The following is a 288,358-nucleotide window of genomic DNA, read 5'->3' as shown; positions in this document are numbered from 1 at the left end:
CATTTCAGATGAGGATATCTTCTAGTTCATGCAGGTCAAACTTTACTTCTACAGTTGCAGCGTCAGTTTCAGCAGCTTCCTTCAAACTAGGGCAGTTGATATCTTGCAAATTGTCCGTTGGATTGACTTGATTCCACCACCAAAAGTTGTGGCTTTCAGAGGAGGTTTATATGAACCTACAGCATAGTTCGTATGAGGAGATCTTCTAGTCCATGCAGGTCAAACTTTACTTCTGCAGTTGCAGCTTCAGTTTCAGCAACTTCCTTCAAACTAGGGCAGTCGATATCTTGCAAACCGTCTGTCGGATTAACTTTATTCCACCACCAAAAGTTGCAGCTTTCAGAGGAGATCTAGATGGACCTACAACGTAGTTCTAAGGAGGAGATCTGACGGTCAATGCTGGTCAAACTCTGTATCTGCAATTGCAGCTTCAGGTTCAACAGCTTCTGGCTTCACATGTGTGAGAGAGAGACCCTTTTCTGTGCAATAGAGAAGAGACTCTTTTCTGCGCAGTAGAGAGAGAGAGAGATATGATGAGATGAGTGAGTCCAAATGAGGAAAATTCCTCCTATATTTATACACAACGTTGGTGTTTGAATAGATGCGACTATTGGGCTTCTGAGCCTACATGAGTTGTAGGTCGGCTTGATAATAATTCCATAATCAAAATAAATTCATATCTCCATGAATACTTATCGGAATCGGATGATATTTATATCAATCCTACACCTCTCGACGAGAGGAATCTAATAAAAATATTATCAGCCATGAATAAGATGATCCACATGAAGTTTTGCCCTTGTTGCCAATTTTAACAGGTTGTCCATTCCATGTATGTGTTTAACACATAGTTATTTGAGACATACTGTACTTATGTTTAATCCCACCAATCTAGATGATGTGTTCAGGCAACTCATTTAGAATAAAGAGGAAAGAATGCTCCTCAATAGTCAAGAAAGAAACCTTTTAAATCTAGAGACAAAGGAAAGGGGAAGTTTAAAGGCAAAGGAAAGAAGAATTCTACTATAGGGAGAGAAACTTTCTTGTAAACATTTTTAAAAAGATGGCCATGATGAAGACCACTATTGGAAATTACATCTAGAATTGAGACCAAAGAAGTTCAATAACAAGGGGAAATAAAAGATTGTTGCTACAAGTCAACAAGATCTAGGATCTGATTTAGGTGATGAAACCAAAATCACAGCCATGGGAATGAAAGGTATAGCTTCTAATGCAAGTACTAGTTCTTCTAGTAATATTATTGAATTTCAAAATGATAAAGAAAGAAGTGAGATTTTCCATATCAGGGTCATTACAAAACATAAAAATGTTGATACATTATTTGATAATGGATCTCAAGTCAATTTTATCTCTCAAGCAATTGTCAAGAAACTTAATTTCGAAACTACACGTCATGAAAAACCTTACCCTTTGGGCTGGGTACGTGATGATGCCAAATTACAAGTCACAAGAGAATGTAAACTCAAATTTTCCATCACGACTAATTTTTTAGATGAGGTAGAGCTTGATGTTGTACCACTTGATATTTGCGGGATTGTTTTAAGAAGTCCATACTTATATGACTGTCCATCTTCTATCATCATGAGAACATATATCATATTTTTAAATATGGATTTGAGTATATTGTTAAAGCACATCGTAAGAACATGAACTTATCTCTTATTAGTGTTGATCAAATGAAAAGGCTTGTGAATGCTAGTAATAATTTTGTGTTGTTGATGATTAAACCTAAAAATACTACTAAATCTTAAGCTTTCAAAGGATGTTATTCAAAAATTAAGCATGAATTGGTTGAATTTGTTCACTTATGACAAGATGTTTCAGGAACCTGAAGGGTTACCTCCAAAAAGAGGAATCCAACATGAGATTCAATTGTAGTAGGATGCACCACTTCCGAATATTGGCATGTATAAAATGTTAGTTTTAGAGAATGTAGAAATTAAGAAAAAAATTCAAGAGCTGCTTAACAAAGGGGTCATTAGACCTAACACATATCCTTGTGGGTCTCCTATTGTTTTGGTTCCGAACAAAGATGATACATGACGTATGTGTGTGGATTTCCGAGCTTTGAACAATATCATGGTAAAGAATCGCTATCCTCTTCCTCACATTGATGATTTGCTAGATCAGTTAAAGGAAGTTGTTTATTTTACTAAGTTAGATTTGAGAAGCGGTTATCATCAGATAAGGATTGTTGAAGATGATATTTGGAAAACTGCTTTCAAGACAAAACAAGGTTTGTTTGAATGGTTAGTTATGTCGTTTGGGCTTTGCAATGCACTTGCCACATTCATGAAAGTTATGAACGATGTATCATGACCATTCCTTGATTATTTTTTCATAGTCTGCTTAGATGATATTCATATTTTTAGTAAGACTCGTGAAGATCATGTCAAGCACGTAAATCAAGTTCTGGACGTGTTAAAATGGAAAATTTGTATTTTAAGATGTCGAAATGTGAATTTGGGAAAACCTCTTTGGTTTATTTGGGTCATATTGTAGGAGGGGGTGAATTGAATATTTATCTCTCCAAAGTTTATGTTATCGTGAATTGGCCTAAACCCAACAATGTAACAAAAGTTAGGAGCTTTTTGGGAGCAACCCAATATTGGCAAAAAAAAATCGCTAACTTCTCATTCATTGCAACACCATTACATGCTTTGAGAAGTGTGAAGCAGGTCTTTCAGTGGGGAGGCAAGCAACAGAAATCCTTCGACACTTTGAAAGAGAAAATCAGTACAACACCAATTCTAGCACTTCCAGATCTTAAGCAACCATTTGAAATTCAAACTGATACAATGGAATATGTTATGGGAGAATTTTTTATGCAGCATGGTAACCCAATATGTTATCATTCTGAAACCTTTTCCAATGCAGTGATTAACTATCCAACTTATGATAAAGAGTTGTATTCTTTGGTACAAAGTGTGAAGAAATGGAAGCACTATTTGATGGGTAAAGAAATGATTATTCATACTGACCATCAATATTTGCAATATTTACAATCACAAACCAAGCTACAACAAGCTCGACATTTTATATGGATGGGATTCCTACAACAATTTCATTTGGTAACCAGGTATAAGAAAGGTATATACAACAAAGTTGCAGATATGTTATCAATGCCTAGTGTTAATGCATCTATTATTATTAAGCATAACTCAATCATGCATGAAAATTCTATTGAACAGTACGCTCAAAATGAAGATTTTAAAGATGTTTATGCAACTTTTAGTCAAGGAAATCATGTTGAAGAGTTGGATTATCATGTTCATAATGAGTTTTTGTATCATCTTGGAAAGTTATGTGTTCCACAGGGTGAAAGAGTCAATGTCATAAGGGAATCCCACACTTCTCTTATTGTTGGCCACTTTGGTGTAAGAAAAACAATTGCTCAATTATAGAGGCATTGTTATTGGCCTCACCTAAATGAAATTGCATCAAGATATGTAAAAGGATGTTCTATGTGTGCTACTAACAAGCCAGGTAATAGGAAATTGGGTTTGTACACTCCACTTCCTATCCCTTCTTGTCCTTGGGAAAGTATTTCTATGGATTTTGTTGGGGGACTATCAATGTCTAGGAAAGGTCATGATTATTTATATGTTGTAGTGAATCATTTCAACAAAATGTGTGTGTTGATGCCATGTAAGAAATAGGTTATAGTTAAAGAAACCACAAATATGTTCTTCCAAAATGTATGGGTTCATTTTGGGTTACCTACTTTGATTATTTCTTATCGAGATTCTTGATTTATTGGGAAATTTTGTTCAATTTTATGGAAACCCATGGAAACAAGGTTGAAGAAGAGCACATCATTTCGTCCATAAACCAACAGCCAAATAGAAGTAGTGAATAGAACAATAGTGCATCTTCTTCGATTATATTGTGTTAAGAATCTTAAGCTTTGGGATGAGAATTTGTATTACATCCAGCATGCCTACAATAATGTCAGGCATTCATCTTCATGTCAAGCATTCATCTACACAAAAATCTTCATGTCAAGCATTCATCTACACAAGTATCTTCATTTGAATATTGTTTGGGTTATTTTCCAAATTCTCCTTTGGATTTCATCTTTGGTAAAGATATTGCAGTAGATGGACATAGTGATGTGGACAAAGCCAAGCATTTCGTTGAACAAATTCAGCTAGTGCATCAAAGAGTGCAAGAAAATCTGGAAACAAACCAAGCCAAGTATAAAGCAAGACATGATAAGCATCGAGTTGATCATGATTTCCAAGTGGGAGATCAAGTTTGCTTTTACATCAGTAAGGAAAGGATACAAGGTGAAGGTAAAAATCTCAAGCCAATCAGATACTTTCCTTTCAAAATTTTGGAGAAGATTGGTAACAATGCTTTTCGATTAGATTTTCCACCTTAAATGAAAATGTATTTTGTTGTGAATGTGGAAAACTTGATATTTTATGAGCCTCCTATGATTATTGATCAAGAAGAGAATGTTCAGATTCCATATATAGAATTTTTTCTCCTGAATATTAAACTGAGTTGCAGGAAGACCCAATTCTTGACAAGAGGATGAGAACTTCACGCACAAGCAATATGGAGTATCTTTGAGTGGGGCTCAAAGGTACCAATCCAAGAAAAGCAAGGTGGATAGAGATCACAAAAGTGAGGGAGTTGTACTCTCACTTACTTCCTGAGCAAAAGAAAACTTTTTGTGGTCAAAAACTTCCAGTGGGGAGGAATTATCCAGGGGGATAAAAAATATGCTCAAAAATGAAAGTTCTCAAAATCTCCCAAAACGGGTGCCAAATCTTATATCTCATTATTCTGATTCCAAAAACGCTTGAATCACCTCAATCTAACATTGTATGAGGATTTTATCGTGTTCTGAAGTTTTTGAAAAATAATCGAGAAGTCAACTTGCAGGGTTGACTATGCAGTGTACGAATTTCATGTGGCAGTCCATATGGTGACATCATCAACTGAATGGGTTGTAAGGATGGAAAGTGGACCATTGGCATGAAGGCAGGTGGTGCACAATGAATGGGTGCATGCTTGATGTGGTGGACCAATCATAGGTCACCATGTGGGCCAACCAGAGGGCCACAAGTGGCCCTATGAGAGGTTGCCAAGTGCCCGTGGTTTTGGTGCCAAATTCTTTTTAACGGACCAACAAGTCTCTGGAGAAATTGAACTATCTACCTACAACATACCAATAGACCACCTAACCATTAGGCCACTGGTGATTCTTATTATATATCAGTGGTGGTTTTATATTTCATGTGGTATGGCTTGTTTGTTGGGGGGATGGGAGGGTCGGTCAGGTGCACCACAGCTTGTTTGTTGCAATGTAACCACCGGTGGGGGAAAAGGAGAAGGGCGCAGAGGTAAGCATTGACCCACGGTTTGTTTGGTGTAATACAAACACAAGTAGAGGTGAAGGGGGCGGGGTGCGTGGCACCCTACCCACACCCCAAGCCCAGGTTTTATCAATAACACATGACCAGAAGCGAGGCCATGGACACACATGGCCTATGGCTTTCACTCCTCGGTCATATTTTTGCCACATGACCACCAGCATGGGAGTTTGGGAGGGCTTCGACCACATTTTTTTTAATTGTTATGCATTAATTCAAAACACTAATTCCGTCGGAGAATGTGGATCGAAACTGAGACCTATGGGTTCCAAGAAGAGCGCTCTTACCAATATGCCACAAAACAACTTGTTGTCATTTTTGTAGAGCGAACCAATTTTGAAGAGCATTTTTCTGGAAGTTTGAAGAAGAAGGCCTATCTTGGCCATTTTTCAGCCTTTTTGAGCCCAAGAAGAGACTACGTAGGGGTTCTGGGCATTCTTGATGAAATAGCAGTGTTATTTTTGTAAATTGATACTTGTATGTTGATGTATTTGAACATTTGAGCATATAATAAAAAAGGCCAACATTGGAAGATGGACTCGGAGACATAGCCCAAGAGGGGTGAACTTCATCATCAATTTGTTGTGTTTTTATGCTACTTGTTGTCCATTTTAATTATTAAAATTTTACAAAATTTACTTTTGTTTGTGTGCTTTTGCAATCATGATCCATTGCCTAAAAGACATAAACTAGCTTGCAAATCATTTCATGAAACCTTCATTTTTAATTTTGGATCAACAACTTATAATGTTTTAGCTTTTAAAAGTAAATATTTATTTTTCAATATTATTAAAAAAATATTTTTCAAACATTTGATTGGACCTTAACTTGAAGGTTTTAATGCAACCTTTGCACAATATATTGCCATGTGGATAGTTGTCTCACATATTTTATACCATAATTTATGGATATGGTTGCAATGTTCATGCATGATTTTTAGATATTTTTGTAATGATTATTTATTCTTAAGCTTTGTAGGAAACTCATCCAAAAAATAAAATCCTTTAAAACAACTCATACTTAGTTAAATAACATATTTACTATCACTTCCTTTCCACAACAATTTAAGTAATTCTTTCCATAAAAATGGACAAGAATCAACTGTAAATAAATATACTTATCATGAGTTACTTCCACCACCATTATTTATGTTTTCCTCTGCACTTATATAAGAGTAAAACTATAAATATGTAGACTTACTAGTGGTTACTTCCCACCAAAATTTATGCAAGTCCTTATGTCTAACAAGCATTTATTACTTGGATTATGAAAAAAAGGATTGAATAGACTTTGGGATCTACATGAGTGAGGGAACTACTGGAGCGACAGCGGCGATTTTTGAGCTAGGGTTACAAACTTACAGAGTTGGTTCTCCATGGAGGGATGCAAAGGAGGGAGCTCCACTCCCTCCTATAAGCAAGCTGTGGCCAGCAGAGGTAAAAAACCAGTAGAAGATGATAGAGGTCCTTCTGATGTAAGGCAAAGAAACAAGGAAGAGGGGCAGGAGGGCTCTAAAACCAAGGAGAAAAACAACACCAAAGACAACGAGGAAACATGCAAGGAACAAGAAACAAAAGGCAAAGCACAAAAGGGACCATGCAAGCCCAAAACTACAATCATGCCCAGAGTGGTGCTGAATGATCCTGCTCTGCAGGCGCATAGGGACCACATGCAGACATATGCAATCATTTGTAAATTCATGGGCTTATGGCCCACTGAAAAAGCTTTACAAACATGGATTAAATACCACTGGAAACCAAAAGGAAGCATAGAACTACATCTGGGGTCAAAAGGATTCTTTACTGTAGTCTTTGCAAATATTGAAGACAAGGACAGAGTGTTTGAAGGAGGGCCCTACTTTTATGCAGCTGCAGGTCTGTATATGTGACCATGGGTGATGAATTTTGTCCCAAAATCTGAAACTTTCACCTCGGTTCTGGTTTGGGTAAGACTCTACTCTCTGCCTTTGGATTATTGGCAACTGGAATCCTTATCTGCCATAGGAAATAAGCTAGGGCATTTTTTCAAAGCCTCTGAGGCCACCAGAAAAGGAAAATACACATCCTTTGCAAGGATATGTGTGGAGATGGATCTTTCTGGAGCTCTGCCAGATGAGGTAATATTGGAAGTGTTTGATGAAGAATGGGTGCAAACAGTGGATTATGAACACATCCCTTTCAGATGTCGTAAATTCCATGAGCATGGGCACCTATTCAGAGATTGCCCTCTCAGTAAAACAGAAAACAAGAGTAAAACTAACACCATGAAAGACACTGAAAGCTTTCATAAGGTGGTCCAAAAAGGAAAAGGGAGCAAAAGGGGACCGAAGCTACTTCATACAGACAAGCAACAGGTCAGTCAAAACAGGTTTCAAGCCCTAGAAGAGGAAGAAGTGATAATGAAAGCAGATCAGGTCAAGGGAGGCAGTCCAGTGGAGGAAGAGAATGAAGAAAATGTTGAGCAAACACAAAACAGAAATAAACAGAAAGAAGACATGATGAGTGACACAGAACTGGAGATGGACCAGGAAATGACCCAGAGTGAGATGGAAATGGAGGATCACGAACTACAGGAAATTCTTGAGAAAGAGAATCTAGATCTAGAAGGATTCTTGAAACAAGGAACCAGAGAGGGAGTGGATTCGTTACCTCCAGAGGAGTTCCACAGAGTTCAACAGTTGTTCATTTGGAAAACTCAAAACAGAGGGTCAAAAAAGCAAGGGAAAAATGAAAGACAGGGTAACGAAGGTGTGAAAGCTATGAAAACCACACCAGGATTAGCACCCAGAATCCCAGGAAAGAAAAGGGGCCGGAAAAAGAAGAACAAACTGTTGATGGAATGTGGAAAGCTAATGATAGACTCAGGTAAGATGAAAGACCTATCCAGTTACTCCTTTACAAATCTTTAATAATGAAGTTCACTTCTTGGAATATAAGAGGTCTAGGTAGTAAAAGAAAACAAATATTACTTAGTAATAGAATGAAACAAGCAGCCTCGGATGTGATCTTCATTCAGGAAACTAAATGTTCCATTCAAAAAATAAAAGAGATTCACAGCAAATGGCTCAATAGATTTGAGTTTCTGGAAGTCAAAGCAGAGAATACAGCAGGAGGAATTCTCACGCTTTGGAACCCCCAAAAAATTGACATTATAGATGCTGAAGCATCTAGAGATTATCTTTCAGTGGTCATTCAACCAGTGGGAGATAAGGAAATTTACCTAGTCACGAATGTGTATGGCCCCCAAAGAATGGATGGTAAACTCAAGCTTCTAGATTCCCTACAGAAGCTTAGGGAATGACATGCAAAAATCCCTTGGATCTTAGGGGGTGATTTCAACATGATCAAATCACTGTCCGTGAAAAAAGGAGGCACCAGAATTCTAAACAAATACACTTGTGCTTTTCAAACCTTCATAGATAATATGAAGCTTGTGGATATTGTTATGATTAATGGTACTTTTACTTGAAATGATAAAAGAGGAGGAGAGTCTCAGGTGACCTCCAAATTAGATAGATTCATAATCTCAAAAGATCTTATGATCAAGGACAAGGACATAGTTGCAAGAGTTCTCCCCTTTGGAGGCTCAGATCACTGGCTGGTGTAACTAGATATTCAGGGCATTGGCAAACCCAGGAATAAACCTTTTAGATTTGAAAACATCTAGCTCTCCCACCCAAATTTCAACAACAACATAGCCATCTGGTGGGTAGAAGATTTGAATATTCAGGGCACAAGAATGTTCCTTCTTCAAAAAAGACTCAAACATATCAAACTTCAGCTCAAGGAGTGGAATAAGAAGGAATATGGCAATATTTTTGAAGCAAAAAAAACAGTTGAAGGAAAAATGCAAGAACTCAACCAAACCCTTATTATGGAGGGTTTTGATAAAGAGAGAAATGATCAGGTAGCTAAATATCATCAAGATTGGGAGAACTTATGTAAACAAGAGGAGATTTTTTGGAGGCAAAAATCCAAAGTGCAATGGCTAAAAGAAGGAGAACGTAACACTAGATTTTTCCACAGATCCACTATGGTGAACAGAGCTCACAACAGGATTTCTTCAATCAAGGACGAGGGAGGTAACCTGCTCAACTCTCATGAAGAAATAGAAGCAGTGTTGGTTCAGCACTTTCGTGGTATTGCACAGGAAACCTGTTCAGATAGAGAACAATCCATCAGGGTTATTTCTAGACATATACCTAAGCTGGTTTCCAGAGAGGACAATTTCAACCTCAATAGACTAGTGTCAGAAGAGGAGGTTAGTGAGGTCCTAAAAGAAATGCAAAATGGTAAGGCACCAGGTCCAGATGGATTCAATGTAGACTTCTTTAAAGCTTGCTGGAATATAGTAAAACAAGACATTCTGAATGTAGTGGAAGACTCCAGAAGGGATAAAACCATTTTGAAGGCTCTTAATACCACCTTTATCTCCCTGATCCCTAAACAGGATTTGGCTCAAACTCCTGATAGGTTTAGACCCATTGCCTTATGCAATGTTGTCTACAAGATTATTTCCAAAGTGGTGGCCAATAGACTCAAACCTCTTCTTCCTACCCTGGTGTCGGCTGAACAATCTGGCTATGTGGAAGGTAGACAAATCCTTGACAACATCATTCAAGCTCATGAGGTGGTGCATTCATTGACAATCAATAAGAAAGCTGGAATGATCATGCAACTGGACATAGCCAAAGCTTATGATAAGCTGAATTGGACATATATCAGAAAAGTTCTCACTGCTTTTGGGTTTGATCATAACTGGATCAGATGGGTTATGGCCCTAGTTACTTCTCCCAGTTTTTCAATCCTTGTTAATGGCTCTCCCTCGGAGACTTTTACTCCTTCAAGAGGCCTAAGACAGGGAGATCCACTCTCTCCCTTTCTCTTTATACTCATGATGGAAGGGCTGGGTCGAGTGATCAGGCATGCTAAAGTAGTTGGTAAAGTCAAAGGTCTCCAACTTTCTGAAGATGGTCGGGCCTTAACTCATCAACAATTTGTTGATGATACCATGCTGCAGGGTATCCCCACAGTCAAAGAAGCTCTAGCCTACAAGCAAATCCTGAGAGACTTTGCCATGGCTTCAGGTATGGAAGTAAATCTCTCAAAATCTAAGATTTTTTTCTTTAATACTCACATTGCTATTCAGAGAAATATATCCAGAATTTTGGGCTTTCAAAGGGAGCTCCTCCCCTCAAAATATTTGGGAGTTCCTCTTACAGCCAAACCATTACACAAGAGCATCTGGGAGCCAGTGATTAACAAATTGCAAGATAAAATCAGGAAATGGACTATTAGATCTCTAAATTTGGCTGGTAGGTTAGTGCTAACCAAGGTTGTCCTACAATCAATCCCAATCTTTATGCTATCTGCTCTCCCAGCACCACAAGGTGCCCTACATCAACTCAGAACCATTCAAAGAGACTTCCTTTAGGGTAAGGGGGAAGATCATAAGAAATGGGCCTTGGTAGCTTGGGAAAAAATCTGCAAACCTAAGAACTTTGGTGGGCTGGGATTGGATGATCCTGAGATTCTAAGCAAGGTTTTAGGAGCTAAATTATGGTGGTGATGGGTTAAAGAACCAGAAGCTCAGTGGGCAACAATTTGGAAAGAAAAATATGCCAGCACTTGGCAAAACAATGATCTAATAAGAATGTCAGGACACAGAAAGGGCTCGCACATTTGGAATAAGGCCTGGGATAACCGGGGCTTAGTCCAAGGAAACAGCTTCTGGGAAATCAGAGAAGGAAACCTAGGCCTTTTCTGGGAGGATAGATGGCAACAAGAACCTATTTTGTTAAAAGAAGACTTAAGGGATCTCAAGGAAGAAACAGATAGCAAAGGGTTTTCTAAAGTAAAAGACTTTTGGGATCAAACCAATAGTAATGGAAAATGGAGAACCTGGAGGAATTTTGATTTTAGGGATAACAACCCCCTAAAGGCTAAAGCAGAAACTCTAAAAGAAATGTTGGATCAGAGGAAGATTCTGAAATCAGAGGGCCAAGATCAGCTAAGATGGGGCAACAACAATGAGGGTGCCTTTAATCTCAAGGAAGCAAAACTCATTCTCCTTGACCTTAACTCTCAAACTCCAGATAAGATTTGGAAAAACCTATGGAGACATCAAGGCTGGATGAAAATTAAACTATTCATGTGGCTGGTCCAACATAGGAAAATTCTGACCTGGGATAATATTAGGAAGAGGGGCATTCTGGGGCCCTCCAGATGTCAGCTCTGTGAAGCTCAAGAGGAAACTATGGAGCACCTTCTCAACAATTTCATTTTCTCCTCCAGTCTGTGGGATTCTTTTGCCTCCATTTTCCATCAGACGGATAGGGACAAAAGGAACATCTTCAACACCCTAAACAACTGGAGAAGAAACTTTTCAGATAATGAAGTTCTTGGCACAGCATGGACCATCTTTCCAAGCTTCATTATTTGGAATGTCTGGAAAGAAAGGAATAATAGAATCTTCAAGAATGAAAAGAGGACATCCCAATGCATTTTTGAGCTGATCTTAAAATAGCTCAAGGAAACGGTCGGCACCATTGTGCGAAATCTCCCTAAGAACCCTCCCTCTGCAGCTGATCTGAGAATTCTCTATGAGTTGGGCTTGCAAGGTCTTACTCCTCAGGGTCTGGATAGAAATGTTATCTCCCTGAAGTCTGAGAAAGATTTCTGGCATCCTCCCCCTAAGGGCTTTTTGAAATTCAACATTGATGGGGCTTCAAAAGGCAACCCGGGCACCGCTGGTTATGGAGGTGTGTTAAGGGATGAGAATGGAAGTGTCCTTTTCATCTTCCACTGTCATTTGGGAAAGGCCACTAATAACATGGCGGAATTGATGGCTATGGAGCAATGTTTAGATTTCCTGGATCAGGAAAACCGACAAAACGTGATAGTTGAAGCTGACTCTGAGCTTATCATCAAATCGGTCAAGAAAATCAGCTGGGGAACAAGGCCAGAAAAAGTCTCAAAGAACTGGAGGCTGATCCAGGGCTTTCAATGGATTCAGCAGCACCTCCAGAGCCTTCGTACAGTTAGCTTTAAGCATGTTCGAAGATCGGCGAATAAATTGGCAGATCTTCTAGCCAATCAAGGTGTGATCAACACAGAGAACAGGGTAGCGTTAAAATGGCATGAGCTGCCTCAGAGTAGGTTAAAAACGATTTGGCATGAACAGGTAGAAGATGACAGGTTGGTGTTTCAAAGCAGAGCTATGGTCTCGGAATCAAGTTGATTCAACCAACACAAGTGGTAGCCAGTCGGCTGGCTCTGGTTCTTCTCCGACTGGCATTTTGGCGGGTGTTTCCTCTTTCCTCAGTTCGGGAAGAAATGGCGCTTCGAAAGGCACTCTTGATGGTTGCATTACCAGTAGATTTCTGTCCGAAATTGGCATACCAGTCTGGGGGTGGTATTCTAGCGATCGCAAGCCTCGCAGGTGGAAAACGGTATTTTCGTTTTGGCAGTGATTCCATACAGAGGGTTACACGTGGCGGTGGGGCCGGTTTGAATACCGCCCTCATCGCACGCTAATGTTCGGTGATATTGGTGGGTGCAATATGATCCTTGGTCGTCTGATCAAATGAAGTGGATCGACGGCTGGGATTGATCGAGCAAGTTGGTGGTCGTGTTGGTTAAGTGTCATGCTTCTTTTCATCACGATGTAGTCCTCTGCCGTCGGATTGGGTCCGATGGCTCAATGATGAAGATTAATGAGACAGGTTGGTTGGTTGGTGGGAAGCGCGTTTGCCCTTTTATTTTTGGTGGGTTGATAAGGTGGGCGGGTTGCTTATGGGCACGGTTCGCTCCACTTTTCCGTGGGTTGGTGGGGCCTTTTGTTCTAAACTTCTGTTTAGTCCACTGCCTTGGTTCCGTAGTTGGCTTCTTCTTGTTTAACTTTTACATGTTTAAAGGCTAGTTTTTTGGGGCAGAGGCTTCAGCCTTGGGCGCAATCATGGTTTGTTTGGTGGGTCTCTCCCTTGATCCACAACTCAATGTGTATTGATGTAAATTTTGTAAATTATTAATGAAAAAGAAGGTCCTACTCTTGCTTCAGCAAAAAAAAAAAAAGCATTTATTACTTTGTCCACTTCACATTTCAATTTATTCATTCTTGCTAAAGCAAGACCATAAGATTTGATTCCCCTATCACATAGTCTAACTAATAGACAAAATGATCCTTTTCCCAGAACTTTTTAGACTATGCCTTAAGCAATGCTTTTTCCTATTGACCACTATTAATTTAGCATTGACCAACGTAGGTTATAATTTTTTATGCAATTTTTCCCATAACATAATTTCTAACTTGAGTGGCAGGGGACTAAGCTTCCCTACAACACTTGTTTTATTTTATGATTAAGGCGTATTTTGAGAATTACTTATATTGTTGTACATAATATGTTATGACAACATAAATCTTTGCTAGCCTAAGTATTATGAAATTGATCACTTACAGATGTAACTCCAAGTTAGCATGTAGATTTAGATATACTAAAACATATAGGTGTAACTCCATCACATAATTTCAGCTACAAATCTATCTACAACTTAGCATATCAATTATGCCAACGCAAAGGATAACCCTCTAACTCTACCAAAAAATAATCTCTCAGACATGGTTACAAGAATATCACCATGTTCTCAATGGTTAGGCATCGACATGGACAAGCACTTAATATCATTTGAACTACCTACAGACTAATCCAATTGTTAGTTCAATGTATATCCCAGTTGAACAAGCATATGATGCTTTCAAAGCTTTTAGAAGCTAGAAATAGCTTGTGAACTCAACATGAAGTAGGATCAACCAAATAGTAGGGAGGGCTTCAACAACTTGGTCGATCAAAGACAAAACCATGGAATGGCTCTTAGAAACACTTATTTCTAGCTCCAATTATATTTGTAATTGTTTTAAATATAGATATGTCCATTTTGAACTATAGTTGAGTTTTGAGGGGCCCTTTCACTTCATTATGGAGTTGGAATATATATCTATATATATATATATATATATATATATATATATATATATATATATATATATATATAGATGGCACTCCTCTCAAACAAGGATAGTTAGTATCAACATATAAGTAACAAAACCCTTTCATAATAGTAATACAATAAGAATTTTGTTTATTTTCCTGTTTCGATGTTCTATTTTATGCGGGGCTTGTGGAGATAACTTGTTATAGTGATTTGATTAAGTGCTTGCACAATTTGATCCTTGAGGGAGCCCATTTGAGCTAACACATATGTAAAAGAACACTTTTATGATAGTAATACAATAAGCAACATTTTTATGTGCCTATATTAATGTTCTAGATTTACGCATGGTTTGTTGCAATAAATCTTTTCTACATCATTTGATAACCACTTGCATAAGTTGAGCCTTGAGGGGGGCCACTTGAGGTAAGGTGATGTGCTTTTGGTTTCTATACATACTTTTGAGTTATTTTATGTTGATGTAAGTTAATTATTTTCTTATCATTAATTGCTTTCAGTTCAGTGTGCTAGTTTATGTTTCAAGCTTTTCATAATTTGTGCTATGGAATTAGGGTGCTACATAATCATCTTGTTCTCAATTTTTCTTAGTAAACAGAGCTGAGAGGTGTGATTCATGGGCATAGCTCCCAAGGGCTCCACCATGTGAGGTGACAACAACCAAGAAAGGGATTTAGAACATTGTTGACTCTTTTTTCTTTATGTCTAATGTGTGTTTGAAATTTCTTCCATTTCCTTTTTATGCTCAGTGGACTAGATTGCATGATAGTGAGTGTTACTAGAGAAAATTCCTCTTTTTTTATATACTGCATCTAGAGCCTTACATGATCATATGTGATTTTGGGTTGATAATTAAATGACTATATTGTAAGTGGACCCAACAATAGGAAAACACATGTACACTCCGTCAAACTTTTTCACCGCCTCTTGTTTGGACTAGATGAGAGCTTTATTCCTTGGATCTAAGGAATGGAGTTCTAGTTAGGGGACGAAGTCTAGTCATTCCATTAGTTTATCCTATACAGGATGAGATCCATTATTTGAGTTCAATTTGCTAATCAATATTTTGAATGATTCAATCTTAGAAGGGAACATCTCCTTCATATCCATATAGGTAGATGAACTTCCCATCATATCTCTTTGCAACTTTAAGACAGTTTATGTTGGAACAAAGAACCAAAAACTACACATTGAGTGGTATATGTTTGAGAGAAGAATAAAAACATGGCCTTTTCAAGGTGGGTTGTGTCTGCATTGGATAGGAATAGGGAATCTAGTGTAAAACCTAACCTTCACTACTTTCTTCATCGCATGAAGTTATGGTTTAACTCATGGAAATTTTAAATTAAAATGGTGGGTTTGGTCATAATAGGTAGCATCTAATATTAAGGATGACAATGGGGTGGGCTTTGACCCATTTACGTGTACCTAGGAAATGTAATGCAAACCCCACATTCTTTACCACTTTCTTTGGGTTCCCTTTTGACAGCCTCAAGGCAAATACAACCCTATGCAAATTGAACCTTGGTTACTAGTGATAAAGTATGCAATCCTCGCTAGTGTGTCTAATCCAACCCCTTTGCGCAAAGATGGATATTTTCCAGGAACAAATATATATATTAGATGTGATTCCAGTTTTAGTTAGTCAACATTAAGAATTAGAAGAAAGTACAATTTTTCAAAAAATAAAAATTGAAATATATATATATATATATATATATATATAACACTAAAGTATTTGTGGGAAGTAAATATCACTTGTTAATTGTTTTAGAAATTCACAAGGACAGGCATATAATTAAAAGAAATTTTGACATATTAAATTATAGTAATAATTTTTTTAAATAGTATTGATATAAAGTAACAAAATTCCCTCCAATTTTATCTTTTTATTTCACAACAAAATTTTAAAAGCATGTATTAGTTTTGAGGGCTTATGCAAAATATAAAATTTCGTCTACATATTTCAATAAAAAAATGTAACACACCTTCATGGTTTCATACTAGTATTCAATTTTCATGTTGAAAGTTATCATTGACATGAGGGAGTTTGTATTGAGAGTCTTACATCAAAAATAATTTATTTAAATGTCGAATCATCATGGTTTTCAATACCATCTAATTGAACAAATTCATGGTAAAACACTTCTTTGGGTTAGGTCATATTTGTGACACCTTTAACTGGGATCTATGTGAAAGTCTACCCTTCTCAAGGTATGCTCCATATTGTATAATCAATTTTTTTTCCATTCACTTCTCACGAAAAAAAACTATTACAGATTTCTATAATGACTTCTCCATACATTTAACTAAAATAGAGTTAATAAGTAAAACTTAGGTTTAGTTTGATTAAGTAGTTGCAATTTCATGGAAATGTTGTTTTAGTCAACATAAATAAATGTATCTGTCAACAACAAGGATAGATTGTAAGTATCTCCATTCCAATGGTGTAACTTTGAAATAAGACTAAAACTAATTAGATACAAAAGTGTTAGTTGAGAATAAGAAACAAAGATATACAGAGGTGTGAGAAACACATGAGAACAACATGAGATACTTCATAGTATGTCAAACTAAACTATTTGCAGCATCTTATAGTTGGAACCATGATTGTTTTCCTTGTTTGTAATGATGATATTGGTCATCCATTTTGGCTTTCTAAAGTTGTTGAATTAATTCATGGAGAGAATAAATGTTAATCAATTATTATTTGTTGGTATCTCACCTTGTTAAGAAATTACTCGCTAAATATTAAACATACACTTTGGAGTTTCCCACAACACAGACATAATTATAGCCACAAAAAGACAATCTGACTTTTGGGAAGGAAATATAATTTCTACATATGGCTTGACATAATGGCAAGTGGCAATCCATCAATGGATTTTATAGATGACATCAAGGCTCTCTACAATTGTTATTCTAGGTGCTTATGAAATTTTGTGTAGAGAAATCTATCAACTTACAAAAATATGAGACAAGAAAAGGTAGGGGGTCACAAAAATTCAAAAAGCGGTATTAGTGTTGAACTAAGTATCATATTAAGGATTTTGAAAGAGGATATTTATCTTATATAGTAGGACATCTAACAAGCACAAACCTAAAGGAAAAAAAAAAAGATAAGGAGGAAAGACTATTTCCCTATAAACATGGTCAAGTAAGAATGTCACACATGTCATTATTGAGCCCTTTGATTTTTGAGATGTTAAATTATGATGCATAGTTATTGATGTAGAACTAGAACAACATTAATCAAGTTGATATATCTCATATTTATGTATTGATAAGTCACATCCAACTCTAGGATGAGTGTGCGCACTAGGGGCACTAACAACATTGACAATCAACCTTAATTGTGTTATTGTTGTTTAACTATTAGTTTGTTAGGAGTTAGGAATTTTGTATATATTGTTGCTCTATAATGAGAGTCTATAATATCAATTAACATAGCAATAAATTATGAGTCTTTTGGGAGACTTTACTTAAAGGAATGGATATAATGTTATTGTTAAATGATTATCAAGGGAGATATAGAAGACTATGCTTTTACATCCTAAGATGGTAGATATTCATGAACATGTCATGCTTGTGACTTGTGTCATACCAATTATGCCGATAAGTGTCCCCCCCTATTGGAATTGAGCACTTTAATCATTTTTCTAACTAATATTTTTTATCGGATGGTCTAAATTGAAAGATGCCAATATATTCTCGTTGTTGCCACTCCATCAATGAATGAAATTGAAAATCATAACTTCCTTGCATATCTAAATCATGTGTTTAAACCTTGTTTAAAATATTTTTTACCAAATTATGATTAAGATTTTAAGTATGGGGGATTTACGCAGTGCATTATATTAGATATCATTTTTGGGATTCAACTGCGTTAAGATTAAGATTTTATTGTGCCTCTTGTTTCTCATAAAGTATGAAGATTAGAGAAAAACGAAATAAAAAAATTTAAAAAGTACATTGAAATTTGGTTTCCTAAGCGTTACATTATGAAACATGAATTAAATTAAATAAAATTAAAAACGAAATTGCATTGGAACGTGGCTCCCTGTGCGTTACATTTCAAATTGTGAGATATAATGAAACACTTTGTTTACAAGTATCATGATTAATAATGGTTGTAGTAGTTGGTGATGTGGCAACTTCTACTGAAACACCTAATTCTCCACTCCTCGTATAAAAAAATCCAAACAATGTTATAACCAATTCTTGTGGCTTTATCTAAGTCTTGAATTGCTACTCTTTCACATATCAGTTTGGTTCAATTCCTTTAGGTTTGTCTCTATTGTCCTCCTCTCCACTTAATCTCATCAATTTTTTTTAGAGAATGATCAATTATTTATTTACATAATGATTTTAATATTGTTATCAGGTCTGTAAAAATGCACCTGAGAGGTGAGAGAGGATTTATTAAAGGATGGTGCGAATTTGTGATCAAAATTTATGATCTCCAAGGGTTTGAAAGTAGAGTTAGCGAAGCTTCTCAGTGCTTTAGGAGTTAAATTTCACATAAAACTAATTATGTAGTTCCAGCATGTGGAAGATAACATTCAATTGGGTAATGGATCTGCCTCAGGATCATAGTAGTGTTTGTGGGATCTTACAAGTTTACATTAATGGCTATCGATTGCAATTCTCTTTTCCCACCATCAATTTATTGTTTCTTAAAAAAAATAGCCTCAAGTCATGAGATACTCATGGTTTTGGACATTAAACAAATCAACCATTACAACTTAACATTCCTCCCAAGTTCCTTAGGTGTTACGACAATGAACCATCCCATTTAATCTCTCTTCCATGAAATAAAAACTTGTTTTTGGTACTTGGATTCAAAACCATTGGATTGTGCTTTCTTTCTGACTCACCTAGGAAAATATCATTAGGGTTTTAATGAAGGATGCCTAGAAAACATGGTTAAAATTTGTGCTCGATTATTTTTATTAGTAAAGTTTTAGTTCAAATGGAAGTTCCCTCCAAAATGTGGGAAAAGGTGTGCTCATTTTTTTTATTGGTAAAGTTTTAACTATGGCATCACATTAGAGTTTTATTAGACTTTCGTGGAAATGTGTGCTTCATTATTTTTATTAGTAAGATTTAAGCATCGTGTTTAAATAATAATAACATATGAGTTAATCTTTTAATAGAGATGGTTGTAATATTACTTTAACACATACTCCTATACAGATGGTCAGTGCACGATTCACAAGGGAAAAGAGAGAACATGGGTGATTTGTGAATTTGGAGGTTCCGATATTCATCATTGATAATACACTACAAACCCTAAATAAATCATAGTGTTTTCCCTTGTGTAAAACATATTGGCCCTTGCCTAATTATTGGTTCATAGCCATGATATCCTTGTGAATTTTATTTTATTCAGTTGTCTTATGCATAAGATTAAAACATATTGGCCTTTGCCTAATTATTGGTTCATAGCCATGATATCCTTGTGAATTTTATTTTATTCAGTTGTCTTATGCATAAGATTATTTCTAGTTTCATCAACAACTACTTATGTTTTTATTATATTATCTATTGTTCATGTTTTTAATAACAAAAAATTGCCACACCCTCTTGTTATTGTAAAAGAACGATTTCTAAAAACATGAGCATCCAAAATTTGGTGAAGAATAGCATGCAATATTTTTATGTACTCTCCCATAAAATATAAATGGAGATACTACAACAACATAAAGACTGGAATAATGTCATTGTGTACATCTCGGAGAAGTTTTAACCATGTGGGAGAAGACAAAATAATATTATAAATACCTGAATGACCATAGAATGGAAAAAAGAGTACAACCAAAGAACTTGGAGAATGCTAATTAAATATTTTAAAAATAATATAATGTATAAAAATTTATTATAATGTAATGTGTAATATAAACTTTAACATGTGGAATACTAATTAAACAATTTTAAAAGTAACATATAATATATAAAATTTATAATAATGTAATGTATATTACAAAATTTATTCTAATAAAGTGTAATTTATATTATAAAATTTATATTTTATTATAATGTAACGTGAATATATATATATAATTCGATCCATGGAATCATCGAAATAAATATATGATTGTTTTTGCGTCTTTTATGTCTGGTTATAATAGTGGCTCAAATTAATTTTAGTTGTTTTATTTATTCTTTACAACTTGCTAAGCCTTTTAAATCTGTGTTGAAAATGCAGCAAAAAAATTTCAGTTTGATTTGCCTTAGTCAAAGTAGAGAAAATCAAATTTCCATTTGAATCAGCAAACAATATGGATGAGCTAACTTGAGTGACATGGCTTGTGTCACCCAGTTAGCTTAGATAATTTGATTTGGAAGACTTTAGTTCAATCCAATATGAGTGATTGCTAATTTCTAGCAATATAAATCAATTAAATTGAGTTATTGTCAGTTAAACTAGTTCTAACTGTTAGAGGAACTAGTGGAAGTTCAAGTTGTGCAATGTGACTTCAATCACACTCAGTGATCAACCAGTTAATTGATCAATCAACCCAGAATAATTGTTTCATGTAGAGAATTCAAGTTACCCAGTTGAGGTGGAGGTTCCAAGGAAGTGTACTATCAGTTGTAGACTATTCTGAAGTGTATTGGTGGTGCATGCAGTCAGAGTATAAGCCTAAAGGAACTGCGTGATCCAATGGAGGAAAATTCCTAATTAATAGGATCTTAATTCCTCAAGGAACGACGCAAGGAAATAGGAGCTTGGAGGGCAGGAATATTGGCTAAGTATTGGCCAGAGTCAGTTAGTCAGGCATAGAGATAGACTATACACTTGTAGGGTGTGCTCAATCTTTAACAAGCATTGTATTTCATCTCTATTCTTTAAGTAATGAAATACAAATAGGAAGGGATTTTGAGCAATTGATTTCCCCTAGATAAATCTTTGTGTATGTGTTACACAGCAATTTGTCACCGTTTGTCACCGTCCCTGTTACCCCTCACCCGCATACTGGAGGACTCATTCCGGGACCTGTGAGAAGTGACATGACCTGAAACCACTTGCATCATATTCCTCTTAGTATGAGCTTCATTTGCCCTGAAGACATCTCCTGCAAAATCCTCATGAAAACAGCTCTTTTTACATTGGCGTGGGTTCACAGTTCACTGCCCACGCCAATGGGGGAAATACTCTATAAAGGGCGCGCCATTGGCGCTCTGTCCCAGAGTCGCACTCGCGCCAACCGAATTGAGTAAAGTTTTCAACGACCAAACTCCCGAAGGTTCTCTTCAACCCATTCACCAACTGAATCTATGTTGAGCTAGGATGGTTTGGCTTCGAATCTCCATAGAAGGGAAAGTGGTTTGCCACCTTTCATGGAAGTTTCCAAGTGATAAAGCCAATCCCATGAATAATGTGGTTGATCCTATCTCTTTCCCTCTCTATCTATAAAAGCTTGCCTCTATGCCTTGAGCAAGCTAGTTACAATAGTTGGAGTGATAGTTCCAGGAGTTTAAGAGTTTGAAGCTGCAAGAGCCTTCTTTGCACTCATAAGGCCAAATCTAAGTAAGGAGATTCTTGTCACCCAAAGAGAGAGAGGCTTGTTCCTCATCCCAACAAGCTTTGCAAGACTTGTGTAGCTGACTACCCAGCCAAAGGAGGATTTGACGTCAGAACAATGGTTGTATTCTTCTTTGTTATTCATTAATAATAGATGACTATCATTATGGTTCCACTCTCATTGTCTCATGTTTGATGTTGAGTTATATCTTTTCTGACCAATATATAATTGCATCTACTAGATTTTACGCTTGTTTTCGTGTTGTTCTTTGCGTGTGCAGGTATCCTATCACGGAGATCGTGCGGATCGTGACCGGCCAAGGCAAAGGAACGAAGGCGACATCTCTTCGACGAACACTAGCGTTGGAATCCAAGTAGGTTCTCACCATCCACTTTGTATTTGCAATTAGGAACTTGCGTGATAGCATTGTGTGATTGTTGCTAGACCCGGTCTGGGCTAGTAGGGATCGTCTCTGTCCGCAGAGAGGATTTACCTCCACAACAATTTGGCGACTCCGCTGGGGAGATCTTGTTGTTTGATTTGTAAACTTTAGACGGAGCCTGAAGCACGGCCAGGTAGCCTTCGAAACGCTATTGCTTTGCATTAGCGAAGTAGATCAATGCCACTTCAGTCAATCTCCGGTTTGGTTTACGAACTGAACAACTTGGAGTTTGTCTTGTCTCTTTGGTTTTTCTTGTTTTGATTGCTTAGATAGCTTTCTGGGTCAAATTTCTTGCTGTTTCTTGCTTCCTGGTTTGCCTAGATACTGTTCTCAAGCCCTGGGTCACCTGCTTTTGTTTTGATTTAAGTTAACTTGATTAGCGCGCTTTTTAGCCAAACAGTCGCGCTATTGGCGCAAGTTGCTCAAAGACAACCCGCGCCAATCCTATAAAGGCGCGAGTTGCAGCCTGACAGTCGCGCCAGGCCTGTCAACTTTTCAAGTTCGCTTGTCCTTAAGCCCTCTGAGCTTGGATTTGTGTCTAGCTATCTTTTTTTCAATTACTGGAGTGTGTTTGATCCTGATTTGACTGGTTTTTAGACCTTCATCATTCGGGTGTTTGCTTTTTTCTATCGGTTTCACATCTTAGCCCTAGGGCATCTAGTGGCTTTGTGCGTCGAGCCTCCCGGAGGTGTTTCGTGTTCTCTGATCATCCGGTCAACATTGTGGTTATTCCTTTGCATTCGCTCAGTAGTTGTCAAAGTTTTTTGTTATTCAAGTGATTTGTTTCTTTATCGCTTGGGTTTCACTTGGCTTCATTTGAGCTTGGATCACATAGCTCATAAGAGGTCTTTGTATTTTCTTTTTGGTTTGAAGGACTGTTTTGGTGTTTTTGGGATCCGTTTGTGTTTTCATTGAGTGAAATTGGTTTTTTTCTCGGTGTTACTGTCTCTCAAAATTCATTTTGTGCACTTTGCCATTGAAAAGGAAAACGAATAATCTTTGTTGCGTTACATTAGTTAATTGAAAGTAGAAGCTTTTCATTGATTTAGTGATTTAAAACAAAAGAAAAGTTTCGTTTATTTGTCATTAGCTGCATCAAAGTGATTCGTGCTTGTTTGTGGTCATTTTGTTTGAAAAGATCCTTAACTCTCTTGTAGTTAGCATTCATCGAACGAAATGATATTCTTTGGCATGTAGTTTGCATTCAGGAAATTGTGAGAGATTACATATGGTAGGACCTGAAACTGAAACTTAATCAAAGATCAACCATAAAATGAACTGAATGAACTTAAAAACGCATTGGAACATAACGCTCACTAAGTAGAGGTCTAGGCTAGAGACGTGCTCCGGCGTCGTTAAACCTAGTCACTGTTGTTTCACACTACGGTTGGGTGATTCCTCCTTTTGTGACTCGATAGTGGTCTAGCACGGACTTGAGCTCCCACGTACCGTCGCGTATATAGGGGAGACTCCACTAGGTTATCATCCTTGATCCATAGGAAGCCGTGTCTGCCGCCTTACAAGCCGTAACGCACCGAACACAACATTCGGGAAGATTGACTGCAGTACGGGAAGTCCTTGGTTTTCATATGATTGCCAAGGTGTATAAGCAGTTTTACGAATTGTCTGGTAAACCCTTTGCCTAGTTTCTCCAGAGTAGTCACTTTTGATCCTTTTCAGACTCCTTAAACGAAAAGGCTCACTTGAGCAGTTTGTCACTTCGGGCTCATAAAACATTCGAAGGCGACTAGAGTCACCTTTTTGTCCTTTTCTCGACTCTTAAAACATGAAAAGGTCAAGTTGTGTCTTTGCGTCTTAAAATTCATTTGGCCACGATAAACATTACCTGGTTAGATCTTGTGTGCGATAGTTTGAGTAGGGTCTTTTATCGTTAGACTCCCTTAGGTTTGTTTGAAGTTTGTCATCCTGGCTGAACCGTCAACTCCCGTTCCAAGTGATCAAGGCTCTCCATCTTCCGCTGCTCCTGAGGTACCGGTTGTGAGTGATACTCTTCCTGTTATCCCGAGTATCCAACCGATCAACTCTCGCGCCCCGGAAGACGAGGGTTACGAAGTTCATTGGAACCCCATCTGGGAGCCTGACGACGACGATATTCCTGTTACCCCACCTGGTGTTTCGTCTTCAATGTCTACCTCCCACATGGATGAGACATCTCCTAGCATGAGTGAAACACATGTGGTGTCGAATATCAACACTCCCATCCCAGCTACTTCTCCACTCCCCCTACGCTATCAATCGTTGAGGGACAGGGTAGCTGCCAGGACTTCTGCTTCGACCATGTGGGATCCTCATATTACTCCCACCACCGGACCTTTTGTTTCATAACCCCATACTACACCTGTTACTTCAGTTCCGACGAATCCAACTATTTGTGTAGCACATTCAACTCCGGTCGTTAGTGCCGTAACAACGTCTTCATCTTTGAACACTGGTGCTGGTCCCCCTCACGGTCAAGTGAGTAGTGGCCAGCCGGAACTCTGGCCTAAAGTTGTCCACCCTGCACAAAGTGCTCCATCCTCCTCTGGTCCCGTTCTGGGAGGAGGGCCGTATGATGCTTCTGGACAAGCTGTTCAGGATCCGAATGCGCAAGGTCCGTTATTTTACTATGATTCTACCGGTCAGTACCTTCAACTATCTCAACCCTTGCCTACTCAACCTATGGTTGAGGTTTCGGTACTGTTATCCATTACTTGGGACCCTAGCACTCACTCTTTCCATGGAGGCCAAGCAATGCCTGGACAGCTTCAAGGACCACCTAACCAAGGCCAGCCATCTTATCTGCAAACCCCCCAGGGGCAGCAATATTATGGCCAGTCTTACCCAGGACAATCTGGGGGCCTACAAGGACAACCCTATCAGGGACAACCTTTGGCCGCTGGCGGTCCATCCTTTACCTATTTGACTCAACCTTCAGGTTATCCGGGGCAACCCGGTACCCAGCAAGGTTACCCGTCTGGACAACCAGGACAACCTTATATTCAACAAGGCCAACCTGGTATTCAGCAGGGTTATCCCTCTGGACAAACCGGACAAACTTACATTCCACAAGGTCAACCGGCAGTCCAACAGGGGTATCCTTCTGGGCAAGGGGGGAAACCTTACATACAGCAAGGCCAACCCACTGCCCAGTCTAGTCATCCTTCTGGGCAAGGGGGGCAACCTTACTTACAGCAGGGCCAACCCACTGCCCAACTCAGTCATCCTTCTGGACAGGCTAGTCAACCTCAAGGTCAACCGGTCATCCAGTCCGCTCAACCGTCTGTCCCACAAGGACGACCCTTGGTTGTTCAAGGACAACCTGGTACCCAGCAGACATATCCCTCTGGGCAACCAGGCCCGTCCCAAACCCAACCAGGCCAACCTTCCGGCCAGATGGTCCAAGCCCAGCCTGTTCAAGGACATTCTTCTGGGATCCAGACTCAACTTGGTTATCAAATGCAAGGTGGGCCACGACCCCAACCTTCGTACCAAGCGCAGCCTTCTTATCAGGCCCAGTATGGAGCTCAGCAAATGTATGGCTACCAGCGACCCCAGGGGCAAACTCAATTTACCCCTTACCAAAATTATCAACAAATGCAGGTTACTCCTTATCAAAATTATCAGCAACAATACGTTGCACCTGCAGGTCAAGTTGCTAATCCATGGGGAGCTGGGGGGCAGACCCAGGGTCAACTGTCTGCATATGGACAGAACCCCTACGGGAAAAATCCCTATGGGCAAGGCCCCTTCGGGCCAGGCCCATCCGGACAAAGTCCATGGGGGCAACCACCACCTGGTTGGAACCCTGGTACTACCTCTCTTCCACAGCCACAAATGTCCTTTAACCCTCAGTTGCCTTTCTTAGCGACGTTGGAACTTCCGGATGTGTCCAAGTTGACGAATGACCCCATTCTTCATAAATGACCCCATTCTTCATAATCCATATTGGCCACCAGTTCCGACTAAAATACCCGGTGATTGCCCAAAATTTGATGGCAAAGCTGGTGAAGACCCTCAAGCCCATGTCATGACCTATCACCTTTGGTGCTCATCGAACTCATGGCTTGATGACTCCATCCGGCTTCGCCTCTTTCAAAGAACTCTCACCGGCTCAGCCGCTAAGTGGTATATTGAGCTCAATCGCGGAACATTTCAAGATTTCAACTCGCTGGCTATGGCATTCCTAACTCATTTTCAGTTACCCATTCGGTATGAGACAGGGACACATCTCCTTACGTCTCTCAAACAGGACACGGCTACGCATATATCCGATCATATACATGAATGGAGACGGCGTCGTCGCTTGATCAAATTTTGGATTCCTAATCAATTCCTGACCGATTGGTTCACGACTTCCTTTGTCCCTACGATCGTGCGAGACATCGCCATGGGAGCTTGTGTAACTGAAGAGCAAGCTATCGCGCGTCCTCAGTACCTTGACTTAGTATACTCTCAATCAGGTACTTTATATGATTATTTTCCAGACGCCCGGAGACCCGGACAATCCAAAGCTCCGCCAAAACCATCTGTTGACGGAGTTATTGGCTCTGTAAACTCGTCATCAAAGAAATCGCCCGCGAACCCTGGGAAGCAAAAACAGAATGCTTCTAATGGAAATACTTCTCAGGGCCAATCTAATTCTGGAAGTACCTCCGAGGTTAACGCCATTCAGTCCACTGTGGCGGATAAATCCTCGAAAGGGAAAAAGAAAGGGAAAGCTAAGAATAAGACCGAACAGCCCAAACAGGACTCCCCTAAAAATCCAACCGAGGAAGGAGCCAAACGAAAACCTAAGTATCCTTGTCTTATCTATGATGAGGATCACTACACCAAAGATTGCCCGAGGCGGTCCGAAGTTAGTCGGTTATTGAAAGGTGCTCCTGGGACTCCTGTTGTGCTTAAGGAACCTTTCCCTTCTCAGTAAACCCAAATGGTGGCAGACCCATCTCAACCCTCTTCCTCATTTGGCTCTCAAGTATTTATGGCTGGGACAATTCCCATCCATGTTACTACTCGAGCGAAAGAATATCCCTCTCCTGCCGGGAAAGAGCCGGAGATCCCCTCCAGCGCTCCTTCGTCCAGTTCTGGTCCTCTCCACATCGAAAGACCCAGCACTGAGACGATCCCTCGACCCCCTCCGAAAGGTGTACTCCGGAAGTCGTCTTACAACCCTAATGCTCGTGCTGCCTAGCACTATAGCATTGTTCAGGACTTAGCTCAGGCTCCGTCTGCTATGTCCGCTTTGGAAGTCCTCCAGAGTTGCCCCTCCGAGAGGAAGTCCTTGCTATCGGCTATCGGTGGCATAGACCTGGCTGATTCAGATTTGATTTCTTTCGATATCGAGGGCTTTACACCGAGACTGCCCCACCAAGTCGCTTTCCTTATACAGGTCATCATCAATGGCAAAACAATCCATCGAACAGTCATTGATGAAGGTGCCTCAACTTCCATCATATCTGTTGCTTGCTGGAAGGCTGTTGGTTCTCCTACGTTAAGTCAGTCTCCTACGACGTTAGAAGCCTTTGATGGAAGAGAGTCTCGTCCTTATGGTATCCTCCAACGCTTGCCCATCTCCCTGGAAGGAAAGACGGTAGAAGTGGAGGTAGAAGTCATTGACGCTAATCTCACCTATAATCTCCTCCTCGGACGTAGCTGGACATATGCCATGCAAGCCGTGGCCTCTTCCCTTTTCCGTGTCATTCGTTTCCCTCATCAGGGGAAGATTGTCACGGTGGACCAGCTCTCCTTCTTCGCCTCTTCTTCTGAAGGTAATGTGCCATTTGTGGAGCATACCTCTAAGTCATTCGAGAGTGTGGGAGCCGAACTTTTTAAAGATCCCGCTCTAATGGGTGTCTTTCCCCTTCCACCTCCGAATCTCGCCCCTATTAACATGATCTCTGTGCGTTCTGATCCGTGGGTCCTTCCTCCCGCTAATCAGGAAGAATCCTGGGGCGATATGATGCCGTTGAGTCCTGCCGAGCTCAACTACGTCGAAATCGTTGCTGCATCGGCTCCCCCTGCTGAACCTGCTCTTCCGGGCAGTGTTCCCGATTCATATGTTCATTTCCCTTGGCTAGGAGATGATGCTACTTCGGATCCATTAAAGGAAATATTTCCTTCTGATGAAGCCATCATAGAGACCATGTCTCTTGAAGAGCTCCCTTGGTCAGATCATCACCACCGCTCTTCGTTTCTCCCTCCCCATCAGGAAATGATCGCATGTCTCGAGCGGTTTGCTTCGTGTATCCCATCCTCGCCCCTTCAAACACCTATTCAGCTTTACCAAGTGTCTTCTGAGGGCAATATGGGAAACATCACGCAAACCCAACCCATCAACATCTCTGTGAAACCAGGGATTGTTGAGTACATTTACATAGGAGTCACTTGCACTCCAGAGGAAGTTCAACTTTACACCGCTCTATTTCGCGAATTTCATGATGTCTTCGCTTGGTCCTATGAAGAAATGCCCGGCATCGACCCCAGTATTGTGGTGCACGAAATACCTACGTATCCAGGTGCTAAGCTTGTCCGTCAGCGCCTACGCCCTGTGCACCCCCGAAAGGCCGCATCCATCAAAGCAGAAGTCGAAAAGCTTCTCAAGGCTGGTTTTATTTACCCCATTCCACTGACGGATTAGGTCTCCAATATAGTTCCTGTGAACAAAAAGCAGGGCACTATCCGAGTCTGTGTTGATTACCGTGATATCAATCACACTTGTCCTAAGGATAACTTCCCTACACCCTTCATCGATCAGCTTATTGATGAGTGTGCAGGAAGCGAAATTTACTCGTTCATGGACGGTTTTTCTGGATATAACCAGATCAACATCACGCCTGCTGATCAACATAAGACCGCTTTTATCTGTCCTTGGGGCACTTTTGCCTATAAGAAGCTCCCTTTCGGGTTAAAAAATGCCGGCGCTACCTTCCAACGCGCGATGTCCTATGCCTTCCATGATATTCGACATATTGTGCAACCGTATCTGGATGACCTTCCGGCTCATTCAGCCAAGCGTCAAGACCATCCCTCCCATCTTCGCGAGATTTTTCTTCGCTGTCGACACTATCGTATTAGGCTCAACCCTCATAAATTTATCTTCTGCGTGGAATCAGGCCGACTACTCGGGTTTATCGTCTCCCGAGAAGGCATCCGTCTGGATCCTCTCAAAGTCGAGGCCATCCTGAATCTTCCTCCCCCTGCTTCTTTGCAGCAGTTGCAGAGTTTGCAGGGCAAAGCGAATTTCCTTAGACGGTTCATCCCGAATTATGCCGAGGTGGCTAAGGGTTTTACACGGTTGTTGAAGCGAGACACACCCTTCCATTGGGATGCTATTGCTCAGGAGTCTTTCGAGCGACTCAAGGGTCTCCTTGTCTCTGCTCCATTATTGCAACCTCCGAACTACCACCGTGATTACACTCTATATCTGGCCGCTGTTGATACCACTATCGGCATGGTTCTAGTGCAAGATGACGATGATGGCAATGAACACGTTATTTATTACCTCAGCCGCAACCTCTTGGATATGGAAACTCGCTACGCTTACGTTGAGAAGTTGGCATTGGCCGCTGTGTGCGCCGTCCAACGTTTCCGGCACTATATCCTGTTGCGCTCTACGACCGTGATTTCGGACTGCAACCCGATGACGTACATATTGTCGCGTCAGTTATTAGGGGGCAAATACTCTAAATGGATCGTAATCCTCCAAGAGTTTGACTTGGAATTCACTGCTGCCAAGTCTAAGAAGTCTCTGGTCTTCGCTGAATTGCTCTGTTCTTTGCCATCCCCTTCTGCACCTTCTCTTTCTGAAGATCATATTCCGGACGAAACTCTTTTTCTAATCAGCACCCTCGATCCTTGGTACGGGGATATTATTGTGTATTTACAAACCTCCTCGTTCCGCCCCGCTCTATCCAAGGATGCTCGGCGGCGGATCCGCCATCAATCTCAACCCTATCGGATCATAGGAGACACCCTGTACCGCCTCGGCGTTGACTCCGTTCTCCGCCGATGTCTCACCCTCGAGGAAGCTGAGAAAGTCTTGAATGACTGCCACTCTGGCGCCTGTGGTGGTCATATGTCCGGATATGCTACAGCTCAAAAAATCCTTCGTGCTGGTTATTTCTGGCCCTCCATTTTTAAAGATTGCATTCTTGTTGTCCGCTCGTGTCATGCATGCCAGATATACCAGCGGAAGATGCGTGCGCCACCGGCCCCGCTGCACCCTGTTGTGACCGTAGGCCCTTTTGCAAAATGGGGCATTGATTATACAACCTGTAAGCCTCGCTCGGCCGGGGGGCATGGGTTTATTATCGTTGTCGTCGATTACTTCACAAAATGGGCTGAGGTGATGCCCACATTAAATGAAGACGGTCATACAGCGACGCAGTTTTTGTTCAATCATGTTATTACGCGGTTCGGAGTTCCACAAGCCATCGTCACGGATCACGGGAAGCATTTCCGTAATCACATGATGACCGAGTTGACAACCCAACTAGGCTTAAGGCACGATAGTTCAACCCCGTACTATCCTCAATCTAACGGTCAAGTTGAAGCTGTTAACAAGATTTTGGTAACAATGCTTCAACGCACTGTTGACATGCATAAGTCTAATTGGCATCTGATGTTGTTTCCTGCCTTGTGGGCCTACCGAACCTCTGTGAAGGATGCCACCGGGTTCACTCCATTTCAGCTAGTTTATGGACTGGAGGCTACCCTTCCCATAGAATGTGAAATTCCTTCGTTGAAAATAGCCGTAGAGTTGCTTCCCAACACCACTCCGGTGGAGGAACGGCTCCTTTATCTAGAACGGTTAGACGAGACCCATCGTTTAGCCTCTCTAGCTATTGAAGCTCAAAAGAAGAGAGTCAAAACTCATTTTGACCATACCATTCGTCCTCGTTCCTTTGTTGAGGGAGACCTTGTCTTGCTATACGACCAAGCCAATAATAAGCTAGGGGCAGGCAAACTCGAGCCCATGTGGCTAGGCCCTTACATTATAAAGAGAGTGTTGCAAAAAGGGGCCTACGAACTAATTGACTACGAAGGTAATCCTCTTGATAAGCCCCGTAATGGGCTGTACTTGAAAAAGTACTATGCATAATTCATGCGCTTCGATTTGGATATGCGTGTGTGTGTGTGTGAGTTTTCATGTTTTCGATTTGGTGTGAAAGCGTGATTGCCCCTTATTGTGTCTTTTTGCTTCTTGTGCAGATGTCGGGTGCACCTTACATTGGTTTCGCTGATGGTGCCTGCCGCAGTACTCGTAATTTGTCCTCTGCGGCGTGGGTGATCTACGATCCTCACGGTGAGTTGATAGACCTTCAAGGTGTCTGTTTAGGTTGTACTACAAACAATGTCGCTGAATATAGCGCTGTTATTGAATTATTAGCCGAAGCAATCAATCTCGGTATTCGTACATTGCTTGTTAACCTAGACTCCCAGCTTGTCGTCCACCAGCTCAATGGGCGATATTCCGTCAGAGACCGTCACATTTTAAGGTTGTACTTACGTGTTAAATTGTTAGAAAGAAATTTTGATTTTATCACGTATCAACATATTCCTCGATGATTAAACACATCATCTGATGCATTGGCTAACCATGTATTAGATAGACATTTGCGTCATTTATAATCAAAACATCATACAAGCAAGCACATAAAAGCACAATAATAAACTATAGGCATATGTATATATATATATGTGTGTCATAATGTTTGCACTGTGTGCGTTACAAAACCCAAAAAATAATATGTGTTCTGATACATCCTCGGACAACATGTCCCTCAAAAAATATGCATGAAAGAAACCTAGGAGTCTACTCATGGTGGTGCTCATGGTAGCACGTCACCGCGCGCACCAAGCGTCTCAACAGACGATGAATGCGGGACGGCACCCCCACCGTGTGCCTCTGATATGCAAACGGCACATCCGCCAATCTAGCATAGCCTAGAATCCCCTGGGTAAGTCCCTTGAGATTCTGCACTAGCTCTTCCCCCACGACACCTCCTGCCTGAGGGTCAGCCGCAGGTTGGCCCCTCCTCGCTATAGGAGACAAACCGGCTGGACGCTTTAGTCCCACATCTGCATATATATATCACTGTCATCAGAACATGCATTGACAAAAACATAAAAAATACATAAAAGCATCAAAAAGAGAAGATCATACCTAGCTCCTCCTCCTATTCCTCCCCCTCGGGCAGTGGGAGGTCCGGGTCCCCCATGAAGTTGGTTCCCGCATATGGCCAGTCTTCCACCACGATCAACTGGCGGCGAAGCCATATGAAAAACTCGGGCCGCGAAGACATCTGTTGGCCCCCTCCTCCTCTAGGCATCAATGCTGCCCAGCGAGCCATTCTAGGCTCTCGTGGTAATGGGTCCGCTACCACAGCTCCCTGGTACTGGAATAAAGTTAATCGTTCCAGGAAGAACGATACCACAATCGAACCATATCCAAATTGTTTCACCCCCCTGCGCTTACACTTTGTAAGCTGCCTCTTTATATTTGTAGTCACTATTGTGGCCCAGTCAAAAATGGTGGGGCTAAGACACTCTGTAGCCAGTAACAGATGGTTCTTGCTGGCCTCATGGGGCGCCTGTACCCCAGCTACACGTGTGATGGTGAACAGTATCACCTTAAGAACCAAATCATGGATGGTGGCGATATCCACCTTGGTGCTGTTCTTCCCAAATTGTGCCTCTGGGCACACACGAGCCTTTACTTCACCTATTTTCTCTGCGGAAGGCCTGCTTCCGGTCAGAATGGGGATTGCCCCTCTCCGTGACAACCCAGTAATGAAGTACACATCGGATACATCCAGCTCTAAGGTCTGATCCCGTAGTCGAAATACTTGGTCATCGATGTCCCAAGCATCCACTATGAACTGTAATAGCTCTGGTTGAGCTCGTAGATAGGAGGTGAGAAAGAATTTCTTGAGACCACAGTCTCTCAGCGCATTCATACATCCCTCATCTGCGATGGCTAAGGCATCTATGGCATCGTGCTCTCGTTCTTTCCATTCCACCGGCATTTTTGCGTGTTTCCTGCACCCACAAGGATGAATACATCATTAATAAAGCCTTGGTAAACATATACACCGGACAAATTTCAAAATCAATGGGAAAATCTAAGTAAAAACCTAGGTCGCGCGGTTGGCGCAACTGTTTCTAAAACAGTCGCGCCAATGGCGCGGCACCTTTGGGTAAATCACCCCATTGGCGCGGACCCGTGCCGGATACCCGCGCCAATGGGGCGCAACCCTAAATTTTGAAATCCCCCTTGTAGAGGCCCAAATCAGGAACAAAATGCATGAAAACAGGAATGAAAATGAAGCTTATGAGAGCGCCTCTTACCTGGAACTGGCGGAATCTCAAATGGTTGCCCGGATTGCTGGTAATCGCTGCTCGAAGTTTGCACTCCAAATGGACCACTACCACTATGCACAAGGTAAAAAGGTAAAAGTAATTTTGTTTTTACATTTTCACCACATTTATAGACTTTTTGACTTGTAATAAGGTTTAAAAAGTTGATTTTTGAATATTTTAATGTGCTTTTGGTCAAAAACAGGTTTTACGCTTGTTTCTGGTGCTATGACAGGTCCTTTTTGCAACTTCGATGGTGAAGTGAGTTGTGTTTTACGCTTTTTCGGACTCGGTAAATACACGAAAAAGTCATGATGGAGTTATCTTTCAGCTCTTTTCTAACTCATTAAAAGTGAAAAGATTGCCGAGTTCCCTCTTGACTCGTTAAATGGAAATAAGAGGCGGTCGTCTTTAAACCCTTTTCCCGACCGTGTAAAAACGAAAAGATCGTCGGACCCTTGTCGTTTCCGGTTCGTAAATGGTTACGAAGCGACGTGATGTTGATCGCTTTTCTACTTTTTCGGATCAATGTCACTATAATTGAAAAGTACTCCTCGATCATAATGGTCGGGCGGTTCTTTCGAGCATTGTTTTATACTTTTTCGGGCTCGAGAGACACAACTTTACGAAAAAGGACCCCCCTGGAGTTTTCTTTTTGCTGTCTTTTCAGACTCTCTAAATAGGAAAAGACGCCGAGTTTTTCCTTTGTCAGGCTCGTTAAAACTTAATGACATCGGATTCCGTCGTAATGACGCTCACAAGCACATGCTATCCCCATCAAGCTTGTTAAAAATAATTGGGGTACTCGCCAGAAATGGTGGGGAAAATGGATCCATAATTGTCATCGTGTCGGCAGTATGTCGCTCTTGAACATGGCACTTGTCTGCATTCGTGTCGGGGTGGGGACATCTCATCTTGTTTTACACTAGCCTCCATGGGTTTGGGTTATCCTATTTGGCCTCTCATCTGCTCATTGCCTTGTCATCATGACCCTTGCTCATTTGATGTCAAATACTGCCAAATCCACTGTCGTGCCACCGATATGTTCAAGAGAAGTTGACCTCTGCAGAACTACAACCTCCTCTGATACCTCGCATCATTTTGCATCACCACAACATCTTTCCTCTGTCTCGTGTCAATGATGTGGGAAACACTATGGCCCACCTTTGATCAAGATCACTTCCTGTCGACTTCAGCTCACTATCCAGGAAGTTGATCTAGAGACTCTCTTTGGTGCCTTGGAGCCTGCATGCCTCAATGGCAGGTTCTTCGTGTTCGACGAGAGGTTTTCATCATTGGCCTCCGATCGAATGATTCTACGGGTGTTCGACGCCAGCTCATTCATTCACACGCCGTAGATTGTACCTATATACCTTGAGGGCCATTTTCATTATTGATTGTACCTCTTGCGTCTGTTAACAGCTTTCATTATTGACTGGTAATCAGACGATGTTCATGCATGTTCGACTTCAACTCATACATTCGCATGCTTGAACTTGTACTCTGTTCGGGTCGAGATGGAGCGCAAGACCCTAGATTTTGTCTATTTGAATCCAGGCTGCGATTTGTGGCTTATTATGATCATTACATGGCTCATACGTCGGATGGCTGCGACCATGCCTGAGTCTATTTATTGATCCTCTCCGGATGGCTGCGTCCATACCTTGGATCTAGATTATTATGTACTCTGTTACGGATGGCTGCGCCCATACCACACATATATCATGTACTTGAGATATCAGTTGTACTTCTTTACGCAGGTTCTCCGGCGGCCGTGTTTTCAGTCACGCATGTTCTTGTAAAGCATTTCACCCCTCTCTCTCTCGGGCCTCATGCTTTAGGGGGCATCTGTTACACAACAATTTGTCACCGTTCGTCATCGTCCCTATTACCCCTCACCCGCATACTGGAGGACTCATTCCGGGACCTGTGAGAAGTGACATGACCTGAAACCACTTGCATCATATTCCTCTTAGTATGAGCTTCATTTTCCCTGAAGACATCTCCTGCAAAATCCTCATGAAAACAACTCTTTTTACATTGGCGCGGGTTCACAGTTCACTGCCCGCGCCATTGGCGCTCTGTCCCAGAGTCGCACTCGCACCAACCGAATTGAGTAAAGTTTTCAACGACCAAACTCTCGAAGGTTCTCTTCAACCCATTCAGCAACTGAATCTATTTTGAGCTAGGATGGTTTGGCTTCGAATCTCCATAGAAGGGAAAGTGGTTTGCCACCTTTCATGGAAGTTTCCAAGTGATAAAGCCAATCCCATGAATAATGTGGTTGATCCTATCTCTTTCCCTCTCTATCTATAAAAGCTTGCCTCTATGCCTTGAGCAAGCTAGTTACAATAGTTGGAGTGATAGTTCCAGGAGTTTAAGAGTTTTGAAGCTGCAAGAGCCTTCTTTGCACTCATAAGGCCAAATCTAAGTAAGGAGATTCTTGTCACCCAAAGAGAGAGAGGCTTGTTCCTCATCCCAACAAGCTTTGCAAGAATTTTGTAGCTGACTACCCAGCCAAAGGAGGATTTGACGTCAGAACAATGGTTGTATTCTTCTTTGTTATTCATTAATAATAGATGACTATCATTATGGTTCCACTCCCATTGTCTCATGTTTGATGTTGAGTTATATCTTTTATGACCGATATATAATTGCATCTACTAGATTTTACGCTTGTTTTCGTGTTGTTCTTTGCGTGTGTAGGTATCCTATCACGAAGATCGTGCGGATCGTGACCGGCCAAGGCAAAGGAACGAAGGCGACATCTCTTCGACGAACACTAGCGTTGGAATTCAAGTAGGTTCTCACCATCCACTTTGTATTTGCAATTAGGAACTTGCGTGATAGCATTGTGTGATTGTTGCTAGACCCGGTCTGGGCTAGTAGGGATCGTCTCTGTCCACAGAGAGGATTTACCTCCACAATAGTATGTGTGTTTAATATTGATGCATGTTTATTATTTTTTCTCACAGTCATGAATTGAATTCTGCAGATGAGTAGAGTAGATTAGAGTCTTGTGTTTTAATCAATTATATGAACAGTTTCATATCTACACATTAAATTTCTACATGGTATCAGAGCAAGATTCACAGTACAACATAAAATTTGAAATTGTTATTACAGGAGGATCCAATTTGCAAGATCAATCCTTCAAAGCTAGTGGGATGGATTTCTATGGTGTAAGGTTTGAGTATGCCCTTGAGAGCAACTCAAACTTTATTGCTTAGAAGGACCGCATGGAGGCAATACTGGAGGACAATGGGTTGAAGGAATTTTTCAAGAAAGATATTCCAAAACCAAGGTCAACTGACATCAAGGATCTAGCAGAATGGAGGAATTGTGTAGCCAAGGTGACAAGAATTATGTTGGAGGGAGTAAAGGACCACATTGTCTCCAATATCCATGGGAAAGAAACCCCATATGAAATGTGGAAAGCACTGACAGATTTGTTCCAGAAGAACAACAACCACATGAAACTGGCGCTCAAGGATAAGCTTCGATATATCAAGATGCAAAAGAATGACTCTATTCAGCAATCAGGTTCACAAAATGTCATGATGAACTTGGTGGAGTTGGTGTTACTATTGTATAGGATGATTTGGTAAGCCTAACCCTTCTAGGCCTTCCCAAGAGCTGGCATAACTACCAAGATTCAGTGAACAGGAGGGAGAAACTACCAAACTAGGAACACTTATGGTCTGATTTGGTACAAGAGGAGATCAGGCGGAACACTAGAGATGGGACTTAATCCAAGTGTGAGGATGAGGATAATTGTGCTTTGGATGGAAAGGAAAATAAGGGGAAAGGGAAGAAATCCCAATCTAAACCAGAGTCTAGTAAAGGGGAAAATAAGAAGCACTTGTCCAAAATCAAATGCTTCAATTGTCATGAATTCAGGCATTATGCCACGAAGTGTCCACATAAGAAGACAAGCAAGAATACTTCAGGAGGAGTGGCAGGTGAAGCCTTGGCTTCACAATTCGATCTTGACTTCACCCTTATCGCATGAATGGCGAGGACAGTGATGGGGAGCGTGTGGTACTTGGACAATGGTGCCTCGTTCCACATGACAAGCAACAAAGAATTTTTCAGTGACCTGGAGGAGAAAGACCTCTAGATGCACATCGAGATGGGAGATGATGGGAGGTATAGTGCAACTGGTATTGGTACAATTACTTTTCAGAGGGATTACAACTCCCCTCTCAAACTCAAGGATGTCATGTTTGTTCCAAGCCTAAAGAAAAATTGCATCTCAGTTGCTATGTTGGAAGACCATGGTTACGATGTGATCTTCAGCAAAGGGAAATCATTCCTAAGACACATATCCACAAGACAGTGAAGCGGATCGGGGTTCGTGTGAAGAACCTATACAAGCTAGATGTGGAAGATTGTGTTTCACTAAGCATGAATGCGTAGAAGGTGTAGATCCATGATGTCAGTGAACTATGGCATAGAAGACTTTTCCATTTTCATCATGACGCCCTAAATATTATGTAGTAGATAACGACAAGCCTCCCCGGAGGATCACTTGATCAACAAGATACATGAAAAGGGTGTACCTTAGGGAAGTACACAAAAGCCTCATTCCATGATTGAGATAGAAAATCACGTGCATTCCTTGAAAGAATCCATTCTGATGTCTATGTACCTTTCTCGATAGCCTCCACTGTCATGCACAAATACTATGTTATCTTTGTAGATGAATTCTCACGAAAGTGGTGGATCTTCTTCATGTGGAAGAAGGATGAGACATTCTCCAAGATTGTAGAATTCAAAGAACTGGTAGAGAATGAAACCGACAAGAAGATGAAGGCTCTCAGGATCGATAATGGAGGTGAGTATTTATCGAATGAGTTTAAAAAGAATTGTGCAAAGCAATGCATTGAATGGGAGTTGAAAGCACCCCACAACCCATAGAAGAATGGGGTGGATGAGAGGAAGAACCGTAGTATTGTGGAAGCAGCGAGAGAGATGTTACATGACCAAGGCATACCACTACATTTGTGGGAAGAGGCATGCAACACAATATTATACTTGCAAAATTGGAGTCCTCGTCGGATTATAGGAATGATTACACCGAAGGAGGATTTCTTGGGGAGAAATCCAGATGAGTCTCACTTCAAGGTATTTGGAGCATTTTTTTACTTCCATGACTCCAAAGACTCCAAAAAGAAGCTTGAGCCAAAAGTTGAGTTGGGAGTATTTGTGGGTTACAAAGAAACTCCTCACAACTACCGTGTGTACCTTCCATCCCTCAAGATGAAAGTTGTTAGAAGGGATGTGAATTTTGATGAGGAGAAGGCAATGAGATGTTCTCTTGAGAGGGAGCTTCAGTTGCAACCATATCAAGAGATTTTGGCTCCAAAGGAGGAACCTCAGGAAGTTATGGAGTAGCCACAAGTTGAGGAGCAGAGAGTGGAGATAAACACTTAAGGAGAAGCATCCAGAGAAGGAAGGAAACGAACCAGAAGAGCTGAGAGGTTATAGCATGATGCTAGAGAGACTGTGGGAGCACCCACTTCTTAGCGCAGATAGAGAAGGTCACCATATCGGTACACTGGCTACATGGATCTAATGACAGATTTGGTTGAGACCGAGCCATCCTATTTCAAGGAAGCAGTAGAGCAACCTATATGGGTTGATACAATGGTAGAAGAGTATGATTCCATTGTAAAGAACAATGTTTGGGAAGTGGTCCCAAGACTACCAGATAAATCAGTGGTGGGTTCAAGATGGCTTTACAAGGTAAAGCATGCAGTAAATAGAAGCATAGAGAAGTATAGGGTCAGATTTATGGCCAAGGGATTCTCTCAAGTTGAGGGAATTGACTATGAGGAAACCTTTGCACCAATTGCAAGGAATTCATCCATTAGATCTATATTTTCTTTGTCAGCGCAGATGGGGTGGAAGATCCACCAGATGTATGTGAAGACATCATTCCTCAATGTAGTTATTGAGGAGGAGGTGTAAATTGAGCAACTAGAAGGTTTTGAGACCTTTGACCGAGAGTCACGTGTGCAGACTCAAGCGAGCATTTTATGGCCTCAAGCAAGCACCCTGTGGTTGGTACACCAAGATCAAAAACTATCTCACTAGGTTGGGCTTCATCAAAAGTGAAGTAGATGAAAACCTTTATTATATTATGGTAGAAGGTAAATTATTGATTATTTTTGTATGTGTTGATGATTTGATTTAAACCAGTGATGAGAAGTTAATCATATCTTGTGATGAGGACCTTGCAAGAGAATTTGAAATGAAGGAAATGGGACTCATGCACTACTTCCTCAAATTGAAAGTAGGGCAAGGAGATGGGAAACTGTTTGTCTCTCAAGGAAAGTATTCTAATGAAATACTGAAGAAGTTTCACATGGAGAGTAGCAAACCCATGGAGACACCTCAAGACACCAATTGGAGGAAAGAGGAGGCTACTTCAGGTGAAGCAGTGGAGGCTATCGTCTATCGGCAGCTTGTGGGTTCACTCATGTACTTGGTGAACACTCGACCAGATATGTGGTATGCAGTCAACCAGCTTAGTCAAGCTATGGTTAGGCCAACCAAATTGTTTTGGAGGGTAGCGAAGCATGTTCTATGGTACCTCAGAGGCACCACCTAGTTTGGAATATGGTATAGACAGATAGAGGGAGTGAAGTTATGTGGCTTCACAGATGCAGATTCGGAGTGGATTCCATCAAACAAGAAGAGTACATCAGGAGGAATTTTCAATGTTGGATATGTAGCAACATCCTGGTACAACATGAAGCAAAGATTAGTGGCACTCATCTCAGCAGAAGCAGAATATATGGATGCAAGTCAAGCAACATGTGAGGCGATGTGGATGAGAAATATTCTTATGGGACTTTTTTGTCAGATGATGGTCCTATTGTGATATATTGTGCCAATCAAAGTTGCATTAAGCTCTCTGAAAAGCTAGTCTTTCGCGATTGATCCAAGCATATAGAAATCCGGTATCACCATCTATGAGATTATGTGTAGAGGCGGTTCATGTTGCTTGATTACATTCCAACAGAGGAACAAGATGTAGATATTTTGACAAAGGCTTTGTCAAAGGGTAAATTTGAGTTCCATAGAGGCAGGATTGGGGTATTTGATAATCCCTTCCTTGCTAAGAGGGAGTGTTGAAAATGCAGCAAGAAAAATCTCAGTTTGATTTGCCTTGGTCAAACTAGAAAAAATCGGATTTCCATTTAAGCAGACCACTTAAATGAGTTAACATGGGTAACATGGCTTGTGTCACCCAGTTAGCTTAGATAATTCAATTTGGAAGACTTGAGTTCAGTTCAGTATGAGTGATTGCTAATTTCTAGAAATCTAAATCAGTTAAATTGAGTTATTGTCAATTAAACTAGTTCTAACTGTTAGAGGAACTAGTGGAAGGTCAAGTTGTGCAGTGTGACTTTAGTCACACTCAATGATCAACAAGTTAAATGATCAATCAGCCCAGAATAATTATTGCATGTAGACAATTCGAGTTACCTAGTTAAGGTGGAGGTTCCAAGGCAGTGTACTATCAGTTGTATACTATTCTGAAGTGTACAGGTGGTGCATGCAGTCAGAGGATGAGCCTAAAGGAACTGCGCAATCCAATGGAGGAAAATTCCTAACTAATAGGGGCCTAATTCCTCAATGGGAAATGCAAGGAAATAGGGGCTTGGAGGGCAGGAAAATTGGTTATGTATTGGCCAGAGTTAGTTAGTCAGGCCGAGAGATAGATTATGCACTTGCAGGGTGTGCTCAGGCTTGATCAAGCATTGTTTTTCATCTCTATTCTTTGATTAATGCAATATAGATAGGAAGGGGTTTTGAGTTGTTGCTTTCCCCTAGATAAATCTTTGTGTATGTGTGTTTAATCTTGATGCGTGTTTATGATTTGTGCTCGCGATCTTGAATTGAATTCCGTGGATGATTAGAGTACATTTGAATCTTGTATTTTAGTAAATTACATGAGCAATTTCATATCTACACATTAAATTTCTACAATTTGTGTGACAAAATTTATTTTACAAATATAAATTTTTAATATATATATATATATATATATATATATAATTGTTAATGGAATTTGAAAATATATATAATATTATATTTGTTAATATAGTATTTTTGAATATTCATATAATATATATTAATATTTATATTTATACTAGTACTAATGTTAATAGTAATATTAGCATTGCTATTACTATATTAATAACAATGGTATATTTTGTATTATATTATTCTTTAAATTTATTTTCATTCACAATAATATTTTTTTAATTAATATTAATATAATACTAATATTAAAGTGTTAAGTACAAAAATTTTCATTTCATTATTTTACGCATCAAAATAGACATTCTATTTTCATGAACAAAAACAATAATTAAAATGCCACTTTACAAAACTAACATCTCATGAAACAAAAATAGGTATTATATTTTGATCAACACAAACCATGGTTAGAATTTCACTTGACAAAACTAACAACACAATGTAGTGTGTGAAAAATGGGCACCAAAATACTATGAAAGGAATATCATGATGTTCAATGAAGGTCAACCATAGTTAACCAAGGTCATCCAAGATCAACATGGTTAGAATGGTTAACCAAGGTCAACCATGGTCAATCATTGTCAACCATGATCAACCAAAGTCTACCATTTTCCACCATGGTCAACCATGGTCAACCAAGATCGACATAGTTAGAATAGTCAAACATGGTTAACCATATTTATCTTAGGTTTTATATACCTTGGGTTTATATTGTTGCCTTCGGTTGAATGTTATTCCCTAGGCTTTATAATCTATTGAGATTTTAGTATTATTGCCTTATGTTTATTATTCTCTTTTCTTTAAAGTATTAATCATGTTGAAACGTGGTCAATCATAGTCAACAAAAGTCAATCTTCATCAGCCATGGTCAATATTGGCCAACCATGGTCAACCACAGCCAGTCGTGTTGTGTGAAATCAATCATGGTCAACCATGTTCCAACTTCACATGGTGACAAAGATTATGTCAATATGAAAATTAACCTTGGTCAACCACGGTCAAACGTCGCATTGTGACAAATATTGTGTTCATATGGCAAACAATAGTGGGCAAACATGGTCGACCACCATCCTACGTCGCATTATGACAAGGATTGTCTCAATATGAAAATCAACCATGGTAAACCATGGTCAACAATGTTTATTTTAGGGTTTATACTACTTATCTCAGGGTTTATATACATTGGTTTTATAATATTTATCCCTTGGGTTTAATATTATTCCCGTTGAGTTTATAATCCCTTGGGTTTTTAGTATTAATCCTTTTGGTTTATTATTCCCCTAGGTTTATAATGTCAATCCCTTGGGTTTATTTATCTAAGGGTTCTTATTCCTAGGGTATATATTATTCATAGGGTTTATAAGATTAATCCTTGGGTCTAATGTAAATCCCCTTGGTTTATAATCATGGTCAACCATGGTCAAATGTCACATTGTGACAAAGATTTTCTCAATATAAAAATCAACCATGGTCCAACATCACATTGGGACAAAGATTGTCTCCATATGAAAATCAATCATGGTCAACCATGGTCAACGATGGTGCAATGTCGCACTGTGACAAGGATTGTCTCAATATGAAAATCAATCATGGTCGATCATGGTGCAACATCACATTTTGACAAAGATTGTCTCAATACGAAATAATATTCATATGATTTATAATATTAATCCTATGGTTTAGTATAAATCCCTTGGGTTTATAATCATGGTCAAACATGGTTAACCATATTCCAATGCCACATTGTGACAAATATTGTCTCAATATGAAAATCAAGAATTATCAATCATGGTCCAACATTGCATTGTGACAAAGATTGTTTCAATATGAAAATCAACCATGGTCCAACATCTCATTGTGACAAAGATTGTCTCAATATGAAAATCAACCACGGTCAACCATGTTTATTTTAGGGTTTATAATATTTATCTTAGGGTTTATATACCTTAGGCTTATAATATTTATCCCTTGGGTTTTTAGTATTAATCCTTTTAGTTTATTATTCCCTTGGGTTTATAATATCAATATGTTGGGTTTATTAATCTAAGGGTTCTTATTCATAGGGTTTAATATTATTTATAGGGTTTATAATATTAATTCTTGGGTCTAATATAAATCCCCTTGGTTTATAATCATGGTGAACCATGGTCCAACGTCACATTGTGACAAAGATTTTCTCAATATGAAAATCAACAATGGTCTAACGTTGTATTGTGGCAAATATTTTTTGCATATGAAAATCAATCATGGTCAACCAAGGTGCAATGTCGCATTGTCCCAAAGATTGTCTCAATATGAAAATCAACCATGGTCCACCATGATCAACCATGATAATTCTAGGGTTTACAATATTTATCTTAGAGTTAATATACCTTGGGTTTATAATATCAATTCCTTGGGTGTAATATTATTTCCTTGGGTTTATAATCCCTTGGGTTTTTAGTATTAATCCCTTGGGTTTATTATTCACATGGGTTTATGATATCAATCTCTTGGGCTTATTAATCTAAGGGTTCATATTCCTCGGGTTTAATATATATAGATAGATAGAGTGGTTCACAGACACCTTGGTCAACGGGTGGTGCTACGTCCACAGAAAAATCTGGGTTGACGCCCCTCAGCCTACTGCAAAACTTGACCCCAAGGGCTTCGGGGAGAATGGACCCTGTGACCTCCCAATGGCGAGGCACTGTTTTTTACCAACTGAGCTAACCCTTGGGGCTTCCTAGGGTGTAATATTATTCATAGGGTTTATAATATTAATCCTTTGGTTTAATAAAAATCTTTTGGGTTTAATTAATTAACAATAATTAATATAAATTTTATAATAATAAAAAATATTTTATATTTTTTAATAAATAATAATAATAATAAATTAATTATATTGTTAATTAATTTATTAATTAATTATGAATAGATTATTATTAAATTAAAAATATTATGGTTAATAATAATAATATTATTATTAGCCCGCAGAGGTTTGGTCTCGTGGCTAGCAGACGATCTGCTAAGTCGTTCGTGCCACTATGCAGGTCACGAGTTCAAGTCTCGTCTTAACCGAGGGCCATCCTTGCGGGCTGGGTGGTTCCTCTTAGAGGTTATAGTGGCAGCCGGTGGGATTTGACCCTGTGTAACGCGAGTACGATACCACCGCCGTTGCCGATTCCGCTAGTCACCAAAATATATATATATATATATATATATATATATATATATATATATTATTAATATTAACAATAATTATTTTAAAATTATTATTATTGGAACTTAACGTTTTTCTCTGCTATTTAATCTTACTCATAGATCAATTTTTTCATCTTGGTACTGAAGATAAACCTCATTAGTAGGTTTGAAACGTCGACCATCAATCATTGCTTATGTGATTTGTCTAAAAACTTACTAAAAAATAAATATGGATCACAAAGCCTTAAATCAAATATTTATTAACATTATAATTAATTATTAATATAAATTAATAATTATTATTAATTATAATAATAATAATATTTTCATCATCATCATCATCATCATCATCATCATCATCATCATCATCATCATCATCATCATCATCATCATCATCATGCACATTAATTTTATATTTAATATTAGATTTATAGTCGCTTCGGTTTATAATATTAAGAATTTTTTGAGTTTATAATTTAATCGCTTCGGTTTATAATATTAATAATTTTTTGAGTTTATAATTTAATCCTTTCGATTTAACATATTAATTCTTATTGATTATCAATATCTTGACATCAATATTTAAAACACAAGATTAATAAACCCTAATATTTAATATAGGAGAGTTTAAACCCTAAAATTTTTACTACTAAACCCTAGGATTTAAATTTTATAATATATTATTATTACATTACATATTATATTATATTATTAAATAAAATAGTATTATATAAAATGTTCTTATATATTATTATTATTTTATATATATATATAGATTTCCAAAGTAATAGTATAATATATAGTTTAAATATTACTAATATACTCCAAGTAAATATATAAAATATATTGACAATTATATTAATAAATATTTATTAATTATTGACGATGTCATAATGGTAGAGATAAATACATATTATTAATAATAATTAAATGTTAATATTGTGTTATAGGTAAATTATATTATAATTTTAAATATAGCTATTAATATATTAACAAAATTTTATATATTAGCTAATATTATACTAATATACAAATTAGTGTTAATATAATAAATATAATTACATAAATAAAAAATAATATCGTTATTATTATTTATATAGTTATTAATAATGAGAAATAATTAGTCTTAAAAAAAATACACATAATAATTATTAATGTGGTGGGTGGTGGATATATGTCTATCAACGCATATCAATTATATGGATAAATATGATTGTGTTAATAAAATAATATGAAAAAATAATAATACTTAATATTGATGTAAAAAAACAATAAACAATGTTTAAAAAATCGTGAAAAAGATAATGTTAAATTGGATATTCACGCTTCTCTACCAATACAAAAATTATGATGGAAAATATGTTTATTGCCATTTTGTTTACATTCATGTGAAGTTTTAGGTTGTTAATTTTATATTCAAACGATACATAGAGTATGAACTTTATAAAAGAAGATTAAAGTAATGAGTGGATGGTCCAACACTTTGATTTTTTGAAATCCCAAACAAATTGAAGAGCAGGGCTTGAAAGTTAATGGTACACTTTGAAATGTCTCAATGGAAAACATTTATCGGGTGAAGGATATGCGAGTCGAGGAGATAATTATTCTTTTACGTGTGGTTAAGGAATTTTATGATGCGAATAGAGGAGATAATTATTATTTTTTGTGTGGTTAAGGAATTTTATGATGGATTGTTTTATTATTGTTTTGACTTTTTATTAAGTTTTGTTTGATTAAAAAAAAAACTATTTTTTGTGAGGTTAGATATTGTAAAATAATTAATTTATTTTTTTAATTATTTTAATTCTAATTTTCTCATGTTTTGATTAATTAACTGGCTTATCGTCTTATTATTTAATGATGTTTTTGCTGCCAATCACATTTCCAGGTACAAAGGACAATTAAAACTTGCGCATAGTTTTCAAGAGATAAATAAATGTGATTCTGCAGAAATATAATGGCAGTGGCAGAACTTCTCCGGAAACCCTTTTTAACACTCGATCGTGCACAAGCGTCGTGCGTCGGATTGTGCCCGTAGCCTTGATGACCGGTTGAATTGATGGCCATCTTATCACAAAGTTTGACTACGTGGAGGTGAAATTTGAGCTGTGTGTATATGTCACAAAATTGCAATAATCAACGTCGAGTTGTAATTATGAAATGCACTAAGAACTATGACGTGAACTATGAGTTGATCTCATCGAATTAGCCTTTCAAATAGAAGTTAACCAACGATCCATTTTTTTTAACAAGCACAATTGATTTTTATTTAATAAAGAAAGGTTGGCCCTGAGCCAAACAACCACTATTACATTGAGCTTTAACTATTTGATTTATGGCGTTTCAGAATCCTCAAAATCCGGCTTTATCCATTGGGCATTCGCTGAGGGCCAGCTTGTACAATTGATTTTTATAAGGCATAGGAACCTAAAAACAAGGAGACATCTAAGGATTCTATTCCGCTTTTCTCTGATAGGATAAGGCAGACCTGACATTGCCCAAAATCGATTCCTGCTACTCGTCAGACTGAATCCTTTGTTTATGAAAACATTGTTGAGCCTATTCATTATCTCACTGCTTGAGTGTTGAATGCTTAAGTGTTGGTTGCGTTAGCTGTGTCTAGCCCATTGTGAGGTTCTTTTTGAGATGTTGGAGCTGCACTATATCAAGACTGTGCATCATTTGTGTTCAACGTCATTAAACAACGTTTATCAACATGTAACAAGGTTGTGGATTAGCAGAGTTCTTCAGCGTTTAGATGTGGTTCGGTTGTATGATGCCTACGCCAAGTAATGGACATTCATGGAGACAGAGTCATTACATAAGGAGAACGAAACATTGGTTGCCCTGATCTTTCAGTGCAGGTCTTCTCTGTTAAGGAATTAGATTCCTTTCTGTTGCTTCATCATTCTTTAACAAAAAACCTTGGGCTAATAGACATCCCTTATTTGCCATTATGTCAGCTTCCTTGTTCAGAGTTCGGAGGATATGTTAGAATGAACAGGTAGTGAAGTTCTGAAGCAGTTTTCTTAGTCTTTCAAGGGTCTTGTTGAGCACTGAGCTATTGAGTTGATCTCCTGTGTTTAGGATTTTTATCAGGATTTCTGAATCCCCAAAGACTTGAAGGTTATCCCCTCTGTTCCCCTGAGCAAGCTGACATGCTTTGAGCAGTCCTAGAATCTCTGCCTGGTTATTAGTGCTTTGTCCTAGGCCCCAACTAAAGCTGTCCTTTTTGTGCCCGTCTGAGGAGTAGATTACTCCCCCTACCCCTGATATCCCTGGGTTTCCTTTGGAGGCTCCGTCGAAGAATATTGAAATTTTGCCCTGTTTTTTCCACCACTTTTCAAAGTCCAACTCAGAGATTTGAAGCCGCCACTCTGGATTGAGGCAAGGCCGAGAGGGATTCTTTTTATTGCTAGCCCGCCTCAGGGACCCACTTAGCCTGTTGATCTCGTTCAGGAGGAGAGCATTGTCTAGCTTATGAGGTCTATTTTCGTAAGTTTCCAACAGCAGAGCTTTGGCTTTGACAGTCACTACATTGGTAGATTGTAATTTGTTGTTGAAGATGGCTTCATTCCTAGCTAACCAAACTTCCCAGCAAATGTATTTTGGAATTGCATTCCATATTTTGGCCCATGTTGATTTGCTCTTCAAAGTGTGAGGGTAGCGCTCTTTCCAGGAGACGAAGAGACTTACTACTAAAAGCTGCGTTGGAATTTGGGCATTGAGCCCGAGCATTGCTTGCGACCATACTTCTTGAGTGAAGGGGCAGTCGATGAACAGATGTTCAATCATTTCCTGAGCCGTGCAGCAGAGAGGGCATCTGTGAGGATAGATAATTCCACGTTTCACTAAATTATCTCTAGTGAGGACCCTTTTGTGCATGAGAATCCAACAGAAGAAATTGATTTTTGGGAGACCAAAGGGGTCCCAAACATGCTGCCAAAGCGATGTAGAGTGGATCTGAGGTTGATGATCTTGGAGAGCTGCAAAGCCCTGCAATGTTGAGTAAGCTCCGGTCTTCCCCCAGCCCCACTTGTCCCTCGAATGGAGATGCACAGGAGCCAGACCTGAGAGCTTAGCTAGAAAGAGGTGAAGTTGAGGAAGCAGCTAGTCAAGGGGGCGATGGAGAGCCCAATTGCTCCAATTCCCTCCAGGATCCCAAGAGCATATATCAGCCAGCTTGTGAATGCCTTTCTGAATGAGCTAGTCATGCAAATCTGCAATTTCAGGGGCAAATTTTAGGGGTTGGAGGCCCATGATCTTGTCTTCCCACAACCCAATTCTTTTTCCATTTCTAGGGATTCTGTAGAGATGGTCTTTAAAGAACTCCTAGCCTTGGCTGCAAAGCTTCCATAGCGTGGTTCCTTTGTAGGAAGCTCCTTCATCCATATTATTTATTGAGAGCCTATGCAGATACTTTTTAATTAGAACTTGACTTACAGGATGTCTTTGGTTTGAGAAGATTTTCCAGAGAATCTTACCTCCCAAAGCCAGATTGGCCAACCCGGGGTCTCTTACCTGAAGTTCGCCTTCAGATATTGGCCTTTTCACTATGTCCCAGCTTACAAGGTGAAATTTTTTTTGGTTCCCCTTTCCTCCTTGCCATAGGAAATTTCGAATCAGCTTAGATAGTTGTTCGGTGATCATTTTTGGAGCTAAAAGAAACAAAGCCTGATAGATTGGAAGGGAGGAGAGAACAAATTTAACAAGAATGAGCTTCCCGACTATGGTAAGCCACTGCCCGACCCATGCATTCATTTATGCCTTGATTTTGCTGATAATTTCCGTCCAATGAGGGGCCTTGCTGGATCCCAATGTTAAATGCAAGCCTAGGTACTTGAATTTGTCCCAAGAGACATAGCCTGTGAAGCTCAGGGCTTGGGAAATCCTGAGAATAGTTTGCTGGTCTACCGCTCAGCCATACACAATGCTTTTCTTCTTGTTAACCATAGCTCCAAAAACTCTGCAGAAGCTTTGGATTACTTCATTGAAGGCCCTTGCAATTTTAATGGAGGCTCCTCCCATAAGGATAGAGTCATTGGCGAACAAGGCATGATTGATTGGTGTTGTTCCATTTATCACCCTGATGCATGGCAGTGTCCCATTGAGCTTCTCTGTTGTAACCTTTCGTCTTAGGGAGTCTGCCATCATAATGTACAGGAAGGGGGACAGTGGGTAGCCTTGCCTAATGCCCCTTGAAGTTTTGAAGTATTTTGCTGGCCTACCATTTACTAAAGGGGCTATCAAAGGTTCTTCTATACATGCTTTAATCAATTTTATAAAATCAGAACTGAAACTAAATGCAGTAAGAACTTGGAGGAGGAAAGAGTGCCTTACTCAGTCAAAGGTGTTTGCCATGTCCAACTTAATGAGCATACCTCGCTCTTGGCATTGGTGGCTGGAATGGATGATTTCATGCACCAGAATCATGTTGTCCAAGATATGCCTGCCTTTGACAAACCCACCTTGGTTGGGAGAGATGAGTTTTTCCAGTAGCGGCTTTATTCTATTTGCAAATAACTTGGTGAGAATTTTGTAGGACGCGCTACAAAGCAAGATTGGCCTGAAGCGATCGAACGCCACTAGGTTCGCTTCTTTTGGGATTAGCACTAGGAAAGTGGAGTTTGTGCTTCCTCCCACTTTGTATTTTTTGAGGAAGCCTTTGATCATTCTATACAATTCTGCCTTGATGATGTCACAACAGATTCTATAAAAGTGAATGGAGAACCCATCGGGTCCTGGAGCTTTTTCTGGTTCCATCTTCCATATGGCATTGCTGATTTCATCTTCGGTAAAGGGCTTCAGGAGTCTTGAGTTATCCTCCTCATTAACCATTCTTGGGACGTGATTGAGGAATTCTTGTGATTCCTCATCATCATCCGCACCTTCTTCTTTGTACAGCTATTGGAAATGAGAGGTTGTAGCCTCTTTTATCAAAGTTGTACCTTGGATAACAGTGCCATCTGGTGAGGTGATTTTAGCAATGTGGTTTCTAGAAATTCAGGTTTGATTTTTCTTGTGAAAGAGATCTGATTTATGAGCAAGTAATGTCTTGCAGCTCCATGCCCCTTTGCAAATCGAGCAGCTGCTTTATATTCTGTTTTCTATGACTAGTGGGGGAGTATGTGGGCTTTTTTATCCATTCTTTCAAGGTTGTTTTGGTGGCCTTTAGCTTTTGTTCCCACACATAGCTGGGCGATCCAAGAACATGGGTGGACCAGGCCTTCTTAACTGTATCCATGAACCCTTCCCTGTCTGCCCAGAGAGGGCTGAACCGGAAGGGGATTGGCCCCAAATTTTCCTCTTCTTCCAGCAGAAGAAGAATGGGTTTATGATCTGAAGTTAGCTTTGGCAGAATTTTTGTGGAAATGATCTTCTTTTCGGAGAGGAAGGTGCTCTGAAGTAAGAATCTATCCAACCAGGCTGAAATGTGCTCCGCCCCTGCTCTATTGTTTGTCCATGTGTAAAGCCCTATTTTTGGCTTAAAGTCCAATAAGTCCCATTATTGAATCAGGTCTTCCACGAAGGGAAGGAAGTGGTCCCTGCTGCTGATTCCTCCTCTTTTTTCCTTTGGGTCAAGGATAAGATTGAAGTCTCCTGCTAGAATTATATTCTTGAGGGAGTAAGATTCAAGGAAATCAGGTAAGGTTTGCCAACAGTATTTCTCTTCTGCATAGAGGATAGGTACATAAAGATTAAAGAGAGCAAAGGTAATCTTACTAGCAAGGTGTCGAAGTTCAGTGTAAATCCAATGTTGCATTTGAAAGGAGCTCTCCAGTTGAAACTTGTCTTCCTCCTAGAGAGTGGCAAGCCCACCGCATGTACCCCTTGCACTTACTGCTTTTTCAGCTTTGGTTTTCCATTTTACTTTGTTGAGGTCCAAAAGGGCTTCCCCTTCTATTCTAGTCTCTTGGAGCATGAGGATCTTGGGAAATTCTGATTTCAATATGTTCTTGACTACTTCAGCTTTTGAGGGATTCCCCAGTCCTCTACAATTCCAAGAGACTAATCGCATTATTTACTAGCATAGGGTTGGGGGGGGGGGGGGGGGGGGGTTAAGGGGCGCAGTACCTCCCTTGGGAGGCCTGGTTCTAGTATTTATGTTGATGGACATCTCAATCATGGGCTAGCTACCTTGCATTTTTTGTCTCTCTGCCTCTTCTTCTCCAGCCTCTCTATGAGATTTCCTCCCCAGTCTTTTCGAAGGCCTCTCGGTCGTCTCATCTTCCAAGGATCCAGAAACCTCTGGAGTCTTCTTCCTTGTCATATCTACATAGGTTGGGGAACAATAGACACCTCTTGGAGTTCTGGTTTAGAGAGGGCTTGTTTCCTCCTACCTTTTGTCTTCTTCCATGGTGGTGGCCTGTTGTTCAACCTCTTTATCTGCTGGATCTGGGAGTTTTTCTAGTGTATTGAGTATTTCAAAGGGATTGGTGGGTATGTATTCTGTTGGAGGGACTGAACTCCCCTCTAATTGCACAATGGGAGGAGCACCACTCCCTGTGAACACTCCTTTCCCTTTGTTTATGTTGTTATGCTTAGTTGTTGTTGATTTCAGGACCTAAGTCCATTGATCTCCTTTCGTGTTCTTGGCCCGCACCTCTGATTTCTTTTTACAATGCCTGGAGAAGTGCCCATAGCCATGGCAATGCCGACATTTAAATGGGAGTTTCTCATAATCTAGCACTTAGATGTGAGACCAGTCAGCCACTGTAAGTTTTTTAGCTTCAGGGAGGCCTTCCTCCAGGTCAACTTCTACACATATTCTCATGCAAGAGTACTAGTCCCTCCTCTCTACTTGATCGATGTATTTGCCAAGTTTATTGCCTATGGTTTCTAAGGATTTGGGGTTCTAGTAGTGTAGAGGTAAATGAGGCAAGTGCACCCAGACGGGGACAACCAAGGGCACATCCTAAGTCGGGTCAAAGTCTGGAGTCCATTGGTTCAGGTACAAACCCTGAGGCCCGATGAAATATGGGCCATTTCTAAATATGAGATTCCTGTCTTCTATCAATTCAAATATGAATACAAAGAAGCCTTTACCGACGAAGTGTCTTTTGATTCCTTCCTTGACAAGAGATCACCGGTTCCTTTGCACCCACGCATCTACAGCTTTAGGCGAGGGCCATAACCTAGTGAACTGCCCAATAAGCCCTCGTTCTGCTAGGTTCAAAGCCGCTTTGCAAGGTTCTTCAATCGGAAAAGCAACTGTGGGAATGGTTTCCATTCTTTTGACAAACTTCTGTTGGTTTTCGTTTGCTGGCCATTTATTGCATGCCGCTACTAGTTCCCGAAACGCAACTAGCTTAGGTGGGAGGGGAGGATCTAGCTCACGGCCCCCTCTTGGGGCCATGGCGATGGTGCTACATGCAGTCTCTCACTGAGTTGGCTCCTCTTGCATGCGCAATGCTCTCACATCGTTTTTCTTGTGTGACCTATCTTTAGGTCTTTAACCAATGACCCATTTAACCAAGTTCTAAAGCTTTTGTTTATTAACAGTTTTACAGATGGGGAGTGAGTGCAAAGTCTGTGTGGCAATATTGATGCACAATGTGTAGTTGTACTTCGCTTTATCCACTTGGTCAAACAAAACACGTGTGGTCATACATTCAAAGTCGTTGTTTGAAAACTTATTTGAAATACCAACATGGTTTTACTCCTACACAAAGGAATCACATAATTAATTATTTCAAACAATATAAACAAAATAATAACAATGTTAAAACAATCGTGAGCTTCGAATTTTTCATGAAGTATAGTTTCAGTGGCGTTCTGATATGCGAGGGCCGCACGTCGAATGTGTTTCCACAAAATGTGATTTTGAATTTTTCTTTATTACAACATATAGATGACATGTTTGCACGGTTTGTATTGAATCTCATGTTCTTCGCATTCGTTTGTAACATGTGGTGTGATATATAACATTTACATTGTTTTCATTTAATTATTTTTTGGCATATATATTTTTCCTTTTCATTTTCATGTTTTATATTTTTATTACAATATATACAACGTTTGTGGTTTTTTTCAAATGGAATGTAAACAAGATCACATAGCTAGTGTTCCTGCCAGTTAGTTTTGTTATTGAATTTTGAAATGTATGAACTAGTTATTTATGACATATATTTGGATAGTTATGCTCCAATTTTATTTTTATTTTTTTCTATGGTGTGACTTAATTATAAATGCATATTGATCATAGACTCTAACATTACGAGCTCTAACCTAAGTGTCTAGTCTGAAATTCTTGATCTCTATGTCTAAAACTAAGGTGGAGCCTTGCCCTCTTCTTAATAGAAGAACTCTATTACATGAAGGACATCACCCACTACATCTAACATAATCTTGTTGTTATCTACAATAATTTATAGTTTTGAGTGCAATTTTACTTTCCAACTCAACTAATGGTAATGAGGTTATTTAACTTTTTTATTTCAAGTTTATTTTGTGAAGATAAATAAAATTTATTGTAGTGGTCAATGATAGCAATGTTACTATTATTGTTTATTTTTTTCTAAATGTAGATAAGTTTATTATGTATTATTATATTTTTTTTCCTTGGTTAATGAAGAACATGAAATAATATGTGTTGAGTTCAATAATTTCCATCAAGTATTAGATAATATAAGTAGGAAAGAAAAAAAGAAAAAGAAAAATCCGCATTGTTTTTATGAATAATGAACAATACAAGAGAAAAAAATAAAATAAAATTGGAGCGTAACTATCCAAATATATGTCATAAATAACTAGTTCATACATTTCAAAACTTAATAATAAAACTAAGCGGCAGGAACACTAGCTATGCGACCTTGTTTATAGTTAAAAGTGGGTGCCTTTTGTGAATTAATCTATGTCAGACATAACGCTTAGTCATGTTTAAGTGAGGTGGATAGTGGACCCCGTAAATAAAACACAACAATTATAATATATAACAATTGATAATATTGGACATGAAATATGGATCCCATAAATACAATGCAACAACCATAGTAGATAACAATTGATAATATTAGACATGAAATGTTGAAGTAAGGGAGAAATGGGAACATACATAAACATTGCTCAAGCTTTTGAGGTTCAAGAACAAAGGTAACAACCTAATAGGATGAAAATTTTGTCTTTGTGTCAAGATCACATGTTCCTTGCTCTCTAATATAATAAATTCTCCTCCCTACACACAAAGTATTTCTTTTATAGAGGAATTTAAAGTCGATGATGAATATTGTTACCCACAATATCTACACCAAAGATATGTTCAATCACCCAAGTGCAAATCCTATGGGAACTTGAGCACACTACCCACTACCACCTTAGTGGTCATCCACCTTCCTTTAGGTGGGATCTCCTCCAACATGGTGGGGGTCAGGGGGGGAGTTCAGTTCCTTAGTAGGATTGTTAATCTATTAGTTAATTCCTTTGTGATAATTCCTTAATTTAGCAAAACAAAACCTAAAATTTAGAACAAGCATTAGTGGTGATTTCAACTACATGAGTGCCTTAACCAATAGGCATGGAGTCAAATTTCATATGAATTGAATGGAAATTGTCAACAATAATAAGGAACTTAGTAAATCTATAAATATTCAATATTTTACCAGTTATAATAGATGTTCTTTAGTTGAAACTTGGGGTAGTTTCCATAAGGATAACACATGTTCAAACCCTAGTGGGAATATTCCCATCATGTGTGGTGTTTGCATGATGTGGCATTTGTGGTTGGGTCCTCCCTATTAACATGGATCGTTATGTTGAATTAGTGTTCTTTTTCATATCATTATGAGTGTTGTTGATCACATTTAATGTAATAGCATGCCAACTAAATAATGCCAACCCACTCCTTGCTGAATAAATGCAATATGAGGTGGTGATAATCTTCATAGGTTTGTATATATATCTATATATATATATATATATATATATATATATAGATATAGATATATAACCCAAGGGGGTTACCTCAACTAGTGGTTGCATATATTGCTAGAAATTTGGTTAGTTTCATGTTGGCAAGTACAAAATTCAAATCTTCTCAGGTGAGACACACTATCCTATATTGATGGGTTTATTAGGGATGATGATCATGAATGTGAGGAAACATCTCTTGAGTCAAATTCTCACAAGATTTTATATATGTGTGTGTGCGTACGTTAACAACTCAAGGGACTTAAAATTGGAAAGAATGTAGCCCCATCCACTAGAATTTTTTTATCAAATAAAATGTTGTTGTTAGAACTAAGTTAGGTCAAGGTATCTTAATTTACACCACCACTACTAACAATGATATGGAGGAGTACATAAACCAACATAATCCACCCTTTTAATAAGGGTGGACTCAAACCCAACTCCTTGAAGGTTACAACAATAAATGACACAAGGCCTAAGAAGGCACTAACACAACATCTAGTAATAGTTGCATTCAAAAAACACCATGCATGGGAGGGGCATAACACAACATCTAGTAATAGTTGCATTCAAGAAACACCATGCATGGGAGGAGCATAACACAACATCTAGTAATAGTTGCATTTGATAAACCTCATGCATGGGAATAACATGTTTAATACAACAATAAACCAAAAATCCATGCATCAATAATTTAGCTGGCATCATGAGTGTTGGCTTGAGGGGGCTTGGACCCAGGTTTAGAGTTAGATGCGTTAAGCAACAAAACCCTACACTACCGGCGCTTTTGGCAACAACCTGCGTAGCGCAAGCTGCAGCCTCACCCAAGGCAGTATTGGGGGATGCTAGAACCAGGTTTCTGCATCCAAAGGACTATGTGATGTGTTTCTATCAAACTTAGGGCTTTATCTTTGAACTTCGCGAACCCTTAACCCTTAAAACCTAAAAGTTACAAAAAATAACAGTTAGCGGATTTGTGCCCTTTTCCGATTGTGCTAAAGATGCATAACATCATGTAAATAAAGATATATACTTCTTCGTGAATCTATTAAGTACTTTTCCTAATTAATTTCATTCAACAGATCAAAAATACAACAAATTCAAATAGAAGCAGTAATACATAGATACACATATAATTCTTCAAAACAAGCCTTTATTATGCTTTAGATCTCCAATTACATTCCTTTCCAACCCTGCGCACATAGCTGTAGGGGCCCGTGCACTCAGCTGCGGACTTACCAAGGTCTCCGCGCACACAGGAGCCTTCCCCTTCGCCCAAGTACAGAATAGACAAAACAAACCCAAAACCTGCCCTTCTACGTTCTTAGCTATTCTCCTTATGACTCTTCTATGACTCCTTTTTATATCCTTCTTTAGTGTCAATGTTGACTTCTACTCCTATTTGATTGCTTGCACATGATGCATTGGTTTTACTGTAGATATTGATTTCTAATCCTATTTTATCACTTGCACTAGATGCATTGATTTCAGTTTAGATGTCAATTTCTAATCATATTTAATACCTTACACTAGATGCATTGATTTCAGCGTAGATGTTGATTTCTACTCATATTTGATTGCTTTCATTAGATGCATTGGTTTCAGTGTAGATATTTATTTTTAATCCTATTTGATTGCTTGCACTAGACGCATTGATTTCAGTATAGATGTTGATTTCTAATCCTATTTGATTGTTTGCACTAGATGCATTGATTTTAGTGTAGATGTTAATTTCTGATTTGATACAACAAGATGTGTGATGTACATTAATTTCAAAGTAATTAGATTAATAGTGTGCATTGGTTTCAATGTAAGCACATCTCTACCTCCTCCATCTATATCTCTATCTCCCATTGTCTCTCCTTCTTTATCTCTCTATCTCAACCCCTAAACATACACTCACACTCTCCATATATATCTATCTCTCTCTCCCTCCCTTCCTTTCTCCTCCCTCTCTCTCTCTCTTCCGCTTCTCTCTCTCTCTAACATTTCTCTCTCCATATCTATATCTCTTCCTCCCTCCCTGCCTTTTCCTCTCTCTTCTTCCCTTCTCCCCGCCCCCAACACCCCACCCCCCCCACCCCCGCCCCACTCAATCTATATCTATATCTCCCCTTGTCTCTCCTTCTCACCCCCAAAACATACACACTCTCTCTCAATGTAAGCACATAAAAATTATTCAACCATAAATACAACACTTGAATTTTCATCCTAAATAAAATGTTTGCTTACCCCAAACATTTGCTTCTTGAAACTATAAACTATTTATAATTGGGTACATTCTTATTATTAAATGTGGAGAGATGGAGGGAGGTATAAATATAAGATTTTCAATGTGGTTGTTGATTTCTAATCATATTTGATCACATGCACTATATGCATTGATTTTAGTGTAGATGTCAATTTATAATTCTATTTAATACCTTACACTAAATGCATTGATTCCAGTGTCGATGTTGATTTCTACTCCTATTTGATTTCTTGCACATGATGCATTGGTTTTAGTGTAGATATTGATTTCTAATCCTATTTTATCGCTTGCACTAGATGCATTGATTTTAGTTTAGATGTCGATTTCTAATCATATTTAATACCTTACACTAGATGCATTGATTTCAGCGTAGATGTTGATTTCTACTCATATTTGATTGCTTGCATTAGATGCATTGGTTTCAGTGTAGATATTGATTTCTAATCCTATTTGATTGTTTGCACTAGACACATTGATTTCATTATAGATGTTGATTTCTAATCCTATTTGATTGTTTGCACTAGATGCATTGATTTCAGTGTAGATGTTAATTTCTAATTTGATGCAACACGATGTATGATGTACATTAATTTCAAAGTACTTAGATTAATAGTGTGTATTGATTTTAGTGTAAGCACATATCTACCTCCTACATCTATATCTCTATCTCCCATTGTCTCTCCTTATTTATCTCTCTATCTCAGCCCCTAAACATACACACACTCTCTCCATATCTATCTCTCTCTCTCTCTCGCTCCCTTCCTTTCCCCTCCCTCTCTCTCTCTTCCCCTTATCTTTCTCTCTAACATTTCTCTCTCCATATCTATATCTCTTCCTCCCTCCCTGTCTTTGCCTCTCTCTTCTTCCCTCTCCCCCCCCATCTATATCTCTATATCCCATTGTCTCTCCTTCTTTATCTCTTTATCTCAGCCCCTAAACATACACACACTCTCTCCATATCTATCTATCTCTCCCTCCCTCCCTTCCTTTCCCCTCCCTCTCTCTCTCTTCCCCTTCTCTCTCTCTCTAACATTTCTCTCTCCATATCTATATCTCTCCCTCCCTCCCTGTCTTTGCCTCTCTCTTCTTCCCTCTCCCCCCCATCTATATCTCTATCTCCCCTTGTCTCTCCTTCTCACCCCCAAAACATAAGAACTCTCCCTCAGTATAAGCACATAAAAATTATTCAACCATAAATACAATACTTGAATTTTCATCCTAAATAAAATGTTTGCTTACCCCAAATATTTTCTTCTTGAAACTATAAACTATTTATAGTTGGGTACATTCTTATTTTTCCCATTTTCCATCATTCAACATTGTTAATTACTTTGCATTCAAACGCAGTAATAGAAAATAACTACCATTGAAAATTATTTGGGGTTTAACACTCCAATGATTGAATTTCGAGAAAACTACTATTAATGTTGGAGAGGAACAAAGACAAGGTATGTTGTTTACTACAGTAGCTCGAGTTAACTATTTGAATGGTCTGTGATTCCAACTACTCTTTTTATATGATTGATATGAGAAAATGGAAAACCTAGTAGGTGTGACAATAGGAACAGTAGAAGAAAATAGTTTCAGATGAAGATTGTTTGTAATTTACTATATTCTTAGTATTCACATTTTCTATCTATCAAAATTGTTACATTGACACTTTGCACTCAAAATTTGTATTTCATCATTTTTCATCATTCAAGTTACTAACAGTCTCTCTCATCTCAACAAACTAAGGTAACTAAGAAAATTTTAAATTAAATTGACCAAATTAATCTTAGACATATTTAGCATATTTCAAATGATCAAAATAATTAGATGTTCATAAAATTTTGTATGACCACACACGACTGAAACCAACCTAGGTCCATCTTAACACCGGATCTATCAAGCGCCAAGAGGGATCAAATCTCTCGAGGTGCAAACCTTTCCTCAAGTTTTGCACCTTGAGCTTTTTGATCCCTCTCAGCGCTTGATAGATTCAGTGTTAAGATGGATCTAGGCTAGTTACTTATAAGACCTAATAAAGACAAAATTATATATATAGTCAAGAGTTGTAGTTTTGGAATATAATTTAATAGTGTTTATATTTGGTTAAGAATTTGATTTTTTTGGGTATAAGGAAATAGGTTAACGACATATTTGATACAAGTGAAAACTAACATGATTTTCCTTAATAATGATAATGGATCAGTTTACAATTATAAACAAGTGTTGCAGGGCAACTTGATTCTTACTACTCAAGTTAGAAATTATGTTTTAGGAAAATTTGCATTGGTCAATGCTAAATTAATAGTGGTCAATAGGTAAATCAAATCATATAGTCTTGTTTTGGCATGAACTAATAAAATGAGATGTGAAGTGGATAAATTAATTGTTTGGTCATAAATAAGCACTTGTATAAATTTTGGCTGGTAGTAACCACTACCAAGTCTACACATTTACATTTTTACTCCCATATAAATAACTAATGGTAAATATGTTATTTACTTGAGTAAAAAATCACTACACAAATATCTCAAAATCATCGTTTGCGCTGAGAGGCGCTCTACAACCCAGTATAGGGTAGATGTGTGTGTAGGCGTTAGATGTTGGATTTTAGATGTTAGAAGTTAGAAATAAATATTTTTTAAATTCATTTTTTTATATTGTAATTTTATTGTTATTGATAAAATTACGATAAATATTTTAGATAAAAGAAAATCATTATATATCACATTAAAATATAAAATAATAGTTATAAGTTAACATCCATTTTACCGTATAAATTAAAATAATGATTTCGTAACCATGTAACAATATAACGAGATAATATAATAAGATTCTTAACCATGAATATTAACCACCATTTTACCATGGATAGTATTAACTTCTAAATAGGCTTTCTTACAATACCATGGGCCAATACCATGGCTTATCAATACCACATACCCAAATATATATAATCATCCTAAGGGGCGACTGGAGCAGGAGGGGTACTTTTTTGCCCCGACGAACAAGTCAAAATCAAGGATGCATGGGGTTTAGGAGTAGCAACAAACAATAAAGAAAAATAGTTAGCGTTGTGGAAAGGATTGGATTTAGCTCTCTCTCTCTAGGGATAAATAAAATCAAAGTGGTGGGAGATTCCCTATTAGCTATAAGGATGTTTTCCTCCATTAATGCTAAAAAAAGGGATCCAAAATCTTCCCTTGTTTCAAGAATAGAACATCAATTGAAAAAATTTGAAAAACATGAATTACTCCATATCATGCGCCATCTCAATGTTGTCACCAATGAAATGGTGAATCATGGGGTGTCTTTGGGTGATGGGGAGTGTGAGACAGGTGGGAGGGAAATAAGCCACATCCCAATACCTTAAGAGAATGTCAGACAAAGAAATAAATGCTTCCCTCGAGCATGCTGAGGGCAGGATGATGCGTGATCCCGTGACAGGTAGTCAGGATAGATGGGTCAAGGAGTATAAGTTTTCAATGCATGGCACTCCTATGGATCCCAAGATCATCCCCCAAACCTGCAAGTATAAGGTAACATTTAAGTTCATGAAGAGTACAACGAACCCGTCATTTCAGGAATGAATTTGGACTACAGATTGCGCAAGCAGTTCAATGGTGAAATGATGGCCAGCATCTCGATCATCGGTGAATTGGCTGCAAGGGTGGTTCGGAAGGTCCATCGGACAACAAGCTTATTTAATTGTAGGTTTTAACCCTGTACATAAATTACTTGCAGACGAATTCTGAAACACAGAAAATAAACAATGCGAGATCATAACACATAAAACACATATACACAGAGATTTTCCCTTGGATCCCAAAACCGAGACTACCAGCTTGATTTTTCATTATGTTCCTTTCAATGTTACAATACATATTTATACATGCTGAAGCATCCAATGCCATGGACTGAAAACCATTGTGTCCAATACCATGGATCGAAAACCATTGCGTCCAATACCATGGACCGAAAACCATCGCATCTAAAAAACATGTGTGAAAATCATGCACAAAACCATAGGTGGGTCCGCCCAACCTAACATAGGGTCCAAAACCAAAATTTTCCGGGGCATTGCCCTAGACCCCATAAATTGGGGTTACGGGTGCCCTTCAAACCCCCTGTTAACTACGTGGAAAGAATATAACACAACCCAACATTAATGGGCTTGTGGATCGAGGATCTTCAAGCGATCATGGCACGAGAAGAGGTGAATGAGGAGAATGTTGGAATCATGGTGTGCATGGATCCAACTAGTTGATGTTGGCATTGGTTCATGATGGTAGTTAGCTCATGTTGGCATTGATGTCAACCCTTGTAGCCTAGCTTATGTGTAGATGAAATTCATTGTAGCATGGTTGCAACTCATTGTGTTGACATTGGGATGATTGTGTTGGAATTGATGTCAATAGTATGATGTCACTTATGTTGGTCAGATGTTGGCATTGGTATGGTTGATGGTTGTTGGCACACTAGTTGAGTTGTCAACTAGGTCTTCATGCTTAAGCTCATGGAGATGACATATTGCAGTGTGATGGCCTTATGTTTGATGATGGAGATGTGATACAGAGTATTTCATGTCTTTCAGAGGTGTTGCAACTTGTTGAGATGATTATTGGAGTTTGGAGGACTTGTTGGCACTCTTGCCAACCTTGTTTGTTGTCCTTCTAGGTCAATTTGATAGTGACACTTGGGAGACATGTTTGATCTAGTTTCAGATGTGTCAGAGGCTATGGAAGAGGTTTGGAGGCTTGTACAGAAGCTAGAGAAGGTGGCCCAATGGGTGGCAGAGGTTCAAAGCTAAGATTTCATTTTTTTTCCCTTATGCTTTGCCCCGGTCGCTCCCTTGTAGGTTCATGAGAGTGACTGAAAAGTCCTAGTTGCTGGGAGACATGCCTATGAGAGTGATTGAAGGTTCCAGTCGAGTTTAGCCTGTGTTATGCGTGTGACTAAGGAATTTCATGAGATTTTCTCTGCATTCCTCGCACTGATTGGAAGAAAATTAACATGGAAATTCCTAGAGGCCTCCAAAAATAGTTGAAAAGGTTGAAAATGTTTTGAAAAGGTCCTCCAATGATGTGAACATATTTAGTGCACAAGTAGTGGCATTAGTGGATTTCTTTGGTCCAATTTGTGCACCTTTGATCCTAGCCCCAAGCTCAATTTCACCCTACAGGTTTTATATTCTTTAATTTGGAGCTTAGTGGTTGTTGATGGTGTATATGTTGTGTATGAGAGTGTGTAAGAGAAGGTTGCTTAGTGGAGGAATGCTTCAAATTTGATTGTGAGCATAGATGCTTCAATGTGTGAGGGAAATTGTTGCATAGTAAGTAGATCTAAAGCATGTTTCAGAATAGATCAAATTTATAGTTGCTAGAACATAGATTGTGTTGAGAGCATTGTTAATGGATGAGAGTTTTGTTGCTGGTGATTTAGTATTCAGATTTGATGCATAGTAAGCCATTATTTTGCTAGTGTTAAGAGCACATTGTTGTGGTGTATATATTTGATTTAATGATGATATCTTGTTGCTGAGAGCATAATTGTAGAATTGAATTATTGTTGAGAAGAGCGTCTTGGATCCAATTTGAAAATAGATGAAAGGAGGTTTGCATAGTGTAGAGGAGTAGTGACTTCATCAGAGAGGAGCGGTGATATCGAAAATTCAGCGAAAGGAACAATTTCTCAATCCAGTGGTAGTTGGATAGTCCAATCAGAGTTGGGCAAGGACCGTTGATCATGGTGGCCTTTAGTGGATGGGAGTTCATAGATCTGTATGAGAACAAAGTCTTCCAAGTTGATCAGTAGAATCAAGTCTCTTGGTCAATTGGTTTTGGCATATTGTATATGAGGTCGAGTCTCCATGTTAATGGGAGTCAGCTAGCTATATAAAGCACAAATTTCTTGATATAATAGAAATTCATAGCATAGCAACAACAACAAGGGTGGTTTTTCTCATGGAATGGTTTCCACCAGAAATCTTGTGTCTTATGTATGATGATGTGATTGTGTGCACTGCTTATTATTTATATTGTTGCTTATAGTTTTCATTTTTGCTTATGTGATGCACATGTTTAATAATTTGCTGCTAATATTTATGTGATTCAATAAGTGAAGTTAATAAAAGGAAAAAATCATATATAGATGACACAACTGATTCACCCCCCACCCCCCCCCCTCTTAGTAGTGCTCAAAGGTTTCCAACAATTGGTATCAGAGTGGGGCTCTTGGTTGCAGCTTGATCGTTGGAGAGTAAATATGGGGTGTGTTGGCGAAAATTGATTTTTTTCTTTTTTTCTTTTTTTTCAGAATGGTTGTCCTCACTGCTGCAAATTACAAGGTATGGCACAAAAATGTAAAATCTCAATTATTATCTTGTGGATCTAACATTTGGAGAGTAGTATGTGAAGGTTGTGGTAAGGATCTGTAGGTTTTAACCCTGTACAAAAATTACCTGCATACGAATTCTAAAACACAGAAAATAAATGATGCAAGAGAATAACACATAAAACACATATACACAGAGATTTTACCATGGATCCCAAAACTAGGACTACCTGCTTGATTTTTCATTATGTTCCTTTCAATGTTACAATACATATTTATGCATGCTGAAGCATTCAATACCATGGACCGAAAACCATCGCATCCAAAACCATGGACCAAAAACCATCGCGTCCAAAAAACATGTGCAAAAATCATGCACAAAACCATAGGTGGGTCTGCCCAACCTAACATAGGGTCGAAAACCAAAATTTTCTGGGGTGTTGCCCCGGACCCCATAAAGTGGGGTTACGGGTACAGTGCAAACCCCATGTGACCCTCCCCATCTAACCCCTGGTTAACTACATGGGCTAGTCGTGGAAAGAATATAACACAACCCAACATTCTCCCACTTGTTGTTTTATTTCCACAGGGGGGCACAAGAGAGCTTAGTCATTTTTCCAGCCCTGAAACGCCCATTTTCTCTCTACACCAAGAGAACTTCTTAGAGCTCATAGATTTAGTCAATGCATCTGCAGTATTCTTCAAAGTGTCCACCTTTACCAGCAACACCTTTTTGTCTTCTATCATATCCCTCACAAAATGATACTGAACATCAATGTGCTTTGTCTTTGAATGATATGCAGGGTTCTTTTCCAAGAAAATTGCACTTTGGTTGTCACAGTCTATCCTTATAGCTTCCTGTACTAACCCCATACTTGAACACAATCTTTGCAACCAAATTGCTTCCTTGCTTGCATGAGTGGCTGCCATGTATTCTTCCTTTGTAGTTGATAGTGCCACTACAGATGGTTTCTTACTCATCCAACTGACTGCACCTCCAAATAGGTTAAACACATACCCACTTGTAGATCTTCTCTGATCTAGATCTCCAGCCCAATGTGCATCAACAAAGCCATGAATATCCAACACTCTGTCCAATCCTGGTTTTCCTTGGTAGCACAAACCATAATCACTAGTGCCACGCAAATACCTGAAAACCCGCTTCACTGTTGTCCAGTGCTCCTTCCCTGGTTTTGACATAAACCTGCTCAATACTCCCACTGCATGTGCAATTTCTGGTCTAGTATAGACCATTGCATACATCAGGCTACCGATTTCACTTGCACATGGAACACGGGACATGTCCTCTTCCTCTTCTTGTGTCTTGGGACACTATTCAACAGATAACCTCACACCTACAGGAATAGGAACCTTCACCGATTGACTATCCTACATATTAAACCTCTGCAGTATTGTCTCGACATACTTCCTCTGGTTTAACCAGAGCTTCCTCTTTGTACGATCTCTTTTAATTTCCATGCCTAAAATATAGTTTGCAGCACCAAGATCTTTCATGTCGAATTTGGAGGACAATTGGGTCTTCAAATCCTAGATAATTTCTTTGTCATTTCCAACCAGCAACATATCATCCACATACAAGACCAGATAAATAACACGGTCACCAATTAATTTAAAATACACACAGTGATCTGCTTTGCTTTTAGTGAAGCCAAGTCCCCGTATAAATGTATCAAATTTCTGATACCACATCCTTGGTGACTGTTTTGACCCATACAGAGACTTCTTTAACTTGCATACCAGTTCTTTCTTACCCTTCACCGCAAAGCCTTTAGGTTGCTTCATGTAGATTTCCTCTTACATATCCCCATGAAGAAATTTTGTCTTCACATCCATCTGTTCTACCTCAAAATCAAAAGCAGCAACAACATATAAAAGTAATCTAATAGAAGTTACCTTGGAAACAAGAGAAAAAATATCACCAGAATCAATTCCTGACACCTGGGAATAACCTTTTGCTACCAACGGAACTTTGTATTTCTCCACCTTTCCTTCTGCATTTTTCTTCTTCTTGAACACCCATTTGCTGCCAATGGGTTTCCTTCCAGCCGGCAACTCCACCAGATCCCAAGCCTCATTTTTGTGCAAAGATGCCATTTCATCAACCATGGCCTCTTTCCAAAGTTTTCCATCCTATGAATCCACTGCTTCCTTCACAGTTCTGGGATCATCATCAGTAACAGAGAAAGCAAAATTTGAACTGAAAGTAGATGGACTATACCTTTCTAGTTTCCTTCTTTCTCGAACTGATCTTCTCACAGCCGGAGTTTGTGGCTCTTCATCTTCTGATTCCTCCTCTGATGTAGAGTCTGATTCTTCCTCCTTTAGCTCAAACTCTATCTTCTCAGGTTCCTTTGGTTGGACTTCATGTTTAATAACATCTTTCACCTCTCTGAACACCACATCTCGGCTGTACACAACCTTCCTTGTTACTGGGATCCAAAGCTTATAACCCTTTAAACCATCCTTATACCCAATAAAGATGCATTTTTAAGATTTTCTATCCAACTTGGTTCGTTTCTCCTTTGGAACATGTACATATGCATCACATCCAAATACCCTCAGATGTGAAAGAGAGGGTTTCTTACCAGTCCATACCTCTTGAGGAGTCTTATCCTCCAACGCTAATGAAGGTGACATGTTGACCAAGTAACATGCAGTATCCATCTCCTCTGCCCAGAATTCCTATCCTAACCCGGCACCACTGAGCATGCTTCTTGCCCTTTCCATCAACGTCTTGTTCATTCTTTCTACAACTCCATTTTGCTGAGGTGTATATGGAGTAGTCTTCTGTTGTGATATACCACACTTCTTACATAATTCTTCAAATTCCTTGCTGCAAAACTCTCCACCATTATCTGTCCTCAACACCTTTATCTTCTTCTCTGTCTGATTTTCCACGAGAGCCTTAAATTCTTTAAATCTGTCAAAGACTTCAAATTTCTTCTTAAGTAAATATATCCATGTATTCCTTGAGAAGTCATCACTGTGCACAAGCTGTAATATTTGTTTCGCCCTCTTACTACCAGAGGGGAAACTCACCCGATTCTGCTTCCCATATACACAATTTTCACATAAATCAAAATCCAGAGAGCTATTACTCATACCTTCTACCATACCTCTACCAAGAAGTATTCGAAGGCCCTTCTCTCCAATATGTCCAAGCCTTTGATGCCACAGCATGGTCTTCTCTCCAGAGACCACTAGATCCTCTGCTCCACTTTCAGGAACCACAGAACTGTTGCACCGATCAATAACAGTGCTACCTTGCAGCTTGTACAGAGTTCCAATCCGAACTCCCCGCATCAATACTAATGCTCCCCGAACCATCTTGCAGGTATCCTTCTCGAACACTGTTTTTACACCTACATCATCCAACTTGCTTATAGAAATCAGATTTATGGCTAATGCAGGAATATGTAGAACACCCGAAAGTGTTCTAACCCTTCCACCTTCCAACTTCAACTTTACTTTTCTGCGACCAATGATTCTAGTCTTCCTATCATCTCCTAAGAAGACATCACCACCATCGTATTTCTCATACTCACAGAACCACTCTCTATGGGGAGTGAAGTGAAAGGATGCACCTAAGTCAATTAACCATGCCTCATGATCTACATGTGTACTTGAAGAAGCCAAGTACACATCCCCAACTTCATCTGAGGTGGTTTTCGCCTCTGTAGAAGGAGCATCATCAGATCCCTTTCCTTTATCAGGAGCTTTAGATTTACAGTCCCTTTTATAGTGCCCTTCCTTTCCACATTTCCAGCACACCACCTTTACAGGTTTTCCTAGAGATTTAGATCTCCCTATAGATTTAGATCTCCCACTCGATGACTTATTTTTGTTTCTATTTTGGGACCGTCCTCATACAGACAAGGCATCACCATTCTGGCTCTCCATATTTTTCCGTCTCATCTCCTCCGTCAGCAAGGTTGAGACTATTTCATCAAATTGCAAGGCAGTTGCATTGCTACCTATTGCAATAGCTAAACTATCCCATGAATCGGGTAGAGAACACAACAAACTAATGCACTTATCTTCATCTGAAATTTTAGTATCAACAGATGCTAACTGATTTACCACAGTATTAAATGCATTCAGATGCTTTGTCATCGAGTCTTCATCTTTCATCCTTAGGTTATACAACTTTTTTCGTAGGAACAGTTTATTCACCAGAGACTTAGATTGGTACAAAGTCCCTAACTTGTCCCACAAAGCCTTCGTCGTAGCTTCCCCTGTTACATTCAACAATACTGAATCTGAGACACACAATCGTATTGTGCTCTTTGCCTTCCAATCCAACTTCTTCCATTCTTCATCGGACACTCCCATTGGTTTAGTACCCAGATCTATCACGATCCATTGATCTTTATCCACCAATAGATCCTCCATCTTGAGTTTCCACAACTTAAAACTCTGACCATTAAATTTCTCGATCTCTATCTTTCCACTGCTCGCCATCTTCTTTCACCACCAAAATCGATCTCGCAGATCTCCCACAGTCCCGAGCAAAACCCCTCAGCAACAAAGGCATCCCCTTGAAGCCAAAACAGCTCTAATGCCAAATGTAGGTTTTAACTCTGTACAGAAATTACCTGCATACGAATTCTAAAACACAGAAAATAACCAATGTGAGAGAATAACACTTAAAACACATATACACAGAGATTTTCCCCTAGATCCCAAAACTGGGACTACCAGCTTGATTTTTCATTATGTTCCTTTCAATGTTACAATATATATTTATACATGCCGAAGCATCCAATACCATGGACTGAAAACCATCGCATCCAAAACCATGGACCAAAAACCATCGCATCCAAAAAACATGTGCGAAAATCATGCACAAAACCATAGGTGGGTCCGCCCAACCTAACATAGGGTCCAAAACCAAAATTTGCCGGGGCACTGCCCCGGACCCCATAAAGTGGGGTTACAGGTACACCTCAAACCCCATGTGACCCTCCCCCTCTAACCCCCGGCTAACTACATGGGCTAGTCGTGGAAAGAATATAACACAACCCAACAGGATCTAATTGCAAATAATTTTTTGCAACAGGATGCACAAACAAGACGCATCATCTACAAGAATATTCATGATGATGATATGAAGAGACTAGTGGTTTCAAATGTGCCAAAGAAATGTAGGACAAGCTAGACTCCATACTTGGATAAGGTACCAGTAGCAATAAGTAAAATGAGAAGAGAAACAAGAAGAAGAACAAAAAGAAGAGCATTCAAAAACAAGAACCTCAGCCACAAGAGTATCATTCTTCCAATGCACATTATTCAATGGATGATGAGAAATATTGAAAAATAATTAATTCAAAGGTATAATTGTTAATGATTTTCATTTGAGTTACAATTTTGAGGATTTTGTATTTTGATCATGCTAAATTGACTAGTGAAGATGAGAATGATATTAAGGGTCTTAGAGCTAAGATTTCAAGAATAATAGTTGCATGCAAGGATCAAGAAAAATTATTACAAATCTGTGATGATAAGGAGGCCAAGCTCTAGGAAGAGATTATGAGTTTAAAAGTTAAATTGGCAGAAGCAAAAAAATTTGAGGAGGGTATGAGGAAGTAATACCAAGTGAAGGTAGAAGAGACTGAGAAATTAGAGGTTGAACTAGTTTCCTTGAGAAAGTAGCGGTAGATGGAGAAGAGTATCATAGCCTTGGATCATTTTCTTGAGATCCAAATATCACCATTGAATAAATCTGGTCTTGGATTTCAAAAGGATGAATCTAGCTTTCATGTAGGCAAAAATAACAAGGAAGAACCCAAGAAACCCATAGCAAACAATACCAGCATCACGAGTGAAAACCAAGTAAACAAAAAGCATAACCAACAACTAATTAAGTAAGAAAAGAACTGGCAGCAAAAAAACAAGCTTAACCAACAGCAAAGAAGAAAATCTCGAGGAGGTCCTACACTTAGAAAAACATTTGATCCAAGAGATAATTGTGGTAGCTCTATTAGATTTCAAAGAAAGAAAAGTCCTTTTGTTCCTTTGATGCGTAAGGTACAATGCTACAATTGTCACAAATATGGACATGTTGCAGCAAACTGCAGGAGCATAATGTATATATCTAATCAGCAAAGTTTGCAGCATTATCAATAGCCAAGGAGATTGACCAATAAGTATAATTGTGATTTTTATGGTTATTGATACTCAAGTCACCTATTTGTCCATAAGGAAATAGATTACATGTCTAACCATTGGAGGAGAGACACCTTTCATGCAAGTTTTGGATATGGCATGAGTAGAGGAATATTTGATCCTCTTGATCATGTGGAGTGTTATACATGCCATATATTTGGCCATATGGCAAGAGATTGTTTGTTGATCTGTTGCTCAAGACAAAACTGTCAAAAACAACAAAAACAAAGAGGATCTAGCACAAAAATAGTGAAGAAAGAAAGGAAGCATGTGAAGGAGGAAAAGAAGCAGCCCAAGACCATCTGGAGGAAGGAGCAACAACTCTTCAACTAGTGAAGAGGATTCTCTCCTACAGTACATGATTATTCCTGCATATTCATAGAGAACTGCAGAATTCATGAGAGGTGCACAACCTCAGGCGGAGAATTTGGTCACTTGATGAGTACGAGATTATTGCAGCAACACTTGATGAGTTCATTTGAGCCTCATGCACATTTAGGTCCACATGATCAACTTTTTTATTGGAGGTATATTGAGCTCAGGGGGAGCTATGCATGGTATTGAGATTTATGAATTATTTTGTCTCTTTCACTTATTTTCACTCATGTGATTGTATCAGCTCTCTATGTCTTTTCATGTGTAGAAAAAGATGCATTTTTAGCCATATATATGCTTTTGGGTTCACTAACAAGTTGATTGAAAAGATGTGCAACCATGCATAGATTGTGATCATTATTTCAGGTTGTATTGAGATGACATGTGACATGGAAAAACCATGTGTATGATGTTATATGATGATTACTACAATCATGTATTTTCTATAGTTTCATCATTATGTATTGTTTGAGAGTCCAGTCAATAATTGTTGAGTCATCATGGTTATAGGCTTGTTTTGGAGGAGTATTAGGAGTCTATTTTGCAGCCACATGTATGGGCTAATGATGATGTAATAGTCATGACTGATTATGTATTTGAGTCATTGATCCATAGGAGATGATCATAGCAACTATGTAATTCATTGATATATTCATGTAAAATTCTCATGAAGCCATGTACTTATGTTGTACTATCATTGGGTCATTTAGTCATGAGTCATGAGGTCATGTTATGGTCATATATTGGTCATGTATGAGGTCTTTGTATCGCTGCTACAACCATGTATTTATAATTGTATATGTCATATGGTCATGGTTGTGTGGAGACTTGGTCCATATGATGCTTCTATTTTTCGAAGGAAGCATTGTTTGCAACGGAAGTGGTCACTACAACTTAGAGATGGCACCTTTTTAGGGGGAGCATCTATTTTCTCTTGTTACTCCAACCATACATTGTTGGCACTATGATATGCTTTGAGGTGTTCATGGTGTGCCTCATACTATGCTATGAAAGTTGGTTTCATGGCCCCATGTTATGTTCAGAGATATTTGGTGGTTGTTGTTATGTGGTTGTTGTGGAGATGTTGGATGATGCACATGTGCATGTTGTTGCATATACTTGATGTTTCTCATGATACTATTATGTCGTTGCTCATTGATGTTTCTTTAGGTTGCCTCATGTTGGCATATTGTTGCTGCTACTTGAGGTGTTTGATTGGTTGGTATGCTTCTCTGGATTTTGATTGGATATATATGATTCTTGTTGCTCATACGGAGGCATGGGTGATTTTTGTGCATTAATTTTAAGCCATGATAGTTGCTCCAGTATTTGTGCTTCAGTTTTGGTGCCTTATCATATGGAGTTGGCCCTTTACCAGTGATGTCAAAGGGGGGAGAGATAGAGGATGATGGTATGGAGTTTTTGTATGGTTTCCATCAATGCCAAAGGGGGAGATTGTTGGCATTATGGTGTGCATGGATTCAACTAGGTGATGTTGGAATTGGTTCATGTTGGCAGCCAGCTCATGTTGGCATTGATGTCAACCATTGTAGCCTAGCTTATGTGTAGATGCAATTCATTATAGCATGGCTGCAACTCGTTGTGCTGACATTGGGATGATTGTGTTGGCATTGATGTCAATAGTATGACATAACTTATGTTTTTCAGATGTTGGCATTGGTATGGTTGATGGTTGTTGGCACACTAGTTGAGTTGTCAACTAGGTCTTCATCTAGGTATTCATGCTTATTCCCATGGAGATGGCCTATTGCAGTGTCATGACCTTATGTTTGATGATGGATATGTGCTACAAAGTATTGCAAGCCTGTCATAGGTGTTACATCTTGTGGAGATGATTGTTGGAGAGTGGAGGACTTGTTGGCACTCTTGCCAACCTTGTTTGTTGGCCTTCTAGTTCAATTTGACGGTGACACTTGTGAGACATGTTTGATCCACTTGCAAATGTGTCAGAGGCCATGGATGAGGCTTGGAGGCTTGTACAAAAGCTGGAGAAGGTGAGCCAATAAGTGGCAGAGGTTCAGAGCTAAGAGTTCATTGTTTTCCCTTATGCTTTGCCCCAATAGCTCCCTTGCAGGCTCATGAGAGCGACTGAAAAGTCCCAGTCACTAGGGGATAGGCATGTGAGAGCGACTGAAGGTTCCAATCGAGTTCATCTTTTGTTATGCATCTGATTGAGGAATTTCACAAGATTTTCTCTGCATTCCTCGCGCTGATCGGAAGAAAATTAGCATGGAAATTCCTAGAGGTTTCTAGAATTAATTGAAAAGGTCCTCCAATGATGTGAATACGTTTAGTGCACAAGTAGTGGTCTTAGTGGTTTTATTTGGTCCAATTTGTGCACCTTTGATCCTAGTCCCAAGCTCAATTTCTCCCTACATGTTTTATATTCTTTACTTTGGAGATTAGTGATTGTTGATGGTGTATAGGTTGTGTATAAGAGTGTGTAAGAGAAGGATTCTTAGCGGAGGAATGCTTCAGATTTGATTATGAGAATATTTTCTTTAGCGTGTGAGGGAAATTGTTGCATAATGAGTAGAGTTGAAGCATGTTTCAGAATAGATCAAATTTATAGTTGTTGGAAGATAGTTTGTGTTGAGGGCATTGCTGATGGATCAGAGTTTTATTGCTAGTGATTTAGTATTTATATTTGATGCATAGTGAGCCACTATTTTGCTAGTGTTGAGAACACATTGTTTATGGTGCATATATTTGATTTGATGATGATATCTTGTTGCTGAGAGAATGATTACAAAGCTGAATTTGTATTGAGCAAAGCGTCTTGGATCTAGTTTGAAAATAGATGAAAGGAGGTTTGAATTGTATAAAGGAGTAGTGACTTCATGAGATAGGAGCAGTGATATTGAAGCTTCAATGAAAGGAACAATTTCTCAATCCAATGGTAGTTGGATAGTCCAATCAAAGTTGGGTGAGGATTGTTTATCGTGGTGGCCTTCAGCGGATGGTATTTCATAGATCTACACGAGAATAGTGTCTTCCGAGCTGATCAGAATGATCCAAACTTAAATAGGAACGCAACAGATTACAAATATAGTCATAAATAAAGATATGTCGTAGAAATAACACTTCATTTCATAATGTCAAATATTAAAATATGCTTACAAACAAAAAGGAAATAAAACTAGCTCGGGCAATGGTAGCTTATCTCCGAGGAGAGATGTGGCTTCTACATGCCTCTAAATTGTGTTACAATGAGGCTCGAAGGCCTATTTATTATTGAGAGACAATGGAAAATCCTAACCCTAGGAGATGAAGGGCCAAAACTATGGGCCCCATTTGGGTAAATTGGTGCATCAACTTCCCTGGGTCATAACTTTGGCATACAATCTTCATTTGACGTGCACAATACCTCATTAGAAAGATATATCCAAGGACTACAACTTTCAAATGAGTTAATCACCAAATTTTGTTTGGCTAGTTTTCCCAAAAAATGTCGTTTAAGGCCTTAAAACGACTTTGGAAGTTGAGGACCTGAAAAACTGCCAAAAATAGTAAATTGTGCTACAATTAAGGAAATTGAAAAAATGAAAGAGACAGTTCTGGGGGTCTAAATGGAATAGGAGGGTGGCCACCAATATCCACCTGAATTAGTCCTTCCCCCTTAGGAAAAAATGTTCCCCATTATGTTGAGTGCCTCCATGAGATGGGGAAACTTCTGCTGAACTTGGTCCCTAGTGAGCCACTTGCCTTGGTGCAGGAGTTGGCTAGATTTGACAACCTAATATATTGGGATCTTCTTATGGCGAGTGTTCTTGATCTATATTTCCATTATCTAATCAGTTGTGGCATGTTGCATCCAGTTTGGGTTTAACACTATTGATGTGAGTTGTTCTACAATCTCGAATGTGTCCAACAATGGTGGAAAGTATGGTCAAAGATGGTCTACATTGAACACTCGGTGCAGACCAAGGAAAGGTGGAATGTTGAGCTTGAAAGCATTGTCCCCCACACCTTGGTGATGGTGTATGGCCCATATGGTAGCGGGCGAAGCTTGTGGTGGGGTCTAGCAAGACACTCCTTCTGCAAATGTAGCCAAACTTTGTCGCCCACCTAGAACTTGTGCGAAACCTCATGTTGATCATAGCATTGTTTGTACTAAGAATTGGCTTTGTCTAATATATCATGGACCTATTGGAGGATGTGTTGAATGCGCTCAATGAAATTGTTAGCCCTATCGGCTTCGGACTAGACATGAGTTGAATCTACTTGAGTGGTTGTAAATGGTATGGCCACATCAATGGGACATAATGACAAAATCCCAGCCCTATCTGAAAGGGGTTGTGGCTTGTTGAGCTATGGAGAGCTCTATTGTAGCTGTTCTAGACATAGGAGAGGCTTTCGTCCCATGTGCATGGATGCTTCGAGTTGTACATGCACAAAATGTGTACAATCATCCTGTTGACGACCTATGTTTGGTGATCAGTTTTGGGGTGGAAATTCGTGGACTTAGTAAGCTTGGAATCCAACATCGACCAAAGACTTAACCAAAATGCACTTAGGAATCTGTTGTCCCTATCTGAGATAATGTATTGTGGGATCCCAAAGTGTACCCACACTAACTCAAAGAAGAGCTTAGCAGTGGCCTCTCCTATGATACTCTTCTTGCAGGTTGCCATAATGGCCATATTAAAGAATCTGTTGATGGCCACGAAAATGCAATCATTTTCGTGCTTAGTAGAAGGAAGGCCCAACATGTAATCCATGGAGATGGATTCCCAAGGTTGACTAGGAGTAGGAAGAGGAGTATATAGGACTTGCTTCTTGATGGCTGGTTTGGCAATGGCACAGACAGTGCAGGATCAAATGTACTTCCCAACATCCTAACAAAATTTTGGCCAATTAAAATACTTCTACAATACGACCATTGTTTTCTCTACTTCGAAATGTCTAGCAACCCGAATGTAGCATGCCTCCCAAATCATCTTGGCATGCTCACTTGAAGGAATACAGATGTATCCCATGTGGCATAACAATGCATTCTAGAGATGAAAATTTGGAACTTACTTACTTTCCAGGAGTGTCTGGTATGTGTTGACGAATTCTGGATCGCTCTTGTAAAGATGTAGCCACCCCGAAGTCCTGTGCCCACAGGAGTCAAGCATAATGATTAGTGCCATGTCTAGTGGTCGACTAAGGTAGGTTGCAACATTATTGGTGTTACCCTTCTTGTACTTAATGTTCAAATGGAATTGTTGCAGGTATGTGGATCATTTCTAATGGTGATCATTCTGCAACTTCCCTTCTGTCTTTATGAACTATAGGGGTGTTGGGACAGGGTCCCCTGCGGTCAATTTTGCGGCAAAATCCCAAGTTTTGGCGTAGAAAGCCCAAGTTTTGTTATGTAAAGTGTAAAGTCTCTACAAGTTATGGTCGCGGAGAGCGTAGATAGTAAGTGTCAAAAATGGATTTCCCTTCTTTTATGTATGTTGTGTCGGCTTGTATAGACCTACCCATGGTACGCGGACCATGGGAGTGTATAAAAAGGAGAGTCTTAGAGAGTCTAAGGCAATTCATAAATGATAGTTGATGTTGATGAATGTAATGGGTCATTAGAAGTGAAGAGCGAAGATTCTTAGAGTAGAAGAGAGGCTCTGCAGCTGTGTGTGCAGAGGCCTAGAGTAGAGTCCACAGCTAAGTGCGCGGACCCCTGTAGCTGAGTGCGCAGGGTAGTCTCACGTTTGTAAGCATAATTGAAGCATTAATAACGAGATTATTCTAGAAATATTTGTGTTTTGACCATTTATTTCTGCTATGAATGATTGCATTTATGTTATGATAAATGATGGGTTTATGATTTAACATTATATCGATGCATGATTCTGCATATTTTACATTGTTATAAGAACGCAAGTAATAATATCCATTTACGGTAAGAATATCTTAATGCATGGTGAAGTTAGCAGACATTTAAGTCGATCTGGGTAAATACAGAAGTAGGAGTGATTACAGAGGCGCATAAGTGATTGATTCACCTGGTTAGGGTCTGCGATAGACAGTCATAGATCTTTGCGAAGGTCTAGAGGTTGATAAGAGGAAGCTATATTGATAAGCCTCAAGGGCTTATCAATCTGCGTAAAGGCAGGTTTAGGGCATAAAACGACATTATAATCATCTTTGGGTGCGGAAACTTGGTTTCAACATCCCCCCATACTGTTTCGGGTGAGACTTCAGTTCACGCTCCGCGGGTTGATGCCGAAAGGGCTAGTAGTGTAGGGATTTGTTTGGAAAACTTAACTCTGAACCTGGGTCAGGACCCACTAAGCCAACAAATGGTTTCTTTGCCAGGACCAGGATCTGCATAAGGAGATGTGTGATGTCACATCATTGGAATCCAACAAAGAAGGAAATAGAAGGTTGGTTGGATAGAAATATCCATGAATTCGCAGCGCAAGAAAATAGAAATCCGCAATTGACAAAAGAATAGTGGTTGGATAGGTATTTGTACACAGAGATACATGAAATTTTCTCTTGTTCCTTCCCAGTCAAATTATATGAGTGGATCACTAAACTAGCGGAGGGACAGGGAAGCTGGAGGCTGGACGGTCCAATAGTGTGGACCCCGGAGTTAATGCGAAGATTGGAAGCCTCTGAAGATAAGATCGCGTGCGCTGTCAATCACTGGCTTGATTGCGTCTTAGGAGTGTTTGTGACAGAGTTCGCAGTCGATACCTCAATCAGCTACAATGAAGCAAAGCAACGCTTCTTCAAGGGACCACAAGGTAAGTATTTAAGATCTTTGAATACTTGGATTAAAATCCTCTTGTGTGAAAAGCGGGTTATGCAATTACCTTGATGTTTGGAGCTACGCGAAGTGGAAAGTGGTGGCCTGGGTGCAGGCAATATAGACAAACGCCCAAATCCTGATATAATTTCTTATAACACAGACTGGATTTCTCCTTCTTCTTATGTTAGGGTATCAGTCATCTATTTCTAGACTGACTGTTATAACAATTCCCCTTTTCTCCTTCATATAACCATTCTTCCCTTTCTAATCACCCCAACTGTTGTTATCGGTGCAATTTATTACATAGAGCCCCTTATCCTCTATCAGGACTATAATTCCCTAGGAATTATAGTAATACACTATCGTTGCTTTTAAACGAGGAAAATGCGTTTAAAAGGCAATATACATAGGCGGAGGCTTTCGTTCCAAAGGAATGGAAATACACTATCGGTGCCTTAATACCACTATAGTGTTAATTCTAAAGAATTACACTATCGGCACTTTAATTTCAAGAAATGCGTTTAATGCAATTAACACTATCGACGGTAACCATCGGCCCTTCCAACGCTCCTTCCCCCGATACGATAACACATGTATTATCGGAGATCGAAATCGGCGACTCCAATATTCTAAAGACCTACTCCTCCCGCTCTGATCTTGCGATGCGATAACAATCACGCACCCGACAACCTTTCCACTCTTCTCTATAATTTTTCGGGTCCAGGCTGTCAGAGTTTCGGACTTCAGCAGTTTAGCTCTGTCCCACTCCCACTCAACGATGCGATAAAGGTTTCAGACCCGACGAGGGTATAGTCCCTATACAATAAAATTTCAAGTCCGGAACTTTGCTCCAGCTAAGCAATTTTACGATTTCTCTATGTAAAACAGAGTTTTACCCGCAGACTCTGTATAGCAAATAAAGAAGCCAGACTCGCCAATATGAAGGAAACACAGGTTAAGGGCTTCAACCGCCACGCTAATTGGAAAATCAAGGCCAAATCATTGATATAAAACTCAGAAGAAAAGAATTGAACCAATACACGCATACAATTATCAGTTTAAAAGAGAACCATCAATTCAAATGCACAGAGAGTTTTTTTTTTAAAGATCACAATGTCCCCGGGCCAACCCACAGAGAAGTCTCTTTATTTCCTTTAAAACATAATAGATAAATCCCACTGGGTCCTTATCTCTTACAAAAGCATGCCAAGTACATAAACTGATTAAAGAAATTATCTATAAAGCTTACTACAGCTTATCCATGAGCGATTATTACAACATGGTCTTATTCTTAAATTCTGTCCTTATCCTAAACTAGAAAAGCATGGAAATTGATGGCTAAAGGACCCCACTCCTTTTCCTATAGATTTTTTTGGATTTTTGAAATAAGTTTGAAGATTTTTCCCTCCAAGTCACATGCTCCTGCATCAGACTCCTGAGGAAAAAATTCTTCATGGGCTCCTATCCATGAGCTCATCTACAGAACTGCCCAGTTTCTGTAGCATGTCTTCTGTAACCCAAGTAGCTTCAACGGTTGGTTGATCCTTCCATTTTACCAAATACTAGAAGTATTCTCATCCCCTTGTTTTCTTAAACACCTTCTTGTCCAAAATTCTTTCTGGATGCAATTCCTTTGATGTGGGTAATTGTTTTACCCATTCAATCTCTTGTGTCTCTTGATCTTGTGTTGTGTCATCTGCAGTTTCACCTTCATACTTGTACAGGTCTGCAACATTAAAAATTGGTGATATTCCAACATCAAAGGGTAACTCTATCTCATAGGCATTTGCAGAAAATTTCCTCAATACTTTGGACGGTCCAATTTTCTTGAATTTCAATTTGTTATACCCCCTCTTTGGAAACCTCTCCTTTATGAGGTGTGCTAAAACCAGATCTCCAACTTCAAAGTTCACCTCTCTTCTTCTCATGTCTGCTCTAGTCTTGTATTTTACGTTTCTATCCTGTAGCTGTTGTTTTACTTGTTCATGTATTGCTTGCATTTCTGAAGCAAAATCTTCTCCCTCTGCACTTCTCATTTCTTCTTTTCCCAAGTTTCTCAACTCAGATACTCCTCTTGGATGCATTCCATAAACAATATGGAATGGACTCTGTCCTATACTCCTGTTAGGTGAGTCATTATATGCATATTCAGCTTGTTCCAACACTTGATCCCATTGCTTTTGAAGTTCTATAGTAAGACTCCTTAAAAGGTTGCCCAAACTCCTGTTCACAACTTCAGTCTGTCCATCAATTTGTGGATGATAGGCAGAGCTGAAAATTAGTTTAGTTCCCAGCTTCTTCCATAATTTCCTCTAGAAATGTCCAACAAATTTGGAATACCTGTCTGAGACAATACTCTTAGGCAACCCATGCAATCTTACAACCTCCCTAAAAAACAAATTAGCAATGTGAGAGGCATCACTAGTTTTATAACATGGAATAAAGTGTGCCATTTTTGAAAATCTGTCCACTACAACAAAAATTGAATCATTACTTCTTTGAGTCTTTGGTAAGCCCAAAAAAAAATCCATACTTACCATATCCCAAGGCCTATTTGGAATTGGTAATGGAACATACAAACCTGTGTTTTGGCTTCTTCCCTTTGTATATTGACAGATTTTACAAGTTCTCACATACTTTTCCACATCAGATCTCATTTTTGGCCAGAAATAAAATCTGTTCAACTGTTCAAAAGTCTTCTCTATGCCAAAATGTCTTGCAAGTCCTCCACTATGTTTTTCTTTGATTAAATTCTCCCTCATTGAACAGTTTGGTATGCACAACTGATTTCTCTTAAACAACAGTCCATCTTGTAAGAAATAATCCAACCATTTACTCCTATCCATCAAAATAGGATTCTTACAAGTTTCAAATGCCTCTTTAAAATCTGAATCTGTCTCATATAATTCTTTAAGAAAATCAAATCCTAACACTTGAATTTGACTCTCTTGAAGTAATATATTTCTCCTACTTAAGGCATCTGCAACTTTATTTGATTGGCCATTTATATGTTTCAAAACAAAATGGAAACCTTGAAGATACTCTACCCATTTAGCATGTTTCTGGCTAAGCTTTGGTTGTTGCATAATATACTGTAGTGCATGGTTATCTGAGTAAAGGATAAATTCTTTTGACATTAGATAATGCCTCCATTTCTTTAATGATTGTACAACTGCGTAGAACTCCTTATCATAAGAAGAATATTTCTTTTTGGAATAATTTAGCTTTTCACTAAAATAAGCTATAGGTCTATCTTCCTGACTTAATACACCTCCAAGATTCTTCGCTGGCATCACACTTCACTTGGAAAGGTTTACTAAAATCAGGTAGAACTAAAATAGGCTTTTCAGTGATTTTCTTCTTTAACAGCTGAAAATTCTTTTCTGCTTCAGCGGTCCATTTAAATGGTTGTTTATCTTTCTTTATGGTCTCAATAATAGGTGCATTGATCTTACTAAAATTCTTGATGAATTTTCTATAAAAGCTAGCAAGACCATGAAAACTTCTTACCTCAAAAACACTCTTAGGTGAAGGCCACTCCATGATTGCCTTGATCTTCTCTGGATCCATCTTCAGCAGTTCAGCGGAAATAACAAAACCCAAGTACACTAGCTCCTCTTTCATGAATGAACACTTCTTCAAATTCAGCAATAATTTCTCTTGTTGTAGCCTTTGTAAGACATAATTCAGATGTCTCATGTGTTCCTCCTTAGACCTGCTATAGACTAATATATCGTCAAGATATACTATTACAAATTTACCAATAAACTCTTCAAGAACTTCATTCATGAGTCTCATAAACGTACTTGGTTCATTTGAGAACCCAAAAGGCATTACTCTCCACTCATAAAATCCCTCATTTGTCTTAAAGGCAGTTTTCCACTCACCCCCTTCTCTTATCCTCATCTGATGATACCTACCTGTAAGATCTAGTTTTGAAAAATACTTTGCTCCACTCAAGCAATCCATTAAATCTTCAATTCTAGGTAAAGGAAATCTGTACCTGATTGTGATTTTATTGATGGCTCTTGAATCTGTACACATTCTATAACCTCCATCTTTCTTTGGACTCAACACTGTTGGTATTGCACAAGGACTCAAGCTTTCTCTGATCAGCCCTTTGTCAAGCAATTCTTGCACTTGCTTCCTAACCTCTTCATTTTCTGTAGGAGTCATTCTGTAAGCTACTTTGTTAGGTAGACTTGCTCCAGGAATCAAATCTATATGATGGCTAATTCTTCTAATGGGTGGTAACTCATTAGGCAAATCATCAACAATAATATCACAATAGTTCTCCAACGTTTCTTGAATTTTAATGGGTAAATCAAAAACTGTAGTAAAAGTCATTATTACCTTGGGCTTGCAAATTACAGCAAAATTTACCTCATTCTCTTCAATCTGCTTCAAGTATTCCTTTCCTCCTAGTAACAGAGTTTTTGGATCAGTCTTCTTTCTTGATGCATCTTCTTCTTGCAGAGGCAACAACGTATGATTGACACCATCCTTTCCAAACTTGTAGGTGTTTCTTTTCCCATCATGCATGGCTCCTCTGTCATATTGCCAAGGTCTTCCAAGCAATATGTGACACACATCCATTGGCATCACATCACATACAATTTTATCTTTATACTTACCCAACTGAAACTCCACTTCACACTGTTCATTCACTAACAGTTGATGTCCCTTTTGTAACCATGACACCTTGTAAGGTGTTGGATGTTTCATTGTCTTCAGCTTCAATTTCTCCACCACTTCTGTAGAGACCAAATTATCAGTGCAACCACTATCAATGATCATCTGACAGCATTTCCCTTGAACTTTACACATTTTCCTGAATAAAGTCTTTCTTTGTGATGGTTCAACTATCTCCTTCGCTGGCTTGAGAAAAACTTTATTAACTACCAAAGGCTCTCCTCCCTCTGGTATATTTTCTTCTTCTGCCACTATTGTTACTGGTGCTTCTCCCTCAACTGGAGCAACAATTGCATTCCTCTGGATTGTTCCTGCATTCTCTGGGCACTCAAAAGCTCTGTGTCCCAGTTTGTTACATCTGTAACATCTTATTTCTCTTCCTCTTCCTCTGCCTCCTCTTCCTCTAGAAAAAACCCCTCTGCCTCTTGCATCACCTCTTGTGGATGCATGTTGGGTTGAGCTACTGCTAGCTCCATCTTTAGGTGTTGTAGATATTCCTCTACCACCTTGACTTCCCCTTCCTCGGTAAGTACCTCTCCCTCTGGCCGACTGCTTCCTCACGAGCTTTTCTTCAGCTTTCAGCGCCACTTGATAAGCTTCTTCTATTGTTTTAAAATACAGTACACTTATCTTATCTTGAATGTCCATCCTAAGACCATTCACATATCTGGCCACCTTCTCATCTTTATCCTGAGTTTCTATAGCTCTTATGCTTACCTTATAAAATTCCTCTGTGTATTCTTTCACTATCATAGATCTCTGTCTAAGATTTTACATCCGTCTGAACAAAGTTTGCTGATAATTACTTGGTAGAAACTTACCTCTTAGCTTTGCTACCATCCTGCTCCAATTCTTGATAGGTTGCTTTCCAAGTCTCTTTCTTTTAGCCTGCACACCATCCCACCAAAGTGTTGCATGGCCTTTTAACTTGGTGAAAACAAAATTTACTTTCTTCTCATCTTCTGTTTCTTCATAGTCGAAGAATTTCTCCATGCCATTAATCCAGTCTATCAATTCTTATGTATTCAATCCTCCTTCATATATTGAAACCTCGGTCTTTGGCCTAGCTGTGGATCTCAACATTGACTGGAAGAATCTCATCTCAGGAGTAACTCTTACAGCTTCCTCCTCTGCAGATTCAACCTCAAGCTCACTAACATCTCCATCATCTATATTTCTTCCTATTGTTAATGCATCCAATCTAGCTTGCATCTGTTGCACAGCTTCCATCACTTCAAAATTTGCAACAAGTCGTCCTCTTCCACCACGTCCTCATCCTCTTCCAACTCTGAAATCCATATTAACTTTCCTTCTCCTGCTTCTGAGATTCAATTCAGTGTCAACTGGTTGCTTTGATACCACTAATGGTGCCCTAGGTGTAGGCAATATAAATGTTATCACAAAACATAACCCTGATAGGCTGCTTATCAAGTAGACCTTGAGTAATTGTTTCAAACCAACTTTTGGCTAAGGCTTAGCCTCCTCAACCTAAGAGGGCTCTCTCACTAGGTTAAAGATTTTGATAATGGATTAGATGGCTAACTCTATGAAACAAATGAAGGAGTGTAAATGGTTGAAACACAATCAATAAACATCCATTGGGCTTGTGGAGTCAGAAAATGCTTAGTATGACAACAATATTAGCTGAACATGGAAGTTATGGCATCAAAAGTTCAATATATTAGTTAACACATAGAAACATGTAGGAAACACAATCTACAAATGCATGAAGGAAGTTAGAGCATTGCCAATGAATTCTAAGTATCATACATTCATACTACTACAAATAAGGAAATGAGGACAAACATAAAACAAGCCACCATTGAACTCTTTCTGAATCTTGAGAAGTAAAGCCAAAGTCTGTATTCATAAAAGCATAATCTTCTACAATGACACAATATGAGTGTTTTCTCTGAAAATTTCCAACCCCTGGTGCATTACATCTCTTGTCATATATAGAGTTTCCTTACAAGCTTAAATTCCTTCTTCCAGCAAGAGGGGAATTTGAATTTCTCTAGACCTGACACCTATTGAAATTTAAACAAACTATTAATTACAACTGACTGTAAACTAACAGTCTTAGAGACCTAATTTGACTAGGAGTGTAACTCCTTATCTATGCTGGCAACAACCTTAGTTATGAAAACAAACTCATTCTTTGACATCTGTCCCTCTTCATCTTTGGCTTGAGTGATGACTTAAACTTCATGCTGCCCTTTGATTGTTTGTCCTTTAATTGTCCCTGGATACTAGGAAAACTGCCCCTGTTTTTACTGCTTTAGTCTCCAAAGTGGTTCCTCGAATGCTGCTAACCATTTTATCCCTTTTAATAACATGTGATGCCTTGAATTAGACCAAAGGTCTTGCTCATATACTCATGCTAAGACAAAACCCCTTAGATGCTGGTTGAAGCATGACAACTGTCTGAGCTACGAAATGCCTGCTGTTTTTGTAGCACAGAGTTTGGAGTTATTAAATGCCTCTCATTCTTTGAATTTTCCTTTGCCTAGTATTCAAAACTTCTCAGGTGGCCCTCTTGTATATTTTGCAGCAACATTCTTTCATAATGGTTCCCCCTTTTCATTTCAAAATTGATTCAAAAAACAAAACTGGTAGCTTTAGCAATTTCATAGTGCGCTACGAAACTGCTGTGAATTATATGTCATCTTTAGCAGTTTCGTAGCGCTCTACGAAACTGCTGTGTGAGTCAAAAACACAGTTTTTGTCATTATTGGGATTTTTAATGGCTTCTCCATATGCAAATAGGCCAAACAAAACTAACATTGTCCATCCAAAAATAATCTTCAATCTTCAAAAAGTAAGTTTCGCATCAAAATTGTGTCAAAATTTCTTCACTTACTGTCAGGTTCATTTATGCTGAGACTGTTCTTCTGGTTCATTCAGTTGAATCTTCAAATCTTCAATCTGTATTTTCATCATTCAGATTTTAGTTCTTAATTTTTCATTGACCCTTCTAATATATCTTGCCTCTTTTATTGCAGGGATGGTCCAAGTGAAATATTGGTGATGACTGCACACTGCTTCATATCTTGGAACTTTTCCATCTTCCCAACTAGCTATCACTCTTTTGAATTTTGCTTTTTCAACTACATGTTTCCTTGCCCTTTCCTTGAGTTGGGCAATCTCAATATTGGCAGACACCAATTTCTTTTTGATCTCCTCAAAGCTATCTTCCTTATGAGTGATAACTATCTTGCCTCTGTCATCTTTGTGCACTAGTGATGATTGTACTGATGGAACCATCGGTTCTTCAAAGAATTCTGCAACCTCCCCTGTCTCACTTGCTTCTTGCTCTGCCTCTTGTATTCTTCTTAAATGTCTAGTCACAGGTCTTCTTGGCTTGAACACAAACTCTGATACCTGGTCATCAAATTGAAGCTTTTTAGAAGATTTAACTCTTTTTGTTTTGTTCTTACCTACTTCAAGTAAATCTGCTTGGACCAGAGGAGTCTCTTCTATATCGATAGCCTGGAGGAGATCGTTCAAACTTCCCTTTGAAGCTGGCTTTCATCAGCAATCACAGTCTTCCCCTTTTCCTTGGCTAATTGACTTCTTGTTACTCTTCTTTGGACAGTTTTATCAACAAACTTCTCTTGTACCACCTCATTGATTTGAACCTTCTTCCTCTGCGACTGTTGAGGGGTGTCTTGAACTACTAGTGATGTCATAGGCTCCTTCACCTACTTTCTAGCTTTCAATTTCACAAACCTAGTTGATCTTGTTTCCTCTTGATGACTTACTGCTGGTGAAGAAATCTCCTTAGCATTAGGACTAAGTCCTGTTTCTGTTTTAAAGCCTGTCATAAACAAGAAAGCAGACCATTCTCTTCCAATCTTCTGAAGCTCATGTAAAACAATCAACTTGATCAACCCATGATGGAATAAGGAGGTTTCACAAGCTTCTTTCTTCAATTGAACCTTATCAGACATTTTGCCTAAGCTACGAAACAGATAAAAAGGTAAATCAAGAGATATTTTTCCAGTGAAATGTAAGAGGAGCTTAAAATGGTAAGAGTACACCTTATGATATCTTCCCTCACAAGTAAAATATCTTTGGATGCATGTCAATAAGTTGGCATATGAATCTTTAACATAGCTTCTGGGCACTGATTTGGTTAAGTCCGAGCCTATGAATTCTAGCTTCAAAAATTCTTGGCAGGGTGCCATTTCGAATTTAAAGTTCTTGAACCATATTTCCTAGCCTCTTGGTATCTCGGTGACTGCAGATATGACCTCAGGAGAAATTGGAATTTCTAGCACTCCAACTCTTGAATTCAAACCAATGAAATTGAAAGCAAAATCTTTGGTTACTTGAACGTGACCACCTTGAAGTTTTTCGTAGAATCTCCAACAGCCCACCTATTTGAATGCATGTTTAACCTCTCTGCTTCTCATGAGCACATCTAAACCTTCAAACTCAACTCTAAGACACCGGCTTGATCTGTGATTTTTCCTTTCTTCAAACATGTCTATGAAATCCCTGCAAGGAAACTTGAAGATAAACCTGCACTGTATTAGTTTGAACACTGCCTCGCTTGAGCTTTCAAAAGTCCTGATGAGTGCCGTCCTTAAGCTTGCCAATTGTCTTCTTATGCATGAAAGGAACACGGGAAAAACCAAGACTAACTCACCTCACCTTACTTTTTTGAAATTTGAAAGAATGCGTACAAGACATCTAACGAATCTAATGATGAGAATGAATGGCTGCATGTGATAGGCATGGTTCAAGGACTGACACATGGTGATGAAATATTAACGGATTTTGATGGAAAAGACAGCTAGACAAGATCTGGCACGAATCCCCGATTTCGTAGCGCAGCCAGTGCAAATTCTGTATTTTGCGCTATGAAATCTCCTAGTTACAAATCCCTGTTTTCGTAGCGCACATAGTGTATTTTTATGAGTTTGCACTACGAAAATTCCTAGTTGATTTTGTAGTGCATGCCAACTTTAAAACAGTCTTAGCACATGACACCTATGACATAATGTGGGACTAATGATAGTTAAAACAAGATTGTTGACCTTATTTAACAATGGGAACAAGACTCTATCCTATGTTTTAGACTCCTTAAACAAAACAATAGAAATGACTTGACCAAGACTGACTTACAACTTTGAAACCATGCAAGTTGTCCAATTTTTTTTCTTTTTTCTTTTTAGTGATAACAATAGACAAATGCCCAAATCTTGATATAATTTCTTCTAACACAGACTAGATTTCTCCTTCTTCTTCTATTGGGGTATCAGTCATCTATTTCTAGACTGACTGTTATAACAATTCCCTTTTTCTCCTTCATATAACCATTCTTCCCTTTCTAATCACCCCAAAGCTTGTTATCGGCACAGTTTATTACACAGAGCCCCTCATCCTCTATAGGGACTATAATTCCCTAGGAATTATAGTAATACACTATCGTTGCTTTTAAACGAAGAAAATGCGTTTAAAAGGCAATATACACAGGCGGAGGCTTTCGTTCCAAAGGAACAAAAATACACTATCGGTGCCTTAATACCACTATAGTGTTAATTCTAAAGAATTACATTATCGGCGCTTTAATTTCAAGAAATGCATTTAACGCAATTAACACTATCGGTGGTAGCCATCGGCCCTTCCAACGCTCCTTCCCTCGATACGATAACACATGTATTATTAGAGATCGCGATCGACGACTCCAATATTCTAAAAGCCTGCTCCTCCCGCTCCGATCTTGCAATGCGATAACAATCGTGGACCCGACAACCTTTCCACTCTTCTCTATAGTGTTTCGGGTCCGGGATGTCGGAGTTTCGAACTTCAGCAGTTTAGCTTTGTCTAGCTCCCACTCAGCGATGCAATAAAGGTTTCGGACCCGACGAGGGTATAGTCCCTGTACAATAAAATTTCAAGTCCGAAACTCTACTCCAGCTAAGTAATTTCATGATTTCTCTGTGTAAAACAGAGTTTTACTTGCGAACTCTGTATAGCAAATAAACAAGCCAGACTCGCCAATATGAAGGAAACATAGATTAAGGGCTTCAACCGCTGCGTTAATCAGAAAATCAAGGCCAAATCATTGATATAAAACTCAGAAGAAAAGAATCGAACCAATACATGCATACAATTATCAGTTTAATAGAGAACCATCAATTCAAATGCACAAAGAGAGTTTTTTTTCAAGATCACAATGTTCCCGGGCCAACCCACAGAGAAGTCTCTTCATTTCCTTTAAAACATAATAGATAAAGCCCACTCGGTCCTTATCTCTTACAAAAGAATGCCAAGTACATAAAGCGATTAAAGCAATTATCTATAAAGCTTACTACAGCTTATCCATAAGCGATTATTACAACATGGTCTTATTCTTAAATTCTATCCTTATCTTAAACTAGAAAAGCATGGAAATTGATGGCTAAAGGACCCCATTCCTTTGCCTATAGATTTTTTTGGATTTTTGAAATAAGTTTAAAGATTTTTCCCTCCAAGTCACATGCTCCTGCATCAGAAATTTATTCAAGGATAGAAGGAGAACAGGTCATGAATATAGCCCGTTGATTGAGCCTCCTCTGAGTGATGACAAAGGAGCGGCACAGTCTTCACCATAGAGTATTGTCTAGTTAATAATGCAAGGGTTCCTGCGAATACCCCATCCACCCACACCACCTCCATCTTCACCACCACCACATACACCTTCGCCCACACCGCCACCACCTCTTCCACCGTTCAATATGGCGAATATTGTGAAGTTTCCCATTTTCAAAGGCTTGGGAAATGAGGACCCAAACCAGTTTTGGTTCGTTGCGAAGGCTGTGTGGCAGGCCCAAAACATTGCAGATGATCAGATGAAGAAAGCAATGTTAGTTACTGCTTTACAGGAACGCACGTTAACGTGGTACATTGAGTATTGCACTGATAACACGACAGCTGCGTTGGCAGACATTCAGACTTCACTAAATAAGGAATTCAGTAGGCCCAGGTCTGAAGCACAATCGATCGTGGGATTCAAGGAAATCATGATGAAACCTAGCAAGACACCCTGGGAGATGGATCAGAGATTGAAATGCAAGATCCGTGAAGCTAACATGAATCTTACAGATGGGCAGCACCGCGAATGGTTTGTGGCTTCGCTCTTACCTCATCTAAGGGTTGCTTTATCACAGCAAAAGATTGGGACCCAGACAGAAGCCCTGGAGATTGCGATGAGATTGCATCAGACGCTAATTCAAGATGTTGCTTTGGGAGTTCAGCAGATTCACGTAGAGTTGCATAACCTTTTCCTAGAATTCCAAACTCTGAAGAAGGATAGAGTGACTCTGCGAGAGGTGTGTGAAGAAGTTTGGTGTTTAAAATGTAAGAGTCAGGGGCATGATAAAGATCATTGCCCTGTCTTCGTGAATTATGTTGCAGGAGGAGGGCCGATGCCTCTGAGGCCGGAAGCTCAAGCAGGGCCAAGTACAGGGCCCGCGCTATGGTGTGATATCTGTCAGGTAGCTGGAAAACATGTGACAGATAATTGTCACTTGCTGCAAAAATTTGTATAGACACCGCAACAGCTCTTTTGCAACTTCTGCAAATCAATAGGTCATGATGAGTGCAATTACTGTAGTTATGAGTTAATGATGGAGAGAATGCCCGTGTATTAGATGCAGACAAAAACTCAGCCTCCGGATCAAGGTGTTGCGGGACTGTAAGGAGGATATCAGGGGCACGAACGAGGACGAGGTGGAGGAGGACCTGCAAGAGTTCGGGGGCAAGTTATTTGCTACAATTGTAGAGGACCAGGAGACTATGCACGAGAATTTATGAAACCAATGCGCCTATCATGTTGATATTGTACTCAGTTTGACCACGTGACAGAAGGTTGCCCTGTATTAATAGCTAGGATGTGCGAAAAGGGAATGCAACCTCAACAACCTACCCAGAACCTGCATATGATGAGGGCTGAACCCCGAGAAGAAGATCCTAGTCCGAATATTGTGTTGCGAAGTGGAATGCCGACTAGTGAAGATAAGGGAAAGAATCCTGAAGAAAGCGAATGGGTCTACAAAGCTCTAGAGAAGGAGGTTGGATTTGATTTAGAACGCACGAAAGAAACCTTCATGGAAGTGAAGAAAAGCTTCGCTGAGGCTTCTACCTTTGGAAGTTAGGATAAGAAGTCTAAAGAAATGGACCCATCAATGCTTACTACCTTTCTGGAGACCTGTATGAAGCTGCTACACGATAGAAAGGCCATGAAAGGATTACAGGAGTTGATCAATAAATGTGTTGGTAAAGAAAATACTCCTGAGGGACTGCATGTGGTCAGGAAAATTGGTAAGCATAAGGCAAGAACAGGGCATGAGATGAGGCTCACTGTGCAAATAGGAGAGTATGAAATGGACCAAGTTATTCTGGATCTTGGGTCAGATGCAAATGTTTTGCCTAAACAAACATGGGAGAGAATGGGGAGACCTATGCTGTAGTGGTCTCCTATTCAATTGAGGATGGAAAATCAACAAAAGATTATCCCCATGGGAAGATTGCAGGGAGTGACAGTAGATATTGAAGGCATGAGCACGTTAGCTGATTTCGAAGTAATAGAGATTGTCGATGATAGCAATCCTACCCTATGCTCCTCGAGATCGATTAGGCTATGACATGAATGGGGTGATCAACTTGAACCGGTTCGCGATTATGAAAGTGATGATGATTTGGACCATATTTATAAGATAACGGAGCAAGATCAATATTGGGTGAATCAGATAGATGATGGACGTATTGCATCGGACCATGAAAGCTCCTGCACATCAGATTTAGATGAGGAATTGGAACATTGGCAGAATCGATTACACGAAGTGTCTACGCTGCGTTGTAATATGATGATTAAATCGTTGTGTTCTGTATCATCGGAGGTAAGAAGATTGCCTTATTATGATGGTTTAACTGACATTGACAAATTTTTGGATGCATTTGAAAGGGAAGTGCCAGAGGAGCATCACATTCAAGCCTTGGACTTGGCGCTGCGTGCTACGCTTGTAAGATGGTGGGGTACACATAAAGACAATTTTGATGGATGGCGCGAATATATAAGAATGATGAGGGTGCGGTTTGGTCAGCCAAAGGTGCGATTGATAGAGAAATACGATGGGAGGAGTGATCTGTGCGATCACTTGGCAAAATGGACTACTGCTTATGGAGCAGAACTGCAACCAGAGTGGGTGCATATGTTCTGTCACACTTTGGACGTAATACCAATGAACTAGTACTTGGAGGTAGAGCTCCTCCATGGCATAGAAGAATGGGATATTTTGAGACAGGGATTCTTAATGACATTCATCTTTGAGGATGGATTCAAGTGCATTGATGAAGCATTGCAGGAGGTAAAGGTAGCGACCTTTAGAATCCCGCAGGATCCCTTGGATTTGATTCAACCAAATTGGACCACCTAGTTGCGCCATGCACTGGAGTGCTACAATGTGACTACTAAAGAAGAAGAGGAGGATCCAAGGAACATTAATATCCTAGAGGTAGAAGATAACCGTGTTGGGTGTGGAGCCTGATTATCTTCTATATTCAAAGGTATCGCCACATTGGACCCCAATTCGAAATGGGGGCGGTAACGCCGCCCGTAAAATATTCGCTGCAGGGGGGGTCCGGGGGTGGTGGCTGCGACCTTTGGGAGCCCCCCCCTGGAGGGGGGTTTCGGGGGCAGTGCTCCCGAAGCTAAAAACAACTGTAAAATTGCCTTGTAAAAGTATAGTAATTTCTAGTCAATCTGGGCCGTTCATTAGGCGGATGATCTGACGGTAGAACTTATGTTTAGTTTAGGGTTTTTTGCCCTAGAAGGCAACCCCTCTCTTTGTATGAGGGCATTGTATTTGAGGCTGTGTGATAGATGTGTATTCTATGAGCAGGAAATAGAGAGGTGAGACTGTGAGAGAAAATAGAGGATATTACAGTAGATCTGTTGTAGGTTGTGTCTCTTCATTTTGCTGGATAATAGAAAGGAAGGACTGGCTGTTCGGGGTGGACGTAGCCCAAACTGGGTGAACCACGTATATCTGTGTCTCTCTTGTTTTATGCGCTTTCTGTGTTTATATTTCTGCAATATTTTATGTGTTCCATTGCTCCATAATATATAATTTTCTAACAAACCAATAATTTTAGGGGCCGCAGATAGAGAATCCAGATATAAGCGCGTCGCTGAAAACTAGACAAGTGAACATTGGAACAGAGGCCGAGTCGAAATTTTTGAAGATACGGGACTACTAGGATGATGCTATGGTAGATAAGGTCGTTGAATTTCTCCGCGAGTATCAGGATTTGTTCCCTACAAAGTTTTCAGACCTGAAGGGGATAATAGGCGATTTAGGAGTGATGAAGATAACGTTGAAACCAGACATGAAGCCCGTGAAGCAAAGGCCATATCACCTTAATCCTAAGTACAAGGAAAAGGTTCGCTTGGAGTTGGATAAAATGTTGGCAGCGGTTATTATTGAACCAGTGGAGGAGTCTGATTGGGTAAGTCCTATGGAAACTAAATGACGCTTGTGTACATGATCCTTTTCCAACTCCGTTCACCGATGAGGTATTAGATAATGTTGGCAGACATGAAGCATATTCGTTTACTGATGGGTTCTCTGGATACCATCAGATAAAGATCGCACCGAAAGACAGGAGTAAGACTACCTTCGCGAATGAGTGGGGATGCTTTCAGTATACGGTAATGCCTTTTGGACTTAAGAATGCGCTGGAAATCTTTTTGCGCGTAGTCATTGCGGTGCTCAAAGATTTCATTCACGAGTTTTTGGAGGTATACTTTGATGATTGGATGGTGTTTGGACTAGTAAAATGCCATGTAGCTAGTTTGCGCTTGATTCTAGATACATGACGGAGGTATCAAATCACGTTAAACTTGAAGAAGTGTTTATTTTGCGTCCCTTTTGGAATCTTGTTGGGTCATGTAGTGTGAAAGTAAGGATTAATGGTAGACCCAGCTAAGATCGCGATTATAATCAATTTGGAGGCACCAAGGAGTGTTAAACAATTGCATGCAACACAGAGTCATACTGGTTACTATCGAAAGTTCATCAAGAGTTATGCTCAGATTACCACGCCGACGGAAAAACTGTTGAGGAAAGAAGCTACATTCTGTTGGAATGAGGAATGTCAGCAGAGCCTAGATATGTTAAAGGAGAAGATGGCATCGCGTCGATCCTAGTCTTCCCGGATTGGAAGAAATAATTTCATGTGCATGTGGATGCGTCATGTATTGTGCTTGGAGCAGTACTGACACAGGCCGTGAAGGAGAACTCGACCGCCAGATAGCATTTGCGAGCAAGAAGATGTCAAAGGTTGAAAAGAACTATTCAATGACGGAGCGCAAAGGGTTGACTATGGTGTACGTGCTCCAGAAGTTTAGGCATTACTTGCTAGGTTGACATTTTAAGATGTACACAAACCATTCTGCATTAAAGTACCTGGCCAACAAGCCTGTGTTGCGAGGGGGAATATGCAGATGGTTGTTGTTGTTTCAGGAGTATGATTTCAAAGCCATTGTGAAGCCAAGGAGATTGAATGTTACCAGATCATCTGTCGCACATTGAAACCGAAGAGGAGCCTACCAACTTAGAGGAAGGACTGCCTGATGTGCAGCTCTTTGCGGTGAGCATGGCAGACAATCATTTTGTAGACATCATCCACTTCCTGACTACAGGAACAGCTCTAGAGGGGTACACTAGCCAATAGAAGACGGAATTAGTGGTGTGCGCAGAAGACTTCTCTGTTATTGCAGGTCACTTGTATAAGATGGGATCAAACGAGATACTGCGATACTATGTGCCTAATTTTGAACGAAGAAGTATCCTAGCTGAAGCTCATGGAGGGGTTGTGGGAGGCCATTATGTAGGAAAAGCAACAACACAAAAGATTTTATGCGTTAGGTTGTGGTGGCCAACTTTGCATAAGGATTCCAAAGCATATTGTAGGGCGTGTGATGCATGTCAGAGGACAGGCAGGCCATCACGGAGGGATGAGCTTCCTTTGAATCTGCAAGTATCATTACAACTATTTGAGAAATGGGTGATCAATTTTGTAGGACCAATTCAGCCTCCAGGAAAGAAGATAGGTGCACGGTATATCATCACCACGACTGAGTATTTGACCAGATGGGCGGAGACGCAACCTGTAAAGGATTGTACAGGGGCAACACAGCGAAGTTCTTATTTGAATATGTGCTGACCAGGTTCAGTTTCCCAAAGATTTTGATGAGTGATCGCAGTACACACTTCCTTAATGAAACAATCAGCGCGCTGACGGAAGAATTCCAAGTGTATCATCAAAAAAGCACGCCATATCATCCTTAGGCTAATGGGACGGTGGAAGCGTTTAATAAGATATTGGAGAATGCATTGACAAAGGTTTGCAATGCGCAAAGGAATGATTGGGACGTGCACGTACCAGCGGTGCTATGGGCTTATATAACTACTTGTAAGAAGTTGATTGGACAAACACCTTTCAGGCTTGTCTACGGCATAGAAGTTGTGATGCCAATGGAATACATTGTACCTAGTCTATGCATAGCAACATTCATAGGAATGTCGAACCGTGGAGCCTTAGAAGAGAGGCTCGCATAGCTGACAGAGCTGGAGGAAGATAGATTCTTGGTTGGATTCCATCAACAAGTTCAGAAGGAGCACGAAAAGGCATGGCACGATCGGCACATCAAACTGCACACCTTCAAGGTAAACGATTTAGTTTTATTATATGAAAACAAGTTTGATAAATTTCTAGGAAAATTTTAAATGCATTGGCTGGGGCCATATGTGATCAAGGAGATTACCGATGGTGGAGCAGTTCAGCTTGTGAAATTGAATGGAGATCCATTTCCCAGAAAGGTAAATGGTAGCCAATTGAAGCCATACATCAGGGATCCAGCCAAATGACTATATGACGGTAGCATAGTCTTAGCGCTCCAGGCAGCTGCAAGGAGGCGCGGGACTATAAACTACACTGCCCGGGTTGTAGAGTTACGTGATGAGGGGTCTGCATGGAACGGGAGAGTGTCACGGTATCAGCAAAAGCGTGAAGCGAGTTGCGCTACAGAAGGAGAGACCGCGCAGTGTAGCCAGAAAGTAACCGTTACTATCACTGTTCATGATTTGACTACTAGAAGATGGTTAAATAGAGCAGGCGGCTGGCATTTAAGGCCGAAATCAAGTGTGAAATATTTGGAAATCTGCCGCCAATCTCGTGTTTATGAACAGATCTTGGGGAAAACAATCGAATTGGAATTCAAATTTTCCTATAAATTATAGATGGTCGTCCAGTGAGAAACACTTTGCATTCTGAGAATTTATGAGTTGTGATGTCTGTTGCGTGAGCTCTTTGCGAATTTGCTTGCAAGCCCCATGTCTAAGCAGTATTTCGAGTCCGATCAGAACCTCATTACCAATGTCATGTCTACACCAGATGAGACTGCTAGTACTAAGGGCATTATCGCCTCTGAGGGAGCTGCACCTGATGTCGTGAGCATGGAGGTTCCCGTAGTAGTGCCTAAGGCACCAAGGTCGCCTAGGCCAAAGCCTACACCACTGAGAGAGGTTCCCAAGCCGAAGAAAGATAAACAGAAGAAGACATTGTCAGTGCACGAGTCACCAAGGAAACATGCAGCTACACAGGCGCAGCGGAAAGAAAAGCCAACTGTGCAGGAGAAAGGAAAAGTGGTAGACCTGGAGGCCAACGAGGGCGCAGAAGACATAGATGTTGAGGGGGTAGACCCCATTTCAAAGTTGTTGAAGTACATCCCTCCGCGCCAAGGCAAGGTGAAGGTCCCAAAGGACCTAGATGAGGGACAGTTCCTCCTAAACACACCCCTGCTGCCAGAAAAAATCACTTTTGAAGGTTCGCGCTTGGTGCGCGTCCCACATCTAAAACTTGAAGATTGGGATTTGGGAGACGTTGAGCGGTTTCCCCACCTAGCTACCGATACCTTCATGAAGCAAGTATTCTACAAGGAGTCTGGTGTCACCGTGTTGGAGCCGATGGAATGGATTCACGGGGTAAACAAGGCAGGGTTGTTGAACCTCCTATGGGTGCCTCACTACCACCATGCCCCCATAAACTTGACAGTCATTAAGCAGTTGATGTGCCTTGTGCATGACAGGTTCTTGTGGTTGAGTGAGCCAATACCAATCACTGATATGTTGATCCATAAGATCACATTACTCCCTCACTCTGGACTGAATCCTGCAAAGGCATTTGGCAGAAAGATGGGCGAGTGCGACCTCGCCGAGAAGATGAAGGACAAGTTCAAACTTATCAAGAAAGTGTGCAGGTATTCCATCTCTAGTATTACTGACCCCACGGTGAAGGTGGCCACCCAAATTTTGGCTGGAAAAGTGATGAGAAAGTGTCGCGCGGATGAGGTGCTAGCACCAGTCATTTCGTTAGTGGCTCAGTGCGCAGACGACGTACAGTTTAACTGGGTGCGCTACCTGTGTAGTGAGTTCCTCACGAACTGTAGAGAGGCACAGGACCAAAGTAAAACTTTCCATTACTCATGGTTATTACTGTCAATTCTGCTGGTCGCATGGGAGTTGCCAAAGGATAGCCAGTTTCCTCCGATTCAGATAGATTTACCAGAAGAAGCGAAGTTTGCTTCGCTATGGGCCACAAAGGACGTTGCTCGGGTTCAAGAAAGTAAAGTTTTTTGGGTATTGATGGAGATGAGCACTCATATGGCCATCAACCAAAAGCCATGATTGTCACCAATCGTTTTTGAGTAGCTATCTAGTTATGCAGAGTTCAAGGCGAACTTCCACCATGTTTACATCCGGGCACTAAAGGATCCAGTTTGGAAGTGGCATGATCTTCCCTACTTGGCTACAGATGATTCCATTGTCGAAGTCCTTAAGTGATGGCTAGCAGATTGGCACACACCATTGGATTTGGCCATCGGGACTAGCAAGTCTACGAAGAAGCAGAAAAAGGAATCAGTCTGACTGAAGGTTCAGCAGTTGGCAAAAAAGAAGAGTAAGGAGACTGAGGAGAAGGCTCGCATAGAAGCAGAGTGCGACACAAAGGAAAAAGCAGAGCAGGAAGAGTACGGCTCTGACAGATGTCAAAATCCTCCTTCGCCCCAAACAAAGGATAACAAACAATCAAAATAGGGCGGCAGAGGTCTGGAGAGCACTCATTTTCGCGTAAAGCAACAGAGGGAACAGGAAAAGGAGGTAAAACGAAAGAAGACCAAAGCCTCCAAATCATCGCTAGATCTAATCACCTTGATGAAGGGTGACTTGGACAATATTGGTGACAAGGTAAGGGACACGATAGCATAACTGCTGCAACAATTTGAGCAACAGCAGAAGCAAGCATTGATTACCATACAGATGGTTCTGTGCGAGATGCAGATCCAAACAACTAGACTACAGGCAGGTGCAGGGCACATTAGTGTGGCCTCAACTAGTTTGGCGTTGGGGACCACTCAACCAGTAGTGTTGGTTCAATCCTTGGATCTCCGAGAAGTCGCACTGCCGGATGGAGCATTGAGCACGGAGGCGGAAGCTGACAAGGCTACTGTCAGCGCCTTAAGGAATGTTGGCCTGAACTTGGTCGCACTCCCTAGTGAATTCCTTCACACACTACAAGCAGGTGTGATTGCAGAGCTTCAGGCCCGAGAGCAGCATGCATTGAGCATGATCAACGAGCATAAAATAAACAACGAACAGATATTCATTGAGAAGACAACTGCGCTAGAAACATGGAAGAAGGTTCAAGAGAAGAATGAGAGAACGACAGTCGTGGTAGTCGAAGCATGCAAAACCGTTCCGGAACTGCATATCCCAGAAGAAGTGCTAATGGACACCAAGATTAGGAAATTGGCTATAGGTGTGCGCAATGCAAGGAAAGAGATGGCCAAGGTTTAGTTTGAATTGAACCTTAAAATCACAGAGCTTGAGTTGAAGTCACAACCTTCAACTCCCCCAAAGGCCCGAGCACAGCGTGAAGGCACTGTGAAGGATGCAGTTGCAATAGTAGATGTCGCAGTGGCAGATTGCACCGCACTCTTTGAGCAGTCTATGGAGGTCGTTACGACTCTGCAGGAGGATCCTAACCTGCAGAGGTTGAACACAGAGGCCTGGAAATTGCAGCAGCAATATGACGAAGCAAGAGTGACGTCATGTATCGTCGCTACATCACAATGATTGGCTAAGTTACATGAGGCAAAGCAGTTGCTCGAATAGGTGGAGGAAGTGCAATGCAAAGAGGTGGTCCTCAAGGCCAGATTGGGGCCTTGGTTGGATGAGGCATATGCTATCTATGCCACCATTGAAGAGAAGTTGGCAGGCCTACAGAGGACACAGCAAAAGGTCAAAGAAGACAGTGCAGCACCAGCGACTGAGCAACTAGTCGATAAAATCAAGTAGGCAACCATGCAGAGCGCGACCGAGGTAGCAATAGCGCAAGTCGAGCTAGGAGGTCTCTGTAGTAAGATCTCCACGCCAGCAGAGTGACTCGAGGGCAAGTCATGATATTTGTGTTGGGGGCTTGTTGGGACAGGGTCCCCTGCGGTCAATTTTGGGGCAAAAGCCCAAGTTTTGCTATGTACAGTGTAAAGTCTCCGCAAGTTATGGTCACAGAGCGCATAGATAGTAAGTTTCAAAAAGGGATTTTCCCTTCTTTTATGTAAGTTGTGTCTGCCTGTATAGACCTACCCATGGTCCACGGACCATGGGAGTGTATAAAAAGGAGAGTCTTAGAGAGTCTAAGGCAGTTCATAGATGATAGTTGATGTTGATGAATGTAATGGGTCATTAGAAGTGAAGAGCGAAGAGTCTTAGAGTATAAGAGAGGCTCTGCAGACGTGTGCGCAGAGGCTTAGAGTAGAGTCCATAATTGAGTGCGTAGGGTAGTCTTGAGTCTGTAAGCATAACTGAAGCATTAATAAAGAGCTTATTCTGGAAATATATGTGTTTTTTCCATTTACTTCTATTATGAATGATTGCGTTTATGTTATGATAAATGATGGGTTTATGATTTAATACTGTATTGATGTGCAATTCTACATATTTTACATTGTTATAAGAATGAAAGTAATAATATCCATTTACGCGAAGAATATCTTAATGCATGGTGAAGTTAACAGAAACTTAAGCCAATCTGGGTAAATATAGAAGTAGGAGTGATTACCGAGGCATGTAAGTGATTGATTCACCTGGTTAGGGTCCGCGAAAGACAGTCATAGATCTTCGCGAAGGTCTGGAGGCTAGTAAGAGGAATTTATATCGATAAGCCTCAAGGACTTATCGATCTACGTGAAGGAAGGTTTAGGGCATAAAATGACATCATAATCATCTATGGGTGCGGAAACTTGGTTCCAGCATCCCCCCATACTGCTTTGAGTGAAAATTTAGTCTGTGCTCTGTGGGTTGATGTCGAAAGGGCCAGTAGTGTAGGGATTTGTTTGGAAAACTTAACTCTAAAACTGGGTCAGGACCCCCTAATCCAATAAGGGGTCAGTGGTATGTGCGAATGATCGTTTCCTTCCCCATAATATAATGCTTCCATTGATGACAAGCTTGCAAAATTGAATACATTTCTTTGTCATAAGCAGGATACTTTCAGACTATGACTGAAAGTGTCTCACTATGGTAAGCCACTAGATGCCCCACTGATTAAGAACTACACAAATAGCATAGTCAGAGGCATCTGTCTCAATCTCAAATGGTTGTTGCAGCTCTGGTAATGTGACCACTGGTGCAGAGCAGAGGTGATTCTTCAACCCATAAAATGCCTTTTTTGGGTTTCAGACCAAAAGAACTTTGCTTTTAATCTGCTCTTTGTGACTTGACATAAAGGCCAAGTGATATGAGAGAACCCCAACACGAACCTATAGTAGAAATTGGCAAGACCTAGAAAGCTGCAGAGCTCTATTAGAGTGGTTGGGGTTGGCCAATCCCAAATGACTTGTATCTTGGCTCGATCCACATGCACACCCTGCTCATCAATGATATACCCTAGATATTGAACCTGGGTCATGCCAAAAGTGAATTTATCCAAATTGGCACATAGTTTATGTTGTCGCAAGGTTTGGAGGACTTGTCGAATATGGTGGAGGTTCTCTTCCCAAATCTTGCTGAAGATCAAGATGGCATCTAAATACACCACCATGAATGTATTGGTGAAGGGTCACAAGATATCATCCAGCAATCTCATGAAGGTTGCGGGGGCATTCGTTAACCCGAAAGGCATGACCAACCATTCGAAAAGGCCCTCCTTAGATTTGAAGGAAGTCTTCCACACATCAAAGGGTTCAATATGCACCTGGTAATAACCGGACTTCAAATCGATCCTGTTGAAATATTAGCCCCCCTTGAGCTGTTCCAGAATGTCATCAATCTATGGGATTGGGTACCTATTCCGTACAATGATCTTGTTCAGTGTTCGATAATCAATATAGAGTCTCCAGGTCACATCCTTCTTCTATACCAATACAATCGGCTCCCACAGGGTGATGAGCTTGGCCTAATGTTCCCTTTCTGTAACAACTCATGAATCTTGCTCTTGATCTCATCATTCTCTAGAATAGAGCGTCGATAGATTAGTCCATTGGGTAGTGGCACGCTCGAGGTCAGATCAATGGAGTGCTTGACCTGACAGTGCAGAGGCACCCCCGTAGGTGAGGAGAAAATGTCCCTATACTCCTCTACGACCTTGTCCATCTATTGTTGTTGTGCGGAGGAGCTATGTCTAGAAGTCATGGCCACAATATTCTTCTTGCTTTGAGGGAAAATCATAAGGAATTTTTTTTCCTAGTATATGAAATGATATTACTGCATTTCTTTGCAATGATCAAAGAGATGGTTATAGGCAGGCCTACCTCCGGTATCCTGTACAAATTATTACCCAAAGTAATAATCACAAAGCAAGGTGTAGACTTATATACAACATGTTTCTTCCACAAGTATGGTTGTCCTAATAATACATCACAAACTTCAAGAGGGGAAACATCACACGATACCTCATCCATGAAGGGCTTAATGCTATAGGGAAGGCAACACTATTGGCTGTGGTAGATATCTCATCATTGGTGAAGCCACCCGATGGTGTACGCCTATAGATGTGTTGTAGTTTGTAGGCCCAGTCGCTTCAAAAACTCTAGTGAAATGAGGTTCTTTTGGCTCCTGCTATCGATAATGAACTGCAATGGAGAACCCTTCACCCACATCTATGAGTGGAAGAGGCATTCCCCTTCCTCTGGATCTTCAAGCCATTCTTCTGGATCTTGGTGGTGGCCACGGTAGCACTAGGCTTTGCATCAATGATCTGCTTATCTTTTTCATTCCCCTTGTTGAGTTCTGACTTTGAGTTGGAACATGTGACTAATTCGGAAGCCTCAATCTCGGCCACTTCTGACTGCTTGGCCCGACACTCACTCGTGTTGTGAGTAGAGCTATTATGGAACTCACACCATTTTCCCGTGTCCTTATTTGTCTTCGTAGTATTGTTCTTTTCTTGTGGCTTCAGTGGGTTGTCCTGGGTCACCTCACCTTGGATTTTTCCTTTGTTAAGTGGTTTAGGGGCGCCTTTCCCTTGCTTCTAATTTGCAGATCCGAAGTCTCGCTTCTTCTGTTTAAACTTCTGCTCAATCTTGACAGCATATCGGTACACCATGCCAAGCGAGAAGATGTCCAGGAACTCCATCTCTTCCTGGATATACCTGTGTATAAAATCACAGTACTTGAATGCCAAATCTTGCTCAGAATCCTTGATACCCAACTTCGTGCGAAGGGTATGAAAAACATTGGTAAACTTCGGCACATCTTGGTACCTTCCCTACCCCAGTGTGGTCCACTTTATGTATTTATCCTCATAGCTCCCGATAGGGTAGTACTACTCCTTGCTTGCGTCCTCAAACGAATTCCAAGTGGCTGTGTCTGAAAATAGTGAGGGTGTACTTTCATCCTTCTTCTCACAGTAGGTTTCCCACCAGTCCTTGACGTGGGGGGCGGCTTTGAGAAGTGCAAAAGTAATATTTTCCTAGCTGGAAAAATCATGAATAGGAAAATATCCTTCCAGCAGATTTAACCATTTATCTACGATGTCTGCATCTATCTGACCTTCAAATATGGGGATGTCAAAGTTAACTTGTAGCTTAAAGGGTGTGGCGCTTCCAAAGTAAGTGCTGGAAGGAGATGTGCCACATTTGGGTAGCCGCTAAAGGATCTAGGCAAAGTTGTCCATCATTGATCTGAACTTATGTAGGAACACAACAAAATACAGAAGTACCCATACACACAAAGATGCAGCAAAAATAAAACTTCATTTCATTAATATCAAAGAACTAAAATATGCTTACATACAGAAATAAAAATAAACTAGCTCGGGTGATGGTAGCTTATCTTTGAGAAGAGATGTGGCGGATACATGCCTTTGAACTATGTTACAATGAGGCTCAAAGGCCTATTTATTGTTGAGAAACAATGGAAAACCCTAAACATCCAAATACCTAACCCTAGGAGATGAAGCGCCAAAACTGTTGGCCCTGTTTGGGTAAATTTGTACATCAACTTCCTAGGGTCGTAACTTTGGAATTCGATCATTGTTTGGCTATCATAATACCTTGTTTCGAAGAACTTGAAGAGAAGCCCAAAAACAAACTAGCAGGCTAGTTTGGAACTCTCTTAATGTTTGTATTTTCTCTAAAAATTTTGTTTAGGGCCTCAAAACGGCTCCGAAAGTTCACGACCCGAAAAACTGCAAAAAATAGTAAATTGTGCTACAATTAAAGAAAGTAAAAATCTAAAAGAGACAGTGTTGGGGGTCCAAGTGGAATAGGTGGGTGGCCACCAATATCCACCCGGATTAGTCCTCCTCCCTTAAGAATCAATGGTCCTCATTGCATTGAGTGCCTCCATGAGATGGGGAAACGTCTGTTGAACTTGGTCCCTGGTGAGCCACTTGCCTTGGTGTAGGAGTTGGCCAAATTTGAAAACGTGATATAGTTGGATCCTCTGCTGGTGAGTGTTCTTGATTTGTGTGTCCATGATTCGATCAGTTGTGACCTGTTCCATGCAGTTTGGGTTTAACTCTGTTGGTGTGAGTTGTTCTGCAATGTCTGATGTGTCCAGTAATGGTGGAAAGTATGGTCGAAGGTGTTCCACATTGAACACTGGGTGCAGGCAAAGGAATTGTGGCATGTTGAGCTAGAAAGCATTGTCCCATACAGCTTTAGTGATGGTGTAAGGCCCATATCGGAGCGGGCGAAGTTTGCAGTGGGACCTAGCGAGGCGCTCCTTTTGCAGATGTAACCAAACTTTATTGCCCACCTGGAACTTGTGTGGCACCCGATGTTGATCATGACACTGCTTGTACTTAGCATTGGCTCTGTCCAATATGTCAAGGACTTGTTGGCGGATGTGGTGAATGCACTCAATGAAGATGTTACCTATGTCAGCTTCAGAATGGACATGAGTTGAATTTGCCTGAGTGAGCTTGGTATCCAACATTGACCATAGACTTGGCCAAAATGTACTTAGGAACCTATTATCCTGATCCAAGACAATGGGTTGTGGGATCCCAAAATCTACCCACACTCGTTCAAAGAAGAGATTAGCATTGGGTTTTGTTGTGATACTCTTATTGTAGGCCGTTAGAATGGCCATCTTAGAAAATCTGTTGAAAACCACGAAAACGCAGTCATTGCCATGCTTAGTAGAAGGAAGGCCCGACATGTAATCCATGGAGATGGATTCCCAAGGTCGACTAGGAGTAGATAGAGGAGTATATAGGCCTTTCTTCTTGATGGTCGATTTGGCAATGCCATAGGCAGTGTAGGATCTGATGTACTTCCCAACATCCCGTCGAAGGTTCGGCCAATAAAAATACTTTTGTAGTACTGCCACTATTTTCTCTACCCCAAAATGTCTAATGGCCCAACTATAGTGTGCCTCCCAAATCATCTTAGCACACTCACTTGAAGGAACCCATATGTGTCTGAGGTGGCATAATAGTGCATCTTGGAGGTGAAAATTTGGAACTTTCTTACCTTTCAGGAGTGTTTGGTATGTGTTATCGAATTATGGATCGCTCTTGTAAAGATGCGGCCATCCTGTGGTCTCGTGCCCACAAGAGTCGAGCATAGTGGTCAGCGCCATGACCGGTGGTCAGCTAAGGCAATCTGGAACATTTTTAGTGCTTCCCTTCTTGTACTTAATGTTCAAATGGAACTGTTGCAGGTATGTGGACCATTTCTGATGGCGATCATTCTACAAATTCCCTTGTGTCTGTATGAACTACAGGGGTTAGTGGTTTGTTTGGATGATTGTTTCCTTCCCTAGAATACAATTCTTCCATTGTCATTAGGCCTGCACACTGGAATACATCTCTTTTTCATAGGTGGGATACTTTCAGACTGTGCCTGAAAGTGTCTCACTATGATATGCCACTAGATGCCCCTGCTGAGTAAGAACTGCACCAATAGAATAGTTGAAGGCATTTGTCTTCATCTCAAATGGTTGTTGAAGGTTTGGTAATGTGAGCATTGGTGTAGAGCAAAGGCGATGCTTCAACTTAGCAAACGCCTTCTGTTGGGATTAAGACAAAAACGAACTTTTCTTTCGCTCCGCCCTTGGTGACTTGACTTAAAGGCCAAGTGATATGATAGAACCCCAACACGAACGTGCGATAGAAATTGGCAAGAGCGAGAAAGCTGCGGAGCTCTGTTAGAGTGGTTCGGGTTGGCCATTCTTGAATGACTTGTATCTTGGCTGGGTCCAGATTCACACCCTGCTCATCAATGATGTACCTCGGATATTGAACCTGGGTCATGCCAAAAGTTCATTTCTCCAAATTGGCACACAGCTTGTGTTGTCGCAGGGTTTGAAGGACCTGTTGAATATGGTGGAGGTGCTCTTCCCAACTCTAGTTGAAGATCAACATGTCATCTAAATACACCATAATTAATGCATTGGTGAAGGGTCACAACATGTCGTCCATCAATCTCATGAAGGTTGTGGGGGTATTCGTCAACCCGAAAGGCACGACCAACTATTCGAAAAGGCCCTCCTTAGATTTGAAGGCAGTCTTCCATACATCAAAGGGTTCGATGGGCACCTAGTGATAACTAGACTTCAAGTCAATCTTGCTGATATATGTGGTCCCTTTGAGCTGATCCAGAAGGTCATCAATCTGAGGGATTGGGTACCTATTATGGACAGTGATCTTTTTCAACACCCGAGTCTCCAGGTCTCATCCTTCATTCGTACCAATACAATTGGGCTCCCATAGGGTGATGAGCTTGGCCTAATGTACCATTTCTGAAACAATTATTGAATCTTCCTCTTGATCTCATCATTCTCTAGAACATAGCAACGATAGATTGGTCCATTGGGTAGCGACACACCCGGGGTTAGATCGATGGAGTGCTTGACCTGACAGTGTAGAGGTACCCCTACATGTGAGCGGAAAATGTCCCTGTACTCCTCCATGACCTTTTCCCTCTGTTGTTGTTGTGCGAAGGAGCCCTGTCTAGAAGACATGGCCACAATCTTCTTCTTTCCTTGAGGGCGAATCATAAGTAAGACAAATTTCCTGGTCTGGAAAATTATCTTGCTACATTTCTTTGCAGTGATCAAAGAGATGGTTGTAGATGGAGCTACCTCTGGTATCCTGTACAACTTATCGCCCAAAGAAATAATCACGGAGTGAGGTCTGGACTCATATACAACATGTTGCTTCCACAAGTATGGTTGTCCTAATAATATGTCAAAAACTTCAATAAGAGCAACATCACATAGTACCTCATCGATGAAGGGATTTATCGAGCAACACTACTGACTGATGCAGAGATATCTTCCATGGTGAAGCTACCCTATGGTGTACGGTTAGGGATGTGTTGTATTCGGTAGGCCCAACCACTTCACAACCTCTCCTGAAATGAGGTTCTTTTGGCTACCGTTGTCAAAAATGAACTACAGCGGATAACCCTTCACCCACATTTGTGAGTAGAAGAGGCATTCCCCCTCCTTTGGATCTTCAAGTCCATTCTTTTGGATCTTAGTGGTAGCCATGGTGGCACTGGGCTCCACGTCAATGATCTTCTTCCCTTTGTCATTCCCCTTGTCAGGTTCCCACTCAAAGTTGGAACATGCGTCTGATTTGGAAGCCTTCACCTCGGCCACCAGTGGCTGCTTGGCCTGACACTCACTCGTGTTCTGAGTGGAGCTCTTATGAAACTCACACCATTTTCCCATGTCCTTCTTTGTCTCTGTGGCATTGTTCTTTGCTTATGTCTTTGGTGGGTTGTCCTAGGTTGCCCCGCCTTGGCTTTGTTCTTTGCTTTGTGGTTTGAGGATGCCTTTTCCTTGCTTCAAATTCGTAGATCCAAAGTCTCGCTTCTTCTGTTTAAAATTCTACTCAACATGACAGCATATTGGTACGACGTTTCGAGCAAGGAGATCTCTGAGAACTCCATCTCATCCTAGATGTAATTGTGTAGAGAGTCATGGTACTTGAATACCAAGTCCCATTCAAAATCCTTGATACCCAATTTCGTGTGAATGGTATGGAAAACATTTGTAAACTCTGCACATCTTGGTCCCTTCCCTACCATAGTGTGGTCCACTTTATGTATTTATCTTCATAGCTCCCTAAAGAGTAATATTGTTCCTTAATGGCGTCTCAGAAAGAATTCCAAGTGGGTGTGCTAAAAAGAGTGAGGATTCCCTCTCATCCTTTTGTTCACAGTAGGTTTCCCACCAGTCCTTGACGTGTGGGGTGGCTTTGAGAAGTGCAAAAGTAATTTTTTCCCATTTGGAAAAGTCATGAAATGAAAAATACCCTTCCAACAATTTAACTATTTATCTACGACATCTACATCTATCTGGCCGTCAAATATGGGAATATCAAAGTTAACTTGTACCTTAAAAGGAGTGGCACCTCCAGAGTGGCTGCTGGAAGAAAATGTGTTGCCTGTGGGTAGCCGTCGAAGGATATGGGCAAAGTTATCCATCATCGCGTTCCTCTGTCACTCGAGGGATTCCTCGAGTAGTATTTTGAAAGGATCTCCTGTCCCCTCGTCTTTCTTTTCTTCCGTCATGGGAGGTCGTCAGGTTTTGCAATGTTGGTCTTGCAAAGGTTCAACCAGATTGAGCCCTAACTCCTTATATCTTAGCCTCATTGGGGACATGCAAAGAAAAACAGAGAAAGAGAAGACCGCTCTGATACCACTGATCTGGACTTATGCAGGAATGCAAAAAAATACAGAAATACCCATATACACAGAGATGCAGCATAAATAAAACTCCATTTCATTAATATCAAAGAACTGAAATATGCTTACATACAGAAATAAAAATAAACTAGCTCAGGCAATGGTAGCTTATCTCTTAGAAGAGATGTGGTGGATACATGCCTCTAAATTGTGTTACAATGAGGCTCAAAGGCCTATTTATTGTTGAGAAACAATGGAAAACCATAAACATATAAATACCTAACCCTAGGAGATGAAGCGCCAAAATTGTGGGCCCCATTTGTGTAAATTGGTACATCAACTTCCCGGGTCGTAACTTTGGCATGCGATCTTCGTTTCACCATCATAATACCTTGTTTCGATTATCTCAAAGAGAAGGCCACAAAAAATTTTTTCGGTTTCTCCATTTTCCCCAAAAATGTCGTTTAGGGACTCAAAACAGCTCTGAAAGTTTAGGTTCCAAAAAACTGCCAAAAATAGTAAATTGTGCCACAATTAAGGAAACTGAAAACTGAAAGAGATAGTGTTGGGGGTCCAAGTGGAATAGGTGGGTGGCCACCAATATCCACCCGAATCATTCCTCCCCCCTTAGGAAGCAATGGTCCCCATTGCATTGAGTGCCTCCATGAGATGGGGAAACTTCTGCTGAACTTGGTCCCTAGTGAGTTGGTGTAGGAGTTGGCCAGCTTTAACAACCCGATATAGTTGGATCTTCTACTGGCAATTGTTCTTGATCTGTGTGTTCATGATCTGATCAGTTGTGGCCTATTCCATGTAGTATGGGTTTAACTCTATTGATGTGAGATGTTCTGCAATGTCTGATGTGTCCAGTAATGGTGGAAAGTATGGTCGAAGGCGATCCACATTGAACACTGGGTGTAGGCCAAGGAATGGTGGGATGTTGAGCTTGAAAGAATTGTCCCCTACAGCCTTAGTGATGGTGTAAGGCCCATATCAGAGCGAGCGAAGTTTGCGGCGGGCCTAGTGAGGCACTCCTTCTGAAGATGTAACCAAGCTTTGTCGTCCACCTAGAACTTGTGTGGTACCCAATTTTGATCATGACACTGATTGTACTTAGCATTGGCATTGTACAATATGTCATGGACCTATTGGCAGATGTGCTAAATATGCTTAATGAAGTTGTTAGCCCTGTCAACTTCAGACTGGACATGAGTCGAATCTGCCTGAGTAGCGGCAAACGGTATGGCCACATGAATGGGACATAGTGGCTAAAATACAAACCCCACCAGAAAGGGGTTGTGGCCAATTGAGCTATGGAGAGCTCTGTTGTAGCTGTGTTGGACATAGGGGAGGCTTTCATCCCATGTGTGTGGACGCTTCGAGTTGTACATAAGCAAAATGTGTATGATCATCCTATTGACGACCTCTACTTGGCCATCAATTTCGGGGTGGAAAGTCATGGACTTAGTGAGCTTGGTATCCAACATCAACCAAAGACTTGACCAAAATTTACTTAGGAACCTGCTATCCTGATCTAAGACAATGGATTGTGGGATCCCAAAATGTACCCACACCCGTTCAAAGAAAATCTTAGCAATGGCTTCTGTTGTGATACTCTTCTTGCAGGCCGCCAGAATGGTCATCTTAGAGAATTTGTTGACAACCACGAAAACACAGTCATTTCCATGCTTAGTAGAAGGAAGGTCTGACATGTAATCCATGGAGATGGATTCCCAAGGTCTATTATGAGTAGGCAGAGGAGTATATGGGCCTTTCTTCTTGATGGTTGGTTTGGCAATTGTGCAGGCACTGTAGGATCTGATTTACTTCCGAACATCCTATCGAAGGTTCGGCCAATAAAAATACTTCTGCAGTACTGCCATTGTTTTCTTTACCCTGAAATTTCCAGCGACTCGACTGTAGCGCCTCCCAAATCATCTTGGCATGCTCGCATGAAGGAACATAGATGTGTCCTAGGTGGCATAACACTGCACCCTGGAGGTGAAAATTTGGAACTTTCTTAGCTTCCAAGAGTGTCTGGTATGTGTTGTCAAATTATAGATCGCTCTTGTAAAGATGCAACCACCCCCTAGTCTTGTGCCCACAAGAGTCGAACACAGTGGTCAGCACCATGAACGATGGTCAACTGAGGCATTCTGCAACATTGTTGGTGCTTCCCTTCTTGTACTTAATGTTCAAATGGAATTGTTGCAGGTATGTGGACCATTTCTGATGGTGATCATTATACAACTTCCCTTGTGTTTGTATGAACTGCAAGGGTGGGTGGTCTGTGTGGATGACTGTTTCCTTCCCCATAATATAATGCTTCCATTGTCGGCAGGCCTGCACAATGGAATACATCTTTTTGTCATAGGTGGGATACTTTTGGACTGTGTCTGAAAGTGTCTCATTGTGATATGCCACTGGATGTCCCTGTCGAGTAAGAACCGCACCAATAGCATAGTCAGATTCATATGTCTCGATCTCAAATGGTTGTTGCGTGTCTGGTAATGCGAGAATTGGTGGAGAGTAGAGGTGATGCTTCAACTCGTCAAACGCCTTCTGTTGGGCTTCAGATAAAAATAACTTTTCTTTTGCTCCGCCCTTGGTGACTTGACTTAAAGGCCAAGTGATGAGAGAACCCCAACACAAACCTGCGATAGAAATTAGAAAAACCCAGAAAGACGCGCAGCTCTGTTAGAGTGATTAAGGTTGGCCAATCCCAAATGATTTGTATCTTGGTTGGGTCCACATGCACACCCTACTGATCAATTATGTACCCTAGTTATTGAACCTGGGTCATGCCAAAAGTGCATTTCTCCAAATTGGCACACAACTTGTGTTTTCACAGGGTTTAAAAGAGCTGTCGAATATGGTGGAGGTGCTCTTCCCAACTCTAGCTGAAGAACAATATGTAATATAAATACACCACCATGAATGCATTGGTGAAGGGTCACAAGATGTATTCCATCAATCTCCTGAAGGTTGTGGAGGCAGTCGTGAACCCGAAAGGCATGAGTAACCATTTGAAAAGGCCCTCCTTGGATTTGAAGGTAGTCTTCCACACAACAGAGGGTTCGATAGGCACCTGGTGATAATAAAAATTCAATTCAATCTTGTTGAAATATTTCCCCCCCTTGAGTTGACCCAGAAGGTCATCAATCCATGGGGTTGGGTACCTATTCCGGATAATGATCTTGTTCAAAGCCTGATAATCAATAGATAGTATCTAGGTCATATCCTTCTTTTATATCAATACAATCGGGCTCCCATAGGGTGATGAGCTTGTCCTAATGTACCCTTTCTGCAACAACTCTTGAACCTACCTCTTTATCTCATCGTTCTCCATAACAGAGTGTCGATAGATTGGTCAATTAGGTAGCGGCGCCCCCGGGGTCAGATCGATGGAGTGCTTGACATAACAATGCACAGATACCCTTGTAGGTGAGGAAAAAATGTCCCTGTACTCCTCATTGACCTTGTCCATCTACTGATGTTATACGGAAGAGACTTGTCTGGAAGCCGTAGCCACAACCTTCTTCTTTCCCTGAAGGAGAATCATAAGGAAGACAAATTTCCTCTGGTCTGGGAAATTATCTTGCTATATTTCTTTGTAGTGATCAAAGAGATGGTGGTAGATGGGGCTACCTCCGGTATCCTGTACAACTTATCACCCAAAGTAATAATCACATAGTGAGGTCTAGACTCACATACAACACGTCACTTCCACAAGTAAGGTTGTCCTAATAATACATCACAAAATTCGAGAGGAGAAACATCACACAGTGCCTCATCCGTGAAGGGCTTAATGTTGTATGGGAGGCATCACTACTGCCTGAAGCAGAGATCTCGTCCCTGCTGAAGCCACCCGATGGTTTACTGTTGTGGATGTGCTATAGTCAGTAAGCCCAGTTGCTTCAAAACCTATGCTGAAATGAGGTTCTTTTGGTTCCCGATGTCAACAATGAACTACATCGGAGAACCCTTCACCCACATTTGTGAGCGGAAGATGTGTTCCCCCTCTTCTAGATCTTTAGGCTCATTCATCTGGACTTTAGTGGTGGTCACGGTGGCACTCGGCTTCGTGTCAATGATTTGCTTCCCTAGGTCATTCCCCTTTTCAGGTTCCATCTCAGAGTTGGAACATACGTCTAATTCAGAAGCCTTCAGCTCCACCACCAGTGATTGCTTGGCCCAACACTCACTCGTGTTGTGAGTGGAGCTCTTATGGAACTCAGACCATTTTCCCGTGTCCTTCTTTGTCTTCGTGGTGTTGTTCTTTGTTGTAGCTTCGACAGGTTGTCCTGGGTCACCCTGCCTTGGCTTTTTCCTTTGCTTTGTGGTTTGGGGGCACCTTTTCCTTGCTTCAGATTCGCAAATCCAAAGTCTCACTTCTTCTGTTTAAACTTCTGCTCAATCTTGGCAGCGTATTGATACGTTGTGCCGAGCGAGGAGATGTCCAGGAACTCCATCTCATCCTGAGTGTACTTGTGTAGACAGTCATGGTACTTGATTACCAAATGCCGCTCAGAATCCTTAATACCCAACTTCGTGCGAAGGGTATGGAAAACATTTGTAAACTTCAACACATCTTGGTCCCTTCCCTACCATAGCGTGGTCCACTTTATGTATTTATCTTCATAGTTCTTGACAGGGTAATATTGTTCCTTGATGACGTCTCGGAAAAAATTCCAAGTGGGTGCGGCTGAAAACAGTGAGGATTCCCTCTTGTCCTTTTGTTCATAGTAGGTTTCCCACCAATCCTTGACGTGTGGGGTGGCTTTGAGAAGTGCAAAAGTAATTTTTTCCCGATTGGAAAGTTATGAACTAAAAAATACCCTTCCAACATATTTAACCATTTATCTATGGAGTTTGCATTTATCTTGCCCTCAAATATGGGAATATCAAAGTAAACTTGTACCTTAAAAGGAGTGGTACCTCCAGAGTGGCTGTTGGATGAAGATGTGTTGCCTTTGGGTAACCATCAAAGGATCTGGGCAAAGTTATCCATCATCATCTTCCTCTGTCACTCGAGGGCTTCCTCGAGTAGCATTTGTAAAGGATCTTTTGCCCCCTCATCTTTATTTTCTTCCACCATGGAAGGTCGTTGGGTTTTTCGAGGCTGGTCTTGCAAAGGTTCAACTAGATTGAGCCCTAAATCCTTATACCCTGACCTCATTGGGGACATGTAAAGAAAAAAAAGAGAAAGAGCAAATTTCTTTGATACCATTGATCTGGACTTATATAGGAACGCAACAAAATACAAAAATACACATATAAATAGAGATGTAGCATAAATAAAACTTCATTTCATTAATATCAAAGAAATGAAGTATGCTTACATACAAAAATAAAAATAAACTAGCTTGGGCGATGGTAGCTTATCTCTGAGAAGAAATGTGGTGGCTACATGCCTCTGAATTGTGTTACAATGAGGTTCAAAGGCCTAATTATTGTTGAGAAACAATGGAAAACCCTAAACATCCAAATACATAACCCTAGGAGATGAAGCACCAAAACTGTGGGACCTGTTTGGGTAAATTGGTACATCAACTTCTCAGGGTCGTAACTTTGGCATACAATCTTCGTTTGGCTATCATAATACCTTGTTTCGAATATCTCAAAGAAAAGGTTGAAAAGATTTTGACAAGTTGATTTGGAATAGTTTGAATCTCTCTGATTTCCCTAAAAATGTCGTTTAAGGTCTCAAAACGGCTTAGGAAGTTTAGGACGAGAAAAACTGCCAAAAATAGTAAACTGTGCTACAATTAAGGAAATTGAAAAACTGAAAGAGACAGTGTTGGGGGTCCAAGTGGAATAGGTGAGTGGCCACAAATATCCACCTGGATCATTCCTTACCCCTTAGGAAGCAATGGTCCACATTGCGTTGAGTGCCTCCATGAGATGGGAAAACTTCTGCTGAACTTGGTCCCCGGTGAGCCACTTGCCCTGGTGCAGGAGTTGGCCAGCTTTGACAACCTGATATAGTTGGATCCTCTGGTGGTGAGTGTTCTTGATTTGTGTGTCCATGATTCAATTAGTTGTGGTCTGTTCCATGCAGTCTGGGTTTAACTCTGTTGGTGTGAGTTGTTCTACAATGTATGATGTGTCCAGTAATGGTGGAAAGTATGGTCGAAGGCGTTCCACATTGAACACTAGGTGCAGACAAAGGAATGGTGGGATGTTGAGCTAGAAAGCATTGTCCCATACAACCTTAGTGATGGTGTAATTCCCATATTGGAGTGGGCGAAGTTTGTGGTGGGGCCCAACGAGGCGCTCCTTCTACAGATGTAACCAAACTTTGTCGCCCACCTGGAACTTGTGTGGCACCTGATTTTGATCATGACACTACTTGTACTTAGCATTGGCTCTGTCCAATATGTCATGGACCTACTAGCGGATGTGTTAAATGCACTCAATGAAGCTATTAGCCCTGTCAGCTTCAGACTGGACATGAGCCGAATCTACTTGAGTAGCTGCAAATGGTATGGCCACATCAATGGGACATAGTGGTTGGAATCCCAACCCCACCTGAAAGGGGTTGTGGCTAGTTGAGCTATGGAGAGCTCTGTTGTAGCTGTATTGGACATAGGGGAGGCTTTCATCCCATGTGTGTGGATGCTTCTAGTTGTACATACGCAAAATGTGTATGATCATCCTATTGAAAACCTCTATTTGGCCATCATTTTTAGGGTGCAAAGTCATGGACTTAGTGAGCTTTGTATCCAACATTGACCATAGACTTGACCAAAATGTACTTAGGAACTTGTTATCCCAATCTGGGACAATGAATTGTGGGATCCCAAAATGTACCTGCACTCGTTCAAAGAAGAGCTTAGCAGTGGCTTTTGCTGTGATACTCTTCTTGCAGGCCATCAGAATGACGATCTTAGAGAATCTGTCGATGACCATGAAAACACAGTCATTGCCATGCTTAGTAGAAGGAAGGCCTAACATGTAATCCATGGAGATGGATTCCCAAGTTCGACTAGGAGTATGCAGAGGAGTATATAGGCCTTGCTTCTTGATGGTCGGTTTGGAAATGGCACAGGCAGTGCAGGATCTAATGTACTTCCCAACATCTCGTTGAAGGTTTGGCCAATAAAAATACTTTTGCAATACTGCCATTGTTTTCTCTACCCTGAAATGTCCAGCGAACCGACTGTAGTGCGCCTCCAAAATCATCTTGGCACACTCGCTTGAAGGAACACATATGTGTCCCAGGTGGCATAACAGTGCATCCTAGAGGTGAAAATTTGGAACTTTCTTACCTTCCAGGAGTGTCTAGTATGTGCTGTTGAATTTTGGATCGCTCTTGTAAAGATGCGGCCACCCCGTAGCCTCATGCCCACAAGAGTCAAGCATAGTGGTCGTCTTTAGCAATATGCAACATTTTTGGTGCTTCCCTTCTTGTACTTAATGTTCAAATGGAACTTTTGTAGGTATGTGGACCATTTCTAATGGTGATTGTTCTGCAACTTCCCTTGTGTCTGTATGAACTGCAGGGGTTGGTGGTTTGTGTGGATGATTGTTTCCTTCCCCAGAATATAATGCTTCCATTGTTGGCAGTCCTGCACAATGAATACATCTCTTTTGCATAGGTGGGATACTTTTGTATTGTGTCTGGAAGTTTCTCACTGTGATATGCCATTGGATGCCCCTACTTAGTAAGAACGCACCAATAACATAGTCAAAGGCATCTGTCTCGATCTCAAATGGTTGTTGAAAGTCTGGTAATGTGAGCACTAGTGCATAGCAGAGGCAATGCTTCAAATCGGCAAACACCTTCTGTTTGGATTTAGACCAAAATAACTTTGCTTTTGCTTCGCCCTTGGTGACTTGAATTAAAGGCCAAGTGATATGAGAGAACCCCAACACAAACCTACAATAGAAATTTGCAAGACCTTGAATGTTGCGGAGCTCTGTTAGAGTGGTTGGGTTTGGCCAATCCCGAATGACTTGTATCTTGGTTGGGTCCCCATGCACACCCTGCTAATCAAAGATGTAACCCGGATATTGAACCTAGGTCATGTCAAAAGTGCATTTCTCCGAATTGGCACACAACTTGTGTTGTCACAAGTTTTGAAGGAGCTGTCGAATATGGTGGATTTTCTCTTCCCAACTCTGGCTGAAGATCAACATGTAATCTAAATACACCACCATGAATGCATTGGTGAAGGTTCGCAAGATGTCGTCCATCAATCTCATGAAGGTTGCGGGGGCATTCGTCAACCCAAAAGGCATGACCAACCATTCGAAAAGGCCCTCCTTGGATTTGAAGGCAGTCTTCCACACATTGGAGGGTTCGATAGGCACCTGGTGATAACCGAAATTCAAGTCAATCTTGCTAAAATATTTGGACCCCTTGGGTTGATCTAGAAGGTCATCAATCCATGGGATTAGGTACCTATTCCTAACAGTGATATTGTTCAACGCTCGATAGTCAATACAGAGTCTCCAAATCTTGTCCTTCTTTTATACCAATACAATTGGGCTCCCACAGGGTGTTGGGCTTGGCCTGATGTGCCCTAATCTGCCTCTTGATCTTATCATTCTCCATAACAGAGCATTGATAGATTGGTCCATTGGGTAGCGACACGCTCGGGGTCAGATCGATGGAATGCTTGACCTGACAGTGTAGAGGTACTCCTCTAGGTGAGGCAAAATTGTCCCTGTACTCCTCCATGACCTTGTCCATTTGTTGTTGTTGTGCAGATGAGCCTAGTCTGGAAGCCATGTCCACAACCTTCTTCTTTCCCTGAGGGTGAATCATAAGGAAGAAAAATTTCAACGTGTGGGAAATGATTTTGTTGCATTGCTTTGCAGTAATCAAAGAGACGGTGGTAGACGGGGCTACCTCTGGTATCCTGTACAACTTATCCCAAAGTAGTAATCATGGAGCAAGGTCTAGACTCATATACAACATGCCGCTTCCACAAGTATGGTTGTCCTAATAATACATCACAAACTTCAAGAGGAGTAACATCACACACTACCTCATCTGTGAAGGGCTTAATGTTATAGGGAAGGCGACACTGCTGGCTGACACGGAGATCTCGTCCCCGATGAAGCCATCGGATGGTGTACGACTACGGATGTGCTGTAGTCGGTAGGCCTAGCCGCTTCATGACCTCTATTGAAATGAGGTTCTTTTGGCTCCCGTTGTCGACAATGAACTGCAGTGGAGAACCCTTCACCCACATTTGTGAGTGGAAGAGGCATTCCCCCTCCTCTGGATCTTTAGGCTCATTCTTCTGGATCTTAGTGGTGGCCACCATGGCACTGGGTTTCACATCAATGATCCACTTCCCTTTGTCATTCCCCTTGTCAGGTTCTAGCTTAGAGTCGGAACATGCGTTTGATTCGAAAGCCTTCAGCTCGGCCATTCCTTCTTTGTCTTTGTGGTGTTGTTCTTTGCTTGCGGCATCAGTGGGTTTTCCTGAGTCACCCCACCTTGGATTTTTCCTTTTCTATGTGGTTTGGGGGTGCCTTTTCCTTGCTTCAGATTCTCAGATCCAAAGTATCACTTCTTCTATTTAAAATTCTTCTTAATATTGACAACGTATTGGTACGTCGTGCTGAGCGAGGAGATGTCCAGGAACTCCATCTTGTCCTGGATGTACTTGTGTAGACATCCACAGTACTTGAGTACCAAATTCTGCTCAGAATCCTTGATACCCAGCTTCGTGCGAAGTGTAGGTTTTAACCCCGTATAGAAATTACCTGCATATGAATTCTAAAACACAGAAAATAAAAAATGCGAGAGCATAACACATAAAACACATATACACAGAGATTTTCCCCTGGATCCTAAAACTGGGACTACCAGCTTGATTTTTCATTATGTTCCTTTCAATGTTACAATACATATTTATATATGCTGAAGCATCCAGTACCATGGACCGAAAACCATTGCGTCCAAAACCATGGACCGAAAACCATCGCATCCAAAACCATCGACCGAAAACCATTGTGTCCAAAACCATGTGCGAAAAAACATGCACAAAACCATAAGTAGGTCCACCCAACCTAATATAGGGTCCAAAAAACAAAATTTTCTGGGGCGCTGCCCCGGACCCCATAGAGGGAGGTTACCTGCACCCCTCAAACCCCCTATGACCCCAACACCCTCCCCCCCCCCCCCGCTACGTAATAGGCGCAATGAAGGGGGGGCTCCGCCCCCCTCTAATCCCCCGATTAACTACTTGGGCTAGTCGTGGAAAGAATATAACACAATCCAACATTCTCCCACTTGTTGTTTTCTTTCCACAGGGGGCCACAAGAGAGCTTAGTCATTTATCTAGCCCTGCAATGCCCATTGTTTCTCTACACCAAGAGAACTTTTGAGAGCTCATAGATTTTTTCAATGCATCTGCAGTATTCTTCAAAGTGTCCACCTTTACCAACAACACCTTTTTGTCTTCTATCATATCCCTCACAAAGTGATACTGAACATCAATGTGCTTTGTCTTTGAATGATATGCAAGGTTCTTTGCCAAGAAAATTGCACTTTGGTTGTCACAGTCTATCCTTATAGCTCCCTGTACTAACCCCATACTTGAACACAATATTTGCAACCAAACTACTTCCTTGCTTGCATGAGTGGCTTCCATGTATTCTGCCTCTGTAGTTGATAGTGCCACTACAAATTGTTTCTTACTCATCCAACTGACTGCACCTCCAAATAGGTCAAACACATACCCACTTGTAGATTTTCTCTGATCCAGATCTCCAGCCCAGTTTGCATCAACAAAGCCACGAATATCCAACACTCTGTCCAATCCTGGTCTTCCTTAGTAGCACAAACCATAATGACTAGTGCCACGCAAATACCTGAAAACTCGCTTAACTGTTGTCCAGTGCTCCTTCCCTGGTTTTGACATAAACCTGCTCAATACTCCCACTGCATGTGCAACGTCTAGTCTAGTACAGACCATTGCATACATCAGCCTACCAACTACGCTTGCATATGGAACACGGGACATGTCCTCTTCCTCTTCTTGTGTCTTGGGACACTGTTCAGCAGATAACTTCACACCTACAGGAATAGGAACCTTCATCGGTTTACTATCCTACATATTAAACCTCTGCAGTAATGTCTCGACATACTTCCTCTGGTTTAACCAGAGCTTCTTCTTTTCCCGATCTCTTTTAATTTCCATGCCCAAAATACAATTGCAGCATGATCTTTCATGTCAAATTTGGAGGACAATTGGGTCTTCAAATCTTGGTTAATTTCTTTGTCATTTCCAACCAGCAGCATATCATCCACATATAAGACCAAATAAATAACACGGTCACCAATTAATTTAAAATACACACAGTGATCTGCTTTGCTTCTGGTGAAGCCAAGTCCCCATATAAATGTATCAAATTTCTGATACCACATCCTTGGTGATTGTTTTAACCCATGCAAAGACTTCTTTAAATTGCATACCATTTATTTCTTACTCTTCACCACAAAACCTTCAAGTTGCTTCATGTAGATCTCCTCTTCCAGATCCTCATGAAGAAATGTTGTCTTCACATCCATCTGTTCTACCTCAAAATCAAAAGCAGCAGCAACAGATAAAAGTCATCTAATAGAAACTACCTTGGCAACAAGAGAAAAAATATCACCAAAATCAATTCCTGACACATGGGAATAACCTTTTTCTACCAACTGAGCTTTGTATTTCTCCACCTTTCCTTCTGCATTTGTCTTCTTCTTGAACACCCATTTGCTGCCAATGGGTTTCCTTCCAGCCGGCAACTCCACCAGATCCCAAGCCTCATTTTTGTGCAATGATGCCATTTCATCAACCATGGCCTCTTTCCAGAGTTTGCCATCCTCTGAATCTATTGCTTCCTTCACAGTTCTGGGATCATCGTTAGTAACAGATAAAGCAAAATTTGAATAGAAAGCAGATGGACTATACCTTTATGGCTGCCTTCTTTCTCGAACTGATCTTCTCACACCCGGAGTTTGTGGCTCTTCATCTTCTGATTCCTCCTCTGCTGTAGAGTTTGATTCTTCCTCCTTAAGCTCAAACTCTATCTTCTCAGGTTCCTTTGTTTGGACTTCATGTTTAATAACATATTTTACCTCTCTGAACACCACATCTCGACTGTACACAACCTTCCTTGTTACTGGGTTCCAAAGCTTATAACCCTTTAAACCATCCTTATACCCAATAAAGATGCACTTTTCATATTTACTATCCAACTTGGTTCGTTTCTCCTTTGGAACATGTACATATGCATCACATCCAAATACCCTCAAATGTGAAAGAGAGGGTTTCTTACCAATCCATACCTCTTGTGGAGTCTTATCCTCCAACGTTGATGAAGGTGATCTGTTGACCAGGTAACATGTTGTCTCCACCACCTCTGCCCAGAATTCCTGTCCTAACCCAACACCATTGAGCATGCTTCTTGCCCTTTCCATCAACGTCTTGTTCATTCTTTCTGCAACTCCATTTTTCTCAGGTGTGTATGGAGTAGTCTTATGTCGTGCTATACCACACTTCTTACAGAATTCTTCAAATTCCTTGCTGCAAAAATCTCCACCATTATCTATACTCAACACCTTTATCTTCTTCTCTGTCTGGTTTTCCACCAGAGCCTTAAATTCTTTAAACCTGTCAAAGACTTCAAATTTCTTCTTAAGGAAATATATCCATGTATTCCTTGAGAAGTCATCTATAAATGATACATAGTACACAAGCTTACCCAGTGATGGAACCTTCACAGGTCCAAACACATCACTATGCACAAGTTCTAATATCTGTTTTGCCCTCTTACCACCAGAGGGGAAACTCACCCGATTCTGCTTCCCATATACATAATTTTCACAGAAATCAAAATCCAGAGAGCTATTACTTATACCTTCTACCATACCTTTACCATGAAGTATTCGAAGGCCCTTCTCTCCAATATGTCCAAGCCTTTGATGCCACAGCATGGTCTTCTCTCCAGAGACCACTAGATTTTCTGCTCCACTTTCAGGAACCACAGAGCTGTTGCACCCATCAACAATAGTTTTACCTTGCAGCGTGTACAAAGTTCCAATCTGAACTCCTCGCATCAATACCAGTGCTCCCCGAACCATCTTGTAGTATCCTTCTCGAACACTTTTTTTGCACCTACATCATCCAGCTTGCTTACACAAATCAAATTTCTGGCTAATGTAGGAATATGCAGAACACCCAGAAGTGTTCTAACCCTTCCACCTTGCACATTCACCTTTACTTTTCCGCGACCAACGATTCCAACCTTCCTGTCATCCCCCCAAGACGGCATCACCACCATCATATTTCTCATACTCGCAAAACCACTCTCTATGGGGAGTGAAGTGAAAGGATGCACCTGAGTCAATCAACCATGCCTCATGATCTACATGTGTACTTGAAGAAGCCAAGTACACATCCCCACCTTCATCTGAGGTGGTTTTCACCTCTGCAGAAGGAGCATCATCAGATCCCTTTCCTTTGTCAGGAGCTTTAGATTTACAATCCCTTTTGTAGTGTCCTTCCTTTCCGCATTTCCAGCAAACCACCTTTACAGGTTTTCCTGGAGATTTAGATCTCCCTCTAGATTTAGATCTCCCACTTGATGACTTATTTTTGTTTCTGTTCTAGGACCGTCCTCGTATAGACAAGGCATCACCATTCTAGCTCTCCATATTTTTCCGTCTCATCTCCTCCATTAGCAAGGATGAGACTATTTCATCAAACTACAAGGCAGTTGCATTGCTAGCTATTGCAATAACCAGACTATCCCACGAATCTGGTAGAGAACACAACAAACTGATGCACTTATCTTCATCTGAAATTTTAATATCAACAGATAATAACTGACTTACCACAATATTAAATGCGTTCAGATGCTCTGTCACCAAGTCTCCATATTTCATCCTTAGGTTATACAACTTTTTCCGTAGGAACAGTTTATTCACCAGAGACTTAGATTGGTACAAAGTCCCTAACTTGCCCCACAAAGCCTTCGTCGTAGCTTCCCCTGATACATTCAACAATACTGAATCTGAGACACACAATCGTATTATGCTCTTTGCCTTCTGATCCAACTTCTTCCATTCTTCATCAGACACTCCCGTTGGTTTAGTACCTGGATCTACCGTGATCCACTGATCTTTATCCACCAACAGATCCTCCATCTTGAGTTTCCACAACTCAAAACTCTAACCATTAAACTTCTTGATCTCTATCTTTCCACTGCGCGCCATCTTGTTTCACCACCAGAATTGATCTCACAAATCTCCCACTAAACAGGGTCTACACAGGCTCAAGTGAAACCCCTCAGCAACAAAGGCATCCCCTTGAAGCCAAAAGAGCTTTGATACCAAATGTAGGTTTTAACCCCATACATAAATTACCTGCATATGAATTCTAAAACACAAAAAATAAACAATGCGAGAGCATAAAACATAAAACACATATACACAGAGATTTTCCCCTGGATCCCAAAACCGGGACTACTAGCTTGATTTTTCATTATGTTCCTTTCAATGTTACAATACATATTTATACATGCTGAAGCATCCAACACCATGGACCGAAAACCATTGCGTCCAAAACCATGTGCAAAAAAACATGCACAAAACCATAGGCAGGTCCGCCCAACCTAATATAGGGTCCAAAAAACAATATAGGGGGGTTAACTGCACCCTTCAAACCCCCTGTGACCCCCCGCTATGCAATAGGCGTAACTAAGGGAGGGCTTCAACCCCCCTCCAATCCCTCGGTTAACTATGTGGGCTAGTTGTGGAAAGAATATAACACAACCCAACATGAAGGGTATGGAAAACATTTGTAAACTCCGACACATCTTGGTCCCTTCCCTACAGTAGTGTGGTCCACTTTATGTATTTATCTTCATATCTCCTGACAGGGTAATATTGTTACTTGATGGAGACTTAGAAAGAATTCCAAATAGGTGCGGCTGAAAATAGTGAGGATTCCCTCTCGTCATTTTGTTCACAGTAGGTTTCCCACCAATCCTTGATGTGTGGCGCGTCTTTGAGAAGTGCAAAAGTAATTTTTCCCGATTGGAAAAGTCATGAACTGAAAAATACCCTTCCAACATATTTAACCATTTATCTACGACGTTTGCATCTATCTTGCCCTCAAATATGGGAATATCAAAGTTAACTTGTACCTTAAAAGGAGTGACACATCTAGAGTTGTTGTTGGATGAAGATGTGTCGCATGTGGGTAGTTGTCGAAGGATCTAGGCAAAGTTATCCATCATCACGTTCCTCTATCGCTCGAGGGCTTACTCGAGCAGTATTTTGAAAGGATCTCCTGCCCCCTCATCTTTCTTTTCTTCTGCCATAGGAGGCCGTCGGGTTTTGTGAGGTTGGTCTTACAAAGGTTCACCTAGATTGAGCTCTAACTCCTTATACTCTGACCTCGTTGGGGACATGCAAAGAAAAAGAGAGAAAGATCAGACCGCTTTGATACCACTGATCTGGACTTATGCAGGAACATAAGAAAATACAAAAATACCCATATACACAAAGATGCAACAGAAATAAAACTTCATTTCATTAATATCAAAGAACTGAAATATGCTTACATACGAAAATGAAAATAAATTAGCTCAGGTGATGGTAGCTTATCTCTGAGAAGAGATGTGGTGGCTACATTCCTCTAAAATGTGTTATAATGAGGTTCAAAGGCCTATTTATTGTTGATAAACAATGGAAAACCCTAAACATCCAAATACCTAACCCTAGGAGATGAAGCGCCAAAACTGTGGGCTTTGTTTGGGTAAATTTGTACATCAAGTTCTCGGGGTCATAACTTTGGCATACAATTTTCGTTTGGCTATCATAATACCTTGTTTCCAAGATCTCAAGTAGCCAAATTGGGGCTTTTTCAATCTCTCTATTTCCCCTAAAAATGTTGTTTAGGGCCTCAAAACACCTCCAGAAGTTCAGGACTCGGAAAACTGCCAAAAATAGTAAATTGTTCTACAATTAAGGAAACTGAAAAATTGAAAGAGATAGTGTTGGGGGTCCAAGTGGAATAAGTGGATGGCTATTGGGCGTGGGATCCTCCCAAGGTAAGTTTTGGAGCTTAAAGCCCAAGTTTTGACTAAGTCTATTGTAAAGACTCCGTGATTTGTGGGCGCAGAGCACGAAGATGGTAAATGGTAAATGAGTCAGAGGGTTGTCCGCTGTCATTTTTGTAATGTAATGTCAGTTTGAGAGATCTACCCATCGTTCGCGGGCCATGGGATTATATAAATAGAGCGAGGCTCTAAGTGTAAAGAGATATCTAAGAATGAAAAAATGAAGATCTAAGGAGTGAGCATTGAATCAAAGTGTAGAGTCGTGTCTTTGGGTCGTAGAGTAAGAGAAGGCTCTGCAACTGAGTGTGGAGAGGCCTAGTAGTCCACAACTGAGTGCGCAGAAGCCTAGTAGTCCGTAACTGAGTGTGTAGACCCCTGCAGCTGAGTGTGCAGGGAAGGTTGAGTCTATAACCATTGGAAGCATTAATAAAGAGAAGTTTTACCATATTTCTGTGTATCTTGTCCTGTTTTATGCAGTGAATTATATTGGGTATGAATTGCAAGTTTACTCTTTATTTACTGTGTGAACTTATGTAAATGTGCTGAATAACTGAATATAATATAAGGTAACTATTTATGCGAAGATAACTAACTGGTATAATAAGATACGTAAGGTCCACGGTGTGACTTGGGGAAATAGTGCAAATCACTTCTCTAGCAGCGGGAAAGCCCCACAGCCCCTCGTTAAGGCTGTGCAAAGGCAAGTATAACAGGGCGCAAAGGTCCCGCAGGTCAAGGAAGTGCGCGAGGTAACCTGCATGAAGGTATTCAAAATTGGACTGAATCAACCCCTTAGACACCTCAAGGGTGCGGAAACCTAGTTCCAACATCCCCCCATACTGTTTCAGGTGAGACCTCAGTCCGCGCTCCACAGAATATTGCCGAAAGGGCCAATAGTACAGGTATTTGTTTGGCTAATTAACTCCGAACCTGGGTCAGGCCCCAACAAGCCAACAAATGGTTCCATTGCTGGGACCGAAATCTGCATAGAGATGTCTGATGTCGTATCATTGGAATCCAACTAAGAAAGAAATTGAAGGTTGGTTGGACAGGAGAATTCACGAGTTCGCGGCGCAGGAGAACAAGAATCCGTGACTATCAAAAGAAGAGTGGTTAGACTGCTACCTGTACATAGAGATCCACGAAATTTTCTTCGCATCTTTCCCTACTAAGCTGTATGAGTGGATCACGAAGTTAGCAGATAACCAAGGAAGGTGCAAGCTCGACAATCCTATTGTGTGGACCCCAGAGTTGGTGCGCAGATTGGAAGCATCGGAGGATAAGATTGCGTGCACTGTTGATCACTGGCTTGATCGAATTATAGGAGGATTCATTACTAAGTTCGCGGTAGATACTTCGATCAACTATAGCGAGGCTGAGCGACGTTTCCTCAAAGCGACGTGAGGTAGGTACGTTAAGTCTCTGAACACTTGAATTAAAATGCTACTGTGTGAAAAGTGGATTATGCGAAAACATTGATGTTCGGGGCTACGCAAAGTGGGAGAATTTACAGAAACGAAGGTAGTGAAGAACTAGAAACTAGCCCCTTGATTTCACCTCTGCAAGGGGACAAGGAAGACCTCACGAAGGTATCACCAAGAAGTGCGATCAATTTGATAAGGCAGAGGATTCCACGTGTACCACCCCCAGCCACGCCACCACCAGTTTCACTGCCTTCACCTTGATCTTTGCCCGTACCACCACCACGAGTAAATATGGCAAGCGCGATAAAGTTGTTGGTGTTCAAGGGAGTAGGTAATGAAGATCCGGACCAGTTTTAGTTCATGATAAAAGTTGTATGGGAAGCACAAGGAGTTACAGACAACAATATAAAGAAAGCGACATTGGTTAGTGCTCTACAAGACCACGTGCTAACCTGGTATATTAAGCATTCTAATGACAATCTGAATGCAGGGATCGCGGACATCCAAATTGCGCTGAATAGAGAATTTAGCAGGCCGAAGTCAGAGGCGCAGTCGATCATTGGGTTCAAGGAGATCACGATGCTACCAGGCGAGACCCCCTGGGAATTAGATCAGAGACTGAAGTGCACAATTCACAAAGCTAATATGACCTTGACGGATGGGCAGCACTGCAAATGGTTTGTAGCATCGCTAACGCCGCATTTGAGGAACGCGTTGTCACAACAGAGATTAACAACTCAATCAGAAGCCTTGGAGATCGCAATGAGACTGCATAAGACCCTGATGCAGGACCTAACCTGGGAGTTTAGCAGATCCACACGTAGTTTAAAAACTTATGCCTTGAGATGTAGAGTCTGAAACAGGACAGGACAACTCGCCCGGAAGTGCGCGAAGAGGTATGGTGTGCTAAATGTAAGGGTTAGGGTCATGACAAGGACCCTTGCACAGTGTTCGTGAATTATCTCATGGGAGGAGGACCGATGCCGTTAAGACCAGAGGCACAAGTAGGACCTAGTGCAACACTTGCTTTGTGGTGCGTGATTTGTCAAATAGGAGGAAACCATGCTACGGACAACTTCCATTTGTTGCAGAAGTACATGCAGAATTTGCAACAGTTGTTATGTAATTTCTGTAGATCAGTGGGACATGATGAGCGCACCTATAAAAGATATGAGCTGATGATGGATAGGACTCCTACCTATAGAGTTTAGGCCAAAACACGGCCCCTTGACCAGAATGCAGGAGTGGCGCGAACTAGATTTCAGGGGTGCAAGTAAGGCCGAGGTGGAAGAGGTCGCAGACAACTGATATGTTATAATTGCGGGGGGCTAGGACATTATGCCCATGATTGTATGAATCCAATGCGCCCATCATGCTTGTATTGTACCTTGTTTGATCATGAGACAGAGGATTGTCCCACACTGATAGCGAGGTTGCGCGACAAGGGAGCACTCCAACCTCCCCCGACTCAAAACCTGCAAATGATGAGGTTTGAGTCGCACAAGGAAGACCCTAACGTGAACATTGTGCTCCGAAGTGGAATTACGACAGGGGATGATAAAGGCAAGTAGCCTGAAGATAGTACTTGGGTTCGCAAGGCTCCGATGAAAGAACCAGAGTTTGATTTGGAGCGTGCTAAATAAACCTTAATGAAAGTTAGGAAAAGCTTCACTGATGCCTCCACTTTGGGAAGAAAAGACAGACCGGAGCCAGAAATGGACCCATCGATGCTCACAACGTTCCTAGAAACGTGCATGAAGCTACTGCGCAATAGCAAGGCTGTAAAGGGATTGCAAGAACTCATAAATAGATGCACTGGGACCGCGCTAGGAGAACCCGACGTAGTTTGAAAGATTGGAAAGCATGCGACAAGGACGGGAAGAGAAATGAGATTGACCGCGCAGATTAGAGAATATGATAAAACCAAGTGATTCTGGATTTAGGATCGGACGCGAACATTCTGCCAAAGCAGACATGGGAGCGCATGGGAAGGCATATGCTACAATGGTATCTTATCTAGCTGCGAATGATGAACCAGCAAAAGATCGTACCTATGGGGAGATTGCAGGGAATCACTGTGGATATTGAAGGGGCAAGTGCACTAGCAGACTTTGAAGTGATAGAGATTGTTGATGACAACAATCCCTACCCCGCGCTATTAGGAATAGATTGGGCCACTGACATGAATGGGGTGATAAATCTGAAGAAGCGCAAGATGATTTTTGAGAAAAAGTCTCTGCGTGTAGTTGTACCTTTGGACCCTGTAGAAGGATCGCACTACACGGAGCCAGTGCGCGACTATGAAAGCGACGACGACTTAGACTGCATCTACAAGATAACCGTGCGAGAGCAAGACTGGGTAAATCCCACCGCATATGGATGAATCTCATGGGAGAATGACAGCTCCTGTACGTCGGATTCGGATGAAGAGATAAAGTGATGGCAGAACCGTTACACGAGGTAACCACACTAAACTGCAACATGATGACAAGATCGTTGCGCTGCATATCAACGAAGGTAAGAGATCTACCTATTATGATGGGTTAAGTGAGGTAGATGCTTTCTTGAACAGATTTGAAAGAGAGGTGTCGGAATAACAATGTTTCGAGGCTTTGAAATGGGTACTACATGCTACGCCCGCAAGGTGGTGGGGTACGCACCAAGGAAGCTTTGAGGACTGGCACGAATGCAGGAGAATGATGTGCATGTGTTTTGGGAAGCCTCAGATGTGACTAACAGACAAATATGACGGACGGGATGATCCGCGCGTGCACCTCACCAAGTGGACAAAGGTCTATGGGGAAGAGCCACAACCTGAGTGGGTGCACCTGTTTTGTCATACCCTAGATGTTATACCCATGAACTGGTATATAGAGACGGAGCTCCGCCATGGGATGAGTGAATGGGATATCTTGCGTGAAGGGTTCCTGTTAACCTTCACGTTTGAGGATCGTTGGTGGGACACTATTGATGACGCGCTACAAGTAGTAAAAGCAACTATCTTTAAGATACCCCAGGAGCCAATAGAATTGATTCAGCCTGAATGGGCTACTCAGCTGAGCTGTGCGCTGGAGTGTTATAATGTAAATACTGAAGAAGATGACAAGGATCCGCGAAAATTTAACATTCCAAAAACTGAAGGCCATCGCGAGGTTCAAGGACCACTGATTGAAGACCCTGACATAACCGCGCTGGTAAAGACAAAGCAGGTAAACATTGGTACGGAAGCCGAACCTAAGTATGCAACGCTCGGTGACTACTGGGATGACACGACAGTGGATAAGGTCACTGAGTTACTCCGCGAATACCAGGACCTATTCTTGACCAAGATCACGGACTTAAAAGGAATCATCGGAGATTTAGTAATAATGTGGATCACATTAACACGATACATGAAGCCAGTTAAGTAGAGGCCTTACCGCTTGAATCCAAAATACAAGGAGAAGGTCCGTGTAGAACTAGACAAAATTCTCGCAGCTGGAATCATTGAGCTGGTGGAAGAATTCGATTAGGTCAGCGCTATGGTGATGTAGGAAAAGAAGCAGAAGGGCGAGATAAGAATATGTGTGGACCTTAGAAAATTGAATGACATGTGTGTGCATGACCCATTCTCAACCTCATTCACAAATGAAGTATTGGAAAATTTCGGTGGGCAGGAAGCATATTCTTTCACTGACGGATTCTCAAGGTACCACCAGATCAAAATCACGCCGGAAGATAGGAGTAAGACAACCTTCGCGACTGAGTGGGGCTGCTTTCAATACACTGTTATGCCGTTTGGATTGAAGAACGCGCCGACCATCTTTTCACGCATAGTTGTTGCAACATTCAAGGAATATATCCACAAGTTCCTAGAGGTTTATCTGGATGATTGGACTGTATTTGGATTGGTTAAGCACCATGTAGCGAGCTTATGCTTGATGCTGGATACCTGCCGAAGACACCAAATCGCGTTGAACCTTAAGAAGTGTACGTTCCTTGTTCCTTTTGGGAACCTGTTGGGACATGTGGTTTGCAAACAGGGACTGATGGTAGACCCCACGAAAATTGCGGTGATTCTGAATTTGGAAGCACCGCGAAGTGTCAAACAGTTGCACGCTACCCTGGGACATACGGGGTACTATAGGAAGTTCATCAAAAGCTATGCCCAGATCACCACGCCGATGGAAAATTTGTTGAAGAAAGATGTCACGTTCTGCTGGAATGATGACTGCAAGAAAAGTTTGGATGTACTAAAAGAAAAAATGGCCTCTGCGCCGATCCTGGTCTTCCCGAAATGGGATGAGGAGTTTTATGTCCATGTTGAAGCGTCATGTATAGCGCTGGAAGCGGTCCTAACACAGGAGGATGGAGAGGGCTTGGATCACCCTATCGCGTTCGCGAGTCGTAGGTTGTCTAAAGCAAAAAAGAACTATTCCACAACTAAATGCGAGGGATTGGCTATGGTGTACGTGCTCCAAAAATATCGACACTATTTGCTAGGGGGACACTTGAAGATGTATACTGATCATTCCACACTGAAATACTTGGTCAACAATCCTGTGTTGGGGGGGCGCATATGCAAGTGGATTTTATTGTTCCAAGAATATGATTTTGAGGTCGTTGTGAAGCCTAGGTGCCTGAACGCGGGACCGGATCACTTGTCGCACATTGAGACAAGAGAGGAACCTACTAGTATGGAGGAAGGATTACCTGACGCACAACTCTTTGCTGTGCGCGTAGCGGATGGAAACTTTGAAGACATAATCCACTTTCTCACGACTGGAACTGCGTCGAAAGAGTACTCCGTCCAGCAGAAGAAGGAACTGGTGGTGCACGTGGCAGATTTTTCTGTCATCACAGGGCACTTATATAAGATGGGCAATGATGAGATACTGTGAAGGTATGTACATGAATTTGAACGAAGTCATATCCTCGCAGATGCGCATGGGGGCGCTGTAGGAGGGCATTATGCAGGGCGAGCGACCGCGTAAAAGATTCTCTGTGCAAGGTTGTGGTGGCCAACCCTTCATCAAGATTCAAAAGCACATTGCAAGGCCTGTGATGTATGTCAAAGAATAGGTAAACCATCACGGAGGGACGAGATGCCTTTGAATCTGCAAATGACGCTGCAGCCCTTTGAAAAGTGGGCGATCGACTTTGTAGGACCTATCAAACCTTAGGGAAAGACGGGTGCGAGATACATTATCACTGCGACAGAGTACCTGACTTGTTGGGCAGAAGCGCAACCGGTAAAAGATTGCATAACTGCCACAGCCGCGAAGTTTATGTTTGAACACGTATTGACACGATTGGATGTTCGAAGATCTTGATGAGTGATCGCGATACACATTTCCTGAACAAAACAATCAACGCGCTAACAGAAGAGTTTCAGGTCTATCATCAGAAAAGAACACTGTATCACCCACAAGCCAATGGGACAATAGAAGCATTAAATAAAATATTGGAGACTGCGCTGACCAAAGTATGCAACACACAGTGAAACCAAAGTATGAAACCTGCAGTATTATGGGCTTATAGGACAACCTGCAAGAAACTGACGGGATAGACACCTTTCTGGTTGGTCTATGGAGTGGAAGCCGTAATGCCAATGGAGTATATTGTGCCTAGTCTATGCATAGCAGTACTCACAGGTATGACGGACCGCGAAGCCCTGGAGGAGAGGCTCGCGCAGTTGGAGGAACTCGAAGAGGAACGATTTTTGGTTGGATTCCATCAGCAAGTACAAAAGCAGCGCGAAAAGGCCTGACACGATCGACATATTAAGTTGTGCACCTTCAAGGTAAACGATCTAGTGTTACTATATGACAGTAAGTTTGATAAATTCCCGAGAAAGTTCAGAATGCATTGGCTGGGACCGTATGTTGTTAAGGAGGTCATAGACGGAGGCGCGGTGCAGCTAGTAAAGCTAAATGGAGAACCTTTCCCAAGAAAAGTGAATGGCAGTCGCTTGAAGCCATACACAGGTGGCCCTACTATCTGACTAGTTGACAGAAGCACAATCTTTGCACTCCAAGTAGCAAAGAAGGCGCGCGAGGGCCAGAAGTCGCCTTTGCCAGAGCAGGAGCAAGAGATGGAAACAGAGGTAGAGGAGGGCGATGTGGACCCACAGACAGCGTCGACACTATTAAAGCGCCAGCGCCCGAGCGAGCGGATGGGGTCGCGCAAGAAGGTAAAAGCGTCGAAGCTGTCTATCGACCCGATCACCCTTACTGAGGGGGATCTACATGATATAGGGGAGACGGTGCGCGACATCACCACAGAGGCCCTCTAGAACTTTGCGGAGGAGAATCAGATTGTGTTGGGGGCCTCCAAGCACAGATCTAGAAGTTGCAAGTGCGCACTCCTCGGGCTGGTACTCTCTCGACCAGCCTCACAGTAGGGACAGCTGCAACCGATGAAATGTTGCGCGCTCGTACGACCAACACAATAGTGCTGCCAGAAGGGGCACTAGTTATAGCAAATGAGGCCGACAGACCCATGACCAGTACATTGAAAAGTATAGGGATCAACATGGCTATGCTCTCGCGGGAGACACTCTATGTTCTACAGGATGGGATTACTACAAAACTGCGGGCTAGGGAGAGCCGCGTGTTGCAGGTGCTGAGTGAGCAGAAGATCAACATGGAGTAGTTGAGCTTGCAGCGCGATGAGGTCGTGTCTTAGAACAGGCAGATGGTGCAGGTACTTGAAGAAGCCTGCCAAATGGTCCCTGAGCTGGCCATCCTAGTAGAAGCACCAATAGAGGCGTGCATCCAGAGATTAGCAGTAGGGGTGCGCGAGGCGCGAGAAGAAATGGCCAAGGTTTAGCTGGAGCTGAACCTTCAGATAACAGAGCTGCAGTTGAAGGTGTAGCCTTCAACTCCTCCAGAGGTAAGGGAACAACGCGCCAATGCCATTACATCAGGGCTAGAGGAGATCAGTAGTGCAGTAAGGGACTGCACCAGAATGTTGGAAGAATCATTCGAGGTCCTCACAAATCTGCAGGAGGACCCGAACATACAACACTTAGAAACAGAGGCGCGTGAGCTACAGCAGTAGTACGACAACGTCAAAGGGATTGCGCAGATGGTGGCCCTCACTCAGAGGCTCGCGTGAATGCAACAGGCTAAAGCACTTAAAGAGCAAGTAGACGCAGCGTGACACAAAGAAGTAGTGTTGAAGGCACGTGTTCAGCCTTGGATCGACGAGGCCTTCATAATCACAGTAACAATTGAAGGCAAGCTCGCGCAGATGTAGGGGACGCAAAAACAAATACAGGGGAGCAGATCCGACACCGCGGTCTCAGAAAAATGAGTACAAGAGATTCAGCAAGCAGCCGCTCAGTGCGTTGCTGACCTTGCAGCAGTCCAAGCAGAATTGGGAGGTCTCCGCATGAAGATCTCCGCACCGATAGAGTGACTCGAAGGCGAGTCACGATGTTTGTGTTAGGGGCCTGTTGGGCGTGGGATCCCCCCAAGGCAAGTTTTGGGGCTTAAAGCCCAAGTTTTGACTAAGTCTATTGTAAAGACTCTGCGATTTGTGGGCGCGGAGTGCGAAGATGGTAAATGAGTTAGAGAGTTGTCCGCCCTCATTTTTGTAGCGTAATTTTGGTTTGAGAGATATACCCATGGTCCACTTGTATAAATAGAGCGAGGCTCTAAGTGTAAAGAGACATCTAAGAATGAAAAAATGAAGATCTAAGGAGTGAGCATTGAGTCAAAGTGTAGAGTCATGTCTTTGGGTCATAGAGTAGGAGAAGGCTTTGCAACTGAGTGCGCAGAGGCCTAGTAGTCTGCAGCTAAGTGCGTGGACCCCTGCAGCTGAGTGCGTAGGGCAGGTTGAGTCTGTAACCGTTGGAAGCATTAATAAAGAGAAGTTTTACCATATTTCTGTGTATCTTTTCCTGTTTTATCCATTGAAATATATTGGGTATGAATTGCAAGTTTACTGTTTATTTACTATGCGAACTTATGTAAATGTGTTGAATAAGTGAATATAATATAAGGTAACTATTTATGTGAAGATAACTAGTTGTTATAAGAAGATAAGTAAGGTCCACAGTGTGACTTGGGGAAATAGTGCAGATCGTTGCTTCAGCAGCGTGAAAGCCCCATAACCCTTGGTTAAGGTTGCGCGAAGGCCCCGCAGGTTAGGGAAGTGCGCGAGGTAATCTACGCGAAGGTATTCACAGTTGGACTAAATCAACCCCTCAGACACCTCAAGGTGCGGAAACCTGGTTCCAACATCCCCCCATACTGCTTCGGGTGAGATCTCAGTCCGCGCTTCACGAACTGTTGCCGAAAGGGCCAGTAGTACAGGGATTTGTTTGGCCAATTAACTCTGAACTTGGATCAGGCCCCAACAAGCCAACAATGGCCACCAATATCCACTCGAATCAATCATTGCGTTCCTTTGTCGCTCGAGGGTTTCTTTGAGCAAGATTTTGAAAGGATCTCCTGCACCCTCATCTTTCTTCTCTTCCGCCATGGGAGGCCGTCAGGATTTGCGAAGCTGATCTTGTAAATGTTCGACCAATTCGAGCCCTAACTCCTTGTATCCGACCTTGTTGGGGACATGCAATGAAAAACAAAGAAAGAGCAGACCACTCTGATACCACTGATTTGAACTTAAACATGAACGCAACAAATTACAGATACAACCATAAATACAGAGATGCAGCAAAAATAACACTTCATTTCATTAATGTCAAATACTAAAATATGCTTACAAACTTAAAGGAAATAAAACTAGCTCGAGTGATGGTAGCTTATCTATGAGGAGAGATGTGGTGGCTACATGCCTCTGAATTGTCTTACAATGAGGCTTGAAGGCCTATTTATTATTGAGAGACAACGGAAAACCCTTAACATCCAAAAACCTAACCCTAGGAGATGAAGCACCAAAACTATGGGTCCTGTTTGGGTAAATTGGTACATCAACTTCTTGGGGTTGTAACTTTGGCATAAGATCTTCGTTTGACGCGCACAATACCTCGTTAGAAAGATCTATCCGAGGATTACAAATTTCAAATGCAAACATCAATTAAATTATCATATTTTCTTGGTTTTCCAAAAAAACGTTGTTTAGGGCCTCAAAACGGCTCTGAAAGTTCAAGACCCGAAAAACTGCCAAAAATAGTAAATTATGCTACAATTGAGGAAACTGGAAAACTGAAAGAGACAGTGATGGGGGTCGAAGTGGAATAGGCGGATGGGCACCAATATCCACCTTGATCACAATAGAATTGAGTCTCCATGTTGATGGGAGTCAACTAGCTATGTAAAAGACAAATTGTTTGACATAATAGAAATTCAGAGTAAAGTAACAACAATAAGGGTGTTTTTCCTTGCGGAAAGGTTTCCACCAAAAATCTTGTGTCTTATGTATGATGATGTGATTGTGTGCATTGTTTATTGTTTATATTGTTGCTTATGGTTTCCAATTATGCACATGTTTAATAAGTCGTTGCTAATATGTATGTGATTCAGTAAGTGAAGTTAATGAAAGACAAAAATCGTATATAGATCACACTACTGATTCACCCCCCTAATAGTGCTCAAAGGTTTCCAACAAAGAAGGAAGTAACGGGTGTTTATAAGTGGACGCAGTCTCCTTTGGTTCCACACGATGTGGTAAGTGGAGAGCGTTAGTTTGATAGCAGCATGGGTTAGGAAGATATAATAATGGAGTCAAGGAAGCCATAGGATGGGAAACTTCTCGAGGAGGACTTGGCCCGGTGGAAAAGGGTTGTTGAGTTTCTGTTCAAGCTGCTTATGGGTAGGTTGGATCTTATCACTCATCGAGTAGAGCTCCTGGAGAAAGACCAGGCAACAAACGCAGATCACATCAATGCAAAGTTTGAAAGTGTGGAAGCATCGTTGGAATGAAAGATTGTGAAAATGGAGACTGATTTGCTGACCTCCAACTCGGAGCTGATAAGTGACAACATCTTCAGTGAGGTACAAGAAATCATTGCAGGGCTACCGGAAGAGGTCGTCGCCCAGTTGCAAGCTAGGGAAGGAGAAGGAGATGTAGTAGGGCTGAGCGATCAGGAAAAGAAGGAATGCGAGGAAGCGGGGAACTCTAGTCTGGATTAATGCTTGTCTTATGCTCTGTCACTTTGTGTTTATTTTGGGTATTTTTTTTAGAGTTTATGGGAATTATCAGTGTTTTGTAATAGTAGTTAAGGCATGTAGAAGGAAGAAATTAGTAATATGGATGTATTGGGACTTGGAGATAGATGCTCAAACTGTTTCCAGTTTTGCTGAATTTTTGTAAGAGCGGTTCTAGCCGCGTAAACCCAAATTTTGAATATAAAAAGTATCTATTAATGTTAAAAGAAAAAACCCAGTCTAGATCTATCTTAACTCTAGATCTACCAAGTGCCTAGAGGGATCAAATCTCCTTTCACTTTAAAGAGGATTGCATCTCAAGAGATTTGATCTCTCGGGGGTTGGTAGATTTAGAGTTAAGATGGATCGAGGTTGCTATATATTACAACCATATCGATAAATTATGACATAAAATATGTGAAAGAGTTATCCACATGTCATTATATTATACAAACTTTGCAAAAAGACCTTCAAATTATGGTCCAATAAAATGTGTGAAAAATATATTTTTTTAATAATATTAAAAAATAAATGTTTATTTTTCAAAATAAAACATTATAAATTGCATTAATCCCTACTATACTAATGCTAATAAATAAACAAATCAATTACAACAACCAATGACCAATACTAATAATCCGACTATTAATTAACAACTAACTAAATTATTAAAAATCTCCATTATTTAAAATTATAAAAAAATTAAAAACATCATAGCTTTAAATAAAATCTTTTCGAAGGGAGGAGAATCGATCTCTGATCGCTGATCACGTCCTCAATGGCAACCCAACCAAACGGGGAAAATCAATCAACACACGTGACCCTGTAATAACTACATACATTTTTTTCTCTTTTAAATACAGCGTCTGCGACAACGACAGAATTTTTTTTCTCTTTTTAAATACAGTGTCTGTGACAACGGCAGAATTTGGTAGTATTGGTTGGTATCACAAGTTTAAAATGCAAATTTAATATTTCATATTTTTTCAACCAGTGCAAAAAACAATTGGATTTCAGCTAAAACAATCTTAAACAATTTTTTTTTCCCATATTTCAACCAAAGATTCCAAACAATAATTACATAACGTATATAAAATTTTGCCAAAAGAAGAGGCGGCTGATTGAAAACGAGAGGCCTGGACTATCATAGAAAAAAGTAGAGGCGGCTGATTGAGAACGAGAAGCATGGACTTCATTAGAAATTCATTAAAACTTGGGGTTGCAAATATGCCATCCACTTCACCTAAATCATTTCACGTTGCACCATCCCCATTCATGCGTACTCATTCGAAGAGGTCCCTGTATTCTGCATCCAGTTATCCCTACAGCAATGGCGGCACCTCAGAAAAAGGCAAGGAATTAAATATGTACATTATTGATGGCATTAATTTAATACCAAAAATATATCTCTTGATGTTTACAATCCTGTTTTGTTGCGTTTGTCGCAACACAGGTCCTTGTTCCAATCGCATATGGCAGTGCAGAAAGCGATGTTGTCACGCTAGTAGATGTTTTCAGTGGAGGTGGTGCACTGGTCACAGTGGCATCGGTCGAAAATGATATACAGATCGAGTGCTCAAGTGGCGTAAAGCTCACAGCAGACACCTTCATTTCAGATTGTGAATCCCGAATATTTGACCTTGTTCTTCTACCGGTATGTCACTAGTTATTTGAATGCTTGTGGCGCTTTCTAAAGTTTATGCAAAACGCACCTTTTCCGCCGCCTTAGCCGGAATCCGGAATTTTTTGTTTTTCAAGATTTCAATCGATCCGGTGAGTTTCAGGTTTTTTTTGATGTTCTGGTCCCTTGGGTATGGTGGAACCATGATCGGGATGGAACCGTGAGTGCCCTGGAATTCGTGGAATCCATTCCTGGAAAAAAGTGTGTTTTGTAGAAGTTTCAGGTTTTAGTGATTTTTCTGAGATACAAGTGATTTATGAAGTGGACTACAGACTTAGCTACTCTGGAAATTGGCTTTGGGTTGCAAGTCCTGCAAGACGAAGAAATAAAAGATCCATCACTCTTGTGATAGCATCCCTTAGAGGAACCTGTCTGTTCTGTGGTCCCATTGCTTGTGCTTGTCTTTGAGCTGCTTTCCTAAATGCACGCTTTTTAAACCACAGTGGCATATAACTGGTTAAGAATTTTGTTTCGCATAAAGTATCAGTGATGTTTCTAAAATCAAGAGAATCAAATATGTATCTTTTAAAGGGAAGAAATAGCCACAAGTTTAATGGCCAGAATTTTATGTTCTCTGAGTCAAATTTTGGATGATTAATTAGATATTCCAAATTAGATTTTGCTGGGACAACTGTTGGACAAACTTGTATAATTGGGTTTTGCTTTATAATTTTTAAAGGGCAAAATTGTGTATCAGGGGTGGGTTGTTGTTTGGGAATAGTAGGCGTTTAATTTCTTTTATGAGATTTTGTGAAGTGTTTGTCCTCTTTGCTTTTGCTGTTTCTGAGGGTTAAAGGTCATTTATTTCAGCTTGATGAATTTGAGGTCTTTTTTAGATACTGGGATTTATTGATGTAGGGGGGCATGCCTGGTTCGGAAAGATTACGAGACTGTAAGGTGTTACGAAAAATTACCGAAGCTCATGCGAAGGAGGGGCGGATTTATGGTGCCTTCTCTGAAGCCCCTGCTGTGGTTTTGGAGACATGGGGCCTGCTGAAAGGATGTCAGGTAAGGCCTTTATAATACCCCATTCTGTTTTGATATGAAGAAGGATTGATTTGATGGTGTTGGATTTCATTTCTAAATTGGTGATCACTAACACAGTTGCTAGGGTATAGTATTATATAGGTCTTTTTGTAAATCTGGACATTAAATATATATTGGTAGTTTACTGGTAAGGCCCTTTGTGATGGATGTATGAGTAAAAAACTAGAATGAACAGGCAGTAGAGTTCGCATGCCTCTGTGATCAACCTATTTAGTCGATTAACCTCCTATGGTAGGCTCTAAACTCATATCTGTTTTCTGTATAACCACTACTTGTCTGGATGTAATTAGTTCGTGAAAACTCTGGTCTGATTCACAGGGGAAGGTTGAGTTGTCACTCTGTTCCGATTCCCTATTGTTCGAGTTATATTTTCTGCCTGTTTCAAGATATATTCTTAATTTATCGGCTAGTATGTAATTTAGTATAATGAACAGCATTCATCATCATGCTATTGTTTTTGGTGATCACATTGCATCTTTCAATGTCCATATAGGCAATTGGCATTGGAGATTTTAGGAATTTCTATGATACATTGGATGTGCTATGAATAAATATTTATATTGTCATAGCAAGCTAAATATAAATTGTGGAAGCAAATTTGATCCTGACTGTATTTGTTGTTGATACTAGAAGGCAACATGTCATGCTTCATTTATGGATCAGCTATCTTCTACTGTTGCTGTTAACGCTAGCATGCAGGTAGATGGGATGGTCACTGCTAGCCAAAGCCCTAGGTCAACATTGGACTTTGCACTTTCCATCGCTGAACAACTCTTCGGCAAAAAATTGCTAAATGAAGAGCTGTTGAAATTAATGGTCAGTTATTTACTTTGGCTTAGGTTAGATTATCTCTGTGTTTTTATCTTTAGAAAGTTTGAATGACTAATATGAATTGTAATTCTATTACTGTCTTCAATAACGTAGTGATGAAAGCAGAGTAAGTTTCATTCTAAAATGAGATATGTATGAAAGATTGATGGTTAATATGAATTGCAATTATATTACTTTTTCAATAACATAGAGATGACAGAAGAGTAAGTTTCATTTTAAAATGAGATATGTATCTGTATAGAACTTTGGAAGGTAAATTTTTTGTCTAGACTACCTCATTTCCTATTCTTCTACAAATCCAACATATCCATGAAAAAAAAAAACCTAGAAAGGATGAAAGAGTAAGTGAAAACGAAAAATAAAAACATGGTTTATTATTGTAAGTATACTTATGTTCTCTCTTTAGTATCTTTCATGAAAAATTAGTGCCCCTTATGTTGTAAAATACCTCAGATATATTTACATGTATTATGTTTTCTCAATAGTAGCATAATCAGATTTGATGAGGAGTTGCTACTGTGAATCCAGCTTGTTGGAGTATCTTTCGTAAAGCTAAGGTTTTTCATGTTTTTCTCTAGCTAGGGATTTGGAGAACTTGAAGGATTATGCTGGCTTATCTTAAGTTGAGAGGATGTTTTTCAACTCTATATTTATCTATATGTTGGAAGTTTTCAGCTATACAAAATTGTTTTCTTGCAGATCTGATTCTCAGCTATCATTATCTTCTTGGATTGGTAATTTCAAGCACTTGTATGCCTTGCTGATTTGACGTAAGTTGAGGCTGAAATTGTTAAAGGTTTAACATTGATATTGAAGACAATACGACAGAATTTACTTCTGTAAGTTTTGTTGTCATAAAGTGATTTTCAGATTTGGTTAGTTCATGATAAGATTATCTAAGAGCGTTGAAACTTGTGGCACAAGTTTTTGTATCTTTTCTCTTGAATTATCCAGTGGATTGGGGTTGTTTAGAAGTGAAATATTGTCTGCTGCTCACTGCTGTTTTATAATATTTCAGATAAGCCCTAAGAATGTAAATTCACATGAACTAGATCAGTGAAACCTTCAGGAAACAGGTGAAATTATTAAAGTTGCATTAAAACTAGAATTTTTGAAATTTCTACATGGTATGAGAGAGCTATTTTGGCTTAGATCACTCTCTTAGTGGAAGATTTAGTTGGTATTTCAGCTATGCTGTACCTGGGAGAGGTGCTTGACCTTGTTGAGTTTGTTCGATGTGATACACCAACTTGCTTGGAAGAAGTTCTTAAAACCTAGAATGTTATTAGGGGAATTTTGAGATAAAAATGTGCCTCGAAAGATGATGATGTTAGCCTCAGGAGTACATATTTTTGGTGGGAAAAGAAGAAAAATATTTTTTTAATTGTATTTTCGGCTTATCACCTTATAGGTTTACTCAAATGTCAAGTGTAGGCAACTATTGGATGCAAAATTAAATTCTGCATTCAAGAAACACATTTTTTCATATATTTTCAAATTTTTTTCCAGTGCAAGTCTAAAGTATGCAGAGTGGGCAGTCATTGGATGTGGAATTAAAGCGTAATTTTAATTCTGCATCCAACAGGTGTCTATACTTGGCATTTGAGTAAACCTATAAGGAGATAAATTGAAATACAAAAAAAAGATAGTTTTCTTTCTTTTACTTAAAAAATTCATCTCTATCTTTTATTTTTTTATTTTATTTTCTTTCCCTTGGAAAAATCTGGGAGAATTGACCCGGTGACCCATTTTAGACCTCAACATTCCCTTCATGTTTTGTCTACTTTATGTGCTATTGATTTGGCATTTGAGGATTGTTTTAGGATGTGCAAGATGATTTTTGGTCTTAGAAAGTGTGATAGGTTGGAAGGAGCTTCGCATTTTGTTCCTTGGAAGCTTATGTTATAGATGATTGTGGAGGAAGCCTATCTTTGGGATCATGTTGTGAAAGTGGTTCTAGAACTTGTCAATGTAGCTCACTGTAATAAAGAGGCCAAGGCAAAGAAAATCATTCTTGACTTTGTGAAGGATTATTCATTGCTCATATTGCAGAGAAGACAGGAGATAAGGATATGTTTGGGGCTTTGACGATTTTTTTCAAAGCAATTGTGTCTCTTGTTAGATGCTCTTTAGAAATATGCATGTGGTCCCTGCCCCACCAAATTAGGTAACCCCATAGGATGAAAAATTTCTCCTACATTTGATAGCCATCCAACCAACAACCCTTGCCAGCCACCATTTAACAATGATATGCCATGTGCATTTTCCATTTGCATCATCCATAGGCATCTCACCATCTGACATTTGCACTTGGATGAAGGCGGGTTGCTATTCAAAAGGTACTTTGATCATTTTGCAATTGGGTGCTTATACTTGTTTGTTTTGGGCATTTAGTATGGATGATGGGGTGATTTGGAAGATTGATAGACCTTGACCATAATTTTGTTCTCTCACCTTACCAGGGGGTTAATTTTTATCCCTAGTCCAGTAGGACCTTCCTTGAGGCCTTAAGGTTAAGGAGGGGCACTACTGGGACAACCATGATTGAGATAGCATGTTCCACTCTCCCCTATACCATACTTAACACTTTCCATCCCACATTGCAAGCCCCATATCTCATCTCCATTCTTTGGGTACAACTTATCATTGGTCTTTGGGATTTGGCACTTTCATGTGCACATACCTTGAGTAGGGCCGAAAAACCATTGTCTTAGAGATTGATGCAGCTAAAACAAAGGAAAACGCACATCATGGTCACAAAAAAAGAAAAAGAGGAAAATCAAAATGCAAAAGATGGCCAGGGACATAATATTTGTGTGTGTGAAAAAACCTAGCTTGAGCTTTACCCTTCTCATTAGCTATCACGTAGTTCCTGAGCACATGATGCTCCATTACATCAAAAAGGAATCCTTGCATGTCCCAACCCTGATGAGCAAGAAATTGACTCATCTTAAGGGGTAATCAAACTGCTACATCATAAAGAGCAAGCTCTAACCCTTAAGCTATATGCAGTAATACTAGGAATAATCAAGAAGTAAATGGTGCACAAGAGGGGTGGAAAAATCAGGCTGAGTCGGGTAACTCATGCCTCCACAATTGCTCCTTCCTTACATCCATACGCTCAGGATGTGTGCACCCCAAATTGCTCCCTCCTTACATCCATATGCTAAGGATGTGTGCACCCCAAATTTCTCCATCCTTACATCCATACGCTCAGGGTGTGTGCACCCCATCAGCTAGTCCCCTTTGACCATGGCACTTGGCCATGAAGCCTTTTCCCCTTCGTTATGACATATTATAGCACTTGTTGATTGAGGGGTGGACCTGGGAATTGTCACTTCCCCTTAGGGGTTGGAAGCACCTAATAGGGTTAAGTATTAACCACCCCTACAAAGAAATGAAACAACTTTGCAAGGACTTGGTCCAGAGATTAGAAGCTCATTCTTTTTTGAAGCATTAACATGCCCTTAACATTCATGTTTGGTCCACTAGACGCATTATTGATCTTAGTCTCTGATGGATGGTTGCTTTCACTAGAATCCATGTTGTTTCTTTCAGGTGGTCTACAACAACCCAATTCTTGAAGGTGTTAATTTTTGCAACTGTGGTCAAATTCTACCTTGGACAACTTAAATAACTGAGATAACGATTTCATTAGATTCCACTTTTCGAGAGGACCAAAATTGACCTAAAGATCACCCAATTTGGTCAAGCGGAAGTTGAGTTATGAATTATTTTATTCATACATGTATTATGGAATGGGTCAGCCCTAACCACATGTGTAACTGCTTGGGTCAACCTTAACCCCAAGTGGACCCTCAGGAAAGCCTATAAATAGAAGAGACCTCAAGCTCATTTGGACACATTCGATCAAGCTATCTTCTCTTCTCTTTTGTCTTGGTTCGCACAGGTTCGACGGAAGGAGTTCGCGCAAGGGTCTGAAATCACAGGCGTGAGGTTCGCTCTAAGTTAGGGTTTTCTGGTTTCTGGACGCTGGCACAAAACATGGCATTTTAGTCCCTGGATGTTGGCACACAGTGGTCATGACAACGTCTAGAGAGCCTTGGACGCTGGCACAAAGGCTTATGGGAGTGTCCAGGGCTTCAGAGGCAGATTTGGAGGTGTCGGTCCTCGGACGCTCGCACAGAGTGGTCATGAGAGTGTCGAGGTTGTCCCGGACGCATGCATAGTAACTACATGGGAGCGTCCAAGGGTTTTTGGGCAGATCTGGTAAGTTGGTCCTCAGACGCATGCACATAATGGCCTGGGAGTGTCCGCGCTGCCATAGATGCTCACACAACTCCTCCTCCCTGTGTCCGAGACTCAAAGATGAGATTTCTTTATTCCGAAGTTTCCGCTTAGTGATAGCAGTATTCAGCAGTGTTCGGTACAGTGATAACAGTATAGAGCAGTTGACTTCAGTTTGTGACAACACATTACAACCATCAGTATGAGGGTTTTGATTTCAAGCATGATTAGATTTGTTTCATGGATATCATAGTTGTTTTGTTACATAGATAAAGTTATGGATCATTGTACTCTCTTTTGCTATATCATTTGATGACGATCTAAGAAGAAGAAGATTTGCAAGGGTTTTCCCCATAGTGGGTTTTTCCCTGGTCTTGGACCAATCTTGTTGTCTCTATGTGTGTGCATGTTTTTCTTCTATTGTTCCTTTATATTCTGTTGCATTGATGATGATGATGTTTTTCTTCTATTGTTCATTTATATTCTGCTGCATTGATGATGATGATGTTTTTCTTTCTACATAATTGCATATGCTGATAAATAATGGTGTAGTTCTGAATAATATAATGATGATATGGGGTGAACTTAATGTATTAATGAAGAAATGCAATTATAAAAGCAAAGAACAATGTAGTCCAATGAAAAATTAACATGGTATCAGAGCTGGGCTGAAGAAAATCCATGGAGATCACCCCGAGGATGACACCTTTGATGAATGCAAGAAGAGGATGGTGGAAACCTAAAAGAATTCTAGGGTTTGAAGAAAACCCTAGGCAACTTGATTATTAGGGTTTGATGGACTCTATGAGGTTAGGGTTGGAGAGAATGTTAAAATTTGGGTACCATAGGACAGGTGGTTCCCTAAGGCTTTGATCTTTGGCCTAGGGAAAAGTGTCCAAATTTATTTGTACTTTTCTCCTAAAGTGACTTTATAAGTGGTAAAGTCAATTTAATTTAAAAGTGACTTTATAAGTGGTAAGTTACATTCTAATTTAAACGTGACTTTATAAGTGGTAAAGTTACATTCTAATTTAAAGGTGACTTTATTAAAGTCAATGAAGAATTAGAAAGTGAAAAAGTGACTATGGAAATAAAATGCTAAGTGGGTTTTTATTTAAGTGGGTGAGTTAAAAAAATAGAAAGTGAGAATTAAATGCACATTTATTCTCATCCCTAGATCTAAATGAATCTTAGCCATTAGATCTTAGGGTAACCCAAGAGGTCATTTAGAGAGTAAAAGGAGAAGAGAAGAGGAAAAGATCATTCATTCTTTCATGAGCATTTGAGAGAAAGAGAAGAGAGAGCAAGGAGAAAATTTATGAGCAGTGAGGAAGTGAAGGAGAGCAGCAAGAAGACATTTCAGCAAATCTGGGCAACAACATTTATTGGCACGCATCCCAAGGCAAAACCGTACAGTAGGAGAAAGACACAGATATCGAGGAAGAGGGACAACAGCAATGGCATGAATTTCGAAGTAGATTTGGGCACAAATTTCGAAGCAGATTTGGACGCGAATTTCAAAGCAGTCGTATTGATGAAATCTGTACAGTCCATATAGTCAGTACAAGAAGTTTTGGGCACGTTTTTTGAGGCAGGCTGTACAACATTTAATGTTGTTTTATTGCTGGAAAAATTTATGTTTTGGCTATTCGCTGATTGGCACGATTTTCGAGGTGGAGTTCAAGCACAGAAATCGAGATAAGTTGTAATTTGTGGTTGCTGGAATTTTTATTGTGTATTTCAGTTTCTCTGTAAAATCATTTTCAGAAATAAAGAAGAGCTCTCAAATTGGTTTTCCCCAAGAGTTGTAGGGGGTTTTTCCAGGGTCACATTGACCAAAAATCACTGTGTTATTTTCTATGTGTGACTGTCATAATTTTGTTGTGTTTTATTTCTGCAATTTCACCAGTTGTGAAATCTCTAAATTTGTGTCTTCAGAAAAATATTGTCATCTCCATATTTTAGAATTTTTATCATGCTTAGATTTAAAACTAAATGCATGGAATGATAAGGAAAACTGATAACGGAGTGGGGGTTGAAATTTCTTCATGGTATTAGAGCTTGGTTGGCTGAAAAGTGCAGTTTGGGACAACAAAGTGAAAATTACAGTAAGCTGCTGATTTTTACACAGAAATCAGAAACTTATACCACAAATTTGAAAATTTCAGTTTAGTAGGACAGTGAAACATGTCTTTGGGTTTGAGAGTGGAAGACAGGTTGGATGGGAAGAACAACTACAGTGCATGGAAGGAGAGAATCCATGTTATGAAACCAACTCAAGAAAAGATAGAAAAGATAGATCAACGGCTTATAATTCAGCCTCTTCGAGGGGGCAACCTCCTTTACATTACATAAATGAACAATTCTTGGATGATACAAATGAAAAGACCTCCTTTCTATATATAGGAGTCTAAGGGGTCATAACATAATCAGAGTCGACATAACAATAATAATGTAAGGGCACAATAATAACAATAGTGGGCTTCTATGGGGCATAGTGATAACAATATGGGCACTACATGGGTACATCAATATAATAAGTGGGTTATACTAATAATAATAAGGGGTTACACTAGTAGTATAGGGGCCTAACATGCCCCTCTCCTTCAAAAAGCGTTGTCCTCAACGCTTGAGTAGTTCTTGATGCTTCTGTATAAAATTCTTGTCCTCCCATGTGGAATCTTCAGCGGCTAAGTTCTTCCAGTTGATGAGATACTCTGAAATTGATCGATTTCGTAGCTGTCGGGTTCTTGTTTCTGTGACTGCTCCAGGTTCTAATATGATTTTTCCTTCCTCTTCAATTTCTGGCAATATTGTTTGAATTGGGATCTTTTGCAACTTTTGAATAAGTGGCCATACTTCTTCATCCTTCTTCCATTCATCCCTTGCTTCGTTTATCCAATCTGGTTGGATAATACAAATAGCACAAAACAATGCTTCCACATCCTCATCCTTGAAGAGTCTTCCCATTCGATAAGGTCGCCATTTTTTAAGTGCATGTAGTATTGCCAACATTTCCTTCTCATAAATAGCTTGCTTGAGATGTAGTAGTAAAAATACCCAATCAAAACATTTTTCACTACGATGTTGATCTACCTATTGTTTCATTTGATTTTGTACCGAAGTGGTGTTATCCTTTAAAAGTTGGAGAACTTGTTGTTGATGCTCGATGTGATCTTTCACTGCTTGAACCTTTTTCTTCTTGATATGTCCTTCTATCTCTAGAGTTTGAGGAGTGGCAATTTCTTCCAATCCTTTACAAGATATGGTCGGATTTATTTCTTGATGCTCGATGTGATCTTTCACTTCTTGAACATTTTTCTTCTTGATATGTCCTTCTATCTTGATAGTTTGAGGAGTGGTAATTTCGACCAATGAATTACAAGATATGGTTGGATTAATTTCTTCTTTCTCGATGTGATCTTTCACTTCTTGCACCTTTTTCTTCTTGATATGTCCTTCTATCTTGAGAGTTTGAGGAGTGGTAATTCTTGCCAATGCTTTACAAGATATGGTCTGATTCATTTCTTCTTTCTCCGGGGTGGGGTCCTGGCGTATATCTTCTTTTTTTGATGTTTCTTGATCCTTTTCTTCCTCCTCTTCATATTCTATATAAAATAATTTCTTCTCAGCACACTTATGACCTTTACTGCATTTTCTTTCACAATTGTAACAAAGCCCTTTTTCTCTTTTTTCTTCCAATTGTTGTGGTGTAACCCTTGTAGGTTGTGGAAGGCTAGGAGAAACAACACTTCCATCTTTATAGTTGTGAGGGGTACGCTTCCTGGTTTCCATAATTTTGCTTTCCATTATGTCACAAAGCCCTTTTACTCTTTCCAATTGTTGTGGTGTTGCTCTAAAGAAGGTGTTGCTCTTTGTATCCTCATAATGTGCTATCATTTCCTCCGTGAAAATTGACCACGTAACAAGTTGTTTACGAGAACAAAGCCCTTCGTACCATAAAAATTGATCTGGTTCTAAATATGAAGATGCAATACATACCTTTTGTAATAGTTGTACACCATGTAGATCAAAATATTGCTCCATCTGAAGTATCCAATTTATCGGATCCTTGCCATCAAACTTCCTCATGTTGCTTTTTCTTGATTTTAGGAGATCAATCTTGAAACGACTGTAACTCTGTACTTTCAGATCTTTAAGTTCTGAAATTGCGATCTATAGTAGCCCTCTGTGTCCTCTTTCCAATGCCACTAGTCTGATCCAAATTGGATTCTCTAAGAAAAAGTTATGCACAATCTCCCAAGATGACCTGATTATAGACCTTTCCAGAAGAGCGAACTTGTACGACGTGCCACGAGTCACTGTTTTGACCTTTGGATCTGAAAAATACATACAAGAAACTACAGTCCGTCCTCTTTCTGTAACTTCTTACGAAATTTCAATCCGATCCCCAGAGAGAAAGTTATGACTCTTTTCCCCAGCTCACTTGTTTTGAATGTAATTCAGGAGTCTGCAAAAAGACCAACTTCCTCAGCTCATATCTCCGCAAATATCGAGCGAAAAGCTCTGAAATTCGGACCCAAGGTTCAGCACGATTTCTTCTCAAATGGGTTTTTTTTGCGACTTCTGAAACGTCATAGAAAAAAGTTATAGCGAAAATGCCACGATGACCTGTTTGGAGCAGCGAAACCCTAGAATCCAAAGCTCTGATACCAAATGTTATGAAACCAACTCAAGAAAAGATAGAAAAGATAGATCAACGCCTTATAATTCAGCCTCTTTGAGGGGGCAACCTCCTTTACATTACATAAATGAACAATTCTTGGATGATACAAATGAAAAGACCTCCTTTCTATATATAGGAGTCTAAGGGGTCATAACATAATCAGAGCCGACATAACAATAATAATGTAAGGGCACAATAATAACAATAGTGGGCTTCTATGGGGCACAGTAGTAACAATATGGGCACTACATGGGTACATCAATATAATAAGTGGGTTATACTAATAACAATAAGGGGTTACACTAGTAGTATAGGGGCCTAACAATCCAGAGCATCTTTGAGGAAGCAAAAGTCTGGGGCATTATGGTAAATACCACATAGAACCCAGTAGTAGTACCTGCTGACCCTGTATAGTTGGCAAAGTTTAACAAAAATAATGCTAAGGCAAAAATATTGATTCTGGAAGGAATCAAAGACCATGTCATTCCTCATGTGAGAGGAAAGACTTATGCACATGAGATGTGGACAACCTTGACCAGTCTTTACCAGAGCTCAAATGAAAACAGAAAAATGGTCCTAAAGGAGAAACTGAAGGCCATTAAAATGGCTAAGACTGACAGTGCTACAATATACCTCACAAAGATCACTTCAATGAGAGATGAGTTGACAGCCGTAGGTGAGATCATTGCACCCACTGAGTTGGTGAGGATTGCTTTGAATGGTCTTCCCAAGACTTGGGAGAATTTTGTGGATGACATTGTTGCACGGGAAAACCTTCTCGATTGGGAGAGGTTGTGGGATGATTGCATTCAGAATGAGATAAGAAAGAACCATTTTGGGGCAGCCAAACAGGTGGAGGAGGATGACAATGTGGCATTGTTAGCAAGAGGCAAGAAGGGCAGAGCAAAGAAGCAAGCTTCCAACAGTGGAGGCAAAGGCAAAGGTAAAGGCAAGCAACAGAACAAGGAGAAGGACTATTCCAAAGTCAAATGTTGGAATTGTCAAAAGTTGGGACATTATGTTGTTGTGTGTCTGGAGAAGAAGAATAAGAAAGGGAAAGACAAACCCATGGCAGCTTCTGCAGAGATAGAGAGCTTCTCAAAGAGCTTTGATCGGGAGTTTGGGTTCATAGCTTGTGAGGCCACTAGTGCAGGATCACCTGCCATACAGGTTCAGAGGGAGTGTGCATTCCCCGCTACTAGCAGAGCATCTTCTAGCATTTGGTATGTTGATAGTGGCACTTCTCGCCACATGACAGGAGTCAAAGAGTACTTCTTAGAGCTTTCAGAGGGTGATACTGGTATGGAGGTAGTACTTGGTGATGACATCATTATTAGAGCAGTCGGTGTCGGGACATTGACATTTGATAGGGGACCCAAACCTCCCTTGAAAGTGTCAGATGTTCTATATGTGCCTGGAATGAAGAAGAACCTGATATCTGTCTCAGCACTTGAGGAAAGAGGGTATGAAGTGTTGTTCAGGAGAGGGCATGTGCTTATATATCCTAGGGGAACTCCAGTTTCTTCAGCTAGAGAGATTGGTGTGCGCCATGCCAAGGTGTACAAGTTCTCATTCCAGCCTGTGATGGCATTGAGTAGCAGCACCCGAGTCAGGACTGACCGCAGATCTAGCAGTTCAGAGTTGTGTGAGATTTGGGGCACATGTATCATGGGGCCTTGAGTACATTGCGGGAGATCATCACTGGTGTGCCAGATTTCAGTTCTGATCACCTTGATGTATGTGGAAGATGTGCTATGGGGAATTTTGCCAAATCCCCTTTTACCAGCAGTGACAGCAGGGCGACCGGGATCCTTGACTTGATTCATACCGATGTGAGTGGTCAGATGTCTCATGTATTCTTGAGTGGCTATGAGTACTATGTTTTATTCATTGATTACCACTCTAGGAAGACTTGGATTTATTTCTTGAAGACCAAGAGTGAGGTCTTCAAGCGGTTTCAACAGTTCAAAGCTCTTGTGGAGACCCAGACAGGTAGGAAGATCAAGGTCCTTAGGTCAGACAATGGAGGGGAATATACCCTTGGTGAGTTTGTTGGTTTTTGTACTGAGGCAGGCATTAGGAGGGATTTCACAGTTCCTTACAACCCCCCGCAGAATGGGGTTGCGGAGAGGGAGAATAGATCCATTGTAGGGGCTGCCAAAGCCATGCTTCATAATCAGGGGTTGCCTTTATTTTTGTGGGCAAAGGCCTGCAACACTGATGTGTACTTGCAGAACAGGAGTCCACATCGTGCCTTGGGGAATGTGACTCTGGAGGAGGCTTTTTCTAGGAAGAAGCCTAATGTTGGGCACTTTCGTATCTTTGGGTGCCTTGCATATTCCTATGTCCCCAATGAGAACAGGACCAAGCTAGAGCCCACTGCAGACAAGGGCATCTTTGTGGGTTATAGCGAGACTTCGAAAGCTTATCAAATTTATATTCCCACGCAGAGGAAAGTGGTTGTCAGGTGGGATGTGAAGTTCGAGGAGGAGAGAGCTTTCAGGAGGTCATGGGAGTTAGAGAATCCAAAGTCACCAGACCCTCAGGAGTAGCTGAGTCAGTCACAGGGATCCAGTGGTCAGGGATCAGGAGGTACATCGATTACAGTGTCAGGTCCATCAGTGAGCAGTGGCTGTCAGAGTTAGGTGGGTGGTTCTTCGGGCAGCATGCCAGGTAGTCCGCAGAGCAGTTCACAGGGTAGTCAACTAATGGACAGTTCGCACGGTACTTCAGCATCTACAGGCATTGATTCAGGCATGAGGTTAGTTGGCAGGCCTTCAGGAGTTCAAGCTTCTGATGATGATGAGGATTCTTTCACTCCAGTGGGAGAAGTATGCTTAGGGAAGAGGAAGCCCAAGTGGCTTCAAGATACCTTGCGCGAGGCCACATCAGTTGCTGGGCCAAAGAGACAGGTTAGAGAGAGTAAACTACCTGAGTGGTTCTGTAGTTACATGGCATTGGTAACAAGCATTGTTGATTTCGAGCCTTCTAGTTATGAGGAGGCAGCTAACCAACAGGTTTGGAGAGAGGCCATGATGGAGGAGTATTCTTCTATTATGAAGCACGATGTTTGGGAGGTAGTGCTGAGGCCTGAAGGTAAATCAGTTGTTACTTCCAGATGGCTCTACAAGATAAAGCATGTTGCAGATGGCAGCATCGAGAAGTTCAATGCTTGATTTGTGGCGAGAGGATTCTCATAGTTTGAGGGAGTTGACTATGAGGAGACCTTCACTCCCATAGCTCGATATACATCTGTTTGCTCCATTATATTGATTGCAGCAAAGATGGGTTGGAAGATCCACCAGATGGATATGAAGACCGCATTTCTCAATGGCTTCACTCAGGAGGAGGTTTATATTGAGCAGTCGTAGGGCTTTGAGGTGCATGGGAAGGAGTCCCATGTATGCAAATTGAAAAAGGCACTCTATGGCCTGAAGCAAGCTCCTAGAGCTTGGTACTCGAGGATTGATACATACTTGCAGCAGTTGGGTTTCACAAAGAGTGAGGCTGATCCGAACCTATACTTCATTATGGTGGGTGAGGAGCCTCTCATTCTGGTGTTGTATGTTGATGACTTGATCATCATTGGTGTAGAGAGACTCATTGAGGGCTGCAAGAGAGATCTTGCTTCAGAGTTTGAGATGAAGGATATTGGCTTGATGCATTATTTTTTGGGATTGGAGGTGTGGCAGGAGGAGGGGCATTTCTTCCTAGGACAAGGGAAGTACATTGTGGATATTCTTAGCAGATTTCACATGGAGTACTGCAAACCCATTTCTACACCTATGATCACTAACTGGAAGAAGCTTCACGCTTCTGATTCCGAGTTGGTGGATCCTACTCTATGCAGACAGCTGATTGGTTGTTTGATGTATTTGGTCAACACTCGACCAGATATATATTTTTCAATTAACACTATGAGTCAGTTCATGTGTGAGCCCAGGAGAGTGCACTGGTTGGCTGCAAAACACATTCTTCGTTACTTGCAGGGGACTGTGGATTTTGGTCTGGATTATAGACAGGGTGATGGAGTGAGACTGACAGGGTACACGAATTCAGATTGGGCAGGTTGTGCTTTAGATAGGAAGAGTACTTCTGGATGCTGTTTTGGGTTGGTTTCGGCAGTTGTGTCATGGATCAGCCGGAAACAACAGTCAGTTGCATTGAGCTCAGCTGAGGCAGAGTATATGGTTGTTAGTTTGGCTAGTTGTGAGGCCATATGGCTTCGCAAGATGTTGTTTGGTCTATTTGGTCAGGCATTGAGACCTTCAGTAATTTACTGTGATAATCAGAGTTGCATAAAACTCACGGAGAATCCAGTTTTTCATGACAGGTCAAAGCATATAGAGATCAAGTATCACTTCATTAGAGACTATGTTCAAAAGGGAGCTGTCAAGCTTGAGTACATTTCCACAAATGAGCAGGTAGCGGACATTTTCACCAATGCCTTACCACGGGGCAAGCATGTCTACTTCAGAGACAATATGGGAGTGGTGAGGAACACTTTCCTCGGTAAGAGGGAGTGTTAAAATTTGGGTACCAGAGGACAAGTGTTTTCTTAAGGCTTTGATCTTTGGCCTAGGGAAAAGTGTCCAAATTTATTTGTACTTTTCTCCTAAAGTGACTTTATAAGTGGTAAAGTCAATTTAATTTAAAAGTGACTTTATAAGTGGTAAAGTTACATTTTAATTTAAAAGTGACTTTATAAGTGGTAAAGTTACATTTTAATTTAAAGGTGACTTTATTAAAGTCAATGAATAATTAGACAGTGAAAAAGTGACTATGTAAATAAAAGGCTAAGTGGGTCTTTATTTAAGTGGGTGAGTTAAAAAAATAGAAAGTGAGAATTAAATGCACATTTATTCTCATCCCTAGATCTAAATGAATCTCAACCATTAGATCTTAGGGTAACCCAAGAGGTCATTTAGAGAGTAAAAGGAGAAGAGAAGAGGAAAAGACCATTCATTCTTTCATGAGCATTTGAGAGAAAGAGAAGAGAGAGCAAGGAAAAAATTTATGAGCAGTGAGGAAGTGAAGGAGAGCAGCAAGAAGACGTTTTAGCAAATCTGGGCAGCAACATTTATTGGCACGCATTACAAGGCAAAACCGTACAGCGGGAGAAGGGCACAGATATCGAGGAAGAGGGACAACACAAAAATCGAGGAAGAGGGATAACAACAAGGGCATGAATTTTGAAGTAGATTTGGGCATGAATTTCGAGGCAACCGTACTGTTGAAATCCGTACGGTCCGTACAACAAGGTCTGGGCACATTTTTCAAGGTAGGCCGTAAAACATTTAATGTTGTTTTATTGCTGGAAATTTTTTTGTTTTGGCTGTTTGCTGATTGGCACGCTTTTCGAGGTGGAGTTCAAGCACAAAAATCGAGATAAGTTGTAATTTATGGTTGCTGGAATTTTTACTGTGTATTTCAATTTCTTTGTAAAAGCATTTTCAGAAATATAGAAGAGCTCTCAAACTGATTTTCCCCAAGAGTTGTAGGGGGGTTTTCCAGGGTCACATTGACCAAAAATTATTTTGTTATTTTATGTGTGTGGCTGTCATAATTTTGCTGTGTTTTATTTCTGCAATTTCAGTCGTTGTGAAATATCTAAATTTGTTTTTTCAAAAAAATATTGTCATTTCCAGATTTTAGAATTTTTATCATTCTTGGATTTAAAACTAAATGCATGGAATGATAAGGAAAACTGATAACCGGAGTGGGGGTTGAAATTTCTTCAGAGAAAACCCTGGTTTATGAGATATGGAACCTAGAATGGTCAATGTGAAGATGCTCAAGCACTTGTGGGAGATGAAGCCCTAGATGGGATAATCCCTGGCAAACGTGGCTGGACAATTGAAGGCAACATTGGTATATGGACCATGGGCATTGATGGCTTTTGAAGATTGGGTCAAGAGGGAAATGATCACCTCTCATTAAAGATAAGTATTTCTTGACTTATGATGCCTCTTACTTGTGTCTAGATTTATAGATCTGATGATTATGTTTATTGATTATACTTCCTGCATATGTATTTGAGTATATGGATGTTTCTAACCTCCTTGATGAGATGTGATGAGTAGATCCTTCTTGAGGATCATTTGAAATGCAGGAAGGATGGCCAAAGCTGGAAATGGTAAAGAGGCACTATATGAAAAGGTGCACAGGTATTTGAATATCACAAGGTATGCATAGTATGTTGTATTTCAACTGTAACATTGGATGGCTCGGTAAGCCCTAAGGTATGATGAGAATGTCTCTTTCTTTGATGGCTCATACATGCATATGAAAGTGACTTGGATCTATGTTTTCTATGATGAAATGATGCACATGGTGCTGAACATTTTGATCTTCTTGAATTATATGAGGCTCTCTAAGGTTGATGCATTGATGTACTTGATGTTTGGCTAACATCTATCTGTTGGATATCTTGATCCTATAAAAGGCTAGCACCTTAACTATAGTAAATGATACTCTTTATACTTGTCATGATGGATTTCATAAAGAAAGATAGCTCATTGACTCTTTGTTAAGTTATGGTATGTTCTATGCTTAGAGCAGTTTACTTCTTTTTATTATTATTATCCACAGATTAGCAATCACCTGTACAGTAAGTAAAGTGCAGATAGAACATTAAACAATCGACAGAAAACAAGCCAAGACAAGAGACACAAGATGTGGCGGCTAGCCAGGGACAAACCCCAATATGGGGAAACCCTTTGATCAAATCTTCCTTTATCTTCAATAATTCAGCAGAGAGAAATAGTACATAAATTTGATTTACATCAGCAGCAGCAAACCCTAGATCAGCGACATCAGTCAATATCTGTCAGATCATCTAGATCAGTGGCATCAGCATCATCAGCATCATCGGCATCATTGGCATCATCAGCATCATCGGCATCACTGGCATCACCGACATCACTGGCATCATCCGCATCATCGACATCATCGGCGTCCTTCCTTCCACACGTGTGAGAGAAGAGTCCCTTTCTGCGCAGTAGGAGAATAGCCTCTTTTTTGTGCAGGAGAGAGAGAGAGATGTGATGAGATGTGCGTGTCCAAATGAGGAAAAGACCTCCTGTATTTATACACAACTATTGATGATTGAATAGATGTGACTGTTGGGCTTCTGAGCCTGCATGAGTTGCTGGTCGGCTTGATAATTATTCCATAATAAAAATAAATTCATATCTCCATAAATACTTATCGGAATCAAATGATCTTTAGATCAATCCTACACCTCTTGACGAGAGGAATCTAATAAAAATATTATCAGCCATGAATAAGATGACCCACATGGAGTTTGGCCCTAGTTGCCAATTTTAACACTCCCTCTCAACTAGGGAGAACTCCATCTACAATCTGTCTGTCAGTCGCTACTATTCATCCATCCAATGCACTGCCTTGTATAGCTTGACCCCTGCTCTGTTCCGCTTTATCCTGCCTGCTCTGCTTAGTTTTGTTTTGCCCTGTTCTGATCTGCCCTGCTCTACTCTGCTTTGTCCGAATTATGAAGAAGAAGAAATGATCGAGGATGTATCATATTGACTCAAAGTCAGTCTCAAAGTGTGTACCACTGGTCCTAGACCAGTCTCAACTGACCCAAAGTCAGTGTCATAGTGGGTACAACTCCTACAACTGGTCCCAGACCAGTATCATCCTCCACTGACTCAAAGTCAGTCTCAGAATGCGTACCATTGGTCCCAGACCAGTCTTAACCGACCCAAAGTCAGCGTCATAGTAGGTACCACTCCTACTACTGGTCCCAGACCAGTCCTCCATTGACTCGAAGTCAGTCTCAGAGTATGTACCACTGGTCCTAGACCAATGAAGGTCATCCTAGCATAGGGAGTACGGTAGATACAATGATGCGTCCATCGGTACTACTATGGTCCCTATCCTCATTTCCCTACTCATTGATCGGATGAGAGGTACTTCCCATGAGTCCCAGATTGCATGGGTAGGATGCCTCGACAGGAGAACTAATCATCCTGTCCACAGGAGAGTGAATCATCCTGTCCACAGGACAACGAATCATCCTGTCCCACAAGAGAGCGAATCATCTTGTCCACAGGAGAGCGAATCATCCTATCCACAGGAGAGCGAATCATCCTGTCTAGTGGATGCCATGGAGAACTAATCATCTTGGCCCACAGGAAAGCGAATCATCCTGTTCCACAATCGCCATGGAGAACACATCTTCTAGGCCTCACAGGAGAACTAATTATCCTGCTACACAATCGTCATGGAGAACACATCATCCAGACCTCACAGGAGAACTGATCATCCTGCTACACAATCGTCATGGAGAACACATCATCCAGACCTCACAGGAGAACTGATCATCCTGCTACACAATCGTCATGGAGAACACATCATCCAGACCTCACAGGAGAACTGATCATCCTGCTACACAATCGTCATGGAGAACACATCATCTAGACCTCACAGGAGAACTAATCATCCTACTACATAGTCGCCACGGGGTGTCATAGGGAAATTTTTGATTCTTTTACCCTGTACACGTACACCACCAGGGGATGGTGAGTCACCCTATGGTCATATGTCGCTCCAAGAAGTACCCCGCGGCCCCCCCCGGAGCTCCAAGAGCTCCATACATCATACAGGACCCTCATCAAAGGGTTTCTGAACGACACCAAGTCATTCTCGGAAAGTCAAAAATTTGACCTTTCCTAGGGGCTTTGTCAGAATGTCGGCGACCTGTTCATCTGTACCGATATGTTGGAGCCTTATAGCTCCCTACTGCACCATATCTCGAATATAGTGGTACCTGATATTGATATGCTTGGAGTGATCATGAAATACGGGATTCTCTGATAAATGAATCCCACTCTGGTTATCACATAGGATCACAATGGTATCCAATGTAAATCCAAACAGCTCACTGAAGAGCTTTCGTAACCAGACTGCCTCACAGGAGGCCATGCTAGCAGCAATGTATTCTGCCTTGGCGGTGCTCAGAGCCATCGACTTCTGCTTCTTGCTCATCCAGGATATCGAGGCAGATTCCAAAGAGAACCAGCACTGAGAAGTGCTCTCCACACTGCCTGCTCACTCAGCATTCGAATAATCATGCAGTTTCATATTTCCGGCAGTGTATCTCAATCCATGAGAGATTGTGCCCCGAAGACATCTCAAAAGATTCTTGGCATCAATCTAGTGAGGCTCAACCAAATATGAGCTCACCATGCTCACTGCAAAACATATGTCTGGATGGAGGTTCACCAAGAACATCAACGCGAATGAGTTTATGAAACTCCGAGGCATTTCCCAAATCTTGTCTGACATCACTACCATATAACTTCTAAAAGTTAAGATCCTTGAGGTAGTCACAAGCTTGCAGTCCACCATACCGAATCTTTCCAATATCTTCACCACATATTTTCCTTGAGATAGGAAAATTTCCCTTGGCTTCTGCCAGACTTCAAGTCCTAAGAAAATGGTGCATCAGTCTTAGGTCCTTCATTTCAAATTCAGAAGCCAACTCCCTCTTACATTTGTGAATGAGAGGGTCTGCACTTGTTAGAAAGAGGTCATCCACATACAGCACCAGTATGAGAGGTTTGTCATCTTCAACCTTAGAGTAAAGGTTAGGATCGGCTTCACTCCTAGTGAATCCCAGCTTCATCAAGTAGCTATTGATCCTCTCATACTATGCTCGGGGTGCTTTCTTCAGCCCATAGAGAGCCTTCTTCAACCTGCATACATGAGATTTTCGATCATAAATCTCAAATTCTTCGGGTTGCTCCACGTAGACCTCTTCTTTGATCGAACCATGCAAGAATGTGGTCTTGACATCCATCTGATGTAGGTTCCATCCTTGTGAAGCTGCAAGGGCTATGATCGAGCGGATGGTGGTATATCTGGCAACAGGTGCAAATATCTCATCATACTCTTTTTCTTTCGGTTCCCTGGTGTCAGCTTCTTGAGAGCTCCTCACTATAGGAAGATTGTTCACCTGGCTGAGAGCCATATCTTCGTCAAAGGTGACATCATGACTAATCACGACTTCCCTTTGATCAACTACATAGATTCTATAGCCTTTCACTATAGCCCACGAAGATTCCTTTCGGTGAACATTTCTTCAGGAGTCTTGGAACCCAATGCTTGATGAGGGCATCGGTTTTGTACATATACGGCGGTGTTTGCAGCTTCGTCCCATAGAAACTTCGGAAGTCTTTGATCATGGAGCATGGCACGGACAACTTCCACAATCGTACGGTTCTTCCTTTCTGCCACACCATTCTGTTTAGGAGTATATGGTGTAGTAGTCTCCCTCTTAATGCCAGCCTCTTTACAAAAGTCATGAAACTTGTTAGATTCATATTCAGTCCCATTATCAGTCCTTAAGATCTTGACCTTCTTTTCGGTTTGATTGTCGATCAAGGCTTTGAAGTGTCGAAACCAAGAGAATGCTTCATCCTTCTTTTTCAAGAAGTATATCCAAGTCTTTTGAGAATAGTCATTTGTAAAAGTAAGGTAATATGAATATCCTCCCAAGGAGTTCACAGGCATTATACCAGATATGTCTGAGTGAACCAACTGTAATGTATCGGAGGTCTTGATTTGGCTTGAGGGGAATGGTCCCCTTTTGAGCTTTCCTTCGGTACATCCCGGACATACACCTTCTTTTTCCACTCGGAATTCGGGCATCCCTGTCACCATTTGTCTTACATCGAGTAGAGCTTTATAATGAAGGTGGGCAAACCTCCGATGCAAAGTTCGGACTGAAGAGATGTGTCACAAGACATGACACCTAGCGGACTTCCACCGACTTGATATAATGAATCAACTCGAAACTCAAGAGTAAAGGCATCTTTAACTTTAAATAAACTCACCTGTCTATCATAGATTTCCTTGGAGGTGTTCAGCTCAGAAACATAGGCCACCAAGCGCTTGTTGATAGAGTCTCGGATGATCTTCTTTGTTTTGACTTCACCGGTTTTCCATTTGTTCCTGGCAACAGCGGGTGCATTTGATGGAGGCTCAACAATATGCCTCTCACATGGTCCAACACTCCTTGATCTTCTAAGGTTAGATCGAGAGACATCTTCCATCCGTGATAGTCAGACTTCTCACGGAGCTTGTCTTTGGCAGGGAAGAGTGTTAGGATAGCCTTGCCAATCTTCTCTTCGGTGATTGCTCTTGCTCTTGCTCAGGCTTTGTCTTCACCTTAGCGCCGATACCATGTTAAGTTATGGTATGTTCTATGCTTAGAGCAGTTTACTTCTTTTTATTATTATTATCCACAGATTAGCAATCACCTGTACAGTAAGTAAAGTGCAAATAGAACATTAAACGATCGACAGAAAACAAGCCAAGACAAGAGACACAAGATGTGGCGGCTAGCCAGGGACAAACCCCAATATGGGGAAACCCTTTGATCAAATTTTCCTTTATCTTCAATGATTCAGCAGAGAGAAATAGTACATAAATCTAATTGACATCAGTAGCAGCAAACCCTAGATCAGCGGCATCAGCGGCATCAGTCAATCTTTGTCAGATCATCTAGATCAGCGGCATCAGCATCATCGGCATCACCGACATCACTGGCATCATTGGCATCACAAGCATCACCGGCATCATCGACATCACCGTCATCACCGGCATCATCGGCGTCCTTCCTTCCACACGTGTGAGAGAAGAGTCCCTTTCTGCGTAGTAGGAGAAGAGCCTCTTTTCTGCGCAGGAGAGAGAGAGAGATGTGATGAGATGTGTGTGTCCAAATGAGGAAAATGCCTCCTGTATTTATACACAACTGTTGATGATTGAATAGATGTGACTGTTGGGCTTCTGAGCCTACATGAGTTGTTGGCCGGCTTGATAATTATTCCATAATCAAAATAAATTCATATCTCCATAAATACTTATCGGAATCGGATGATCTTTAGATCAATCCTACACCTCTCGACGCGAGGAATCTAATAAAAATATTATTAGCCATGAATAAGATGACCCACATGGAGTTTGGCCCTAGTTGCCAATTTTAACACTCTTATACATGATACTACTGGTAATGCTTGTGATAAGCATGAAGAAAGCATATAGAAAGAGACATTGACACTCTTGCTACTTTGGTAACGTTTTATTGAATAACCTAATTGATCATGAAGAGCATGGTAACCTTGATGTTAGAAGTGTTGACCCCTACTGGTCAACTACCCATGCAGTGCACCCCGTTTTTCTTGACAGAGAGAAGCAGCACCTGATCAGCATGACCGTGCCATCCTGCCATCATCAGCAACTTGATCATTTTTTTTGTAAACCCAGTCTGCATGTATAAGTTGTAAATAATCTAAGCAGATCAGAGTCATGTATGTAAAGTTGCCTAGGTGGACCTAACTTTCTAATGATGATCTGCGTCCCGGGAGGTTTTTCGTCTCACCGATCTACGATCGGCAGAGTTTTCCTTCAAACCTGACCCCAAAGCCGGGATGGATTTCGTCATCAGAACTTTAGGAGAATCTTATATGTTGATCTGCTAGATTATAGTTGTGTCGCAGAACTGGGTGTTTTGTGAGGGTCTGTATTAAATGGGTTTGTCCCTTAAGATGTAATTTTGTAAAAGTCATGATGTAATGTGTCCTGAGGGTCGAGAAATGTTTTAAATCCCCTCATGAGTCCTAAGTCCTAGGTCCTAGGGGATGTTTCCGAAAGCTAGTTCAGTGATCCATTTTAAATGAATTAAAAAATTAAAAAATGAATAAAAATAATAAAATAATAAAAAAATAATAAAAAATTAAAAAATGAAGCAAAAAACCCTAACTAATAAAATAATAATATTTTAAGTTAATAAATCGACGGATGAGATCAAGAGATGTCTTGATCCTCATCAACGGTCGAGATCATTTCTACATGGATCACTGAACTAGCCGTTAGGATCATTTCCTTTATATAGGGTCTTAGTGGGTCATTTCAAAGCATCTGATCTGGGAGTCTGTACTGAAAAAGCTCTCTTGTAATCTGATTTTCTGGTTAATAAAAAGACTTTGGGGTCCAAATCGTGCTGGTGTTACTCTCTAGGATTGCTGTGAGATCTTTAATTTTCTGCATATTTCAGTTTTTAGCCGTTAATCATAGCTTGTTTTTAGAGCAGTGTGAGCACAGGTATCTTGTTCACCTGCTAGGGTTTGAGGGCTGCTAGGGTTTCTGAAATAATGGCAGGTATCTCCATTATTTCCTGAGATCTAGCAGCTTTCTCTCTCTCTTTGCTGATGGTTGCTTGAGATGTGCAGGAAAACATTTTTTGAAGGAAATTTTGTGGGCGTTCGGGGAAGTTCTCGGCTGAACCAGCCAACTCCCGCAAGCACTTTCTGTGCAGAGCCCAGCTGATTGTTCCCTGGGTTAATCATTTCAAAGTTTCTTTTCTGTTTTACATTGAGAGATTTTTCTTTCTTTTCACAGTGAAGTTCAAAATTTCTGATATACTGAAAACATTACTGCAATTATTGTTAAATCTGGCTGTGTAGGGGCCAAAGTCTGTACATTAGTTAGCTGTTCTAGGGTTTCAAGTTTATTACTTTATGCAGTTTTCATTAGGGTCCTTTTTCCTTGAAATTGCAGGTATAGGGTTCTGAGGAAATTGTAAGGGTTTCTGGAGCTGGAAAGATCAAAAATTTTCTTTTCAAGTTATTGGATTATAGTTACTACAGTGCTCAAATCAAGCTTCAGTCCTTTCACACAGCTGCAGTCCAAACTCTCATTCAAAACTGTGCAACTGTAACGACAAGGGCAACGTTGAGATTCTCTGCCCATCCAGTGTCATTTTCCAGCCTATATTTCAAAATTATATTTTCAGCCATCCAGAGGCATTACACGCAGGCCAGACACTTCACGTGAGTAAATTTTCTGTGGGTTGTGCGGCATTCTGCGGATGGCTTCAGGTAAGATGTTTTCAGCTCTGATATGATTTAGAATTCTTCGAAGTGCTGGTGAGTTCTCTTCGTTCTCAAAGATTTTCGAATCATTGTTTGAGCTTGCTATGCGTTGAGCTATTTTTCGTTCTGATTTCATTTGAAATATAAAAAGAAATATATCGATGCACAGGTAGATGAGATTTCAAGAATATCGATTTCATTCAGTGATCATTTTGTATGCATTGGTGCTTTGATTTCGTTTGACGGTTTGGGCGTATTTCGTAGCAGAAGAAATCGATTCAAATCCGTTGATCTGTGGACATAAACACGCAGCAGTGATTCAGCATTTCGATGACCATCATACGTTGCCAAAACGTTGCCGACTGAACCTGCGTTTTCCACCGACCTGTGCATAAATGATTTCCGGCATACGTCTCATCACAAGTCCTTATTTTTTCCGGTGTCTCGTCCAGGAGAAGCCGAGTTTGACATTGCAGAAATCGCATTTTTTTGGTGTGAAAAGGGGATTCGCGTGGGCATCGAAAACTACTCACGCCGGCAGCTAAAATTTCGACTTGATCTGCGGCTCAGTTTATCTGCCATTTCCAAACGTCGATATTCTCCAGGAACCGTCTCAAACTACAGTTTGTTTGAATGATATCTGCGTGGTTACCTTCTGCGATTTAGGGACGCGTCTCAGTGGATCATTCTCTATGCGTTTGCATTTTTGTCTGACGGCTTGGGTATACATCCGTGGCATAAAAATCGATTTTTGTTTTGCCGTGGTCATGTAGTTTAGGGCTTCAAATGTATAGCGTAGGTTTTAAGTTTTAGCTTTAAGTTTTTTTTATGGTAGTTTAATTTTAATCTTAGTTTAGTTTTATTTTTTATGTTTTTAGATTTTAAATTTCATTTTTATGATTTTAAAAGGAAATAAAAAAAAAAAAAAAAAAAAAAAAAATTTATTTAGTTGTTTTAGACTTAGGTTCATTTTTGGTATAGTTAAATTTTTTAGGAGTTTAGAATAGCTTTTAATTTTATGTTCTAGATTAAATTTTAATTAGATTTTAAATAGATTTTAAAATTTTGTTTTATTTTGGTTTTAAAATAAAATAAAAATCCAAAAAAATATTTCTTAAAGGGATTTTTAGGGTTTAGGTTTAGATTTAGAATTTTGGCTTTTTTAGTATAAAAAAAAATAAAAAAATAAAAAAAAAAAAAAAAATTTTGAAAATTATTTTTTGCCAGATTCAGTGGTTTTCATGCTATATCTTTCATGCTGAATTTTAAAGCCGAGATGCGAAATTGATATCTGGTTGATGGTTTATGATTCTCGTGGTGATTTGAAGCATTCATCTTTTCAAATTTTTAGCTGCTGGATATCGTTTTTGTCATTCTAGGAGCATTGTGTTTTTCGCTGATGATAGATGATTGCTGTTCATGGTCCATTTTTTTTTATATCATTTAAAAAGTAATCATTTCAATAACAATCTCCACAAGGCACTGGTCTGCTAAATTAACCAAATCCATCGAGCCCTTTTTATATCGTATCTCGTGTTTCCCAACCAACTGGTTGACAGTTGGCCTCATCATCTCACAGGGACTACCCCCCTTAGCCGCGGGAAACAGGCTCAAACGGAGGGATCGGGGATCAGAGTGACAGCCCCCGGTCCGAGCGTTGTCGTGCCAATCTGCGCGACAACAAGAAGTATAAGTGTAAGATTGATATCTAGATCTCTTACTAACTATGGACATGTCTTGATGAGATGAGTAACTATGGCTGCCCTAACTTGATGGAGTGACTTGATATAAAGTGTTATTGTGTTCATAATCTCTGAGATATGATGTTGCATCTATTTGCTACTTTGAGTCTAACCTTTGATGAAATATTGATGTCATGATGCTGATAGCCATGATAGATATATGTTTATGATCTAACAAATCTGTTGTTGCTTGACTCTAGTAGAGACAGGTTGATTACATGGATGAAGATGAATGAAGTAGATTCCCAGTCAGAGGGAGAATCTCTTTAAGATTCCTTCTCATATTTGCATTATGTGTTGTTGAAGTATGATTTATGTGCATCTGACATTATTGATCTGCAACAAAGTCTCAGATCTAAAGCCTGTACAAAAATTAGGGTTTTTGCTCCAAACACAAGCATACAAATGGGAGATTTCGTCCCTGGACGCATGCATGCTAAGGCCCAGGTAGCGTCCAGGCAGCTAAAGGCGCTCCCATGCTAACCTGAAGGGAGTGTCCAGAGGTTTGACTACAGTTGACCAACATCTGAAGTTGTCTGAACTCTGAATCAAGATGTTTCTGACATATCCTGCCACTGTAATCTGATTTCTGAAGTTTTTGATCACTGTATTTGAAATCATCAGATGTTCACTTGAGAGAGGCCAGTCCTACAGGTGTGTGGCAGGTAACAACAAGATCTGCTAGCAGGAAAAGGTTGAATATTTGCCATAATATGAACATGCAGACTGAACTTGTGTTTGCGAGTGACCAGGACATACATATAGATATGTCACTATGTTTATGCTACAAGAGGTTGGCATGATTTGGCTGATTGATATAAATGAGTAGTGTTCAGTGTTATGTCATGATGTTTGTTACACAGCAATTTGTCACTGTCATCCTGTCAGTATCCCTACTGTGTCATGAAATCAAATTCATCATGCTCATGCTCTCTAAACTGGCCAAATAACCCACTTTGCCAAAGTTTTTGCTATCAGCGCGACTTTTGTCCAAATAACCGCGCTGATGGGCGCTCCATAACAGACCAAATGCGCTGCCAGCGCGGAAGTACACCTGTTTTCCGCGCTGATCGAATTTCATGAGCCAGCGCGTCTTGCCTTTGTATTGGGTCGCGCTGACATGGCCTTCTCAGTTATTGAGGTGCGACGTCAGCGCGACAGTTCCTTTATAATCCGCGCTGATCCTGTTTGGGCGAATTTGTTCTAACAGCCAACCTTCCAGATGACTCCAGACCTGGTTGTTGGCCTTGTGAGTGTCGCCCTCCCTTCTATGGCATGTATGTTCGTCTTATGGGCCACCTTTCTTGGAGATGAGCTTATCCTTCCACCCTCCATGGAGACTCCTTCTCCTATATATTCTTCCACCATTACTATCAGCAGCTAGTTCTCACTTTTGGGGGAATAGACTTTGACACTAAGGAATTCATAGTTTTGTGTGCTGCTAGTAGATAGTATGGTGTGCTAGAGTGTGGATTGCTAGAGAGCTAGAGAAAGGTTATGAAGTCTTAGAGCTTTGTGTGAGAGAGAGTTACTTGATTTGGGAGATCCACTTCTTGGGTGAATGCTTATGAGACTTGCTGGCTGGACCCTCTCGAGAAGGACTCAGCGTCAGAACAATGGTTGTATCTTTCTCTGATTTTTGATTAATAATAGATGACTACTGTTATAGTTCCATTCTCATTTGTCTACGCAATGGTTAAATGTGAATTACATCCTTTCTGACTGATGTATGGTTGCTTTTATTAGATTTCACGCTTGTGTTTGTCTTCTCTTTGTATGTGCAGGTGTCCAACCACGAGGATAGTGGAGGATCGTGACCGGCCAGAGCAAAGGAGCGAGTGTGGCATCTCTTCGTCAAACAAGAGTGTTGGAATCCAAGTAGGTGTCTTTTACCTACTTTGTGTAATTGCAATTAGGAGCTTGCAGAGTAGCATTGATTGATTGTTGCTAGACCCCTGCTGGGCTAGTAGGGATCGCCTCTATCCGTAGAGGGGATTTACCTCTCCAACAATTTGGCGACTCCGCTGGGGAGCTGGCCTTTGTCCTTTTTCATTCATCCTTATTTTGAGTTTGTTTGATTACTCTCTTTTTGAAATTTTGGGGATTAATTATCAGTCTTTTGCGTTTCCTGGGTTGATCTGGGAAATGCCCCTGTTTGATTGAAAGATTGGCTATTTTGATTTGGGAGTTTTGATTTGCCTGTCACTATTTTTGAGCTCCATCGCGGATTTAATTTTAACAGTCGCGCTGAAAATCGGATCAGCGCGGAAAAGACGTGTATATCCGCGATGTCAGCGCCACTTTATAGCTTAATTCCGCGATGACTGTGTTTTTCTGAGATCAGCTCAGTTTTTTGGGCAAAAGTCGCGCTGACAGCTCGGGTGGTCTGTGTAAAAGTTGTGCTGACATGGGTTTTTAGTGTAAAACTTGCGCTGACTCCTGAAAAGTTGTTTTTATAACTTTATCTCCTGAATTCATCAATCTTTCTTATCCCCTGTGGTTTCTTGTCCCTCATTAGCTTGTTTTGATTGCTTTTGGTTAAGGGACGCTCTCTCTTTGATTTCATTCGACTGAGTCTTGTGTTTTTAGACCATGTGACCTAGCCCTTTAGAAGTTTCATCGAGAAACCATTTGCTTGGGTTACTTGTCTATTCAAGGTTCATCCACAACCCTCTTATTGATTTGCTTGAGGCTTTTTCACTGCTTGTTGCTGGTTGATTTTTAGCGTCGATTATTGAACCACTTTTTTATGTTGATTCGATTTCTTCACTACCAAGCATAGATTACGATTGTTTGGATCGATCAGTTCACACTTGCTTCCTTCTTGCTTGAATTCCTTTTTGCCTTGTTGGGCTTAGATCACATAGCTCGTACAAGCCTTTGTTTTTCCTTTGATTTGGAGAAACTGTTTTGGTGTCTTGGGAACTTTGTGTGTTTTCATTAAGTGATTTTATCCATTTTTGCTTGGTGTTCCTGTTCCTCAAAATTCATTTTAGGTGCTTTGTGCCGTTAAAAAAAAAAAAAAAAAAAAATCAAACTAGTATCTTTGTATTCAATAATTGAAAAGGAAAAGAACATTTCGTTGATTTGCATTCTCAAAAGGAAAGTTTTGTTTCCTTGCCTTTAGCTGCATTAGATTGTTTGATTGCTTGCGTTCATTTTGTTTGATCAAAAAATTCTTTACCTTCTCATAGCTAGAATTCATCGAACAAAATGGTATTCTTTGGCATGTAGTTTGCATCTAGGTAATTGTGAGAGAACATACGATAGAGCCTGAAATCGAAACTTAATCTCAAGATCAACTATAAAATGAACCGAATAAATCTAAAAACGCATTGGAACTAAACGCAAATATCTAGAGGTCTAGGTTAGAGACGTGTTCCGGCGTCTTTAAACATAGTCACTGTTGTTTCACATTGGGTTGGGTGATTCCTCCTTCTGTGACTCGATAGTGGTCTAACACGGACTGTGCTCCCACGTACCGTCGCGTATATAGGGAGACCCCACTAGGCTTTTATCCTTGATCCATAGGAAGCCGAGTCTGCCGCCTTACGATTCGCAATGCAGTGAACACAGCATTCACGAAGATTGACCACCCGTACCCTAAAAAGTATTCTGTGGTTTTGCGAAAAGTCTGGCACACCTTTTACCTAGAATCTCCAGAGCAGTCACTTTCGATCCTTTTCGGACTCCCTAAATGAAAAGGTGCCTGTGAGCGTCTTGTCACTTCGTGCTCATTAAACATTCGAAGGAGACTAGAGTCATCTTTTCGTCCTTTTCTCGACTCTTGAAACATGAAAAGGTCAAGTTTGGTTCCTGTGTCTTAAAAGTTTATTCGGCCACGATAACATCACCTGGTTAGATCTTGTGTGCGTTAGCTTGAGTAGATTTCGTTTTCGTTTGCTATGGCAACTTTTCCAGGATTCACTAACCCAGGTTCCCCCTCTGATGGGAACCCAGGACAATTCCCTCCTCTTGGGAATGTTGGTGCTCCGTATATGGCGACGTTGTCCCTACCAGGGTTAACTGTCGGGTTGCCTGTGTGGTTGTTTTCAACCTCTTTGGTCCCTACCGTATCGGCTGTTAGTCCATCAGTCCCTCCACCTGAACCACGTCATGTTGATCCTAAGGTGGATCTCTCCCCCTCGACGCCTACTTCTACGTCGTCCTCTTGTACTTCGTCTGGTGAAATTCTCGATGTGAGTAACCAGGTGGCTAAGAAGAAGAAGAGGAAGACCAAGAAGAAGAAGTCCCCTCAGGGAGAGCCTACACACACAGTCCCCCTCTCAAGTCTAGCTATCCACTCCAGTACACCTGAAGTCGGGTCACCTTCTGCTCCTCCGCGGAAGGTTAAGTTTCCTTGTCGATTATGCAGGGAGGACCATCTGCTTCGTGATTGTCCTGGCATTCCCAGGGTATTAGAAGTTTGGTCCCACGATCCGGCCCGCCCTTCATCGTCCACTAATGATCATGGCGATGCTACCTCATCAGTTGGGAATGGTAAGGAGAAAGGGAAGTTTCGAATCCCCTGTCGATTTTGTGAAGGCAAACATCCCCTTCACCTTTGTCCACTCATGGATAAAGCCTCTGCTGTGTTGGAAAGTCTTGCTGCTCCTCCGAATCCATTCCCCGTTGGTTATCAGCGTCTTTCTACAGCTGTAGATCGCGCCCCTGTTCACAAAGAGATCGCTTCAGATTCTCCTATTGTCCAGGCCCCTCTTCCCGAACCTGGCTGTTCCCAGCCTGTTCCAGACCTGCCGTTGGTCGGAAAGGGTGTTGACTCGAGTTCGCCTCCTCTCAACCACTCTGTTTCGGAAGAGCAAAGTTCTCATGTCCTTCTCGTTTCCTCAGATTCTCCTGAGCTTGATAAAGGTTCTCCTGAAACCTCTCCGGAGAATTTAGATTCGGTTCTTTCCGAGCGGGGGGGCAACCATATGGTTCCCCCACCAAGTAGTTCGGTCATCTCCTTTGATTGGAGTCGTCTGACTGCCCCTCCCCTTCCGTCCCATGTGCCTTTCTGGGTCACCGCCTATGCTTGCAATAAGGCGCTGCCCGGCACTGTGTTAGACGAAGGAGCATCGGTTAGTCTCATGCCCGTTACTACTTGGCGAGCTTTGGGTTCCCCATCGCTTGTACCCGTCGCACCGCATCTCACCGCATTTGACGGAGGGACGAGTCAGCCATTAGGGATCCTCCCGAAGTTTCCTATTACTTTGGGGGGCAAGACTGTCTATATAGACGTCTCAGTTACCCAAGGTTCTTTAGACTTCAGTCTTCTCCTTGGTCGTGATTATGTGTATGCCATAGGAGCCCTTGTTTCTTCACTTTTCCGTGTGGTCTGCTTTCCACACGACGGAAGAATCGTGACATTCGATCAGTTATCGTTCGTTCGTCCACAAGCCCCTCCCGTGCATTCGTCTTTCCCTCCTGGCTTTCATCCACAAGTTGCATCTGCCTCGCCGCAAATCAACTACGTGGCCACCCACCCCGTGCCCGTACCCAGTGATGACACCATCGTGCATAGTGTCCTGGGGGCATTAGGTCCTGATTTCCAAGATGTCGGCCTTCCCTCCGGAGCCACTTTCTTGGGGGCCTCCACTTCCCGTTCATTATGATGAAGTCTGGATGGAGCATAGTTCCTTTCCGGTGTCAAGCTCCTTAAAAAATGAAACCAGGTCTGGCGGAGCATAGTTCCTTGTCTTGTGTCAAGCTCGTTAAAAAATGAAACAAGGGTTATGAGGATAGTTCTTTCACTGTGTCAACCTCATTAAAAAATGAAACAACTCCCTTTCCAAATCGAGTCTTTTGATTAAGATCTCGTAAAATACAAGTCGAGTCTTTCATAGATCTCGAGAGTGAACCTTCATTCCATCCACTTTGTTGAATGCAATGAAGCTTGGGGGGCATGTACCTCGATTTTCATTATTATGCTGGGGGCATGCAAACTTATAACAAGCATAGTTTTTCGTTTCAAGCTTGTGTAAACATGAAACCTAATCCAAGCAGAGTTCTCCATGGTTCAAGCTTGTGTAAAAATGAACGCATACCCTGATTTACATCTCGTGATTGCCATGTTTACCCGCTGAATTCCGCTAGATGAGCCTTGGTTGTTTTCATTCCATCGCCACCATCTCTTTGGCCGATCATATGCTTTCACTTGGTTGTTTTACCTTTCCTGAGGGACCGCAGTTATGAGTGGTTTTGATAGCCAGCCTCTTGACCATTACATGTTTTGAGCAGTTCCACCTTTGCCGGAACCAGTTGCTACCCTTTATACCACTCGTTCCTCTAGGACGAGTCTCCTTTAAGCTCTTTTCTGACTCGTAAAATATGAAAAGATTGCCGAGTATTTTCCCCTTTTTTGACTCGTTAAAGAGAATAAAAATGGAGGTCTGCTTTCAGCTCTTTTCTGACCGTTTAAAGATGAAAAGATTGCCGAATCCCCCTCTCGACTCGTTAAAGAAATGAGAGGCGGTCGCCTTTAAAGCTCTTTTTTCGACCGTTTAAACTTAAAAAGATTGCCGGGTGTTTGTCGTTTCGCACTCGTTATCGGCCCTAAAACGACGTGTTTTCGACCGCTTTTTTACTTTTTCGGGTCCAGAACACTATTTACGAAAAGTACTCCTCGATCGTAATGGTCGGGCGGTTCTTTCGAGCATTGTTTTATACTTTTTCGGGCTCGAGAGACACAACTGTACGAAAAAGGACCCCCTTGGAGTCTCCTTTTCTGCTGTCTTTTCAGACTCTCTAAACAGGAAAAGACGCCGAGTTTTTCCGTCGTCAGACTCGTTAAAACTCAATGACCTCGGGTATTGTCAACATGACACTTTTTCAAGCATATGCTACCCCCGTCAAGCTTGTCATCCAAAAATAATCGGGGTACCTGCCAGAAATGGTGGGGAAAATGGAACTGTAATCACAGTCGTGTCGGCAGTATGTCGCTCTTGAACATGGCACTCCTCTGCTTCGTGTCTGGGTGGGATCATCTCATCTTGTTTTTCACTGACCTCCGTGGGTTTGGGTTACCCTGTTTTGACCTCTCATCTGCTCATTTCCCTGTCACCATGACCTCTGCTCATTTGATGTCAAATACTGCCAAATCCGTTATAGTGCCGCCGATATGTTCAAGAGAAGTTGACCTCTGCAATAATACAACCTCATCTGCTATCTCACACAAATCATTTTTCCTCTGTCTCGCGTCGATGATGTGGGAAACATTATGGCCCACCTTCGATCAAGGTCACTTCCTGTCGACTTCAGCTCATTATCCAGGATAGTGACTTAGAGACCCCTTCCAGGTGCCTTAGAGCCTGCATGCCTTAATGGCAGGTTCTTCGTGTTCGACGGGTGGTTTTTATTATTGGCCTCCGATCGAATGATTCCGCGGGTGTTCGACGCCAGCTCATTGATTCACATGCCGTGGATTGTACCTATAGTACCTTGAGGACCATTGTCATTATTGGTGGCCCCTCTCGCGTCTGTTAACAGTTTTCATCATTGACTGGTAATCAGACGATGTTCATGCATGTTCGACTTCAACTCATGTATTCACATGCTTGAACTTGTACTTTGTTCGGATTGGGATGGAACGCAAGACCCTGGTTCTAGCCTGTTGTGAGCCAGGTTGCGATTTTTGTGGATTGATATTACATGACTCGTTGATGGATGGCTGCGACCATACCTGAGTCTTTTAGGATGGCTGCGACCATACCTTATTATCATCATGGTCTCTTCAGCTGGGTGGTTGCGTCCATACCACAGACCTTTCTTTATATGTCTTTTGGATGGCTGCGCCCATGCCTAGACTACATGTAATCAAGCTATCAGTTGTGCATACGTGCAGGTCCTTCCTGGTGGTGTTCCAGTTCGGCAGTTTTGTAAAGCATTTCACCCCTCCCACTCTCTCGGGCTTCATGCTTTAGGGGGCATCTGTTACACAGCAATTTGTCACTGTCATCCTGTCAGTATCCCTACTGTGTCATGAAATCAAATTCATCATGCTCATGCTCTCTAAACTGGCCAAATAACCCACTTTGCCAAAGTTTTTGCTATCAGCGCGACTTTTGTCCAAATAACCGCGCTGATGGGCGCTCCATAACAGACCAAATGCGCTGCCAGCGCGGAAGTACACCTGTTTTCCGCGCTGATCGAATTTCATGAGCCAGCGCGTCTTGCCTTTGTATTGGGTCGCGCTGACATGGCCTTCTCAGTTATTGAGGTGCGACGTCAGCGCGACAGTTCCTTTATAATCCGCGCTGATCCTGTTTGGGCGAATTTGTTCTAACAGCCAACCTTCCAGATGACTCCAGACCTGGTTGTTGGCCTTGTGAGTGTCGCCCTCCCTTCTATGGCATGTCTGTTCGTCTTATGGGCCACCTTTCTTGGAGATGAGCTTATCCTTCCACCCTCCATGGAGACTCCTTCTCCTATATATTCTTCCACCATTACTATCAGCAGCTAGTTCTCACTTTGGGGGAATAGACTTTGACACTAAGGAATTCATAGTTTTGTGTGCTGCTAGTAGATAGTATGGTGTGCTAGAGTGTGGATTGCTAGAGAGCTAGAGAAAGGTTATGAAGTCTTAGAGCTTTGTGTGAGAGAGAGTTACTTGATTTGGGAGATCCACTTTTTGGGTGAATGCTTATGAGACTTGCTGGCTGGACCCTCTCGAGAAGGACTCAGCGTCAGAACAATGGTTGTATCTTTCTCTGATTTTTGATTAATAATAGATGACTACTGTTATAGTTCCATTCTCATTTGTCTACGCAATGGTTAAATGTGAATTACATCCTTTCTGACTGATGTATGGTTGCTTTTATTAGATTTCACGCTTGTGTTTGTCTTCTCTTTGTATGTGCAGGTGTCCAACCACGAGGATAGTGGAGGATCGTGACCGGCCAGAGCAAAGGAGCGAGTGTGGCATCTCTTCGTCAAACAAGAGTGTTGGAATCCAAGTAGGTGTCTTTTACCTACTTTGTGTAATTGCAATTAGGAGCTTGCAGAGTAGCATTGATTGATTGTTGCTAGACCCCTGCTGGGCTAGTAGGGATCGCCTCTATCCGTAGAGGGGATTTACCTCTCCAACAATGTTGACAATAACTTAGAATTGATTATTGAGATATGCTTTGACTATATATCTCTCTATGATAGAGGTACTGATAGTTGTGATTCAGCATGAAATTGGAACCTACTTGACTCATCCTTGGTGTATGCATTTGCTCCTAGCGATAAAAATTTCAAATGACTTATGTTATGATTATGAGAATGACTTGATAAAGTTCGGATTGATAATGCAAGGTTGATGACAACTTGTTGGTATGATAATTAATGAAGTCACGACTTGATATGAGCTCTCCCTGTCACCTGATTGAAAGTATTGATACTATGATAATGATGACTTTGATAATGGTCTGACATTGATTTATGTAAGGCTGATTATGCTGGCTTAGCAAGGCATTATGTTTAGAGAATTGCATGAAGCAAGCTCCTCGATCCTGATATGTCTATATTTGACAATTATCTGATGAAGTCAGGATGATGAGTTCCAAGGTATGGCTTTGATTTTGATTATGGTTTTGGTTTTATAACCTGATGGTCTACTCTTGACAGGTGACGAGCCTCTGATGATCTAAATCAGAGGGAGATAACTTATGAAGCTTGAAATGATGTATCATGGCCTGATGGATCAATTTCTGGAATTTGGAAAAGAAATTCTATATTGCATAACTATTGAAAATGTTTTTGAATAATGAAAATGCAAATCCTTGGATACTCCGATTTGAAGTTCTAAATGTTGTTGAACTTGACATGGCATCCGACTGTTGATTGAAGCATTGATGTTCCGTTTTGAACATCCATCTGTATATATATGATGTGCATAGAACCTGAATGAATTCATGAGTGAGTTGCTTCACTCACATAGAGTTGTCGCCAAGCATCCTTTGAAATATCTGCATGAGGTGTTCTATTTTTGAGAATGAGATATTTCTCCTATGATATGTGACTACATAGATGTATTGCTAACATTTGAGATTATTGCTGATAAGCACATTTGGATGCTGATTTAGTATGAGATCTGCCATGATATCTTGGATGAGAGGTCCATAGCATGACCAAGGTTGATCATGATGCTGCTAGCATGGCTAGCTGTGAGGCAGGATACAGAAGCTCCTTAGAGAGTTGTTTAAGCATGATTTGGATATGACATGGGTACATTGTGATGACAGAGAATCCCATATATATATATATATATATATATATATATATATATATATATATATATATATAGTTGGGACCAGGATACTCTCATATATTGAGACAGTGTAGTTGTTCGAAACAAGCTCAGGCTTGTGGTTGGCACCTCCTTGAGAGGGAGGATGATTATGGTATCCTTTTGTGATTTATATGACTATTTATGTTCTGACATGATATTTGATTTGATGTTCTGTATGAACAAGAAACAACTACTATTGAGACAAGATGATACCATATATGAGTATGATGAGAGCAGCGCTGATCGAGGACACTGAGCCAACTCTCCCCCTTGTTTGAGCTCCTAGGGTGAGGAATTGAGGGAGAAGGGCTCCTAGGGTTGAGGGAACTCTGGACAATAGGGCATGACCCCTATTTGTTACCCATAGGGTTGAGGGTGCTACTCCCCTGTCTAGTCTTTGTAGAGTATACCCCAGTTGGCATCATACCCACAAGCAGGGCTTGTTGGGAATACCGCTCCTCGTCTGGCCAACGAGTTGAGAGTGTACTTGGGGTGTACAACCCAAGGTGATTATGATGCAGGTGTTCTACCACATGACTATTCAGGGTCATCGATGGGAAGATCAATAGGAAATAGGATGAGTTGAGATAACCTGATGTGATTCCGGGTTGAGGGTGAGCTCCCCGATGAGATTCCAGGGTCGAGATGTGCTCCCCTGTGTGATTGGATATCCTATTGCTAGAAATGGGGTCGTAGTAGTAGCTCCCCCATGAGATTCCAGGATGAGTAGTAGCTCCCTGATCTGGTTCTAGGTTGAGATGTGCTCCCTGATGATATGCTCTGTAATGATGATGCGGGTCGTAGATCTGACTCCCCGCCGATATTTCCAGTTAGTAGCCTGCTGACAGAGAATCCAGGTAGTAACCTGATGGATAGAGGGTGGTAGCTTAAGCTCCCCTCCGGTAACAAATTCTTCTTCTTCTAGATCTGAGAATGTTCAGCATATGAGTAGGAACAATTAAGAGATAAGCAAGAGCAAGCAAAGGATATATCAAGATGTATAATGACGATGAGCCACTTGAGATTGACATGGCCCAATGACTACATGACAGAGATGATCAGTAATGATACATGATGACACTTGAAGATTCCAAAATGGCAGATTGATTGATGGTCAAATATTGGCAAGTGGAATTCTCCCTAGTTGAGAGGGAGTGTTAATTTTTGCAACTGCGGTCAAATTCCACCTTAGACAACTTAAATGATTGAGATAATGATTGCATTAGATTCCTCTTTTTGAGAGGACCAAAATCGACCTAAAGATCACCCAATTTGGTCAAGCGGAAGTTGAGTTATGAATTATTTTATTCATACATGTATTATGGAATGGGTCGGCCCTAACCACATGTGTAACTGCTTGGGTCAGCCTTAACCCCAAGTGGACCCTCAGGAAAGCCTATAAATAGAAGATACCTCAAGCTCATTTGGACACATTCGATCAATTTATCTTCTCTTCTCTTTTGTCTTGGTTTGCACAAGTTCGACGGAAGGAGTTTGCGCAAGGGTCTGAAATCACAGGCGTGAGGTTCACTTTGAGTTAGGGTTTTCTGGTTTCTGGATGCTGGCACAAAACAGGGAATTTTAGTCCCTGGACGCTAGCACAGAGGCTTATGGGAGCGTCCAGGGTTTCAGAGGCAGATCTAGAAGTGTCGGTCCCCGAACGCTTGCATAGAGTGGTCCTGAGAGAGTCCAAGTTGTCCCGGATGCATGCACAGTTACTTCATGGGAGCATCCAAGGGTTTTTGGGCAGATCTGGTAAGTTGGTCCTCGGACGGATGCACAAAATGGCCTGGGAGCGTCTGGGCTGCCATAGACGCTTGCACATCTCCTCTCCCATGCGTCCGAGACTCAAAGATGAGATTTCTTTATTTCGAAGTCTTTGCTCAGTGATAACAATATTCAATAGTGTTCGGCATAGTGACAACAGTATACAACAGTTGACTTCAGTCTGTGACAACACATTACAACCATCAGTATGAGGGTTTTGATTTCAAGCATGATTAGATATGTTTCATGGATATCATAGTTTTATTACATAGATAAAGTTATGGATCATTGTACTCTCTTTTGCTGTATCATTTGATGACGATCTAAGAAGAAGAAGATTTGCAAGGGTTTTCCCCATAGTGGATTTTGCCTGAGTCTCGAACCAATCCTGGTGTCTCTATGTGTGTGCATGTTTTTCTTCTATTGTCCCTTTATATTCTGCTACATTGATGATGATGATGTTGTTCTTTCTACATAATTGCATATGTTGATAAATAATGGTGTAGATCTGAATAATGTAATGATGATATGGGGTGAACTTAATGTATTAATGAAGAAATGCAATTATAAAAGCAAAGAACAATGTAGCCCTATGAAAAATTAACATAGGGCACCCACTCCACAGGTACCCAAGCCTATTTAGAGAAATATATGGCTTAGCAGATGCAACATTGAGAGACTAGAGCCTCTTGACAACATGAGAAGATGTTACATGTCCCAAAGTACCTTTAGGACCCAAGACGTTGGTAAAATTCGACCTAATTTTGAGGATTCTTCATGATGACACCTGATGAGCCCCAAAAATGGATAATTATTTGGGCTCGGCTCATTCAACCTCCTAATTTGACTTAATCCACCATTCTCATTAGTTTATTGCATGTTTTTGATTATATTTATGCTAATAGAGTGAATTTGGTTAGTCATTATGCCAACAAGTCTAATGGGTGCTTTGTGTAGCCTTTTTGGTCAATTTGGAGACAAAATTGAAGGTCTTAATGAGCACTTGGCAGCCAAATTCGTGGGAGAACAAGGGAGAGGATTTGTAGGAAGGTGTCCCCTTCATTTATGGGCCCTTACCTCGAATTCTCCACCATCAGCTCGGAGTTCAAAGGCCACCAAATCAATTAGCACAAGGGCAGCCAAGCAAGTCAAGTAGGACTGCTGTTAACTACAAGTTTTGGGCAGCCGAGTCCCTAAATTTTAGGAGGACTGTTGGGGTCCTCAATTTGTATAAATAAGAAGGCTTAGGGCCTCATTTTGGTTAGCTAGTGGTTAGTCAATTTGTAGCTAGTAGTTAGTCATTTTATAGTCATTTTGCAGTTCGATTTTTAGGCAATAGATTAGCTTTGCTTTCAGCACATTTTCAAGTTTCCCTTGTGGACAGTTTTGATGTAACTCTTCTTTTCTTGCTCAATAAAGATGACTCCAGCTTTGCACCAGCTCTAAATCACTCTTAGGAGGCTATAGCTCTTGGGGTTGGGCCCATCTCAAGCGCCCAATACCTCCTTTGATTATCTTTATGTGTTTTTGCTGCATTCTTAGAGTAAAATCTGCTATTTAGATTTAAAACTTGTTGTGTTATTTAGGTTGCTTTTGATGATTAAAGTAGATTTTCATGTTCAGATTGATTTGGATAGATTAATAACATAAAGGATCCTTGGAAAAAGGGGCTCAAGCACCTCTGATCTCACCTCTCCCTCAGTGGGATCGTGAGTTGGGACAAAGGTGACCTTGCTGCCCACAAAAACGCTGTTTTGCTTCACCATGCAAGTATTAGTGTTGGATTCTTAGTTGTCAAACTCGATATCAGTTTTGACTGCATGCTTAGGGTTATGATTGCTTAGTTGCATAGTTAGTTCATCTGATTTTGTGCAAATAAACTTCTGTTCCATTTCTTTTGCTATTATCTAGGTCAGATTAGGTCAAGGTAATTAGGTTCTTGATTTTCCAAGTCTTCATTTGTTAAATTCGAAAAATAACTTGCAGAGCACCTGTTATCCTGCTCTATCTACCCATAATCCATCAAATAATCTTCTCCAACCCTTAGTCCATGATTCCTACCCTTCATTTGCCATACTTTCCCCACCTTGCCCTAATTCCTACATTCTTGTGCATCATCGCTTCCTCCATCCTTGAACAAATCCAATCGCTCCTTAGCCTCATCCACCAAGTCCTAGACCTCTTCACACCCCTATTTCACCTCCATACTCATTCCTCCATCTTTTTCCCTCCATCCATGCTCCAAAATCCCATTTCGAAACATCCTGTAGAAAAATTACAGAACATCCTGTAGAAATCCTAAACATCCTGTAGAACCCCAGCAGACTTCCTGTAGAAGCTCATAAACGCGGTTTCTTGGCAGCCAAACTTTGTGAAACTCTCTGGAAGGGTGTTAGGGACCCCTTAGGCCCTCTCCGAACCTCCCCGACCTCTTCCAAGCATTTCTCCTCCTTGATCCACCTCTGCACAGTAAAAAGCCAGTTAAAAGCACATGCATGATAATTCTAATAACTTATTCAAAAATACAAAAAGATGTTTTCTTCATATAGTGATAACTTAGACACATGCATTTTACCTTCATAGAAGTAATGGCATCTCTTTCAGTAGTTTGCATGCTCTCCTTTGCGTCAATAGGACTAGCTGGTAGAATTAGGGTTTGCTAGGATTTGTGTTTCTTTTTGGCTTTCAGTTTCTTTTCGCAATTAGATTAGCTTCCTTCGAGTTAGCTTTCATCCATCAATTAAAAAGCTTCTTCTAAGAGCTCATAGAAGTTGGCTTAAGCTCCTAGTGGATTTGTGCCAGCTGACCAAGTGACAACTGCGGCAAGAGCTAGTACTTGTGCATACAGCACCGTCGCTTCCAAGTTTGTTACGAACTACCAGGTTGATAAAATTAAAGAAGGGAGTTCCAGGAGTTGCAGCATTATTGCTGCAATACTGGGGCCCACCAACACCATTGGACCCAGTGTGCCCCTAGGTTGGCCTTCACACAACCTGATGGCCAAGGGCTGATTTAGAGCCCAATTGAGGATGGTCTCCCATCGAGAGACTAGGGAGGGCTTATTGCACTTGAGTAATACCTAATGTTGGAGAGGAGGCATTATTTGGTTGTTGGAGACCCAGGGGGACCACATGATGGCACCCCAAATAAAGATTTGAGGGGCCATCCCTCAAATTTTGGATGATCCGGGCATTTTCACACATCTGGACACCTCAACACACCTTGGCATGGCATTTGGAGCCCTAAAAGGGCATGACATTAACATTTAGAGAGGCAACAAATCACACGTGTGGTCTATGATGGTCTATTTTGTCATTGGCTAATGGGTTGGCTTGTAACCCAAGTTCATTACATGTCAAACTTGTGATTAGGGGCTTCATTAGGGCCAAAATAGATTAGGTAAACCTCATATAAATAGACATTAGGTTCATTTCATTTGTATCATCACTGTTGGATCAATTAAGCTCTATTAGAGATTTCAACCTAGCTAAAATTTGTCTTGTATCTTGTGGAGATGTGATCTATTATGGATTTTTGCTTATGGAGCTATTCTTTGGTATTGGAGATGTCATTTTGGAGCAATAAAGGATTGGTTCATGCATTCTATCTTTTAAGTGTTCCTTGTATTTGATATATCTATATATTTTGTGGCTATTGGACGGAATGGTTATTTGACTAGGTTTTCTTTGTGCTAGTTATTGTTGAAATTTTTTCTATGGAACATTAGCATTGGTATTGCATGCATTGCCCATTGTAGAATTTGTGTGACAATCCCATGAGTGAATCTTTAAACTAGCTCTCCTTATTGACTTTGCTCCCTCATAAAATGATAGCTAGGGTTTCATATTCCCTTACTCAATGTTAGGGTTTACTATTTTTCTCCTCAGTAGACCTCCCTTAGACTCCATCCCCCAAGGTTAAGGCACTGGCATTATTCACATTGTTGATCACATCTCATTTTTCTTCCCCAAACCTGATTTTCTACCTCTTAAGAAAACATGTTAGCTAGGGTTGGGGATTTATTTCAACTAGGGTTGACTGCACAACCTAGTGGAGGGATTCAACACTTGGTTCTGAGCTAATTGCCTCAAAGGAAACCTTTTTCTGTTTCCAATTTCTCCATTTTAGGGTTGACGTCCTTTTCCCTAGCGAAGCCCTAGTTTTGCCCTAGGCTTCAACTTGGGGCATGCTGAAGGCTTGTTGTGCCATAAATTGATTCTATACATCTATTCCTAGCCTTTTCTTGGCCTTGTCATCTTAGATGAGCCTATTGACCTTTCTTACTCATAAATCATAGGTCACTTTGTGCTCTAATTAGGCCATTTGGAGAATGTGCATTGCCTTGTTGTGCTAGCTAAGCCTCGTCCTTAAGTAAAGTATCTCTCCTAGGCTTTTTCTAGTCACCTATACCCCTTGAACTTGATATATCCTTCAGGTGACCTAATATAGGGAATCCTCCCTTATGGTGAAAGTGCACTAAAGAGCACGAGGTAGTGGTTGTGGTGATAGTGGGCCACACTTCATGGTGTTGTCACATAGTCTAGTTTTTGTCTTGTGAGCTCCCCTCACAAGACTTACTATATTTTGAGACAACATCTTTTGGCATCGTTTCTGGGGAGGATTTGAGTCAGCCTCCTTGTAATATGAAGATATAGCTTCATTCCCTTTGAAGAGGACATTCAAGACCACAAAATAGATTCTCTTTTGGCGACTCCTGAAATTAATCCAATCAATACCCCTGGTAGTTCTTTTGTCGATACCATAGCTCCAAGGAAGAGGAAGACTACTCGAAAGGTCGTTGAAGTGGCTACATCCCCCATCATCCCAAAGAAACCAGTGGTTAGAAGTCTCTTTGTAGACAACACCACCCCTAACATCATGGACAAACCATGGCTCCATATTGCATTTAGGCCATTAGATGTAAGCCAATCCCTTGACGCTACGCATCCCTTTCCTGAGAAATATTGCGAATGGTGCCTAAGTTCATGCCATCATTGCTAAAAAACACAATCATGAGTTTTACTGGGTAGTGAGTGCTAAGCTAATCATGGAGGAGGATGTAGTGATGATGCTATTTTCCTTGATTTTAGAAGTGAGTGCTAGGGATTGGTACCTTAGTTTTCCCCAAGGTAGGATTACTGATTGGGATACCTTTCACCAAGCCTTCAACAAAAGATGGGCTACAACCAAGGAAGGAGTTATCCTTCTTGAGAAATTCCTTCAAGCCACTAAAACTGAGAAAGAGATTGTTAAGGAATTTAATCAAAGATTTGAAAATCTACTCAAGGAGATCCCTGAGTGATACAAGCCAACTGATGACACCATCCTTGATAGGTATGTGAGATCTCTCCATGGACATTTGTCAGGCCAGGGTAACTCCAGAATGGGCAGAAGAAAACTGATTGATTATTTCATTAGAGAACTATTGTTTATATACATAAATGAGACGGATCAGTTCATCTTCTTGATGACTGTTCACGTTCCAGTTTACCCAACCGCTGAGGATTAGGTGTGAACATTCCCCCCCTTAATCTGAAGGGATGTTGGTGAGTCCAAGCATCATTCTGAATCTTTCAAGCTTTTCTCTTCCAAGCGCTTTGGTGAAGATGTCTGCAATTTGCTCATTTGTGGAACAATGACGGAGATGGATTGTTTTGGCCTCAACATGATGTCGGATCAGATGATATTTAGTATTGATGTGCTTAGTACGATCATGGAACTTTGGGTTCTTGGCCAACTTTATTGCAGAGGTGTTATCAATCATGAGTGGAGTTGATTGTACTTGTTTTACCTGCAAATCTTCAAGAATTTTCCTGAGCCACACAATTTCTTTCGTTGCTTCAGCTGCTGCCACGTATTCTGCTTCTGTTGTGGAATCTGTTAGAACTGATTGTTTGTGTGATCTCCAGGAGACAGCTCCTGATCCAAGACTCATAGCATATCCTGAAGTAGATACCCCAGTTTCTTTGTCTCCATCGAAGTCTGAATCAGAGTATCCAATCAAGCTGAAGTCGTCCACCTGTGTATACTTGATTCCAAGGTCTTGAGTTCCCTTCAAGTACCTTAGAACTCTTTTTGCAGTAGACCAATGTCCCTCACAGGGTTTTTGCATAAACCTGGAGAGGATTCCAACAGCAAATGAAATGTCTGGTCTGGTAGTAGTGAGGTAGATGAGACTTCCTACAAGTTGTCTATACTTTGTTGCATCCTCAAATTCCTTTCCTTCAATAGATGTGAGCTTCAAGTTTTGTTCCATTGGAGTAGAAAGAGGATTGCACTCTGTCATGCCAAATCTGTTTAACAAATCTCCAATGTATTTCCTTTGAGAAAGAAATATGGATTTTGGATGTTGGGTTACTTCAATGCCAAGATAGTAATGAACATAGCCCAAATCAGTCATTTCAAAACTTTTTCCTAATTCTTTCTTTATGGATGCAATATAGCTTTCATTGTTCCCTGTCATTAAAAGATCATCTACATATACCACAAGATATACAACTGTTTTGCCAACTTTCTTGACAAATAAAGTTGCATCATCAAGATCAAAATGTTTGAAGTTGAGTTTCAGAAGATGCTCAGTTAGTTTTTCATACCAGGCTCGTGGTGCTTGTTTGAGGCCATACAAGGACTTCACAAGTTTGCATACTTTATGTTCACGTCCTTTCACAGCAAATCCTTCAGGCTGGGACATAAAAACATTCTCTTTTAGATCTCCATTCAAGAATGCAGTTTTTACATCCATTTGATGGACTTTCCAACCGTTCTGAGCAGCTAGTGCAAAGAGTGTCCGGATGGTGGCCCATTTTGCTGTGGGGGCAAAAGTTTCCTCATAATCGACCCCTTCCTTCTGTGCAAAACCTTTTGCCACAAGCCTAGCTTTGTGCTTGTCAAGTGAGCCATCAACTTTGTATTTGTTCTTGTAGACCCACTTGCAGCCAATTGGTTTGGTTCCAAATGGAGGATCAACCAGCTTCCAAGTGCCATTCTTTATGAGGGCATCATACTCCTTCTGCATCGCTTCTTTCCATTCATCATGAGAAGCAGCTTCTTTGAAGGAAGTTGGTTCAAAATCTGTAGACAAGTTCAATTCACAATCATAAGTAACATCCATATCAACAGGTGAATTAGAGTTATCTACATCACCTCCATCTTGTCGGTTTGTATTTCTGGTTCCTGTTTTTCCAATTTCATCAGGATGAACACTTTCAAGTGTCTTTGTCAGCCACTTTGGGGGACCTTTGTGAGATGGTCCAGGCTGCTCTGTTGATTGAGTTGGGACTGAATCAAGATTGAGTCTCCCAATTCTATCAATTACATCACTTAAAGGATCATCCGGTGTTGGAGTTTCATGCAAGGGAGATTGTTCTTCAGAAGAAGATTCCACATGTTGATCTAGTATAGGAATCCCCCCTTCAAGATGTGGAATCTGATTATCAAACTCTTGAAATGATTTCGTTTTTGTGAATCTATCCAAGCGATCAAGTTGCCGCTCAACAACACTGTCAGATTTGGATGATTCAAGAAAAATGACATCTCTAGATACAACAAACTTTTTATTTACTTCATCATAGAGAGGGTATGCTTTAGAGGTGTTTGAATACCCCAGGAAGATACACTTACGACTTCTAGCACCAAGTTTGTTTCTATGTACCTTTGGTATTAAAGCATAACAGGTGGAACCAAAAATCCTGAGATGTTTTACCGAAGGAACATGTCCATACCACAATTCATAAGGAGTCTTGTTTCTTATAGCACTAGATGGACATCTATTCTTTATATATGCAGCATATAGAACAACATCAGCCCAAAACATTATCTTTACATTTTTGAAGAAAAGCATGGATCGTACCATATTCAAGATTGTTCTATTCATTCTTTCTGCTACACCATTCTGTTGGGGATTATAAGGTACAATTGTTTGATGTTTGATCCCATGTTGGCGAAGATAGTTTTCAAATTCATTTGATGTATATTCTTTTCCATTATCAGTGCGAATAGACCCAATATGAGATTGTGCATCATTTTCAATCCACTTATGAAAATTCTTGAATGTTTGAAAAGCATCAGATTTGTTCTTCAATAAATAAACCCAACACATTCTGGTGTAATCATCAATAAATGTCATGATATATTTATTTCCATTTGCAGAAGGAACAGGCATTGGACCACATAAATCTGAATGAATGAGTTCAAGCTTCCTATGTGCTCTTGAATGTGAATCATGAAAAGACTGTTTGCTATGCTTTCCTAGAATGCAAGCATCACATTGCTTATGTTTTCTAGGAATTGTAGGCAAACCAACAACACCATTTTTCTTCAACAAGTGGAGACTATCATAGTTTAAATGTCCAAATCTAGCATGCCATAATAAACTTGACGGAAGTGTACCTTCTTCATGATGAGAAATATATGAGAAATGTTGTGCATGAGCAGAGGTTCCTTGCAGTTTAAGAAGTCTTTCTTCTTCTATACCCCTCATGACAAGTGAGTGGTCAGATGCCTTTCTTACCTCAAGCTTGCCATCAAACATATGAATGGAGTGACCTTGCTGGCGGATGTGGACCAGGGACAGGGACAGCAAGTTTCTCTTGAGCTGTGGGAGATATAGAACATGGTCCAGAAGAAAGTCTGGAAGTCCAGGCAATTTAAGCCTGATTGTGCCAAGCCATGATGGCTTGATTTTTGACTGATCTGCAAAGTATACTGCTCCATCAACATTGTCAGTGAAATCTTCAAAAAAATCTTTCCTATGAGTCATATGACAGGTTGCTCCTGAATCAAGCAGCCAATCATTTTTCGAAGAAGCAAGTGAAGCATTAAACAAATCTTCATTTACTCCAATGTTACATTGTGCCTCAATATAGTGAGCGGATTCAGGTGCTTTACCTTTGTCTGTATCATCAGTTTTACCTTTCTGCTGATTTCTTCTCTGCTCAATTTTGTCCCATGGTAGCTTGCATGTAGAAGCATCATGTGATCCATTTCGTTTGCAGCGAATGCAATGCAGATCTGCCTTTTCTCCTTGAGAATGTCTGCCCCCCCTGCCTCTGAAGTATCTTCCTCTTCCTCTTCGTCCACCTCTTCCTCTTGTAGAATCTTGAGCAGGATGCTTTTCTTTATGAGCAAGGCAAACAGTCTCTTCAGAAGATTCAGGGACTGTCTTCTTTCCAAAGGCTTTCTCTCTTTCAGCAAACTTTTTCACAAGAGAGTCAAAGGCTATATCTTTAAGATTTCCATTTGCTTGTAATGACTCAAGATAATTGGAGTAGGTAGGAATCAGGATAGAGTGCTTTGAGAAAGGCAATAAGAGGGATATCCATCTCAACCTTAGTGGATTTAATATCATGCATTATAGACTTTACTTCAGATGCAAGAGCAAGAGGATCATTATTTTTCAGTTCAAGAGTGAAGAGTTTAATCATGAGCTGAACAACTTCAAGTGCAGAATGTGAATCATAGAGTTCTTTCAGCTTTTGTAAAGCTTCAAAGGCAGTGGAATAAGATGAAATATGACGACTTACTTCTTCATTTACAGATGCTGCGATCAATGCATAGGCTTTGCTGTTCTTGTTTTCCCAAATGACAAGTTCTTTATCTGATGTAGGCTGCACAGGGTCTTTGTCTTCTTCTCCGACACACACTCCTTTCCACAACTCATTGTAGATGAGGGTGTGTTTTACCATCCGAGACCATTCAGAATAGTTCTCCTTGCCAGTGAGAACTATTCCTACCATAGAGATGATTGAATGCATTCTGTAAAAAATTACTTCTGCTAAAAAAATCCTTACGTTACAGCCTTCAAATCCCTCTAATATTTGCTAAAAGCATCAGCATTTCATTGTACATATCACTGCAATACTACTATGTTTTGAAAAAATGCGCAAGGGATCACTTCAATATATCATGCAATACTACAAAACATTCTGGAAACACCGCAATATTTTGAATGATATACAAACGCTTTGAATCATATAAACTGCTTAATATCATGAATTCAACAAACGTTTATACTTTGACTCAACTGCTCAACGCTATACCAAAACCGCCATCATAAATATACACTGAAGTTAAAAATCAATTGCATAATACTAAAGCCCTAGCAGTCTTCGTAATACCCAGCGTTACTGGCGACTGTTGAGGCTCTCGCGTTCTGCGAAAATGTCTTTGATTGCAAATGAGGAGTTTCAACACATTCTTCGTGTCCTCAACACCAATGTTGATGGGCGACAGAAGATCATGTTTGCCCTGACTTCTATCAAGGGAATTGGTCGGCGTTTGGCCAACCTTGTATGCAAGAAGGCCGATGTTGATATGAACAAGAGAGCTGGTGAACTTTCTGCACTTGAGCTTGAGAACCTGATGATAATTGTCGCGAATCCTAAACAATTCAAGATCCCAGATTGGTTTTTTTTAAACAGACAGAAAGATATCAAGGATGGCCGAACCACTCAGGTGGTATCCAATGCTCTTGACATGAAACTCAGGGATGACTTGGAACGCTTGAAGAAGATCAGGAACCACCGCGGTCTTCGTCACTACTGGGGCCTTCGGGTGCGTGGACAGCACACAAAGACCACTGGTCGCAGGGGAAAGACTGTTGGTGTCTCAAAAAAGCGTTGAGCATAGATAGATCGGAGTGGCGCAGACAAGCAGAGGCTTACTACCTCTGCTCTTGACTTCACTGGTGTAGAAAACCAGCAGGACGGCTTCGAATCCGGCAAGGGGCTCGTGGAGGAAGTGTATGCCCGATACAAGACGGGAGAAATAGATTCCGACAACGAGCGTTTAAGCAGGGTTTCGTCCTGGTCTCAGTTCGGTGATTTCTAAGTGAAGTAATCGTGCTGAGGGTCGATTAGCATTTCTGGGTTTTGCATGTTAAAGGGGCACAATGGCTTTTGCAAGTAGACTTGGAAGCCTGCTTAGGCAATCTATAACAAAACATATTGAATTAAATACCTCGGCATCCCCGCTTTCTCTCTACAATGCTGTTCGCAACAAGGCCAGGTCGTAGAGCCAACGGCAGAGACAGTCGGAGGTGGAGCGGAATTCCACAACGTCCTCGATGAAATCTCCTCAACGGAATTCCACAACGTCCTCAATGATCTGTTGCAGAGCCGGTGCATCAGGTGTGGAGAGGCAGCGAATCAATGGAGCGCAGGACAATCAATGACTTTTAACCGATGCGCAGAGAATTAATGACACTCAGGACAGATGCAGCGCTCATGACAGAGCAACGCTCAGGACAGAGGAGCGCTCAGGACAAAGATAAGGGAGTTACAAGGAATCTGGGACCTGCGCTCTGATACCATGTCAGGCCAGGGTAACTCCAGAATGGGCAGAAGAAAACTGATTGATTATTTCATTAGAGAACTATTGTTTATATACATAAATGAGACGGATCAGTTCATCTTCTTGATGACTGTTCACGTTCCAGTTTACCCAACCGCTGAGGATTAGGTGTGAACAACATTTGACTTATGCTCTCCGAGAAAAAGGGCCTAAATCCTTGGTAGAAGCAAAAATCTTAGTTGCTGAAATTGAGCAAAATTTAAATGTTGTTGGGATTGATTTATTCTGCTATCTTAGGGCTTGAAATGAACCTAAAGTTAATCCTAGCACCCAAGTGGATCTTTCCATACAAGTGTTTGCCCAAAAATTGATAAAGTTACTAATGAGTTGATGCAAGGACAAATGTCATTGATTAACAAATTGGCCATGATGGAGAGAGAGAGGTGATCTCGCTAAAATTTCCTCCTAAACCACAATTCAATAAAGAAAAATCTTTCAAGAAGAAGGTACTTGAAGGAGACCATGCTAATCAATAGAGTGTTCCAAACACCCTTGCCCCAACCAATTTGGTGGGTCAAGAGGAGTCTCCCTAGTGCGAAGTATGTGAGGAATACCACACTCAAGAAGAATGTCCATACAATCAAGTGGAGGAGGAAGAAGCCCCTGAGCACCTGGATGTCATAAATGATGGCGCTTCATTTAATATCTTGCTTGGAGATACCTACTTCCATCTAGAACCTGATCAAATCCCTACTGATGATACTGATGATCAAGCTGAATTGATCATGGTTGTGGAGAGCAATTGAAGGTTTAAAGGTTTGCAATATTCTAGAAGAGATGTTGACTAAGCCCAAGCAAGTTCAAGCTTTGGCACTGCATCTCAAAAGAAGGACAAATCCCAGGTACAACCTCAAAGTAGGCCTAATCCAAATCCTCAAAACATTGATGTTGCTTCGTGTTGAAATTGTAACTAGTGTCGGTCTTCATAATGTATTGTAATTTCATCATCAAAATATTTATTATATTCATTATTATTATTATTATTTATTTTTGGTCAGAGCATGTTCTTCATGCTTATAAAGTCAAAAGAGAAAAATAATTTATTATGAATAAAAAAGAAATGTATTTGAGTCAAGTCCCATTTGGACTTTTGTAAGAAAAGAAAAATAATTTCTTATTTTGGGTCAAAGAGTCAGCACAAGACCAAGCTGACCCTCCTTGGACAAGTTGGCCTATGTGGTAGCCATTCAACCCTCTTGAACAACTATATATACAAGTCAACTCGGCCTCTTGGAAGATCATTCATTCACTTATCACATCACATCGATTTCTATGACAAACAAGAAGATAAAGACAGCCGCAGTCAAAGGAGAGAGAGAAGACGAGTTTTCTACCCTAGTTCTGCTCACATGTTTGAAATTCAGATAGATGATAGAATTTCTTATTGTGGTAATCACTTGTGACTGATATGCATTCTTTTCTTAGTGTTTACTTGTTTAGTTATGTCATCAAGCGATTACACATTAGCAAAATATAGAGAACATAATGCACAAGAGACCCCAGAAATTAGGCTCCAAGCCAGGGAAAAATCCCACAAGGGGGAAAGCCAACAACAATCCTTCTCTTATAGAATCAGATCAAAATGAGATATCCAAGACTAAGACCAAGATCAGAACTGCCATCAAAAACACAAAGCCCAACCCTCCTCCAAGTCACTTTCCTGAAATTTCGCTCTTGAAATTTCGGGCCTGCAACAAGCTCTGAAATTCGTCCTTCTTTCACAGAAATTCCTCCACATGTGCTAGCTCTTTCTCTCCTTTTGATATATTAATCCTTCATTGGGTGTCGAAGATGTATATGATGATGATGAGTGAGTGTCCTTCAAAGTGATCGAATTGTCCTCTAAATATATCTGTCCAAGAGGTCGAATAGGTGGCTCTTGGAGGACTAAGCCGACTTGTTTCCAAGGAGGGTCGCCTTGTACATTTTGGTGGACTTTGACTCAATAAAAATTCAAAATTCTTTTTCTTACAAAATTCCAAATGGTACTTGACTCAAACACATTTCCTTTTGACTCATAATAAATTTTCTTTGACTCTTTTGACTCTATAAGCATGAAGAACATGCTTTGACCAAAATAAAATAATAATAATGAATATAATAAATGATAAAAATTGCATTTTTATTACATTATGAAGACCGACGCTAGCTACAATTTTCAACAACATGTGCAATTTTTTCTACGGCTTTCTAAAGCTATTACAGGGCTGAAATTCGACCTATATTGCAAGACCGAAATTTTCTGTCATTTGACCAGATTTCAAAGAGTTTGACCAACATTGACTTTTGGTGACTTTGAATTGATTGGAGGAGATTTGGAGGAGGGTTGACTTGGATCATTGTGGCAGTTTTGATCTTGGCCTTGGGTCTTGGATATCTCATTTTGATCTGATTCTATAAGAGAAGGATTCATGGGTTTCCCCCTTGTGGGGTTTTGCCTTGGATTGGAGCCTAATGTTTGGTGTTCTTTGTCTCTTTATGATCTTTATGCTTTGAGGTTTTGTATAATTGCTTGATGAAGAGAACTTAAAATTAATAAGAAGACATTTAACATTCACAAGTAATTATCAAGTAAGAGGAATCAAGCATTAAACTATCTATCACTTGGTTTCTCAATATGGTATCAAAGCTAAGTTAAAGGAAGAAAGCTTGAAGATCATAGTTTGTTGGAAATGTTTTTTGAAGACATCTTTGAAGCAACTATTTTTTCTCTCTTTCAATGACAAGGTACATGAAGGAAGGTTTCAAGACTCTAAGAAGTCCCTTTGAATTCATCAAAGGATACATCACCAACTTCATCTCTAAACTATCTAAAGAAATCAAGGATGGAAGTCTCTACTCTGCACTTATAGGTTCATTTGAAGATGAAAGCACGTGGGTAATCGATAGTGGAGCTTCAAGGCATATGATAGGTGAACGTGGACATCTCAATACCCTATCTAAAGGAAGCTCTTCTCACAAAGTCGAACTTGGAGACAAAAATAGCTATTCAGTCAAAGGGATTGGATCTACCTCCATAGAGCTGGAATCTGGTGGGAACATTCATCTCAACAACATCCTTTATGTTCCAAGTTTGAAAAAGAATTTTCTTTTTATTTCTTGTTTAGAAGATAAAGGAGACAAGGTAGCATTTATTGATGGCAAAGTAATTGTTTGGGCAAAGGGATCTAGTATATAAAATGCAAGGACTATTGGGATTCGTGAGGGGAGGTTGTATAGACTTCTAACTCCTCCTCCTCAAGCTTTAGTACATTTGGACATCAATCCTTGTGAGTTATGGCATAGAAGGTATGGCCATCTCCATTACAAAATATTGCCATCCTTGAGTCAAATTCTTATTGGCATGCCTCAATTAAAGGAAGAACATGGAGTTTATAAAGGTGTGCCCTTGGTAAAAATGTGAAGAAGCCATTCCCTAGCAGTGACTCAAGATCCAAGGAAATCTTGGACCTAATCCACTCTGATGTTTGTGGACCTGTTACCGCTCAATCTAGCAGGGGTCCTAGGAGGGGTTCCAAAGAGACTACTACTAGACCAAGTGACAACAATGGGACAAGGACCCACTATCACCTTAGTTGATGTCCCTTGCTCTTTACAGACTTTCACCGATGGGAGGAGTCCTGGTATGGAGGAAATCACTTGAATGATAGGATCAATGGCAAGGTATAACATGATTTCCTAGGCCCATTCAAAGGAGAGGCTCAATTAATGGTTCAAATACTTAAAGAAAAGCTGAAAGGCTCCCCAAGAAAGACCTATGAAGGATGACCTTGGGCTTAGGAATATTAAAAAATGATGAATGCCTAAGATCAAAACTTCCAAAATCCCTCACTTGTGATTGATGTGTTTATACTAGGGTTCAAAGTGAGGCAAGGATGGCTCATTCAATGGAAAGATTCAATTAAAGTGTGAGCTTTGGGAGAAGCTAGGGTGACTTTCCATGAAAAACCCCTTGAGAGAAATACTATAAGAGACCAAGGGTTGAGAGATATACCGTGGTAAAGGCTCATCCAATGATCCCTCTTGGTGTGATAGCTGGGGCATTAATTTATTTGAAATTCCACCATCGAAATTTGTTCAAAATTGGAGGATGCCTAGAGGAGACATAAATGAAGAAACTTGTCAGGACGAAATCCTAAAATTCCGTCTCCCTAAACTTTCACACCAAGCCCTAGAAAATCTCCTTATCCTTAGGGGACGAAGAAAAGAGGAAGAAAAGAGGTGAAATAATGATATTTCGTTAAGTTAATGTGATCACCAAGGATCTAGGACCAGTGCTTGGCTATTGGGAAGATTGGAGTCAAAATGATCAAGATTTAGGAACTTCGCTCTTCAAGGAGGCCTAAAGAAGCAACTACGCTCTCTGTGGATGCAACTTCACAACAACTTTAGACTTTTATACTTCGATATGCAATATTTGATGGAGTTTCAAGGTAAAAGGTGCACAACCTACCCCTAGGAAAATTTGTTCTTCTTGCCAAGATGAATAACATATGCAACAAGCCAAGATTACAAGTGTTTCATAAATTCACATTAATTTTTAGGGCACAAGTAAAATCATGACATAGCATTCCATACATTAGACATGAAACATTATGAAATTCACATGAAAAGAGCACTTACATGACAAAAAAAGTATATCCATCCATAAACTTGCCAAATAGAAGCTCCAAGAGAGATAGTGAAAATATTCCACACATCAAAATGCATTTAATCATCCAAATCATTCCATAAATTGCCAGTTCGAAATCTTTAGAAAGATATATCCCAAATCCAAGTGATGATGAATGAGAGAGAATGCCTCTCTTCTATCTATACAATCCTCTAAGGGGTTCGAATGGCCTAATTAGGACTAATAATACCCCTAAAATAAAATAATATGCAAAATAACAATACTTTTGGTGACAAGCCCACCAAATCGCTCCACAATAAGAATAATTAGCCTATGAAGAGGGATGAAATGATAAAAAGATAGCTAGAAGGGTTGTTGGAAGGCCAAATGAAGTCCCTCATGTGCCATAATCAGTAGGAGGGCTCCAATAACAGTGATGAAGAGGGTGTCCCCTTAATCTCCAAGCAAATGACCTGTGGTGCCCCCAAGTGGTTGTTGGGGCACAAAAGCATCCTCATGGATCTCCAACTGAATCGAACAAGCATGTATCCCATCTACAAGGGCTAGAACAATGATGCAAGCCCTCCCTTGTCTGCAATGGTGAGACAAAACCCCATATGTGCCCTGGATCAACTGCTAAGTGTGTGGTACAAGTGTGTAGCCAGTTGGGCAAGGTGGTCTAGGTGCATCATCATTATCAAATAAGTGCGGCACGAGCGGGCAATGACTGGTGTTGAAGGATCCCATGGCATGGCTATTTGCTCTCTACTATAATGGAGGCCAATGGCTCTCAGCACACACCCTACAAATGCCAATATGACTCTTTGGAGGGCTTGGACCCCATATAGGGAGACCAAACCTCATGATGAAGACCCATCTGCAATCCTGTATAAGATCCAATGTATCTCCTCACCTTCCAGTACAACAATTCATTAGTGCAATTGAGCAAATGAGCTTACAAATCGTGGGACCAAGTGGGCACTTCATAGTGACATGCCCTTCCATAATGGGCTTTAAAGTGTACAAGTGTCTCGAAGTTCAAGAAGGAGGTTAATCAAGGACCCTATTAGGTGGTTTCAACCTCTAGGGAAGTGACAAGTCCATGGTACATCCGTCATATGGTAGGTGTCATGTGATATAATGACGGAACAAAGTGGGGCATCGGGGGAAGGCTCCAAGCCACATGCCATGGTACAAGGGTAGCTATGGTGAGGGAAGCCCATACTTGGGTGTATAAATGTAGGAGGGAGCAATCGTGGTACATGAGTTACCCCAACCTTTATATTTCCACCCTTCATATGCCTTTGCCTTTTTATCTTATAACTTCTTGGGGCTCCAAGGGATGAGAGCATGATGTGAACGATATAGAAGTGAACACCCCCTTTAAGGTGTTGAGAAATTCATTAGGGCAACATTTATATTTGATTTCTCTGATTTGACATTTACTTATGATATTGTATTTGTTTTATGTTGATTATATTAGTGTTCTTATCATCAAATAAATGCCAAAAACATAATGAACACCAGATGTAGGCACTCAGCCAGGGAAAAACCCCTAAGGAGGGGAAAACCTAGTCAAACTCTTCCTTAGTAGTATCAAAATCAAATTGAGACCTGTTATGAAACCAACTCACAAAAAGATATAAAAAATAGATCAACGCCTTAGAATTTAACCTCTTCGAGGGGGCAACCTCCTTTACATTGCACAAATGAACAATTCTTCGATGATTCAAATGACAAAACCTCCTTTCTATATATAGGAGTCTAAGGGGTCACAATATAACCAAGCCGACCTAACAATAATAATATAAAGGCACAAAAATAACAATAGAGGGATTCTATGGGGCACAGTAATAACAATATGGGGACAATAGGGGCACAACAATATTAATAAGGGATACAATTACAATATTAATGGGGCATCACTAGTATTATAGGGACCTAACATGCCCCTCTCCTTCAAAAAAGTGTTGTCCTCAATGCTTGAGTAGTTCTGGATGCTTCTGTATAAAATTCTCATCCTCCCATGTGGAATCTTCAGCGGATAAGTTCTTCCACTTGATGAGATACTCTGAAATGGATCGATTTCGTAGTTGTCGAGTTCTTGTTTCTATGACTGCTTCCGGTTCCAATATAATTTTTCCTTCCTCGTCAAGTTTTGGCAATATTGTTTGAACTGGGTGTTTGTCGCTTATAACCTTCTTTGAACATGAAACATGGAAAACTGGGTGCACTCAAGAAGCTGCAGGAAGCTCCAATTTGTATGCCATAGTACCAATCTTTTGCAACACCTTGTACGGACCATAATACTTTGGTGACAATTTCCTTCTTAGCTTGCTTGAGGGACATTTGTTTATATGGTTGTAGCCGTAGGAATACCCAATCACCTACATCAAAACTTCTTTCACTGCGATGTTGATCTGCCTATTGTTTCATTCTATTCTGTGCCAACACGAGGTTATCCTTTAAGAGTTGGAGAACTTGTTGTTGATGCTCAATGTGATGTTCCATTGCTTGAACCTTAGAATTTTCTCTTAAATATGATGTGATGGATGGTGGCTGATATCCATAAAGTGCCATAAATGGGGTCATTTTTGTTGCAGTATGGAAGGAAGTGTTATACCACCATTCAGCCAGAGGCAACCATTTGACCCATTGTGTCTGTTTATCAGATACAAAGCAATGAAGATATCCTTCCAAACATTTGTTTACTATCTCCGTTTGCCCATCAGATTGAGGATGATAAGATGAGCTATGAGCTAACTGAGTACCAAGACAAGAAAATAATTCTGTCCAAAAATTTCCTGTAAAAATGGGATCTCTATCACTTACAATAATCTTTGGGTTTCCATGTAGCTTTTGAATTGTTTCCATAAATGTCGTAGAAACTGTACTGGTTTTAAATGGATGTGATAATGCACAAAAGTGTGCATACTTGGTAAGTCTGTCAACTACCACCATGATGACACTCTTTCCCTCAGACTTGGGTAAACCTGTGATAAAATCCATTGAAACCTCCTCCCAACATTGGCTTGGAATGGATAAAGGTTGTAATAGACCTGGTGTCTTAATTGTTTCAGCTTTATTTTGTTGGCATACCAAACATTCCGCCACAAACTTTTGAATATCCGATTTAAGGCCATCCCAAAAAAATTCCTTCTTAACCCTGTGGTAAGTTTTTAAAAATCCTGAGTGCCCTCCTAAGGGAGAAGCGTGCAATTCCAGAAGAATATTTTGTTTGAGTTGGGAATTCTTACAGAGGTATAAGCGATCTTTGTACCATAACGAATCATTTTCCAGCTAAATGTATCAGATGTACTGGAATCTTGTTGTAACTTTCGAATAAGTTCCCACACTTTTTCGTCATTCTTCCATTCCTCCCTTGCTTCGTTTATCCAATCTGGTTGGATAATAGAAATGGCACACAACAATGCTTCCACATCCTCATCCTTTCTTGAGAGTGCATCTGCCACAACATTTTGCTTCCCTTTTTGTATATGATTTCAAAGTCATAACCCAACATCTTTGTGACCCATTTTTGTTGTTCTTCATAGGATAATCTTTGTTCTAAAAAGTATTTAAGGCTATCATGATCCGTTTTTACCTTGAAGTGTCTTCCCATTAGGTAGGGTCGCCATTTCTTAAGTGCATGTAGTATTGCCAACATTTCCTTCTCATAAATAGCTTTGTGTAAATACTTTCCTTTGATTGGACGACTTTCGAAAGCAATGGGTCTTTCATCTTGCATTAAAACAGGACCAATTCCATTTCCGGAAGCATCACATTCCACAATAAAGGTTTTTGTGAAGTCTGGTGTAGCTAAGACCGGTGCTTGGCACATTGCCTCTTTAAGATATTCGAAGGCCTTTGTTGCTTTTGGAGTCCATGAAAATGCATCTTTCTTCAACAATGTTGTTAGAGGTGCTGCTATTTTCCCATAATTCTTAACAAACTTGCAATAATACCCTGTCAACTTGAGAAATCCTTGCAAATGCTTTATGGATGTGGGGATTTCCCATTCCTTAATGGCTTTAATTTTGCTAGGGTCTACCTTAACTCCTTCATGAGATACAATATGACCCAGATATTCCACCTCTTGTACTCCAAAGAAACATTTGGATCTTTTTGCATATAATTGTTTCTCCTCCAATAGTTGTAGTACCCTATCAACGTGTTCAACATGATCCTTCCAAGACTTGCTGTAGATTAGTATATCATAAAAAAATACTAACACAAATTTTCTAAGGAAGGGTTTGAAAATGGAATTCATCAAACCTTGAAATTTAGAAGGTGCATTGGTAAGGCCAAAAGGCATGACCAAAAACTCATAGCGACCCTCATGAGTTCTAAATGTTGTTTTCGGAATGTCTTGAGTCTTCATTCTGATTTGATGATATCCTAAACGAAGATCTAACTTGGTGAAGTAAATTGATCCATGCAATTCATCCAATAATTCATCAATGACAGGAATAGGAAACTTATCTTTAATAGTGAGCTTGTTGAGCTCCCTATAATCTGGACACATGCGCCATGATCCATCCTTCTTGTGCACCAATACTACTGGAGCAGAGAAAGAACTTTGGCTAGGTTGAATTATACCAGCTTCAAGCATTTCTGCAACCATACATTCAATTTCACTCTTTTGGGCATAGGGATATCTGTACGGCTTGATGTTTGGAGGAACACTTTCTGGAATCAAATGAATAGCATGATCATGATCACAAATAGGTGGGAGACCTTTGGGAGTCTCAAATACCTTGGAATGATTGTCCAAGACTTTTTGGAGATTTGGAGAAATAGATGATTTTGATGTGGAAACATCTAGCGAACATAATTGTGCAATTACACCTCGTTGTTCCTTTTTTAGAAGCTTTGTCATACCGTTAGAGCTTATTATCTTTCCCGGTTTCCTTGCAATACCCCTTAATTCAACTTCCTTTCCTTCCGCATAAAATTTCATGAAAAGTTCTTGAAAGTTAAAAGCTATTGTACCCAAGGATTGTAGCCATTGGACTCCTAGTACAACATCAGCACCTCCCATTGGAATGGAAAGCATTGGGATTTTCAATACATATTCTCCCATGGATAGCTTGATATTATGGCACTTTCCAGAGCAATTTATCGTTCCTCCATTTGCAACCATCACTTGACACTCTGGTGTTGGATATAGAAAGCAATTCAATTCTTTTGCTAACTTACAATGAATAAAATTGTGGGTACTTCCTGAATCAATCAACACTATGACCTTTTTCTTCTTGATTTGTCCTTCTATCTTGATGGTTTGAGGAGTGGTAATTCCAGCCAATGCATTACAAGATATGGTCAGATTCATTTCTTCTTTATCTAGGCTTTGTTCCTGGAGTATATCCTCTTATTTTGACCTTTCTTGTTCATTTTCTTCTTCCTCTTCACAATCTATATAGAATAATTTCTTTTCAGCACACTTATAACCTTTAGTGTAGCCCTTTTGCTCTTTTTTTTCCAATTGTTGTGGTGTCCATCTTATAGGTTGTGGAAGGCTAGGGGCAACAACACTTCCATCTTTATAGTTGTGAGTGGTATGCTTCCTGGTTGCCATAATTTTGCTTTCCATTTTTCTTGCTAACCTGAATGCCTTCTCTAATGAATCAGGTTCCCAAAGGCGAACATCATGTTGGATATTATCCTTTAAAGTCCCTATGAACACATCAATCCTATGCTCCTCTAGAATATTTTTTACCCTTATGTTCAATTTTTGGAATTCCTCAATGTGCTCCATTATTGAACCCTTTTGTTTGAGACTTCTCAATTGGCTAAAAAAGTGTTGCTTTTTGTATCTTCATAATGTGCTATCAATTCTTCCGTAAAAATTGCCCAAGTGATAATTTGTTTACAAGAGCAAAGCCATTGATACCATACAAACTGATTTGGTTCCAAATATAAAGTTGCAATACCTACCTTTTGTGTGTTTTGCACATTATTGAGATCGAAAAATTGCTCCATTTGTAATATCCATGTTGCGGGATCCTTGCCATCAAACTTCCTCATATCGATTTTTGGAATATAGTGGGTCTTCGATCCAACATTAGAGTCTATGGAATCATGATTAACATTTCTTTTGTTCTCATCATGAGTTTCCTTTACTACCATTTCACCATCAGTGACCATTTCTTGTAGCAACTTATTCAAATCTATCTTCAATTCTTCCATCTTATCATCCATGCCATCCATTTTAGCGTCCATGCCATTCATCTTAGCGTCCATGCCATTCATCTTAGCTTCCATGCCATCCATCTTAGCTTCTACGCCTTTCTTTAAACAATCCATCTTAGCTTCTACACCTTTCTTTAAACCATCCATCTTAGCTTCTACATCTTTCTTTAAACCATCCATCTTAGATTCTGTTACCTTTTGTGCAAGTGACACTTGTTGCACTTGGTCTCGTAATTTTGATATATCATGTTGCATTTCTTCCTCTTCTTCATGAGTCATGCTAGAGCTTTCAGGTTGCTTACTAGGTGTTTGCATTTTCTTTCCTCGGGGCATCAATTACCGATAATAATGCTTTACTATGCCCTTTGAATTCCTTCAAACTAATTTTTCAAACCAAGCTTATGCAAAAATTAAAAAAAAACTACACACCTTTTTTCACTTTGTAGGAGCTTGATATTGAATCTGATGTATCTCTGTAATTTCGGATCATCCAGTTCTGAAATTGCGACCTGTAGTAGCCCTCTGCGTCCTCTTTCCAATGCCACTAGTTTGATCCAAATTGGATTCTCCAAGGAAGAGTTATGCACAATCTCCCAAGATGACCTGATTATAGACCTTTCCAGAAGAGCGAACTTGTATGAAGTGCCACGTGTCACTGTTTCGACCTTTGGCTTTGAAAAATATATACAAGAAACTGCAGTCTGTCCTCTCTCTGTACCTTCTTAAAAAATTTCAATCCGATGCTCAGAGAGAAATTTATGACGATTTTCCCCAGGTCACCTGTTTGGAATGTAATTCAGGAGTCTGCAAAAAGACCAACTTCCGCAGATCATATCTCCGCAAATATAGCGCGAAAAGCTTTGAATTTCGGACCCGAGGTTTAGTGTGATTTCTTCTCAAATGGGTTTTTTCTTTCTCTTCTGAAACGCCACAGAAAAAATGTTATAGCGAAAATGCCACAATGACCTATTTGGAGCAGCGAAACCCTAGAATCCAAAGCTCTGATACCAAATGTTATGAAACCAGCTCAGATAGATCAACGCCTTAGAATTCAGCCTCTTCGAGGGGGCAACCTCCTTTACATTACACAAATAACAATTCTTCGATGATTCAAATGACAAAACCTCCTTTCTATATATAGGAGTCTAAGGGGTCACAATATAGCCAAGCCGACCTAACAATAATAATATAAAGGCACAAAAATAACAATAGAGGGATTCTATGGGGCACAATAATAACAATATGGGGACAATAGGGGCACAACAATATTAATAAGGGATACAACTACAATATTAATGGGGGCATCACTAGTATTATAGGGACCTAACAAGACCATCCTAGACCCTTGACTTAAACCTCTCTCCATCCATCAAGTCAGCCTTTGAAGTATTCTTCTTCCAAAACAGATCTTCAAGTTTTTTGATCCTTCTTGACATCTCCTGCAATTCTAGAAACTTCAACTTCCTGTAACCATAGAGACTTTGACTCCTGCAATTATAGATACTTCAAACCTGTGATAGAGTTCATCTCTTGTACTCAATACTTCGGTCCTGTAATGATATCTCGGTCCTGTGGTTTCGCTGTCCTTTTCCTAACTTCGTTGTTCTGTAATATCCGAATTATTTCTGCTTCAGGTTAGGTCGAGTTCACTAGGGTATATATAGTTGTTTCTGCTTGTAAATGAGCCGACATGAATAATAGGATAAGCCAACTTGTAGAAGGTGAAGTTTGTGGCTGACTTGATGGATGGAGGGTTTGACATGACAAAATAAATTTATTTCTTTGACTCCACGAACCCAAGAAGGGTTTCTTACATAATAAGTTTGACTTTGACTTAAACAAAAATCCTAGAGAAGTCAATGGGTGCTTTGACCTATTGACCATTGACCCAAGCATGAAACCCATGCTTTAATAAGTCAATAAAAATTTTCTTTTATAAAAAAATTATCTTTTCTTTCTTATGACCCAAATTCAATTATGAAGACCGACACTAGTTACATTCTTCAACATAAGGTTGGGTATTTCATCGCCCACCAGGGGTTGGGACAATTATGGGTTCCTTAATTATGTAGGGGGGGCCACTATAGGGGCTCTAGGAACTAGGGTGATGGCCATAATGATAGGGGGGTAGAGCTCATGTTGGCTTTTTCCCACGTGCAAAATTTGTATGTTTTGACCATCTTTTGCATGTTATGGTACATTTCCTGTTGAGAGTGGCCAAATTATGGTTTTTACTTTCTTTTTTGTTGCATCAACCTCTGGGGCATCGTTCTAGGCCCAACCCAAAGCATGGAAATGGGTAGGGGGAGACTAACTCCTTGTGGACCCAATGGACAAATGTGGACCCAGATAGGAAATATGTGGAAAGGGGTTACAATGAGCGGAGGGGAGTGATGTATCTGGTTTCGGGAGGCAGGACCACGCAAAAAATCACGATTTCCTATGCAGTGTCGCTCCTAAAGTTAGTAGCCAATAAAGGAGATCCCATGGGACTAGGATACAAGGTTAACCACCAAGTTGGACAAGGGGACAAGAGTGCAAACCAAGCTCATTCTTTTCGCTGAATTCCCCCACTAATCCATGCCTAGAACTTATAAGTGTCCATGATAAGTATACAAAAATGCCCAACTACATAATGAAAGCCATACCTTCAGGATTTGAAGGCCCACCTTCAAATATACAATCATGACAAATGGGCGAGGGTACATAATAGCTGACTCAGGTGGCCAAGATGGTGGCGCATCGAGCTATCTGGTGGTTGCAAGGGGCTGCTGGTTGTCGACTGAAGACAATCTAGGAGAAAAAATTCTCCTATAAGTGTCACCCACAGGTGGTGGGTAACAAGACCCATGTTAGAAAAATCACTTGGTGGTCATCAATCCTATGCAGCATTTATTGATCATTCTAGAAAGACTTGGATATATTTCTTGAAATCTAAAGATGAAGTATTCGAAAAATTCCAAGAGTTCAAGGCAAAAGTGGAGAATATGACAGGAAAGAAGATCAAGACCCTGAGATCAGATAATGGAGGGGAATATACATCTAAAGAACTTGTGGCCTTTTGCAAAGAAGCTGGGATTAAGAGGGAGCTAATAGTCCCTTACAATCCTCAACAGAATGGTGTAGCCGAAAGAAAGAATCGATCTATTGAAGAATGTGTAAGAGCCATGCTACATGACCAAGACCTTCCCAAATTCTTATGGGGAGAAGCCTCTATGACAACAGTTTACATCCAAAATAGAAGTCATCACAAAATTCTTGACAACATGACCCCAAAAGAAGCATTTATTAGAAAGAAGCATAATGTTGAACACCTTAGAATTTTTGGATGTCCTGTCTAAAAGATGATTCCCAAGGACAAAAGAAAAAAATTAGACCTTGCAGATATGAAAGGAATCTTCATTGTTTATAGCACCTCATCCAAAGCATATAAAATCTACAGCAAGGAACAACAACATATTGAAGTAAGCAGATATGTCACATTCAATGAAAGTGTTGCATACAAGAAGTCAAAGGATATCCCCATTGACTTTGATGAAGAAGAAGGACTTATCTTTCCCAATGAAGAGAGTCCAAGGCAAAACAAATCTCCAAAACCTACAATTGATCATCATGAAGAACCAAAAGGACTAAGCGAACCTGTACAACCTGTCATCATTCCAGAAACTTGAAAAAGACTAGCTTGGTTAAGATCAACTATATAAGAAATCGAAGGACATGCAACAACAAAAGGAACATTCAGAGAAAGCAAGAGACCCAAGAGATATTCTGGTTATGCAACATATATGACCAAACTCATTGAAGCAGAACCTACCTCTTACGAAAAGGTTGCTGAACATCAAGTATGGAAGAATGCAATGTTATAGGAATAACAATCAATAATGAAAAATGATGTTTTGGAAAACGTTCCTAGACCAAAGGACAAATCAATTGTGACTTCCAAGTGGGTGTACAAAATCAAGCACGCAGTTGATGGGAGTGTTGACAAATACAAGACAAGAATTATGGCTGGAGGTTTCTCTCAACAAGAAGGAATTGATTATGATGAAACCTTTGCTCCTACAACCAAGTACACAACAATTAGATCTCTCATCTCTATTGCAGCTTCCATGGGATGAAATATACATCAAATGGACGAAAATACAACTTTTCTAAATAGCACAATTGATGAAGAAGTCTACATTGAGCAACCTTAAGGATTTGAAGTGCATGGAAAAGAAACTCATGTTTGTAGGTTGGAGGTTCTATATGGCTTAAAACAAGCCCCTAGAGCATGGTATGCCCGAATGGATGCTTATCTAATAAGACTTGGTTTCGTCAAAAGTATTACAGATCTAAACCTCTACACCAAGGTAGTAAAGAATGAGCCTGTGATCATATTACTTTATGTGGATGACTTACTGATAATAGGTGTGGAGCATCGTATTTGTCAATGTAAGAAGGAACTAGCAGTTGAATTTGACATGAAAGATATTGGACTAATGCACTATTACCTAGGACTCAAAGTATGGAAAAAACTTGGCGAAATTTACCTTGGTCAAGGAAAGTATATAATCAATATTCTACAAAAAATTTGGATGATGGATAGTAAACCCATGACAACACTTATGATCACCAATTTGAAGCAGCTAAGGAGTTCAGACTCAAGTTTTGTTGATCCAACATCTTACTGACAGTTGATTGGTTCTCTGATGTATCCCGTGAACACTCAGCTAGATATATATTTTGCAGTAAATACTTTGAGCCAGTTTCAGATGGAGCCTAGACATAATCATTGGATAGCAGCAAAACACATCTTAAGATATCTCCATGGGACCATATATCATTGTTTGAGATGCATTGTAGGAAATGAGATTTAGTTATTAGGATACGCAGATTCAGATTGGGCAAGCAGTGATGCAAATGGAAAAAAGTACTATAGGTGGCTATTTTTGTTTGGGTTCTGCTATGGTTTCATGGATGAGGAAAAAACAAGACTTAGTTGCATTAAGTAGTGCTGAATTTTAATATATAACAATCGATGAAGTTAGTCTTGAAGCAGTTTGGCTCCATAAGTTGCTTGCTGATTTGTTTGAAGGACCTTTAGATTCGACCATCATATGTTGTGACAATCAAAGTTGCATAAAGCTGATAGAGAACCATGTTTTTCATGTGAGGACAAAGCACATTAATGTCAAGTATCACTACATTTGAAGCATGGTGCAGGATGGAGTCGTGAAGCTACAATACATCTTCAATGACGAATAGGTAGTAGATATATTGACGAAGTCCCTTCCTAGCAAGAAGCTTTAGTATTTGCGAGACAAGCTTGGGCTTGTGGATATCTCCTCCCTGGTTGAGAGGGAGTGAGGGTGGACACCTTATTTTCCATGCGTCACTATGGTCAGGACTAACAGTCGTAAACCTAATGCATGAACACTGGTAGGGAGAATGATGGATTGGATAAGCATTAGGGACCGATATTCTTTAAATATTTGTACTGTGACCAGGACTAATTGCCTCAAGTCAAGTACATTGATCTAAGATAAGAATAGTTCTAAGGATCGGCATTTACTTGTGTCAAGTATTGTGACAATGGATTAGGAAATGGTCCTGTGAGGACATACCTTGGTGAACACCCGAGTGGGGTATGTGCCTCGGAGAGGCAATGGTGTCCAAATTTATGCCTCCCAACATTGTGCTCTCATCTAGTGGAGAGATAGAGCTTACTTGTCAAGGCCTTGGTGTTGGAATTTCTAAGTTTAACCCGTTAGAAATTCTTCCTGTACTATCTGGTTTATTTCTTCCTACTTGTTTAATTACTTAACAAGTTATTTACCATGTAAATACTGAAAATAAACACAAGTATAGTATCAACATCTACAGATCATCAACTGAAAGAAAACAAGCACACAAGTGACACCGTTATTTTTGGACCAATGTCCCCGGAAAAACCCAATGCGAGAAAATCGATGCAACTATTCAGAGGGTTTTATTATTATGCAATTTTCAGAATACAACTAAGGTGCCAGAAATGGCTCACCCAACAGAGAATGCCCTTGGCAGTAGTACCTCTCCTCGGAGACAAATATTCCGGCTGATTAATCACTGGATGAACAATCCCACAGCAACAATTGTAGCTCCCACTGCTCTGCGTCACTCTGATAGGGACTGCGTCACCCTACTCGGCTCACCAACACCCAATCTGTCCCACGAAATCCTTCCAGCGCTACCTCTTGGCCCTGTGTCAGCTCTGCTAGCCTTTGCGTTAGCTTCTGGAGCTTCTGCGTCAACCTCTAGACCCTCTGCGTCAACCTCTAGACCCTCTACGTCTCACATGATGGCCTCTCTTGGCTGCCTCTACGTAGCACCCAGCTGCTTCTGCATCAACCTCTCTGGGCTCTACGCTGTCTCTCCGGCACCAACTCTGCCTCTCTGTTATGTATTCACTGCCCCTCACTGCTAATCATTGATTCTATCTCTCTTAGCAAACCCTGCTCTAGAGAATAGAATGACTGATCACTCTCGTGTGCTCTCCAACTAACCCTCAAGCCTCCTCTTATACTTTTCTCGTTGGTCCATCAACGACCGAGATTAAATCTCTAATCAACAGCTAAGATTAGATTTGGCTTGATCCATGACTTTTGAAACCTTCTAACCTAGTTTTATATTAATACTCATTAATATTTTATTTTTCCTAAGTTTAAACTTAGGAACTCCATTGAAAATATTAATTATTTTAATATCTCCCAAACCAGTTAGAATCTGCCCAAACTATTTCCAGGTCTTGGAGATCTCATGTGCTTTAGCCTCTCCACCAATTTTCATGGCTAGAGCACATCTGATGCTACCTCAAATAAACACTCCCTCTTAGCGAGGACTGTGCTCTAGTAATACTCCACACTGAACATCACCCTGATTATCCAACATCGGTCCCTGTGCTGATGCTCGGCCTTCCTACCCAACATCCTCTGTACTGCTGCATCCTGTACTGATGCCCATGGCCCTACCACTGCCACTGCTGCATCCATAAGGCAGCTCCCCCTACATCCGTGCTGCTGCTAGTCCATCCTCCCAGCACTGCATCCCCTCTCATCATGCTGCCCATAACATTGCCACTGCTAATTGCTGCACTGCAACTCAGTTACTGAGAAATAAGTAACTGATCCACCAAACTCTGACATCCCTGTCAGGCTAGACACTCCCGATGTTGTAGCTCCCTTTGCCGCTAACAAGTGCTCCTTCTACTGACCTCTGTGCCTGCTGCTACAACTCCCTGCATCTCGCACTGTTGCACACCTCTCTGTGCCATCCTGCACCGATACAACACTCTCGTGCCTCTCGCACTGTTGCAGCCTACTAGCCTCGCGTTGCCCGGGGACTCTTGCACTGTAGCACTCTCCGTCGCTTCATCCGCATCCGTCTCTATTGACATCCGCCAGTCCTACTACTCTTCGGTGCTCCCATAGCAAGGTATAATCCAGGAGCTTGGGTACCTCAAAGATCCTTCCCCTCATTGCTTGTAGTCCTCTGACTACAACTCGATGTCTCCCCACTTCTTCTCAAGTGGCACATGAGCACTCATGGCACAATTGTCCTCCTCCTCGACTTCTTTCTCCACCTTTGCAGGCGCTGCCTTCGAGTCCGAAGCCTCTCCCTTACTCTTCTTCCTAGGACACTGGTTCACAAAATGACCCAGTTCCCCACAATGGAAGCACTTGACCTTGGAGAGGTCCTTCTTCTTCCTCTTCTCCTGCTTTCCCGCAGATGCTAGAGCTGCATCCTCTTCTTCCTCCTTCTTGATTCTGACCCCTTTGCCACTACTCCCCGCCTTGGTCAACCGTCTGATCTCTTCTTGACGAAGAGTCGCCCACAGTTCTTCCCAATCTGGAAGACTCGTCTTGCCCAATATGCTCTAGACAAATACCTCCCAATCCTCGAAAACTGCGTTCAGTGCGGTCCTCTATTGGAATTTCTAAGTCTAACCCGTTAGAAATTCTTCCTGTACTATCTGGTTTATTTCACCTACTTGTTTAATTACTTAACAAGTTATTTACCATGTAAATACTGAAAATAAACACAAGTACAGTATCAACATCTATAGATCATCAACTGAAAGAAAAGAAGCACACAAGTGACACCGTTATTTTGGACCAATGTCCCCGGGAAAACCCAATGCGGGAAAGTCGGTGCAGCTATTCAGAGGGTTATAATATTATGCATTTTATCTGAGTACAATTGGGTGCCTAAACCGGCTCATCCGATAGAGAAAATATACGACAGCAATACCTCTATATCTGGAAACAGGTATTCAGAAAACCTGTCCCATGAAACCCTCTCTGGCACAATTGAAGCTCAGCACTGGCCCTTCTAGCCTCTGCGTCAGCCTCCTGCTGACCTGCATCAGCCCCAGAGTTCTCTGCGTGGCTCTGTAAGGCACTGTGCAGCCTCTGGGAGCCTCTGCATCACTCCCTCTACCCTTTGCGTGGATGACACAGTCTCTCTAGGCTCTGCGCTGCCTCTGCTAGGCTCTGCGTAGCCTGGACTGACTACTGCTCTGGCTCTCTCCGCTTCTGTGCTGGTCTCCCAGTATTGTCCCTGCCTCTCTGCCTCGTACTCACTGCCCCTCGTTGCTGATCACTGATTCAACTTTGCTTAGCAACCCTGCTCTAGCAAAATGAATGACTGATCACTCTGGTGTGTTCTCCAACTGACCCTCAAGCCTCTTATACTTTTCTCGTTGGTCCTTCAACGACCGAGATTAAATCTCTAATCAACGGCTAAGATTAGATTTGGCTTGATCCATGACTTTTGGAACCTTCTAACCCAGTTTTATATTAATATCCATTAATATTTTATTTTTCCTAAGTTTAGACTTAGGAACTCCATTAAAAATATTAATTATTTTAATATCTCCCAAACCATTTCTGGGTCTTGGAGATCTCATGTGATTTAGCCTCTCCACCAATTTTCATGGCTAGAGCACATCTGATGCTACCCCAAATCAACATCATCACCATCAATTCCTCATCCGGCGTGGCCCCTATGGAAGTTAGCTGGTCACAAATCTCCTTCAAGCAACCGAGGAAGACATCTATCTGCTCTCCCTTCTGCATTTGGTATGCCCTTAGCTGATTCTCCAAGAGCATCTTCCTCTGCATGGAAGTATGCTGGTACAATGTCTTCAAGGCATCCCACATCTCCTTTGTTGTTTCCTTCTCGGCAATATGTGGTACCACATGATCCTTGACCCCATCAAGGATGATGCACTTAGCCTTCGCCATTGCCTCCTCGTACCTTTCATTAGCTACCGGGTCAACTGGGACAACTATCACTCTCGTGACGAAGCCCTTGAGGCGATGTCTGTCTAGAATGGACAAGATCCTGGCCTTCCAGACCACAAAGTTGGACGCTCTATCCAACCTATCCTGATCTCTCAGCCCATTCACGGCCATCTCGCTGCTCTTCTTTCGACTCCTCCGAGTCTCTCTACTTCCCTCCTGGAAGTCCTTTGTTCGACTCCTGCTAAGTCTCTCAACTTCCGTCTGGAAGTTCTCGGTTCGACTCCCTCTGAGTCTCGATTTCCCTTCTGGAAATCCTTCTGCCAACGTCAAGTTGCCCCACTCCGATCATCTGTGCAACTGCACCACTGATCCAGATTCCTTGGCTAGAAATCTGCCTCAGCAACAACTCCCTCCACCTTGGTCTTGCCCTGTTAGGTACTGTTCTGACCACAATACCCCACCAGCTTCGCTCTGCAAATTACCCACAACCTCCTATACCTCAGCAACTGAAGGATTGAGCCACTTGGCTCTGCGCAATCCCAACACTGGCAAATCAGCTTCCCCAGCAAACTGCGTCAGCCCTCCTAACCTCTGCGTGAGCCTGATTCTGCCTCCCATAGCTTTTGTGTCGCCCTTCTCTGGCCCAGAATGATGACACAGTCCCTCTGTGTCACTCCTTCCTCTGTTGCCTTCTACAAGGATCAGCTTTGTCACTCGGGACAACTGAATCTATTGCAAATGCTCTGCTCAGCTGATGCCTTCAGTTTTCCTGTGATCTGCAACCATGCTCTGATACCATGTTGGAATTTCTAAGTTTAACTCGTTAGAAATTCTTCCTGTACTATCTGGTTTATTTCTTCCTACTTGTTTAATTACTTAACAAGTTATTTACCATGTAAATACTGAAAATAAACACAAGTACAGTATCAACATCTACAGATCATCAACTAAAAGAAAACAAGCACACAAGTGACATCGTTATTTTTGGACCAATGTCCCCGGAAAAACCCAATGCGGGAAAACTGGTGCAACTATTCAGAGGGTTTTATTATTATGCAGTTTTCAGAATACAACTAAGGTGCCAGAAATGGCTCACCCAACAGAGAATGCCCTCGGCAGTAGTACCTCTCCTCGGAGACAGATATTCCGGCTAATTAATCATTGGATGAACAATCCCACAACAACAATTGCGGCTCCCACTGCTTTGCGTTACTCTAATAGGGACTGCGTCACCCTACCCGGCTCACCAGCACCCAGTCTATCCCATAAAATCCTTCCAGCGCTGCCTCTTGGCCTTGTGTCAGCTTTGCTAGCCTTTGCGTCAGCTTCTGGAGCTTCTGCGTCAGCCCCTAGACCCTCCGCGTCTCACATGCTGGCCTCTCCTGGCTCTGCGCAACTCCTGGCTGTCTCTGCGTAGCACCCAGCTGCCTCTGCATTGTCTCTCTGGTACTGACTCTGCCTCTCTGCTATGTATCCACTACCGCTCGCTGTTGATCACTGATTCTATCTCTCTTAGCAAAACCCGCTCTAGAGAATAGAATGACTGATCACTCTAGTGTGTTCTCACACTGACCCTCAAGCCTCCTCTTATACTTTTCTCGTTGGTCCATCAACGGCTGAGATTAAATCTCTAATCAACAGATAAGATTAGATTTGGCTTGATCCATGAATTTTGGAACCTTCTTACCTAGTTTTATATTAATACTCATTAATATTTTATTTTTCCTAAGTTTAGACTTAGGAACTCCATTAAAAATATTAATTATTTTAATATCTGCCAAACCGTTTAGAATTTGCCCAAACCATTTCTGGGTCTTGGAGATCTCATGTGCTTTAGCCTCTCCATCAATTTTCATGGCTAGATCACATCCGATGTTACTTCAAATCAACAATCCCTCGTAGCAAGCATTGTGCTCTAATAATACTCCACACTGAGCATCACCCTGATTATCCAACATTGGTCCCTGTGCTGATGCTCGACCTTCCTGCCCAACATCCTCTGCACTGCTGCATCCTGTACTGCTGTCCATGGCCTTGCCACTGCCACTGTTGCATCCGTACAATAGCTCTCTTTGCATCCGTGTTGCTGCTGCTCCATCCTCCTAGCACTGCAACTGCACTGCATCCTCTCTCATCATGCTGCCCATAGCACTGCCACTGCTAACTGCTGCACTCCAACTTAGTTACTGAGAAGTAAGTAACTAATCCACCCAACTCTAACATCCTTGTCAGGCTAGAGACACTCCCGATGCTGAAGCTCCCTCTATCGCTAACAAGTGCTCCCTCTATTGACCTCTGCGCTGCTGCAACAACTCCCTACATCTCGCACTGTTGCATACCTCTCTGTGCCATCTTGCACCAGTGCAACACTCCCGTGCCTCTCGCACTGTTGCAGTCTACTAGCCTCGCGCTGCCCGGGAACTCTTGCACTGTAGCACTCTCTGCCACTTCATCCGCATCCGTCTCTACCGACATCCGCCAGTCTTGCTACTCCTCTTCAGGGCTCTCGCAGCAAGGTATAATCCAAGAGGTTGGGTACCTCAAGGATCCTGTCCCTCATCGCTTGTAGTCCTCTAACTACAACTCGATGTCTTCCAACTTCTTCTCAAATGGCACATGAGCACTCATGGCACAATCGTCTTCCTCCTCGACTTCTTTCTCCGCCTTTGCAGGCGTTGCCTTCGAGTCCGAAGCCTCTCCCTTACTCTTCTTCCTAGGACACTGGTTCACAAAATGACCCAATTCGCCACAATGGAAGCACTTGACCTTGGAGAGGTCTGTCTTCTTCCTCTTCTCCTGCTTTTTTGTAGATGCTAGAGTTGCATCCTCTTCTTCCTCCTTCTTGATTCTGACCCCTTTGCCGCTACTCCCCACCTTCGTCAACTGTCAGATCTCTTCTTGACGAAGAGCTGCCCATAGTTCTTCCCAATCTGGAAGACTCGTCCTGCCCAATATGCTCTGGACAAATACCTCCCAATCCTCGGAAACTGCATTCAGTGCGGTCCTCACCATCAATTCCTCATCCAGCGTGGCCCCTATGGAAGTTAGCTGGTCACGGATCTCCTTCAAGCGACCGAGGAAGACATCTATCTGCTCTCCCTTCTACATCTGGTATGCCCTTAGCTGATTCTCCAGGAGCATCTTCCTCTGCACAGAAGTATGCTGGTACAATGTCTTCAAGGCATCCCACATCTCCTTTGTCGTTTCCTTCTCTGCAAGATGTGGTACCACATGATCCTTGACCCCATCAAAGATGATGCACTTAGCCTTTGCCATTGCCTCCTCGTACCTTTCATTAGCTACCAGGTCAACTGGGATAGCTATTACTCTCGTGACGAAGCCCTTGAGGCAATGTCTGTCTAGAATGGACAAGATCCTGACCTTCTAGACCACAAAGTTGGACGCTCTGTCCAGCCTATCCTGATCTCTCAGCCCATTCACAGCCATCTCGCTGCTCTTCTTTCGACTCCTCCGAGTCTCTCTACTTCCCTCCTGGAAGTCCTCTGTTCGACTCCTGCTGAGTCTCTCAACTTCCTGTCTGGAAGTTCTCAGTTCGACTCCCTCTGAGTCTCGATTTCCCTTCTGGAAATCCCTCTGCCAACGTCAAGTTGCCCCACTCCGATCGTCTGTGCAACTGCACCACTGATCTAGATTCCTTGGCTAGAAATCCGCTTCAGCAACAACTCTTTCCACCTTATTTTTTCCCTATTAGGTACTGTTCTGACCACAGTACCCCACCAGCTTCGCTCCGCAAATTACCCACAACCTCCTATACCCCAGCAACTGAAGGATTGAGCCACTTGGCTCTGTGCAATCCCGACACCAGCAAATCAGCTCCCCCAGCCAATTGCGTCAGCCCTCCTAGCCTCTGTGTGAGCCTGATTCTACCTCCCTTAGCTTCTGTGCTGCCCTTCTCTGGCCCAGAATGATGACGCAGTCCCTCTGCATCACTCCTTCCTCTGTTGCCTTTTGCAAGGATCAACTCTGTCACTCGGGACAGCTGAATCTGCTGCAAATGCTCTGCTCGATTGATGCCTTCAGTTTTCCTGTGATCTGCAACCACGCTCTGATACCATGTTGGAATTTCTAAGTTTAACCCGTTAGAAATTCTTCCTGTACTATCTGGTTTATTTCTTCGTACTTGTTTAATTACTTAACAAGTTATTTACCATGTAAATACTGAAAATAAACACAAGTACAGTGTCAACATCTACTGATCATCAACTGAAAGAAAACAAGCACATAAGTGACACTGTTATTTTTGGACCAATGTCCCCAAAAAACCCAATGCAAGAAAACTGGTGCAACTATTCAGAGGGTTTTATTATTATATAGTTTTTAGAATACAATTAGGGTGCCAGAAATGGCTCACCCAACAGAGAATGCCCTCGGCAATAGTACCTCTCCTTGGAGACAGATATTCTAGTTGATTAATCACTGAGTGAACAATCCCACAGCAATAATTGCAGCTCCCACTGCTCTACGTCACTCTGATAGGGACTGTGTCACCCTACCCGGCTCACCAGCACCCAGTCTATCCCACGAAATCCTTCTAGTGCTGCCTCTTGGCCATGCATCATCTCTGCTAGCCTCTGCGTCAGCTTCTGGAGCTTCTGCGTCAGCCCCTAGACCCTCTGCGTCTCACATGCTGGCCTCTCCTAGCTCTGCGTAGCTCCTGGCTGCCTCTGCATAGCACCCAGCTGCCTCTGCGTCAACCTCTCCGGGCTTTGCATTGTCTCTCTGGTACCAACTCTGCCTCTCTGCTATGTATTCACTGCCCCTCGCTGCTGATCATTGATTATATCTCTATTAGCAAACCGTGCTCTAGAGAATAGAATGATTGATCACTCTGGTGTGTTCTCCAACTGACCCTCAAGCCTCCTCTTATACTTTTCTCGTTGGTCCATCAACGACCGAGATTAAATCTCTAATCAACGGCTAAGATTAGATTTGGCTCGACCCATGACTTTTGGAACCTTCTAACCTAATTTTATATTAATACTCATTAATATTTTATTTTTCCTAAGTTTAGACTTAGAAACTCCATTAAAAATATTAATTATTTTAATTTCTCCCAAACCGGTTAGAATCTGCCCAAACCATTTTTGGGTCTTGGAGATCTCATGTGCTTTAGCCTCTCCACCAATTTTCATGGCTAGAGCACATCCGATGCTACCTCAAATCAACACTTGGTAGTTTGACAATGTTGGTTATGATGATGTAATCATCATTGATGCTTATAAATCCAGATCCTTTCTTATATGAATATTTCAACTTGAGAATATCCTGCTATGTCATTATGAATACCTCCCTAGTTAAGAGGGAGTGTTGAAATTGTAACCAGTGTCGGTTTTCATAATGTAATGTAATTTCATCATCAAAATATTTATTATATTCATTATTATTATTTTATTGTTGGTCAAAGCATGTTCTTCATGCTTATAGAGTCAAAAGAGTAAAAAAGAATTTATTATGAATAAAAAAGAAATGTATTTGAGTCAAACCCCATTTGGAATTTTGTAAGAAAAGAAAAAGAATTTTTATTTTGGGTCAAAGAGTTAACACAAGTCCAGGTCGGCCCTCTTTGGACAAGTCGGCCTATGTGGCAGCCATTCGTCCCTCCTAGATAGCCATATATAGAAGTCAACTCGACCTCTTGGAAGATCATTCATTCACTTATCACACCACATTGATTTCTATGCCAAAAAAGAAGATAAAGACAATCGAAGTCAAAGGAGAGAGAAGGAAGTCGAAGGAGAGAGAGAAGACGAGTTTTTTGCCCTAGTTTTGCTCACATGTGTGAAGTTTTCTGAGGCTCTTGCAGGGATGAAATTTAGCCTATATTGCAAGACTGAAAATTTATGTGATTTGACCAGATTTCAGAGAGTTTGACCAACATTGGCTTTTGTTGACTTTGACTTGATTGGAGGAGACTTGGAGGAGGGTTGACTTGGATCTTTGTGACAGTTTTGGTCTTGGTATTGGGTCTTGGATATCTCATTTTGATGCGATTCTATAAGAGAAGAATTGTTGGGTTTTCCCCCTTGTTGGGTTTTTCCCTGGCTTGGAGCCTAATTTTTGGTGTTCTTTTTCTCTTTGTGATCTTTATGCTTTGAGGTTTTGTATAATTGGTCGATGAAGAGAACATAAAATTAATAAGAAGACAACTAACATTCACAAGTAATTATCAAGTAAGAGTAATCAAGCATTAAACTATCTATCACTTGGTTTCTCAACACTTTGGATGTGGATATGAGTAATGTTTTGGCTCAGGTAAATGTACAAGTCCTTTTCGAGATGGAAAAGCTTCCCTCTCAAAAGAGGTGAATAAGGAAGGCTTTCAACTTTGAAGAAGAACCTGAGGATCCTCTGGTCATCTTGCAAAACATGTATTTTGATGAGAAGAATGGAAGACACGATCCATTTTTGTTATCCTTAGTGATCAACAATCTCATTTTACATAATTTTATGCTTGATTCTGGTGCCTATGCAAATGTAATGCCTTTAAAAGAGTCATGCATCAATTAGAGATGGATATCACTAGGCCTTACAAGAATGTGTGTGGTTTTGATTCCAAGTATATACCTATTTATGGCCCTATCAAAGATGTAAAGGTGTCTTTGGCAGCAAACAAGGACATATCTATGCTGATGGATATTGTAGTCATTGATGTGCTTGATGCTTGAGGGTTGTTATTGTCAAGAAAATGGTGTGCCTCCATTGGAGGGAAATTACAAATGGACTTATCATTTTCCACCATACCCACTTGTGATGGCACACCATTTGTATTGTATAGGAACGATAAATGCCTGATCATGTAGAAGACATTGAACCTTTCCCATTCCCTAGACCCATTGAGAAGACCACGAATCATAAGAGTGTGAGTCAAAATCATTCCAAAGGGCTCCCAAAGTTGAGTAAGCCTCCCCTTCCTCAAGATGTTTGTCACTTCAAAAGTTCCAACAAGAGACAAACAATTGCCAAAAGACAATGGGTTCAGAGCCCAAAGAGAGAATACCAACTAGGTGATCTCGTTTTGATAGATAAGGGCCCAATTCCTGTTAGGATCCATGGAAAAGTAGGCATGGGCTATTTTTATATTGCTAAACTTGATGGTGAACTTTTACCTTCACCAGTGAAAGGGAATTGCCTTATTTTGTTTGATGGAAACTAATTTTTGAAAAAAAAGTGCATATTAGCTAGTCACATTGCATATTGTGTAAGCATTCTCATATTGTTGTGTTTGATTATAGATTACTTTGCACTTAGAATAGACTTTATTTTTCTATATGGATTTCCATTATCATATAAAACATGGGTGATAACCTACACCCAGTGCACCTGCTCCCAAACAAATTGACTTGAATATGCAAGTTACAGGTATGCGAGCCCAGAAATCCGTGTTTGAGCATATGTATCATCCACTCTACAGGGGTTCATGTCCCCAAGTTGGAGCTAGATGTTACCCACCAAATTGGGTAACCTTATAGGAGGAAAAATTTCTCCTACATTTGACAACCAACAACCTCTGCCAACCACCATTTAAAGATGTTATGCCATGAGCCTTCGCCATTTTCATGAACGATAGGCCTCTCACCATCCAACATTTGCACTTGGACAAAGGTGGGCTGCTATTCAAAAGATCATTTGATCATTTTGCAATTAGGTGCTTATACTTGTTTGTTTTGGGCATTTAGTACGAATGACAGGGTGATTTGGAAGGTTGACAAACCTTGACCATATTTTGTTCTCTCGCCTTACCCAAGGGGTTAATTTTTAGCCCTAGTGTAGTGGGACCTCCCTTGAGGTCTTAGGGTTAGGGAGGGGCACTACTGGGAAAGCCATGATTGAGATAGCATGTTCCATTCTCCCCTATACCATACTTAACACTTTCCATGCCACATTACAAGTCCCATATTCCATCTCCATTCTTTGAGTACCACTTGTCATTGGCTCTTTAAGATTTGGCACTTTCATGTCCACATACCTTGAGTAGGGCCAAAAAAACATTGCCCTGGTGGTTGATGCAGCTGAAAGAAAGGAAAAAGCATATTATGGCCACAACAAAACGAAAAAGAAGAATATCAAAATGCAAAAGATGGCTAGGTACATAAGACTAGCATGTGGGCAAAAGCCTAGCATGAGCTCTACCCTCCTCATTAGCCATCACTTGGTTCCTGAGCACATGATGCTCCATTACATAAAAAAGGAACCCTTGCACAATGTTGCACGAAGCAAGGATGAAGTGGGGAAATTTTTTGGAAGCGACATATCTTCTACAACTAATTTGGTATTTTGAATGTTTTTTTAATATAAATGAAAACATGCATATCTGTACATAAATCACGACAGATATGGCAGTCATTGTACATAAATGATTAATTATTCGAGCGTCAACCATCTAGAATCTTGATTTCTCTCCTCTTGTTTAGCCTTTGCCTCTACTTTGATTCTCTAGGGATATTGGTCAACATTGCCCAATTTTGATCAAATGGCCTTATAGTATGGTAGAGAAAGCTTAACATCCTTGATCAATGATTTTGACTTGAGTGAAGGGTACATTTTTGCTAAGGCCATGATAAAGGAGTTCAACAATCAACACCACCAACACTGGGATACATATAAGACTTGGTGCTTTTGATTAAATGCCAATCAAATACTCTCATACATGATATAATTTAATGAAATGCCACAATCCCATTGATCCTGAAATCCTAAAAACTTTTAAGTTTGCTGAATTTTGAATGGGATATGAAATTCTATTTTCTCCATATGAAGTCTAATGAGGTTGGGATGGCTCTTAAACATCCTAAGTCATTTCATGGTAATGTTAAAAATTTAAGTAAAAGTGATTTCACTTTTATTTTAAGAATTTAACATTAACATTACGGAGCATCTAGGAAGTGTCTAGGGAGCATCAAGGAGCCAGCTTGGGAGTGTTCGGGAAGCATAGTTACTCACATAAAAATTTGAAAATTCCAAAAAAAAAAAAACAAATAATCCTTGCAGAACCACGAGTGGTTTTTGGAACCATGGTTAAATTGTGGTTTAGGCCTGCAAAACCTTGCTGGAACCACGGTTTGGGCTTGTCAAACCATGGTTCGAAACTGTTATGGTTCCAAAAGCCCAAGAACTGCAAAAGAGGATGGAACCCCAATTTTGCATGAGGATTGTTGGCAGATTCATCTGGGACGTGAATTCGCCTCCTGAACCGGGGGGGACGGTTCCTGTAACATTGCTCTTACATGTCCCAACCTTGATGAACAAGAAACCAACTCATCTTAAGGAGTAGTCAAACCTCTATATCATAAAGAGCAAGCTCTAACCCTTGAGCTATATGTGGTAATACAAGGAATAATCAAGAAGAAATAAAAGGCGCACAAGAGGGGTGGAAAAATCAAGCCGAGTTGGGTAACTCATGCCTCCATGATTGCTCCCTCCTTCCATCCATACACTTAGGATGCGAACACCCCATCAATTGGTCCCTTTTGACCATGGCACTTGGCCATGAATCCTTTTCCCCTTCGTTATTACATATTCTAGCACCTATTGATTAAGGGGTGGAACTAGGAACTGTCACTTCCCCTTAAGGGCTAGAAGCAACCAATAGGTTTGACTATTAACCACCCCTACAAAGGGAGAAAACACCTTTGCGAGGGCTTGGTCTAGAGATTATAAGGTGATCCTTGTTGGAAGTATTAACATGCCCTTAACATTCAAGTTTGCTCCACTTAGATACATTATTGCTCTTAGTCTCTGATGGATGGTTTCTTTCACTAGAATCCATGTTGTTCTTGTCAGATGGTCCATGACAACCCAAGCCTTGAGGGCATCCACTCCATAGGTACTGAGGCCTATTCAGAGAGATATATGGCTTAGGAAATGCAGCGTTGAGAGACTAGAGCCCTTGACAACATGAGCGGATGTTACATGTCCCAGTGTATCTTCAAGAACGAGGATGTTGGTCAACTTTGACCTAGCTTTGAGGATTCTTCACTACTAGACCTAGTGTGCCCCTAGGATGGCCTTGACACAACTTGATGTGTAGAAGTTGATTCAGAGCCTAATGAGGATGGTCTCCCATGGAGAGACTAGGGAGGGCTTTGTTGAAAAGTGTAACTAGGTTCGGTCTTCATGTAATTGTGATTTTATGTAAAGAGATGTAAAGAAGAAAAATAAAATATTGTAATGCTTGCATCATGGGTTTCATGAGCAAGAGATTTTATTTTTGAGTCAAGGCTCCCATTGAGAGCCTTTAGGAATTTTTGTCATCTAGTCATAAAAGAATAAAAGAGTCATTGTCATATAATGAAGTCATGTTACACATTGTAAAGAGTCACACTTGTCTATGTAAAGTATTCCTCCAAGACCTTGTCACTAGCCCTCTCCAAGTCGGCCTACAACGAATGAAGAACCTAGAAGGTGATGTCGGCTCTCCTCCTTGTGATCATGTCGACCTAAAAGACATGAGGTAGTGTGTATATATAGCCACACTCGGCCTCACTTAGAAGCAAGCAATTTGGTGAAGCGCAGAAGCATAAGTGCGAAGAAAGGACTAGAAGAAGTATAGCAAAGGAAGTATTCTTCTTGGGTTTCTGATTTGAGTTATACACTCTCCCATGTGTGAAAGAAGAAGGATCGAAGTCATAGAGATAAGATCGAAGAACTAGTTGTTGCATTGAGGTGACATTGTTTGGGTATAGGATCTCGAAGAACGAAGCTGAGAGTAGTGTGGAAGAGTAGAGACTGAGATTCTCTAGGGTAGCTAAGAGGAAGAGTAGAGACCGAGATTCTCTAAAAGGAAGCCAAGGAGAGCGGAAGAAGCCGAGAAAGGGAAGAGGCAGAACATCAAGGTTAGTGACAAGGGTCTTAGGAGGACACTAAAGTCAAGGGTCTTTGTCATGGTCTTGGTATTCGTCAATTGTAGATCTATAAGAAGAATTTTTTATTGGGTTTTCCGCTAAGAAAGTGAGAGGTTTTGGCCTTGGCTGACAAGCCTACATACTATGTCTCTTGTCTTCTATTGCTTATTTGGTAATTGTCTTGATGAAAAGAACACATTGATAATATAACAAAGAGAAGATTATAATACAAGAAGTAAAAGCATATCACAAGCAATTATCTAGAAGAGAAATCTCCTAATCATCAATGCCCTAGATTTCTCAACAGGCTTGTTGCACAAGAGGAAGCCTTAACGCTGGAGAGGAGGCGGCCTTATTTGATAGTTGGAGACCCATGGAGACCACATGATGGCACCACAATTGCACTTGGGACCCCAAATGAAGAGTTGAGGTGGAATTGAGGGGCCATCCCTAAAATTTGGATGATCCAAGCATTTTCACACATTTGGACACCTTAGCACACCTTGGCATGGCATTTGGAGCCCTAAAAAGGCATGATGTTAGTGTTTAGAGAGGCTATGGCTCACATGTGTGGGCTATTTGGTCAATTTTTTCATTAGCTAATGGGTTGGCTTGTAACGTTCATTACACATCAAACTTGTAATTAGGGGCTTCATTAGGCTAAAATAGATTAGGTAAACCTCATATAAATAGAGGTTAGCTTCATTTCATTTGTATCATCACTGGTGGATCAATTTGGTCCTCCTAGAGATTTTGGCCTAGCTGAAATTTGTCTTGTATCATGTGGAGATGTGATCTATTTTGGATTTTTTCTTATGCAACTATTCTTTGGTATTTGAGATATCATATTGGAGTAATAAAGGATTGGTTCATGCATTCTATCTTGCAAGTGTTCCTTGTATTTGAATATCTATATATTTTATGGCTATTGCATGGAATGGTTATTGACTAGGGTTTCTATGTGCTAGTTATTGTTGAAATTTTTTCTATGGAATCTTAGTAATGGTATTGCATGCATTACCTATTGTAGAGTTTGTGTGACAATCGCATGAGTGAATCTTTAAACTAACTCTCCCCATTTTCTTTGCTCCCTTAATAAAATGATAGCTAGGTTTTCATATTCCCTTACTCCTTGCTAGGGTTTAATATTTTTCTCGTATGTCGACCTCCCTTAGACTCGGTCAAGGCACTGGCCTTATTCACATTGCTAATCACACCTCAATTCAATTCAAATCTTATTTTTCTTCCCCAACATTGATTTTTGGCCTCCTCAAGAAAGCCACTAGCTATGGTTAGGGCTTTATCTCAACTAGGGTTGACTGTGTAGTCTAGTGGAGGGATTCAACACTTGGTTGTGAGGTCATTACCTCAAAATCAACCTTTTTCCATGGCCAATTTCTCCATTTGAGGGCTGACGTTCTTTGTTCTAGGTAAATTTTTCCATATCGAAGTCCTAGTTTTGCCCTAGGCTTCAACTTGGGGCATGCTAAAGGCTTTTTGTACCATAAATTGATTATATACATCTATTCCAAGCCCTTTCTTGGCCTTGTGATCCTAGATGAGCTTGTTGACCTTGCTTACTCATTTGTAGGTCACTTTGTGCCCTAATTAGGCTTTTTGGAGAATGCTTTCTTACCGACCACCTGTGGGTGACACTCATAGAATAATTTTTTCTCCTAGATTGTCTTTAGCCGACAACCACCAACCCCTTGCAGCCACTAGATAGCTCGATGTGCCAGCATCTCCGCCACCTAAGCCAGCCATTGTGCACCTTTTCCCATCTGTCATGATCATATGTTTGAAGGTGGGCCTTCTTGTTGAAGAATCTAGGGCAATTTAACATTAATGATTCTTCCTTCTATGACAACTGCTAGTTCTTTTTGCTTTCTAGAATTAACTTCTTTATGTTAAATTCTTTATGTTAGTGTGTTCTTCAATCATCAAACAGCTATCAAAATAGGATCAACAAAATACAAGTACACAAGATGTAGGCTCTGTTGTCGCACAGATTGTCACGACAACGCTCAGACCGGGGGCTATCACCCTGATCCCCGATCTCTCCGTTTAAGCCTGTCTCCCGCGGCTAAGGGGGGTAGACCCTATAGGAAAATGGATGACCAACTGTGAACCAGTTGGGTTGGGAGACACAAAGGGAAACCAGCACTAAATTGATTTTATTAAATTAATAGACCAGTGCCTTATAAAATAAATGATTAAACGATTATTTATCAAATGCTGCAGAGATATGAACTCATTAACAATCGTTTTACCATCAAACAACAGAGATTAACTTTACCACATGCGAGATAATCAATAAATGCTTAATGGCTTAATGATACTCCAGCAATTAAAATTTCGAAAGATAAAGTGCTTTAAACAACCACGTAAAAATGCTAACCAGAGATCACATTCATGTAGCCAACTAGTAAATAAACATTTTAAGTGCGTTTAGCTAAAAAATGGACCACAAAAAATGAATTTTCAATTTTTTTTTTTATTAAGCTTTTTTCAAAATATTTTTAATTTTTATATTTTTAAATATTTTTATTTTTTTTTATAAAATCTTAAATCGAAATAAAACAAAACTAAAATCCTAAATAAAAATAAAATAAATAAAACTTAAAAGTATTCTAAATTAAACTAAACTAAATCAAACTTAAAATTATTAAAATTTAAGCTGAAAAAAGAACAAATGATTTTTTTTTGTTGTTTGTTTGTTTGTTTGTCTAAAAGTAAAGTAAAACTAGACTAAACTATAACAAAAACGAAAACTAAGTCTAAATTCTAAAACTCATACCTAAACTAAATTATGGAATGAACTAATAAAACAAATCTAAGCTTAAACCCCTTTTTTTTATGCTTTTGATATTTTATATATACATATCTTTTTTAAGGTCAAAATAAAACTAAGTTTAAATTAATTTAATATCTAAAACTAAATTTAAAATTAAAGGAACTAAGCTAACTAAAACTAAAACCACGTAACTTTAAGCTTTAAACCTAAAAAAAAAAATGGATTAAAATGCTAACTCTTAAGCCTAAATCATGAAACGTAAATCAATAAGAAAAATCGAAATACAAGTTTATTATGTTTGCAGGTTTGCGGTTTCAAGCAACTGGATGGCGGCGATAAGAGATCGATTGCGGAATGGCAGAGAGAGGACAGCAATGCTGGCTGGTTTGCTGAGGCAGCTATGGAAAATGGCTTTGCAGGTTATAGCTGCGTGGAGAGGGATTTAACGGCAACAGAGAGGATGCATGAGATCTCACGCAGGCAGCTTTGGAGCTGGTTTGAAGGTGCAGCAGCAATGAGGGCTCGGATTTAAGCAAAGGATGGCAGCGCGGAGAGGCTCACGAATTTACTGCGTGAGGTTTGAGGGACGTGGGCACAACAACGTGCAGGTTTTCTGAGGGTGCAGCGAGAGTAATGTGAGAGAGCAGAGAAGCGTGGATACGCAGGTGAATAAATCGATGCTTGGAAATGGACGTGGATAGCTCAAGCTTGGAGGAGCAGCATGAGGCTTGGGATAGCTCACAAAGCATCAAACGCCCAAAATAGAACTTGAAAATAACTATGCCTGAACAGATCTCAGAGAACAAATATATGAATTTTTTGCTTAAATTTTCCAGAGAAATATGATATGCAGCCAAAAACTGTAAAACCCTTTAAAATTTCTCAGGAATTAAGGTGATATCCTTCTGCTTCAGAATTTCCAGTTAACAAACCCCACAAAAATTTTCCAGCTCTGAAATAAGTATTCCTACAATAGCTGATTATGAGGTCAGATCTTACCCCCCAGGGCCTAGATCTGGCTTCAAATCCATATTTGACTTTAGATCTGCAACCTGCAATGGAAAAACAAACACCTAGAGATAATATATGCAAGGATAAAAACTGAAACTCTACAAACCAGCTACAAAATTTACAACTTTGTGACTCTGCAATAGCCAGATTTGTCAGTAACCCTCCATAATATTTTCAGAATATCAGATTTACTATGAAATACTTCAGAAATCTCTCATGCATTCATAAAACAAACTTAAATGATAAACCCAGGATCGAAACTCGCTGGGCTCTGCAAGAGAATGCTTGCGGGAGTTGGTTGGTTTAGCCGAGAACTTCCCCAAACGCCCACTGATTTTCTCAATAAGGGTTTCTTGCACAGCTCACTTCAACCATCAATAAAGAGAGGAAAAACAGTACTAGATTCCAGATACAATGGAGATACCTACCACTATTTCAGAAATACTATTACCATTTCAAACCCTAGTAAGTGAACAAGATACCTGTGTTCAACAATACTCTACATCAAGCTATTACTAATGGCTGAAAATAAAATAGCTCACAGCACTTTCAGGAGAGTAACACGAGCAAGATTTCAACCCCAAAGTCTTTCTTTATTTGCACCAAAAAAAAGTTTACAAGAGAGCTTTCTTCAGCACAAGACTCACAGAGCGAATGATCTCAAATGACCCCTAGCACCCTATTTAAAGGAAAAATTCCCAACGGCTAGTTTGAGTGATCCATGTCAAAATGATCTCGACCGTCGATGAGGATCAAGATATCTCTTAATCTCATCCGTCGAATTTTTAATGCATTAAAAAATTGAAATTCTGCATTTATTTACTCAAAAATATTATTATTTTATTATTTTTAAGTTTTTATTTTATTTTATTATTTATTTTATTTTATTTTTATTTTTATTTATTTATTATTTTTTTATTTTTTATTTTTTGTATCTTTTATATATATATATTCTTTTTTTTATTGTTTTTTTATCTTTTCAATTTTTTAATTTTTAATTTTTAATTTATTTTTAAATGGATCCTCGAACTTAGCCTTTAGAAAAATCACCTAGGACCTAAGACTTAAGACTTATGAGGGGATTAAAACATTTTCTAACCCTCAAGACACTTTACATCATGACTTTTACAATTTTACATCTTAAGGGGGAAAACCCATTTGACATAGACCCTCATAAACCACCCAGTTCTGCGACACAACTATAATCTAGCAGATTAACACACTAGGATTCCTCTAAGATTCTAATGACAAAATTCATTCCGGCTTTGGGGTTAGGCTGAAGGAAAACTCTGCCGATCATGGATCGGTGAGAAAAAACTTTTCGGAACGTAGATTATCACTAGAAAATTAGGTCCACCTAGGCAATTTACATACATGACTTATATCTGCTAAGATTATTTACAATTCACACATGCAGACTGGGTTTACAACATAATATGATCAAGTCGACGATGACTGTCAAATGGCACGGACATGTCAATCAAGCGCTATCCCTTTTGCGAAGAAAAGGGGGTGTACTTGCTATGGGAAGTTGACACGTAGTGGTCAACATCTGGCTCTACTTGGGGACACGTTGCTGCACTGCAGGAATGTGAGAATCCAGAATCTGCATCCACGCAACACACAACAGAAATAAGTAGCGTCCATTCAAAAATCATCATATAACATTTAAGCACATGAAAGATAGAAGCTCTTCATTTATTAACAAGGAAAGTAAATCTAATCCTAAATCGGAAATAAAATGCTGAAATAACAAGGAGTAGGGTTAGAAATACAATACAAAGGATGCCCTATGGCATCAGATATCATCTTTGAAGAACAGCTTGAGCATTTGGCCATTCGCAGGTAGATCAAGTGGTTCACCATCCAATCTTCTCAAGTGGAATGAGTTTGGTCCAGCTATGTCTCGAATGATGTACAGTGCCAGCGACAAACTGTCAAACTTCTTATGTTTTCCTGGTTTTTCATTCTTGCGGTCCCAAAGCAGTACCATATCTCCCACCTGCAAAGATCTAGATCGAGAGAATTTATCAAAGCTTTTCTTAATGTTAGATTGATTTTTACATATAGCATCAAAAGCTGTCCTACGAGCTTCATCTAACTCCACAATCTGATCTATTCTATTCTGAACAACATCTTTATTAGTAGAAAAATTCTGAAGGAGCTGATAAGCTGGCAATTTCAGGTGCACAGGTAAGGTTACATCCAAGCCATAAACTAATTCAAAGGGAGATTTACCAGTAGCTTTCTTCTTAGTGATTCTATCTGCCCATAAAGCATACTTGATTTTGCTATCCCATGATCTCTTATTATCTCCTACTATCTTCTTGATAATGGTTATGAGATTCTTGTTACTTGATTCAGCCAGACCATTACCCTGAGGATAGTAATTTGACGAATGAGATAAGACAATGCCATACTTGAAACAAAAAGATGAAAACTCTGAGGAACTAAAAGCTTTGGCATTGTCAGTAGTGATCTTAGCAGGGACACCAAATCTAGTAATGATATTATTTTCAATGAAATCCATAATAACCTTTTCAGTGGCATTCTTAGCAAGAATGGCTTCAACCCATTTAGTGAAATAATCCGTAGCAATCAAAATCCATGAGTAGCCATTGCTAGAATTTTCATGGAACTTCCCTATGAAGTCCAGACCCCAATGCTGAAAAGGTGCCTCTACAATGACAGGATGTAGGGGCAGGGCAGCAAGCTTCTGTTTCCCAGTGAATAGTTGACAGGCTTGACAATTTCTAACAAACTTATGCACATCAGAAAAAATTGAAGGCCAATAATAACCAGCTCTCAGGATTTTGTGGGCGGTAGTTCTAGCAGCATAATGACCACCACAAAATCCTGAATGAAACTCAGAGATTAATTTCTTGGACTCAATGTCATCAACACACCTAAGCACTATGCCCTCAGGATTTCTCCATCCAAGGCCATCCTTCATAAGGCAATACTTAGTGGCTTTTAGTCTAAGAGCCCTTCTCTTATGAGCAACTAAATGGTTAGGACATGCAAGATTCATCAAGTAATAAACTATGTCCTTGTACCACTCATGCTCTCCTAATCTTTGCAACTCAGGCGAAGATAGATTGCTAAGACAAAATAAACCAAGAGTCTTTTTGTTACCTTCAGTCAACATTTGAGCCAAACCTTGGCCTTTGACTAGCTTGGTGGGTCTGATCTCTAAATCATATTCTTGTATTTTAGTAACCCACCTAGCACGAGTCCCTAAGCAATCGGTTTGAGTTAATATATCTTTAACAGTAGAATGTGGGACGAAAGCAATGATTTTAGAATAACCCACATATGTTTTGAAGTGCTTAAGAGACTTGACCAGGGCATAAGCTTGCTTTTCCATGGTATTGTACTTCAATTCAGAATTTTGAAGTGCTCTACTCATGAAAGCGATGCTCGTGACCATCTTTATTCTTTTGTAGCAGGACACCAGCAATGGTATCTTCGGAAGCGAAAGAAAAAATCATGAAATCCTTGGAATAATCGGGACTAACTAAGACAGGAGCTCTTGCAATAGCACATTTGATTTCTTGAAAAGCCTTTTTGCCGTCTTCTTGCCAAACAAATTTTGCATCTTTCTTTAGAAGACTTTGAATAGGCTTAGCTATTTCTGCGTAATTTGGAATAAACCTTCTAATAAAATTTGTCTTTCCAAGGAAAGACTGAAGGGATTTAAGATTATGAGGAAGAGGAATCTTTTGGATTGCTTCAATTCTTTCAGGATCAATCTTGATTCCATCCTTAGAAATGATATGGCCAAGTAATTTCCCTTCTGTTACTCCAAAAACAGACTTAGCTGGATTCAAAGAAATCCCGTATTCTCTACATCTATCGAAAACCTGCCTAAGATGATTTACATGACTGATACCATCTTTAGAAAAAACAGTAAGATCATCTTGGTAAATCTCAATAAATTTCCCGATTAACCCCTTGAAGGCATAATCCATAGCCCTTTGGAATGTAGCCCCAGCGTTTGTTAATCCAAACGACATTTTGATGTATTCAAAGGTACCCCATGGTGTGGTGAATGTGGTTTTATGACGATCTTCCTTTTTAACCCATACCTGATTGTATCCAGAAAAACCATCTAGCAGCGACATCATTCCAGAATCGGTTACTCTTTGCAACAAAGTCTCCATGTTTGGCAAAGGGTAATTATCTTTCTTGCATGCTAGATTAAGGTTTTGAAAATCGACACAAAGCCTTATCGTACCATTCTTTTTCCTAACAATCACAAGATTTGAACACTATGTCGAATGCCTGGTTTGAGTGATAATTCCTAGTGCAAGCATTTTCGCAAGCTCTTTCTGAACCAAAGGGGCTAATTTAGGATTAATTTGCCTAAGTTTCTGGCGAAAGGGTTTAGCATTTTCATCTTTTAAGGGGATAGTATGTTCCATGACATCTTCCCTATAGCCCTTTAATTCATCATAAGAAAAAGCTAAAACATCTCGATATTCGCGAAGTAAATTAGTTAACTTTTTTCTTTCCTCCACACTAGTACCTCTACCAATTTTAACAATCTTTGGGTTTTCAGAAGTACCAATGTTTATCTCGAGATATTCGCCTGGGTCCATCTTATTTTCTTCTCTCAACTTCGTGGCATCATGCCGATCAAAATGTTGCTCTAAGGCAACCACATTCCTAGGAGTAGGATTTATGATATGCTCATAATTTAAAGATCCATCCTCCTGAGAATCTATCCGGAAATCTTCAAACTCATCCAGACTATTAAGAAAACGAATGACCTGTTTTTCATCATTAAAGACCTGCCAATGCTCTGAGTTATCTGGAACAGATGGTCTAAATATTACTTCCATTTTGATCTTATCATTAATTAGCTCATCAAATAACTGGAAAGTAGTAGAATCTACGGCAAGTTCATCTGCCAAACTGTTTTTCTCTCTTGGGATAGCTTTGAGGTCAAGGGCATCAAAGTGCTCCATAGTATCCCACACAGCATTTCGATAATTTCTTAATCTTTGATTTTTGCATGTGAATTTATTTTTAAGCTGCATGATAATTAAATCAGAATCCCCCTTAATGCTAAGCAACTTAATCTTCAAAGATTTTGCTAATTCAAGACCCAACAATATAGCCTCATATTCAGCGACATTGTTGGTTGCTTCAAATTCTAATCGATAGGCAAACTTGAAAATGTGATCAAGGGGAGATTTAAGCACTATTCCAGCACCTTTACAATGCCTAGACGATGCACCATCGAAGTACATGTACCAAACTCTATCATTGAGATCCTTAATCTTATCATTGGGAGGAACTATGAAATTAGACAAGATGGCATAGTTCCCAATGTCAGATTGCTCTTTGATTATCTCGTTGTGAGGTCTCTTAGGATCTTCGACATGAAATTTTCTTTCGGGCTCTCTATTTAGTCTTACAAAACCATCACCCCTAGGAGAAGGAATCATAGCATATGACCAATTCATTTGAATACTTCCTCCTAGATCAGAGGCCCACTTTCTAGATAAAAGCATACCCCAGGCATCAGGCACATCCACAACAACAATATCCATGACAATCATGATGTCTAGGTAAACTGATAGATGAACTTGCAAATCTTTGATCAAACCATGCACTTCAATTTTCTTAGAATCCATGGCACATATGTTATAGTAGGGTCTAGAAACTCTTAAGTTAAGCTGTTCCATGACCCTTTTAGTCATTACACAAGCTGATGCACCAGAATCCAACATGCAATTATTCAATTTATATCCATTAACTAACAAGGTGATAAAGAAAGTCTGGTGATCTTTGTTATCTGCATGTAAGCTTTGCAAATATATGGGAGCATCGTGATAGTCAACTTCCCAAATCCTCTGTTGAGAAGTATTTATTTGAGGAGCTTGGATAGCTTTTAGTAACTTATCTCTTTGGGAAGGGATTTTAGCAATCTCGGAGACAGGAACCCAGATTTTTGCATTATTAAACCAACTTCCCAAATCGACATCTAATCCAGAGTTTAAACCAGGGTTAAAAGTTCGAGGGGGAATTTGATTCCCGCTTTGATCTTTATCCCTTCTCTGATAGGTCAAACCTTTATCTCTAGCAATTTCCAAGATTTGCTTGGGAGAGGGTTTTTCACCATATAACCTAGCCAAAATGTCATCTTCATTTTCAAGGTTATTTATACTAAAAGCTGATGAAGGATTCATAACGTCATGACTATTTTCCTTGACCTCTATCCAATCATCCATAGACAAAGGAAACTTGTTACCTACTACATTTATTTGATCACCTGTCCCAAACATTCCATTATCCAAGATTCTTCTAACGATAGGGCAAGTGGCCTCTTCATGAAGAGCATCACAAACCCGACAATAAGGAGGAGCATTATCAACCAAATTAGTTATCGGATTAGGAGGTCTCTGCTCACTAGACTGACCCTTCTTTTGCCAATTGTTATTTCTGTTATTATTATTTCGAGGTTGGAAGTTTTGCGTTTGTGTTCTTTCCATTTGAATCAACCTATTCTGCAAAGTGGCTATCTCCTTGTTATGATTAATTTCCATGGTTTCAATCTTTTGGAGCAATTTGAGAACAAGTTCGCTTTCAGGCTCTTGAACTGCTTTTCCTTTAGGTTCTTTTAGTTTCGTAGCAGCCCTATCAAAACCTGGGATCTCAGACTTCCCAAATGCCGCCTTGTCCTTTTCAAGCTCGATAGCTAAAACCTGGCACTCCCTATAATCATTAAGTCTAGCACGCCTCAATTCATAAGATGGCTCAGGACTAAAGGCATCAATGTAAAAATCTCGAAGAGATTTGTCGGTAGGTTTATAGTCTTGAGGTAATTCTTTAATAATATCATTAAACCTTTTATTAAATTCTTCAACAGTTTCATTTTCTCTCTTTTTTATTATACTAATAGCTTTGACAAGGTGTCTTCCTTCTCTCTTATCTCCATACTTTTCCTTAAAAGCATTAACCATCGATTGTAAGAAATCAAATGAATTTTGAGGCTTTTCCGTAAACCAATCTAAAGCATCACCCTCCAAGGTCAAAACAAAAAGGGTCATTTTAACATCTTCATGATTAAAATCAGCGGCCCTTGCGTACTTCCCCAGCCATGAACTAAAAGCTTTCAGATGTGAATTAGCACTGATTGCGTTATCTCCCTGAAAGATAGGCAATTTATCCATTCCATGCTTTGGAGTATCATTGGGATAACCCTGAATGTTAGCAAAGTTACACGGGGCGAATATGTCCATGATGTCGTGCTCAACTGGACTAGTAAAAAGTAAATGGATATCAGAGAGGGCTTCTTGTCCGAGATTAACAAGAAGTGCACGAGAAGAGAGTTTGTGTAATCGTACCCTGAGGGCCCTTTCAGGATCAGGAGCAGGATTGCACAGACTGCTTGGATGTCTTCTAGTATACACTCTTGTAGATAATATATGAAGTGGAGTCGCCACCCGGACAGGAAGTGAAACACGAAAAAGCTCGAAAGGAAAGGACCAAGGACAGAAAAACTCTGTCCCCGGCAACGGCGCCAAAAAATGTTGTCGCACAGATTGTCACGACAACACTCAGACTGGGGGCTGTCACCCTGATCCCCGATCTCTCCGTTTAAGCCTGTCTCCCGCGGCTAAGGGGGGTAGACCCTATAGGAAAATGGATGACCAACTGTGAACCAGTTGGGCTGGGAGACACGAAGGGAAACCAGCACTAAATTGATTTTATTAAATTAATAGACCAGTGCCTTATAAAATAAATGATTAAACGATTATTTATCAAATGCTGCAGAGATATGAACTCATTAACAATCGTTTTACCATCAAACAACAAAGATTAACTTTTACCACATGCGAGATAATCAATAAATGCTTAATGGCTTAATGATACTCCAGCAATTAAAATTTCGAAAGATAAAGTGCTTTAAACAACCACGTAAAAATGCTAACCAGAGATCACATTCATGTAGCCAACTTGTAAATAAACATTTTAAGTGCGTTTAGCTAAAAAATGGACCACAAAAAATGAAATTTCAATTTTTTTGTTTATTAAGCTGTTTTCAAAATATTTTTTAATTTTTTAATTTTTAAATATATATATATATTTTTTTTATAAAATTTTAAATCGAAATAAAACAAAACTAAAATCCTAAATAAAAATAAAATAAATAAAACTTGAAACTATTCTAAATTAAACTAAACTAAATCAAACTTAAAATTATTAAAATTTAAGCTGAAAAAAGAACAAATTTATTTATTTATTTATTTATTTTTATTTTTTTTCTTCTGAAAGTAAAGCAAAACTAGACTAAACTATAACAAAAACGAAAACTAAGTCTAAATTCTAAAACTCATACCTAAACTAAACTATGGAATGAACTAATAAAACAAATCTAAGCTTAAACCCCTTTTTTTATGCTTTTGATATTTTATATATACATATCTTTTTTAAGGTCAAAATAAAACTAAGTTTAAATTAATTTAATATCTAAAACTAAATTTAAAATTAAAGGAACTAAGCTAACTAAAACTAAAACCACGTAACTTTAAGCTTTAAACTAAAAAAAAGAACTAAACTAAACTATGGAATGAACTAATAAAACAAATCTAAGCTTAAACCCCTTTTTTTATGCTTTTGATATTTTATATATACATATCTTTTTTAAGGTCAAAATAAAACTAAGTTTAAATTAATTTAATATCTAAAACTAAATTTAAAATTAAAGGAACTAAGCTAACTAAAACTAAAACCAAGTAACTTTAAGCTTTAAACTAAAAAAAAGAAAAATCGAATTAAAATGCCAACTCTTAAGCCTAAATCATGAAACGTAAATCAATAAGAAAAATCGAAATACGAGTTTATTGTGTTTGCAGGTTTGTGGTTTCAAGCAACTGGACGGCGGCGATAAGAGATCGATTGCGGAATGGCAGAGAGAGGACAGTGATGCTGGCTGGTTTGCTGAGGTAGCTATGGAAAATGGCTTTGCAAGTTATAGCTGCGTGGAGAGGGATTTAACGGCAACAGAGAGGATGCAGGAGATCTCACGCGCGCAGCTTTGGAGCTGGTTTGAAGGTGCAGCAGCAATGAGGGCTCGGATTTATGCAATACAAGCAAAGGATGGAAGCGCGGAGAGGCTCATGAATTTATTGCGTGAGGTTTGAGGGACGTGGGCACAACAACGTGCAAGTTTTCTGAGGGTGCAGCGAGAGTAATGTGAGAGAGCAGAGAAGCGTGGATACTGTTATCGCTCCAGGAAACTCCCCGAGGTTGTAAATCGGAGATGCCTGGTAACATATGATCTTTAATATTGTTCTTCGAACTATTGGAATAAATGATGGTTTGGATCAAGCCAGATAAACATTTCAGCTATGCTTTTACCCAAGACATGCATGAACATCCCCAATAACACAAGGCTTTAGACTGCTAATGCTCAATAGTTTTTAGATTTAATGGATAGATGGAGAACACTGACTATGCCAGCAGATTGCATACATGGATCTATATGAATGGCTAGCTACAGGCAGCAAATGGACTTACTGACTATACTGGCAGATGCACATATAATCACACATATAAATGGCTAACCATAGGCAGCAGAGAAGCTTGCAAATCTAATGTATTAAAGCAGAGATAAGATGACAGTTATCTGGCCTTGAACACACAGAAACTCTGAACAAATTGTTCAAGTGCAAGCATAGAACAGGAGAGGAATGGAAATTAAACACATAACAGCAAGAGAAGCTTGTATTACTAAAAATGAAGATGAGAAGCTTGAAGAGCAAAGTCTCATGAGTCTCCAGAAGTTGAACCCTTGTTACATTTAGTTTTCTGCCTTTTATAAGCCCTTTACAATGCTCCTGAGCTCTCTAGAAGGCTCAGAGTCTTAAACTTGTCTGATCTGTCCCATAACCGTTTGATTCCCTCAATAGGCAGGCATGGCTCGGAGGTTTTCCTCTTCTGACAGAGGAATAACCATACTCAGATATTTTGGGCGGCCTGCTGTGATGTATGGGAGCTCCCTCGTGCCAAAGATGCCCCATCATGTTTGTTAGGATGACTGCTGCACTGGCAGGGTCGTTAAGCTCCATGATTTTATTTGATTTGGTTTGAGGCGTGTAGTGGCCCTTCTCCTTCCCTTTCCGGGTTCTGTTTGCCGGCCGCTGTCCCTCTACCGAATCCTTCTTCTGGTATGTAATCATAACTGCACGATTTCTTTAAGGATGGCTTGCCGCTTGAACCTGCAATGGAGTGGCTATCGTTCCTATGAAATCCCTGCACCGGTCCCTTTCAGACAATAGTTGCAAATGTTTCTTTTCTGTTATTGTGTCTGTTTGGGTCATAAACAGCGAAAACGCTGCAATACCGCTAAATCCCGCCCATTTCTGCTTCATTTGGACTTTAAAAGTCCTCAAGCCTGGTTCAATCATCTATCGGGTCCGCCTTTCGGGTCGCAATGCATATCTTAACCGGCCAATCCTCTGTTTCTTTATATTTGAAAATACACATAAAACTGCTGCAAAATCATGAAAAATGGCTTTGGCGGACTTGAACAATATATATATTTTACTTCCGAACCCTTTTGGATCCGAGACTCATCGCAATCGGCACCTGCCCAGGCTTCCTTTATATTTTCTTATATTTCCTTATACACAGAAAATGCGCCCAAAACCATTGAAAATGGCTTAAGCGTGGATTTGAAATTTTATAAGAAATGATTCATAAAATATCGGGTCCGACCCATCGGCGATCGCTCATATATATGCAAAAGGCCATGCTCCATTGGAAACGCCGATAGCGATACGCTGATGCGATATCGGCGATCGCTCATCGCACAATAATAAAGCCCCTTTGTAAATCCGCCATTGCGATACGCCGATGCGATATCGGCGATGTCTCATGTCACTGCCGCTGCCTCGCCCGACTTGTGATATGCCGATGCGATCTGGACCGTTGATCGGCCAGATCCAACGCCTGAGATAATGTGGATCCTTAAGCCTGTAATTTGATTTTTACATGGTTTTTTTGGGGTATTTTCGCCTCCCGATAGTGTATTTTTGCCCTCCAAAGGGCTTTCCTCTTGCAAATTTTTTGATCGGTGGAAGACTTTTAGCCAAAATTCGAGGATTTCGACAGCATCAATGGTTCCTTTGGCATGATTATAAGTGTGTTTGCAGCCTTTGAGAGTGTTTGAATCCATTTTTTATGCTTTTGCACAGCAAAGCTAACAGATACGCAGGTGAATAAATCGATGCTTGGAAATGGACGTGGATAGCTCAAGCTTAGAGGAGTAGCATGAGGCTTGGGATAGCTCACAAAGCATCAAACGCCCAAAATAGAACTTGAAAATAACTATGCCTGAACAGATCTCAGAGAACAAATATTTGAATTTTTTGCTTAAATTTTCCAGAGAAATATGATATGCAGCCAAAAACTACAAAACCCTTTAAAATTTCTCAGGAATTAAGGTGATACCCTTCTGCTTCAGAATTTCCAGTTAACAAACCCCACAAAAATTTTCCAGCTCTGAAATAAGTATTCCTGCAATAGCTGATTATGAGGTCAGATCTTACCCCCCAGGGCCTAGATCTGGCTTCAAAATCCAATTTTGACTTTAGATCTGCAACCTGCAATGGAAAAACAAACACCTAGAGATAATATATGCAAGGATAAAAACTGAAACCCTACAAACCAGCTACAAAATTTACAACTTTGTGACTCTGCAATAGCCAGATTTGTCAGTAACCCTCCATAATATTTTCAGAATATCAAATTTACTATGAAATACTTCAGAAATCTCTCATGCATTCATAAAACAAACTTAAATGATAAACCCAGGATCGAAACTGGCTAGGCTCTGCAAGAGAATGCTTGCGGGAGTTGGCTGGTTCAGCCGAGAACTTCCCCAAACGCCCACTGATTTTCTCAATAAGGGTTTCCTGCACATCTCACTTCAACCATCAATAAAGAGAGAAAAAACAGTACTAGATTTCAGATACAATGGAGATACTTGCCACTATTTCAGAAATACTATTACCATTTCAAACCCTAGTAAGTGAACAAGATATTTGTGTTCAACAATACTCTACATCAAGCTATTACTAATGGCTGAAAATAAAATTATGCAGAAAATAAAATAGCTCACAACACTTTCAGGAGAGTAACACCAGCAAGATTTCAACCCCAAAGTCTTTCTTTATTTGCACCAAAAAAAGTTTACAAGAGAACTTTCTTCAGCACAAGACTCACAGATCAAATGATCTCAAATGACCCCTAGCACCCTATTTAAAGGAAAAATTCCCAACGGCTAGTTCGAGTGATCCATGTCAAAATGATCTCGACTGTCGATGAGGATCAAGATATCTCTTAATCTCATCCGTCGAATTTTTAATGCATTAAAAATTTGAAATTCTGCATTTATTTACTCAAAAATATTATTAGTTTATTATTTTTAAGTTTTTATTTTATTTTATTATTTTTATTTATTTTATTTTTATTTTTATTTTTATTTATTTATTTATATATTTTTTATATCTTTTATATATATATTCTTTTTTTTAATTGTTTTTTTAGCTTTTCAATTTTTTAATTTTTAATTTTTAATTTATTTTTAAATGGATCCTCGAACTTAGCCTTTGGAAAAATCACCTAGGACCTAAGACTTAGGACTTATGAGGGGATTAAAACATTTTCTAACCCTCAAGACACTTTACATCATGACTTTTACAATTTTACATCTCAAGGGGGAAAACCCATTTGACATAGACCCTCATAAACCACCCAGTTCTGCGACACAACTATAATCTAGCAGATTAACACACTAGGATTCCTCTAAGATTCTAATGACTCCGGCTTTGGGGTTAGGCTGAAGGAAAACTCTGCTGATCATGGATCGGTGAGACAAACAACCTTCCGGAACGTAGATTATCACTAGAAAATTGGGTCCACCTAGGCAATTTACATACATGACTTATATCTGCTAAGATTATTTACAATTCACACATGCAGATTGGGTTTACAACATAATATGATCAAGTCGACGATGATTGTCGAATGGCACGGACATGTCAATCAAGCGCTATCCCTTTTGCGAAGAAAAGGGGGTGTACTTGCTATGGGAAGTTGACACGTAGTGGTCAACAGGCTCCAAGCTAGGGAAAAACCTCTCCTCTTGAGAGGAAAACCGTTCAATCACTTCTTATAGACATTTCAATTGACGAATACCAAGACCCTTGACAAGGACACTTGACACAAGTTTACCTTCAAGACACTTGTCACTATCTCTTGCACTCTTCAGCCTTCATATCACAGTCTTCCTTCTTCACACTGTATCACTTCAGTCCTTCTCCTTCGCATTGTTATGGCATTGTCACTTAGAGAGTCTCAGTCTCTTTTCTTCGTAGCCTTAGACATAGCCTTCGGCTTCCACTGATATCTTCCTTTGGTCCACGAGGGCCTCTCTGACTTCGGTCTCTTTCTATCACAATTACACACTTGATGTAGCCCTTAACTGAATTGTCACTATCCTAGAACAGTCTTCGGTCCTTCGCTAATATGACAGAGATGAGATAGACTTAGCCCGAAATCATTTGAGACATTTACGCACTTGTAGTAGCCTTCCTTCCTCACTGTATTACCCTTATCTCTTTGCTCTGAGATCCATATTTTTTCAGATCAGATGTGTCCGAGATGCTTGTCGTTATGAGGTCAAGTCACTCTTTATATAGTGACTTATGCTTGCTATCTAGGCCGACATGAGATCCTGGAGATAAGCCGACTTTTCCTTAAGGAGAATATTGTCTTTCTTTTAGCCGACTGCAAGAGGGATAGTGACAATGTCTTGGAGTGCAACTTTTACATAAATGACATGTCTTCTACATGTGTAACATGACTTCATGACTTCTTAATTATATTTATGACAAGACAACAAATTCCTAAAGACATCAAGAAGAAGTCTTTGACCTATGAAAAACACTTCTTGCTCATGAAACCCATGATGCAAGGAATACAATAAATACATTTGTTTCTTCTTTACATAAAATTATAATTACAAGTCATTATGAAGACCGAACCTAGTTACACTTTCTTCAACACTCCCTCTTAACTAGGGAGGTATTCATAAATGGTACATGGCTATTCTCAATATTGAAGAGATCTCATAAGAAGAGTCGGACTAGTAACCCATCTGTATAGCATCATTATAACCAACATTGTCACATAGCAAGGCCTTGACTAACAACTCTATCTCTTAATAGATCAGAGCACAATGTTGGTGAGACCAATGATTATAGACACCTTCATCATTGTCTCTCAAGGTACATACCCACCTGGGTGTTCGCTGAGTATGACCTTCTATGACTATTCTTATCTTGGGTCCCAACCCTCAAAGAATATCGGTCCTCTTGCCTACTCTTATCTTGGATGTCCTACCACATCCTCAAAGAGTATCGGATGCAAGATGATTACTCAATCCTCCATTCTTTCTTCCAAAATTAAGACAAGAATGATGTGTGTACCTCTCCCTCTCAACTAGGGAAGATATGTCAACCAATACAAGCTTGTTTCTAAAATACACAAGCTTCTTATTGGGAAGAGATTTTGTCAAAATATCAGTAGTTTGATCATCGGTGGGGATATTCTCTAGCTTCAGTACACCATCTTGTACCAACTTTTGAATGTAGTGGTACTTGTTGTTTATGTGCTTTGTCTTTCCATGAAATATCGAATCCTCAGATAGTCTTATGCAGTTAGTATTATCACAATGTATTATGGTAGGATCCAATGGTCCTACAAACAGATCAGATAACATCTTTGTTAACCAAACCGATTCCCTGCTCACTTCACAGGCTGCAATGTACTCGGCCTCAGCACTACTCAAAGCCACTGTCTCTTGCTTTCTGCTCATCCAAGAGACCATGGAGGATCCCAAGCTAAAACATCCTCCTGTAGTGCTTCTTCCATCCTTCTCGCTGCCTCCCCAATCGAAATCAGTAAATCCTTCAAGATGAACATCTTTTCCTTTTTCATACTTCAGGCAATAGTGGATGGTTCCTTGCAGATATCTCAGTATGTGCTTGGCAGCTATCCAATGATCATGTCTCGGCTCCATTTGAAACTGAATGAGAACATTCACTGCAAAACATATGTCTGCCGAGTATTCACCAGATACATCAGGGAGCCAATCAGTTGTCTGTACTTAGTAGGATCCACTGGACTGGATTCAGAAGTCCTTAACATTTTCAAGTTTGTGATCATCGGAGTTGTCATGGGTTTGCATTCCATCATATCAAACTTCTTCAATAAGTTAATCACATACCTTCCTTGTCCCAGGTAGATTTCATTCAGTTCCTGCCAGACTTCCAGTCCCAGATAATAATGCATAAGTCCTAGATACTTCATATCAAATTTAGCTACCAACAATTTCTTACATTCTTGAATTCTTTCTTCAACACCAGTTATTAGAAGATCATCTACATATAGAATTATGATGACAGGTTCATCATTCTCTACTTTGATGTAGAGATTGGGATCTTCCATGCTTTTCCTGAAACCCAACCTTTGCAAGTATGCATCCATTCTAGCATACCATGCCCTAGGAGCTTGCTTGAGGCCATAAAGTGCCTTCTTCAATCTGCAAACATGAGTTTCTTTGTCCTTTACTTCGAATCCCAATGGTTGCTCTATGTAGACTTCTTCACCTATGGTGCCATTCAATAATGTTGTTTTGACATCCATTTGATGTACCTTCCATCCCACTGATGCTGCCAGGGATATCAAAGATCGAATCGTGGTATAACTTGTTGTGGGAGCAAGGGTCTCTTCATAGTCAATTCCTTCTTCCTAAGAGAAGCCTTATGCCACAAATCTTGCCTTGAATTTATCTATGCTTCCATCTGCAACATGCTTGATCTTATATAGCCACTTAGAGGTTACCACTGATTTGTCTCCCAGTCTTGGGACAATTTCCCAGACTCCATTCTTCATAATGGATTGGTATTCCTCATTCATTGTATTCTTCCATTCTTGATGTTTGGTTGCTTCTTTAAAAGTGGAAGGTTCATTTTCAATGAGCTTTGACATGTATGCTGCATATACTAAGTATCTTTTCGGTTTCTTGCTTTCCCCGAACATTCCTCTTGCAGTGTGACCTTCTGCATCTTGAAGTGTTGTGGTTAACCAATTAGGTCTCTTTATTCCTTCAAGGAGAGTGATTGGTTTACTGGGACCTTCTTCTTCATGATGAGAGACTTCTCCTTCCTTAGTAACTTCTTCCTCAAATATAGGAAGATCCTCCTCATCAGAATCGGATGGGAGATACTTGGATTTCTTGAAGGCAATGCTTTCATAAAAAATTACATCTCTGCTTACTTCTATTTGATGTCATTCCTTTATGTAGATCCTGTAAGCTTTGGAAGAGTTGTTATATCCAACGAAGATTCCTTGCTTGCGGGATCTAGCTTCTTTCTTTTGTCCTTGGGAATGTGAATATATACAGGACACCCAAATATCCAAAGATGATCAATATTAGGTTTCTTCCAAGTGAAGACTTCTTCTGGAGTTATATTGCCAAGTGACCTGTGAGGACTTCTATTTTGGATGTATACTGCAGTCTTCATTGCTTCTCCCCACAAAAAATTTGGTAGATCTTGATCATGGAGCATAGCCTTGACACTTTCTTCTATAGCTCTATTCTTTCTTTCAGCTACTCCATTATGCTCGGGATTGTATGGAACTATAAGCTCCCTCGTAATCCCAGCCTCCTTACAGAAAGCAATGAGTTCTTTGGAGGTATACTTGCCTCCATTATCTGATCTTAGAATCTTTATCTTTCTTTCCGTAAAATTTTCTACCTCTGCCTTGAATTCTTGAAATTTTATGAATACTTCGTCCTTGGTTTTAAGTAGATAAACCCAAGCTTTCCTTGAATGATCATCGATGAAGGTAACATAATATAGATGACCTCCAAGAGATTTAGACATGGGACCACATACATCAGAGTGGATGAGATCTAAAATCTCTTGAGCTCTAGATGTACTATGTGTAAATGGTTTCTTTGCATTCTTTCCCAGGGCACAACCTTTGCAGACTCCTTCATGATCTTCTTTGAGATTTGGTATCCCATTTACAATGGAGTTTAGAGTTGGTAAAATCTTGTAATGGAGATGGCCCAATCTTCTATGCCAAAGTTCACATGGATTTATCTCAATGTGGACAAGTGCTTGACTTAGAGGAGATGAGAGTTTGTATAGTCTTCCTTCTCGAACTCCAATAGTTCTAGCTTTTTCAATGCTTGAATCTTTAGCCCAAACCACTACTTTACCATCTATAAAAGCAACTCTATCTCCTTTTTCTTCTAATGATGAAACATAAATAAGATTTTTGCACAAACCTGGAACATATAGAATGTTGTTGAGATGAATATTACCTCCTCCTTCTAGCTCAAGTGATGTAGACCCAATGCCTTTCACTGGATAGCTCTTGTTGTCACCAAGCTCCACAGAGTATGAAGATTTCCCTTTGGATAGAGTTTTGAGTTGCTTGTGATATCCGGTCATGTGCCTTGAAGCTCCACTGTCTATTACCCATATGTTCTCATCTTGAAATGTTTCGGTGAGGGCTGAGAACAATCCTTCATTCTTTGAAGATTTGAGATCTTGGGAAGAGAAGAGTTTATTCCATACTGCCTTGAGATTTTGCTTGATTAGGCTAGCTAATGATGAACACTTCTTTTCAAGCCTTTTCATAATATAGTTGACCTTCTTCATGCCCTATACGAACCATAGCTCTGATACCATGTTGAAGAATCTAGGGAAATTTAACATTAATGATTCTTCCTTCTATGATAACTGCTAGTGATGTCTTTTTTCTTTCTAGAATTAACTTCTTTATGTTAGTGTGTTCTTCAATCATCAAACAACTATCAAAACAAGAAGATCAACAAAATACAAGTACACAAGATGTAGGCTCCAAGCCAGGGCAAAACCTCTCCTCTTGAGAGGAAAACCCTTCAATCTCTTCTTATAGATATTTCAATTGACGAATACCAAGACCCTTGACAAGGACACTTGACACAAGTTTACCTTCAAGACACTTGTCACTATCTCTTGCACTCTTCGGCCTTCATATCACAGTCTTCCTTCTTCGCACTATATCACTTCAGTGCTTCTCCTTCGCACTGTTATGGCACTGTCACTTAGAGAGTCTTGGTCTCTTTTCTTTGCAGCCCTAGACACAGTCTTCGGCTTCCATTGATCTCTTCCTTCGGTCCACGAGGGCCTCTCTGACTTCGGTCTCTTTCGATCATAGTTACACACTTGATGTAGCCCTTAACTGAATTGTCACTATCCTAGAACAATCTTCGGTCCTTCGTTAATATGACAGAGATGAGACAGACTTACACTGAAATCATTTGAGACATTTATGCACTTGTAGTAGCCTTCCTTCCTCACTATATTACCCTTATCTCTTTGCTCTGAGATCCGTGTTGTTTCAGATTAGATGTGTCTGAGATGCTTGTCATTTTGAGGTCAAGTCACTCTTTATATAGTGACTTATGCTTGCTATCTAGGTTGACATGAGATCCTGGAGATAAGCTGACTTTTCCTTGAGGAGAATATTGTATTTCTTTTAGCCGACTACAAGAGGGATAGTGACAATGTCTTGGAGTGCAACTTTTACATAAATGACATGTCTTCTACATGTGTAACATGATTTCATGACTTCTTAATTATATTTATGACAAGACAACAAATTCCTAAAGACATCAAGATGAAGTCTTTGACCTATGAAAAACACTTCTTGCTCATGAAACCCATGATGCAAGGAATTCAATAAATACATTTGTTTCTTCTTTACATAAAATCATAATTACAAGTCATTATGAAGACCGAACCTAGTTAGACTTTCGTCAACACTTCCAACCTTGAAGGTATGGCTTTTCATTATGTAATTGGGTATTTTTGCTTACTTGTTATGGACACATCTGGACATGGATTAGTTGGGGGATTCGGCAGAAAGAATGGGCTTGGTTTGTCCTATTATCCCCTTGTCCAACTTGGTGGTTAACCTTGTGTCCTAGTCCTATGGGATCTCCTTTATTGGCTACTAGCTTTAGGAGTGGCACTACATGGGAAACCCCGATTTTGGTTGCGTGGTCCCACTTCCCAACACCACATACATCACTTCCCTTCGCTCATTATAACCCATTTTCACATATTTCCTATCTGGGTCCACATTTGTCCATTGGGTCCACAAGGAGTTAGCATCCCCCTCCCCTTGTCCACACTTTGGGTCAGGCTTGGAACGATGCCCCAGAGGTTGATGCAGCAAAAAAGAAAGTAAAAGTATAATTTAGCCACTCTCAATAGGAAATGTACCATAAAATGCAAAAGGTGTCTAGGACATACAAATTTAGCACATGGGCAAAAGCCAACATGAGCTCTGCCCCTTATCATTATGGCCATCACCCTAGTTCCTAGGGCACCCATACTGGCCCCATGCATCATTAATGAACCGATGACTATCCCAACCCCTGGTAGGCTATGAACTTCCCAACCTTAAAGGGGGTATTCACTGCTATATCATTTGTATCATGCTCTCATCCCCTAGAGCCCTGAGCAGTTATAAAAAAAAAATCAATAAAAGGAAAAAGGCATATGAAGAAGGGTGGAAAAACAAAGGCTGGGGTAACTCATGTACCACGATTTCTCCCTCCTACATCTATACACCCAAGTGTGGGCTTCCATCATCATAGCTACCCTTGTACCATGGCATGTGGCTTGGAGCCTTCCCCTGATGCCCCACTTCGTTCCATCATTATATCACATGACACCTGCCATATGACAGATGTACAATGGACCTATCACTCTCTTAGAGGTTGAAACCACCTAATAGGGCCCTTGATTGACCTCCTTCTTGAACTTGGAGACACCTATACACCCTAAAGCCCATTATGGCATGCCACTATGAAGTGCCTACTTGGTTTAATGATTTGTAAGCTCATTTGCTCAATTGCACTAATGAATTGTTGTACTGGAAGGTGAGGAGACACATTGGATCTTATACAGGATTGCAGGTGGGTCTTCATCTTGGGGTTTGGTCTCCCTATACGGGGTCCAAGCCCTCCAAAGGGTCATATTGGCATTTGTAGGGTTTGCATTGAGAGCCATGGGCCTCCACTATAGCAGAGAGTAGATAGCCATGCCATGGGATCCTTCAACACTATTCATTGCTTGCTCGTGTCCGACTTATTTGATGATGATGATGCACCTGGACCACCTTATGCAACCGGCTACACACTTGCATCACACACTTGGCAGTTGATCTGAGGCCTACATGGAGTTTTATCTCACCATGGGAGACAAGGGAAGGATTGCATCATTATTCCGACCTTAGCAGATGGGATACATGCTTGTTCGATTCAGTTGGATACCCATGAGGATGCTTTTGTGCCCCCATAGCCACTTGTGAGCACCATTGGTCATTTGCTTGGAGATCAAGGTGCCACCCCATTCATTACTATTATTGTAGCCATCCTATTCGTTATGGAAAATGAGGGACTTCACTAGGTCTTCCAACGACCCTCCTAGCTATTATCTTGTCGACCCTCTTGAGAGGCTTATTTTTCATATTATGGAGCTATTTGGTGGGCTTGTCACCAAATAGATGTCATTTTGCACATTATTTTTATTGTAAGGGCTTTATTAGGCATAATTAGGCCATTCAAATCCCTTAGAGGATCATATAAATATAAGAGAGGATCATTTGATCTCTCATCATCACTTGGATTGGATTTATTCTCTATAAAAGAATTCGGACCTGCAATTGATGGATGAATTGGAGTTTCATTGATGCATTTTAATGTTTGGATAATTGCTATCTTATCTAGGAGCTTCATTGTTGCAAATCTAATGGATGGATATAATATTTTTGTCATGTAAGTGCTCTCTTATGCAAAAAAAAAATTGTGTTTATGTCTAATGTATGGAATGCTATGCTTGGATTATTTTTTTGCCCTAATTATTGATGCGAAATTCATGAACACATGTAATCTTGGCTCGTTCTATGTGTTACTCATTTTGGAAAAAAGATCGAATTGGGTTGATACCTTTCACTTTAAAACTCCATACATTGGCAAAGTGAAGTATAAATTCTTGTTGTGACCTTGTAACTGCTTCTCTAGGGCATGCAAAGTTGGAATAAGACTCCTTGGTAGGGTAAGAATCCTTAGATCAATTTCATTTTGACTCCATTCTCCACAATTGGCTATTGATTGGTCTAAATCCTTGGTGATCACCCTAAATTTTTCCTTTTTCCAAATTTTCTGCCCTAACTCTAAACGACCTAGCTAGGGCATCCAATGAATTCCATTTGAGCCATCAATTTCCAGAGCAAGTTGGCAAGGAACTGCGCTGGGGTGTCTCCCACTAGCCCTCCAATTTTGAAGGAAATCCCACAGTCGGTTTGTGAGAAACACCAAGCCCTAGCTCCAAAATCGTTTGGATTTAGGTCTTTCTAGGTTAGTGACTTTCCAAGGGGTATATGGTGCTTGGAAACTCAAAGGAAGTTAATCTTTCTTGACCCCTCCCTCTTGAGTCTTAACCTTCCCTAGCCTTGTCATATTGCTGATGACCATCCCAAAACCCTATGCCTTGCTTCGATCCCCTAGGTCTCTCTTGTGGTCCCAAACCCTTATATGCTTATCATTTCACAAGATTTCAAGGGAGGCCCTTCCTTTCCCAAGGAATCTTAGGTCTAGGGCATCCCTTATCAAGGAACAACTATAAACACTTCGTCTAGGCCTCCTCCAAGCCTTTCTTAGAGAGCCTCTTACCTTGCTTCTAAAGCAAGCAAGCCTATTATCTAAGTCTCTCTTGTGAATGGGCCTTAGAAATCACAATAGACCCTATCATTGACATATCTCTCTTAGTGATCTTGTAATGGCCCATCATTAATATAGAGAGCACGAGAATATTAGCATGCATACGATGCATGCATATGATAGCTACATATGCATGTATCGCATGCACTGCACTAGTAGCTATATTCTAAATTACTTAAAATATTAAATATCCTGACACTCCTTCATATAGAAAAGTCGCATTCAGCCATTAGCACATATTACTTAATGCCTCATGATTAATGAGCGATTACCAATGATATTAAGTTTAAAAGTATAAAGTAAAAGGGTTATAAAGAAAATAAATGTAAAGAATTATGTAAATTCTTAAAAATCAGGTTATATAATTATCTATTTGAGCAATTTTTAAATAAAGTATGTGAATGAATTATTAAAGAGATAAATTAAATCAAAATAAAGCCCCTATGTATGAACTTAGGACTTTTTAATTAAACATATAAAAATCTTAATCAAAGTGAAATGGCACATGTCAAAATATCCTTAAGAAAAGATACGACTCTGCATGTTGAGAGGTGTCGTTGAGAAGGGAAGCGGTGGGCTCATAGGTGGAGAGAGCAACCACCGCTAATAAATGGTACATAAGGAGAGGCCGAAAGGAGGAGGGGGGTCCGTGTTCTTTGCCTGAGAGGCTATTTGCTGTGAGTGGGAAAAACTGATTCGGGTGCGGTTGGAGGAGGAAGGAGAAATTTATACATACTGGTTATGAGCCTTGCTTGTTTTGGAAGTTTCTGGGCACGGGGGAACGGTATGCATCGGTTGAGAAGCATACTGGATCGAATATCTAGGTATATTCGGTTTGGCTGGGTGGTTTTGGTCATTCGGTAATGAGAGCGCTGGAGCAGTTCTGAAGCACCCTCACCGCAACAGCCGTAGCAGGCCAGGTAAGTACTTCATCAAATCAATAATACCATTTCAAACAGTTCAGTAATCTTTACAGTTTCACAGTTCAGTAATCTTTACAGTTTCACAGTTCAGTAATCTTTACAGTTTTACAGTTCCGGTAATGACTCTTTAACTTAGCACAGTCATTACAGATCTTATATCGAGACTCCTCCCATCGGTGAAAGTCCATAAAGAGCATGGGACATTGATTGAGGTGACAGTGGATCCTTGTCCCATTGTTGCCACTTGGTCTAGTAGTTGCTCTTTGGTAGCCCCTTCTAGGACCCCTGCTAGATTAAGCGGTAACATTTTTGGCTCCATTGCTGGGGAGACGACATGTGTGTCTTGTTCCTCATACGGCAATATTAACACATTATTCTTGGTGACTCCATTGGAAGAACAAAGCCTTAGTTCTTCATTGAACTTCAAAGTTAAATTCTTGTAGGGTGAAGCAAGCATCTATCAAGGCATCTAGATTCACCCCGATGACTCTATTTTAATCCTAAAAGCAAAATCATAAAAAATGGCTTGTTGTGAAAAAAATATCTCTCCTCTTTCCTTTCAATGAACTTGATCATGAAGACCTTAAAAAATTGCAAGAAAGAGTGGATTTGTTTGTTGAGTATTATGGATATTTAATTGAGCACAAAGATAGAGATTTCATATTCGAGTATTGTAGTAGGAAGAGCAAAGAGCTCTACCTAGTACAATGTGCCTATGAGAAAGATCTTGATCGTCTTTTTGAGTTTGCTCACCATACTTGTGCTTTCAATACCCTGATTGAGCCAGTCAACGAAAGATATTACAATTCACAACAAAGTCATCCCATAGAAGCAAATGAATTTGATGATCGGGATGACCCTGAAGAAAACTCAGATGTGGGAGACCCTCATGAGAATAAGGGATATATGGAAGAATGGAATGATTCTGAGGAAGATCATGGTGGCCATGATCCCATAGAGGATCCTTGGGCCACAAACTTGGGAATCGAGAGTGAGCATGGTTTGAGTGAAATCCCTATTCAAACCCATAAGGATGAATATCACGAAAGAGGGTTTTTCAGTCAAGAAAGGGCATTAGAGGGTGTGGATATTGTAGCTCCCTATGAGGTTGACATTTTGATTTCATATGCATCACCGAGGGCAAATGGGAAGTTGATAGCCATTGTTTTAGAAATGAACCTCTTTATTATATTGACGACGAGGTTGAAATTGATTGTCCCTTTCTGCAGGACACTACTCACAATGATGTGCTTATTCACACCCGTGAGAAGGAGGGTCATTATCTTCCCATGCATGAAGAAGGTTTGTTGGAAGTAACTGGCCCCATTTATGATACCTATGATAACACTGACAAGAACCTTGCTTTCCCTTGCCTTCTCCAAGATCCTAAAGACATAGCTACATTATCCATGAGCCCTTGCTTTTCCCTCTCTCATACCATCTCTAATATTGGTGAATTTGTTCCCTTTCCTGAGTATCATGTTGAGGAAGAGCCACCCATTAGATGTATCCCTTCCCCCCAGTCATACCCTCGGGACTGTGACCACCACGCAATTGTTGCCCCTTTCCAATGTGACCATCATATCGAGCAATCTATTTGCTATGCCCCTCCATACCCTCGGTCCCCTTTCCCTTCCCATCATGACACTGTGGTATCCACGAAGCATGACATTATGAACAATGATTGTGATAGGGAGTTCTTGAGCTTGCTCATTCATTCATCCATTTTGTTTTTGCAAGAGAGGCGCTGAACCTCTAAATTGGTATTGTTCCCCTCATCCAGGACTCCTTTTGGCATCACTTGGATATCATGTTTTCCCGCCTCCCATCCGCATCATCCTATGTGATTGTTTCTTTGTTGGATTTTGGGTCAATTACATGAGTAATTATATAGGCAGACTTGTTTATATTGATCTAATAATATGTTTGTTGCATTGGCTCTATGATTACACTTAGTATTCGCTTGAGATCATATGCATGTTAGAATAGCATGCATTGCATATTAATTTTTGCATTGGAACTAACATCATATTCTTTTATCTTGCTAGATTAGGTGCATTTAGATTAGAATTGCATCTAGAATAAAAATTTGTTTCTTGTTGATTTTTATGGCCTAACATAAGCATGGGCGATCATAAGACGCCACAAAAACATGTTACCCTGTGTGCTTAGTCTTTGATGTGCAAGTAACAGGTCTGCAGTCCCAAGAGATTGTTGGTGTTCTCATGACCTCCCCGTTTGAGTACATTCGTGCACTCTACTAAGAGATCATGTCTGAATTGGAGCTAGATGTTACCCACCACCTATGGGCGACACCCATAGGATAATTTTTTCCTAGATTGTCTTCAGTCAGTAGCTAGTAGCCCCTTGCAACCACTAGATAGCTCGATATGTTGAAAAATGTGTAACTAGGTTCAGTCTTCATAAATATGAACTGTACTTTTGATTCTTGAAAACTGTAAAATAATAATAATAAGGTGGACGTGGTTCTTTTGACTTCTTGACTACAAGTCTGGAAAGGACCTGATGAGATCTATGTAGGTCAAGGAAAGTATGTGTTCAAGATGTTGAAAATGTTTGACATGATGGATTACAAACCAATGACAACCCTGATGATCACAAATTTGAAAAGACTAAGCAGTCCTGAATCGAGCCCTGTGGATCCTTGCAAGTATAGACAATTAATTGGCTCACTGATATACTTGGTGAATACTCGACCAGACATATGTTTTGTAGTAAATTTTCTCAGTCAATTCCAAGTGGAGCTTAAGCATGATCATTGGATAGCAACAGAACATATTCTGAGATATGTGCAAGGAACCATCCACTACTGCCTGAAGTATGATAGGAGGAATGATGTCCACCTAATTGAATGTACAGATTCTGACTGGGGAGGCAGTGAGCAAGATGGAAGGAGCACTACAAGAAAATTTTTGAGTTTGGGATCTTCCATGATCTCATGGATGAGCCGAAAGCAAGATACAATTGCTTTGAGTAGTGCTGAGGCAGAGTATATTGCATCCTGTGAAGTAAGTAGAGAAGCATTCTGGTTGAGGAAGCTGCTATCTGACCTATTTGAAGGACCAATGGACCCTACAATGATACATTGTGATAACACTAGTTGTATACAATTGTCTGAAGACCCAATGTTTCATGGAAAGACAAGGCATATCAACAACAGGTATCACTACATTCGGAAGCTAGTACAAGATGGTGTGTTGCAACTACAGTATATCTCCACTGATGAGAAGGTAGCTGACATATTGACAAAATCTCTTCCTAATAAGAAGCTTGTATATTTGAAAAACAGGTTTGGTTTGGCTGTTGTATCCTCCCTAGTTGAGAGGGAGAGATAGGCACATCATTCTTGTCTTCACTTGGGAAGATAGAATGGAGGATTGGGTAAGCATCTGGCATCCGATACTCTCTGAGGATGAGGTAGGGCATCCAAGATGAGAGTAGTTGTGGACCGATATTCTTTGAGGACTGGCTATCCAAGATAATAATAGTCCAAAGAAGGTCATACTCTATGAACACCCAGGTAGAGTATGTACCTTGAGAGACAATGATGATGGTGTCTATAAGTCTTTGGTCTTGCCAACATTGTGCTCTGATCTTGTGGAGAGATAGGTCTGTTAGTCAAGGCCTTGCTATGTGACAATGCTGGTTGGTATGATGCTAAACAGATGGGTTACCAATCCGACTCTTCTTATGAGATCTCTTCATATTGAGAATGTCCATGTACCATTTATGAATACCTCCCTAGTTAAGAGCGAGCGTTGAAAAGGTGTAACTAGGTTCGGTCTTCATAATTATGAAATGTACTTTTGATTCTTGTAAATTGTAAAATGAAAGAAAATTATTATTATTGTTTTTGGAGCATGGGTTTCATGCTCAAGGTCTTTTATTTTATAATTCAAGCACCGATTGAGTGCTTGAAGTCAAAAGAGTCATTATCATAAGTTGCAGATCCCATCGGGCACATTGTAACTAGTAAAGAAAATTATTTTTGTCTTTAAAAGTGTCAAGATACCCTTTAAGACCTAGTTGGCCTGGCAGTTGGAAAGTTGGCCTTAAAAGGAAGAGCCATGTCCACCTTGAATAGCCTATATATAGGAGGAAACTCGACCTCCTTGAGACACATTCATCCATCACTCATTCTAGCGAAGGAGGAAGAAGAAGGCAGCGAAGAAGGAAGAGGACGAAGGAGACTTTTGTTTGGCCTATTTCTCTCTCACACGTGCAAAGGAGGACTAAGGTTTCTGCAGTAGATCTAGGGTTTCTTCTACAAGTTCGATCTTGGAACAAAATAAGGCAAGAAGGTCAAGTGAAGTTCACCAAAGGTCGTCCTCAAGCTCCAAAAGTTAGAGAGAGGCAAGCGAAGATCTAAGGAAACCTTTGAAGGTCAAACGAGGCTCACATGTGTGGTAGCAATAACTGCAGGAGGACCAAAAATTTTAGGTCTGTAGTGGAGGCCAAAATTCTGCAGCAGAAAGTCAAAGAAGTGCTACTGGAAGAGATTTGACTGGGTATGACTCGATCAAGGTTAGCACAGCATCTGGAAATGTTGGTCTTGGTCTTGGAGGGTATTGGTTTCAGTATTAAGGTCTTGGATTTCGTCAATTGAAGAATATATAAGGAAGAGAAGAGATTTGTGGATTTTCCTCTCAAGTGGAGAGGTTATGGCCTTGTGATCCGATATTGATCTAAGACAAACAATTAAGGTATTACAGACTCATGTGCATGGATGTGCCTATGTTATTTTATGCAATGGATCGATAAGATTGCGAAATACACAGACACTGAAGCAGTTAGAGAAAACATAATAGGCAAACATGTAAACACAAGTTTAATAAGGAGTTCACCCAATACTCCTGGGCTACGTCTCCCGGTCTAGCCTTCAGTGGTGGCCTCTCTATTATGTTTTCAAAAGCAGAGTTTTTACAACAGTGAGCTCAATTTGAGTCTCACACAGCAGATATAAATCAGCAAGACTGTACTTGGATCCCCCAAGTCTCTAGAGTACACAGACTCTACTTACTGAAACTCGACCTCTATTGGTCACAGTAGTATGAGCCCAATCTGAGACTCATACATGACAGGCATATACAGAGGAGTTCACTTGAACCTCTCAAGCCTTCTCTGGAGTACACAGACTCTTTGACTCTCTCTGGCTCTGTCTAGCTCGATGCTGCCTTTTTGCTTCTGCAAGTCATCTTGGCTTCTTCTCTCTACTTTTAGCTTTATGCATCTAACTTGCTTCTTTCTCTGTCAGTTCGTGGCTTTAAAGCCAATCTGCTTTCTGACTATTCGTTTCCACTTCCTGGCTTTCTGGTTTCCCTGCCTCTGTCCGTTTAAATCCCTCTGTTCTGCGTAATCATCACTGTATAACACCTCACAGGGAGGTGGCCACCTATTTTGTAACGAACTGAGTGTCAATTCTCTTGGACATTTTCAAAACGACCGTTTATTCCGTTAACTCCAAGAATGCCCGCGAAACACGACTTTCTGCCAACGCATCGTCCACGTCGGACTTCAAATCTTATACAACTCTGCCTGTTTACCTCGTCAAATCCGGTCACCCATCGGAACGCATCTCTGCCGTTGATCTGGAGCCTCTAGATCCAACAGTCATCATCCATATCGGGCGGACAAGTAACATGACGTTTACCCGTCCGATGTGAGCGGTTTTCTCTCTCTTCTGCCGGATGCGTGGCACCCATTGTGTGGCATCGAGTGGGACTCGGTTGAAACCGCTTACCACTCGAAGCCCTTCTGATATTCTGCCAGTTTTTGTGGGACCCTGCCTTTGACGGAATCGACGCGATATCCGTTATATTTTATAACTTTTCGGGTCCGAGCGCTCGGGGCTTTTCCTTCTTTGAGGGGTTTGCTCGGTGATACTACCCCCGTTTCTTAATTTGACCTCTGGTTTTGCTAATTTGTGGCAGTGCGCGTTACCATGGGCCGACGGCCTACACGCTTGACCGAGGGTCCTCGTTGCTCCGCGCTGTTCACAAATTGCAACTGTTTTCGAGGATATCTCTGATAAGCTTGATCTTTATAAGACTTTGAAACTTTGGCATGAAGAGTTCATGAAAACTTAGAGAGTGTTCTAGGATCCAATTCGGATCATAGCCTTCCCACTAAAAAAGCTTTTGGACCACCAAAAGTTGGTTTTTAAGCATCAACCAAGTGAGGGTATAAATTCCTCGCTTGCCCAATTTCTACCCATCTTGCACTGCTTGGTTTTGAACCTTTGAGCCCAATCCTGAGGTACTCAACATCCCCTCTGCGCGTAGTTCTCACCTTCCTGTCCAGAACTGTATCTTCCTGCAATTCATTGAAATATTCAGGCAACAGATCATCAATAGAAGGCAATTGACTCTACTCTTCGGAATCTTCAATCAATGAAGGTTCAAATAGTCTCAAGCTTTCTGCATTAACAACTGAATAGATGTGCATGTAAGCTGGCAAATCAAGGCGAAAAGCATTCTCACCAATTTTCTCAAGTATCTTGAAAGGTCCATACCTTATCGGCTTTAGCTTCTTACCTTCACCTTGCATTCTATCTTTGTTGATATACAACCAGACTTGATCACCAACTTGAAAACTATGCTCAATCCGATGCTTATTATGCCTTGCCTTGTACTTGGCTTGGCTCTTTTCTAGCTATTCCTGTACTGCCTGGTGAATCTCTTGGATTTGTTCAATGAACTTGGTTGCCTTGTCCACATCACTGTGTCCCTCAACCGCTATGTCTTTACCAAAGACAAAATCCAAGGGAGACCTTGGTGTGAAACCAAAACAGGTCTCAAAAGGAGATCTCTGTGTAGAAGAATGTTTAGCTCGGTTGTAAGCATGCTGCACATAACATAGGTGTTCATCCCAAAGCTTGGGATGCTTGCTACAATAGCCTCTGAGCAACTGGATCACTGTCCTGTTGACCACTTCTGTTTGGCCATCTGTTTGTGGATGAAAAGCTGTGCTCTTCTTTAGTCTGGTGTCCATCAATTCCCACAGACTCGACCAAAATTTCCCAACAAATCGGGAGTCTCGATCAGATATAATGGAAGTGGGTAATCCAAAATGAACCCATACATGCTGAAAGAACAATTTTGCAGTTTGTTCAGCTGTAATCTGTTTGTTACAGGGTATTAAAATACACATTTTGCTGAACCTATCCACAATAACATATAAATAGTCATGACCTTTTCTAGATTTAGGCAGTCCCCCAACGAAGTCCATGGAAACACTTTCCCAAGGGTGAGAAGGAACTGGTAATGGAGTGTACAAGCCTAGTTTTCTATTGTTGGGCTTGCTTTTCGCACACATGGTACACCCTCTTACATATCTAGAAACTGTTTCATGCATTTTTTGCCAATAGCAAAATCTTTGCAGTTGTACAACTGTTTTACTTACACCAAAGTGACCTGATATTAGAGAAGTGTGTGCTTCTCGAATTATTTTTACTCTTTCAGTTTGTGGAATGCATAACTTTCCAAAATGATACAAGAGTTGGTCCTTAACATGATAATCTAATTCTTCTACTTGTTTGCCATGGCTTAAAGTTGCATATACATCTTTAAAATCTATATCTTGAGCATACTGTTCAATGTAGCTTTCATGCAATACTGAATTATGCTTAAGTATAGTAGATGCATTTATGATTGGTCTGGACAATATATCTGCAACTTTATTGTGTATGCCCTTTTTATATCTGATGACAAGATGAAACTGTTGTAGAAAACCCATCCACCTATAGTGTCTTGATTGTTGCAACTTAGTTTGTGAGTGAAAATATTGAAGTGGTTGATGATCAGTATGCATAACTGTCTCTTTTCCCATTAGGTAATGTTTCCACTTTTTCACACTTTGTACTAATTCATACAATTCTTTCTCATATGTGGGATAATTAACTATTGCAGAATTAAATGTCTCAGAATGATAACATATGGGTTTACCATGCTGCATCAACACTGCTCCCATGGCATAATCATTGGCATCCATTTCAATCTCAAATGGTCTTTGAAGATTGGGCAGTGCTAGTACTGGTGTTGTACTAATCTTTTCTTTCAAGGTGTCGAAGGCTTTCTGCTATTTGCCTCCCCACTGAAACACCTTGTTCAATCCTGTTAAAGCATGTAAGGAGGCTGCAATCAAAGAAAAGTTAGAAATAAACTTTCTCCAATACTGTGCTGCTCCTAGGAAGCTTCTAAATTCAGTAGCAGATTTGGGTTTAGGCCAGTTTACAATGATTGCCACCTTAGAGGGATCTATCTTCAATTCACCACCCCCTACAATATGACCCAAATAATTCAAAGATGTTTTGCCAAATTCACATTTTGAGAGCTTAACATAAAGATTTTCTCTTTTCAAAACATCTAGAGTCTACTTTACATGCTTCAAATGTTCTTCCCATGTTTTACTAAATATAAGAATGTCATCTAAATATACAATGACAAAATCATCAATAAAAGGTCTGAGTACATCATTCATTACTCTCATGAAAGTAGCAAGAGCATTAGTTAAGCCAAAAGGCATAACCAACCACTCATACAATCTCTGCTTTGTTTTGAAAGCAGTCTTCCATGCATCTTGCTCTGCAACTCTGATCTGATGGTAGCCACTATGCAAGTCCAACTTGGAAAAATAAACAGCTGCTTTCAATTGATCTAGTAGATCATCTATGCGTGGAAGGGGATAACGATTTTTGATCGTTATCTTATTCAGTGCTCCGTAATCAATGCACATTCTCCATGAGCCATCTTTCTTTCTCACCAATACAATTGGAGACCCACATGGCGATGTGCTAGGTCTTATGAACCCTTTTTCGAGCAGCTCCTGTACCTGCTTCTTGATTTCTGCATTCTCTAAAGCGGACAACCTGTACATTCCGATGTTAGGCAATGGAGCATCTTGCTGCAAATTAATATCATGTACTATTTCCTTTTTGGGTGGCAGACCTTTAGGTTCTTGAAATAGTATATCATATTCCGAAACAACTTTTTCTAAATCAGCTTGCTGTTTAGCATTACAGCCCTCAAATACATTGGTTTTATCAGGTTTCTTTTCCTTTACAACCATCAGTAAAAATTGTTTGCATGAATTTACAATTCTTTTCATCTGCCTTGAGTTTATGAGAGTATAATTATCCTTGAGTTTATGAGCTCTTACAATATATTCAATTCCATCTTTAACGAGTTGATACTTGTTTTCTACCCTATAGAAAATAGCTTTTCTATCATACAAGTAAGGACTTCCTAAAACAATTCCACATATATCCAAGGGAACAATATCTATTTCAACCTCATCTACAAATGCTGACCCAAAAGAAAACCTAAGTTTACATTGTCTAGTCACTTGTAGCTTTGCTTTATCACATAACCAACCTAATGGATATGGCTTCTTGTGAAGTGTGGTTAGTAATCCCAATTTCTTTATAATTGCTTCAGAAATTAAGTTTACTTGTGAGCCACTATCAAACAAAGTATCAATCTTTTGATGTTTGGAAATAACTCTAATATGAAAAAGCTCATGTCTTTTCCTCTCATTTTCTTCATTATCAGTAGATTGTGCAGAATTACTAGTAGATGCTTCAGAATTTTTACCTTTTATACTTGTGGCTGTGATTGTTGTTTCATCCCCTGAGTCTGACCCCAAATCTTTTTGAATAGCTGCAGCAGTCTTCTTCTTTTTGCCATCGTACTTCTTGGGCCTTAGCTCCGGATGCAGAATCCAGCAGTGTTCATCATCATGCCCATCCTTCTTGCAGTGAGTGCATGAAGATTTGGTCTTTTGTACAGTATTTGTCTTCCTCTCTTTCCATTTATGTTTTCTCTTTTCCTTATTCTTGCTTGCAGTGGGTTTTGATGATCCCCCAACTTCTAGGTTCACATTCTTGCCTCTAGCCTCTAGATGTGTAGCCTGAACAGATACCTCATCTATGCTAGTGGGATTAAACATGAGAATGGTGTGCTTTAAATAGCTGTGTAGACCACCTATATACTTCAGCAGAGTTTCAGGTGAGTCTAAAGAAATTCCTAGAATCAAAGCTCTTTTCCTAAATTCTTGGGTGTAGCCTTGTACACTTTGCCCCTTTAATTGTCGAAGAGTTTGCCAACTCATCATGGCTTGCTACGTATAAGCTAGTGGATAGAACTGTTTTTTAATTGCAGGAACAAATTCACTCCAGACAGAAAGAATTTTACCGTGTTTCTTCATGTCAGCTTGTGTCTTGCCTTCCCACCATACCAAGGCAGTGCCTCCAAGGCATAGGCTGGCCAGCTGAATCTTACTCTTGTCTGAATCAATGCTTTGCACCCTACAATATACATCAATCTATCTAATCCAATTATCCAACTTCTCTGCATTTAACTCTCCATCATATATCGGCAAATCAAATTTAACATCTAATTTAATCAGAGATGTTTTCTTTTTATTTTCAGGGCTATTAGGAGGTGTAGGAAGTTTTTCTTCTTTCCCTTTGCCTTTAGAATGGTCATGGAGGAGAGATTCTTCTACTCTTTTATCTTGTTTGGAGTTTGATGAATCTTCATCTCTACCTTTCTTAAATTCTCTATACATTTCCTCTACCATGGCTCTCATGGTCATGAAACTATCCATGAACTGGGAGTCTGATTCCAAGGGACTTTCTTCTGACATTTTCCTCTTAGGGTAGACTCTTCCAATTTCTGGGTTAGCTTCAACCAACTCTCCTTCTCCTAATTTAAGCTTTGATCTAGTTATCATTCAACAAAAATCCAGCACAAGCTTGTCTAACCTTAGTAACCTAGAGCTCTGATACCACTTGATCCGATATTGATCTAAGACAAACAATTAAGGTATTACAGACTCATGTGCATGGATGTGCCTATGTTATTTTATGCAACGGATCGATAAGATTGCGAAATACATAGACACTAAAGCAGTTAGAGAAAACATAACAGGCAAACATGTAAACACAACAAGTTTAATAAGGAGTTCACCCAATACTCCTGGGCTATGTCTCCCGGTCTAGCCTTCAGTGGTGGCCTCTCTATTATGTTTTCAAAAGCAGAGTTTTTACAACAGTGAGCTCAATTTGAGTCTCACACAGCAGATATAAATCAACAAGACTGTACTTGGATCCCCCAAGTCTCTGGAGTACACAGACTCTACTTACTGAAACTCGACCTCTATTGGTCATAGTAGTATGAGCCCAATCTGAGACTCATACATGACAGGCATATACAGAGGAGTTCGCTTGAACCTCTCAAGCCTTCTCTGGAGTACACAGACTCTCTGACTCTCTCTGGCTCTGTCTGGCTCGATGCTGCCTTTTTGCTTCTGCAGGTCAGCTCGGCTTCTTCTCTCTGCTCTTAGCTTTCTGCGTCTAACTTGCTTCTTTCTCTGTCAGTTCGTGGCTTTAAAGCCAATCTGCTTTCTGACTGTTCGTTTCCACTTCCCGGCTTTCTGGTTTCCCTGCCTCTGTCCGTTTGAATCCCTCTGTTCTGCGTAATCATCACTGTATAACGCCTCACAGGGAGGTGGCCACCTATTTTGTAACGAACTGAGTGTCAGTTCTCTTGGACGTTTTCAAAACGACCATTTATTCTGTTAACTCCAAGAATGCCCGCAAAACACGACTTTCTGCCAACGCATCGTCCACGTCGGACTTCAAATCTTATACAACTCTGCCTGTTTACCTTGTCAAATCCGGTCACCCATCAGAACGCATCTTCGCCGTTAATCTAGAGCCTCCAGATCCAACGGTCGTCGTCCATATCGGGCAGACAAGTAACATGACATTTACCCATCCAATTTGAGCGGTTTTCTCTCTCTTCCGCCGGACGCGTGGCACCCATTGTGTGGCATCGGGCGGGACTCGGTTGAAACCGCTTACTGTTCGTAGCCCTTCCGATATTCTGCCAGTTTTTGTGGGACCTCGCCTCTGGCAGAATCGGCGCGATATCTGTTACATTTTATAACTTTTCGGGTCCGAGCGCTCGGGGCTTTTCCTTCTTTGAGGGGTTTGCTCGACGATATGCGATTAGCGATCGCATATCAGAAACTACCCCCATTTCTTAATTTGACCTCTGGTTTTGCTAATTTGTGGCAGCGCATGTTACCATAGGCCGACGGCCTGCGCGCTTGACTGAGGGTCCTCGTTGCTCCGCACTATTCACAAATTGCAACTGTTTTCGAGGATATCTCTGATAAGCTTGATCTTTATAAGACTTTGAAACTTTGGCATAAAGAGTTCATGAAAACTTAGCGAGTGTTCTAAGATCCAATTCGAATCACCTTGGCTTGCAGACTATATTCTGTGTTCTTGTTCTTCTTGTTTTGGTAGTTGTTTGATGATATACACACATAATAATAAGTAACAAAGCTAATATGTAAAAATACACCACAAGCAATTATCAAGTAAAGAGAAATCACTCTAATCATTTCCCTATAGATTTCTCAACATGATGTGCCATCATCTCCGCCACCTGAGCTAGCCATTATGCACCCTCTCCCATCTGTCATGATTGTATGTTTGAAGGTGGGCCTTCCAACCCCAAAGGTATGGATTTTCATTATGTAATTGGGTATTTTTGCTTTCTTGTTATGGACACATATGGACATGGATTAGTGGGTGGGTTCGACAAAAAGAATGGACTTGGTTTGTACTCTTATCCCCTTGTCCAACTTGGTGGTTAACCTTGTGTCCTGGTCCTGTGGGATATCCTTTATTGACTACTAGCTTTAGGAGTGGCACTACATGGGAAACACTGATTTTGGTTGCGTGGTCTCGCTTCTTGACACCACATGCATCATTTCGCTCCGCTCATTACAACTCCTTTTCACATATTTCCCATCCGGGTCCATATTTGTCCATTGGGTCCTGTTATCTCTGTGACAAACACCCTCCAAAATTTTGCCTACACTTGAATTTTGGAGCTTATTGAGGATCTTGTGATCTGTCGTCCCATGGTCACTTCATGGTCGTCTAATGTTTTGCAAAGTATTAAGTCTTCTTCTAAGTGTCAAAGTCACTTGCTCACACATGTTCTGTCTTTGATGAATTCACAAACACACATCTTTCTATGCAAGCTTAGATAGACATTGCACAACTATTGAAGGTAAAGCTTGCGCAATCACTAGTGACAGTGACTGCGCAATCCATAAGCACAGTGCACTGCACAAAACATAATGACAGTCAGTGCACACTCTCCATTGACAATCTTCCTCACTTCGATTGCAATTATACTTCTATTTCGGTGAGTTTTCTCAACTATCACTTTGGCGCACCTTTGTTTTTGCAAGTGTCGCTTTCACGTTCGTGACTATTGTTTTTGCTTGCTTTCATTCCAACAAGTGTCATTTTCTTGTTATCTTGACTCTAGCATGTGTCGCTTTCACTTTTCTATAAGTCTTTGCAAGTGTCGTTTGTACTTTTCTCTCAACTTTCTAAAGTGTCGTCTTTTGGCATGGGAAGTGTTGCACATCACAAAAAGTGGAGTTATGGTTCATTTCAAGGGAAACTTTGGTGTTAAAACTTAATGGGTCCTATTTATCATATAGACATGTATTAGATCCATTCCCAAAGTTTCATGCACTGTTGCACAAGTGTCGTCACTATTGTCGTAAAGTGTATCTTAATTGTTGCACTTGGAGGAGTATGTTGTTTTGCCATCGCATTAAGGGGACCATGTTGTTTACGAGTGTTGAGTGTTCAATGGTGTGTCGACGATGATTCTGGGTGTGTGATCATGTTCAAGTCCTACATTGGTTTCATCTTTGCCTCATTGATCCCATACTTAGCCAAATCCTAGAAGATCTTCTGCCCGAGCAACTTGAGCTCACTCTGCCCTCTTGAACTGCGCATTGCGCAGTGGCAAGCCTCAAGCATGCACCCTTACCTCCTGGAACTGTGCAATGCGCAGTTCTTGCCTCCAAGGACTGTGCATTGCGCAGTCACAGTGCTTAATCCTGGCCTCCTGACCTCCACAACTCTGCAATCAAGCTTCCCTGTTAGTCTCCTTTTGTGCATTACGTAATGGCAAGCAACAAGTTGTCTCCTTGCCTTCCTGAGTTGCGCAATCCCATGGCCTTCTTCTCTCCTGAAATGTGCATTACGCAGTCTTAGTGGGGAAGCTTGCCTCACTAGGCTCCTCAACTGTGCAGTCTTCTTGCCTAGGCCTCCATAACTGTGCATTGCATAGACATAAGCTCCAATCCTCCACTCCTGGCCTCTGGAACTACGCACTACGCAATCCCCGAGCCTTCCTCCCAGTGCAATACCTCGTTCTAGCTCCGGAGACTCACTCCTCTCTTCCCCCTCATGAAAGTCTCCTTTTACACATTGCAATTGGTGTTTGACATTGTCAACTTCCTTAATGATTTCAAAGGTTATGTGCATACTCTCTTATGTTATTCATTGCAGCTGAGGCAAACCTTTAAGTTATGGTGGTCGGGCTGATACTCCAGATGGGGCTCCTACTCCATGTAAATGCCCTACCCCACATTTACCCGCTTTTACAAGCTCTCCAGGGTAAACATGAGGCGAGTGCTACCATGGCATGACCAAATCTCCAAGTTCTAGTTATGGAAGTGGGGCCTACAATCTGAAAACTTATTGATACCTCTCAGGAGCACTAGATCACCCAGAAGTCAGTCCACAACCTCTGATGACCAGATCCTGAGCTGGAACTTCTTTTCCACAAGCTTAACACCCAACTGCACCCACAACATAGCATGCATGTAGTTATGAGGCTCCAACCGCACCCATAAGCCTGTCTCCATGCGGTTATGACCCAAATCTTCCAGTTCAATTCATGCAGTTTTGGGATCCGTGCCACCTTTTTAGGCTAGCCTCCAAACCACTGCCCAGAACTGCCTATAACTTTCCATAATCATGATTAAGATGATAACAATGCCAAACATTCAAACTTGAACAAGATCTTGACCTAGACATGCCTAGTACACAATAGACATTTCGTCAAACATATGGTAAACTTGTAAGCTACAGGTCATGAATGCATATCTGATCATAAACATCTGAACTTCATCTGAGAATCACCAAGAAGGTCTAATGCCCTCTCAAGTAGCTGCAACAACACTTGTTAGCCCATGCATTCATCAACCATTCAAATACTTATCAAATCATGGACAAGAGCCATAGCTAGAGCACATCATAGAACCATGCTTATAACCAACATATAACCAAAATATCAACCATGACAAATATGCCATAAAATCATCATAATAACAAGTACATGTGCTCATTAATTACATTAGAAGAATAACTCATATTAACTTATGCAAAAGCCAACCAAGTCAAGGACTTCCACATACCACCCAACCATAGATTGGGTTGAACCAAATCTCTCTTTCAACCAATCACCCCCATGCCATATTCCAAGCATGAATGTGGGATCTCATGGGATAAACCAAGAAATAATCAACTAGGGACTCCAAAAGTTAAACCACCTCCACCCTCAAGCTACTGTGATCTCACCTAAACTAGTACCGAGATCACAAAACCAAACCAAGCTTGGATGCCTTAGAATTTCTTCTCCATACCTTGAGGAATTTCCCTGCCTCCACCACCTGTCGAGGGCTTCCCGGAGAAAATCATCTCCACCCCAACCCTTGGGATTTTCCTGAAACCACCTCACCCAGTTCAAAAACCTTTCGGCAATCCAAAGCTCAACCAAGAATGAACCCCATCACACCATGGCTATCTAGGAAATGGTAAGGCAAGGTTGAAAGTTGAAACCACTGTCACTCTAGACAAAACCCATGCGAATGAAAACACATAAACCAAATAAACAAATGCATGTGCCATGCATTCACATCCCAACAAGGAAATCACACATGCAACCTGTTACTTGCAAGATCTCCCCACTGAAGTTGTTGATCCAACCTTCTCCCTGATTTCCTTCGCTTTCCTTTGCTTGCTTGTCCAAGTGATTGTTCTCTTTCCTTTGCTACACCTGCTCCAAAGATGGGAAAAAGCTGTGAACTGATTCTCTAATGCCTTTTTATTATTGATGTTTCCTTTTTCTTCATTTTCCTTCATTTTTCCTCTAATTTTCCTTGCATGCAACTTGTGTCTCTTCACTTTCATTTTCTCCTATTTTCCTTATTTCTCATAATTAAATGCCAATTATTGCCTCTTTGCCTTTGCCAATGCTTTTGCCAATTTCCATAGTTATAAATAAACTGCAAGTGATCCCCGCTATGATGTTCACCCACCATTCAGCTTGGAATACGTGTTCCATGACCTTGGTCTTATTTTTACTGACATGGAAAATCAACCAAGGGTTGTTACACTCCAAACAGTGTGAGGTCTAATTGGGACTTCACATCGGGGAGACCCCCTTGGTTGATGGATTTCCAGTACCATAAAAAGCATAATTTGGCCACTCTCAATAGAGAATGTACCATAAAAAGCAAAAGATGGTTGGGACATACAAATTTAGCACATGGGAAAAAGCGAACATGAGCTCAACCTCCTATCATTATGGCCATCACCTTGGTTCCTGGGGCCCCCATACTAACCCCCTGCATCATTAAGGAACCCATAATTGTCCCAACCCCTGGTGGGCGATGAATTTCCCAATCTTAAAGGGGGTATTCACTGCTATATCATTCACATCATGCTCTCATCCCCTGGAGCCCTGAGCAGTTATAAAAGAAAAATCAATAAAAGGCAAAAGGCATATGAAGAAGGGTGGAAAAACAAAGGCTGGGGTAACTCATGTACCACGATTGCTCCCTCCTACATCTATACACCCAAGTGTGGGCTTCCCTCATCATAGCTACCCTTGTACCATGGCATGTGGCTTGGAGCCTTCCCTTGATGCCCCACTTCGTTCCACTATAGCAGAGAGTAGATAGCCATGCCATGGGATCCTTCAGCACTATTCATTTCTCGCTCATGTCTAACTTATTTGATGATGATGATGCACATGGACCACCTTGTGCATCCGGCTACACACTTGCACCATACACTTGGCAGTTGATTCGAGGCCCATGGGGTTTTGTCTCACCATGGGAGACAAGGGAAGGATTGCATCATTGTTCCAACCCTAGCAGATGAGATTCATGCTTGTTCCAATTTGTTGGAGACCCATGAGGATGCTTTTGTGCCCCCATAGCCACTTGGGAGCACCACAGGTCATTTGCTTGGAGATCAAGGGGCCACCCCCTTCATCACTATTATTGGAGCCCTCCTATTCATTATGGCACATGAGGGACTTCACTAGGCCTTCCAACAACCCTCCTAGCTATTGTATTATCATTTTAGCCCTCTTGAGAGGCTTATTTTTCATATTATGGAGCTATTTGGTGGGCTTGTCACCAAAATGATGTTATTTTGCACATTATTTTTATTGTAGGGGCATTATTAGGCATAATTAGGCCATTCGAATCCCTTGGAGGATCATATAAATATAAGAGAGGATCATTTGATCTCTCATCATCACTTGGATTGGATTTATTCTCTCTAAAAGAATTCGGACCTGTAATTGATGGATGAATTAGAGTTTCATTGATGCATTTTGATGTTTGGATAATTGCTTTCTTATCTTGGAGCGTCATTGTTGCAAATCTAATGGATGGATATAATCTTTTTGTCATGTAAGTGCTCTCTTATGTAAAAAAATTGTGTTTATGTCTAATGTATGGAGCACTATGCTTGGATTATTTTTGTGGCCTAATTATTGATGTGAAATTCATGAACACATGTAATCTTTGTTTGTTGTATATGTTACTCATTTTCGAAAAAAGATCGAATTATTCCTAGGGGTGGGTTGATACCTTTCACCTTGAAACTCCATAATTTTACAAAGCAAAGTATAAATCCTTCTTGTGACCTTGTAGTTGCTTCTCTAGGGCATGCGAAGTTGCAATAAGACTCCTTGGTAGGACAAGAATCATTAAATCAATTTCACTTTGACTCCATACTCCACAATTGGCTAGGTACTGGTATAAATCCTTGGTGATCACCCTAAATTTTTCCTTTTTCCAAAATTTCTACCCTAACCCTAGACAACCTAGCTAGGGCATCCAATGAATTCCATTTGAGACATCAGTTTCCAGAGCGAGTTGGCAAGGAACTGCATTGGGGTGTCTCCCACTAGCCCTCCAATTTTGAAGACAATCCCATAGTTGGCTTGTGAGAAACACCAAGCCCTAGCTCCAAAATCATTTGGATTTAGGTCTTTCTAGGTTAGTGGCTTTTCAAGGGGTCTATGGTGCTTTAAATCTCAAAGAAAGTTAATCTCTCTTGACCCCTTCCTCTTATCCTTACCTGGCCTAGTCATATTGTTGATGACCATCCCAAAACCCTAGGCCTTGCTTGGATCCCATAAGTCTCTCTTGTGGTCCCAAACCCTTATATGCTTATCATTTCACAAGATCTTACAAGGGAGGTCCTTCCATTCCCAAGGAATCTTAGGTCTAGGGCATCCCTTATCAAGGAACACCTATAAGCCCTAGGTCTAGGTCTCCTCCAAGCCTTTCTTAGAGAACCCCTTACCTTACTTCTAAAGCAAGAAAGCCTATTATTTGAGTCTATCTTGTGAATGGGGCTAGCCTATTATTTGAGCCTCTCTTGTGAATGGGGCTTAGAAATCACTATAAACCCTATCATTGACATATCTCTCTTAGTGATCTCCTTATACCGAGACTCCTCCCATCGGTAAAAGTCCGTAAAGAGTATGGGACATCGACTAGGGTGATAGTGGGTCCTTGTCTATTGTTGCCACTTGGTCTAGTAGTTGCCCCTTTGGTAGCCCCTTCTAGGACCCCCGCTAGATTGAGCGGTAACATGCTCATTACCTTGTTGTGCTAGCTAATCCTTGTCCTTAAGTAGAGTATCTCTCGACCTGTTCTACTCACTTTTACAACCTAAACTTGATATATCCTTTAAGTGACCTAAGATAACGAAGCCTCACTTGTGGTGAAAGTCCACTAAAGAGTAGGAGGTAGTGGTTGTGGTGACAATGGGCCACACCTCATAATGTTGTCACATAGTCTAGTTTTTGTCTTGTGAGCTACCCTCACAATACTTCCTAGATTTTGAGGCAATAGTCCCAAGGTCAAAAGTCAATATGGTCTCAGGTTGCTCAGAATAAAATTTAGATGATATGCCACGTAGAAATTTTTGCAAAAGATGAAGGCATCATTCAAAAACTTGTAATCAAAAGTGGCCAAGTGACACGTTGGGCTTCTAGGTTGCAAAATAGGATGAAGAATTGGCATGAAGGGGCAATCTTGTTGTCAATAGTTATGTAAAAAACCAATTGGACAAAACCCATGTGGCAGAATCCTAAAATTCTCAAGGGCATTGGAGATCTAACATCCATACAAGGTGATGTCCTCTCAAGTACATGGGGTTAAGCTAGTTGTTGCAAAGGTCAAAACTAACCGTTGGCAGTCAAAGGAATGTTGAAGATGGTAAAAAAATTTTAGGATAGATGAGTCATCATGTCAAGTAGAGCAAGGGAATTGGAGATCTAGCTTCATGGAAGAATTCAATCTCTCTGCACTAGTCATTTGAAGTCAAAATGTGGGATGTTGAGTTGGGTGAAGTTAAAAAATCGAACATTGGACCATTTGTAGACAAAAAGTAGTTGTTGCAAGTGGATTAATTCCCTCCCTTTGCAAATCGAGCCTCTTGCGGACCAAGTTGATCCAAGTCAAGCAATATGACCTCCTTAAGATCGTTGTTAGGTCAAATCAAGCAAGACTTTGAACATCTTTGGTCTACTATTCAACATTTTGTGCTTTTCCGAGGTCAAATCAAAGGGAATGTTGCTTCCTCAAGTGGTTTCCATGGTAAAGTCAAGCAAGTCGAACCCCCTCATGTGGGCAATCTTGTAATAAAATTTATTGCTCATGAATAACCTAGTCTATGGTTTGGGGATGACAAATAAAATTATTTTTTTAGAGTGAGGTCCAACTAGTTGTTACTAAAGAAATTATATAAGGCTAGCCCCTCCTGTCATTTTGGTTGTTGAGAAACTGTGAGATCAAATTCCATAATAGAACCTTTCATTGCAAACTTTGTGTACATTGTGGGTTGATTCTTTCTATTCCATATTTTTTAAGCTCTTGTTGTAATTGTTCTTAATAACATAGAGACAATCTACAAATATATCCAAATTACATAGCAATTGGAGGGCTGATCCATTGAGGGGCTACATAGTCATGTAGAGGGGACAACCAAGGCAACAATGTTCATTGTAACCTCGTTGGAGGTTGGAGTTATCAAACCCAATGGTTGGAAAAACCCTTATTGGGGATATTCAACTTGGTGAAGATCTCAACCAGCCCCATAGTCGACCCAAATTTTGGAGACACTTCACTAGAAGTTGCTTCTAGTTGGATTCAGAAACTTCTGCAACTATCTTAGACAAAGGTGGGGGCGATTAGTTTGCGCGACTCTAAGCCTGTTTCTTGCCCAAAGTATGGTTGTGATTTGTACTCGGCCATTGGAAGGTAATATTTGGCCAAGGTAAGCATATCTCAGTGAACATCCTATTTAAAAATCTAAAAACCTTTTATTTTCCTGTTTTATAAAAATAAAAAATAAAAATATTTACTAACTTGTACTTTCTAAGTTTTTGCCTTGAGATAGCTAGTTAACACATAGGGTTTTCAGCTACTTTTTTATATTCAATCCAAGGGAGAAATATACCTACTTTTTGGGCTTTAAACACATATTTCATGAGGTATATCAAGTCTATTTTGCATAGCTGATTTAATTTACAACAATATACACTTTAGATCCGCAAATTTGAAGGTGCAAGGGCCATTTCCAAGTAAGTTTATATTACCCAAACCCTTGTATTAGTTTTCATATTTGTTTCTCAAGTTCATATCATTGTTTTGGAGCTATTTAGGACTATTCCAACCACTAGAAAGCTAGATTATTAGCTGGAATAATTTTATAGGTTTTCACCTAACGGGGATTTGACCCCAAAACCTCTGCAACAAGTTTCCAGCTTGTTGGAACACAAATTTTGTTGCAAATCTAAAGCTTGGGAAGGTCTAAATTGATCTATTATTTGTCTTAGCTTCGCCCACCCCTAGCATCAATCTAGAGTATACATTTGTTGTTGCACAAACTAGGAAGCCTTGTAAACAGGCAAAAGCTAGAGGGCACAACAACACTTGGGACAGAGGCTCATTGTCAGCATTTCCTAAGTCCCTAATGTTCTTTGATTTTCACCGACTGGACGAGTCCTAGTATGACTCACTTGTGATAGATATGTATCTATGGTAGGTTTGAAGTGAGGGAAGGTGGCTCATTCAATGGAAAGGTTCAATAAAAGTGCAAGCTTTGGGAGAAGCTATTAAGACTTTCCACGAAAAACCCCTTGAAAAAGAGCCTACATGTGACCTAGTGTTGGGATATATGACGGGATATGAACACATCCAAGGTCAAGGTAAACAAGAGAAAGGGAAATGAAAGATTTACTTCAACAAGTACTAAAGAACATGCCTTCAAAGAATCCCCAAGTTGAAGGATTAGCTTCTAGGGTTCCCTCTTGGTGTGATGGCTAGGGCATCAAATTTCCAGAGATTCCACTGTGGGAAATCCACCAAAACTTGAGGATCACTATAGGAGACACTAAGGAAGAGTTCTATCTAGACAAAATTCAAAACGTCCTCCTCTAATGGATTTTGCACCAAGCCCTAGAGAGGCCTCCTTATCCTTAAAGGGATGGGAAAAGAAGGTGAAAAGAAAGGGAAATTTGTGAGTTTTGTGTGATCACCAAGGATTTAAGACCAGTGCCTAGCAATTGGGAGAATTGGAGTCAAAGATAATCTTGATATGGCAACTCGCTCTTCAAGGAGACCTAGAAGTAGCTTCGCTACCCTTAATGAAGCAACTACACAACACTTCTAGATATTTATACTTCGATGACAATTGTTAATGGAGTTTCAAGGATACATATGCAATGAATCCCCTAGGAACATTCATTCATTCATCATCTATGAGTAACACATGCAAAATTTCCCAATAGTTTCAATGCTTAAACAATATTTCATCAATTAGGGCACATTAATAACCATGAGACAATATTCCATGCATTAGACATTAATCAAAATCAGAAATATAGCATTAAATAGCACTTACAAGACAATGAAGAACATATCCATCCATCACAATGCCAAAAAGAAGCTCCAAGAGAGATAGCGAAATTATCCAAACATCAAAATTCATCCTCAAATTACAGGTCCGAAATTCTCAAGAGGGATACCGAATGATGATGCTAGGATGAGATAAGATCCCTCCTATTTATACAAATGTTAAGAGTTCAAATTATAAAAAATGAAGCCCATTTGCATGACTAAGATGCTAATTAACCCACCCATGGTTATGAGCCAACCATGATAGCTCAAAAAGTAAATCGATTGCCCTCTTAAGCCCACGTCATGCATGCGTTGAGGCCTAGAGGGGAAACGTTGAGGCCTTATGTGCTAAGAATGAGAGAGAGGGCCTCAAAAATGATGTTGAAGAAGGGATGCCCTACATATACTACAAAACATCTCCAAACCCCTATTTGGGCTTTGTGGGCTCCAAATGGGTCTCCAAGTGGCTCAAGATCAAGTTGATGTTCCATCAATGAGGGCTAGAAGATGGCACATGCCCTCACATGTCTGCCTAGGACAGACATAACCTCCTCTAGGCCCTGGATCAACTGCCAAGTGTCAGGTGCAATGTGTAGCCGATTGGGCAACGTGGTCCAAGTGCATCATCATCTTTGAATAACTGGGGCATGAGCAAGCAAATGGTGGTGCTAAAGAAGCCCATGGTGTGGCAATCAATGCTCTACATGGATGGAGGCCCATGGCTCTCAACACTCACCCTACAAATGCCATTGTGATCCTCTGGAGGGCTTGGATCTCGTATAGGGAGGCCAAGTCCAAGATGAAAACCCACCTGCAATCCTATATAAGATCCAATGTGTCTCCTCACCTTCCAATACAATGATTCATTAGTGCAATTGAGTAAATAAGCTTGCTAATCAAGGGAAGAAGTGGACACTTCATAGTGGGTTTCCCTTCCAAATTTGGGGCTTTGAACATGTACTAGTGTTACCTTCCTAGGTAGGAAAGGTTAATGAAGGACCCTATTAGGTGGTTTCAACCTTTAAGGGAATGATAGGTCCAAGGTACACCCATCAAGTGGCAGGTGTCATGTGAAATAATGATGGAACAAAGTGGGGACAAAGGGAAGGCTCCAAGCCACATGCCATGGTACAAGGGTAGCTATGATGAGGAAAGCCCACACCTTGGGTATATGAATGTAGGAGGGAGAAATCATGGTACATGAGTTACCCCGACCTTTGTTTTTCCACCCTTCATTTTCTTTTTTCCTTTTATTGATTTTTCTTCATTTTACTGCTTGGGGCTCAAGGGAATGAGAGCATGATGTGTAAGATATAACAGTGATTACCCCCTTAAGGTGGGGCAGTTCATCGTCCACCAGGGGTTGGGACATTCATGGGTTCTTTAATGATGTAAGGGGCACTCATAGGGGCCCTAGGAACTAGGGTGATGACCATAATGATAGGGGGTAGAGCTCATGTTTGGTTTTTTCCCACGTGCTAAATTTTATTGCCTCAACCATATTTTGCATTTTGTCGTACATTTCTTGTTACATGTGGCCATATTATTCTTTTATCTTTCTTTTTTAGCTGCATCAACCTCTAGGGCATCGTTTCAGGCTTGACCCAAGGTGTGGGCATGGGGAAGGGGAGGCTGACACCTTGTGGACCCAATGGACAAATGGGTACCCGCATAGGGAAAATGTGAAAAGGGCTTACAATGAGTGGAGGGGAGTGAAATATATGGTATCGGGAAGTGGGGCCATGCAACCAAAATCAGGGTTTCCCATGTAGTGCCACTCCTAAAGTTAATAGCCAATAAAGGAGATCCCACGGGACTATGATTCAGGATTAAACCCCCCAGTTGAGGTAAGGGAACAAGATTATAGTCAAAGCCCTTCCTTCTTCCAAGTCACCCAATAATCCATGCCCAAGTGTGCCCCAGAAAAAGAAGCATAAACACCCAATTACATCATGAAAAATCATACCTTTGGGATTGGATAGCCCACCTTCAAACATACGATCGTGACAGATGAGTGAGGGTACACAATGGCTAGCTCAGGTGGCGAAGAATGGTAGCACATCAAAATTATCAGGTGGATGACACAGATTTGATGGCTGCCGGTTGAAGACAAATCTAGGCGAAAATTTCTCCTAAGGGGTCACACACTGGTGGTGGGTAACACACATTTTTAGGTGGCCACAAAAGGGGGTTTACTTTGTTGTTTCGACATTTTTCCTGCTTTTTTCAAATTCACAGTTACAAGCAAAATAATACAAGATAACCCCTTACCAAAGGTGCACATCAAGGATAATAACTTCTATATTGGGTAAGAATATTAATTTTTTACTCTTTTCGAGTCATTTACAAATTTAATATCTTGAGTTTAGAGTAAATTTCATTGCTGGTTTGTGTTGATTTGGGGTAGCATCGAATGTGCTTTAGCCACGAAACTTGGTGGAGAGGCTAAGGCACATGAGATCTCCAATACCCAGAAAGGGTTTGGGCAGATTCTAAACAGTTTGGGAGATATTAAAATAATTAATATTTTTAATGTAATCCCTAAGTCTAAACTTAGGGAAAATAAAATATTAATGTGAATTAATATGAAACTGTGTTAGAATGGTCCAAAAGTCATGGATCAAGCCAGATCTAATCTTAACCATTGATTAGGGACTTAATCTCGACCGTTGATTTGTCAACAAGAAAAGTATAAGAGGAGGCTTGAGGGTCACTTGGAGAACACACTGAGGGAGACTAGTCAGTTCAATTTCTGGAGCGGGGTTAGCTGAGAAATTGAACCAGTGGTCTGGTGAGCAATCAGGAGGCAGCAAGTATGGAACAGAGAGACAAGAGATCAGTGCAGAGGCAGAAAAGGTAGACGCAGGGCCAGAGGGAGCCACGCAGAGGCAGCAGAGACTGCGCAGAGCCAACAGGGCCTGCGTCATCCACGCAAAGGCTGCAGGAGTGACGCAGAAGGCCAGAGAGGCTGCGCAAAGTCTCAACAGGTTGACGCAGAGGGTTTTAGGCCACGCAGAGGTCAGCAGGGCTGACGCTGGGTTCAGAAGAAGTGCTGGAGAATTTGTCTATCTATGGGTAAGCCAGTTTGGCACCCTATTGTACTAGAAAATTGTTGAATAATAAAATCCTCCCTTGCTGCACCGGTTTTCCCACATTGGGTTTTTCCGGGGACATTAGTCCAAAATATTTGTGTCAATGTGTTGATTCTTGTGCATATGTTTGTTTCTATATTACGGTGTGATATCTGCAACAGTATTTATTTTAATGTTTATTGAAGTGATTTCATGAATAACTTATGGTGGAATAAGTAGGAAAAGTAAATCAGTTACTGCAGTGATAGAATTTTCACACTCTGCAGTATTTATATGGATAAATATTATTTCTAGATTAACATAATTAGAAACAACTAACTCCCCTTTTCATCCTAGACCTTATTGACCACTGGGATGACACCTAATGATTATATGAAAGACTCCATGCCCAGGGATGCTCCAGAGGACACTTGTACCATCATATATCATCAATCAACAGAGTTTTTTAACTCTACTTCTATCTTCTCATCATCTTTCTTGTACCCAGATTCCACACCCTATGGGGAATTGTAATAAGTAATACTAGTAATGATGATTTTTGATTCTATAGCAGGCCTAGGATGTTGGGATTTGATCAGCAAACGAGTACACCTTGGAGTGTTATTTTTATCTGGTTAATTATCCCTTTTTTTCAGAGGCAGATAATTTTCTGGTTTTTTCACTCACTTTAAACCCCAAAGCCGGGGTGACGGTTTGAAGGTTGAGCCCCTAACACATCTTAGTGTTTAGAGTTGATGTATATTATGATATTAGATCACACAAAAAATTTCGTGGAATTTGGTTAGGTCTAGGTAGTCATTTTTTAATTTTTTAGATATCCCGCAGGTCAAAAATTGCAAATAAAATTGTAATAAGTGTAGTCTAGAGAAGTTGTATGGGATATGAGTAATCAAAATTACACCTTTCACCCTCAACTTTCTACTATGACACACTTTGAGGGGTTAATAATGTGTTTTGGACCCTCAAAACCCACATTTCCTAAGTTTAGTGGAAATTGTGGCATTTAATTAAGCTAGAATTAAATAAAATAGAGATAAATAAATTATTCCATGTGACAGAATGACGTGGAAATGACTTGGAAATTATCCTAAGTCAAAGATTTGAGTCAACGGACATGCGGAAGATGACTGAGTACACTGCACCATAAATACACCATTATTTCATAAAATCGAATTTCCCAGAGATAAAGTAGCAGTTGCATATGTGGAAAATCGAATTCATTAGAGGAGCTCACGCACTGAAGGAATATTCCATGGCATATTTGGACTGAAGATTAGGTGGGGCCTCATCTCACAATTATCTCAGGGTCTTCTACTCTTAACACTCCACTCTTGAGGATTATGAGTTTCACTTGGCCAGACTACGAGTTGCACATTGAGGAATCATGCAGTTCCTGGGTACCTACGCAGATCTATCTGGGGATCATCTACATATGTGGCATCACTTAGTTCGAGTTTGCATTTGTTGACTGGAGTTATCACAGTACTTGGATTCACTCCTGGATGAGTTTACTATGCCATATATGGAATTCGATTTCCCTTGATGTGCACATATGGAATTCAATTTTGCTCTGATGTCTCTATCTTCTCCACATCGAACTTGACTTATCTTTCCTTGGGATTTGCTCCAAGTTCAGCTCTCACATGCATTCTAACTTGGGATTTGCTCCCAAATCTCTATATAATGAGGTTATATGCTCTCATATTGTATCATGTAATAAGCTATTGGGCTTGAGGAAACTCTGTCATTTTGTACTTGCATACTTTTTTAATACAATCAAGACTTTGGGGTTATCTGGCTGGTGTTCTCTTGGCGTTATGAGGTGATGTCCTTTCATGCTACTGCTATTGTGTTTAATTTCTTTCACATATTGAATTAATATTAGTTTATACTTGCCATCTTGCTTGGATTGATGTGTGCAAGCTATCTTGCACATATCATTGATTTAGAGTAGTATTCTAGGGATAAGCTTGCCAATTCATTTTAGGAGGAATGTTTGGTTTATCTTATTCATTATATTGCTCTAATCTTGTGCAAACTAATATGTGTTCAAGTGTGTAGGAAATATCTTTTGTATTGTGTGCAAGAATCCATCTAGAAGTGGGAGAAATCTCAATTAGATCAACTCACTCCTAGAGTCACAGCGATCCAAGACTCAGCGATTTTTTCGCTCCAAGTTTTCCATCCAATGAAGAGAAAAATGGAGTTTTCTTACTCTATAGCTACTTGATCATCCATTTAAATTCAAAATACTTCTTTGATTCTTGTTCTTTCAAAGTTATATCTCCTATTCAAGAGTCATTTCCAAAGCTAGGCAAGCATGGGGGTGCATTCCCATTACTTGAGCCAGTACCGTGTAAATTAAATTCTAAGTTTAGTTTTGGTTTCTTTTTCCTAATTTCACACTAACAATCGGTTTTTTTTTTGTGTGTTGCAGCCCATAGGCTTGAACATTTGGCAGCAAGGAGCTTGAGGAGAATCTTTGGAAAACTACTCACTCGTGTGTCTGCAGGACCCCCTCACGCTATCCAAAAACTGATTTCTAGGGAGGCCATAAGCACTTGGGAGAGAGTTACAAACTCGTCTAGGCCGTGGGCCTTTTGAGCTTTGTGAATCTCTTTTGGAGAGTTTTTTCCATCTTCAAGTTTGTTGTTATTATATTTATTGGAGAGAGAGTCTAACATTGTTAGAGTCTCATCTTGGTAAAGGTCTCTCTCGTATTGTGGGCTGCCCTCTTAGAGGTTTTTACCCGCTTTAAGTGCTAATAAAAGATAAAAAATTTGTTAGAGGGAGCTTGGGATTTTTTCCATGGCACCCCCCTTCCTCATTTAGAGGAGGGATTCTTGTGGATGACCTAATCTTGCTTTTAGTTTTTCTTAGCTTTCTAACTTTTAATTTCATATTGTGCATGCTTAAAATCAACACATTTCACTCCACATGCAAATTTTTACTAATCTTGTATTTAAATTCCCACATGCATACGCTTCCAAATTGTAAACTTGAGAAAATCTCATCTTATGTGTAAACACTTCATACTTTGGCAAGTTTTAATTGTTTCATAATTTCTTCAAGTATATGCTTCACTACTTGGTCAATTTATGCTATATGTCATGAAAACTATTGGAGCACTATCATTTATTTGAAAAAATTGTAGCCTAAAAGAAATCTATTCCATTTTACTTGCTTATTTTCCATTCAATGGTGCAAACACATATGAGCTTATTTACATTTTAGCCTCTCAAGTTTTGCAAACTATTTCTCTTTGAAGCATTTGCATGAAGCATTAGTTTAATTTGGGGAATTAACACAATTTGCACTTCATCTAGGCATTTTAGTATAGGAAGGCCCCAAGCCTCACTAAAACTTACCTCCAACTTAAGTTGGTTGAATAGACTTTTAGGGACCCTCTACCTCTATTGACTCCTCATTGTGAGATCCAAATATTTGGGCGAGGATGAGGTCTGAGGATTAGAGTTATATTGTAACTTTGCCTTAGCACTAATTAATAAAATAAACCAAGAACAACATTCCATCAAATTTGTTTTGTTTGCAAAGTTCTTAAATTTCTTGCTATCTTAATGGTTTAAAGTCTCAAATTCAAATCTTATTTCAAGAGGCACTTTGGATGCAAGCATTGTAATCCCTTTTAATTTTGCAATAAGTTTTAATTCTTTTTTACTTGGAAATTGACTTATCTTTTGGTTTAATTGTATATTGTCGTGAATGGTTGATTTCACTTTCAAGTACTATTATTTTGGAGTTGTAAACTTAATTGCATATTGTCGGCATGGTCTAACATTTGTGTTCTTTTTATCATCTCATTCTCATAAGTAGATTTCTAATGGTATCTTTTTTGAGTAAGATAGTTTCCATGCTTTGATTTGTAGACTTATTCATCTTAAAAGCATTTATAATATCTTGTGCTAACAATTTATTGTTTCACTTTTCAGGATTATTTTGGCTTTCCATTTGAAAGCATTTCACTTCATTTTAAGCAAATACAATTTCACTTCTTAAAGAGCAGTGCTTTGAAGACATTGGTTGTTTATGTATTTCATGCTTATCTTATGTATTGATGGTTATTGCTCATATCATTTTTGCTTATAAATCTTAAAGAAATATTCTATTTAACTCTAAAAATTCTCCTAGAAACTCACATCTTTTTTAACTTAACTTTTCATTAGGGACCGCCCCCCTTAGCTAACCTAGGAGATAGCTCAAATAGAGAGAGTCGGGATTAGTTTGACAACCCCTTCTCTGAGTTTCCTGCCACCAACCACACCTTGTGGGGTTGAAGGCTTTTCTCACTGACTTGTAGGTAGGTGTAGGCAGTAGGGTCAACAGACCCCATTTTTGGCACTGGTCTACTAATCTCTTGGGTGAAGCAATTTGTTTAGGGAGTCCTCCCATAGCCATTTAGGCATAGTTTTAAAACTAGGCCAGTCAAACTCGGAATCGGCTTGGTTGATCGAGCTATACCCTTGTTCAAACCGACTAGGTCAATTATCCGATTCAACAGCTGTTCCATTACCAAACCGACCGAGTTGGTCACCGATTCAACCAGTTCAGTAATGGACCAACCGAACCGACCGAGCCCGACTTAAACGATCGGTCTCAGCGGCGGGAGAAAAGGCGGGCTGGGCAGAATTGAAATCATTTTTTGTTGTTGTTTAAATTATTTCCTAGCCCCTCTATCCTTCTCCCACGCCTAGAAAGGTGACCCAACCCCCTCATATTTCCTCACAACTATCTCATTGCATTTATGTGAGCATTTGTGAGTAGTTGAAGTTGGTTTTTGGAGCAACATTTAGGAGGTTCTTGGGTGATCTTTGGAGCAACATTGAGGAGGTTCTTGGGCGATCTTTGGAGCAGCATTGAGGAGGTTCTTGGGCGGTCTTTGGAGCAGCGTTGAAGAGTTGGTTTTTGGAGCAACATTGGTTATGTGTTTTTGTTATGATCTCTATATATTACATGTATAGATAGTGCACTCGGTGCCATTTTGATATAATAGATATATTCATGAGCATGCTTTGAACAAGTGTTGTCTTCTCTCTATTATTCTAATGTTTTGAGTTTGGAAACATGAATGAAAATCGTTAAAAATATGATTTTTCATCAAAATTAAATATTTAATGTACTTTTTACAACGGCCGAGTCATTAGAATCAACTAGTCTAAATCGATACCGAGTCAGAGTTGACCCTCGGCCGGTTCCGAGTCTGAGTCCGAGTTTTAAAACTATGCATTTAGGTAGGAGTGGGGCTTAAAGAGTGGGGACTCATGCCAAAGTGGCAATGGGCACTTGTCCTACGTGTGCCATCTTAACATCTTGTACGAGCCTTGACAAGACAGCTAGTTTGGTGGTAACATCACCACTTAGATCTTCACATAAGGTGTCAAAGTCCTAATTGACTAGGCAAGGAACTAATGGAAACTTTGAGGGGTCACCCACTATGACCTCAATCACCCACTCCCACATTGCAAGTTGGTTATTCACCAACACGAGACGGGAATCCTTAAACACTAAGTCTTGGGTGGAAAAGATGGATCAAATGGGTCTTCAGACTTTTACATTCATTTGCTTCATATTTCAAACCAGCAAGAGTGATGTAAAAGTTTATGATTTAAAGAAGGTTGGAAAGCAAAATTAATGCCTAAAAATTCAATTGGGCAAATGGAATCTATAAGAGGATATTTTAATGGGCTTTTTCTTAAGTGATAAGGGTAATCTGAAGTCAAAATGACTAACGCCCAACACCCTTATATAGCTGTCCTAGAATGCAGAAAATGGTTTTGATAACCCTAATTAATGAAGATCATCCAATACCTCAAGAGGATATGCTTACTATAATAACAATTAAATTTCAGGCATTTCAATTGAAAAAATATGGCATTCCTTTAGTATTTTCCAGCAGCAAACATAAGCATTTAGATGGAATGATTCACACTTAAACTTAACAAAACAAAGAACAAATTTACCCAGTTACAATCACTCTTCTTGTGCATGAAGAAATGAAAATTGTAACATTCCTCTTCAGCAATGTAACTCCAGATGCATAAACCCCAAGCTCCAAAGCACCTTCATATTAAAATCTATAGTCTCAAGTGTCTCCACAAACTTACAACAGTCATTACAATAGGACTTTGTCTTTTATAGATGAAGAGCTCAAAACCTCCTCCAATAAAATAATAGTATCCATCCTAAAACCCTTGATTTATTCTTGGAATACATAAAAAAGTAATAGCCATCTAACTAACTCAATGGACAAGTCAAACAAGTAATAAAATATGTGTCCATGTCACATGTACAAATCTCCATCAAGATGAGCCAAGAGAAGGGGGTGTATCCTCAAATAGGTGAGGAATGGTGGTCAAAGCTCCAACGCTCTCCTCAATCTTCTCTGAAGGAAATCGATCCATGGAATAATGTACAAAATCAATCACCATGTGGCATGTGTAGACCTCCAAATGAAGTAACAATGTGGAAATGATCTTCATAAAGTGGATTGAACTTGAAGACAAGAGAACAGTTAGATGGCAAGTATAGATACATGCTAGAAATAGCCTCCAGGACTAGGTCAACCTCATAACCAGCTGTAGTGCACAGTCCTCAAGGTAGCAAACCTTCCCAAAATTGTGTGAATGGTTATAACCAAGAGAGAGTGTCAAACCGTCATCAATCCACATGAAAGAGTGGTTAAATATCTATCCAATTACCAAGAAGGGGGAGTGGCCCCAACAACTAGCAACAAAATAGTCATAAAATAGGTGAGCATCTCAATATGTATGCCAAGGGGGTGAGTGCTCCACCTAATAACCAAGTCCACATCACAATAACCCCAATCAAGTGTGAAATCAAATCCCATAAGAAAGGATGTTCATGCTAGAAGCCTCCATCTAATCAACAGAAGGCTAAAATAGCCATTAAATTACTCTAGTCAACCTCAACATGTGTGCACAAGGGGAGTGTTCCTCTAATGCCTATAGTCCTTATAACAATAAGGTGAATAAAGTGTTATCAAACCCCAAATAGCCTAGGGTGCTCGTACATAAGGCTCAAACCCATGTCAAGACATAGAAATAAACCACATTAATGCCTGGAACCATGTCAAACTAGTGATGATCAACATATAAGAGAAAGGGAACAATGTGATATGGACCATCCTTACCAATACAACAATGAAACCATCATCACAATGCTATATCCAAAGAAACTGAACATAGCATCAATAGACAGACATTAATCAATTACTCTAGAGTCTACACTATCCACTTTTCTCTAACCAGCACACACCCAACCAGTGAACAGTTAGTTTAATAGAAGCATAAGGATGATGCCAGGAAAAGTGTGCACTTCCGTTAAATATCCCTCGATCACACCAATCAACTACCTGGAACATCTGTAAATATCTATCACATGTGGTAAAGCACTCAGAATCATGTTCACGCATCATACTAGGTAACAGTAGGTAGGCTGAAATTTTCAGCCAGCATTAACTCTTGTCTGGCTGATGGGTCAATGGTCAGATGGGAAGTTTGTGACTTGAAATTTTCTTCATTGAATGTGTTGACTACATTTCATGCAGTCAGCATTACTTCTCAGTTGGTGGCAACTTCAAAATCTGATTTTTGAGGTGCATTTGAGAGGGGCATGAGTTGTTTACAAATTGCATTAGGGTGTGAGATTGTGGATAGGAATTTGGAGAATCTCTTTCTTGCTGTGGTGTTCAAGTTACATGCCATTTCCCTTTCTCATGGTGAACGTCACCGCAATGCAAGTGCCAAATGTATCTAGTTATTGTTGTATGTGTTAGAATAAGTAACACTCAATAATATATTAGGAGTCCTATTATATAACGTAGTGATGTGAGTGTTAAATGACCAATTGAGTTGATAATAATCGTTAGTGTTGGTAATTAGGGGTGATTAGGTAGTGCACGATATAAACCACAAATAAAAGGATGCTACCACATTGTATCAATTGACTCCTTTATTAGTTAATAGTATTCATTTCTATATCTCGTCCCTTTGATGGATGTTCGATGCAAATACCAACAGTATAATGTATGTTTACCAATGGAAGTTGCCTCATATAACTTATGGAAGCCATTTTTGGATGCACAGGTGCCACGTGTATGGAATAAATGTGTAGTTGCAAAAGAAGAACACAATGTTGATGTTGATGTATATTTACCCATGGAAGTTGCCTTATTTAACCTATGGAATCCTTATTTGGAATCACAGGTGCCACGTGGATGGAATAAATGTGAAGTTGCAAAAGAAGAATACAATGTTGATGACTGGTCACTGCAAAATATTCCTCAAGTAAGCATTTCCTAGTTGGTTTCATAAGGAGTATGGCTTGTAGGTATATTTAAGATGGAGAGTTTGTTTTCCAGATGCACAGATTCTTCAATTTTATATCCTACCTAGTTGGGAAATTGTATCAATTGTATATTAGGTTGCAATTTGCAATGCAACTCCATTCTTAGCCTCCTGTTTTCTACTCGTATGAATCATGATTGTGTAGGTACTGGATCTGTTATAACACGTTTTTAAACAGACTGACCCCATTTTCTGTGTTGATGATTTAATGTACATATAAGATTAGGGTGCCAATAACTATTGTTATTGTGACAATATGTGATTGCATAACAGTACTTATTGTTCTTGGCAGGTGCTTGTCCCTATTGCAAATAGATCAGATGAGATGGAAATTGTTATAGTTGTAGATGTTTTGAGGAGAGCCAAAGCAAATGTCGTGGTTGCTTCTGTGGAGGAGAGTCTAGATATTGTGGCAGCAAGAGGCACAAAAATTGTTGCGGATCAGCTATTTAAAGATGCTATTTTATCAAATTATGACTTAATCTATTTGCCAGTGAGTTGTAATTGATTTATTTGTATATGTGTAGTGCAATTACGATATCAAATGCCTTTGTTGATTAAATCTTGTGGTCTATCATTGACATCATTACTAATGCAATTCCAAATTTACCAATCCCAAATTTGAATGTCATTAACCAAAGTTTTAATTCAAAACAAATACCCAAAATTGGCACCGTTCTCTACAGTAGGAGGGACGTCACCAATGTAATGGTGCTATGAAAAAATCGTTAGTCAATTTAAAGCAAATATGCAGATAGAAATGTTTCGGTATCTCCTTTTTATTCATATTAGCTTTTTTATGTTCTCATCTTATAGTAGTTATTAGTTCAAGTTCAACTGCAGACACAATCCTGTCTATTGATACCGTAGGCACTTATATGTGAAAATTATCATAGGGTGGCTGGTATGGAGCTCAAAAATTGGGATCAACAAATCAGCTTATAGATTTACTTAGAGTACATGCAGAATCAAACAAGGTCTATGGAGCTACATGTGCATCAGCAGTAATGCTAGATACCAAAGGCTTGTTGAAGGTACGTACAGAAATATTTAATTTGGGAACACGTACATATTAGATGAGAAAGTCAATGTGTTTGTGCTGCATATTACTTTCATTATGTGAGAAACGACTGTCATCATCTTTGGATATTTATGGCAGGGGAAAGAAGCTACCACTCATCCTCACTATTCAAATAAACTTTCAAATCAGTCTTCAGTGAGTGTACGTGTTGTAATTGATGGGAAGGTGATTACTAGCTTGGGAACTGGATCAACCATGGAATGTGCATTAAGTATTGTTGAAAAGCTCTTTGGGATGGAAAGGGCCAATGATGTTGCTGAAGCTATGGCTTTCTCTTACCCATAGGCTCTATCAACGTGTTTGGCATTTTTTTCTTTAAATTGAATATTCTTAAATCTCAGGCAGTCCTGAATTTAACCTGCCGTGCAGAAGATTTTATAAAACTCATACACATCCTTCTAAAATTTTAGTTATTTTATAGTTATCTATTGACATTTGTCATTGTTGATATTTAATTTGACAATTCTTTGTGTTAATTTGAAGTAAAAACTACGTGTATTTGTTTTTCGTTTGAATATAGAAGTTGCACTGGAATTCACTTAATTTTCATTGTCCAGTTAATTTTATCTTTTCTTTTCATGGGCAAACTTGTTTCCATTCCAGAATTCCAACTCACCAAATAAAAAATAACGGTTATAATTACTTAGTCCATAGATTTATTGTTGTTACTCTTTATAGTCAGGAGGTTAAGAACCGTTTTGTCAGTCCTACAGCTACTTTAGATTCTATAATGTCAAACGTTTCAAAGTTTTAGTATAAGAAAAAACAATAAAGTGAAATGAAATGAAATTTTAACGTCCATAAGACTAGAAATAGTCTATGGGACCACCAGTTTCTCTGCTTTTTGCCTTTTGCAATTCAATCTTTTTATTACTCAAATTAATGATGAGCTTACCCAACCTTCTAACAGTCCCCTCACTGAAAAGACAATGCCAGGGAACCGATGTTGACATACTGCTGTGACTGTTTTTGATATCTCTGAAAGCATCACATTCCAAAATGAAATGTTTTTCCGATTCTAAAAGTACACACCTGTTCTTCCCAAGCTTATTTAGGTCTTTTCCACCGACCCGTTTCGCACCGTAGTTGATGCGAGTTAATTATTAATTGAGAAATAAGAATCTTTGCTCTCCATGGAATGCCAACTCCAATGTACTCTTTTTGTTGGAGATCACAAGTGGGGTTGAATTCCTGAACATAGTACTTCTTTTTTCTACCCAACTCTTTTCCCCATAGACGCTTACAAAACTTCTCCATAACAAAACTCTTTAACTCCTTGCTATTTGTGAGACATGCATTGAGGTAAATATTCCATTTTTGTATCTAGTTGTTGTTTTGTCTCATCCATGATTTCTTTCTTTCACTCATTCCTTCATTGAAGATAACTTTAGGCCATCTACCTTCTCCCATCTGCTCAATTCCTTATTGGTACCTTATGAGACGCACTATAGCAATTGCTTTGATGGGAGTTGCTCCTGTTTCACTCAACATTATCTCATAAGGAACCAAACTTTTTATTTTAAACTTGCTCATGATCAAGCATTTTTGGATTTTCTCAATTTGCTTCCATTTTGAGACAGGGATGCTGCTAGCCCACAGTTCACACCCATATAATATCATTGGACAAACTAGGAGCCCAAAAAGCACTTTAATCGTTTTCCAATCCCATAACTCTGTCTCTCTACATCTGTTTTGAATAGCATATAATGCTTTCCACCCTCCTAAAATTCTCTTCTTTCTACAGCCCTCCCAATTAAGCTTGTTGTTGAAATCAATCCCAAGGTACTTGTATTCATTTACTTCTTCAAGAATGTTGCCTTCAAAGAAGAACGTATGCTGACTCTGCTTCTTTTTATTTGAGAAAATCATTATTTTGGTCTTGCTGGTATTGACTTGCATCCCCACTTCTTTACAAAAATGCTCAAGGGCATATAGGTGCATCTGCAATCCTTGGGCCGATTTAGCAATCAATACAAGGTCATCATCATATAAAATAAGTTTTATCACAAAATTCCCCAACCAAACACCATCCCCACCTTGCAGATTTAGCCACTCTTCCAATTTATCAATATATAAACCAAAAAGAGTAGGGGATAAAGGGTAGCCTTGCTTGACTCTGATGTCACTTCTAAAGCTTTCTGAAATCACTGCTGAAGTTCTAATTTTGACTTTCACCTCTTCATAAAGCTTATGGACAACGGCTCTATAATGCAAGTGAGTAGGTGAGTAGGCGCAACAAAGCATAATGTGGCACTCGGTGTAAGTGTTAATTTAGAAAAGTAATAGTTTAGTTGTCTTCCAAGTTATTGTAGCACTCATAAATGTTTCATAAGGAAAAAAGTTCAGAAATATCAGTTTCTAAGTGTTGTATGTACTTTTTAAGTTTTTGGAAATATTTAGTTCATAGAATTTGATATATGTAGTATATTAAATTGTCTCATAAAATGTTTGTACTTTCTTTTGGGTTGAGATATAAAGAGGAATGTTTTCAATCCGTTGAGGAAGTTTAGTTGAGACATAATTCTAGCCTTGTAATATTGTAGCCGGTTGTGTAGGAAGTTGGCATTAGTTTTGCCAATCAAGTTATGAGTTTTATTTGGATTGGTAGATCAATTACTCTTAGTATTATAATTTGCTAGTTTTATTTTGTCTTTCTTACTTAAAGAGTTATCATTGTAATTAGAAAAGGTGGACCCTTACATTCTTGGTTCTATAAAGCTAATTTGAAACTTCTTGATGTACTTTCAAATCTGCACCCTTTTTAACTTGAAAGATTTTGTAAATGGGCTTAAGGTCATGCAAAAGGTGTTATAAAAATTTTTGTTATCAAAATTAGTTAGTGAATTATAATTTTCATTGGTAAACCTTGAACAACATTGTCATTACCCAATAGTAAAGATGTTATGTTGTTAAGTTGGAGGTTATGGGTCCAGTCATCATTGGGTTGTCATATTCCTTTTCTATTTTTGGAGAGGGTTTATTAGGGTTTTGTGGTTGTCCAAAGTGAACTTAGGTTTATTGTTGTTCTAAATAAAGCAAGTTGAATTGGAACTACCAAAATCTAAGTTAAATGTTATAGTTGTTGAAAACAACCGAAAGAAGGTTAAAACTAAATACTAGAAAGAACAACCCTTGTGGGAAACTAACTATAAACTATTGAATCCAAATAGAAAATTATCCAAGCATGCAATATACAACAATATATGAATTTGTGTCTAAGAAAAGAAAGTAGAAAACATGGTTTTAAAGCAAAGCAAGAAAGTTGAAGATGTAATTATATGTGCAAAAAAAGCTTAGGTATGCTTAGAAAAATATTCTTGTTGGTAACAAAAGCGTTAATTAACCAAATGATACCAACAAATCATACAACCAAATAATTTTTTAGTGAATGGAATGTTTCAAAAACCACACATTGCTCACAAACAATAAAGGCATAACGATAGAAGCCTTAGATAATAAAGAATATGTTTGAAAGATATGACACCCAAATTGTTTGGAAGAGATTTGTTATTATTGTTGAATTGTTGTTGATCTACCACAATTCCCTTTTCAGATATAAAATGGCCCAAATAATGAATTTGTGTTTGACAAAACTCACATTTACTAAACTTGGCATACAATTCATTCTCTCAGAGTATTTGGAGAACTATTCACAAAAGTTGTTCATGTTCCCCTTTGTTTTTTGAATAGATTAAAATGTAATCAATAAACACAATGACAAATTTGTTTAGATATGGGATGAGTACATTATTCATCAGACAAATAAAAGTGGTCGGAGTATTCGCGAGTCCAAAAGGAATTACGACAAACTCATAATGGTTATATTGTGTCCTAAAAGTTGTCGTATGAGTATCTTCATCTTTGATTCTTATATGATGATAACTAGACCTTAAATCAATCTTTGAAAAGGTAGTAGCTCCCTTGACCTGATCAAATAGGTCATCAATCCTGGGTAATGGATACTTATTCTTGATTGTCATCTTTTTCAACTGTCGGCAGTTTAGGCAAAGTCTAAAGGTACCATCCTTCTTTTTCACAAATAAGACTGGTGCACCCCAATGTGACATACTTGGTCTAATATATTTTTTATCTAACAACTCTTGTAGCTACATTTTTAGTTCCATCAATTCTGGAACACCCATTCTATATGGAGCTTTAGATGTTGGGACTACTCTAGGGATAAGGTCTATAGTGAAATCTATGCCCCTTCCTCATAGATTTCCTCATAAAAAAACATCTTTATATTCTTCTAGAACGGGATTCTTCTATGGAAGGTTTCTGATTATCTTTAGAATGATCTTCAATTTGAATTGAAAATAGTTTACATTCTTTTCGAGCACATTTCTCTAACTGTAAGGAAGATATTTACCTTACTAAAATGGCCCTAGGTATTCCCTTTATTGTACATATTACCCCATCATCATTGACACATGTAAAAGATTTTTCCAAACAATTTAAGACTACCATGTGTTTTTCTAGCCAATCCATGCAAATAAGGGCATCACAAGATCATAAAGGTAGAATATTCAAGTTCAGCTTAGTGTTGAATCCATTTAATTCTATTGGACAATCTCTGCTAATCTCAATAGCTAATTCTTTTGGTCCCTGTAGCTAATTCCACTAACCAAGGTTTGATCTGCTTTTGCTTCCTAAGACCACATTTTTCAGTCACAAAAGGATAAATATAACTTCAACTAGAACTAGGATCAATTAACATAGCTACAATTTTTCCCAAGATTTGACCTTGAATCTCCACCATGGCGGATTGATGGTCAGCTTGTTTAGTATCCAACGTTGCATTAATCCTTGGGATGTTATGAGCAACATCATTCATTGTAGAGGCTTTATGTATATAATGCATTGTTCCTTTTTAGCCAAAGGATTATGTGGACAATTCTTCCACAAATGATTTTCATTACAACTCCAACATTTGATTAGCGACTTTGTAGTCTCATCAAATTTTCGGTTCCTTGCTCCTATTACCTGCTTGCTTCTATGATTCTAATTTCTTTGTTGATTCACATTCCTACTATAATCCCCCCCTGAACGTTTTTAGAGGTATTAGCAAATGTAGATTTCTTAAATCCTTTCTTTTTATCATTAAATTTTTCATTATTCTCAGTCAACCAATTCTTCATATTTTGGGTGTAGCACAAATTAGTTTTTCTTATTGTTTTGTCCATTCTTTTCAAATTATCAAATTCAATTCTCTCTTTATAGGAAAAGGAAAAGCAACTGATAAAACTTTGAATTTTTGCGTTCTCTTCCTTGAGATATGGCACATACCGCTACAAGCTCATAAATTTATTTACAAATTAATTCATTGTTAACTGACCCAGTCTCAATTCATGGAATTCCCTAGCTTTCTCATTGTAATACCTCTATGTTAAGTACTTTTTCTTGAATTCCTTCTTGAATAGTTTCAAGTCATGTTTTTACCTCTAGTTGTGTTTACCACTTTGTTTTCTTCCCACCAAAAAGTTGTTTTGCCAGTCAACTCTTATGTACCCAGTTTGGATTTCAGGTTACAAAGGTAACTATAGACTTCAAAATATTTTGACATGTTTAGAAGCCAAGCTTATGCCCCTTCCTCAGATTCTCCATCGAAATTTGGAGGTCTGATATTTTTAAATTCACCCTGTGATTGGGATTCAATTCCTTTTTTCTTAGACACAAAAGTGTTGCTCCCTGACTTTTGGTTTTCCAAATCAACTTTAAACTTTGGTGTTTGACTCTCACTAGAGGTTAACGATTTTGTTATGTCTAGGTACTCCCTCCTAGACCTTTTCTTTTGAGTTATTTCTATTGGAAATACTAAGAGGGGAGTGAATCAATATTTCTCTTCAATTAGTATATTTTTAACTTTACAAAGCATTAATTAACATTATCATTAGATGTAACATAAATCAATAGTAAACAACATCATTCAACAATGGAAAACAAGATTTTAGGTGGAAACCCCTATGGGACAAAAACCATCAAATGCTTCTTAATATTTGTCTTCAATAAAATGTACATCAATATTTTCAAATCTAACTGAGGGAGGCTCCAACCCCCTGGTTTATAGGCTCCAACACCCTATTTACTAGTTGCAACCAGAAGGACGCTCCAACGCCCTAGTTTACAAGCTCCAACCTAAAGGATGCTCCAACACTTTGTTTACTAGTTGCAATTGGAAGGACGTTCCAACTCCCTGTGGGTGTCCAGGTATGAAAAAATTAGTCAAACCCTTTTCCTACATTAATTCATCAATCCGGGTGCGTACTCTTTTCAAGGTAACGCGCAAGGTATATGCAGGAGCAAAGTTACAATCTTACATCAACCAAGGGTTCGTGATTAAGAAATCAAAGCATCGCTGTAACAGTAATGGAAATTAAACTGCAGAACTTAAAAAGGCATTCACAGCAATCTATGGAAATCTGTAACAACAATAAGGAAATAAATACAGCAAGTAAAACAACACACATAAAAGGAAACACGCAACACCTGATCAGAAGAGCAGGCCCAGCTCTCTGATCAGGGCTGCGTTCACTCACAACCGAAGATAGAACAACAAAGCGTTTATATTTTATTAATATGAAGAAAAGATGTTACAATGCATATCCTGGTACGGCTAACCCTTCGCACAGGAATGATCCATCTTTTATACAATACAGGGGTGATAACATCTTCCCCCAAAACCTGGCAACTACATGCCCAAAAATATACATCAATTCAAAACAACACTAGTGCCGAGAGAGCGAGAACAAAAATGATCCAAAACGGATTGGGAACAGCTGCAAGTTGGTTATGTTGTTTCAGCGTTGCTGAATGGCTGCTGTGAATCACGGAACTGCCGCTATATGCCGTGAGATCAACACCTATTCTCTGGAATCTGCAGACATAACAAGTTTTAGTGGTTCGCATAGGCAAAACCCTTGTGACTTTACTTCATTAATTAAATATTCCAAGAGACAGAGAAAGGAGGGTTACCTCATAGGTTTAGCATAGTAAATACATGTTAATGAGTGCAAAAAGGATGAAAAGATGAGTGGAAATGTAGGGAAAAGGTAAGTAGATTTGGTGCCCAACATCTCCCCCCAACTAGCCTTCTGCATGCCCTCATGCAGCTCACCGCCTTTGCAGGTCTGGATTGGATAGGTTGTGGGCCTCGTGGAGCTGGGCGAGATCATATTCCTTTGCCATGTCTGTTCCTAGAACCTTATACCCTTCTGAAAGAAGAACTTCCTTCCACCAATCGTTTGGTACATTATATGCTGGGGTATAGTGCTCTGCTGGCAACCAAATGACAGGGAACTGGAACCGGATTCCCATCCACTGGACCCCACATGTTTGGATGCATGCCACGTATCTTGGCACCCTACTTAGTGCCCGTGCAAAATTTGGTGCTCCAAACGGTTCCCTATTCCGGACAGACATGGGTGACATCATCCACCTTTTCTGGCAACTGTCAAGGGCCTCATCTTGAAACGTGACTATTTGTTTGACACAAAGATCAATGCACCACTTCTGTGTCCTCAACATATGTTCTCTGTTTCCCACAATTTCTAAAAGGGTGTTGTGCTTATTATACATAGTCACTGACCGCTTGTGCTCCCCTCTCATCATAAAAGGCTTCGTGGTCTGATTTGACTCAAACGTATTAGAAGCCTTCTACCATCTTATCTGATTGAGAGTATAAGAGGTAAGAGCCCTTAAATGAATGTCCCCCACATATGGGACCGGATTAAACTCTTTGTCAGCACGCAGAAGATATCCATGCATATAAAGCTCACACATCAAGTGTTGAGTTGCCAAATCATGGGCCCTCAATATCCGGAGGAACTGTACACCGTCCTCGATCTCATGACTAATTTCCTTCTTAATGCTCTCCAAACAAAAGAAAAGAAATTGCTCATGCAAGAACAAAGCATAGCTAGAAGCAGGAGGGCGACATGCCATTACCTCTTGTGCTAGGCTGAACATCTGTTCTTTGTCAGCCTTCAATTTTGTCACTTGTTCCTCCAGCCACTCCACCTTGAGTTGCTGCTTTGCGTGCCTCAATCGCAATATGTCTATGTGCTCCACATATTCAAAGATAGCCTTGGATGCTTGTTCCTGGGCTCTCTTCACTTCATTCTGATATCGAGCCGCAGTGGATTTCCAGGTTTGAACTTCAGCTGTCAAGGAAAACTCACGGCCTTCGAACAAATGCTCGATAGGGTCCATCTGAATGGCAACAGAGGTTGTCGCCACATTGTCCACCTGTGTTTCTGCTTTGGCCACCGTGGCTTTGGGCTTCTTAGCCCGTCGCCTATATTTCTTCACCTGTTTCTTTAGCTGGTGCACCTGCCTTCTCAGCCTCCTAACCTCTGTTTTTAGCCGCATCGCATCCCTGAATTGCAGCTGATATTTCTGCTTAACGAGAAGCCTCTGTTGCTCGCACAACTCTATCCATTCCTGCTTGACCACTACCTCATCTGGTACTGCAGCCGGTTCAGCAGGAGGTAGGTCACCCGAGGGAATGTCTGCTAGACCTACTGTCAGGTTTTCCTCCATTGTTTGCTCTTCCTCAATCACTTCTTGCTTCACGACCACCTCGACCGGCCTTGCCGCTGGTTCGGCAGGTGGTGGATTACTCAAGGGAGTATCCACAGGTTCAATTGTCGGGACCGCTCTGCTTGGTCCCTCTTCCTTGGGAGCAGCTACTTCCTTCTTAACCGTTACCTCGACCCGCTATGAAGCTGTCTCGGTAGGTGGTGGATCAACTGGATGGATATCCATCGGCATTTCAACCGACATCTCCCCTCCTAGTTCCCCTGTTTTAGAAATGCCTACCCCTTCCTCTCTTCTGGGTTCCAGGGTACCTGTTGCCCGAACAATGTTTTCCTCACCCAATTGTTGTGCTTGTGGCTTTGCGGGGTGTTCTTCCTCCCTTTGTCCCTCGGGAAGGTCTTGTTGGGAGTCTGCAGCCAACAGACCTGCGGCAATTGGTCCTTTGATCGACCCATCAAATTTCAAAATAGGAGGAACGACAACCTCCTCTGCGCGTCAGGGAGAGCGAGACACCCTCGCTCCTCTTGGGATGGAGAAATAAAAAGGGGATTGAAAGAGGTTTTCTGCCTGGTCTATCCCGGCCCCGGTTGTGACCTCGAGCTCTTTTCCTCTATCTGCAACAGCTCTGCTCTGGGTCGAGACTTCCTCCTGTGTGATCTCCTGTCCCGCGGTTGACACTGGTTCTTGTGGAACAGTGTCAACCTCAGGATTTAATTCCTCCACAATTTCTGGAGCCGGACGGGTTGGTGGTGGTTCTTGTGTGACACCACCACCCGTATCCAACATTTCTTGAGCGGCTGATGCTGGCACTGTTTCTTCCAGCACGACATTGATGAAAG

General features: G+C 40.3%; 1 protein-coding gene and 1 pseudogene across 4 annotated transcripts; both read left to right on the top strand.

Moving 5' to 3' along the window:
* Nucleotides 1–136,458: 136,458 nt before the first annotated feature.
* Nucleotides 136,459–279,527, top strand: LOC149162412 (protein DJ-1 homolog B-like). Of its 4 annotated transcripts, none has more exons than XM_089437262.1 (8): nucleotides 136,459–136,605; nucleotides 136,708–136,908; nucleotides 137,794–137,943; nucleotides 138,682–138,798; nucleotides 277,763–277,843; nucleotides 278,196–278,396; nucleotides 278,800–278,937; nucleotides 279,063–279,527. In XM_089437262.1, exons 1-8 carry the CDS (start codon nucleotides 136,585–136,587, stop codon nucleotides 279,267–279,269), a joined length of 1,116 nt encoding a protein of 371 aa, XP_089293388.1. In that variant the 5' UTR covers nucleotides 136,459–136,584; the 3' UTR covers nucleotides 279,270–279,527. The 4 variants fall into 4 exon arrangements, with proteins under 4 accessions (XP_089293388.1, XP_089293386.1, XP_089293389.1 ...); XM_089437260.1 differs by having other exon boundaries at nucleotides 138,613–138,798; XM_089437261.1 differs by having other exon boundaries at nucleotides 136,460–136,605; nucleotides 138,616–138,798.
* Nucleotides 185,519–186,051, top strand: LOC149162413 (small ribosomal subunit protein uS13z/uS13y/uS13x pseudogene; annotated as a pseudogene).
* Nucleotides 279,528–288,358: the final 8,831 nt, after the last annotated feature.

Source organism: Pinus tabuliformis, chromosome 5_2 (assembly GCF_031772625.1).
Source record: "Pinus tabuliformis cultivar Carrire ecotype Pingquan chromosome 5_2, CPIR1, whole genome shotgun sequence".
Classification (NCBI taxonomy): Eukaryota; Viridiplantae; Streptophyta; class Pinopsida; order Pinales; family Pinaceae; genus Pinus; species Pinus tabuliformis.
This window is presented reverse-complemented; position numbering and strand designations above follow the sequence as displayed.

Bases quoted from the DNA above. Each gene is read 5' to 3' on its own strand.
- LOC149162412 (XM_089437260.1), top strand. From the start codon at position 136,585: ATGGCGGCACCTCAGAAAAAG. The intron at 136,606-136,707 runs GCAAGGAATTAA...GTCGCAACACAG, and splicing joins TGGCGGCACCTCAGAAAAAG to GTCCTTGTTCCAATCGCATA. The intron at 278,397-278,799 runs GTGAGTTGTAAT...AAATTATCATAG, and splicing joins ATGACTTAATCTATTTGCCA to GGTGGCTGGTATGGAGCTCA.